The following is a 288,358-nucleotide window of genomic DNA, read 5'->3' on the forward strand; positions in this document are numbered from 1 at the left end:
ACCAAAAGTGTTTGATCACAATTTCTCCCATAATGGAGGATGGAAATTTTAGCTCCACAAAGACATTGGGTTTTGCTTTCTTTCTTTTTAAGCTTTTTTAATGGACATATGCTGCACTCAGAAAATATGCATATCATGCTGGAGATTTTCTATGGGCAAGTCAGAAATTGACATTGACAATTTTCATTCGATTTCGAAAAAAAAAAAAAAAAACCGATGAAAATTTTCTCAAAACATATGAATTATGATAAAAAAATCAGTTAGCCATGATTAATATTTACTCTTTTAAAATTGAATGAAAAATTTTAGCATATTTTACATGTAAATTTATGTATAATCTATTAAGAATATGCATATCTACAAATATAATTACATTTTTTTTTTATTATAAAGCGTATTCAAATTAAGTTCTCATGTTTTATCATGTACTTCTGGAATTAATTCTAAATCATTTCTGTATCATACTTTTGTTATGCAAAATCTCTATAATTTTCTGTATCTTTGAATAATATTATGTAGCATCTTATGGTATTAATAAAATCCTGTAATTTAACTAACATATAGAGTCATATTCTTCTTGGAGCTCTTTTTTTGCAACTAGGAAATAAGATGTTACGCGCGCGCGCGCACACACACACAGATATATATATATATATATATTCTTTAAGTTCTTGTTTGGTTAAGATTGGTTCGACAGAAAACGAAGTTCTCTCAAGAACTTTTGAAATTCTTTAAGAACTTTTCCCCAATTGTCTGTTTTTTTCTTTTATTTTCTGTCAAAAACACATCCTAAAATCTTTCCCTCAGCTTTCTATTTCTCTCTAAATCAAACAAAGTTTACCTAATGATATTGATATAACACATCAATCAGAAATTTCTGTGTTGGTTCAATTTGCAAGCCTCTCTCTCTCTCTATATATATAGGTTCAAAGTATCAAGCATGTTAAAGCCTCAATGCACCTTTTTTTCTTACTTTTTATGTGGCAGTCTTTTCAAATAATAGATGCTGCCTACTTATATTAAATTATGAACATACATACTTCCATTAATTCCCACTATTTGACAATTGGGCAGCCTCAAAAGTCAATAGGTATTGATACTTTGAAACCTCTCTCTCTCTTGTGGCTAGTGGAGTCAAAGATACTGATTTGTCAATGTTGGAATAAACAGGTCAAAAAGAAACAATAATAAACAAACAGTACTTTATGTCTTAGTTATGGACATAAATACATGATTAGTTATACCAAAGGTTTCAATAAAGTGTATTCTTGCAATACTCAAGTCAACTAAGTCTTGTTATTCAAATTAGTTTTGCTTTCCTGACATCTTTACTTTTTAAGAATACATATCTCAGAATGAGTCTCTACTGTTTGTTTCAACATAAGGGATGGGATTTTTTTTTTGTTCAGAGTTCAATATTTCAGATACAATTTCACCCCTTCTGGCTTTGCATTTTTTTCCTCCAAATAAAAGGGGTGAAAAACCTTTTATTCTAAAATATTCCAGCTATATTCTTTCCGTCTCTAGGATGAAAAAAAAAAGAAAAGGTCTCTTCCCTTTTACATTGAAACAAATCTTGTATTTTATGTCACAAATCAATGATTTTGAACTGTCGTTGATCTGGACAGTCAGACTGTTTGGGCCAGAAATCATTCAGGCAATCGGTTCCATTTTATCCCAAACCTAGTATTTGGTCAAAACCATTGAATTAGTCAACGAATCATTGATTCAAATGGTTTGACCGTTGAACCGTTTGACCTGGAGAACGGTTTGTGGTTTATTACTTCTGACAAGTTTTGTCAGAACAAGAATGAAAAGAGACTTAGAGTAGCTCTCAGATCTGAGATCTACTAGAGAGAGATGTGTGAGATAGTGATAGAGATATGAGAGATCTCACATTTGGAGATCTGGGAGAGCAATCTAGACTCTAGATGATAGATCTAAGAGAGAGTGTGAGATCCTACTTTCATCACCAATTTGCCACCATCTCCGCTGCTGTAGTTTGCCATCACTGTTGCTGCTACAAGTCGCCGTCACCATCGCTGCTGTAGCCTACAAGTCCTCTTCCTCCTCTTCCTTCTTCTTCTTCTTCTTCTTCTAAACTCTTTCAGCTGATAGTTTCTCAAATCTCTCTCATTCAAACCTTATTTTTTCTTATATTTATATGCACCTTACCTTAATATTCCAATCTAATAGGTAAGATGTTCAAATCATTCGAACCGCTTGACCTGGATGGTTGAAACACTAAACCAAAAACCAATGGCTAGAGTGGTTCTGTTTTTGGGTCAGTTTTTAAAACCTTGCCACATACATGGACTTTGAACCTTGCTCTACCACAAAAAGAATATAAATTATGGATGGAACCAAAGATTTGCAAAATTCTGCTACCTGATCCAAATTTACAATGAGCAAAAGAGAATTTTCTAAGGCCCCATTTGCTTTTTGGTAAGTTACTTACTCGGGTAAATGCAGTTATGTAGGTAAGTTTTTCTTGGGAAACACTTACCTAGGTAAGTGTATTCACCCATGCTCTTTTATTTCCCAAGTAAAAAAGAAAAATAACCATTTTAACCATAAAAATCCATTATTAAATGGGGCATTTTTGTCCCATTTAAGTGTTGGAATCTTTCTCCCCAGGTGGCAAAGTTATTTACCCACTTAGGAGATGGGTATCACTTACCCGGTATTCTTGGTCATCCCATTGACCAACTTCCCCCCTCTCAAAATCCAAAAAAAGAATGCCCCCTAAGGCCCCGTTCATTTGTAACAGTGCGACTTACCTAGGTAAGTGCACTTACCCATATTCTTTTGATTTTTAGGATTCCCGATAAATAATAAAATGACATTTCTACCCACCAAAAGTAACTATTAAAATGGGTAAAATGGTCCCATCAGGGTAACTTTATTATGGGGCCCACTGCTCAATGCAAAAAGAACATAGGAAAATTGGTCAATGGAAAAAGTTACCCATTGACCAACTTTCCCATGCATATTTACTTGCAAACGAATGAGGCCCTTATACCAATAGGGCTAAGATGTTTTCACTTCTCATTTAATTTTTTAGAATTTGGGGTTTTCAATTTTGCTTCTTTATTTTATTCTTGTAATATTGATTGCTATGGTGTATGTGTATTGTGGGAATTGGGGGTAGGAAATAGCCAAATAGGAATTGGAATTGTAGGCTGTACTTCCAGATTTGGATGTTGGATGTGTCCGTTTTCATATGAATTAGAATATCCATTTATTTCACTTTGGACATTTTGTGGGATTCAAACCTCTATCTTTGACAAAGACCCTACTCTCTAAAAGCAGAAAATTATAGAATAATTGAAATTAAAAATAAAACTGATAAGTCCTCCCCTCTTATTACAAATTTTCCTTTTGAAAATGGTTAATAAAATTTAAGGTGGTGGCCCCTCCACCTAGAGTAAAGTTTGGGGTTACAAAAATAAAATAAAATAAAAATGCTAACAAATCTAAAATAAATAAATGAATAAATAACTCAAAGCATATATTATTATCCAACAAAATCAAATAATAATAAGAATTTCTTTTATAACAATATAAAAGAGAAAAATATGAGCTAAACATAAGGATTTATTTGGGATGGCATAACAACGATATAATAATAAAGAGCAATCGTACAAATAAAAAAAATAAAGAAAAATAAATACTTGTATAGAATATTTAAATTATTGGTTTAATAATTTTTTTTGACAATTATTATTCATATTCAATTGGAGCGTGGGTCAGAACTTCATGTCTCACGAAAACAAACTCTCAATTCATATTCATTCCAATGCATAGATGATTCAATTCACATGAGTAGGGATGCCAATGGACTGGTTTTGGATTGAACCCCATCCAAATCAAAATCAATTTAGATGGATTGGATGGACCAATAAGACATATTGAATTGGACCAATCCAGATTTAATGGTCCAAAGTATTTATTGGATTGGATTAGACCTGGTCCATCCATGATAAATTTATATTAGATTGGGTTGGATTAAGACAATATCTGATCTATTGATATAAGATAAGAATATAAGCGTCAATGGACCAGATTTGGGTTTAAACCAATCTAAATTAAAACAATTTTGAACAGATTGGATGGTCCATATATTGAATTGGACCAGTCCAAAATGGTCCAAATAATCATTGGATTGGATTGAATCTGGTCTATTTGTAATGGATTTACATTGGACTGGGTCGAATTGGACTAAATCCAGTCCAATTGACACCCCTACACATGAGTATGGGACAGGTGGATTGATTTATGGCCCATTTGGGAGGGCTTCTGCGTTTTGATTGAGCCATAACATGCTCCGGATAAGCTACTTGAAGTAACTGCACTCAACAGTCATAAAATTGGTGTTTGGAACATGCATGATTTTTACCAAACATAGATTCCGTGTTTTCCATATGGAGCCTATCTCGAACTGCAAGAAGCTACTATTGGAAAGCCTTCCCAAACAGGCACTTAATTGGGGCTACAGCCTTGGCCAACACATTAAGAAGCTCGGATCTACTACAGTCCTACCCACTACAGTAAGGCTGTCAATGGACCGGTTTTGGATCGAACCCCATCCAGTCCAAAATCAAATTGGACATCTTGGATGAACCCACAAGATATATTGGATTGGATCAATCTGGTCAAAAATATTTATTAGATTGGATTGGACCTGGTCCGTCTATAATAAATTTATATTGGATTGGGTTGGATTAAGCTAATATCTAGTCCATTGGTATAAGATAAGAATATATGTGTCAATGGACCAGGTTTGAGTTGAAACCAATCTAAATCAAAACGAATTTGAACATATTGGACTGTCCAGACATTGAATTGGACCAGTCCAAAATGATCCAAAATATTTATTAGATTGGATTGGACCTAATCCATTTATAATAGACTCACATTGGACTGGATCGGATTGACCAAATCCAGTCTAATTGACACCCCAACACTACAGAAGATGTTCTCATTCCCAATGTGCTGCTATTTGTGCGTAGATAGGTATGGATAGAGTCCTTGTGGGTAGGAGATCCGGATTGCATTCTCCGGACTCAAATGGGCTGGATCAGAAGTTTACTAATCAATTTGGTGGTGGTCTGAATTCTTTTGCCAGATAATGATTAATGGGCCTAACCGTTCCCACTACATTCCCTTGTTACATAGCATAGCATAGCAAATTCGCACATCCTATCCATCTTTATCCTTTTGCAAGATCGACAGTGATAGAGACATCAAGACCATTTAGTATGATAGCTCGCGAAGCTATGAACTGCTTTCCCTGGGCCATGGGCCTGGGCCCAGCATAATGTAATCTCGGAGAAAATTGAATGAAAAAAATGAGCGGTTCTTCTGCTCTTCATTCGTTTTCCTTCTCTCTCTCTCTCTCTCTCTCTCTCTCTCTTCACCTCTGCTGTGTATTAGTGCTGAAGCTTCTCTGCTCTAACAATGGTGATCTCCATCTTAATTATCTATTTTTTCTTCACATTTTCTTTTTCGCTGTCCTTTGTGTTGAATTACTGGGGTGTAGAGTTTTCTATTCTGTTAAATTTCCTGATTTCTACAATGGACTTGAATTCATTTGTCATCGAATGCAATAACCTAGCGAGGATATACAATTGACGAGATTAGTGATTGTTTTTCTGTAATATCAGCAGCAAATCCAGTAGGATTATACATACTAATCTTTGATGGATTGTCTATTTTTGTGAAGAGGATTATTGCTATTTGCGAACTTAATTGCTTTGCTAGGGCATTTGCAATTCTTTCCGTTCTTCTTCCTCCTTTATGCAGAATTTTCTACTGCGCATAGTGTGTGAAATAGTTACAGCACAAAAAGGAAGGGAGTAATTATGGAAAAGTAGGTTTATCACATCTTACTTATTTACTTTTGTGATTTCGGTCTTGCATGGGATGATTTAAGAGCTATATGCCTATATATACTCTTTAAGCCTTTGTATTAATCACAGAATGATAAACTTGGGAGCCATTGTGCTAGGGGATGGATCCAACATTTGCTCCATGATCACCAACACCAATTCACAGGCATTGCTGTGTAGAAGTGTTTGTTGTCCTGAAGAGGAGTCCAGCACTCTACCTGGACATAGGCCAAAGGCCTCATAACGTAAATCTGTATGTGCTCTGTTCTTCTTTTCTTTCCTCGCATAATCTCTGTTTTGCTTTGTTCTGTGCCATTCGAATCTGTTTGTTTCTGAGTTTTGTGTAACAAACGTCGTGCTTAGTATCATCCCCATGGATGACCCTCATCAGGTATGTGTTCTGAATTGGCTCTTCATGTACATGAATGTATTCCCTGACTCTTACATGCCTTATTACAGTCTGCCATTGAATTAACGCCAAGGTTGTTACGTTTTTCTCTTAATCACAACCCATTGTTATATTATTTACTTGACTAATTAGTGATTTCAGTTATTACATAATAGCCGGTATCTTCCTTGGTTGATCACTTTATATGTTGCTGCTCTGGAATGCAAATGGGATGAGGAATTGTAGGTGCTAGTAGTAATATCTCGTCCACCAGTGAAAGTGTTAGTAATTCCCTCAACTTGTTTACCTTTCATGTTCCACATCTACTACTGTGATAGAAATAACACATTTAATATTTATCTTCATATCATCAACCATCTTACAGCAACCTTGATTGCCCATTTGGAGTTTGGTGACTAAAACCTGAATTAATAGACTGGCTGTTCAGAGTGTTTAAAGTGTAGACCCTCTTTGTTGTGGTAGTGGTCTAAAATTCTATGCATATGTTGTTTACAGGTTTATATGACACGACTGGTTCACATCACATGCTGCATACTGCAGCTAAATTGAAGTTCTATTTTTGGGATGAAGACTGCTTCCATACACTAAGAGATGAATTGTGATTTATTTTTGTGCCACCTTATCGAATTGTTTTAGCTGATCTAAAACTTGTGCCATGCATTGTTAGATTAGGAATGCCATAGAGAAAACCCAACATATGGAAATGGGCAGGGTGTTCATAGTGAAAAAAGGATAAGAAGAGATGACTAAGATTGCATGATTGGAGGCAAAGTAGGGTCGTACATTAACAAAGCATGTGGAAATGAAAAGAGAGCTAAAAGTTTTCTTTTTCTCAATTCCATGTATCTTCTCTTTTGATGTACAAGAGGAACTTCAACCATGAGGGAAATACTTAAACTGAAAATTTGATGGCACACTGGCACCTGAATCTTGGGCTTCAATGTCCTATATAGCCAGTTTTAGTATGTCACTTCATTGAATTACTCATGACTATTCCCCCTTGTTTCCAATTTGGAGCATCTTGTGTTTTATCATGTACTCAAAACATAGGTCGCTTTTAAAGCACAAATCTTGGTAGTGTAACACAATGCATCAGGTTTGTTGTCATCCTAGAGCTGGGCTGTTACATTGGTCAAGCTAAAAGCCTAAAACTGTTGGATTGGAAATTTCGGCTGGGGATTGTTTCTTTTGGAATTGGCACCCTTTCATGGTTTATAAGGCTATAACCTGGTATTGGAAGAATGGAAGTCTTGGTTTTGGGACACAGTAGAGCCTTTTCCTGAAGTTGACATGACAGAAGAGGAACACCAATGTCCTCAAGGAACAATTAATGCACATTTCCTCCACACCCAGTGACAGTGAGTTTACACATCGACATCATGGCGGGCCTCTCTCACAAACCTCAGCCAGTGATCCATCCTCAAGCCTGTCTCAGGTAAATATGCTTCCACAATGTTCTGCTATCTGTGTTAACGACAATACATGGAAGAATCACTGGCATTCTTCCACCATTGAATGATCTTTTCTGGAACTACAGTGCAGCCGACAGCGATAGACATCCACTCGGGAGGCAGCCACGAATTTTGCGTGTACCCTCTCAGCCAGAAAGCATCAATTCTCTGTACTGCTGCACGCTTGCACCCCCGCCCCCAACTATTTGTCATCTTGTCCTGTCCTTCCACATTTTTCATTTTCCAAGAGCAAGATAATACCTGTCTGGCCTTTGCCGTGCTCTCTCAGCAAACAACTAGACAGCAGTGGCGTTTTAATTTGATAATTATAAGAAAACGTTTCAAAATCTGAAATTTGCGTCTCCGCCTCACTTGTGATTAAATGTACTCATTTGTACAAGCAAGGTTCAGACTTCAGAGGCGTTTCATTCACACGGATTTATATTTTTTTAGTTTTTTTTTTTTCAAAATTTGAATTTTGGAGAGGTATTTAAGGGTATTTTTTATTAAAAATGAGTGGAGTCCCGAAACACCTCTGTATCCCATTTCTCGTAACATTTTCTTTAACATTTTTATGGCATTTTCTCGTAACAAACAAATCCCATTTCTTTCATGCTGATTTCCCTAAAAATTTCTCAATCACCTTCGAGACAGGAAGTATAAAATAAACAGAATTACAAATTAGGCTGCCAGAGATCATTTCTTATTTGATACTGAGCTCCTCCGTTTAACTTCAACAGTCAGATTGAAGCCCAACGTAGACAAAATTATAACAGCATTTGTATGTTGGAATTCAAGTATGAGTAAGTTGAAGTGAATCCTACATTGGAAGAACAAAAGGTGCAAGGGATTTATTTATATACAAGAGTTGCCCAAAACCTAGCTTAAGCTTTTGGGTAGTATGTGGTGTTCCTCTCTTGTTCAGGTTTGTTCTCTTGATCTTCTACCATATTATCCCTGGCTTCTACATGTTCACCTACCCAGATGAATCCATTGCATCCAAGAATCAAATCAATTCCCTACTGTTCAAGGTGGTGGAAATGCTGCTTGCGTCTCTTCACTAAATAAAGGAGGGACTGTGAGCAATTGACCCCTTTCCAGCTGCATCATAATCATAGTCGCATTATAAGAAATATCAAAAAAAGGAGAAAAAAAAAACAGAGTTAAAACCTTTAGATTGCAGAAAAGAAAATGTTTTCTTCAGGAGACAACTTTTAGAGCTGTAAGAGAGCAAAGCTATTTCTGCTCCTTGATATCAGTTTACATCATCCAAGTGCAGGTCGCACTTTAAGCCTCTTGCTAATTTTCTTTTCTTTTAATATAGAAAAGTTACAAGTTTCATTTTAACCCCTTTCCATTAGATACCTTTCCATACTTTTGACTTCTTGCCTGTAGGTGCAAACTGCCATCATGCTGGAAACCGCGAACCTCTGCCTGAAAAATGAAAATTGATTGAAACATTAATTAGTTTTCTGCGTGGGGTTAAACAGAATGGGTGAAACAGGATTCGTGTAGCTGACTAAAATTTGAATGATAACGATGATTAGAAACAGGATTCATGTAGCTGATTAGAGGTGTAAAGTGGGCTGTGTCGGGCCAGAATGGCACGGCCCGCCCTAAAGGTGGGCTATGCCGTGCTGGCCCGCGAGCCACCATGGGCCGTTCCGTCCTCCTTGGTGGAAATTTTGGGGATTGGCCCAGCACGGCCCATGGCCCAGGCCCAAGCGGGCTTGTGCCTTGCTGTGCCAGCACACGGGATTGGGTCAGGCCTGGCCGGGCTGCAGCCCGTACCATGTGCTTGGACTGTGCCGGGCTAGGCCACAGGGCGGGCCTTGGGCTTAGGCCGAACCGGGTTACACTGTTTATTTATTTATTTATTTTTTTAATTTTGATTTCTTTTCTAAGTAAAATTGTAAAACTAAAATATTTAACTTTCCTATGATCTTTGGGAATTATGAACTATTTAAAAAATTAAGAAATGAGAAATCTAAGTTATTTAATACATAAATGAAAAAAATACTTAACCAACTTGAAATAAGAATGATGGAATAACAATTTAGAAGAAAAATAGGAATTTTATTTCATTTAAATTTGAATGGTACAAATTAATGAATTACAAATACAATGATTGGATCATTGCATACTTGGATGAATGAAATATAAAAATGGAATAAATTAATAAATATAAAAAAATACAATATGGTTACAAATTGAAAATACAAAATTACATTGTTAAAAAATTAAAAAAAATCAAATAAATTAAATAAAATTTAAAAATTTTACAATAATTTGAAAAAATGAAAAATTCTACAAGTAGTCAAATTCATGAATCATCATTCATGACTTTCATTATCTACTTCGGGTGAAATGTTCGGTGTTGTATTATGCTCACCTTTGTCTTGTAATCTATCTTCTTCATCTACCCAATCCTTGAAGCAGATGCACATCTCTATGCTCTCATCGTTCATGCAGCTTCTTTTGTCATCCAACACCTTGGTACCTACACTAAAATAAGACTCTGATGGAACTATAGACACCAAAGGGGTTAGTAGATCACGTGCCATGGTGGCGAGAACTGGATAATTTTTCGAGTGTTCACTCCACCAAGCTAAAATATCAAAATTATTTGATACTTCACCTAAATTAGAAAAATTTTCTTGCAAATAAAAATTTCCTAGAGCCAACAAGTGGATCAATTGCTAACCCAAATAGAACAATCCACTGAGCAATTCAAGAGCCAAGCAAACCAACTCCTATCCAAAAACCAAGCCCAACTCAAACAGGGACAAAGCACTCAAGTCCAACCATCATGGGCTCCAACCTTGTTAGTACAGCCTAACTAGGGTTAATATACTCGAGCCGAACCATCATGGGCTCTATTTTTGTCAGTTCAACCAAACCAAGTCCAATACACTCAAGCCCAACCATTATGGGCCACATCTCTGCTAGTTTAGCCCAACCAGGGGCAAAATACATAGGCTCTCAATTCGGCCCATTCAAAGCCATCCAAGGCAGGCCCAACCATCATGTGCCACAATTTCGATGCAACCCATCCAAGGGTATTCTTGCCCAACCCAGCCCTCACCAATGCCGATCTAGTCAAGCTAAGCTCAATTAATCGAGCCTAGGTCCCAATGCATGGGGCAACAATAGCCCAACCAATCCATACCCAAACACCCTAATCCTCTACTCCAACACATCCACCAACTCCAAATTCCATGCAAGGGGCAACATTCTTGCCCGTGACCCTAATTGACCCAGGGTTGAACCAATGGTTAGACCACATAGAGCAAAGGCTTAGCAAATTGCAAGGCAACAACCTGGATTTGACTATTGGACATAGGCTACCACAGGCTTTAAGTGGCCTGATATGGATAAATACGATGGGACGGGGAGCCCAAGGGCCTACATCAGAATGTATCAACAAATACTAAGACCCATGGGCTTAACTAATGAGCTTCTAGCCTAATCATTCTTAAGGAGCCTAATTGGACCTGTCACAACTTGGTTAATGAACACCGACCCTAACCTAGTAAAGACTTGACCAAGTCTATTGTCAAGTTGTAAACTAGAATTGGTCAAACAAGGACAAGAAGAATCATTCACAAACTTCATAGCTAGGTGGACGACCCAAGCATCCCAAGTCCTTAAGAGGCCTAGTGAGGAGGACCAAATTTCAATGGTCTTAAAGAGCTTGAATAAAGAATATGCTAGCAGGTTGACTCTAACTTATCATACTACTTTTCAAACCCTAGTTTGTGCAGGTTTCCAAGAGGAAGATTCTCTAACAATCGATAATACATTCACCCTCGAAGTTCCATCAGCAACTGACATCTCATCTGACAAGAAGCATATTACAAAGACTGAGCCTTTAGAAATTGAGGTGGACCAATTAGGAATGATCTTTAAACTCAAGTGGTGATCTGCAGTGCATAAACTCTAATCAATCAACCTCAACAAGTAGTTTGTGAGAATAAGTTGATCCAAGTTCTAGAAGACATGCACCAAGTCAATTCTCAAAGCCCATCAAAAGAGCAACAAGCCCTACCAAGTCATTAAGTCAGCACTTTCCAACAAAAGAGTCAACCATTTGATCCCACCAAGTACATTAGTCATATTCAATCTGTGAAGGTGTTATCAACAACCAAGGAAAATGAGGCTTTTGATCCAACAAAACTCATCAAGTCGATTCAGATATTAGGAGAAAAACCCTCCAAAATTGTAACATATATAATCACTGTGATGCAGCAAAAAACTGAAGATCAATTGTTCGATCCAACTTAATTCTTCAAGCCCATAAAGTAGATAGACATCAACAAACCGGTTCAAAAAGAAGAGCATAATGTGCAAACCAACCAACTAGACTTGGAGAAAGGTTCTATTTCCTTAATTCAAATGATTCCCACAAACCAAGGGCAAGAAAATTCTAATACATGTCTAAACCAGGGGCAAAGTTCTGCATGAATCGGTCTTGGACGTCAGTTAAAAATCTAGAATTCTTTGGTTCCTATTTTCATGTCTAGGCTTAACTCATCTAATTTGTTAGAAATCCATGCTTTGTTTAATTTTATTAATCTCTTTATTTAGTGTAAATTGTTCCTTATGTAGTTAATGCTCTCTTGCTTTGTTGTTGAATTAAATAGTTAGAATTTTAGCATTTGATTATTCTCTTGTTAATTTTGCGTTTGTGTGTTTTAATATCAGTAAAACATATCAAGCCCAAAAATTATAAAATCTTCCTTGGAACTTTGGTGAAATAGAGGTTGGTCTAACCAAGTGCGTGTGGGGTTCCTAACACCTTCCCACACCATACCTTGGTCCCCAGACCCTAAGAATCTCATCCCCATTGGGTCATGAGTCACCAAGAAAAACAAATTATTTTCTTAAAAATCCTAGGTTTTCCTAAATTCACAATTCCAAAAATTTAGGTGGTGACTCCATCCATATCCATATTTTTCCATCCCACTTCCGGGTCGGGTAGCCACAAATGGCTCGACCAACATCTACAACAATTTCCAACTTCGATAGTAGAATCTAGCTCGGTCCAAGACCGACCTCCGATCCCAAAAGCGAAGAAGTCTGTGAATGCGGTCACGAATGACAAAGATGTCGAGATTAGAGAAGAGAAAATAGCTGGCCAAACTAGAATGCAGTCAAGCGGATAGAAGAGCAGCTCCTCCAAAGGCCCGGTCCTTGGAATAGCACCACAGCTAGCCCGCAAAGGAGCCCGTCTTCATCTAGGAGGTCATTGTCGAGCTTCCCCTAGCTGGTTGGTGACCCCCTTAGTTCGAGAAATATGATGGAGCCTCAAACCCCAACGATCGCATTGAGGGGTTCAAGGCAATAATGATGTTGCATGACTCGTCCGAAGGTTTCATGTGCCAGGCCTTTGTCACCACCCTCTATGGAGTCACCAAAACTTGGTACACCTTCCTTCCTCTGCAGTCCATATCCTCTTGGGAGCAAATGGAGACGTAGTTCTTGGTACAGTTCATCCTTAGCCAAAGGCACCAGAAGACGTTGGCCAGCCTCATGCAAGTATAACAAAGGAAATGGGAGACCCTGAGGGAATGTTTGGCGAAGTTTGACGTCGAGACCCTTCAAATCCGAACTCTAGACCAATTGGTGGCCATGACCACTATCATGAATGGGTTGCACTCCTCAATGTTCAGCTTCTCCTTGCAAAAGAACCCTCCACCCAACTTGACCGCGCTCATGAAGCATGCACAGAAGTATATGAATGCCGTAGAGACCACGATAGTCGAATACTGGATTGATACGCCAAGAGGCTAGACTGCCAACCTAACTACATACTGAGGACCCCACTACCGATGCATCACAACTTCACTACGCTCAATGCTCCGCAGGCCAACATACTGATGCAAATCCGCAACCGCAACTTCGTCAAGTAGCCCGAGAAGATGAAAACCCAAGGCAACAAGAGAAATTGAGACAAGTTTTACGACTTCCACTAAGACCACGACCACGACACCAAAAGTTGCCACGACCTTCGCCACTACCTAGAAGACCTCGTCTGACGTAGATACCTCCGTGGCTTCATCAATTTCTAAGAGAATAAATCTAAGGAAGAATTGCACTGCATTGATGAGCCTTCAACCCAAGCTCTCCCAGTCGCGGTCATCACCGTCATCTTGGGCGGGACGACTTTTAAAAGGGGAAACTAGGCATAGAAGATCTACTCTAAGGAGTTGGAATGCCCGGACTAAAATGTAATAACGGTGACTAACACCGAGCACTAACGATGACTGGGCCGTATAAATTCAATAAATAAAGAATTTTCTTCGAGCACAAATGACCAAACGCCAGCACACAACCCAATCAAACTCCAATGGCTGAACTTCGGGCTGACTGACAGTTGAAGCGTGATGTTAACTTCACGAAAGACCTGACCAACCATAGACGATCGAGGCCAGAATAAGCCCCCGACGAGCACTGTGGGAATGATGTCCCCGCCACAATGGCAAGAGGATGGCTGTCGAATTACGCACACCCTCCCAACTCGTAGTTGAAGTAGAGCTAATCGAGGACCACGATTACGGGTGATCATTTCAGCTCGGCCTGGAAATTCCGGGCTTGGGCCTGGGTTTTGTGTTCAGGCATGGCCCGGGCCTGGGCCCACATCAGGCCTGTAAATTTTAGGGTCAGGCTTGGGTTTAATAATTCAGGCCCAGCCTGGTCCGCATATATTTAAACTTACACATTTTGTGTATAATGTATACACATGTATACATGTCATTTATCATTATATTATATATTTTATATATAAATATTATAACATGACATGCATAACTTATATTATATGTAATATTTTATATTATATAATGTATAAAATAAGTTTATATGCATGTTATGTCATTTAATATATAGATATGTAATGTTTTATATATGAGTGGCATTGGCCCGGAATCAGGCCTAGCTTGGTCCGGGCCCATATAGACTTGAGCTAGGGCTTATGTTTCAGGCCCGGAACCCCGGGCCGAGCCGGGCCTGGGCCTAAGCTATAGACCTTATCATAAGTGCAAAGTCTGGCCCGACCCGGCCCATGATCACCCCTAACCACGACTAGCCCAACCAAAAAGTGAGAAGCTCTCCAAGACCAAGTGCCACTGAGCTCCCCAGACCGAGGTCACTAAGTCAAAGACCATAGTCGGCAAGAATCAGAGCCAAGACTTCTGCCACCGAAGACCTCGACCAACATAAGACCGATGCCACTAAGTTAAAGACCTCGATCAGCGAAGGTCGAATACCTCAACCAGTATGAGGTCAAGGCCACGAAGTCAAAAACCCCGGCCATTTAGTGTCAAATCCAAGACCTCGACCAACAAGAGACTGAGGCCACAAAGTCGAAGACCTTGGTGCGGCCTATGGACTCCACTGACCAACCACACTCCAAAGTAGAACACCTTCAAAAGAAAAAGGAAAAACAACACAGAGCATGCTCAACAAAAAAATCAAACTTCCATTAATTAAAAGGTTCATACAATGACTATAAGCTCAACACACCGAGCTGTGTACAACAAAAAAAAAAAAAAAAATCAATCCAAGCCGGCCATGCCATCTACTGGATTCACCTCCTCGGGGGTGGCCGCATTATCATTTGGGGACCATACTACTCGACGGCCGTGGCAATTTCAGGATGCTCATGCATGACCCTGAGGCTTTGAGATTTGGGGACCATACTACTCATGCATGACCCTGAGGCTCCTCTGAGGCAATTTCAGGATACTCCACGGCCACGGTCGCGTTAACTTCATTCACCTCAAACAAAATTCAAATTTAATGAAATTTTGATAAAATTGAAAACAAATGCCATGGAGCACATCAACCTGAGGTTTTGAGATTGGGACAAAATTTCTTCTAAGGTAATTTTCAAACACCCCCTTATACGGTGGGGTTAGTGACAACGACCCTCTGAACTTTCACTTTGAGACAAATACAAAATGCCCTTGGCCATTAAGTCATATGACAGAATGCATTAACTTACCAAAATATCCACATGAACTTCCCTTATTTTCTTTTCATTGCCCTTTTCTCTTAAGCCCTAATTAACCCCAAAATACCTCAATTTTCTCCAAACCAAACCAGCTAAAATAACAAGAATCATTTCATTGACATAGAAAATTAAGTTACTTTAAATTCTTGTTTCATTTCATTGGCATGAATGTCTCTCTTCATGTTAAAATATAAAAATGATCCATTCCTTTTTCCAATAAACCAAGAAAAACCAAAATGAAACCTTAACGCTATATTTGGTTTGAAGGAAAAAGGAGGGAAAGGAAGTGAAATCCAGGGAAATATATACAAGATTTGTAAAGGTTTCCCTTCCTTTCCTTTCCTTTCCCTACTTTTTCCTTCAAACCAAACATAGCCTAAATTCATATCTATCAGAAAAAAACCTCTACCATTTTATCTGAATATTGAATACAGCCAGAAATATGCAAGGACATATTAGAGCAATTGAGAGGACTTCAATATTATATTTAGAAAACCAATTGAATCATAAATCATTCAAATAAATAAGAAATGGTTCGACTATAATATAAAAAAGTTATGATATCCAAAAAATAATTGACCAATAAACTGGAATCATAAGTGTGGTAGCAAATAAGGTGTTATTTATCAAAATTCATGGGTGGGTTTTGATTGATTAAAACTCTTTACATACCATATCTTTCTCGCATCATAGATTTTTCCAATAAGAAATGGATAATTTGGGGGTTTAAAAAAATTTAAACAGATAAATGAGAATATTTTTCAAAATTGACTGTCGAAAATATAACGGAGGGAGTATTTACTGCAAAGAAAAAATTTAGGGGGTCTTTGTTATTGACCCCATAGTACAGGGGGCCTTTGTAATTTACCCTTCTATAATGGAATTCCCAATGTCAATAGGTTCAGATATAAACCAGAATGATCTCTCCCCCTAGCATCTGTAAACTCAAACTCCCAAAGGATCTCAAGTTTGCAATTAAGCAATATAAAAAGCACAGTTAAGCAACCATCGAAGTTAAGTTTGATAGCCCATTGATCCAAGGGAACCTGATCCCGAATAGACAGCCTGTTTATGGAGTGGAGACTTTGCAATAACCTACCTGCCTCTAGAATCTACTGACACATCTGTTCTCTCCCATTAGAATTTGATGAACGTCAAAGATAGTGATCAAATTAATAAAAATTCTGTATATTTCCTCTATAATAACTGTATATTCTCCTCTAACATCAATAAAATTTTGCACATTACCGATTAAAAAATGGTTAAGCAAAGTGACCTTTACAGGAAGTTAGTATATTCAACCAAAATGCATATTCAGTTACTTTGGTTTGAACCAGGAATTGTTGATTACTTAATAGTGGAGTTTTATGGATTTATTATTAATGCTGTTAATGTTTAATCATCCTGATTGACTTACTATCATTGACGCATCATAGCATTTAGGCCTTGTTCACTTTTTAGTAAGTCACTTATCCGGGTAAATGCACTCACCTAGCTGGTAAATACTAAGTGCATTTACCTATATTCTTTTATTTTCCATAAAAATAAGGCAATGACCATTTTAGCCATAAAAATTCATTATTAGAAGGGGCATTTTTGTCCCATTCAAGTGTGGCAACTTTCCCTCTAGGTGGGTATCACTTATCCAGGTAAGTGGTGCCCAGGAAAATAAATTTTTCTTAGTCCCCACATAAATCTGAGAAAAGAACATAGGCTTGGTCAATGACAATCAAAATCCCATTAACCAACATTCCCCCTAGGGATGACAATTTTCCCCATCCTCGACAGGGACCCGACTTTCCCAACCCGATGGGGCCGGGGATGGGGATTGTTTTGGTGGGGTGGGGACATGGATGAGGATTAATAGGAATCCCCAATCGGGTCAAGGATGGGAATTGAGGTCCCCGCCCCGCCCCAACCCCGATTATATATATATATTTAAAATATTATTTATAATTTATAATTTTTATTTATTTTAAGTAAATTTATTTAAAAAATACTGTTATTTGAAAATATTTTGGGGATTTGGGTCCCCAAGAGGAACCCATCCCGTCAGGGATCGGGGATGGAGGACACATTTTATTCCTAGCGGGGATTGGGGATGGAGGACACATTTTATTCCTAGCAGGGATTGGGGTTACTTTCAGAATCGGGGTCGGGAGACGAGGAATATGATCCCTGCCCCATTGTCATTCCTATTTCCCCCTCTCAAAATCCAAAAAAGAATGCCCCCCCCCCCTTTTTTTTTTTGATAAATAATCAAAACTTTAGATGTTGAGCTGGTTCTTTAGTAGTCACAAACCAAATTATCATACTTTTTTTTCGGCATGAATCTAGCGACGAAGTAGAACCTAATGTCACTTCAGAAAAGCTCCTGAATATTGTATTGCATTAAATTTTCGGCATTGGAGAATTGGAATTTCACTTATTTCTTGGTTAAGTTTCTATTGTGATGCTGTATTCATTATTTGTGGTTGGGGTTTTTATTATTCAGTCCATCTCATAAATCTTAACTCCACCGTATATTTGAGATAGGTGCTAGCTCAGAATTGATGCCAAGTGCAGGTATGAGTGTTATAGGTGGAGTGCAGTCAATTTATTCCTTCGTGGTTTCACTCGCTTTTTGATTGCTAGAGGCGGCGGACTTCTGTTGATGAACTGAACATGCGCAGCATTTTTTAAGAGAATGATGTCATATGTGTAAGGCCATTGATTCTCTCTCTGTAATAAAGAACATAAAGAACTATTCTGCACTCATACCAGAGATTTGCTTCAATTAGTGGATGGTTCATATCTATTAATGCTCCGTTTGGAAGGAGTATAAATACACAGTGCAAGTATATATAAAATAATACAAAATATAAGGTTTTGTAGTTTGTAATTATTTAAATCTCCAGACAAATGAATTCGGTCATAAATATTTGGTTGGGTCAGTTTGAGTCAGAAGAAGTTTTCTCATGGCCACATAAATTCAAAACCAACTCGGTTTTGTCTTTTGGTTCCATAATCTTGAACTTAAAAACTATTTTCCAAACCAAAACAAGTGTACCAAATGTTGTAAACTTGAGCAAAAGGCCTGGATGGGGCTGGGTTAACACCTATGAATTATGATGAGAGAAATAGCCCAGGCCTGGACCCCGGGCCTCGATCTGTATGGGCCCGGGTTGAGCTTTGGACTTATGTATTGGGATAAGGCTTGGAAGCCCTGGATGTGAGTGGTTTATAAATATTGCAGGCTGGGCCAGGCCTGTAAGTGTTGGGCCCAAGCCAAGAAATGATCACCCCTAATCTGGGATCTTTGGAATCTGGAGGGCTGGACTGGATACCGATCTAACCTTAAAGGCTCTTTTTTACTCCACACAGAGTGGGCCATTCTCAGACTTGTCAGCCCGATTTTATGGTTACTCCAATGAAGTCTGACATATGGACATTATCTTTGAATAAGACTAAGGCCCCGTTTGGTTTGCAGGAATAGGGGTTTGGAATCGGAATCGGAATGGACTATTCCAATTTCAACTGTTTGGTTGAACGGAATTGGAACCCATTCCCATTCCTGCTGGAATGACAATCTCTCATTTGAGAGAATGGCTATTCCATGCCCATCTCTTGGAAATGAAATCTCATTCTTGCTGATTTCAATTCTCATGTCCATTCCTATTTGAACCAAACAAACTATGAAAATAGACCATTCTGATTCCAATTCTGACTACAAACCAAACGCACCCTAATTTCTTAATTAAAAGGCATGTGATAAAATGTTGATGAATACATGAACCATGAAGGTGTATGCTTGCATCTTGCAACCAGTGTCAAGTGGCAAACAGGGTAATTGTGCTACTTCTAGCAAACATACTTCACTTTTTAGCTAACACTTGTGTCTATGACATGGTAGAATCGCAGAAAACTGAGTAATCATCATTATCATCCAAACCTTATCTTAATTATATGGGGTCAGCTATACAGGTGTAATCGGGCTGGGCCACCTGTGGCCTAGCACAACACGGCATGACGTCTAACAAGCCATGCCAGGCCCAGCACGGAGGTCCGTGTCATGCTGGGTCGAGGGTTCGAGGCCCATGGGTCGGCCCAACACAGCACGACATCACGTGTCGTGCCGCCTGCGGCCCACATGCCGGCACGACCTGCCAGGCTGGTAACAAGCCACACTTGGCCCGCTCGGGAATATAGCCGTTGGGCCCCTCTTTTGGGAGGAGGGGTTACAGAAATAACCCCCCCCCCAACAGCTATAAACAGTCATATTAGGGGGGTATTTCTGTATTTTGCTTATGGGGTTGAAAAAATGACATAAATGCCCCCCAACAGCTATATAATAACTAGTTTAGGGGGCATTTTGGGTAAAGTTATAAGTAACTTTACAATGACCAAAATACCCCTCCCAACAACTAAATAACAGATAGTTTTTTTAGGTATTTTGGGTAATTGAATTATGTTCAATTCCTATAAATAGCCCTATCATCCACCATTCTCATCACACCAATTCAATAATTCTCTTAATTCTCTCTCTCTCTCTCTCTCTCTCTCATACTCATACATTCTCAATTATCTGCAATGTGAGAAATTCTGATTAGCCGATTGTCTGGTTCTACACTCTCCAATTCTCAAGTCTCAACTTTATCAAAATTTCAACTTTCAACAAGAAGAAGGCTTGCTCAACCGGCTCAAGTATCTCAATTCGAGAGGCTTGGATGTTGAAAGGCTTCAACCGTTGAAATCAAGTTGAGATTTTGAACCAGCAATCCGAGTAAGTCAAATTAGATTATTTTTTTATCTTTTTAGAATTAAAAAAAATGGTCAGCCCTTCTCAAAACCGATTCCCCAACATGTTCACCATGGATGACATTCAACCGCATCACGATAGTATTAGCGTTAGCACTAATGCCGATGCATTTGATGTCGATAAAAGTGGAACTTTTACCCTCGGTAGTAGTGATACTAGGGGAAAAAGGAGGGCTTCTAAGCTGAGTAGGCTGGTTTGGAAAGTTTTCAAAGTAGAGGATATTGAGGGGAAGGGGAAAAGGGTCGTTTGCCAAAAATGTAGGAAAGACTTAATTATTGTGGCAAGGGTGGTATGGGTCATTTGACTAGACATCTGCTCACACATGAGCGAGAGGAAGATGAAGGGAGAGAAACAACCCGGGGACTAGTTTTGATACTTTTAGATATTCACAAGAAAAAATGAGACAAGAACTTGCTAAGTATATTGTACATGCAGAACAACCATTTATATTAGCTAAAGATCCAAAGCCAGAAAAATGGTTGTTTAGTACTGTAAACCCATGAAATAAAAAAGTTTCTAGGAATACTATAAGAACTGATGCTTTAAAAATTTTTTATTCATATAAACAAAATTTAATTTCTTTGTTAGCAAATTTTAATTCTAAAGTTGCAATTACTTTAGATGTTTGGACATCCAAATTTAATATTAGTTATATTTGTGTTACCGGCCATTTCATTGATGAAAATTGGCTTTTGAATAAAAGAATTTTAAGTTTTACTAGGCTTGAATGGCCACATAGTAGCCCAGCTATTGCTGCAAGTATTTTAAAAACTTTGCATGCTATGGAATAGAAAAAAATGGTAAATTATTTCATATTAGATGTGGATGTCACATCTTAAATTTATGCATTCAAGATGCCTTGAATATTATTTCAATTCATATTTCAAAAATTAGAAATTGTATTATATATATAAAAAGTTTAGGGTCAAGAAAACAAGAATTTAAATATTTATGCCAAAATTATGGTTTAAAATATAAACATTTTATATTAGATGTAAAGTGATGAAGGAAGATTTGGCCCGACCTCGTAATTACGCAACACGTGGCAAAGGAAACATCTCGGCACAACAACGCGCCTAAGGCGCAAGCACCAAAGGGAGGAACCAGCGGTCCGAACTCCCTACCAGCAGTTCGAACTCCCTACTAGGAGCTCAAACTCCCAACTAGGAGCCCAAACTCTCTACAAGGAGCCCGAACTCTCCCTTAGGCCCCGAGCCATACCAAAGGGCAGTAACCCGTACTGGCCTGCCCTATGGGAGTTCGAGACAAACCTCTCCGAATTGGTCTGCCCTATGGTAGTTCTGGACACACCTCTCCGAACTGGCCTGACCTATGGCAATTCGGGACACACCTCTCCGAACTGGCCTGCCCCATGGCAGTTCGGGACACACCTCCGAACTCAAGACTTCACCTCGCTCACCACTCCAGCACTTCGCCTCCAGGACGCCAAACTGAACAACCGTACTTTGCCTAACACCGAGGAAGTTCGTATCCAGGGGCGGCACACCTGACTGACTTGGGATCTGACGCTTGACAGCCGCACTTCAAACGGCCACCTGCCACCGCCATCTCCAGTTACAGAGACGGCTCCGACAAGGAGCAGTGGCGGTTCTATCCCAGCAGAAGGGATGACACCCGAACTGGCAGAAGCACAGAAGTAATCATACCCGACCTGACAGAAGCCTCGGAGTGAGTGCGCGAAGTGGTTATAAAAGGCCCCCTACCCCCAACAACAAGGTATGCAAACTTTGCGCCATCTGGTTTTATCTTGCCTTTGAGAGAATACTAACTTGAGCTTCAGAGCAATCTCACCGGGTTCCACCGGAGTTCCCTCATCTTCTCCATTTCAGGCTCCCCGTTGCTCCAGTCAGAGGCAAGATCGTTGATAGCTAGGACCGGCCGGATTGTGCACCATCAATTGGTGCCGTCTATGGGAAATGCTTCTAAAGGCCTCCCTCTAAAACTCTCATAACCTCATCTTCTTCCAAAAACTCTAACACCCATGGCTTCTTCCAGCAATGCCAAATGTGGCACAGAAACGAACACCACCGGGGAACAACTCCAAGTTCCCGTGGTGTGCATCGGGCAGTTCACCATCCCCCTTCCAGTGGATGGGATCCCTAGCTTGAATGCGCCACAAGCAGTGGCGCCCCTGAACCTTCCTACCTTGAACGCCCCTCTTCCACTCCCTATCGAAGCAACCTTCGCTGAACCAACTGCTCTCCCACTGGCGACCCGCCAAAACCAACTAGACGACCTAATGCAATGCATGCGGGCAATGCAAGCCCAAATGCAACAATTTCAGCAGGGTGGACGGTTAAGGCCTCCCCTCAGGGTGGACGCTCTCACCGAGGAGAAGCCTCCCAACTCTAGAAACCCCCTAATAGCCAGGCCTCATCCCCAGGCCGAAAGGAAAGAAAAATTATCCCCGCCTCGCAGCTCGCAAGTGGGTCGGGAACCTCACCCACAAAGTCAACACCTCGACGGTCCAAGCCTGAGTTCCCACTCACGGAGAACTGGTTCAGCGCCCTAGCAGCAGACCAACATTTCGGGCCCATCAAGCTTGGCAACACAGAGGCCAGCATCGCCAGTACCAGGCCCGCTCAACAACGAAGGCACCGACGAAGTCACCGAACTGCCACCCATGTCCTGCCTGACCTCAGAGGCAAGGAAGAGACGAGTTCGGACGAGGTAAAAACTATCCCAATTCTCTCAGTTCCTTCCCCCCTCGCATCAGAACTCCTGGCAGTCCCCATGCCCAGAGACTTCAAGCTCCCACCTTTGGACAAGTATGATGGGTCCTTTGACCCCAACGACCACGTCGATGCTTTCCAGTCCCAAATGCACCTCGCTAGCGCCAGTGAATCATGCATGTGCGTGGCCTTCACCACCACCTTCAGGGGGGTGGCCCGCACCTGGTACCAGAACCTAGCCCCCGAGTCAATAAGAAGCTAGACCAAGTTTGTGTAGGTCTTCACCACACACTTCGTTACCAGCAAACGGTGCCCCAAAACCGAGGAAAGCATCTTCGGGGTAGTCCAAAGGGAAGGAGAATCCATCTGGGGCTACATCAAGTGGTTCAATGAAGCATGCTTGCAGATACCGCGATTAGACACCGCAGTACAGCTCACGGCAGCCAAGAGAGGGGTAACGCACAAGGAGTTCAAATGGCACATGGTGGCCAACCAGCCTACAACCGTGGCCGATTTCCTCAAGCTCGCGGACAAGTTCATGAGAACAGAGGAAGAAATCAACCAAAGAACCGAAGGCGGGGTCAAGAAAAGAAAAAGAGAAGGTGAGCCCTCCAACCTAGGCGACAGAAGAAACTAGGCCTGAGAGGCGAAGCCAAGCCAGCCGTCCCGAGCTCCCTTAGCAGTTCGGACGGATTACACGCTGTTAAACACAAGGCGGACTAAGATCTTGATGACGATCAAGGACGCCCCATACGTAAAGTGGCCACCTCGCATAAAGAGTAATCCAAATGAGAGAAATAAAAATCTATACTATAGTTTTCATAGAGATCATGGTCATAGTACCGAACAATGCAATAATCTCCAGGACAAGATAGAGGGACTTATCCGTCGCGGATACTTGAGAAATTTTGTACAACATAATGACAATAATAATAAGGTAGGTCGGCAAGGGGAGCACGGAAAGGATACCCCCGAATCCAGCATCAGACCGACCGAAGCCTTGCAGCGACCGCCTCCAGAAGAGAGGCCAGTTCGGGGAACCATCCATGTGATAGTGGGAGGTTCGGTGGTAGCAGGGTGCACTTCGGCAGCAACGCGGACATCAGTTCGCGAGGCAGCCCGAGAAGAACAGAACCCTCCAAAGAGGCCAAAGACAGAAGAACCGATCTTTTTCATGAAAGACGACGCGCGAGGTGTCCACTACCCCCACGATGACGCGCTCGTCATAATACTAAGGATCAACGACTTCGAAGTTCAGTGCATACTTGTGGACTCAGGTAGTTCGGCAAACATCCTCTTCAAATCGGCATTTGACCAACTACAGTTGTAGAGAAGTGAGTTGAATCCCGCAAACACTCCTCTGGTGGGCTTCAGCGGAGAGGAAGTCAGGCCCCTCGGGAAGATAACAGTACTTGTGGAAGTCAGCACATGGCCTTGCGCGGTCAGACTCAACCACGATTTCCTGGTGGTTGCGACCCCCTCCCCATACAATGCCATAATAGGGTGGCCAATTACGCATATTCTGCGGGCAGTGGTCTCCACATACTATCTGGCAATGAAGTTCCCCATAGACTTCGGTGTGGGGGTAGCGCAGGGCGACCAGCTTGAGTCCCGCAAGTGTTATGTTGCCGCCTTGAAGGGAAAAACCAAGGTAGCCGACAACCTCGAACTGGAGTGGCCTACGGAGCATGGCGAGGAACGAGCTTCGCCTACAGAGGAAACGGTCTCGATCCCGACCTCGGCTATAGATCTGGCTCAAACGCTACAGATCGGTGCTTCCGTCAAAGAGCCTCTACGAACCGAACTGGTGAGTTTCTTACTTCAAAATTTAGATATTTTTGCATGGTCCACAGCCGATATGCTTGGTATTGACCCTGGCCTTATAACTCACAAACTTAACACTGACCCTGTAGTCAGACCCATTAGACAGAAGAAACGCAACTTAGCCCCGAAGCGCTAGAGGGCGGTTGACGAGGAGGTCAAAAAGCTCTTCGCAGCGGACTTCATAAGGGAAGTTCATTACCCGATCTGGGTAGCCAACCCAGTGCTGGTGAAAAAGGCAAACGGCAAGTGGCGCATGTGCGTCGACTACACTGACCTGAATTGAGCTTGCCCGAAAGACTGCTTCCCCCTCCCTCGAATTGACCGCCTAGTGGATGCGACCTCGGGACATGAGTTGCTAAGCTTCTTGGATGCCTACTCAGGCTACAACCAAATCAGGATGGACCAGCCCGATGAGGAAAAAGCCAGCTACATAACCGAGTTCAGCCTGTACTGTCACAAGGTCATGCCCTTCGGACTGAAGAATGCTGAGGCGACCTTCCAAAGACTTGTAAATAAGCTTTTTCGGCCCTTAATTGGCACGGAAATAGAATGTTAAGTAGACGACATGGTCGTCAAGACGCAGTTCTCAGAAGAATTAATACAAGACTTGGATTCTATCTTCCAAATTCTATGCCAATTTAGCATGAAACTGAACCCCAACAAATGTGTCTTCGGTGTCACCTCGGGTAAGTTCCTAGGGTACATTGTCAACCGGCGCGGTATTGAGGCCAACCCGAACAAGATAAAGGCCATCCTAGATATGGGACCACCCCGAAAAGTAAAAGAGGTTCAGAGGCTAAACGGCCACATAGCCGCCCTCAGCTGCTTCATGTCCAAATCGGTAGACCGCTGTCTCCCTTTCTTTAAAGTGATCAAAGGCAAAGGGTTCTAATGGACCCGACTACCAGCTCGCGTTCGACGAGCTAAAGAGCTACCTCGCCACTATGCCAACCTTAGCCAGGCCCGAGGAGGCCGGGGTCTTAGAACTGTACCTCTCGGCGAGCGACGAGGTGTTCGGTTCGGTACTAATAAAAGAAGTAGATCAGGTCCAGCAACCCGTCTATTATGTTAGTAAAATTCTGTAGGGAGTAGAGACGAGATACCCGCAAATGGAAAAACTAGCATACGCACTGGTAATTGCAGCTCAAAAACTCCGCACATACTTCCAAGCTCACACCGTCATCGTCTTGACTGACAAACCTCTAAGACAAGTCTTGCTCAAGCCTGAGGTTTCCGGTCGGCTGACGAAGTGGGCCATCGAGCTCAGCGAGTACGACCTCCAGTACAAGCCACGAACTGTCATTAAGGCCCAAGCCTTAGCAGATTTTATCACCGAGTGCACATTCAGCCTCGAAGCCCTTGGGCTGGTTGAGCCCGAGATCCCCAGTTCGGGTGAACCCGGAGCTCCCAAGCCAATAGAGTCTGAACCCCGTGAAGTAGCAGCCAGTGTGGCATCTCTCCTGGTTACGCCAAGCGTGAACTGGGATGAGGAGCCCTGGATCCATCACGTAGATGGCTCCTCGAACCAGCAGGGCAACGGGGCTGGAATAGTCCTATGCGGCCCGGGTGGCATGAAATTGAAATATGCACTACGCTTTGAGTTTGCGGCATCCAACAATGAGGCAGAGTACGAGGCACTGATAGCCAGGCTGAACCTAGCGCAAAAGGTAAGAGCAAAGCACATAGTTATCTGCAACGATTCCCAGCTCGTGGTTAACCAGGTTACGGGCGAATACGAAGCATGCGAGCTCTCCATGAACGCATACTTAGAAAAAGTAAAGGAGGCTCTACTCAACTTCCAGTCACACTTCATCAGGCAAATCCCAAGGTTAGAGAATATTGAGGCCGACGCCCTGTCCCGGTTAGCTAGCATGAGTCACAACACCATGAGAACCGTGTACATAGAGGACTTACCTCGGCCTAGCATTCTCAGTGGGGCAGAGGATGTCGCTCCCATCCTTGAAGCAGAGCTGAGCTGGATCGACCCACTCGCGAGCTTCTTGCTAGATGGAACCGTCCCTATGGAACGCAATACATCCAAGAGGGTGCAGCGCCAGGCAGCCAAATACGTCATAATAGACGAACGGTTGTACCAACGGTCCTACACACTCCCCTACTTGCGTTGCTTGCGACCTATCAAAGCCGAGCTCGTACTCCGCAACACTCATGAAGGATTGTGTGACGGACACCTAGGGGCAGAGCCCTCGCCCAAAAGGTACTTCGACAAGGATACTACTAGCCAATGATGAAGGCAAAAGCCGTCGAGCTCGTCAGAAAATGCGACAAGTGTCAGAAGCACGCCAATATCCACCATCAGCCTGCTTCCGACCTCAAATACCTCACTAGCCCATGGCCCTTTGCGCAATGGGGCATCGACCTCCTGGGGCCATTCCCGCCAGCAACAGGTGGGAGAAAGTTCCTAGTGGTGGCAGTAGATTACTTCACAAAATGGATAAAAGTTGAACCTCTGGCAATAGTTACAACCCGAAACATACAGAACTTCTTTTGGAAGAGCATAGTATGTCGCTTTGGGCTACCTCGGGAACTGATCTCTGACAATGGCAAACAGTTCAAGGATATTAAGTTCCAAGGATGGTGCCAAAATATGGGAATTCGTCAGAACTTCACATCGGTAGCACACCCGCAGGAAAATAGTCAGACAGAAGTAATGAACAGAGTCACCCTCCGCGGACTGAAAGCACGACTAGACCAAGCTAAAGGGTTGTGGGCGGACGAGCTACCAAGTGTTCTATGGGCTCACCAAACTACAAAAAAACCCGTCATGAGAGAGACCCCCTTTAACCTCACCTACGACACTGAAGCAGTAAATCCAGCGGAAATCGAAATACCTACACTACGACTAGAAGCATATGACGCTCAGACAAACGGAGACGAGTTACATACCAACCTCAACCTACTGGATGAGGTAAGAGACCTCGTGCACATCCGAACAGCGGACTACTAGCAAAAAGTAGCTCGGTACTACAACGCCAGAGTAAAGAAGCGGAGCTTCCAAGTCGGCGACTTGGTTCTCCGTAAGATTATGGTGCCCGAACCCGGCATGGGCAAACTTGGACCAAATTGGGAAGGGCCCTACAGAGTAAAGAGAGCGCTCGAGGGGGCATACGAACTCAAAACCTTAGAAGGCAAACAAGTACCCCGAGCGTGGAACATCGCCAACTTAATGCGATACTACCTATAGGCCGCCAAGCGAAGTGGACGAAATCGCTACCAGTGCCTAAGGACCAGGATGTCGAGCTAACGAAGGAACCTTGGCATAGGCAAGAAAAGAAAAAGACTAGCGAAGTGGAGAAGTATTAAACATCAAAACAGGTTGCGTGAGTGCAGTAACCCGGGCAAGAAATAGATCGGGCATATGGTCAGTTCGGCAAATATGGTCAGTTCGGGAGAGAACAACCAACACTTAACCAAAAGAAAAGTCCATTATAAGAAAGAGTACATTTGATAAAAAAAATTTGCATTTTCACAAGACCGAAGGTTCTACCTCGCCCTCAGAATCCGGCTCACCATCGGCAGCGTTGGCCATCTCCTGAGTTTTGTGCGAAGTGGATATGGCACTGATATCGAGCTCGGGGTACGTGTTCCGGATCATCCATCAGCTCAATTTAAATCCCCTTCTATACGAGTCCACCATCATGTCATCAAAGCGCAGCGAGGCGATGTACTCATCAATGACCTTCTTCTTGGCATCTTTAATGCCTTGAGAAAAGATCTGCGTCCTCTCCCTAATGTCCTTCTGAAGGTATTCAACCTGATGCTGTAGATCCAGCCTCAGGTCTGCCATGTGCTTCACAACAACCCCCATGGCCTCAACATCCCTCTAAGACCTCGCCTGCCTGGCCATAGCAACGCGAGCGGCCTCCTCATCAACACGAACAGCTACCTCAGCAGCTCGGGTAGTTGCCTCGGTGGCGCGGAAAGCCTCTTCAGTAACTCGCACCTGTCTCAAGCTCCTCTCCACCTGGGCCGCCAAGGCATGAATAGAAGAGTTCACCTACCAAAAGGAAAGAACAAGTGATTAAGAGAACGACAACAAGAGGGATAAAAAACAAAGAAGCCCGACAAGAAATCTAACTCACCACCATAGCATGAGTAGCAGCACGACAGGCGACCTGGTTCAAAGGAAGATCGGTCCAGGCCGCGATCTCCTCGGGGAAGGTGGCCTCCCTACTCTTCTGAAGAGCGTAGTTCGGCGACAGCATGCTCCTAAATTCCCCTTGATCTCCCGAGCCTGAGGGCCCAGCTCGCGTATGAGCGGACCCACAGTAAGCGGGAGCACTAGAATAGGCGGGAGCCCCCATGTGAGTAGTCTTGGCATAAGGGGCCCCTGCCGCTTCTTGCATTGAAGAAGCCACCCCGGGCTCCCTGGGCGGATCCTCTGACGTGTAGTCTGGTACATGAGGCTCCGCATCCTGGGGCAGCTCGGCACGAGTTCACTTGGCGACTCGCTTCCTCCTCTTCATGCCTTGGAACAGGTGCCCGTCACGAGTCCTTTCTGATTCCATCACACCTGCAAAAAAGAGTTCGGCATTAGAAAAAAAAATGAAAGAACAAAGCAAAACAAGAAACCTCTGAGCAAGGAACCTACCCGAACTCAGGCCGGCCGCAATGAGCTTGGCCTCCGTCAGGTACTGATGGCATTTTAGCCCTAGCCGTGCCCATTGCCGAAGGCCCTTCACCATCTCTTTATCAAGCGTAACATCGGAGTCAGGGGCGACCATCTCCCACCCAGTCTGAAAAGGCCACCCTAGTACACTTCGCACCCTAAAGAGTCTCGCTTCCACACCGGGACCTTCTTGGGAAGTTCGTGCAAGAGCTTAAAACCCAGGCGGGGAGACAGGTAGTATGCATGCCTATGCCCGGGAAGAGGACCCACTTGTTTCTTAAGCATTAAAATAGAGGAGAATATCTCCAAGTCTAAAGGAAAGCCATGTTCGCAAAAAAGGGAGATTGTCCCCACCAAGTTGCGAATGGAGTTCGGGTGAAACTGGCCGACGGTAACGCTAAAGTGGTTTATGACCTCGACAAGAAGGGGGTGGAAGGCAGTCGCAGCCCCGCAATGAGCTGCTCCTGGAATATCACGATCTCTTCAGGACTGTGTTCCCAAGGAAAGCTGCCTGAAGGAATGAAATAGGCGTACTCCCCAGGCAAGTTGTAATAGGTAATAAGGGATTGGAGTCCCTCAGGCATCATGGTCGAAGGACCAAACCTGTCTAGCATCCGACCTCGATGAGAGGTAGATGCCAAACTGCCCAAAGTGGCTCGGCCTATGGGCTCAAACTCTTCCTCAAGTTCTACCTTAGGTTCGCTAAGGCCATTGGGGGATGCAACTCGGTTTGTAGAAGCTGCATCAGACCCACTTGAAGAACCGTCTGAGCTTTCCAAGCTAGACATCAAGGAGAAAAGGTGGATTCCAGGAAAGTACTCACTTGAAAAAAGGTTTGAACAGACTTCGAAAACCGAAACAAAACAAAAAACCTTGAAGGCGAACTAAAAGCTTGGACGCGAGCTGAAAACTTGGACGTGAGCTCAAGAAGGAAAGCGCAGAAGTGACAAAGCGACTGGGGTCCCCCATTATTTATATCCACAGTGACCAAGAACCAACAGCACAGATCAAAGCCAATCTGACAGCCCGCAGTCGCTCAGACCACACGTCCCCTGAGACCGAGACGTGATTGGTGCACGTCTTTCTGAAACTGACAGAACACCGACACACGTCTTTCTGAAACTGACAGAACGCCGGCGCACGTCTTTCTGAAACTGACAGAACGTCGGCACACGTCTTTCTAAAACTGACAGAACGACAACGCGCATCTCCTCGCCTTACAAACGGTAGTGGCACATTTTTTCAAATTTGAAAAGGCCCACTATCACGTTTCCTAGTGGCGCGCTTTTTTGAAATTTGAAATAAGTGCGCGCCGCCACGTCTGTCAGCATTTGTAGGCAGGTCAGCACATCTCCCGCCTTTTGGGCGCTCGAGAAACCCAAAGAACCCTAGCAACGCACCTCGTGCTATCAAAATTTGAAGTATGGGACAAATCCACCTGTCACCTCACGAACTCCCCGCGCCAGGGAAAGACCCTAGCACGAGGAGTGGGGGGCAATTGATGAAGGAAGATTTGGCCCGACCTTGTAATTACGCAACACGTGGCAAAGGCAACAGCTCGGCACAACAGCGCGCCTAAGGTGTGAGCACCAAAGGGAGGAACCAACGGTCCGAACTCCCAACTAGGAGCCTGAACTCCCTACAAGGAACCCGAACTCTCCCTTAGCCCCCGAGCCAAACCCAAAGGGCAGTAACCCAAACTAGCCTGCCCTATGGCAGTTCGGGACAAACCTCTCCGAACTGGCCTGCCCTATGGTAGTTCGGGACACACCTCTCCGAACTGGCCTGCCCTATGGCAGTTCAGGACACACCTCTTCGAACTAGCCTGCCCCATGGCAGTTCAGGACACACCTCCGAACTCAAGACTTCACCTCGCTCACCACTCCAACACTTCGTCTCCAGGACGCCAAACTGAACAACCATACCATGCCTGACACCGAGGAAGTTTGTATCCAGGGGCGACACACCTAACTGACTTGGGATCTGACGCTTGACAGCCGCACTTGCCACCGCCACCTGCCACCGCCATCTCTAGTTACAGAGACGGCTCCGACAAGGAGCAGTGGCGGTTCTGTCCCAACAAAAGGGATGACACCCGAACTGGTAGAAGCACAGAAGTATCATACCCGACTTGATAGAAGCCTCGGAATGAGTGCACGAAGTGGTTATAAAAGGCTCCCTACCCCCAACAACAAGGTATGCAAACTCTGCGCCATCTGGTTTTATCTTTCCTTTGAGAGAATACTAACTTGAGCTTCAGAGCAAATCTCACTGGGTTCCCCCTGGAGTTCCCTCATCTTCTCTGTTTCAGGCTCCCCGTTGCTCCATTCAGAGGCAAGATCGTTGACAGCTAGGACTGGCCAGATTGCGCACCATCATAAAGCATAGGTGGAATTCTACCTATGCTATGTTAGAAAGTTGTATATCTCATAAACAAATTCTTTCTGATTTTTATAATTGAAAAATACCTAATGATATGATATTTGAGGAAGACTGGGAAATGGCAGTCTGTATAAGATATTTATTATCCAACTAGTTGTAATTTACTGTATCAATTAATGGTAATTAGTGATTGTTTTGCCAAATATAGAAATAATCCACAATTTCAATGTATTGTTTAGCTACAATATTAGACCCCAGGATTAGGAAAGATGGTTTAGATATTTTACTTGAAACATATTATGAAAATATGAATATTGATATAGGAAATATAAAAGAAAATAATAATTTATTATTTGAAATGTACAGTTTGTATGAATTTGAAGTTGTGGGAAATATTCCTACAACTTGTTTAGCTTCTTCCTCTTCTCCTTCTAACTTTGAGCCTAGTAGTAGAAGAGAAAAACTTTTTTATTTAATAAGTAGAAGGCAAAAATTTGCTAGTTCTATAACAAGTTCAAATTGGCTAATGTCCATACTTGGGTTGGGTTGACCTTGGGTTGTAGCCATGGGTTTTAATAATGCAAGCTTTTATTTAAAAGAAAAGGAAGATTTGTACCTGAGTGGGCCCACAATTGCTCCTACCCACTTGCTTAAGCAAAGACAAAAACAAAAATAAAAATGCAAACAAAAGAACAAATACAAACAATAATATAAATGCAAAAGACAAATGTAAAAAGGTAGCAATGCATTAAAATGCCTAGTTGGGACTCCTAAGGAGAATATCTAGGGCTCTACATGCAAGAGCTTGGGTTTGTTTCTATAGGCTCCTAAGAGGTGCAGGGGAACCTCAGTCAAGTCGAGCTACCCATATATCTTAATACAAGTCTTGGGTACGTTGCTGAGGCCTCACCTCGTCAACCCAAAGCCACCAACCTTATTCAAGAAGTGGTTGGATATACTAGAGGTAAGAAAGAAGGGTCATCCTCTTTCTAGGATGGTTATCCCTAAGCAATCATACTAGGGACCGCCTATAGTTGAGTCGGAGGGACAAAATGCAATGCAACATGAGCGATGTGTGTGCAGGCCTAAAATTGTTCAAATATCCTTGGAACTCGATTTTTTTGAGTTTGATCCTCTTAGAAAATCCCCAACGGATTTGAGTTGACACCTAAATTTTTGGAATTGGGAATTTAGGAAAACCTGGGATTTTTAAGAAAAAAATTTGGTTTTCTTGGTGACTCGTTGCCCAATGAAGATGAGATTCTTAGGGTCTAGGGACCAAGGTACAGTGTGAGAAGGTGTTAGGCACCCCACACGTGCTCGATTAGACCGGTCTCTACTTCACCAAAGCTCCAAGGAAGATTTTATAATTTTTGGGCTTGATATGTTTTACTAAATTAGCACACACACACACATACACACACACACACACACAATTAACAAAAGAATAATCAAAGGGATAATAGCATATAAGGGCAACTTTTGGGCCCTAATACTGCCCTAATATCAGTAAAAGTAATATTTAAAAAAAATAAAAAATAAGTTAACTTTTGAAACATAATATCAATTAAGGGCAAAAACACTATTCATCTTCTTCCTCTTACTATCCATTCACTAGCATTGCCCACCTCCGACAACGTTGCTGAAGGCAGAGGTGGAGGTGGGCGGAGATAGGCGGAGGCGGTGGCGGTGGCGAATGGTGGCGGACGGTGGTAGGCGTCGGCGTTGGTGAATAGATTGCAAGAGGAAGAAGATGAAAAGTGTTTTTCCCTTAATTGATATTATTTTTCAAAAGTTAACCTATTTTTTATTTTTTTTAAATATTACTTTTACTAATATTAGGGCCCAAAAGTTGCCCTTTTATGCTATTATCCCTTTTCATAATAAAATTCTAACTACATAAGGAAGAGAGCATTAACTACATAAGCAAGAGAGCATTAACTACATAAGGAAAAATTAACACTAAATAAAGAGATTAATCAAATTACACAAAGCATGAATTTCTAACGAATTAGATGAATTAAGCCTAGACATGAAAATAGGAACCAAAGAATATTATATTTTTAACTATGTAAATGAGAGTCCTGAGATTCAAAAAGAAATTTATAAGGAAGACCTTTTATTTTATTTTTTTTAAAGTTGGTTGACACTTGTCCTTAACATAAAGGGAGAAACTTCTTTGACTTGATTATGGGGACCCACTAATGTGAAATGGATGAAGTTGGAAATACACACAAATTTTATCCCTACTTGATGAAATCTGACCATGTTAATAAAAAAGGTAAACCTAAAACGTGCAACTAAATGATCCATACAATAATCAATAACCAAAACTATGAAAGGAGATAATTAGGATGGTAGGGATTAAGACTTTTGAAACTTGAGAGAACGGGACCTACTTAATGATGTATGAAAAAAAAAACCAAAGAAAAAAGAAAGAAATCAAAGAGATTTTTCAAGAAACCATTTGACTAAAAAAAGAGTATCTACCAACTTTGAGTGTAGTTATTCTATCGGTTGTGCATTAATGGGAGCAATTAAATTAAGCAAATAAAAAAAAGACTATCTACCAATGATTGAAAAGAAAGCAAAGATTAACTCCTACCAGGCTACTTTGCAAAGAAAACAAGAAATAAAAAATAAATAAAATGAATAATAATCATGTTGCTGGGTATGCTAATAGATGTACCTTGTAAAAAAGTTTAACTAGATGAAATTGTCTTGCTCCCTACTAATGCATTCTCCAATGACAGCGTGCATGTTTTCAACAATTTCCGCATCATTCATGGACAATTCTTGTTTCTGATATGTTGCCCAAATGGTTATTGATCATTCATACTTCTTTTATGGGGAGACTCTAGGGATGTTGGAGAGTGATTAGGGAAAGATTTGGACTTGAAGGATGAAGGTTGGGGTTGCTTAGGATGTGAAGGAGGTATTATCTAAGCTAATGAGGTAGAGTTATTTCCCTAAGTTAGACTGTGTGTCTAGAATGTGAGAAAGATGTAGTATTTATAGATTTTTAGGGAGGATTCTAGAAGGGAATGAAGGATTGAGATTGAGAGACGAGGAAGATCAAAGGCTGAGGTTTAAAAGGATTTTTGGAGGGTGATTGAATGGGCTATCAAGACAGCTTTGCATGAGAGAGATCCTCTCAATCAATTAAGAATATGAGTGGAAGATTTTACCAATTTACCATAATTAGACATTCCAACTTTTGGTGAATGACTTGATTGATCGGAGGCTCCTAACTGGTCAAATCTTATATTTTAAGATGGTTCTAGAAGTTGGAAAAAAGGTTTGATCGTAGGATGCCCTAGGCTCGAAGTTGTAGTGAAGGGGATTCCAAACAGAAGGCCCGGATTGGGTTTAGCGTCAGGTCTCAAGATGGAGGGGTTAACGGTGTTGGAATCGGATAATCTTGGTACCATTAAACTCAGAATTTCGAGTTCCATCCATCTAAATGTTGGATTTCAGAATTCATGAGGCATAGGGTTCAAGATCAAAGATGATCCCAACCGGACTATTAAAATCAGTTCTGGCTCCGAGTCTTGAGATGAAGGGGTAAACGGTGTTGGATTTGGGTGATCTTGGTGTTGTCAAATTTGGATTTTTGGGATCTATATACATATGGTTTTGGATTTCTGATTTGATGTGAAATGAATTTCAGGATCAAAATGATTCAAATCAGATGATTGGAATCGGTTTCAGCTTCTAGTCTTAGGATGATGAGATAAATGGTGTCAGACTCGGGTGATCTTGGTGTTGTTGGATTTGAATTTTTGGGTTCTAAGTACCTATGGTTTTGGATTTCTGATTTGAAGTGAAATGAGGTTCATGATCAAAATGATCATGATCAAATGATTGGAATCAGATGAAGGGGCAAACGGTGTTCGCTGAAGCATGCTTGAAGCTCAAAGTGTTGCAGAAAGACTAAAGAACATAAAAATGGGGTGTCTACACCATTCTTTCGCCAACACTCGAATAGAGTGATGGGATCTACTACCGGTGTTATGCGTACAAGGCCGAGTTGGGGAGTTAGGTCTTCTGGGCAGTTGCAGTCGCTTACGGTTGGATTGGGCTCCATGCAGACCTGTGTGGTGCCTTTTGGTGTACCTGGTGTGAGGATCGACTATAGTAGGTGCGTGAGTGGTAGGGCGAGTAACTTGGGGGGCGTGATCTAGTTGCCCCAGCATCTCTATCATGTTCAAGATATGATCGACCTTCTGATACTGGGGCTCCCGAGGCGAAGAGCTACTAACGGGTTTGGGAAATGACTTTTTGTATGTTTTCCATACATGGCATCAATCTAATACTATCCAAAATGATGTGTTCCAAACCGAGGACACAATGAAATAGTCCTGCCAACTGGACAAGGCTGAGGTGGAAAGACGAAATTGCACACTGAGATCTGCAACCAAGAGAAAATGTCAGAGGCCTAAGGAGTTGTTCCTTGGGTAGGTAATCAGACGCTCAAGTAAGTTGGGTAGAGAAAGATATGGTCGTGCTGGTAGGTTGAAATAATGTTGGTCTGTGCTGGTAGATATTCAAAGAGTATTCTTTCAAAAGTCCCTTAACTCGAACAGGGAATACATATATATAATTGGGTGTCCATGTCCAAAATGGATAGGACTTCTGAGATTATCAAGATGAAGGCGTTCGTCGAGGTTTTCGGGAGATTTCCTCTAAAAAAACCAACTAAACCACTTTGGCATGTGTGTTGGACGGACATGTCCTAAAACTCAAGAGTCAAAATCTTTTCAATGAACAAATTGACTTGAAAAACAATCTAAACAAATATCTTAGCAGCCTCATCTTTTAATTTCTTTTCTATCTTTTACAAAGAAGCTAGAAAACAAAAAATTTAAGCTTTGGAAAAAAAAAGGCAAAAATTAGATGATGAAATTAATGGTACGTAGAAAGAGTAATGAACATACATACGTATACAAACATGGATGGGGCTGGGGGCTGGGGGGTTCTTATTACAAGATCCTCCGACCTTTCTTCTCTTCCTCACGATCCCACCCACCTCTCATAATCTCATTCCACTCCCCCGTTTATGAACCATTTCTAACCTTTCCTAGACCTCTTAACCACCCTTCAATGGCTGCTCTTCCTCTTCTTTTCTGAAATTCCCGACTCATTAATCAAGGCAGGATGGCCTTCCGGAGATCAATCCCTTCTCCACTCCTTGGCCTCCTGTCTTTCCTCCTCCTCCACCCCATCACCACCACCTCCACCGTCGGCGCCGGCACCCGCCTCGGCCTTATCCGTAATAAACCCTACTCCTCCAATATTCCCGTCTTCCGTGAGGCTCCTGCATTCCGCAATGGCGACACCTGTGGCTCCCCAAACACTACTGGTCGCATCCATGTCGCCATGACCCTTGACGCCAATTATCTCAGAGGCACCATGGCTGCCATCCTGTCGATGCTACAGCACTCTACTTGTCCAGAAAATGTTGATTTCCACTTCCTCGCAGGCGACTTCGATTCTAATATCTTCCTAACCATCAATTCCACCTTTCCTTATCTCAACTTCAACGTATATCACTTCGACTTCAAACGTGTCCATGGGAAGATCTCCAAATCCATTCGCCTAGCTCTGGACCAACCATTAAATTATGCACGCATCTACCTTGCAGACATCCTCCCCGCAGATGTAAGCCGTGTCATCTACCTCGACTCCGACATCATCATGGTCGACGACATTGCGAAGCTCTGGGAGGTGGATTTGGAGGGTAAGGTGGTGGCCGCACCAGAGTACTGCCATGCAAATTTCACCAAATACTTCACAGAAGCATTCTGGTCGGACCCAGATTTGGTGAGAACGTTTCAAGGAAGGAAGCCTTGTTACTTCAACACAGGAGTTATGGTGGTTGATGTGGATAAATGGAGGAAAGGAGATTACACGCACAAGGTTGAGGAATGGATGGCGGTGCAGAAAAAGAAGAGGATATATCACTTGGGCTCTCTTCCACCTTTCTTGCTCATCTTTGCTGGGAATATCAAAGCAGTCGATCATAGATGGAACCAGCATGGTTTGGGTGGTGACAACCTCGAAGGCAAATGTAGGAACCTTCACCCTGGACCCATCAGCCTACTCCACTGGAGTGGCAAGGGTAAGCCATGGCTGAGGTTGGATTCCAGAAAGCCATGCACTGTTGATCATCTTTGGGCACCGTATGATCTCTATCGCTCATCAACTCTCTCTCTAGAAGAATGATAGACAGGTGGCAATGTTGGGTTTGTGGAACAATTTCATTATGATGAAAAAAGAAATTAAACTATCTAGGAAGAAACCTCTCTTTTTTTTTTGGGGTTTTTAAGAGGATGAAGACTGAAGAGAGGGGTTAATTACTGGTTCTGTGGTTCAAAGTTAGTTCACACCAAAGGGGGCTCTCATGGCATCATCAGCCTGGTGGAAGCGAGACTGCATAGTCTCTCCTGGTTATACAAATGTATGTATTACAAAATGTGTTTAATTATTAGTTCCTTTGGATCACCACTAACCCTAACTTCACCTCCCCCAGTAGTAATTTGTGATTTTACTAATTTTCTGACCCCCTACTACTGCGTACTCTTGTGAATTTAATCAATTCTGACTTCTGAGACTAACTTTATTGAAGAGTGAAGGCATCTGGCATTGGGCCACTTTGCATAAAAAAGCAATGGTTTTATGTGAATGATCGATCCAGAGACAGAGACAGATAAGAGGAAATCTGCTGTCTTTTCTTTTGTCTTCTTTGTGATAGAGGATAGAATTACAAAGGCTCTTCCCTCCAAACTTTGTGTGTGTGTGTTTGGTTGAGGAGATTTCCATATTTTGTGACTACAGTTCAAACCTGTCAACATTTCTCACCTTTTCCTCTTTTACTCAAGAATCATGCTAATGTGTCATGTGGACCGCATACTAGAATTAATAACTCTGCTCACGGGATTTTATTTTAACATCCTACCATCCTCAATTAACAAATAATTTAGACACATACAGATCCTTTACAAAATGTAAATCTAACATGAAACGTGCATTTCCCTGAAATAATGAATCGACAACTGTCCACATTTTCTAAGCCACATTGCTAGCCACGCCCATCCAGCCATACATCAACCACATCGATTGTAATTTATATTGCTGATATTCTTGATATATGGCTTCATCGATTGTATTTTATATCGCCGATATTCCTAGTATACGGTTTGATGCATGTTGCCAGCAATGTGTGTTGTGATAAATGGGAAGGATTAACTGAGAAGTAGGATGTTTAAATTAAGTTTTTCTTTTTTCTCTAACATCTTTTCAATGCTAATTAAGACTGAAAATTAGGGGTGAGAAAAAAAAATCAAAAAACCAAACCGACTGAAACCAAACTGAAAAATCAGTTAACTGAATCGGTCAGTTAAGGTTCGATTCAGTATTTTTAAAAAACTGAAGGTATCGGTTTGATTTCAGTTAACCAATATAGAAAACTGACAGTTAATCGAACCGACTAGTATATATATATATATATATATATATATATATATATATATATATATATATATATATTCTATATATTTTATATATATTTATGTATATTATATATAGTTTATATATAAATTTTACATATTATAAATTAATAAATATGCATTATATATAAATATATATCTATAATATATGATATATCATTTATTATTTAAAATACAATATTACATATATTAAATCGATGAACCGACGAACCAAACCGGTCAACCGGTTAACTGACTAACTTCGGTAGATTCAGTTTTGGTTACTGGTTTTCTAAAAACCAGTAGTACCAGTTCAATTTCAAAAATAACCCCGCAGTTCGACTAACCGGACCCCTACTGAAAATAACCCCACGGTTCAAAAATAACCCCTACTGAAAATGCCATTGGACCATAAAGCCAAGTCAGGGCTTGCAAAGTGACCTTCAAGGTTGGAAACGGGCATAATAAAAACACTGCAATTTTGCAATCTTTTGGATAAATGGTATCCAATTTCCTATTTGAGATTCTACATGTTTGAATCAAATTTTCAAAAAGGGTAATCGGTTGAATTTAGATATGAAACTTATACCATTTAGTTTGGTTTATCTGATAAAATTCAACAAATTCAAATATGCATGGTTCCAAGTATTGCCATCCACAATATGCAACCATGGTTCAAAGCATCGATGTGCAGGATTTGCAAACTTGTGCATCATGTTCAAAGGGTTGATGCTCTCTTTTTTTGTTTTTAATTTGTTCGTTATATTGTTTGGGTTGATTTTAAATTTGTATTTTATTTTTATCGTCAATAAAAGTAATTGTTCTTTGTCATACTTTTTTTTTAATATGGTCAATTAATATAAGATTCAATGAAAGAATGAAAGTTAATACCTTACCTTAATGAAATGGAACTATACAAGGAGAAATGTAGTACTTTAAATTAAGGGTGCTCACGGTTCGGTTAATCGAACTGTGGACCTAATTTTGAAACCGAACCGGTATGACCGGTTTCTAGAAAACCAACAACCAAAACCAAACAGAAGCTGATTGGTTAACCGTCGGTTCGGTTCGTCAGTTATTCGATTTTTTTTAATTTACAATATATTATAAAAAATATATAAATATATAATAAAAAACTAGAAATATGTATAATATTATATTTTAAATAATATACTATAAATATATATTTATATATAATGCATATTTATTAATTTATAGTATAGAAAATATAATATATATAAATATACATAAAATATATAAAAATATATGTATACCGTTTGATTCGGTTAACTATCGATTTTCTATATTGGTTAATCGAAATCGAACCGATACCTTTGGTTTTTTAAAAATACTGAACCAATCAGTTCAATTAACTGGATTTTTAGTTCGGTTTTGGTTGATTTTTTGGTTCGGTTTGGTTTTTTGTTTTTCTTGCTCACCACTAACAATAGGATTCAATGAATTTAATGGGAGTTAATACCTTAAACATAAGACTTAATGAGAGGGAATTAAATGGGTAGAAGAAATGCAATAGTTCAAATTATATTTTTATCCTTACAATTATAAAGATACCAAATTAAAAAATATGGTGTTCTAATCAGGAATAGGATTTAATGAATTTAATGAGAATTGATACCTTAAATATAATACTTAATGAGTATACTAGTTATTCAAATTACACTTATGTCCTTATGATTAAAGAGGGACCAAATTTAAAAATTGGGGTATTCTAGTCAAAAAAAGTTTCACGCTCTCATTTACACTTTTAATATTAGTAGAGGTGTAAACCGGGTCGTGCCGGACCGGCATGGCATGTTACGACAGAATGCGGGCCGTGCCAAGCTCGGTATGATGGTCCGGGCTGTGCTGGGCCTGGGGCTCCAAGTCCACGGGCCAGTAGTGGGCCGAGCTTTCGGGGGGTTTACAAAAATACCCCCAATAGCTATATGAGGGGATATTTATGTATTTTGGTTTTGGGGAGAGAAAGAATGACACAAATGCCCCCAACAACTATATAATGACTAGTTGGGGGGCATTTTGGGTAAAGTGGTAAATAACTTTACAATGACCAAATTACCCCTCCAAATTCCTATAAATAGTCGTATCCTCCACCATTCTCATCACACAAATTCAACAATTCCTATAAATAGCCATATCCTCCACCATTTTCAATTCCTACGATGATCAAAGTCAAGAACAATAAGAGAAAATGATGAATTCGATGTTTTTTGTATACTCAATATTGTATTGCATTTTTTCAAATTATTGTAAATTTTGTTTTAATTTTATTCATTATTTCATATTTTTTAATAATGTAATTTTTTATTTTCGATTTGTAACTATATTGTATTTTTATATTTTATTAGTTTATTTCAATTTTCATATTTCATTCATCCAACCATTATATGCTTTGTATCATTCAAATTTAAATGAAATAAAATGCCTATTTCTCTTTCAATTTGTTATTCAGTTTGAGTCTTTGTCTCTTTGATTTCTTATTTGGTTAAGTATTTTTTTCATTTCTTTGTTATATTTCTTATTTTTTTCAAATAGTTCCCAAAGGAAAGTTAAATATTTTAGTTTTACTTAGCGAAGGAATAAAAAAATCAAAAATATAAAAAACAAAAAAAAAACAAAAAAACCAATCTAGCTTGGCTCTGCCCATGCCCAAGGCCCAGCCCGGTATGGCCTACAGCCCACCCGGCCCAGTAGCATGATACAGGGCTGCACGGGCTTGGGCCATGGGGGCCGACCCCCCAAATTATCCCTAGGGAGGGCAATACGACCTAAGACGACCTACGGGTCGGCATGCCATTGCCCGCACTTTGCGTTGTCCGCAAGCAGGCTGTTTTACACCTCTAAATATTAGTATAGAATATAGATATAGATTTTTACAAATTAATACATGCACAAATCCATTATTTTGTTATTTCTATTTAAGTTTGAGGCACAAAACATATGCAACCATTATATTTTAATTATTATATCAAATTTATTTTACTATTTTTACTTTTTAGCATTAAAAAATCAACTAAATATTAAATTCTTAAATGTTTGGTAAACAATATTTTCATTTTTATAAATAATAAATATATTTTCAAATTTATTAAACTTTCTAAGATACATATCGTATTCAAATTCATAATTTTTAATTACTAAAATAATTAATCCAGTATATACTCGAATATTTTGAAAAAAATATTTTTATTTTTGAAAATAATAAATATGTTGTTATTTAATTTAAATTAAAATAATAATTTATAATTTATAAAAATATATAAAAATTTTAAGATACTTATCATGTGAAAATTTATAAATTTTAAGTACTAAAAAGTTATTCTATTATTAATATTTTTGCATAACTTCTTGAGATTAAAAATCATATAAATGTGGATTTAATAGATTATTTATTATAATAGTTTATAAAATACCAAATTTGAATATTATTTTTTTTATTTTTAATTGGAATTGTTGATATAAACACATGTTATTTGTTTGGGTTACATGTACATACAAATTATAATAAAAGTTATTATATTTCATTTGTTATCATCCTTAGAAAGTAAAAAAAGGGTAAAATATAAAAACCTCCCTTAGGTCTTCTAACAATCATATTAACCTTCTCTTTGGTTTTAAAAATATATAATTTTTGTTATATTTCAAAATGAAAAAGGGCTAATGTAAATATATTTATTTTTCAAAATACCAGATTTACCCTTTGTGTTGCTCATTTTAAGACAACAAGCTATGGTTCTTTACGTGCACCAAGAGATGGGACTCCAACACAACACCACACCACAAAATGGGGAAATGGGCAGATCAGATTCATTCTCCTTAACAAAACACCAACATCTAATCACTCATTGGTAAGGGTGTTAATGGACCAATTTTGGATTGGATCCAATCTGATCCAAATCTTATCAAGTCGAATTTGGACAGTCCATTAAAATTATTGGATTGGGCCAATCCAAAACAAATTGGTTCATATTCTTATTGGTCCAAATTCCCAATAATCTGATCATGAGGCCAAACCCTGTCCAATTTGAAATGATCAAAATTGAAGTTGACATAAAAACACTTTTATGAAAATACTTTTATAAAAGTAATTTTATGAAAAGTATTTTTATAAAAGTAATTTTATGAAAATACTTTTTTAAAAGTACTTTTACACAAAAACACTTTTACAAAAATACTTTTATCCATTTACTTTGGATTTGATTGGATTCAATCCAATCCATTTGCATTTTAATTGGACTAAATTGGTTTGCAGCAGGTGTTGTAATTTTTTTATATATTTTATGGATTTCTTATGTTATTTTGGTGTTTGATTCAATTTGGTATGAATTAGACCCAATCCGATCCATTTGCATTTTATTTAGACTGGATTGGATTTGATTTATATGGATTTGGACTGAATTTGGTCTAATCTATTTGTAAATGGACTAATATTGGATTGGACTGGACTCGATTAAATCCTTTCTAATTGACAACCCTAATCATTGGATGGGTTTCTCTGATGAATGGGTTTCTTTGATGAATTCACCATTTAATCTGCTCTAAATTGTCCAATGTGACTACAATCGAGGCCCAATACTCCTTCAATTACAATGTCTCCCCGACTTCATCCTAGTATCATCACCTTCCATTTAGAACCAGAAGTAAAGAAACCTCCCTTAATCTAATCAGATCTATGTTTCTGGTACAAAACGGTAATGGAATCAACTCACAAGGAATTCGAAAATACTGTTTCTGTGGTCATTTAGAAAAACTCAAAGGTTCTTAAAAATCTAATTGTAAAAACATGATTTTTGAACCGCCGTTGACCCGGACGGTCGGACCGTTCAGCCCAGGAACCATCTAGGGAACCGGTTTTGTTTTACCCCAAACCTGGTTTCTGGCCAAAAACCGTTGAACCAATAAACAATCCATTAAACCAAGCAATAGAGTCGTCGACCCATTCAATGGTTTTTGGCCATTTTATTTTTAATTATTTTTTTAATTTTTTGTCAGAACGGGCCATCCATTCGAACCAGACGGTTGAACCGTCAACCCAAAAACCAATGGCTAGAACGGTTCCGTTTCTAGGTTATTTTCTAAAAACATGTGTGAGTGAAGTGGTTAGGCTACGTACAGGGATCTCCTTGAAAGACAAAAGAAAGCCGAGAGCAGGAGATAAGCTAAAGACTAGGGCGAATGGAGTGATAGGATGATTATCCCGTTATGAGTTGGACCCCTATTTATAAGGTGAGATCCCGAGGTCCCGAAAGGAATGAGCCAAAAGCGTTTGATTCCCATTAGGAAAGGCAATGTAGGATTCAATGTCAGTTATCAGGGAGCACTATTAGGGTTTCGCCGCATGTCTTATGAGATATCTCAGGGACGAACTTTCCTTTCATCTAAGATTTTCATAATACATGTGTTATTTCCTTTTGTGACCCTCTTAAACCGACATAGCGTGGATGATGTCACTATTTAGCTTGTGTGTCCTCTTTAAGCCCATAGAGCATCCTGTCACGCGCATTATTAATGACATGTGCTTCTTTCATTTACTTTTGTCCCGCGATGAGCTTGCACTCATCACGGTTGTGCGATGACTTTAAGCTCATCACAAGTTCGCATAGGTCTAAAGTTTATCGCAATATGTTTCAAGTCAAGAATTCACTGTAGGTGTACGATGAGTTATGGATTTATCAAGACATTCATATAATATTGATTTAATACCTTCTATGCTATGATGATACTTACACCATGTGTAAAAACGTGATCAGAATTTGATTAGTATTGAAGCTTTCTATCAGAACTAGGGAAGTTATTTTTCGTGAGTATATTGAAGAAAGCGATGGATTTGAAGGATAAAACGAATCGTCATTTATGCCTGTAAATTGTATCTTTCCATCTATTTCAAGTGCTTTTGTATTTTTTTTTTTTTTAATATCGGAGAATGGAGTTAGACCGGCCATTGTTTCTCTCCTGCTTATTGAAATGGCTTCAGTGAATCCTTGAAGCTAAAAGGATCATTTTGTAATTTCAGTCCCTTTATTATCAGAATTCGGAAAGATGACTGATGGGAGACGATTATACACTTTTATATAGGCCATGGGAGGTTTTTACTTTTTATTAGAGATTTATACAATTGTCAGAAATCTTAAGGGAGGATTTTATATTTTACCGAATAAAAAACTAAACAAAAATGAGAGTATCGATACACATTTATGGGCATCTTTGGTTATTTGGCATATTAAACAGTTGAACTGTTAATCTGGACAATAGTTTTTGATTATTTTTTTCTTTTTTTTAATTTTTCTGTCAAAATGGACCATCGGTTTTGACCACTCGACCTAAGAACTGACCCCAAAATGACTCCCTATCTGATTCAGTTTTAAAAACCTTATTTTAATCCTTGATTTTTTTTTTTTCTGAAACTTGCATGAAACTACTTCGTTATTCTTCTAGCACTCTTATCCTGTTTTATCAAATAAAGCCCCTTGTTTTGGCACCACTAAATCATGGAGGCTAGCGGTGGCATTCAGAGAGAAATAAGTGAGGTGGTTGCTGCTGTTTTTGCCAAGGATCAGGATGAACGATCTGTACTAGCCTATTAGGCCAATCTGGCTTTTTTCTTATTCCTCTTCTTCTTGGGTGTGATGCATACTCAAACATGCTCCTACAGGTTTATTCAACACAATTTCAGATCTTGTTCTCAATAGACTATTAGCATGTTCACAATTTGTGATGGGATAGATCATGGCCAAAGCAAAGTTAGTACCTCGCGAGTTCTACTGGGGTAAACGGCCAGTTCTGATAAAAATTTAAAAAATAATTAAAATAAAAAATGATCAAAGTCGTTGAATGGGTCGATAATTCGATTCCGGTCAATAGATCATTAATTGATTTAATAGTTTTTGGTCAGGGATCGAATGTGGAATAAAACAGAACCGATTGACTGGACGATTCTTGGGCCAAACAGTCTGACCATCTGGGTCAACGACAGTTTGAAAACCATGTGTCAAATAACCAGGATTCTTTTACTAGTACCCAGTTCAGTAATCTGGTCTGATCCATTGCTCATGTTGAGACAAATGACTTACTGAGTTCACATCTGGTTGCAACACTCCCTTGTGATTCCCAATGAATGATGAAAATGTTGGAGATAGAAATAGGGACAAATTCCTTAAATACCTTTGTGGTTTAGGAAATTGATTAATTATACTTTTATTGTTTATATAATATCTTAAAGTACCGTTAGGTTTCTTAACAATTGACCAATTCTACCCTTATCGCTAGTGTCGTTAATGTTGCGTTACAATCCGTATACATGTGACATCATGTGGCGTATAATTTTCTTTCCTTATTCCGAGTAAAGAAAGGTCTGCGCGACATTAAGAAAAAATGGGAAAAATAAAAGAAAGGTTTGCATATTTTCTAAAATAAGGATAACAGAGAAACAAAGAGCGGGGACGGATAGGGTGAGGTTTCTGGGTGTTTTTGGTGTGAACGAAAGATGGGTTTTCTCTCTTCCCTTCTTGGTGTTCTCGCTTTCTTTGCATTCTCAGGCTTTATTAGACATGTTTCGAGCTCAGAGCACTCATGGAGATGAAAGCGGCTCTCAACCCAGAAAACAAGTTTCTTTCCTCTAGGACTAGCGAAGGCGAACCGTGCAATGGTTGTTTTGAAGGTGTTGCATGCAACTAACAAGGAAAAGTGGCCAAATTTTCGTTGGTCGACAGACCTTCCTGTTGATCAAATAGACACCTTCATCAACGACCCCAAATACAATTTCAGGTACAGAAAAGATGTATGTACTAATCTTACCATATACCAACAATGTCTTCAAACTGTGGAAAGTAGGATTCGGAAAATGCAGCTAGGCGAGACGTTTGCCGCCGCAGCTCCTCCTTTCCGGCCATGAAAATGGGGTAATCATCTGTATCATCTATGGCAAGCTCTGATGCACATGGGGTAAGTACCACACAGAATGGGGCACGTATTGGTGGCAGCAACATAGCTATAGCAATATGAATTGTCCAATGGCCGATCTGATATTCAGAGCAATCAATCCTGGTGACTATCTTCTCGCATTTGAATTCAATGGCGACCATAGAAGTTTTCTTGATAGCCGACGACTAGAACGGGGCTGTTCTGGTGTCAAGTGTCCAGTTTAAGAAGAGTGTGCTCTCTGATACTATTACAATCATTGTGAATGCATGGTACTGACCGGTGGTTCTTATCCCAGTTTCATCTTTCATGTGCCAACAGGAGAGTCCATCTGAGATGAATGCAGACTAACAGAACCAAATTTGTCCTCTGGATCACGTACCATACAATTCACAAACACTATTGGATTTCGAGATAAGTGTTACGCCTTAAGTTTGCAGGGAACCTAAACGGTTATGAGTTCAGCTCCAGGCCTAGAGTTACAGACATGGGTGCAAAAAGTGTCATTCCCTCCACATGGTCAATGGATTTTAAAGAGTATTTAATTGAATCTAAAGGGGAAATCCTGCTTGGTTTCCTTTGTTTCTATGGAACTGATGGACGTGGTGGATGATGTGGAAGTTTTTAAGCTTGATTTTTCGGAGCTATCTTGGATAAGATGAAAAGCCTGGGTGACCACACATTGCTCTTGGGGTTCACTTATTGCTTGTCAGTCTCTACAGGTGCACTGGGTTGCAGGAAAGAAAACTGCACCTACTATAACCAATGTGGCCACCCTAGTTGGTGGGTCTTTGATATGAAATTTTGTAGTCTCTCTCCTGATTGGAATTCTAATGCCGACTCCCTGGATTTTGAAATTGATTATAAGAAGTTTGATACAAGGGGAGGACTTGGAAAGAGATGGTTCTAGTGTAATGGATTCATATTCCCTTTTGTAGCTCAATCTGATCTCTGTACCTTCATTCTCTATTTGTGTATGTATGTGTTTTGTGTATTTTTGTCTCCACCAAATAACCAGAAATGATCCTCAAATGGTTTTAAATGGTAGAAAATTGGATTTAAATATCTAGATTCTAAGAGGAAGAAAGAACAGAGAGGAAAAGCGATGGAAACATAGTTGACCAGACTGGATGGGAGCAGAGACTAGACTAGGACTGGGTGGTGGGTTTTGGAACGATGAGCCACCACCATACAACTGAGGGTCTTCCCTTACCCATTACAGTGACCCAATGGTCAATGGGCAGACAGACTTTACTGTGAGAAAGTGACAATGAAGGTGTCTGTAGAAACTTCAAATTATGGAACCTAATGTGGTGACAATGAAGTTTTCGTAATCAAGCACGCCCAAAAAACTGAGTGCGGTGAAGGTGAAGTTTCAAGTGCACTAGATAAGCCAGTGCGGTGACGATTATGTTTCAAGCACGCTCAAGAACCCAATGCAGTGACGGTGAGGTTTCTGTAATCAAGCGCGCCTGAGAACCCAATGTGGTGATGGTTGAAGTTCCTGTAATTAAGTACGCCCGAGATCCCAGTGCGGTGACAATGGGAGAATGCCAAGCAAATTAAATTTTTCATCACTTGGGTAGTTCGGTTTTATTTTAAAAACTTAAAGGACAGTGGAAAAGATAAATTCGATTATAAGAAAACTTATGGGTATTTTGAAATAATATATATACAGTAAGGATTGAGTTAATCAGTTTCCTAAAGCATAAGGATATAAGAAATTTGCCCAATGAAATAAAAGAATGGCACTAAAGTAATTAAAGAGGTAATGAATAATATCCTTTACATGGTCACACGACTCATCCAGAATATCAGTACTCGTCTTCCCCATTTTTTTATTTGAAATCGAGATAATTAAAAAGCTCTACACCGGGATATTGCAACGCGACACCTCTCGAAATGTTCGATTCATCCAATGTCAATTCTTTCTTGTTCGGCTCCCATTTAAAACACAGGAGTAAGGTCACTTCATTGGAAAACAAAGGCATCTTTTCAGCGGAAGCACAAAATTCTGTTCGCCCTCATTTGCGGTCCTTTCTCTGTACTGTAGGTGAAACAGCAAAGGGGCATCTCCCCAAGGTATTCCACAATATATAATCTCCAGAGGAAACCTGTAGCACCCAAATCATAGCAGGTAAAAATGGTGGAAACCTCCCAGAACACACATCACATGCACAGGCAATAAAAAAGGAGGAAAACAACACAACTATCCCGACTTACAACCCAAATCCTGTTTTCACATCTCCCCTCTACCAAGGGCCAATATCTTCTGTTAAACTGAGTCATCAACCCTTTGATAAATGGCCATAGGCATAGCTCTTCAGCCTCCTAGCTTATGGGATCCAGGAATGAACTATAGACAACTAAATATTTGATTATCGGCATGCATTGTAGAGATATAAAAAGGGAATCCAGAAGTATTCAGCATAGCCCAGCCAGTAGCTACTCACTCGATCCTAACTTGTACACCGGTTTAGAAACAAATGGCCTAGAACAATTTCATATTGTTCTCCACCAAAGCATCATGTATAATACAGGGTCAGCTTCCAATTTCATGGCACTGAGGTGAAAGGATTGCTTCGAGTAAGCTGAGCTTTCCTATTTATATTCCCACTAATATATTTCCCAAAATCAGTAAAACCAGTAGAAATTATATAGGTCCAGCAATGACAACTATACATGCTAAAAAAGGAAGTTCATACTTGTTTTACAAAAAGTATAAAAAATTTATGTGTTGCTTATAACCATCCGCCAATAGAAATGTAATGCAATTTGAGTTTATCTGTACATATCTTCAATGATGGTCTAGTAATGTCAAATGAGACCAATAACTACGTCAGTGATACAGAGTGATATTTTGCAAGTTGAAGCCTTCAAGCCTCTAAAAGCACAAAGAAAAGGCTAAAAGGGAATGTGGTGCAGCCGTGCAGGTAAGCAAAAGCATTCTGGTGGTAAGAGTATATAGTTGACAAAAGTTGTGGTATTAAAGGGAGCAGAACCAAAGGAACAAGATCCATTTAGGCTGCATTTGACATTCCTTATTTTAATGACTAATCTCCTTTTTTCTGTTAACAAAATGCCCTTATGAACACGAGTTTTTAATTGCAAAAAGGAGGTAAGTCCTTAAAATAAGGAATGCCAAATGCAGCCTTAGCCTGCCCCATAGTTGGGCTTAGGTAAATGATGATGGCTATTCATGTAATTATGTAAATGGGCAAATTTGCCTGCATCATTACATTTTTTATCAGCAACAAAAGATCAATTTATTAAGTATAGAAAGAAATAATGCATATGTTACAATGTATATAGGATGTGTCTTGAGACACCCTTTTTATGTAGGCTAGGCCCCATCCTGCCTACCTCTTACAAGTTTCTTCCTTCTAGGATATAATCATACAAATTCCCTATACATTTGGTCCCTATTTGCACCCTACCTAGCTAGTGCATTTGCTACGCCATTCCACGTGCCGGGGGGGTTCTGTAATATTTCGACCATAATTTCTATCCCCATCCATTTTTTTTCTTAATTTCACCCAGGAATGAATCCCTCATAAGAAAAGTTGGTATGTTGTATTCTGAAGAACTTGGTAAAATGGGATTCTGTGACTATCTATTGTCCTTGTTGAAGAACTCAAGAGCACTTGTGTAATCATACTTATATGTAATCTTTTTATTTAGACAATAAACATTCGAAGAAACAAATAAGCATACTAGCACTAAAAGCTTCTGTTTCAGTTAAGTTTAGCCTACCAGAGTTGAGAACTCCACTGGTGCTTTGACAGCTGGATAAATGCTAACCTGCACACCGTCCATAAAATTCGGAGTTGTAATAAAAACCATGAAGTTAAATTCGACTCATGATTATGAGCAAGTATTAGGCCTTTTGTACGTCCAGACAAGCCAAAAACTAAGCCATATAAGTCAGCAAGGAATCCTATTATCCAAATATAAAAAAGGCCAAAGTACTCAATAAGGGTCAGAAGTGCAATTGAACCAAAGAGACTGTTCAAAGAATCATATGATATAATTCCCCTCACCTCACCTAGGTCATCAACAGGTGTTAAGGCTTTGTGGGTTTAGAGTAGAACCAACCCAGCTTTCCCTTCATGCAACAGGTTGAACAATCTGACCGTCTTGGTCAATAATGGTTTAAAAACATTGGTTTCAGTAATACTTTGTAAACAAAGCAAGTTACATAAATGATCAAAGGTGGCATAACAAAGCTTTAAGAATCAATTGGAATGGAATTTGAGAAAACTATAACAGTCAAAATGTACTTGGCTTACCGTTTTTGGATCAATTGTCATTCCTGAAAGTGTTGCTCCCACAATCCTAAAGGACACCTGTAAATCATGAAGTAACAATCATCCCAGGGCATTAGATGATTGTAAAGCCAAAACTTTCTTGTGATCATGATTGAATTAACTGTTAATTTAATATAATGAGCTCAATTAAATGCTGCTGCAATTTTACAGGTTCAATATATGTTGCCCCAAATGATTTATCAACATAAAATAGGCAAGATACTGATATTAATATCACTTGTGAGCTTAACATGTGCCTACTCCAATATGCCATTTTACCAAATACTTATCAGTTTCTCACTAATACAGTTGATAAAGCAACAAAGTGTGATTGTTGTCATAAAATGAATATACGGTTCGCTGATAAAAAAAATAAAAAGAATATATGGCGCCGATTGGTTGGTCTTCCCTAAAACCTCTGAAAATAGTAACATTCAACTAATCGTATGATGCCATTGATCAAAACTCTTTTTTTTATCAGTGAAAACAATTTTATTAATAAAAAGATATGAACATTAATACAGAGATTGGGTACCCTCAGCTACCCCAATGTCAAAAAACATTCCACCTAAGATTTGCTTTACAGTCTTGCAACAGAGCCCAAAAACAATGTTCCCTATTAGCCCCTTGCTTTGCAAGCTGGTCCACAAACCCATTTGCTGCTCTTGGAGTCCACTGAAATAAAACCTGCATATCCTTTGTAAAGTGATTAATTTTCTTAATCTCATTTCTGAATATCCATGGAGCCTTTCCATCCTGCATTAGCCAGCTTATAACCACTATGGAATCGCCTTCTACAACCAGCTTCCTTACACCTATTTCCGAGGCTTTTTGTATACCGAAAACCAGAGCTTTTAGTTCAGCTGTAATGGAGTCTCCCCACCCGATAGGGCCGGAAAACAGCCCCACTACATTCCCCATGTCATCTCTAATGACCCCACCAATTCCAGCCATGCCTGGGTTGCCAAAACTGCTCCCATCAAAGTTTCATTTGAGGAATCCAGATTCAGGAGGATTCCAACTTGTTACTACCTTCTTTTTAGCAGATGACGAGGATGCTACAGTCCTCCAGTTCCTGATTATATCCACAGTAAAATCTGAGAATGACTCCATCGATTTTACCCATGAAGTCACTTTTAACATAATCCCTTCTATCAGTAATTCCTTGCACCTTTTCTTTCCTTCAAAAATCCTCAGATTTCTTTCCTCCCATAACATCCAAAGTACTGCTGCCCGTGTGCATCTCCACAAGGTTTTTCCTCTTCTTTTTGGCCACCTGAAAATTGAAGCTTCAAACAATCTCCCCAAGCTCACCGGGGTATCCCACCTGCATCCAAAGAGAGAAAAGAAACACTCCCAAATGCTGCTGGCTACAGGACAGGAAACAAAAATATGAAGGTCGCAGGTGTTAATTGCACCATGGTAAACTTCCCAACAGAAAGCACCCACTTTAGGGGGAATAGAGCGACACCAGACTTCACGGATTGGAAATTGGACCCCAGGTTGAAAAGAAGTCAAGGTTTTGAAGGACACACAACTGAACTCACTAAGGGGGTTAGGAATCCAGATTCTAGTGTCTTGCTTAGTAGGTTCAATACAAATCCCGTCGAGCATCTGAATAATAGCAGACACCAAATCCAACTCCAAGTTACGCACATTTCTGGCGGAGACCCAGGTTCCAAGCAAAACCAGATTGTGAGGGAGAGGGGGACAGGAAATCAACCGGTTTGCCCTTAAAGCGGGACAGGGCTAAAACTAAAGGGAATAAAGTCTTTAAAGAAGAGTCACCCACCCAAACATCTTCCCAAAATTTGACTTTGTTACCTGAGTTGAGATCAAACCTGACATGATTGAGGAACAAAGGGAGGAGTTTGTGAATTGCTTTCCATGGTGAAGCACTGGAAACCCTGTAAGACACTCCAGCGTCACAACCATTTTCAAAAAGCCCATGAATACTAGTCACAATTTTGTGCCACAATGTCCATTTCTTGTAGGTACCTCCATACCCACTTTCCTAGTAGAGCCTCGTTCTTTTCCTTCAACCTTCCTAACCCCAATCCTCCAAATTCTTTCCTTCTAGTTACAAGATCCCATCTTACTAAATGATCTTTCTTCTTCTCGCCTGGTTCCCACAAAAAGTCCCTCATTATTCTCTCTAATTTCTTTCTCACAACTTGAGGCAAGCTGAACACCGAGAGGTAGTAAACTGGAAGGTTTGCTAGGGTAGACTTGATAAGAGTAATCCTTCCCCCCAGATAAATATAATTCCTCTTCCACACCACTGAGTTTCTTTTCAAACCTCTCCACAACTGGATTCCAAAAACCTATGCTTTTGGGGTTTGCACCAAGGGGGAGCCCTAAATACTTGAGTGGCCACTCACTGCTTAAACATCCTAGTTCCTCGGCCCAAACATTAATCTCTTCTAGTGCTAAATTGATCCCTGCCACCTGACTCTTGTGAAGATTCACTCTTAGATTTGTCACTTTTCAAAGAGTTTTACCAACATTCTTAGGCTTCTTGCCCCTAACTCCTCACCAGCCTCATAGAAAATAATGATGTCATCCGCAAATTGTCTTTTCTTTTTATCAATAACAGAATGTTTTATTAGATTAAAAAAATTGTGAAACTTTGAGTACAAGAGAGGGGAAAGCTAAAAAGTGGCCCAAAGCAAAGAATCCTTAAGCACCCCTTGCTTGGCTAACCCATCAGCCATGGAATTAGCACTTCTCTTCACCCAACTGTACTTCACCTCAATATCCCTACTCAGCCATTTAAATTTTTTCTTTTCATTTCTGTAGCTCCACAAACCATTGTTGTCTTCCTTCAACCACCTAATTACCACCTCCGAGTCCCCTTCAATGATCAAGCACCAAATGTTTAATTCTCTTGCTCTTTTGATTCCTTCCAAAGCTGTTAAAATCTCTGCCCTAAGAGAGTCACCCTCACTAATAGGGCCAGAGAACATAGCAAAAATAATCCTAGCCTCATTTTTGAAAACTCCCCCAATCCCAGAAGGCACAGGATTCCTTAAACTACAACCATCAAAATTCAGTTTCAGCCAATGACTGACCCTTAAGTGTATCAATTCAGTTAAATTCTCCATAGATCTTTCCTTGACTGAAAAAAGTTTAGAGTTCCTCTCTTCCCATACGGACCAGCACACAGCTGCTCTAATGCTTTTCCACATGATCTTCCCTCTTTTCTTAGGCCATCTAGAGAACGAGGGAGAGTACAAGCTTTGCAAACTCACAGAGGGATTCCAAGTGCATCCAGACAAGGATGAAGCCCATTCCCAAATAGTCTTAGTAACCGAACAAGTAACCATAAGGTGGTAAGTTGTTTCCCCATTAGCTTTACAAAGAACACACCTATTGGGAAGTAAGCAAGAATTAGGTCTCTTTCTTTGAAGCAAATCGGTTGTGTTTATTCTCTCCAGGAAAGTTTCCCAACAAAAACTACCAACCCGAGGAATGGGTTTACTCCATATCTCATTAACAGGGAAGGAAAGGCCAGAGGGAGCAGGAGGATGGACCAAGGTCTAAAAACGACGCACAGGAGAAGGAACAATTGGAGGATGGGTCCAAATTCTGGGGTCATCCTTACTCGGGTCCAAGAAAACATTTTCAAGGGTGGCTAGTAGAGACGACAAGCAACCCAAATCCGTATCCCTTATTGTTCTCCTCAACCCTAGATTCCATCCAAAACCGGAATTAGAATAAGAAGGAACTAAGAAAGAAGAAATAGGCTCATTCTTCATGTCTAACAACGCATATAAGGAGGGAAATTGGACAATCAAGATGAGTCCCCAACCCAAGGCTGCTCCCAGAATTTTACGAGATTACCAGAGTTCAGATCATACCTTATCCAAGGGGAGAAAACCAAAAGCAAATCATGAATGGCTTTCCAAGGAGAAGCAACTGTAGTCCTTGCCAAGATTCATGGATCCCAATCATTGTCTTCCATCCGATGTATACTAGCCACAATCTTCGTCCAGAGTTTGTCCCTTTCCATTGGAAACCTCCATAACCATTTCCCCAACAATGCCATGTTTCTTTTCCTGATATTCCCAATCCCAAGCCCTCCCAACCGCTTGCTTCTAGTTACCACCTCCCAACTCACCCTATGGTCTTTCTTCTCCTCTCCTGGTTCCCACAAGAAATCCTTCATTAACTTTTCCACTCTACTTGAGACCTTTGCGGGAATCTTAAACACCGACAGAAAGTAAACAGGAAGGTTAGCTAGGGTAGACCTAATTAAAGTGATTCTCCCCCCTAGAGAAAGATGATTTTTCCTCCATGAGGCAAGCCTTTTCTCAAGTCTTTCTAGAACCGGGTTCCAGAAGTTGTCCTTCATGGGATTATCTCCTAAGGGGAGACCCAAATAAGTCAATGGCCAATCCGAAATTGCACACCCTAATAACCCCGCATATTCACTTACCTCTCTCCTCCAAATTCACTCCCACCAAACAGCTCTTATCAAAGTTCACTTTTAGATTGGGCATCTACTCAAATAATTGTATGCCCAACTTCAGGTTCCCTATCCAATTTATGTCCCCACCTTCACAGAAAAGAATTGTCATTTGCAAACTATAAGTGTGTTAGTGGTACTTGCTCCCTTCCTATTCCCCACCCTTTTACTAAGTTCCTCGCATCAGCTCTATGAATCAGTTTGCCCAAAACATCTACAACCAGAGTGAATAGGAAGGGGGAGAGTGGGTCTCCTTGTCTTATTCCCCTCGAGGCAGGAAAGAAATCCCTTACAACTCCATTCACCAAGATTGAATATTGGCATTTCTTAACACAACCCCAAATCCATTTACACCATCTATTTCCAAACCCAAAACTCCTCATCACCTCCACCAGGAAAGACCAATCAACTAGGTCATAGGCCTTCTCTAAGCCTAGTTTGCAAACCACACCCTTCTTCTTAGACTTCTTGAAATTTTTCAAACTCTCATTTGCAATCAAGATTTGATCAGTGATCTGCCTCCCCTTCAAAAACGCTCCTTGATTTGGTGCAATAATAGAAGGAAGAACTTTCTTTATTCTTAGAGACAACACTTTTGCAATTATCTTATACAGACCATGCACCAAACTGATAGGTCTAAAATCCTTAGGGTGTGAAGCCTCTTTCTTCTTCGGGATCAAAGCAATAAAAGTGGAGTTTAAGCCCCGATTGATTATTCCCCTCCTATGAAATTCCTCTAAGACCCGCATAATATCCTACTTCACAATATCCCAGCAATCCTGATAAAAAGCCATTGTGAATCCATCTGGGCCTAGAGCTTTTGTCCTATCCATCATAAACACTACCTCCTTAATCTCCTCTATATCAAAACCCTTCTCTAACCCCTCCTTATCCGCTACACTTAGAGTAGGCCAATCCAGCCCTTCCAGCCGAACCCTCACATTTACCGGCCTTCTGAAAATAGATTTAAAATGATTTACAAAGGCCTCTGCTATTTCTGCTTGGTGGGAAATTACTTCACCTTCGACTTCCAATTTTGAAATGAAGTTCTTCCTTCTTCTGCTATTTGCCAAAGAATGGAAAAACCTCGTGTTTCTATCTCCCTCCTTTAACCATTTGCACCTAGATTTCTATCTCCAACTTATTTCCTCCTGGAGCAAAAGGTCTTCCATCTACCTTCTCACACTCCACCCCAACTCAAGGGACCCCTTACTTCCTTCAAATCCAAGTCCTCTAATTGTTCCAGCAAAGTCTGCTTTCTCTCCTCCAATCTTCCAAACTCCAGTCGATTCCACTCCTTTATCTTGGATTTTAGAAATCGAAGCTTCTTGTGGAATTTCATACCCTCCCACTCTACTAATAGATTACATTGCTCCCACCAGTCTCTGATTTTCTCAATGAATCCCGAATGAGCTAGCCACATGTTCTCAAACCTAAAGGGGTAGGTCCATCTCCTCTTAATTCCTCCTTACACATCACTATGGGCCAGTGGTCTGAGGTAAGTCTAGGGAGTTCCCTAGAAGTTAGATTCCTCCAATGCTCCTCCCAATCTGTTGAAAACAGGAATCTATCTAGCTTGGAGCAAAACAGCCTAGATTGTAGGTTGGACCAGGTGAAATTGTGATTTAGAAGAGGGATTTCTTTAAGCTCAAAGGTGTCCACAAACTGATTGAAATTCCTCATGCTTGTAGTCACCCTCTGACTCAGATCATTAGTTTCCTCTTTGAACCTCACCACATTAAAATCCCCTCCCACGCACCAGGGTCCTTCCTAGAGGCCCCTAATATCACTCAACTCTTCCCACAGTTTCTTTCTCTGCCTGTAGTCATTGGGGCCATATACATCAGTTAAGACCCAATCAAAACCATCTGCCACCTGCCTGAATTTCACAAATACTAAGTGATCTACTTTTAATTCCTCGACCCCTACAACCACATCCTCCCACAAAGTTACAATCCCACCTGAAGCTCCCCATGATGGAGCAGTCGCCCACCTTATCCCCCTTGATCTCCACACACCTCTTGCCCATCTATTGTCAAAATTAGATCTCTTAGATTCTTGAATCAACACCACATCCGGGTCAAACTTATTAATCGCCTCTTTGATAGTTGCTCTCTTCCTCGCACTACCCATCCCCCTTAAATTCCAGCTTAGAATCCGCATTTCAAATTTAGGCTTCAACCCTAACTCACCCGGGATTTATTTAATCCCTTTCCTTCTTTCCCCTCTCACTCCAAACTTCTTATCCCCCTCAATATCTCTCCTTAACCTCTCAACTTCACTCAGTTTTCTTCTTTTAATCTAACTCTCCTTTTTTTTTGTAGAAAGGGTTTTAGGTCATTTGGGTTCTTAAGTTTACACCCTAGCTTGCCAACAAATTCTGCTATTGAGTCCTTACTAGCCTCCCCTCTTTCAATATCTTTGTGCTCTCCACTCCTAGCCATCTCCTCAACTCTGCCCTCAGCCTCCCCACTATAATCTGATTCTGTCCCAGTTGAAGCCTTCCTCCATAATTCATTTATTTCAATTGCTCCCGTTATATTGTCAATGATTCCCCAAATTCTTTTATCCCTGCAAGTTCCCTCCACCCTCATCTCCCCTTCCAACACCCCCTGAACTTCTTGTGGTCCTCTGACTATGGGCTTCAGACTCTGAACTAGGGAGGGAATCTAGAACAAGGGACACGACAACCTCATCAGTAGAAAAAAATGAATTTACAGAGTTGACAGTTTTACCTGAATCTGACTGGGAGTTTAGAGGGGAATGCAAGGGAGGACAGGTGGAAGCCAAACCCAGTAAAGAGAAATTAGAGTTTTCTGTCTCCTTGTTTTGGAGAGAAACATTCTCCGTCATTTGGTTTACACATAGGCTGCTTCTCTTACCCGACTATTTACCTCTCAGAGGTGTATCCCCGTTCAGTTTTGGGTTAACACGATCTGCCACCATATCGGTTTCTTGCCTAGCCCCAAGACTTGGTGAAGGCTTATCCCCTTGTGGGCATTGGAATTGCCCCCATTCGGTTTGACCAGCGTTGTTGGCTAACCCTGACTTTTCCTTCCGATCCGCCCCAGACTCCACTTGTGCGCACTCCCAATTTCCAAGAAAGAGACCCATCAGATTTAGAGTCTCCCTGTTTTGATCTCATTGGAGTTCATCGTCTTCCAAACTCCCTTTACTTGAAATTTCTTCTGAACTCTCCTAATCTTCACTTTCGGAACTACACCTTAACCAATCCTTATCATCCTCCTCCCTTTCTTCTGTTCTGTCCCTTAGGTATCGCGGATTTGGGCGATCTACTGCAAGAGAGAGCTGTCCGTCGACATCCCGCCTAGAGACCCAGCTTAGAGACTTAGTTCCAGCTTCTGTTCGCAGCCCCTGAACCTAGTTCGTTTCAGACACACCTGATTTGGAAGATGATAGACAGTAAGTCTTATCTACCATCTCCCTCTCCTTAACCCGACCCACGTGACACCTTAAACTGTCACGTGGCTCACTTAAAGTCTTCAAAGGTCTAAAGGCTAGGCCGCCCCTAATTCCAGCCGGTTCAGATAGAGCCACTCAGTTGAGACCGATCGAGCCGACTCCTCTCCTGGCCACGTCAGTAGAGGAAGGACCACCATTAATAAAAGTCTTGAATTCAAAATATTTGAATTTATTGCCTTAAGTAGAGCATTACGGGACTGATTAACCTCTTGCAATTGTTCCTCTTCCCTTTTCACATAGCCGAATTTCCGCTTCTCCGTCCCTAGCTTGCCACATGTCCTCCACCCTGCCACTTCACCATCATCCCCTACCTCTGTGCGTCTTCCCCAAAGCGATGCTTCAGCTTCAGAAGCAAGCCAAATCTTGTACCAGGCGCCACCAGAGAGGATTTCCAACGAGTGAGGCACGTTCTCTGGTTTTATGCCTGTGACCTTGATCTCCACAGCTCGCAAGTTCCTCTGGTTTTGTTCCAGCAAAACTCCACCTAAAGCTCTTGTGATTTTTCCTAGAATCGATTCATTCTAGAGGTTGAAGGGAAGCCCTAACAGTTTAATGGAGAAACCGCCTTCTTTTGGATCGACTTCATTGCAGATTGGGACCCAGTTTTGAATCTGTATCAGCCCATCCTCAGTTCTTACCGTGCTGAAACTCAACTTCTCACCACCCACATCAAGGATTGCTTTCTTCTCAGAAAACAACAAAAGAACAGCATCGCCATCAACACCCAATCTCTCTGCCACTGCGTTAAGGATTTTTGTCCAATCCCTTACCACCTTATCTGCCTTTAACACCATCATGTGCTCCCAGTTGCTTCCTTCTTCATCGAGAGTTATCTTCAAAAGAACAGTTGCAGAGTTTACTAAGACCTCTCGATAAAGCAGGGTTTGCTTCTTACTCGACGCTGGTAAACAGTGGGAGGTGGAGTTACAAACCATTGGGCTTCCATTAGGCTCTTCGCCCTTCCTCTCAACCTTCACTAGGAAAGCTTGAAGGTTCCTAGCAAAGGAGCTCCAACCTTGCTCCCTTTGCCCCTCCGGCACACAAATCATTTGCTTCTTGTTGATGCCAAATACTCTGTTACTGTGAAGAACCAGCCCCTCTCATTTTTCCTAAGTACTGCATCGTATCTTCTACCACCACAACTCAGTGAGTTTTTCCAACCTTCTTCCTTGATAGTATTGACAACTCCCAACAAAACCTTTCGGCCAACTGCAAGCTTCCTCTTGTAGAATAATCGTTACCCTATTTCCTTCCCTAATCTTCAAGTACGACTTGCCCTTTGTCCGTCCCTGCTCGAGTAGGAATTTCTTTGACTCTATAGCCAGCTCCACTCGCCACTTCCCCGCCTGAGTGAAACTTCCCATCTTTGGTCTCTTACTACATTGCTCACACGAGTTCATCATCCGCAAATTGTAGGTGAGTTAGAACCACCCTCTCCCTTCCTACTTTCCAACCCCTTAACAAACCTACCTCCGCTGCCTTCGAGATCAATCAGATAAAGACCTCAACTAAAATGGTAAAGAGGAAAGGAGACAAAAGGTCCCCTTGTCTCACACCTCTTAGGGAACCAAAGAAATCCTTAACTGCACCATTTACCAACACCGAAAAGTTGGAAGATTGAATGCATCCTTTAATCCACTTACACCATCTTACCCCAAAGCCACACTTCCTTAAACCTTCAACTAAGAACTCCCAATCCACCAAGTCATAGGCTTTCTCTAGATCCAACTTACACACAATGTCCTTCTTGTTACCTTGAAATCCTCCACACACTCATTGGCGATGAGTATTTGATCTGAAATTTGTCTATCTTGGATGAAGGCCCCTTGAAATTGAGATATGATTGACGGAAGGGCCTTTTTTAACCGAATAGAGAGGACTTTTGCAAGGATTTTATATCGACTTGTCATCAAGCTGATTGGCCTGAAGTCCTTGGGGTGGCAGGCACCAGATTTCTTGGGAACCAACGCAATGAAAGTGGCATTTACACCTTTGCTGACAATCCCCCTATCATAAAACTCCACAAAGACTCACATCAGATCATCCTTTAGCCATTCCCAACAGTCCTGGTAGAAAGCCATAGTGAATCCATCGGGCACTGGAGCTTTAGAGCGGTCCATGGAAAAAATTGCTTCCTTCACCTCATCTAATTCAATTTTTCTCTTCCAAGCTCCTACTAACGGCATCTTCTAGGACTGGCCAATCTAAACCTTCCAATTATCTTCCTGAAACAGGCCTTCTTAAGATTGATTTAAAATGATCCACCAAAGCCTCTGCAATCTCGTCATGATTAGTTATTGTGCGACCCTCCAATTCTAACATAGAGATCAGATTCTTCCTTTTTCTCCCATTCGCAATCATGTGAAAAAATTTTGTATTCCCATCCCCTTCTTTGATCCAGCGCACTCTTGATTTCTGCCTCCAAGTCATTTCTTCTCTAAAGGAGTGTAGAATCCAGCTCTTTTCTTAAATTAAATCTCTCATCTCTTTCCCCTACACCCAATGAGTCAGATTCCTCCTTTTTATTTATTTCTTCAATCCTGTTTATGAGATAATCCTTCCTCTCTTCTATCCTCCCGAACTTATTAAGATTCCACTCCTTGATTTTTGCTTTTAAATTCTGAAGCTTCCTGCAGAATCTAATCCCTTCCCACACAACTTGGGGGTTATCTTCCTTCCACCACTCCTCAACCTTCCACACAAACTCCGGGACTGTTAACCACATGTTCTCAAATCTAAAAGGTGTCAACCCTTGTCAAATACATATCGGCCAGTGATCTGAGGTGATGATCCTGGGCAGCAACCTGCCCACCATGTTACTCCAGTGTTCCTCCTAGTCCAAAGACACAAGAAACCTATCCAGCTTTGAGCACATCGGGTTCAAATGACAGTTAGTTGTATATCTATATTGTCCAGTCCCTATTTCCTTCAATTCAAATATGTCTATAAAATTATTAAATCTTTTCATACTAGTAGTTATCCTTTGTCTCGAACTATTCGATTCAGTAGTATGTCTGATCACAATAAAATCCCCCCAAGCACCATGGGCCTTGCCACAAACCTCTCACATCTGCCAATTCTTCCCACATCTCATTCCTTAGGCCCATAAGCATTCGTCAACACCCAATTAAAATTATCATCCAAATTCTGCAATTTTATTGACACCAAGAACCCACCTATTAATTCCTCCAAACATTCCACCGTATTCTCATTCCACATAGTGACTATTCCTCCTGATGCACCACACGAAGGGGCCATTGTCCATCCTATGTCTCTGCCTCCCCAAACACTCATTACCCACCTTCTATCAATCTCTTGTGCCTTAGACTCTTGGAGCATCACCACATCTGGCTTTTCTCTCCTTTTATGAGTCTTCTTTTTGCTACCCTCCACAGCCCTCTAACTTTCCAACTTAAAATCTTCATATCATCATGACAGCATTTACCCCACCTTATCTTTTATTTTCAGCCTTTCCTTCCACCTATCCCACCACCCTTCACCGTCTGACCCCACCCTCCTCTGCTTTTTAGATCCCTTACCCGCCTCTTGTCTAGTTTCTCCCTTTCAATCAACTTCTTCTGAAACTTGTTTGGGCCTAATTGCGAAATTTTCAGCCCCATCTTCTTAGCCCACTTCCTTAGCGTTATCTCCTCATCAGATTCACCCTCCCCATGATCCTCAACTTCTCTCTCTATCTTCTACCAACCTTGCTTTCCTGCCATAATCTTCTCTGATATCCCCCACAACATCAATTGTTGCTACCTCCCCCACCACATTACTTGCTCCCCCGTCAATCTGGGCACCTTCAGTATTTTGGGGCTCTCTGTGAAAATGGTTCTCAGTTGTAGTGTCTGCAAGGATAGCACAATCACCATTAGTAACCAAAACTGAATTCACACAGTTACCTTGGATATCTGGTAAACCTGGATTGATTATAGGATGACTTGGTAAGGGCATACAGATGGCACCCCCAGTTCCCGACTTAGTGGGTGTTGCTGGTTGGTCAATGTCTTTCTAAATCAAATGGCCTTGGCCTGGGTCTGGCACTTTGACCTTGCTTGGCGCATCAGCGTTTATCTCCTGGCTTGCCTCACTCATCCCTAAAGATGCTCCCTGACATTGTTGTCTATGGCTCTGGTTTGGTTCCTCCTCCTTTGACGGAGTGTTTTCTACAGCACCCAAGGACCTTATGTCTGTCATCGGTTCCAAACTAGACTGAACCTGACCGGCTTGATCGTCTAGATTAAGCTTGAAGAGTGCTTCCATGTCGCCCAGCTCTAGCTCCAAACCTTGGTTGCTTCCAGCTAAAGAGTTTTCATCCGAACTAGAAAACTCTGATTTGTCCTCCAAGTCACACCAATCTGACTCACTTACTACCTGTGCATCATTTCTCCGCCTAGTGAATCTTGGATTAGGGTGCTCTGTCACCCTCTTTGGCCATGGATTCCATCTGAGTTCGCACCCGTTCTACCTACTATTCGATCTCAGAGATGATGAAGACGATGATAGACCCTTAAGTCTGTCTATCAAAGGTCCAATGGGTTGCCTCACGTGATGACTTAAAGCATCATGTGACACCTTAGCCTTAATGTCTATTCGGTGGGCCGAGTTGAAATGTTAGAGCCGGCTCAAACCACCAGCTCGTCTAAGGTCTGGCAGTTTAACTTACTCCCTTGTGGGCCCACCCCAATCTCTACTCCAGCCCCTTTCATTAATATCTCTTTAAAAGGGAAATCTCCCGCTTTCCTATCCCCATTTTTTTAATACACTTCTTTTTCTGGAATGTGAACCTTCCAAACTATTGGCTTTTCAACTTCCTTAGAAGTACACATGTTACCCTGCTTCTTACGCAATTGTCTTGTGGCTTCTCTATCGCCACCACGTGTCACCCTACCTGCCACGTCACCATCTTCTTCAACCTTCGAACTTCCATTCAACAGTGCTGCTTCCACCTCCGATGCTACCCATACCTTGCTCCATAAGCCATCGGCTACAGTTCGAACGAACATGGTACAGCGTCTGGCTTCACTCCTACAATTCGCATCCCAACAGCCTTCAGATCTGTTTTCTTGTAGGAGATGAGAACTCCACCCAACGCAGCTGCAATTTTCTCCAACAGGCACTTTCACCATAGATTGAATGGGAGGCCCACCAGTTTCAAACGAAAGTCTCCATTGTTGAAAATCTTCGAGTTATAGGAGGGACACCAGTTCTCCACCATTATAATGCCCTCCTCAGTTTGAACTGTGGTGAAATCTACCTCTTCCAACCCCACATCCAATATCGCCTTGTTCTCTTCAAACGGCATAAGGATGACCATAACTCTTGCCAATGCAAATCAGGGACTACCTAAGTTCCAATTCCTGTATAATGCCTTCAATGCTTTTGAAGCAAGAGAAAAGAAGGTATCATCTTATGAAAATATCTTTTTTTTTATAAGTAAAAAAAAATCATTAAAAAGAAAAAAGCAAATACAACCTAGAGAAATGTTGAGGAAACACCTCCAAACAAAGCTAAGGAACAACATTCTCCCAAACACTTCCCTTTGAAAACTTTTTCACCCAAATCTCATCACAACAAACCCTCAAATATCTTACAAAACCAACCACCCCAAAAGAAATATAAAAACTAAAACCCAGAATTTGAAGCATCCACATGAACACACAAACTAAGCCAGGGAACCAAATGCAGGACAACCACAGCTACACAAGCCTCGCCCTTTCACCTGCAGCATACCAACAGAACACTTCACTCTTCATCAACGATGTCAAACTCCTCTCCTTCAAAAAGAAAAGACCAAGAGATTTCCCAACTGCCAACTGTCTATCAACTAGTTGATCAATGCCAACTTTTCCTCTCAGCATTATATTTTCCTTGGGAGTTTCTTCAGCTTTATTCCTTCTTATTTCCTTCTCCCCCTAACTACCCACCCCCCTTTCATTATTTCTCTCTTCCTCCAAATTCCTCTCATAATCCTTTAACCTATATTTATCCTCCTTTTCCCCTGCGAGAGCTTCCCCTCTTTGATAACTTAAATCAATGCTCTGAGCCTTCTTGTCTGAATCCACAGCTAAACCGTTTTCATCACCTCTGTTTGTCAGACAGATCTGATTTCTAGATATGAGCTTACATCCTTTCCTTTTGTATTTTCTCTTAAATCTGCCACATGGACCATCCCCAACCAGTCCTTGAGATGATGAAAAACCTTGGTGACGTGAACAAGCTGCCCATTGCTGGATCCTTTCTTTTTTCTAAACTCCCTGCCCTGGGTTTTCATGAAAATATGACCAATGGGTTATTCTTTTGCATAATTAACAAAATGGAGACTTACCAATATGAAAATGTATTACCAATAGGGATATTGACCCTGCTACATCACCAAGTTGGGTTCTTTCCCTCAGCTTCACCTACCTACCTTAAATGAAAAACCTAGAAGTTCACAAACCAAGATGAACGAAGATGGGGAGAATAATGAATAATGCACCACCAATTTCCCAGATGACTAAGAAAATAAAAATAACAACATAAGTTTAGGGGTCAAAAGAATGTGTGGCGGCAGACCACTCTATTATTTATATTAGAGAATATTAGGGTGAGAGAAAAGACAATAATACCCCTGTGTCACATAAATCCAATATTACAACAGTTTACATTCAAATGAACTTCAAGATGAAAAGAAGCCAAGGAACTCTATAGAGATATTCTGTTAAAGGTAAGGAACTCTATTATTTACATTAGATAACATTAGCAGCATGAATCTGTTTCGCCATTCAGTTCTGTTCAGTGCCATCTTTCAGAAATCATCAAGGAGATATAATGAAAATCAACTGGACCGGTGGGCCAAGGAAACTCAACCAGAGTGGAATTATTAGTTGTACTACAAGGATTGACAATGGAAAAACAACTAAGCTACATAAATATTGTGGCAGAAGGATATTCAAAGGTGATCATAAGTTGGCATCATAAATTCATAATGATACACCAGGAACATGGCAGCATGGGAATAAAATGAAGGTGAGGAGCCTAACCAGGGAATTGGGAGCATCTTTTTTCTGGACTCATTGATCAGCAAATGGTCTAGCAGGTTTCTGGACTCATAAACCAGGATATAAAATTGAAAGATATAATTGAAATAGAAGCATGGGAAGGGATAGACAGCCCTAAACATGTTGGGGTATTCTGCACAACCATTCTGTAATATATTATTCTTTTTCGAATCAATAAAATAAAATTGGAAGTTACAGACAAAAAAAGTGCGCCATAAAATCACCTAAAACAATATTCAGTATATGGCTTGCATAAGATACAGTATATGCGCATAAATCTTTTTCTTGTGATGACAACATCAGAGGATGGCAACCCGCTATTAAGCCGGGCTTGGTCATAATTTTAGGCCCATGGGCTTGAGCCTAAAGCACCGGGCCCAACTTTTTTTCGGGCCAAGCTCAGGCTTTCTCAAAAAAGCCCAGCCCAAGCCCAAGCCCAACTTGATACAATATATTAAACAATAAAAATATATTTTATTTAATAAAATATATATATATACAATATTTTTTCTTTGTTCTTCTGTTTTTTTCCAAGTAATAGTGAGATGTTTATTATTTTTGAGTTTTGAAGGTTTTTAATATAAATAAAACACTTTTCTATTGAATAAAAACGAAAAAAAAATCTCTTTTCAAATTTCTGGCCAGGCTCGGGCTCGGGCCCGGGCTTCGAGCTTTATATGAGGGCTGGGCTCGGGCAGAGACTTAGGCCCGATGGTCGGGCTGGGCTCAGACCTGAGTGTATTCTATTGATATATATACAAAGCCCGGCCCGGCCCATGAACAGGTCTATTCACAGATCAGCAAACAGATCGGAGATGCTTTGGCAAAACAAGGGGTGGAAAGGGATAATTTATTTTGGGGTACCGGTGTAGATGTGCGTTTGTAATATATAATTCATTCTTCCTTTTGTATCAATAAAAAAGAGTTTTTTTAATAAGTGGATAAAAAATGGGAGTTTGGCTCCAGAATTTATTAAACATAGAAGTTTTGGTACCTCTTACTCAAACCTAGCATGGAGGACCACCCAATCTTAAGTTGTCTATTTGTTTATTGTTAAAATATAGTGGTCATAGGATTAAATAATTTGAGATTTAAAGAATACTAAAATCTGAAATTATGATTAATTAACTAGGGCTAAAAAATTAGTAGAAAGAGTTAAATGTGGACTTTCTTCTACAAGAGAGAAAGAGATGACAATAAATTCATTGGTTAAAAAAAGCGCATAAATGGGATGATGTATAGAAGGGGACGGGAGGACAGGACAGGCAGGTAGATTAATGGTCTTGCTACCAAAAGAGAGTAAGAGGACTCATCAATGCAGAAACTCCAAAAGTTGCAGAAAAAAAGTAATTGCTTTCAAAGAATTCTTCACTAACTTCAAAAAGAATGAGAATGTTACTTACAGAGAGAAAAATAACCCCTAACCTTAAATTAAAATAGTTTTCTTAAGTATAGATCTGTTAATCCATACGAGCAAGCTTGGATGCTTAGGCCTGGGGTGTGGGCCAGACTGGGTCCAGGCAGTCCAGAATGATGTTAATACCCTGTAAAATCCCAGTCCGGCAAATGATCACCCCTACCTAGTTGCCTAGGCAATGCCTTTAAAATAATTATTCACTACTATGAGCAGTTTGAATGCACAGTGAAGAACTCTCAACAGTTTTGTAATTATGTTTATTTAGGTGGATTGGATGTGGATCTAACTTTTTTGTAAAAATCTTTTTGTCATGTTTTTACAAAAACCATTTTTTGATAAATTAGAAAAAAAAAAAACATTTTTTACAGGGTAAATGTTACACTTTAAGTTTGGAAAGTGAAAATACAAATGACCAGTAATAAGATAACCCTATATATCTAATTACCTTCTACAAAGAAGCATCATTACACAATTACCTGCATCTTGATTTCTCAATAACATCTTTGCCCATCTAATTAGCAGTATTATCATTGATTTAATATTTTCCCCTTTACACAAATAGTGCATTAAATATCATCTAATTTACTAGTACAATAATTGATCCTCCCAAGCTTATTTTATGAAATTTGTGTTCAACATAAATAGCACATTAAATAAATGCTAATATTAATAATGTCCCCCAATAACTCCCCTTTGCTTCACCTTTTATAGTGGAAAACTATGATTAATCTATAAATTTAAATAATAAAAAATAAGATTATGAAACTCTTTATGCACAAGGACGGCTTAACTGGTCAAGAGAGTATATTTCAGAAAGCAGCAATAAATACACCACATACATGCAGGTCACCATAAATTATTTCACAGGGATAAACAGCTAATACATACCTTTGCATAATTGTATGCCTGCCAGCAGAATGGTTCCTCTAAATCAACTGATGGAAGATCCTTGTTCATCTTTTCCATCAAGTATTCCTCTACATTTACCATATTATTAGAATTCTCAGGCTCAATATCACTATCATCTTCAGATATATGTCCTTGAGTTGACCTAAGCATAGAGGGCACTCTTTGAGTTGACCTTGGTGCAAACTTGATTGTTCCAGGAAAAGTTGCCTCAATACTTTTTCCAGAAACACCTCTTCCACTTGCAACAATTTTCCATTCAATCGAACGTTCAGTCATTGAAACTGCACCAATAGAAGGATTTCCATCAAAAGAGACCACCTTTCTCCTAGGAAAGGGCATAGTCAGAGTGCAGAACTCCATAGTTAGGGGAGGCTTGTAACCCTCCATTAGGCGCAATTTGAATAAGAAGGCACCTTCATCTTCAGAGACCATTGAAAGTTGATAAAATCCTTTTATCGGAGGTCCAAGGCTACAGAATGCCTGATAACGCATTAAAACAAAATTCCCAAGTGGTGGTGAAAACATCACACCCTGCTTATCTACGCCTTGCTCTGGAACTTGAGCACAAGGATGGAATGATAAAACCTCTAGGTGAGCATTGTTCAACCCTGTCAATGGGAATGACACATCAGGCAATCCTTCTAATTCTGCTCTGCAGTTTACTTGACCTGAAATTGATAAAACATCTGGAATTTCATCACGGTCATACAATGCAGCATAAATTGTTTCATGAATTGTAAACAGTATTCGCTGTTTTCCTTTGTAGAGATATGGCTTCCATGCCGGTTGCCTTAGGTCTGCAGGAGGCAAATCTGATGAAGAAAATCCATTCACCTTCATAGCAGAAATAGTGGAATAGTTAAGGTCCAAAGGTGTCCCTGTATTTGAATAAATGCACAGATTAAAAACCAATCTAGATATTTAGTAACTTGTTGGAAGATCTACAAAAGATCATATGAGAGAAACTTGAGATGAGAAATACCATAACAGAAAGTACCAACCAAAGGGCATTGAGCTACTAATAAATGTCCGCAGTGCATCTTTGTCAAAAGGCCTTGAACCTATCTTTGGAGCATCTGATGTAGCAGCCCCAGTTACAGCAGCGCCTGAAGTTGTAGAAGCCACAACTGGTGCAGCCACAGGTTTTGCTCTTGCAGAAATGCTTGAAATCCCTATGCTGCCAGTTAAGGAATCCAACAATCCTCCAACTGAAGGAGTCGCACTTATAACTACCTCAGGTTCCACCAAATCACCAGTGATTACATCACCAATAGCATGTCCCACCATAAGTGCCCTTTAAAATGGAAAGAAAAACAGTGAAACATGTCCCAAGCATATTGCAGGTGCCATTAATACATCAGTCTGAGTAATAACAAGTTCTCAGTTAAGGTACAACTTGGGTCAGGTTGAGTTGGGAATTTGTTAAAATTCCAATTGTTCCAGACCCTAACCTGAGCACAATGTAGTTGAAATTCTTCAAGTTGGGCAACCCTACTCTCAGCAGAATAATCCCCACAATACTGTCATCAATCCATTGATTCCTTTAGGAGTTTCTTTCTTTATGGTTACCATTAGGGTTCTATAATTAGTTAAATCATTATCTCTTCTTTCTGTCCAAAGAGTTGAGAAGCACAAGTATTGAATGGTACAGTTATTCTGTGAAGGAAGATGGATGAGCCCTTAATTCTTTATATAGTCAAGAAACAAAGTTTTTGTAGAGAAGATGGGCTGAATGGCCCATAGGCTGTTTATCCTTTTTATCTTTTATGTTCTTTGTTGTAATGGGCCTTAATCTGGGCCTATTCTTTCTTATGTTATGTCTTTTTAATTTTCTGCCCAACTAAGGGCTTCTCTGTAAATTACCAAAGTTTAACTTAATAAAATAGAATTAAGGGTGTAAGAGAAGAGATTATGTTCGAAAATCTCTCTCTCTGAACCCAAGTTGCCGCCACCTTCTTCTTCATCTTCTCCCCTCTTGAACTCTGATTTCTGCTACATTCTTTTGATTTTTTGCATCTTTCTAAACAGTTCTTTCTTCTCAAAAGGCTGTCTTTCTTCTTGGTATCAGAGCAGGCTCGTTTTTCCCCTTTTTTCACTTTTTTTCCCATACACAGTGTATGGAGAACTTAATCGTATGAATAGTTAAAGACACCTTTTTCAGCCCAGTTGTTAGTGGTTTCTGGAGAGAAGAGGACTGACTTTGTCGCCCCCTTGACAAATTTAAGTGTGTTGCCCCCACAGGGAGTTTGACCTGGGCGCTTAGTGACTGAAGCCTTTCTCATTCTCCTTCTTGAAGATCGAATCAAGTGGATTGGTGTTCTGTGAAGTCTACAAGGAGAGGCTGAATTTTCTCTGTTTCTCACAGCTTCCGGGTGTGACGCAGATTACTGGTACGGCTGCATAGAGGTTGGCTCACAACACAGTTTTGTTCTATCTTCATTTGGTGTTTTTTGAAGTTGTTTGAAATCATTTTTGAGGTGTTTAAGAAGATGAACTCCTCAGACATTGAAAACAAGCATGTTGCTGAATCCGGACAGGTTACGGGAGCCTCTGTAGACTCTCTACTGGCTGTGACCACAATCAAGCTGGATGGAACTAATTATCTGGCTTGGTCACAATCAGTAAAGATTCATATTTGTAGTAGAGGCAAATGGGGTTTTATCTCCAGGAGCAAAAAGGCTCCTTCAGAAGATGATCCATCATATGAAAAGTGGATGCAAGAAAATTTTACTGTTATTGGGTGGCTTGTGAACTCAATGCAACCGCAAATTAGTTAGCACTATTTGTGGATGAATTCAGCAAAGGAAATTTGGGATAGTGTTGCTGAAACCTATTCCCAAAAATTAAATGTGGTCAGAGCTTACAAGTTGAGAAGTGATGTGAAGAATTTAAGACAGAGGGAGAAACCATTAGCTGTAACCTGTGACACCACTAATGATGCTGAGACCTACAGAAAACTAGTTGAGAGAAACAGAGTGTTTAAGTTCTTGACAGGACTAAATCCAGAGTATGATATTACAAAACAAAATATTTTATCCAAGGATAGTGTCTCACTGTCTCAGGCATATGCCTTGGTAAGTAGTGAAGAAAGCAGGAGACTTGTCCAGGTTCAAGGGGCTAGTCTAAATGATCACTTTGCTAATATGGGAGTGAAACCCAAGGGGGTTGCAGGGACTCCAAGTAGCTCAGGGAAGAAGCCAAAACAAACTAAAGACAAGTGCTGGAAATTGCGTCCTAAGCTCCTATCACTTCAGTTTCAGAAGAAGCCTAATAATAAAAGGGTGGGGAGTGCTAATGTTGCTACCGGTCCAAATAGTGGCAGATACCAAACTGAAGAGATGACGGCTAGTGTGCAGTTAGCAGATTTCCTCACCAAGGACATTCCCAAGGCTAAACTTCAGCATGATACTAGCAAGCTTGGCATGATTGACATCTATGCTCAGCTTGAGGGGGAGTGTAGAGAAGATGGGCCAAATGGCGTTAGTAAATAAATATGTAAAAAGACTGGGCCGAATGGGCTTGTTAAGTAGTATGTTATTTATTTTGTTGTATCTTATTAGCCCTACATCTTTAAGTAGTATGCTATTTATTTTTGTATGTTAATGGGCCTGTTAATCTCTTTTATAAGTTCTTGCTTAGCTGGCCGCCCACTCAAGGGCAGACTTGTAATTAACCCAGTTAATGAATATTAATAAAAGAAGTAGTGAGGAGTGAGTGGAGATTATCAAACTCCTTTTCTCCTATAATCTGAAATATTTTACTATTCTTTTATTGGACTGAATCACATCTTGGTATCAGAGCAGGTCTTCCTCCTCTTTTGGTTTTCTTTTCTTTTCCCATACACCCTTCGATTAGAGGAGTGTAGGGAGAGATAAGTTGTTGATTATTCAGAGAACTTTTTTGCCTAGTTGGTAGAGGGTTTGGAGAGTCAAAATCTAGTTGTAGATTGCCAAGAAAGTGGAGCTGCTTGCCCAAAACCCTAGCCGACTAGACAGCTTCCAATTACATGTTAAAGAGATTGTTTGGGTGTGGTGCTCAAGGCTTGGAGGGCTCCTTTGATCTCCAGAAGTGGGTGACTGCAGTTAGAAGAGGTTTGGGAAGCTTTGGTAGGAGCGGCTACTTCTCTCTTTCTCCCCGAAAGTCGAGTACAGTGAACCCCTAGTTTTGGGACCTTTAGGTGTTCAACTAACCTCAGTTAGGTCTATAAAGATTGAAAACCTTGTTTTTTATTTTGTTTGGTCAATGGAGCAATTTGGAAGTGAGATGAAGTAGGTCCCAGTGTCGGGAGTTGGTCCAATAGATTCCCTTTCCACAGGAGTGACTACAATCAAACTGGTGGAGGGAATAGAGAAAGTGAAGAAAAATCAGCTAATGGAGCAGTTGGCAACAATAAAGGCAGAGTTTGAAAAGTATGGGAGGTTACTGAATCACTTGGAAACCACTATCTCAACATCCAACCCTTCCGACAACACCTCACCATCTGCATTTGCTAACTCAGATACACATGCTTCTGCAAATCATGCTACGATTTCAGGTAATCATAAAATCCCTTGGATTATTGATTCTAGTGCATCGGACCATATGACCAGTTTATCTAACCTTTTTTGTTCATATCGACTCCTCTCAAGTAGAGAGAAGATATCCCTTGTTGATGGGTCTCTTGCTCCCATCTCTGGCAAAGGGGATATCAAGGCCTCTAACACCCTTGTCTTATCCTTTATTCTTCATGTCCCTAGACTTAATACCAACCATTTATCTATTAGTAGCTTGACTAAATCCATGAACTGTAGCATAACCCTTTTTCCTACCCATTGTGTTTTTCAGGACCTAACATATCATAGGACGATTGGGAGTGGCCATAATGGAATATACTTGTTAAACACACCTGATAAGAATCTTGGACAACCTAATGGAGTAGCATTGGAGTCTGTTTTGTTAGAGTCTTTTGATAGAGTCATGTTATGTCATTTACGGTTTAGTCATTTACCTTTTTCTGCTTTGAATCATTTGTTTCCCGATATGTTTAAGGGAATGTCTTTATCGAGTCTTCATTGTAAGTCATGTGAACTTGCAAAGCATTGTAGACATTCTTATTCAGTAAGCAATAAAAGATTTATTTCTCCTTTTCATATTGTGCACTCTAATGTGTGGGGACCATATCATCTACCTACTATGGGGGGTTACAAGTATTTTATCCTCTTCATTGATGATTAGTCTCGTTAAACTTGGATTTACCTCATGAGACATCGGGATGAAGTTCCAACCATTGTGCAAGTTTCATGAACTTATTCTTACTCAATTTAACACCTAGATCAAAATACTCTACCTTAGCCTTTTCTTTCCGGATGAGGATCTCTTTTCGCCTTCTCAAGTTCTGGGTTTCAAAACTCCATTTAGCCTTCTCTTTCCGGATGAGGATCTCTTTTCTCTTCATCTCTAAGTTTCTTGGTGCACCTGCTATGTACATATTGTTTTGATTCGGGTTCATGGCACCAATTTTGTCTCTAGGGATGTCACATTTGTTGAGTCTACTCCTTTCTTTAGTGTTTCTCCCGAGGGGGAGCATTCTGAGGAGCCATTTGCTCTGTCCCCAGTTGTTCCCCATTTCCCCTTCTAGTTCCCTTCGAGTCTTCTGTTGAGCTATCTTTCTCTACTGCTTCTCCTTCCATTGGCTCTACCTCTCATGTTCTTGCTCCTCATCCAAATCACCCTCCTAGTTTTCACTCACATCCCATTGTTCAAAGGTGGTATCAAAAACGAAGATTCAAGCATGGGTAAGTTGTTTCCACTCCTTCAATAGAACCTCTGGGCTCTTGCACCTCCCATCACTTCAAAGGTAACAAGTCAGCCTTCATCTAACCCTTCTGCTACCTTCCCAGACCTTGACTTTCCTATTGCCCTTCGCAAAGGCAAGCGAAAGTGTACAACACATTGTATCTCCAAACACCTGCCCTATAGCCTTCTATCCCCTACCTACTACTCTTTTCTTGCCTCTGTTTCCACCCATGTGATTCCTAGGTCTACCAAAAGCCCTATCCAAACCTAAATGGAGGGATGCTATGATGGCTGAACTAGATGCTTTGCATAAGAACCATACCTGGGATATTGTGGATTTGCTTGATGGGAAGGAACCAATGGGTTCTAAATGGGTGTTCACCATTAAGTATCATTTCGATGGCACCATTGAGAGATTTATTAAGGCTAGATTGGTTGCTAAAGGCTACACTCAGACGTATGACATTGATTACCTTGAGACTTTTGCTCCTGTGACTAAGATGATTTCAGTTCGAGTTTTGTTGTCTCTAACTGGTACTTTTGATTGGCCCCTCCACCAGTTTGATGTTACAAATGCCTTCTTGAATGGAGACCTACATGAAGAGGTCTATATGTCTTTGCCTTCAGGAGTGTATGAAAAGAAAATGTAAGGGAAGGTGTGTAAACTGCAAAAATCCATTTATGGTCTCAAATAGTCTCCTCAAGCATAGTTTGAGAGATTCAGAACTGCCCTTGTCTCCTTTGATTACACACAAACTCAATCTGACCATACTTAGTTTCTAAAAAGAAGTAACTCTTTGGTGACTTTTTTTATTGTTTATTTTGATGACATTGTGGTTATGGGTAATGACACCCAGGAAGTGATTAAGTTTTCTTAACTCTGAATTTGAGATCAAGGATTTAGGAGATCTCAAATATTTCTTGGGAATTGAAGTTGCTAGATCTAAGGATAGTATCTTCATTTCTCAACGCAAGTATGTTCTTGACCTCCTTGTAGAGACCAAACTTGGTGTCAAACTGGTTTCCACCCCTATAGACCTCAATCATAAGCTCCCTGCTACTGATGGTGAACTATTGTCTGATAGGGGAGTGTTTCATAGACTGCTAGTTAAGTAGTTATATATTTGCATGACTCGACCAGATATTTCCTATGCAGAGAGTGTTATTAGTCAATTTATGCATTCTCCCAAAGATACACATTTGGCTGCTGTAGAAAGAGTTTTGTGTTACTTGAAAGGCACTCCAAGAAAAAGTATTCTGTTTGCGAAGCATGGACACACGAAGTTAGAGGCATACACTAATGCTGACTAGGCTGGATGTATTGATGATAGGAGATCCACCTCAGGATATTGTGCTTTGGTGGTAGAGAACATTGTCTCATGGAATAAGAAAATGTCTATAGTAACCAGATCCTCAGCTGAAGCAGAGTACAAGGCAATGGCACATGGAGTGTCAGAATTACTGTGGTAGAGATCACTTTTGGAAGAGTTGGGTATTGACTATGAAAAACCAATGATGTTCTACTGTGACAACCAGGCAGCTATCAACATTGCACATAATCCTATTTAACATGACAAAACTAAGCACATGGAGGTTGATAGACATTTTATACGGGAGAGAGTTGCTTCAGGGGAAGTTTGCTTGCCATTTATCTCTTCTTAAGAGCAGTTGGTCGATGTTTTGACCAAAGGTGCTCCAAAAGGGAAGCTGACACACTATATAAGCAAGTTGGGCATGATTGAAATCTATGCTCAGCTTGTGGGGGAGTGTAGAGAGACTATGTCGAATGGGCCCTAGTATCTGTTTTTATGTTTAAGTAGTATGTTATTTGTTTTGTACGTTATTGGACCTGTTAATCTCTTTTATAAGTTCTTTTAAAGTTCTTGTTTATCTGGCTGCCCACTTAAGGGCAGACTTGTAATTAACCCAATTAATAAAGATTAATAAAAGAATTAGTGAGGTGTGAGTGGAGATTATAGAAATCCTTTCTCCCTTCTTCTCCATCTTCTTCTTCTTCTTTTCTCCTATAATCTGAAATATTTTACTATTCTTTTATTGGACTGAAATTAGTTAATAAAGAAATGGAATTTGGCACGTCGTTGGGCTTGTTCTTTGGGAGGTGAGAGATTTGCTAGGAAAGTCTTTGAAGCTTTTGAGAGGAATAGGAAGGAAAAAGTATGAGGAAAGCTTCTGATTTGTTATGGGAGAAATATGGATGAGGAAGGTTTGGAAGAGTTTGGAGTGGTGGAAGATTAATTTGGCCAATTGATTTCGATTTGTTTTATTCTGTTATTGATGTTGTGTTGGGTGGTTTCTAGGTGTTGCCTTAACACCTAACCGGTTTGTAATTTTCTTTTTCCTTTTAATTATAAAAAAAAAAAAAAGCCTATCAAAGACTAATAGTAATCATGAAATGAAAGATAAATGGAACAAAAAAGGAACAAAACAGAATTTATCAATATTTTTCTTTTGATAAATGAACAGAATTTATCAATATTCTGAAATCCATTATAAAGTATAAACTATTAATATTATATGAGCTAAATAAAACACCGAGTATGATATCATGAGATTCTCTCTTTTTTCTTTCTTTCTCTTATTCTGTTGATTTTTAATGATAATAATCAAATCAACATCTCCAAAAACTTACCTTACCCTGTAATGCATGGAAGATCAAAGAGGAGTGCTGATAAGCTTTCTTCTATTCCAATGGAATTTCCACAATCAGATCTTCTACACATCCTTTCATATGCTTTTAAGTGCTGGGGTTCAACTAAAGGCAATACAAGAATATAATAATGGCCTTTTACATGCAAAACCAACGGCCACAATAAAAACTTCACTCCGTCCTCTTCTTTACTAATAAAAAGGCTGATAATATGACGTGTAATAGGGTCATCAACCCAGGAATCTGAACCTTCAACTGACTGGGTCACACGTATGCCAAAACCACGGGCAGAACCCTCTCTGCACATAAAGCCATACCACTAATTATCAATTTATGAAAGCAGGAACTCTAAATGCAAATAGAATAAAATTAAAAGTTGTTTCTAACACTAACATATACTTTGTTGGTTCAGCCACTTGCTAATGCAACATAAAATAAATATAGACACTTGAAAATAAATAGCTATACAATTTTAGAGTGGTTCTATGTTGTTGAGGAACCGAAGCATAGGGTTTTGTTCCTGTATGCCATTGCCAGGTCAATTGACAATCAAACAACACCGCCAACCAACCAACACAACTAAAAGAAAAGAAAAAAAATAGAAGAAATCACTTTAATGAAAGATCTCCTGCCAACCTCTTTTTCCTCTCTAGGAAAGCAGCAGCTAACTCTGAATCAGTTGGAAGCAACGGCAACACAATGGAATTCAAATTATCCCCACTAGAGCTCTCGTTCTCTCGCTTGCAAGCTAATCGCCACTGCTTCTCAACTACCGGAAACCTCCTGATCAGAAAAATCAAACAAATGAGTAGAAATAAAAAATAAATAAATAAATAAATAAATACAAGGAAATTGGCCCAAGAAAACAGAGCTCCACGTTGAAAACCCTTGCATACGAGAACATTTGGTATCGGAAAACGAAAAACAGGAAAAAAACAGTACACAATAGTGCTACTTAAAGTTGAAACAACAGACTATCAACAAGTTCGAATAAGAAATCCAAATTCCACATGCAGAAACTATCTCGTGAGTTCAGAAACCTCAGATCCGACAGGAGAACGAACAAGAAAGCACTAGAATTCTCCATCTCTATAACGAGAACGGAAAATCCAGCTCGAAAATCAAGTACCTGGAGAAGACGATGGTGTCTTGATTGTTGAGGATCCAGAGAGCCCTGATGCGGCAGCCAGTCATTGCTTCTCCGAAAACTGGTTTTGTGATTTCAAAATTGAGAGATCAAAAGCAACAACAACAGATTGAATGTCGTTGTCGCGTCTTCGGATCGATCAACGAGGCTAGGCAAATTCCACAGCGAAGGCCGGCAAGAGAGCCGAGACCGCCGATAGTCCGGGGCCAAACTGCGGCTTCTTCACACCCTCTTACGCGCCAACAAGCATACATGACACATAGATCCCCTAAAGCCCTCGACCTGGTTTTTAAGTCCCACCGGTTGACAATGGGCCTTATATATATTACGACCCAATTCGGCCCAATGCAACCCTGACCCGGTTCACCCGAACACGAATCCAGATTTGGAAATTGGAATTAGGAATTAGGATCCAGTATCCGTTCCTATGCCCTTTATACTGGATCGAATTCAGATCGGGGATACATCCGAATCTAATACAAGTATCCGAGAGATACCAAATAGATCCAATATCTGATGGATATATAAAACAGGTTCCATTCATGGACACATCTGGAGATCTGATTCAATTCAAACCTCAAAGCCCAAGAAATCAAATATGAAACAAAATTGGATCATACAATATGCAAATTCAAAACAATTAATAGCGACAGTATTTTTAAAATTCGATTTTGATTAATAGTGACAGTATTTCCTTTTTGGCAAGTCTTTGGGAAGATATTATGGAAGCTATAGTCAAAAGATGTTAGGCTTGTAAATGGAGCAAATTCGAATTTGATGATATTTGTATTCAATTTTGGTTAAAGAGTAGTTTGTTTGAATTGGATTCGATATCTGTCGGATACTCAAAAATGTAAACTAAATTCGAATTTGTTTAAAGCATCAAATATTTGAATCGATTCGAATTCAACTAATTCTATAAATATTAAAAATCCTAAATCTAAAATTCAGATTATACAAGAAAAAACCCATTTGATGTAGCCTATGAGCAAAAAAGAAAAACCCCAAAAGACTAGAATAAGAAAAAAAGAATAGCAAAAAACACCGAAAAAAAATCTAAAAATGAAAAAGTAACAAAGAAAGCTAGGATTTGAATAGAAGAAGCTAAAATGCCATGAAACTCATTTTTCTTCTATAAAACCCGATGTTCTCTCCTTTTTTTTCTCCATACTACCTCTAATTGCAAGTTTAAGAGCAGTGAAAATGAAGAATGATAACGCGACAAGGGGAGAGGGAGATGAGGTGGAAATAAAAATTGATTGATAGGTTAGAAACACTAAGAGTTGCAAGTTAAGAGATGGGGATAAGAAAAGTCTTGTCAAAGTGAAGTGGGGAGAGGGAGGGCTAATGTCGTCGGGGGGGGGGGGGGGGGGTGTTAATGAGTGATTGTATCAATGAAAAAAAATATAGTAATCAATTGATTGTTGTATCATTATACAACAATTTTCAGAAAAAGGATTGTGTATCTTTAATTGTCTTGATAATACTCTTGCAAAAAAGGTGCAAGAGTATTAAGAGTATAAGGTGGCGTTTGATAAATCTGAAAATTCATATATGAAAAGTTAAAAAGATATTAAGTGTCTAAAATCTGAAAAGAGGCATAGATGCTTTTCTACTTTTTAGAGGATATGAATCCATAAGTGTTTGTGTTGGATCAACCCTTTACCATCTAAAATTTACTAATTTTACTATTTTACCCCTAAAACATACTATTTGGAAATGTTGAATTCAATTTGCATTATCTCATAAAAAATGATTTTCAACATCAAAATAATATTGAAACAATACAAATAAAAAATAAAAAATTAATAATTACTAATTAATAAATGAAACGATTAAAATTAAAAAAAATAATGAATATAAAAGTATTAAAATAATTAATAATTACTAATTATTAATTTACACAAATAAAAATTAAAATGATTTTTAAAAATTAACGAGATAATTAAAATTTACTAGTTAATAAAAATAATTAATAATTAATAAATAACAAAAATTAATTTAATAAAATTAATTAATGTTTAATAAAAGATAATTAAAATTTACTAGTTAATAAAAATAATTAATAATTAATAAATAACAAAAATTAATTTAATAAAATTAATTAATGTTTAATAAAAGAATATTAAATTAATTTATAATTAATAATTAATAAAAATATTATTATTATTCACCGAACCACCGCTATTACATGTTGCAGCGGTGATGGCAGTGGTGGGAAGACAAGGGGAGAGAGAGAAAGAGAGAGAGAGAGAACTGGGATGATAGGGGGAGAGAGAGCACGAGAGAGAGAACCGAGAAGACAAGGGAGAGAGAGAGCCGCCACTTGCAGCGGCGGTGGCGAGAAGACTAGGCTGAGAGAGAGAGAGAGAGAGAGAGAACTAGGAAGCGAGAAGACAAGGAGATGGAGAGAGCCACCATTGCAAGTTGTAGCGACGATGACGGGAAGACAGGGGGAGAGAGTGAGAGAGAGAAGACAGGTAGAGGTGTAAATCGGGTCATGCCACCCGCAGCCCGTCACGATAGCCCGTGGGCCGTGCCAGGCTCGACACGATCATGTGGCCCGTGGCCTAGGGTTTTAGGTCCACGGCCCATATATATTATTTATATTATATATATAATATTATATAAATTATAATGATATAATTATATAGTATATAATATATTAATAAAATACTTTTTTAAAATTTTATTATACTAATTTATTTAATCTTTGTACATATAAGCAATTATATACACAAAATTCATATAAAATTAAAATTTTAAGTTTTTTGTCAATTTTTTTTAAATAAATAGCTTTGGCTTGATGCACGGTCTAACTTGGCCTAAGGCTTGGCCCATGACCAACCCGGCCCGCAGCATGACACGCTTTACACCTCTAAAGGCAGGGTTTGCACGTGAGAAGACAAGGGTAGCACACATCATTTCCAAAATTTTGTAAGGGCAGCTTTGACCTTGCATCGGCTAGTTAGTGTGCATCATTTCCAAAAAATCGTAAGGGCAGCTTCGACCTTGCACTGGCTCTGAAACACATTTGAGCGCGTTAAGAGCCTGCCCAAGGTCTATTATTTTCAGATCTGAAAATAAGATTCAGATCAAGTTTAAGAGTTAAAACCAAACAAGTGTGAGGATCTGAAAAGCAACATTTTCAGATTCAGACCTCTGAAAAGTGCAATCAAACGACCCCTAAGACACATATATTTATATTTATATAGTATATTATAATATATTGTAGTATGTTTATATATATTATATTTATATCTAATTGAATTTGAATATTTATTGAATCGAATCAACATATATTTGAATTTAATTCGATAAATTAATCGGTATTAAAATTTAATTCAAATTTAACCATTAAATTAATCGAATAATCCAAATTCGATCCGTTTACATTAGATATCAAATTCAAAATCGAATACCCGAATACCGTTTACACCCCTAAAAAATGCAATGAGCTTTTGTATTAAGATCTTGACAGCCTGAAGATCGTTTGGTTCATGCATGTCTTTCTATGTGAAGACGGATCGAAAAATACTGAAAAGCTTCATTTGGAGATTCTATAAATCAACTCAAAACAGACTTTTTGTGTATTTTCAAGACCCGATCTTTTAGTGACTATATTTATTGATAACCAAACGGGAAAAGACCAAATCGCGATTTGTCGGACTTGTAAATAGCCAAGAGACTGTGGAAAGACATGCTAAACGAAGCCTAAATAAACACTTGTCTCAATTTGTGTGAGAATCGTGTATTGGAGAAGTTTCTTTTTAATTTTTATCCAAATTCAGGCATTTTTTCACTATTAGTAGCATTCATTATTTCTGTTAGAAATTATTAATACATTTAATCTAAATTATTAAATTATTTTTATTATAAATTATTAAAATAAAAATTAATTATTTTATATAGCATTGCATTCTTTCCTTATAATAGTTACATATTTCCATTGTTTCACTTTTCTTTGACAAATCCCATGTAAGGGATGTTAACAGTAATCAATTGTGAGAACCCATATGGGTAGCATCAGTCAATTTTCAAACAGTAAAGGTACACTTGGTCAAGGTGACGACGATAGTTTAAGAAATTTACCCAATAAATAATGATGGAACCACACAGTCCCTAATCCAATCCATTTGCAAGAGTAGAAATAAAATTGAAGATATGTGAAGTTGGGCTCGGGTTGGGCACGTCTTACTTTTTAGACAAGCGTGTTATGTGAAGCAACAATGGATAATACAAAGAAAATGATTCAATAATGAAGAGAACTACATTTGGAACAGTCTTATTGCAGAAGAACATGGAGTGAGATCCAAGTTATTAAGGAAAGATAGGACTGTTTATGAGTTATGGCGCCTTCTTGCAATGAGACACCCAGATCACCAAATCAAGATCTGCAGGTTGATTCTAAGTTCTTGATTGGATTTGGGTGCCGGAAGGCCCAGAACTGGTTCTTAGAGTTTCCCTCCTGCGCTGGATGAATTCTTCAGATTTTTCATTTATATTGGAGGGTACCTTCAGAATGGATCTCGGAGGTCTCTGAGGCTGCACTTTGGTCCCTTTATCTTTCTCTTGTTTCAACTTTTCCTTGTGGGCTTTCTTCTCATCCTCTTTCGGTGGCCCCAACTCTTCTGTGGCATCTTTAATGGTGACAGTCTTCTTTAGGCTTCTGGCTTGAGGTGGAACTGTGGATGGTGCAAGGAGGACGCTTTCTTCTTGTCCCTTGTCTTGATGACTTTGCTCGGAGGAGGAGCCGACGACCTTCTCAGCACCCATGACCTGAGCTGCTTCTTCCTTGTCCTCCCATGGGATTGCCGCAGGCTGCAGACTCGACTCTGCCTGAGCAGCTAGTGTTGGGTTGCCTTTCTCCAAAGAACCAGAGGCTTCAGTGGGAGCTGCTACTGAATTCTCAGTCTCATGGGTTTGATTATTTTCAGCTTTATTTTCATCTCTCTCTGGGGCTGCAGTTCCGACGGTGTTGCCTCCGGTTGAATCAACCACCCCATCTGGTGGTGATGGAGTTGCAGCGACAGGCGGGTTGGCCACACCATGGTCAGTGGGACTGCCCAAGATGACAGGCTTCAGGCCTCGAGCTGCGAGGAAGTCAATGACGAAGCGGAAGAGCCTGTGGAAAATGGCAAGAGGTTGGAGGAGGATTCTCGCCATCTCTTGTGTTTGAAATGAGAAATGTCTAGAATCTAGATTTGGGGTATCTGGACTCGGGAGAGTTTCATTTTAAGGGGAGGATGGTGCTTCATTTGATTCTCTTCTTGAGACATTGGGTAGCGTACAAGCAACAACATAGCGTTAGATACATTCTTTTCTGTCTTTAATCCAAAGAGAGTTTGCTTCTCTAAAAAGCAGTAGAAACTTGCATAGATGTCACAAGAGTGGATTGATACCATTCATCTAGGGAGAAACTGGATTCTACGTTCCTTCAAAACAGTGCATTTGCCTTCTCTTTTTTTTTTCCTGGTCCTGAGAATGTGACCTCAGGGCAAAAGCATAACGAAATAATTAACCAATATTTTGAAAACCATATCAAACCAATGTAATCAGCTCTGGTTGAACCAGGGTTTCTGTATCAATGTCATTGTTTAGAAGGTGGCTTCACCACGATGTAATTGACCCTGAAAATAGGAGGGGACCTATTGACCAATTTTATAATGTTTTGGTAAGCTCTGATAAGTAACTTTCTCGTTAGGGGAGGAGTTTACAAAACATAATTGGACAAGTTTGTCCATTCTAATATTGGCTTTTATGAGTATAAAATCATTATATAACTTTGGTGTGAATTAAAAGAATATGTTAAGTGTCCAAATAAGTAACATTTACCTGAGGAAGTAAACTTACTCGAGTAAGTGACATTCTGAAAAAACTTCCAACAAGACCTTAAAGAGAACTGAGAAAGGAATGGATTAAGATATAAAGAGATAACCTTATGAGAATTAGACCAGAAAAAAAGTTTTGATGGTTCAATCCATGGTTTTCGAATCACTGTTGATTTGGATGGTGGACCGTTTGACCCAGAAACCGCCTAGGCAACAAGTTTCATTTTATCCCAAATCCGATCCCAGACAAAAAATCGTTGAATTAGTCAATAACCCATTGACCCGGACAATTAAACCATCAGCCTGTCAACCCGGAAACCGGTGAGAAGCTATATTTGGTGAAAACCTAGAAAGTCAAATCTTACTATTAATCAGCAAGTTGAAGGGCTTGTCAGCTTCAACATCTTAGAATAGCTTATGCAGATCGCCTTGCTAATGAACATAGCTTATGTCATTTCATGCAGCTGAATAGACAACCCTTCTTCACAACTGATGACTTATGTAATAGGCCGTATGTTCCAAAGAGCCAAAATCAGTTGTCAGCCAGTTGTGAAGTAGGGCTGTCCCATTCTGGTGTTAAATTAGCTGAGAAGCCTATAAAATCATAAAGCCATGTTTGGTAAAAAACTAGCAAAAACAGAAAATAGGCATACATGAGACGAAGGATCAACTTTGCTGTAAAAGCAATTTCAAGTAGCTTCTCCTAAGCAGCTTAATCAACATAGACAACTAATGTAAAACCCCTCCAAACGGACCCTTAATATTCAGTTCAGAATAACTCAATATTGAATGGCAGGACAGGCATCTTAGCTTTTTGGGCAAAAATAAAAGTAGCTTCAATTTATCATATAGAAAACTGTACATGAGGAGAGAAAGTAGGGCTATAGCTGCCCTTCACAAGCTAGGTAAGTTAAGATATGATGATGATATAATATAACAGGTAGGCCTGTGAATGATACATGAAAATTTATGGGGTTTTATGGTTCAGTGTCCCTTAGAAATTCTAATTCTAATGCATTCGTACAGTTCGAGTCAGTGTCAAGGGATGGAGAGATTCCCAACTCACGGGAGGATGGTGCTTTTAGGGGGGTGGGGATAAATACATTTGTGGAATCAATAAAAAAATTTGAGGGGGAGTGGACTATAAAATGGCAAAATCCATAGCCCAATCCCACATCTAATCCAATTATCTCATATTTGAATGTTGGACAGATTTGGATTGCAATATGCATCCAATTAATAAACTGCATCGGAATCGGATTTGACTCCATTTGATCCGATTAAAACCCAATTTCGATTATATTATAATATTTATTGATTTTAATATATAAATTTTATATAGTTATATTAAAAAATATAAAAAAAATATTTTTATTTATTATATTATATATAAATTTATATATAATAAATTAAGTACATATATTTATATTATTTTATTATATGTTAAAGTTGAAAAATAATTAAACTTTTTTGTATTTTTAAAAACTAAATGAGGTCGGATTAAGTCTGAATTTGATCCGGATCTGTTAGGATTCAAATACGAATCTGTCGTTAAATCCGATCAGACTTGGGATCAAATTTGAGTGCAAGTTTTTTATTTTTTGATAGGAAATGATGGTGCTATACAAGACAGGAGTAGCATGTCCCCAAGTCACTCAAACAAATAAAATAAAGGTCTCTAGGAAGATTGCAAGAACTAAAAGAGACAACACCATTAGGAGAAGACAACACCCTGTGAGCAAGCCAATTCGCCACCTGGTTTGCCTCACTATACATGTGCCTGTATGTCACACCACCTTCCGTCATTTCCTTCATCTGCGAGCAGCCCGAAATGAGAGATCAGACCTACCTTTGAGACAGAAAATGACAATCTTGGAATCCCCCTCAATAGTTGTTGGCAAGTTGCTAAAGTTCAGGGTCAGATTATATTCCGAAAAAGCCTTACACTCTCTCTCCAAAATAATTCGAATACAATTTTTCAATAATAGAATCAGAATCCGATCATACTGAATCCGATCCGGTTACAGCCCTAATACTAAGTGCAGCACTTTTGTAATTCTTATTTACATGGGCACAAGAGAAAGCTCTTCATATAGAAAACTGTAAATGATTGACAGTCAATTTGAACTTAGCTTTTTTACCAAACATAACTTAAAGGTCCCACTTATTTTCCTCTCCTCTTGCACCCACCAACGAAAGCAAAACGTTCCAAGTAGGGAAACTACCCAGATGACAACGCTCGTCAACCTCAACCCCAACTCCCTTGTCTATGGTCCAATCTAATAATAGCAACCATCTGAACTTTCAATTTCCACATGAAAGATTTAGAATGAGGCTTAACATTTGCTGCCATTATTTGTCACTGTACAAACTTTTACAAAAAAAGAAAAAAAGTTCATACTAATTCATCAGAGCATTGTTCAAACACCTCAACCTCTCATATCGTATGAGCTGAAGTCATGAAATGGTATGCTGCTAGTACAAGGAAGTTGTGTGGTCACAATTCATTATCATGTCATACAGAATGGAAAATGCTCTCATATAAGAGCATTTGCGAAAAAAAAAAATCTATCACTACACAAACTTGTGACTGCCCAAATTGGAATTTACCGAGCCTAACAAAACAGTCGCGTGATGCTTTGAATTGTGAACACAAATTCACAGAGAAGAATACAAAGAGTCCTTCATGAACCCTAAAAAAGTTGCTAACAGGAAGCTTCCTAAGTCACTTTAGAAAGTTCACTAAACGACTCCAAAAGAAGACTAGATGCAGACCAACTGACATATAACAAGAAAGAATTTTATCAAGCAGGGAAGCTTTGTTATTGTACTTTGTACATGGAATAATTTTATTGCCATTGAATCGTCTGATTAGTGATTGACGCTACGAACCAACATCAATAATGTCTTCTTTCTCCTAGATCTCACAGCTCTTGTAGATGTGCTCTGTATCTCCCCATAAATAAAAAAAGAGAAAATTCCACTTTAATACTCTAAACTTTGGGGGTAATTCAATGTAGTACCTGAACTTTCAAACATGTCATTGCAGTACTTAAGCTTTTAAAAAGTGTCAAGTTGGTCCTTGCCGTTAACCAACCGTCGGTTATTTGTTGAAAATTTCAAAGGAAAATTCCTGGTTAGTACTTATACTTTGGGCCTAATGCCACTTTGGTCCCAAACTTTAAAACGCAACAATTCAGTCTCTGAACTTTCAAGACGTGTCAATCCAATGCCTGCTGTTAACTAGTCGTTAAGTGGCATTTGAAAAGATGCAAATGCCCTTCGAGTGTCATCTAATTCTCTTTATAAACCATCCAAATCTTGACAAAAAAATGAGCAGTCACAAATCCTTGCCTCTTCTATTCAAGAAAGTAAGGACCAAAATTTCATCATGTATCGGATACGCCCCTACAAGGGGTGTTTCGAGTTGACTAAGAGGGTAGACCGGCCTTAAGCCGGTTCCTCTGAACCAGTTTCAAAAAATAAAAAAATACATTAAAAAATAGTACTAATCAGCATATCAGTCTGTATCAATATTTTGAACCTTGCAAGAAAGTTGATGTTACATCTCAATGGGTGTTCTGGCGACCTCAACTTTCTTGAATAGAAGAGGTAAAGATTTGGGACTGTTCATTTTTATTAATGTTTGGGTGATTGATAAAGAAAATTAGATTACACTTTGTGTCTTTTCAAATACCACTTAATGGCTGGTTAACGATAAGTATTAAATTGACACATTTTGAAAGTTTATATATTGAATTGTTGCATTTTAAGTTTGAAGAAGTGATGGTAAGGCCTAAAGTACAAGGAAATAATTGAGAATTTTCCCTAAAAAAATACAAGTATCAAAATATTCTCAATGCACAACAAGGGCCGTGAGGATGGATTTAGTTAGGATAAAATCCAAACTAATCGTCATAAACCTTGTAGTGGACTCTTCCCCAACATGTAAGGCCCAAATATTGTAATCTGAAGATTCCGAGTCCAAGTGGTTTAACTTTAGGCTATGTTTGGTTTAAAGGAAAAGGTAGAAAAATGAAGGAAAAGGTAGAAAAATGAAAGAAAAAGTAGAGAAACCTATACAATTTTAATAAAACACAGCCTTAGAGATCTAGCTATTCAATGGTAGTCTACTCTAGCACTCCATATTCTCCTTAAAAAAAAACTAAACAAAAACCTCCCTTCCGTCATTTACCCAGACCAGAAACGTAATAAACTTATGAAATTACCCCTGACTAATCTGCATGGCGTCATCTAAAACTTTTTAAAATCCCAAATTGCCCTCATTTGAGCAACAACACTTCCACAATTGGCTTCTGTTCTTTTTCGGAATGCCAAGAATTGCTAAAATTTAAAACACACGCAAATGATTGGGAAAAAACAGATCGCTAGGTGTTTCAATATAAAGCAAACAGGATCGTGTCAATGAATCGCTGTGGCTATGGTTATGGCAGATGTGAATGAGTTCGACCATCTCTTTCTCTCTCCCCCGTAATCTCTCTCTCCCTCCATCGGTCGGCCACCAGTATAATTTTGTTTTGTTAAACGGAAGCAGTCAGTGTGTCTGAACTCTGAAGCTCTTTCATTTCAATACAAGGATAAAAAGCCTATCTAAAATCCCCAAGTGGGCCACGCCTACCTGCTCTATATTCATATGTTCTCTATTCTCATAGGCTTTGCGTTGGATGGTTTTGAAAATCCAAAGAGGAAGAGTCCAACCAACGCTACATTTTAGATGATAAGTTGAAAAAATGCCCCTTACCATTTGTCCGTCTTCCTGAAAGTAACAAAAGGTGCTCTTTTAATTTAAACACACGTATTGAGTATCGACTGGGTCGACTGGGCCAAAATTCTTTCTCAATTCAGGGCTTGTCCATTCCGGTTTACATGCCATTTTCAAATTCACTTCCTGAATGGAAGCTCCTGCTCCTCTCTCTGTCTCTTTAATTGCACCACTAGTCTGTAATCTGTAATTTCCCATTCACTTGGGGCTAGGTGAAGCCTAAGATGGACTCCCATGTGATTCTTTCTGAGTTTACAAGCGAACGAGCAAACGAGAGACAACAGATAGACATGCAGACAAATAACCAATGACTGTGTATGTGAAAGGCCCCATCTTTATTGGGTTGGTGTTGCTTCTGTTTATGGGGATCGCCTTCTACATCAAGCTTTGGCTTATTGATTACAATTTCTCTTTTGAAGACAGATTGGACGAGATTTGATTCCATCAGTTTAGTACTGGCATATATCGCATCAGTTTTCTTTAATTTCCTACTTTTTTACTTGTTTAATGAATTATGGTTGTTGATATTTATTGGCTCTTATTCTTCTTTCTTCTTTCTGGGTTTAGAAGTGTATTATCGACATAAGAACGCCATTCCCTTTTCTTGAATTCTTTTCGTAGGTAGGATGCCTTGACGATTACTTAGGGATAGTTTTGTAATTTTATACGTTTTCTATTTAAAAGGGGAGGTTTTTATTAAAATTAAATTAAAGGGGAGGTTTTTATTAAAATTAAATTAAAGGGGAGGTTTTTATTAAAATGAAATTAAAGGGGAGGTTTTTATGATTGTCAGAAACTTTAGGAGAGGTTTTTATATTTTATTTGTTTCACTCTTTAATGCTGTGGTTGGAACAAATTAGTGCTTCATAATGCAGATCAAGTTGAGCGGCACCGTTTGGTCATGAAACCCTTTTTTACCCCCGACGGAGTGTGATTGCAGCAAGATAAAAACCCAAGAAAAATTTTCAGTGTTTAGCAGTTTAGGCTAAAAGGCCGCTTGCTTTTTGCAGTTGCAGCCCTAATTGCATTAATTAAACATTTAACCCCATCGTGAAGTATTTGGTCCGCCTAAATCAAGAGGGTTTCATAGTTCCTTAACTTTAACTGCGAGGCTCCAGAAAACCAACAGAACAAAAAACTGGATAGACTATAGTTCATTTTCTTTTGATAGCCTATAGTTCCTTAATCCCTCTTCAGTACCAACTGAATCTGGTATGATTGAGCATCAGAGGTTCAAAGATATCTACCAATAAGTCCCATTCCTGTGTTAATACACAATTCAAATTTTCATCTGTTTCCTAGTCCAGATTGTGCAAGTACCTGTCTCTGCATGACTAGGGTCGTTTGATCAAGTTGCCATTATTTGCAATAAGAAAATAGACAAAAGGGTCTTCGACATTTTTTGAAAGGAAAAATGTGTATTATATATAAAAAACTTGTATTGGCAGAGGGGAAAAACCTCCACCTTCCTATACAAATGGCTCAGAGTGCAAACCCACGCATTTCAACTACACAACTGTAAGGGAGAATTTACATCAGCAATTTCCACTATGATCTGTTTCTAATGATTACAAAAATAAGAGAAATCTAAGTATCATAATTCCCTGTGTGCTTTAGACCAAAAAATTAGACACCTCTCCATACGTTCAATCAATACCATCTTCTTCAACATGAATGTTTAGATTTTCTTGTTTTTGAGAAATGGCACAGCAGCGAAAAACATAAATACATTCTTGGATATACAAATCTTCAAAACAAAGTAAAAGCATGTTCAGTTTGATACTTTGATTCAGAGGCATAGCCTTGTTCCATAATCCAACAAAAAAGATGCTTTCAAAAACAAAAACAAGTTTTCACTTCCATGACCATGAGGCTGATGTGATCTGCTATCTGGTCCATGATACACATGTTCCATGAGGCTGTTGTGATTTATCAACCAACATTTACGGATTCCAAAGTATAAATAAAAATTAAGGTAAGCTAATATCCACATTGCACCTTTTATGAAACACAACATCAAATCACCAGAGGAATCCTTGAAACCAGAGATTCAAGAACAAGTTTCTGGTCTCAGTTCTAGAAACGAGTAAACTCTATAACTAATAACATTTTTTTTTTTTTGCTTTTACTGTACAACCTCATATAGTAGATTTTTATTGAAAAGTCACCTCAGAGGTCAGAGCTTAGGGAATTCATAGATGCCCTCATTTCTTCCAAAACACGCCCCATTCACAAAATACACATCCTATCTTTTGAAACCACAACTTTTGATGTACAATATTTCTATATGCTTATTATGGATTTGCACCCGGTTCTGTTAGATGTCCTTTTTTAGTTCTGTCAAAAATAAGCTTTACAGCCTAGATGCTTATAATCTCTCCCGCTATGTCCTGTGCTAAGGATTCCTCTAGCATTACAATCTTCAACACAAAATGTTGTCCATAGATCAAATTTTTAATGGATTGGATTTTATTTGATTGTCTAAGGCCTCATTGGTGTGCTCAAGAATCAATGCTTTTTCAAACCAGACATAGGGCCTTAATTTTGGAGCTCAATACCAATAAAGTTAATGTTGGAGACCCCCCCCCTCACCCCACCCCACCCCCCCCTTAAAATTAAAGTACCATCTTTGTTTTTCTGAAGTCTTTGTACACTCAAAGGATTTCTGGATTACAACCTGCAGATCCCAGAATCCATTTATTTAAACTGAATAAAACCTAAAGAAAATTCTAAATGCATCAAGCCAATAATTACAAGGAAGAAACACAACAACAATTGATACAGAAAGGAAATGACAGCATGTGCTTACCTTTCCAGTGCTAAGATATCACAGTATTTTGAAGTCACCTCCCTTCTGGCATAAGGTGTGCCCAACAGAACCAAAATTGAGTGCAAAAATGTCAGTAGCCACAATTAAAGGTCCACACATAGGTAAGAGAGGACAGATCCTGCCCTTCGCCTAGTTCTCTCAGAAACCTTGCACTTTTCCACTAAGACTTTCTTCATCTTGAGACAACCCGAAACCACAGTAGCTACCCCAGCTGAAGTCACAAATGGGCAGTAAACCATGTGACAAGATTCAAGCATTGCACATCTGCTAACAAGATATGTTAATCCAGCATCCGTAATTTGTCGACAGTGAGACAGCACTATGTCCTTGAGTAAAGGACAGCCTTCTCCAATTTCAAATAGTGCCATATCCCCTAGATTCTGTTGAGAGAGAGAGAGAGAGATGAGAATCTTAGGCCTATCACATTCCAGACATGATATAATCAAATTCTTTGTTGTACACTAAGACTTTCTTCATTTAGAAATGAAGTCACTCTTAGAAAGTTAAGAGTAGCTCCAATAGGTGATAAAATGAGAGAAAGTAGACTGAGATGGTTTGACCATGTGCGTAGAAGACCATCAACAACACCCATAAGAAGAAGTGATTAGTTACAAGTTGAGGGGGACAGAAGGGCCAGGGGTAGACCAAAAATGGCATGGATAGAAGTAGTAAGAAATGATGTAAGCATCAATAATTTAACAATGGATATGGCATTAAATAGAATGGACTGGTGAAACAGGATCCATGTAGTCAATCCCATAATTGGGAATTTGGGATAAGGTTTGGATGATGATGACACAATCCTAGAATTAAAATTTCCCCAGCTATTGAAACCAAAGAAAATTGAAGCTTGGGTGACTAGGGATTATTCTTTACGTCATTCTTCTTTAAGATAATATATGGAGCTTTTTAGATCTTAGTGCAGAGCTGTCTATGCAGCCTATATAAGAGCCACCCAACAGTTTTGACCTAGATTGCAAAGGTGTTTGTTAGTGGATTGTTTCTCTGTTAGTGGATTGGACAGTCAAGTAAGGCTCATCCATTAGGAACTTGGAGTAATTGATGACTTCAGTGTTTCAAACGCGCAAGGTGCAAAATAAAAGGCTTCTTGTGCCCAAGGCACAAGGTGCAAATTAAAAAAAAAATTATATATATATATATATAAGCAAAAATAATAAATAATAATAAAATATTAAAAATAGTGTAAATTAACAAATGCAACTTTAATTTAAACTAAATATTTTAAAAAGCCTATTAGCTCAAATTAAAATATATAAACATAACATATGAAACATACTCAGCACTAAACAATTTGAGCACATAAAACCTGCGATCTTTTTACTTCTTTCCCAATCACATTACTTCAAATAGACAATGTGATATTAAATATCTTTCACTCCTAATTCTACAAGTCTACGAGCTGCTTGAGGCATGCCTCTTAATCACTGGATGGCTCACTCATGGAAAGGTCCAAATGGCTGAGCCTGCAGGCCTATACAAAGAATAAATGTCAGAAGAGTTACTCCTGTAGCAGGACATGGAAGGTCTTCCAAGTTTCCACTCAACTTGATATTACCCATTAACATACCCACTATAGAAATTAGTAACTTACCACCTTATTGGTGAAGAAAAGTGCAAGATTCTCTTAAGTCCATCTTTTGGTGGCCATAATATTTAATAATGTATTGTAAAGTAAAGCCTTGAGAGAGAGAGAGAGAGAGAGAGCATGAGGGTAGGAGAAACTGCACCTGAAGAACGCTTACATCTAGATAAATAAGTTCAGGACATCCTCTTGCAATTGCTATTAGTCCAGCATCACCAATTTGGTGACACCCACTGACATTCAAATACTGTAGCGAGCAACCCCGACCAATAGCAATTAAAGCATCATCACCAACCCTAATTAAACAATAAATAAGATCACATTAAAACCCAATAATGTATAGAAGCTAATATAATATACTAACAACAATGTATATATTCTACTCCATACAAGCACAAAAAACACAATAATAATTGCATCACAAGCATTTCTGTCAACGTGCTTGATATTCCAAATTCAACGGACTAATGTAATAAGACATGCATTTTATCTGAAGCATCATCATCCAACAAGTATCGTCAGCCATCAATTCATCATTTACTAAGTTGCAAATTAAAATTTTAGAATTAACAATTCACATAAATTGCATAACATTAACATAGACAAATGTGTCATCATATTCAAATGAATGTGATGCATTAAAAGAAAACAGGGCTATGGTGCCCCGACTTCTAATTATTACATTTTATTACAATGTTACAATAAACAAATTTGAAAGATTTCCATTCTTTATATTATGTTAGCATAGCCATATAATGGAGAACATGATCCCATCCCCCCCCCCCCCCCCCCCCCCTTTTACTTATATTAGTCTTGTTATAAAAAACTAGCTTAAAAGGTAAGACGTATTCCTCCTCTATAAAGTGCAACATGATATATGCCTGCCTCAAGCATCTTTATGCCTCTATTGTGCATTGCCAAGCTTTAGCACCTCACCTGCAGGCACAGATGTACACCTCTTAACACCTTTATAAACACTGAATATATGTTGGGCATTTATATTACTAATAGATAAAAGGCCATTACCTAATGTTGGCCCAGCTATCTGAGATCTTGGTCAGGCAAAGTTTGAGCATTTGAATTGATTGACAACATTTGACCCACTTGATGGCAGGACGTCCAAGACTGCTACTCCAATCACTGTAATTTTGATTGTAGCTAGGAATCATATGTTCAATTTTGACTAAATGGAGATTCACAATGATGCCAATCAAGTGAGAGACTCGACAAGAGGATGAAAATCTTAAGAGCAAGTCTGGTTAGAAGGTTTGTTGAGTTGGATCTAGAAGAAAGGAATGTGATTGCTTGGGCTGAGTTTGAATGGGGCAAATATAGGGTGTCGGGAGTTAGAAGGCTTAATGGGGGGTTTGTTTTTATTTTTGATTCACAATAGGAAGGAGGCAGAGTGGGTGTTGGAGTCTGAAGCTAAGAAATGCAATGATTATGACTTACGTTTAAGCTGGTGGTTCCCAGTGGCAGGACTCAAGACGAGAGAAGAAGTAGATCAATGTAGATTGGAGTTCTGGGTATTCCTCTACATGCACGGAACATCTGCACTTTCATGGTGATTGGAGATTCCTATGACAAATTCTTGAGCATTGAAGAAAGAAACAAGAGCTGGAAGAAGATTGATGTCGCATGAATCTTGCGGAGATGGAGGTGATCTCTAATATCCCTAGTATCTTGGTCTTGACTTTTGTAGGGGAGAAATATTATCTTAGGATTTACATTGAGGGAGATGATTGCACCTTTTTCAGGGAATACATTAATGGTAGAGAAGTAAAAGGGGAGATAAAGACATCCGAGAAAGGAATTGACCTTCAGGTTCGCTACCCTGGTGAACAGGGAAAGCCGAAAGGTTGTTCGTAGGAGGAAGACGATGGAGGTTTGGGTTCCAAGGGTGAAGAGGTAATTTTGGGCAAGGATGAATCTTTCCATGTAAGACACATGGAACAAACCAGTGGAAAATGTTTTGAAGGCTACGGAGAATAAAAGATTAATAGAAGATTAAATTGATCCATGGCTTTTGAATGAATCTATTGGCCCTGGGAATGGGGAGCACTTTCCAAGACCAAGATTAAGAAGCAGTAGAAATATGTTGAGCCTAGCTTTCTAAGGGCAATTAAAGAGAAAGGAGCTAAGTTTAAACGCCATCGATTGGGTTTGGTTTATTACTAAGTTTGAGAGGCTTGGAAAGAAGAGTGTGAACGTCGTCAGGTCTAATCAAGGGGCGGAGAAAAGCGGGAGGTTGAAGAAGGGAAAGCTTGAGAGGCATTTAGGTACAACCATCCATTTTGGGTCTTTTATGGTGGAGATTCCCTCTATTCTATCGCAAGTGATCAGGTCGGATTGTTCTAAACAAGGTAAGGCAAGGATCAAAGGGAAGAAGATAAGAAAGTAAGTTTAAGGGAAGAAGAGATGGGAGATGTAAGAGGGCAAAGGTGCTCCAACCAAGACCACCCTTGAATCTTAATTTTTAATTCCAGAAATTCCCTAAAAGGGCCTTCTTTTGCCATGTAGCCTGGGTGCCAACCTGAATCTGCTACATGAAGAGAGGATGATAAGACAAATACATGGAACCCATTTGGGTCACCACCAAGCTGTCACATGGACATCAGTCAATCATCTAGATCTCTGCTTTCTGAATGACACCTAGCAAGCCTGTTTTTAAATTTAAATTAGCATATCTTTAGGTTTATTTCTTCCTTCTTTTTTTTTTTTACATTTACTGTACATCTTCCTTCCTTTTTATATTTGTTTTTATGTATGATCCATAGAACACGTTTCATGAAATTATATAATAAGAAGTAACTTTTGCTGGTAGATACCAAGAGGTACATACATAATGGCAAACAAGATCTCCTCACCTTGGATTTTAGTAGCTAAAAATAGAGGTAGACTTCCACCACCATGACCAATAAGAAGGGGAGGAAAGGAGGAGAGGTAGTTGAAGAAGGTGAAGTTAGAAGTACAAAAGTTTGTAACCCAAGGGAGGAGAAAGCAGCCTTTCTAAGGCTAGTAACTTTTCAAGAATTGAGGTCCAAGTAGGTAGACATGGAGTGGACTTAGGACAAAGAAGGAGACGAGTAAGTAAAGAAGGGGATGCAACTGTTTCAGAGGTGGCAAAGAAAGCCAGAGATCCAAATAAGTTCCAAATGGTTCATGTCTCAAAAGTTTTTTCAAAACTAAAGGATGGTTTGATTGGTGTTGGTCCTACAAACAAGTTTAAGAAAGTCTAAAAGAAAAGAGGTCCTAGGGTTGAAGGCCCAAAGAAGAAGCTTGATGAGAACCGGGGAGCGAAGCCTCAAACTATAAAGGGGAAGGATCTGCAACCGTGTTTGGTTCCTGTAGATGGTGTGGTTACTAGGTTGCTACCAGAAGAAAAGGAGGCTGAGGTTGATCAAGAGCATAAGATGATTTTAATTGACTGTGTCTATCATGGTGGAGGACAGAGGAAGAATGGCGGAGATTGAGAGTTTGGAAAACATGGATGTTAGGGTTGGAAAGAGTTTAGGCGTATTTTTTTGGTGGAGAGGAGTTTCTTAGAAGGGATTTTGAAGCATTTTAAAGAAGCAAGAGAGAGGAGACTCTCAAGAAGATTGTTGTCGGGGAAGGTGGGGTGGCATGAAATGAGGATGGGCACGGACAAGACGAAGTTTTTGAAGAGGAAGATTAAGCTTGTCAGGGGCCTTCCATTGTTTTAGTTTTGTAATCATTGTTCTATTGTTGGGGCATTATCTTAACACCCAGTTGTCGCTTGTATTTTGTTCTTCTTTCTTTTAATGAATTTTATTTTTTATTTGAAAAAAGTAAGGTAATTCTATTAAATCAAGGCCTTCTATTTTTTATTTGCTTGTATTCTGTTCACTCACTTCGCTCACTCACCAAGCTTTGAGAACTCCTTATTTGCTAATGTTGTTCATACATTCATTATTAAATCAATGTTTTATATGTTTGATTTTATTTTTAAAATTTCATTTGAATACGCTTTACATGTTATGTTTATGTATTTAAATTTTAGATAATAGGTTTTTAAAATTTAAGTTTATATTTTTTATTAATATTGTGTTTAATTTTTTTTTTGCATTTTTATGAATTTTTTGACATTTTTTTAAAATTTTTTTTTTCGTATTTTTGCGCCTTGCTTCAAAAAGGCGCACGCCTTGCCTTGCACCTTGCACCTCAGGCGCAAATTGGCCCTTGCGCTTTTAAAACACTGATAGTTTCTAAGTGTCTTTTCTTTTCTGTCTCTAATTTGTCCCATTTCTCAATCTTCCAAGTTCTCAAGACCTCGTTTAATGGCTCCTGGCTTCTTAGCTAAAACAAAGGAACTTGTCCCCCCCACTTGAGTTTCAATCCAAATAGATTTTAGCAAAGGAAGTCATCTTCTTCAAATCAGGCATGTTCCAATTAGAAGATAGACTTCCTATAAGCAAAAACACCACAACTGAGCTGAATAGGAGAGTGATCTGAAACCGGCCTTTGCAAGGCTACTTGATTCAGGTTCTAGAAGAGGTTTTCCCATTCAGGAGAAAGCAAGAATCTGTCAAGCTTAACCAAAATTGGGGATGACTTTATCTCCCCTTCTAGAAGAGGTTCTAGAAGAAGTTTCCTCCTCTACCACCATTTCTTTCCTCCAAAAACCTTGTAACATTAAAGTCTCCTCCCAGCACCCAAGGGAGAGTATAAGAGCCTCTTGCCTCACCAAGGTCTTCCCAAAGTCTTCCTCTATCTAAATCTTCAGAAGGTCCATAGACATCTGTGACTAAGCCCCTCACATCCCCCTCCATTTCTAGAACCACCAAAATAGAAAAGTCCCCAATATGTGACTCAACCAGCTTATAGACTGATTGATCTATCCCACATAGCAGGATCAAGATATGTAAAAACTAGATTGTAATTGCATCAGAGCTTACAACCGATTCTAAGAAAAAAAAATCAAAATGAAACTTTACTGGAATACATGGAAGTCTCTCCCCCTTACGTGATTACTTGAGAAGTGCAATCATGACAAATCATGAAATACGTGTTGAAATGCTTCATGAGGAACAAAAACTTGTTGTGAAACTGGATAAGTTGTCGGGTATTAATAATAGTTCTTCCCCGAGAGAAAAAAGCAGGATGAACTTCAATTCATTCTTAGAGATGTTAGTAAGGTGATCAAACTCGATGATGACACCATTAAATTAACCTCTACTGTTATCCCAAGAGTATGTATTAGAATAAACTTATCTAATCCTTTTATTCTTGAGATACCAAGCCCCCTGTGCTTCCTCTTGCTGCTTTACTAATCCACTTGACTTCCCCTGGACCCCAAACACTTATTATTTCTGCCTCCACCACTTCCAGCTTAGATTCCTGAAGGAACAACACTTCCGATCTCCATCTCTTCAACATATCACTAACCACCATTCTCCTCTTCTCGATCCCAACCCCCTGAAATTCCAAGGCAAGATTTTTAACTCCATAAAAACAAAGCAAGAATAAAAACCCCCTATTTCTCTCACCTTCCCCTTCCCCTTAGCCTTTTCTCCCCCTCCCCTTGCCGATCCCTCCCCTTTCCCTACCTTATCATTTAGACCCAATGACAGCCTCAAATCTCCTTGTTTTTCTTCAAAGAACTCCCCCTTTTTTGCATTTAATTTTCATTTTTCTATCAAAACTCTCTTCTCTATTCCTTCTAGATACTTAATGGTTTCCTCTTCCAATCCCACTATGGAGATGCCCAAAATTTACCCAAACCCAACAATTTTGAATTCACCCACGATAACATCGATCCTACCTCCTTTTCAGTCCCTGCACCTTCCTCCCCTCTTATCTACCCCATAACCACCTCCTTTCCCAACCTCTTTTGTCCCCAACTGAGCATTACATATCTGGCAGCCTGAACTTCCTATAGGATAACTGCAACACCAAAGCAATATCCTCTCTGTCTTCAACTATCACCAGGGGTATTATTTCCTCAGGTTCGAAACCTTCTGAGAAAAGTTCCTTCGCCGATGCCGCTGCTTCAATCCAGTTCCCTTCCAACAACAGGTTTGACAGTGTAGAGTCTGATCTGTAGCCTGATTGTTGCTTTGGAAGTCTCTGTAGGTTTCCTTCTGATTGGGTAGGGTAGACTAGAAATGAACCTAACTTCTTGTTTTTTTTTTTGTTTTTTTTTTTTTTTTGCATAAAGTAGCCACTCTTGGACTACCTGCATTCTCACGCTTGCCAGCCCAAGATTTTACCACATACAAATAAAGATAATTTCAATATTTCAAATATCAATAGAATGAAATAATTCAGCAGTCCTTTTGTAGGATATATAATCCATTTTCACACTCCTGCATATTGGTTCCTTACAATTATCGATTGCAAATTTTCTTTTCAATCAAGCCCATTAGTGATGTAAGGTCCACAACTGTATTACTTCTACTCAAGCCCACAGTGAAAATATATATTAATGTATGAGATGAGGGCAAAATAAATGTCTAGAATGGCAGCATGTTAACATGTTTCAATAATCGGTTAAACCTAATATCATATGTACGAAAAATGAGGAGTATTAGATGTTCCCATCAACATATTTTGATTCTGTTAATTTCAATGGGGAGAAGTATTTTTTTTTAGAAATTCAAATATATTCAATAAGTAGAGCCACAAATTGAACAACTAATGTTTGCTTTTAGCATAGATTTTTTTTTTTTTTGAAATATAGAGATGGCATTCTGGATGGGTGTTGTAGCCCCATCACAGAAAGCAAACTCTGAGATTGTTTATGCCAAATTTCGGTCTCATTTGATGATATCAGGCACACATTTTTACCAATGTCTACATGTAGATAAGTGAAAATATAGTACTTCAAAGCTTAAGGGTTGTGGCCTCCATTCAATTTAGATCACGATCCCCTATAGTAACCTTTACCTTATATCAACCCAGAGAAAGAGAAATGTCTTTCATTGGGATTTGATGAAGAGAGGAGGGCACAGCAAGGAACATGCCACCTTCTACCAAACTTAAGAGAATGTAGAATGGCTAGTGGCTCTGCCAACCATTGCTTTAACCAAACAGGTAATCCTCCCTCCAGAGAAGGGTTTCTCAATGGGACTTGATGAAGAGAAGAGGGCACAGAAAAGAATAGACCACCTGCTGCCAACCACAACGAAAGGCTAGTGACTGCCAACCAGTGCTTTTAATGATAGAATGGCCATTGACCCTAATCCAACCACAACCAGTGTAGAATGGTCACTCTGTTGACCATTGCTTTCACCAACAGGTAGCCTTCCTCCTTCATGCTTGTTTTTTTTTAGCATAATTCATAAATGTCAACTGTCGGTCAAAGTTTTCATATAATATTTTCAATGGAAACTCCAACAAATGACACAAGTTGGCTCACATTTACTAAATTTGCTAACTTTTAAAAGCTTGGAATTCTCAGTGTGCACCTGTGGACCATCCTGAATTAGAAATAACCTTTTTCAATTGCATCTTCAATGTGCTGCTTTGGATTGTAAGGTTTACTATAGCAGGCAAGGAACAGGATAGTTACGGCCTGGCTTGTGAGGCAGTTCAATAACAAACCTAGTCAATAACTTTCATTTCTATATGCAGTACATTGCATCGTTGAGTGCATTACATCTTAAGTTTTCTTCATCTTACCAAGGATAAAGAAAATATTCCAAAAAAATCATTACACATAGAAAACAACAAATGTCTATGAGGACAGTGAAACCACATCAGGTAAGCAAACTAAAGATGCTTCAACAAGTAGCATGTGGTTCTTTCATAAAAAGAAAAAGAAGCACATCATTTTGAGGAAGGAAAACAAAAGTAGTTGTGGATAAGATTTTCACCTATCACAGAACTGAAGGCTTAGGTCTGTGAGAGATTTACAGTTCTCGCCTACGGCAATGATTCCTTTATCTCCAACCTAATAATGACAAAGCCAAAATAGCATGAGTTTCCAAAATAGCATATGTTTATGAAAACATTCAGTTAACAAACATCTAAGATTCAGATCTTGAAAAATAGAAAGGAATAATAAAAAATGATAATAGATATTGTAAACTGTCCTGTAGTCTCAGTTTGGTTCTCTGTAAAATGGATGTAATCAGGCTGAAATATTTCACCATTATTTCTGACCCTTTTGTAGAAAAAACTTGGGTTTGCACCTTGCCAAATTGTTTTGATGTAAATAGCAAGAAAACCACATTTTTATCATAAAAAGGATGATAATATAGCTTAAATATTTCTTCCTGCAAAACTTATGCCCATTTTACGGAGTAACAAATATTGCAAAAGATAAACTTCAGTATCATAAAAGCTATACTAATAATCTCAGCTGGAATCGGAGGTTCTGAAAGAAAAAAGTCAAGCACTCTAACAGGAAAATTTGCCACCAACTGCAAGTTAAAGATATCTTGGGACAAACAAACAAACAAGTAGAAACGAGAAAATACAACATGCAAGGACAAATGGGATGTTAAGACCTTAACATCTGTAGGTGACATTCACTAAAACTTTCTTTTTTTTTTTGACAAATGATTCACTAAAACAAAAATTAATTAATTAATCAATTGATTCTCAATCAAATTATACCAAACTATTAGCTTATTAACTCCACACCAATCTACTTTCACTGATTCACTCAGAAGTAGAAAAATGGGCATAAAAAAAAACTCATCTGGTTCTTAGACCTTTCAAAATAAAACAAATTTTAAGCCTTGAACATACTCCTTGCTAAACAACTCCACCTTTGTTGGGAAGAGTATCACATGTAAATCAACTAGTTTGAGCTCCTCAAAAAGGGAAAACTCATTTGCTCTCCTTCACCCAATACTCCAATAGATGCTTCCTTTATAAAGCTAATTGTTAGAATACTATCCACATATTAATCTCCTGCCCTTCTGTCTCTAGTGTTTGGCAATCCCTTTCTCCTGTTTGATGCAATGTGAACAAATACAATGGAATTTAAGCCAATTGACAGATCTTTTGGTCCATGAGAAAGCGGCTCCTAATCCCCCACTAACTTTTCCTCTCCACCGCCCAAGAGAGACAAAGTTATGTGGAGATACACACAAGCTGTAATACCATAGACCATTTGGAGGAAAGAAATGCAAGGATAATCGATATTCTCTAATAAAGAAAAAAGATGCTAATTAATCAATAGCAGTTAGGGCTGGAAATTCGGCAAAAACAAGTGAAGAATTTAGGAATTTCACCACTGATGAAATCATTAGGGGATAATATAATGTGGCTGCTTTAACCATGGCTGGTGTTCCCTAGGTATCTTGGACTACCTTCACTTCAAATGTCATCTAACTCAACTTTGATGGTTGCAATTTGGGAATCCTGGCCTGTTTGAGATTGTTGGGGCTTCATGGTTGTAGGTTGAGATGGTATATGCAGGTCCTACAAAATTTCCAAATACTAGAATCCTGAGAAGGCAGATTGACTGAGAATGTCAAGACTACTGGAACAGACCAACAGAAGGCAGTTAATCAGTTTTACAAGAGGAGGCCACGTCAGCACAACTAACCATCCATTTGTAATAACTGCCATCCACTGGTAACAACTGCCTTGTAACAACTGTAACAATCAAGATTGTAAAACTATAAGTAGTAGAGCAGAAAAGGGAATAGGACATTGATTCTTTCAGCATTAAACTCTCTCTCTCTCTCTCTCTCTCTCTCTCTCTCTCTCTTTCCTCTCTCTTCTTCCAAGAATTCAGGAGGTTGGCCCCACGAAGAGCCCTGAGTTAGGCAGGTTCCTAACAATTTGGTATCAGGGCCAGCATGACCAACACAAGAAACATGTCAGTAGACACATGAGTGGATCAGATGGAGGTAGAGATCCATCGAATGTCTTCAGATCTCAAAGAAATGAAGGAAGGCTTCACTGCTCTCCTCCTTCGACTGGAGCAGGGGGCAACGAACATTGATAGAGGAAGCCAAGAAGAGCGCAGCAATGAAAACAGCCGTAGAACAAGGGCGGCAACAAGAATAGCCAAAATCGACTTCCCCATCTTCTTAGGCGGCGACCGAACTCCCTGGATTCTCAGAGCCGAAAGGTATTTCAATTACCATGAAACACCGGGGCAAGATAGGGTAGCTCTGGCTTTTGCGCATCTTGAAGGGGAAGCTATCCTCTGGTTTCAATGGTATCAAAGGGGGCACCCTCGTCAAACCTGGGCAGACTTCACGGATGCCATGACTGTCCATTTTGGATCATCTGGGTTTGAAGATCTTGATGAAAATTTGGCAAAGCTGCGGCAGGAGGGATCAGTAAAAGAATACCAGATGGAGTTCGAAAGGCTGGCCGTGAGAGTCCAAGGGTGGACGGAGAAGGCGTTGGTGGGAAGCTTCGTCGGCGGCCTAAAAGAAGAATTGCGACTGGAAGTGAAAGCGATGCAGCCCACTTTGGTCATCAACGCGACAACACTAGCCAGATTGTATGAGGACAAGTTCAGTCGAGCAAGAAGGGTGCAGCGACCATGGGGTCCTGGAGCAAGAAGGGAGCAAGAAAGGACGATAGCACCAGACAAGGAGGAAGGAGTACTAGGCCCAGGCCCACTGGTTCCTTTCAAACGGCTGACCTGGGCAGAGATGCAAGCCCGCAGAGACAAAGGTCTCTGTTACAACTGCAAGGGAAATTTGGGTTGGGCCATCGCTGCAAGAAACAACAAGCGTTTCTCCTCCAAACAGATGCCGAAGAGGAAGACGACATCACCGGTTGCGGAGAATCTAACCCAAGGTGGGAAATACAATCCAATGGCATGCCTGAAATATCCTTACAAGCCCTTATGGGACTTGCGTCCCCTCAGACAATGAGAGTTGCAGGGCTGATCCTAGGACGCCAAGTGTCAATCCTCATAAACAGTGGCAGCTCCCTTAACTTCATAACTCAAGTCTTGGTGGATAAAATGGGACTTCTTATTCAACCAACAACGGCCTTTACGATTCATGTGGCCAACGGTAACAACCTATCTTGCAATAGCATTTGCATGGGCCTACCACTAAATATTCAAGGTCATCAGTTTGCGGTGGACCTATATCCTCTCCATCTCAGTGGAGCGGATGTGGTGCTAGGCATTCAATGGTTAAGACAGCTAGGACCCTAGTCTGTGACTGGGCCCGTCTCACTATGGACTTCACATTAGGAAACTCTACAGTCCATCTACAAGGGCAAACATGCAAGGGCCCAAGGCCCATCAGTCTTGCAACACTGACAAAGCAAAGAGGAGATCCAAATCAGCCCATATCCATGCACATGGACTCAAATTGGACCTGGCCATCCTTAGCTAACAGCTGCCCAGATGGGCCTAGAGACTTCCAAAGCCGCCTACAACAACTCCTTCAGCACTATGGCAACGTATTCAAAGAACCCCAAGGACTGCCACCATGCCGAGAGCATGACCACCGCATCCCCCTCATGCCGGGATCAGCCCCGACCAATGTAAGACCCTACTGATACCCTTACTTTCAAAAATCTAAAATCGAGAAGCAAGTTCAAGATATGCTTAAGCAAGGGATAATACAGCCCAGTCACAACCCATTCTCGTCACCAGTACTATTAGTCAAGAAAAAGGATGGGACGTGGCGGTTTTGTATTGATTACAGAGCCCTTAACAGCATCACCATTAAAGACCGATTCCCGATACCAGTCATTGATGAGCTGCTTGACGAACTCAGTCAAGCCACCATATTCTCAAAACTGAATTTAAGAGCTGGGTATCATCAAATAAGAGTACATAGGGAGGATGTTCACAAAACGACTTTCAGGACACATGATGGCCACTATGAGTTCCGAGTCATGCCATTTGGGTTGACCAATGCTCCAGCCACATTTCAAGCATTGATGAATGACATATTCCGGCCATATTTACATAAGTTCATCCTTGTTTTCTTTGATGACATATTGGTCTACAACCCCAATTGGGAGGAACATTTGAACCATCTACAGGTCACCCTTGCAACACTTGAGGCCTACCAGCTATTCGCTAAAAGTCCAAGTGCTCCTTTGGACAAAACCAAGTTCACTACTTGGGACATATTGTAGAAAAGGGGACTGTAGCAACTGACCCAGATAAAATCTCCAGTATACTGAGCTGGCCGCAACCCAGATGTGTGAAAGAATTGAGGGCCTTCTTGAGACTGTCCGGGTACTACTGCCGCTTCATCAAAAACTACGGCCTAATAGCTACCCCTTTGACCCAATTGCTGAAACAAGATGCTTTTAACTGGTCAAACCAGGCCCAACAAGCTTTTGAGCAATTGAAACAGGCAGTTGCGAGCCCTCCAACATTAGCACTGCCCGATTTTACAAAAGATTTCATCATTGAGTGTGATGCCTCTGGTTAAGTTGTTGGGGCCGTTCTCATGCAAGAGGGGCGACCACTAGCCTTTTTAAGCAAGGCCTTAACATCACAAAAGTGGGCCAAATCAGTTTATGAGCAAGAATTAATAGCAATAGTCATAGCAGTCCAATGTTGGTGATCCTACGTGATCGGTAGACGATTCACAATTCGGACCAACCATCAAAGTCTGAAGTTCTTATTGGATCAACCGGTTCTATCCTCGGAACAGCAAAGCTGGATATCCAAGCTACTGGGGTACGACTAACCGAGTGGCGGACGCCCTCTCACGGCACCCACAGACATTTCTGTTACTAGTATCTTCCCCAACTTCTCCACTCCTGGATCTACTGCGAAAAGAAGCCCAATCCCATAAGGAGTTACAGCAGTTGAAGGCCCAAGTATTGGCAAGTCCCTCACTGCACCCCGGGTACACAATTAAGAATGATCTACTCTTCTTCAAAGGACGCCTGGAAATCCCGGCAGCCTCTGCTCATCTCAGGAAGCTCCTGGAATTATTCCATGCCTCACCCACGGGTGGCCACTCCGGCATCCTACGAACACAAAAGCGCATCGCCACACAATTTCATTGGAAAGGCATGCGTACATCTATCCAGAACTTCATAGCCGAGTGTGCAGTATGCCAACAAAACAAGTCAGCCACTACAACACCAGCAGGCCTCTTGCAACCACTCCCAATACCAACCCAAGTCTGGGATGATATATCAATGGATTTCATCACGGGATTGCCCGTTTCTGCCGGCAAAACAGTTATCCTTGTGGTAGTAGATAGACTGACAAAATACAGTCATTTCCTACCTCTATCACACCCATTTACAGCAGCCACAATTGCTGAATTATTCCTCCGGGAAATTGTGTGCCTACATGGGCTCCCCAGCTCAATTGTATCAGACACGGACCCTATATTTATGAGCCGTTTCTGGGCTGAGCTTTTCCGCCTACACGGGGGTAAACTATTAAAGTCAACTAGCTACCACCCCCAATCTGATGGACAGACAGAGGCGGTTAACAAGAGTCTCGAAACATATCTGAGATGCTTCGCAGGAGATCGACCAAGACAATGGGTGAAGTGGATCCACTGGGCCGAATGGTGGTACAACACCACTTTCCATAGCGCCGCGGGGATGACACCCTTCAGAGCTTTTTATGGTTGGGACCCTCCCGTCTACTTCCTTATGAAAAAGGAACCACCATAGTAGCAGCCGTTGAAGAACAGCTAACGCAACGGGATGAGGTGCTAAGGGAACTGAGACATCATCTCTTACAGGCACAGCAATGGATGAAGCACACCTATGATAAACACCACAAGAATGTCTAATATGAAGTAGGTGATTGGGTGTTTCTCAAATTACAACCCTTCAGGCAGATTTGAGTTGCAAGCCGACAGTGGAACAAACTCAGCCCGCGCTATTTTGGCCCATTTAAAATCCTGGAGAGAAAACTGGACCTTCCGGAAACAACCAAACTGCACCCTGTATTCCATATCTCCTTACTGAAGAAGGGGCCGAAGTCAGGAGTCATTACAAGTATGACCCTTCCCATATTTTCAGAAGAAGGACAAGTGCAGACTGAGCCAACCCGCATCATTGATTTCAGATGGGTGCGCCGGGGAGGCAGAGTCATACCAGAGGCATTAGTTGTTTGGTCTAACCTTCCGGAAGAGGATGCAACCTGGGAATCCTACCTAGATCTGCAATCAAATTTTCCTACATTAGACCTTGAGGGCAAGGTCGCTCTAAAGGAAGGGGGGATTGTCAAGACTGCTGGAACAGACCAACAGAAGGCAGTTAATCAGTTTTACAAGAGGAGGCCACGTCAGCACAACTAACCATCCACTTGTAATAACTGTCATCCACTTGTAACAACTGCCTTGTAACAACTGTAACAATCAAGATTGTAAAACTATAAGTAGTAGAGTAGAAAAGAGAATAGGACATTGATTCTTTCAGCATTAAACTCTCTCTCCCTCTCTTTCTCTCTCTCTCTCTCACTTTTTCCTCTCTTCTTCCAAGAATTCAGGAGGTTGGCCCCTCAAAGAGCCCTGAGTTAGGCAGGTTCCTAACGGAGAAGGGAGCAAACCCAGCAGACTAGAAACTTGGGATAATTCCCAGTCACTTTTCTAAACTGTGATTTCCAGAAATTGAATCATATGCTGCTGTATAAGATTCTGCTACCAGTGCATTTCCATTGCTTGCCAGCAAGTAAAGCTCCAGAAGGAGTTCAAATAAGGGTCTATCACCACACCAAGGGTACATCCAGAAATACAACCTGCAACCATTTCCAAGCTTATATTTAATTCCTTGTAAAAAGACTGGGTAGGGCTTTGCAAATCCTCTCCAAACATTACAGCCATTGGGTTGAGAAGGGGGAGCGCTGTCCCAACCATTTTCCTGCAATCCATACTTGCTAAATCTTCTCTAGAGATCATTGGGTTCTGAATTGAAGTTCCAGTGCCACCTGCTGAGAAAGTGAGCAGTGCTAAATTGAAACTCCTCACTTTCCTGATACCCAACCTACCATACCTTGCATGACAGTGACCTTCACATTTTTATCATCTATATTAAAGTTCATTAATCTGTAAATGATAAAACGCATGGACACATAACATGCTTCTTGTTTCACCATCCTCATGCTTACCAAAAACCATGACCTTACATCCTAAGCATCAGTTTCCAAAACCCTACTCATATTCTCTGGTTGGTGAGTATACCATCTAATGGCATTGCTTCCTCTTCCCCTCTGCAAATGAGTATACCATCTATTTCTTTTCCTTCTTCAAGGAAAAATTACAGCAGATTTAGAGAAGTCTCCTTCTGAAGGTGAACATGCAAAAAAAAAAAAAAAAAAATTCTCAAGTGTAATTTGGCTTGAAAATGAGGGCAATATCAACAGTGGTAACAGCAAAAGTCAAATTTTGTCCTTTGAACAAGCTAATGGTCATTTGTCATCCCAGAAGATGAAGTAGCTTATAATCAATGGGATACAAAGAAATTCTAGAGCTTCTGCTCACATTCTATGGTAGGGTGTCATGATTTTTCTCCCACCATTTTTTTTTTTTTGCTTTTATTAGGCCAAAATTAGGTTCTAGTAACAATAAACTGTTGCAGGATCCATTGGCAGGGGATATAGAAAAGTCCAAACAGACAGAGTCCAGGGTTTTTCAGCAACAAAGCAGCTTGGTGCTAGAATCTGGACTCTGAATTCTCTGGGTCTTTTTTCTTATGCTTCTTATTTCACTCAGCTGTGCTCAGTCCCTAATCCTCATTTCTTTGGAAAGGAAGTCTGGTCTAAGCCCAGTCCCCCTAAGGTTGGAGCCCTTTGTTGGGAAGTCTCTCTTGGGAAACTAAACACTCTGGATACCTTGCAAAAGAAAAGGCCCAACCTTTGCATCTCCCCAAACTGGTCTTTCCTTTGCAAAGCAAATGAAGAGAGCACTATTCTTTGTATTATCTCTCTCCTGTACATTAAGGGCAGATCTGTCCTTTTACAACTTAATATAAATATATCTTTCAGGGTGTTGACTGTTACAAGGTGTCACACCCACCATTCAGCTGTTCTCTCTTTGTCCGTCTCTCTCTTTCTCGGACTTTCGAACTGACTTTGACATGGTATCAGAGCAGGTCGCGACCTGAACTTCACTCAACACCTTGTCTACTACTGATTCAAGAACTCCATAACAGTATTTGGAAGTTCTTGAGTATCTTCTTTTCTTCTTGATGGTGCGCAATCCAAACCACCCTTCATCACTTCTCTTCTTGGATCGGCTACAGATCTGTTTTCTGGACTGTTGCGCCACTGGGTTCATTTTTTTATATATTTCCTTATAGAGACATCAGATCAGCCTGAAATTTCAGATCTGGTGTCGCCCAGAGCAGATCTATTGAACCTCTTTGGTTTGGTTTGGATCGGTTTCGTCTTTGAGGGGTTTTGATCCATTTTTCAGTTCAGCAGTGTTAGAATGTTAGAGTGATGTTCGGCTGATAAGAGTTCTTATTAGCCCAGTCTTATGTTTAACTTATCTTGTAATTGGGCCTGTGTTAATGGGCCTAATCCTGTTTAGTGATTTAAGTCATCTGGGTGTCCCATCACTAATCAGGGGCATCCCAGTAATTTCTTGTACCTTGTACTATATTCATCTATAAACAAAAGACTGGTCGACTGCCTAGTACAGTTCGAATTCTCTTCAGTTCTGTGGTTCTCTTCTCCTCCTTGCTACTTCGAGTATAGCTCTTCAGATTACATGGTATCAGAGCATTAGCTCCTTCCTGGTTTCAGCAAGTGCACTCTCTTCTCTTGCTGTGTTTTCATCTTCTCTCTTCCTTTTCTGGGTTGCTACAGTAAAGACCTAGGAGTGTAAGAGAGTAAAGCAAGTTCGAACCTAGGGTTTCTCTTGGTTGTAGGACTCAAGGGAAGTAAGACCCAGAAGTAGATGTCCTACTAGATTATTTCTAGCAAGTAGTAGTTATTGGGCTACTAAGAGAGGTCTGTATAGGACAGACCTGGTTGAGGGCTGATTCAGCAGTCCTAGCACTAGCCGAGAGGGGGAGAACTTCCTCTACAGTTGCAGCTTCGTGCTTCAGCAAGACTTGTGCAGAACAAGTGGTAAAGACTTAGCTTCTTCTACAGTTGCAGTTTCGGTGCATCAGCTTCTACAGTTGCAGTCTCGGTGCATCAGCAAGACTCTTACAGAACTGCGGCAACTTCAGTTACAGTTTTTCTTCAGGTCAGTTATCAGCCCTACTCTTGGACTGAACTGGTTCAGTTACAGACCTTTACTTTTTACCAGAACTGCGGCAACTTTTGCACCACACAGTTGCAGCCTTAAACTTTTACCAGCACTGTGAACTGGTTCAGTTACAGACCTCTACTTGCCACTGTACCCGAACTATGAACACTTCTACCAGTACTGTGAACACAGTGACCACTTTGGCCAGTCCTTAACAGAACCACCTATAGTACTGTGAACAACTCTTGGACTGAAGTCAGGATGTCCTCACTATCCGGTCAAGTTTCCTCTAGAGATAACAGACTTGTCACAAGGTCCTCAAACCTGGAAAACCCTAACCTGCACAGCTTGCAGATTACAAGTGTGCTACTGGATGAGTATAACTTCAGAGAGTGGCCCGTCTCTGCAATGCTGTTCATTACCTCTCGTAAACTCACTGGCTATTTGGATGGAGACGAGACAACCAGAAATTGGCAGTCCTGAATACACCGTGTGGCGCAAGGAAAATGCCACAGTCATGTCTTGGTTGCTGGCCTCTATGACTCCTAGGGTGACCAGAACTGTTCATCACTTCCCTACAGCTGCTAAAATTTGGGAGAAAGTATCTAAGACATATGGCCAGAAAAAGAACAATGCTAGAATCTACAGGCTGAACCAAGACATTGCAGCCCTAAGGCAAGGAGACATGTCCGTGGCAACCTACTTTGCAACACTAGAAGGCCTCTGGGAAGAGCTTGACCACCACTTGATTTTGGATTGGGAAAATGCCAATGATAAGGGGAGGCATGACAAACAGATTGAGGAGGGCAGAGCCTTCAAGTTTCTGGCGGGTCTTGACCCTGTATATGAAGGTATAAGGTCACAGATTCCAGGGAGAGATGAATTACCTGAGCTTCACCATGTCTACTACCTGGTGAGGAATGAAGAAGTAAGGAGAAAGGAGATGCAAGTTGACTCCCAGCCTTAGTCTCCACTAAGAGGAATAGATTTTCAGACAAGAAGTCCCTCAAGTGTACCCATTGTGGTGGTGAGAAACATACAAAGGAGAAATGTTGGGTCTTGTACCCTCATCTGAAGCCAGCTGCTCTGAGAAAGGACAAAAGGCAACATAAGGGCCACACAACAAGTGGGAATCTTGCCACCAACACCAGTAGTGATAACTCACAGAGTACTCAGACAGTGTCATCTTCCACCGCAGGCAGGCAGCCGACTCCTCTGGACCAAGTACTTCGGGCTTCACAACTAGTGAGGTAGAGGTTCTCAGTCGGGCATTAGCCCGTCTGAAGAACAATTCTTTAGCTTCCACCTCTCTTGCCAAATCAGGTACAACCTCTGCATTTAGTGCAACTAGTTCCATTAATTCTACCTCTTGGTGATTGATTCCGAAGCCACTGACCATATGACACATATGTCCTCCTTATTCTCTACATACCATTTGTTGTCTGGCCAGGATAAGATGAGAGTAGCTGATGGGTCCCTCTCCACCATCTCTGTAAAGGGGGTGGTTGACCTAAGCAAGGATCTCTCTCTTAAATCAGTCCTACATGTTCCTAGTCTTACCTCAAATCTGTTATCTGTTTCAAAGCTTACAAAAAATTTGAACTGCAGTATAACTTTCTTTCCTTCTCATTGTGTCTTCTAGGACAGATTGACGAGGAGAACGATTGGGAGTGGTCATGAGTATGGGGGCCTCTACTATTTTGATGAAGATGTCAGCTCAGCCTTGCAAGCTTCTACTACTAGTCCAGAATGTGTGGAGTCAATAGTTAGGCAGCACTTGTGGCATGCTAGGCTAGGTCATTTGTCTTTTTCTTCTTTAGCAATGTTGTTTCCCGAATTATGTAAGGGCATTCCGAGTCAGAGTTTAATTTGTGATGTCTGTCAAATGTCAAAACAATGCAGATCAATGTATCCAATTTCTAGAAATGAAATTCAAGCCCCTTTTGATTTGGTTCATTCTGATGTTTGGGGTCCTTCTCCCATTGTTTCCATTGATGGCTTCCGTTACTTTATCAGTTTTATTGACCATTATTCTTGGTGCACTTTGATTTATCTGTTGAAAGGATGTGATGAAGTTCCCCGGATAATTATGATGTTTTGCAAGATGGTTGAAACACAATTTGATAAAAAGATCAAGCAATTCCGTTCAGACAATGCAGCTGAATACTTTGAAAGATCCCTGAACTCATTCATGGAAGATACAGGCATGTTACATCAATCATCATGTGCTTACACCCCTTAGCAAAATGGGGTTGCTAAACGCAAGAACAGGCACCTATTGGAGATAGCTCGATCCCTTCTTTTCCAACACAATGTGCCCAAGCAATAATGGTCTCAAACTGTCCTCACTACAACATACCTGATAAATCGAATGCCATCTAAGGTACTGGGTATGAAGACCCCTTTCTCTGTTTTGTGTCCCACTCTTCCAGAATTTCCTCTTCCCCCACAGGTTTTTGGCTGTACATGCTTCATACATGTGAAGGATCAAAAAAAAACCAAGTTGGATCCTAAGGCTACAAAGGGAATATTTTTGGGGTACTCTCATACACAAAAGGGGTCTAAGTGTTATGATCCTGTCTCCATGAAAAAATGTCACCAGAGATGTAGTCTTTTTTTAGTCTCAACCCTATTTCCAATCTTCTCAGAATCCTTTTCAGGTGGAGAGTAGTGGGATGGAAGAGGATTCTCATTCTCCCTTCTTTTTTGTTCCCATTTCATCACCTTCCACTACTACTAGCTGTAACATTCTGGGTCAACCTAGTGAGACTCCCACTGTGCCAGTCACTTCTCCAGATTCGGTTGATGCTTCTGAAGGTTTCAGTGAACAAGAGAAAGAGATACTTACATACAGTAGAAGGAAGAAGGCCCCTCAACCTCATGATTGCAACTAGTTGAACTCAGATCAATCTGTCTCTGCAATCCAAGGTAATTCCGACTCACTCAATTCAGATTTGGATCTTCCTATTGCTCTCCGTAAGCCTGTTCGCTCTTGTACCACTCGGCATCCCATAGTTGATTATGTTTCTTACTCACACTTATCCCCTGCCTATCATTCCTTTGTGTCTGCTCTTTCCTTTGTATGTATCCCTTCCAGGTATTCAGAGGCGGCATCTGATCCAAGGTGGAAAGAAGCCATGAATGAGGAGATGAAAGCCCCAATGAAAGCAAGGATGTGGGAATTGATGGACCTGCCAGAGGGGAAAGGCACTGTTGGGTGCAAGTGGGTATTCACAGTAAAGCATAGGGAAGATGGGTCAATTGAGAGGTACAAGGCCAGACTTGTGGAAAAGGGATTTACACAAAAGGAAGGAATTGACTACAAGGAAACCTTTGCCCTAGTAGCAAAGCTCAACACAATCAGGGTTCCACTGTCACTAGCAGCAAAATTCTCTTGGGGACTTCATCAGCTGGATGTGAAGAATGCCTTCCTAAATGGTGATCTTCATGAAGAGGTATTCATGGAACCCCCACCTGGATATGATGTTGGAAAGAAGGTATGTAAACTAAGGAAAGCATTATATGGTTTGAAGCAATCTCCCCGGGCATGGTTTGAAAAACTTTGTTTGGCCATGAAGAAAGTAGGGTACACTCAGAGCAGTGCAGATCATACATTGTTTACAAGGAGACAGGACGACAAACTTACAACACTCATTGTATATGTGGATGATATGGTGATTACTGGAAATGATGTGAAAGAGATGAAGAGGCTGAAGGAGTTCTTAGCTTCAGAATTTGAGATCAAAGGCCTGGGAAATCTGAGATACTTTCTTGGGATTGAAGTTGCTAGATCAAGAGAAGGAATCTACATATGTCAAAGAAAGTATGTGCTAGATCTCCCAGAGGAAACATACATGATTGGGTGCAGGCCAGCAGACACTCCAATAGAACCAAGCCATGGATTACAAGAATCAATGGGTGAGGAATACTGTGATAAGGAAAGGTACCAAAAATTGGTAGGAAAACTGATATACTTATCCCTTACTCGGCCAGACATTGCCTATGCAGTGCATGTTGTCAGTCAATTTATGCACTCACCAAAGGCCCCTCATATGAGAGCAGTGGAAAGAATCCTTAGATGCTTGAAGACTTGCACAAGGAAAGGAATCTATTCAGAAAAAACAACAGACTTGAAATTGAAGCCTACACTAATGCTGATTGGGCTGGGTCTATTGGAGACAGAAAATCAACCTCAGGATACTGTACATTCTTGGAAGGAAACCTAGTCACATGGTGCAGTAAGAAGCAGAATGTTGTGGCTAGATCAAGTGCAGAAGCAGAATACCGGGCTATGGCACACGGGGTTGCTGAACTCTTATGGCTCAGAACTCTCCTTAATGAGCTTGGTATCGAGACTGAGGGTCCTCTCAAGCTGTATTGTGATAATAAAGCTGCTATCAACATTGCCAACAATCTCGTACAGCATGACAGGACAAAACATATTGAAATTGATCGACACTTTGTTAGAGAGAGAATTATTTCAGGAGAACTCTGTGTACCTTATACTCCATCAGAGATGCTGATTGCAGATGCATTAACAAAAGGGCTAGCATCAACAAAGTTCAGGGACATACTTGGCAAGCTAAACATGATTGATATCCATGCTTAGCTTGAAGGGGAGTGTTAGAATGTTAGAGTGATGTTCGGCTGATAAGAGTTCTTATTAGCCCAGTCTTATGTTTAACTTATCTTGTAATTGAGCCTGTGTTAATGGGCCAAATCCTGTTTAGTGATTTAAGTCATCTGGGTGTCCCATCACTAATCAGGGGCATCCCAGTAATTTCTTGTACCTTGTACTATATTAATCTATAAACAAAAGACTGGTCGACTGCCTAGTACAGTTCGACATTCTCTTTAGTTCTGTGGTTCTCTTCTCCTCCTTGCTACTTCGAGTATAAATCTTCAAATTGCAAGCAGAACTCTACAGTTGCCTTTTCTGGACATCAACCGAAAGGTATTCTTCTTTTCTTCTTTGGTTCAAATTTCTTTTGGTTTCTGGAAGTGTGTTGTTGCCCTTTGTCATTCGATGGCATCAGAAAGGATGCATGTTCTTCCTATAAAGTTCAACGGTACGAACTACGCACTATGGAAGTACAATTTTTAGTTCCATGTCGAAGCTAAAGGTCTTTGGGGGTACCTAGATGGATCTATGTCTAAACCTGATGACTCTAACATCAAGGGACTTAATCAGTGGAAGATCAACAACGCAAAAATTGCATCATGGATTCTAGGCTCAGTCGAAACTGATATTGCTATCCCTATGAGAGGGTACATGACAGCCTATGAGATGTTTCAATATCTTGAGAAAGTTTATCAGCAATCGAATACCTCTAGACAATATCAGATAGAGGTTGACATTTTTTCTTACTATCAAGGAGATAGAAAGGTCCAGGAGAAATATGCCAGGTTCATTAACCTTTGGGCAGAATATGAGTTAGTTCACATGGGAGATGATCCTTCAGACTATTGTGTTAAATACATGAAGAAACACTTTGAGAGGAGAAAAATTGTGCATTTCCTAATGCACCTAAGGCCAGAATTTGAAGTCGTCCGTTCTAATATCCTAAGCCGATGAACACTTCCTGACTTAGATACTATTCTTGGGGAGATTTTGAGGGCAGAAACTAGATTGACTACTTAAACTGCATTGGATGGAAGGAAGGGTTCCAACATTGATGTTGTCTTCTTGGTAACTAAACCAAAGGGGAAGAAGGATTTCTCTAAGATACAGTGTTATGAATGCAAGGAGTATGGGCATGTTGTCTCCCATTGTAAGAAGAAAAACACATGCACCTATTCCAAGCAGGTCGGCCACATTATCATTGAATGTCCTACCCGGCCACAGAAAGGTAGTGGTCCAAATCAGAAGAAAGGGAATTACAAGGCCTATCAGACTGCTGTAGATGGTTCAGATGCCACCTCCTCTATCACTTCTGTAGCTGGACAAAATGACACTTCCAGCGGTATGTCTGAAGAAAGGATTTGACAGGTCATGTCCTCGGTCATCTCCTCAGCGTTTTCTGCTATCAGTCTGTCTGGTAAGTTACCAACCTATTGCCTTTCACCGAACCACCTCTGGTATATAGACTCAGGAGCCTCTAACCACATGACAGGGGCTACTCTTGGTTAGTATCCCAAACCCCATCTTCCCAATAGACACATTATTACTGCAAACGGTGAGAAACTTGGCATACTTGGTTGTGATGATTTGTACTCATCTACCTCTAAGTCATCTCCATTTCATTTATCCAAAACTTTATTTGTACCTAAACTCACCACCAATTTGATTTTTGTTGGCCAACTTGTAGAGGAAGGTAATAATGTCTCATTTACTTCTGATGGTTGCTTGATACAGGACCGACAAACTGGGGAGGTGAAGGGGAAGGGGCGTAGACTGGGAAGACTCTTTGCCTTGGAGTTTGAGAAGAATAAGACTGATTATGCTTCTACTTCTTGTCTGCTTTCTACTACTTCTAGTTCGGGATCTCTTAATTGTAATAATGACTGGCATTTGTGGCATAGATGCCTTGACCATCCCTTCTCTAAGAAACTTGATTAGTTATTTGCTTCTAGTAGTTTACCTGTTAATGTTGTTTTCTTTAAGAATGTGAATAAAGATTGCATTACTTGTGGTTTATGTAAGAGTCATATTTTAACCTTTCCTTCTTATTTTGAGTATGAAATTGTTCCCTTTCATTTGATACATAGTTGTTTTGATCATAATTCATAGGAAAAAGAACTTGAGTAGAATTAGGTTTTCCCTATTCAGGGTGTATAGGTATTCATTGTCTGCTAAAACCCCTTAATTATATTCCTTGAAGGAAATACCCTTTGATTTTGATTTTATGTGAAAGAACTACTTTCTAAGGGTTAAACCCAATAATAGGTAATAACATAGGCAGTCCCATCAGCTTGGACTCTTAGCGGGTTATGCCCATGAGTGGGCCCCACAATTGGTAGTCATGAGATCCATGCACCATTGGGTACTTATGCATTTAAACTTATACATCTTAACAGTGGGTCCCGTTAACCGGTAAAAAGTGGGATCCAGTATACTGATTTGGTGGCGGGCATGACCCACCTTAATATTTTAAACTTAAATATTTTGATAGTGGGCCCCACTGATAGGTGGGACCCACTAGTTTGATTTAATGGTGGACCTGGCCCACTTTAATGTTTTGAATTTAAATATTTTGACCGTGGGTCCTATTGACAGGTGGGACCCACTAGGTTGGTTTGATAGTGGACATGACCCACTTTAAGGTTTCAAACTTAAATATTTTGACAGTAGGCCCGCTGTCAGGTGGGACCCACTAGTTTGATTTGTTAGTGGGCATGGCCCACTTTAAGACTTAAAACTTGAATATTTTGACAGTGGGCCCCGCTGTCAGGTGGGACCCACTAGTTTGATTTGTTAGTGGGCATGGCCCACTTTAAGACTTAAAACTTGAATATTTTGACAGTGGGCCCCGCTGTCAGGTGGGACCCACTAGTTTGATTTGTTAGTGGGCATGGCCCACTTTAAGACTTAAAACTTGAATATTTTGACAGTGGGCCCCGCTGTCAGGTGGGACCCACTAGTTTGATTTGTTAGTGGGCATGGCCCACTTTAAGACTTAAAACTTGAATATTTTGACAGGGGCTACTCTTGGTTAGTATCCCAAACCCCATCTTCCCAATAGACACATTATTACTGCAAACGGTGAGAAACTTGACATACTTGGTTGTGATGATTTGTACTCATCTACCTCTAAGTCATCTCCATTTCATTTATCCAAAACTTTATTTGTACCTAAACTCACCACCAATTTGATTTTTGTTGGCCAACTTGTAGAGGAAGGTAATAATGTCTCATTTACTTCTGATGGTTGCTTGATACAGGACCGGCAAACTGGGGAGGTGAAGGGGAAGGGGCGTAGACTGGGAAGACTCTTTGCCTTGGAATTTGAGAAGAATAAGACTGATTATGCTTCTACTTCTTGTCTGCTTTCTACTACTTCTAGTTCGGGATCTCTTAATTGTAATAATGACTGGCATTTGTGGCATAGATGCCTTGACCATCCCTTCTCTAAGAAACTTGATTAGTTATTTGCTTCTAGTAGTTTACCTGTTAATGTTGTTTTCTTTAAGAATGTGAATAAAGATTGCATTACTTGTGGTTTATGTAAGAGTCATATTTTAACCTTTCCTTCTTATTTTGAGTATGAAATTGTTCCCTTTCATTTGATACATAGTTGTTTTGATCATAATTCATAGGAAAAAGAACTTGAGTAGAATTAGGGTTTCCCTATTCAGGGTGTATAGGTATTCACTGTCTGCTAAAACCCCTTAATTATATTCCTTGAAGGAAATACCCTTTGATTTTGATTTTATGTGAAAGAACTACTTTCTAAGGGTTAAACCCAATAATAGGTAATAACATAGGCAGTCCCATCAGCTTGGACTCTTAGCGGGTTATTCCCATGAGTGGGCCCCATAATTGGTAGTCATGAGATCCATGCACCATTGGGTACTTATGCATTTAAACTTATACATCTTAACAGTGGGTCCCGTTAACCGGTAAAAAGTGGGATCCAGTATACTGATTTGGTGGCGGGCATGACCCACCTTAATATTTTAAACTTAAATATTTTGATAGTGGGCCCCACTGATAGGTGGGACCCACTAGTTTGATTTAATGGTGGACCTGGCCCACTTTAATGTTTTGAATTTAAATATTTTGACCGTGGGTCCTATTGACAGGTGGGACCCACTAGGTTGGTTTGATAGTGGACATGACCCACTTTAAGGTTTCAAACTTAAATATTTTGACAGTAGGCCCGCTGTCAGGTGGGACCCACTAGTTTGATTTGTTAGTGGGCATGGCCCACTTTAAGACTTAAAACTTGAATATTTTGACAGTGGGCCCCGCTGACAGGTGGGACCCACTAGATTAGTTTGATAGTGGGTGTAGCCCACTTTAATACTTTTATATTGAATATTTTAACAGTGGGCCCCACTGATAGGTGGGACCTGCTAGGTTGGCTTGATAGTGGGTGTGGCCCACTTTAATGTTTTTAAATTGAATATTTTAACAGTGGGCCCACTGACAGGTGGGGCCCGCTAGTTAATTTGGTAGTGGGACCTATTAAGCTGAAAGGGGACCCCACTGAATCATGTTATTTAAAACAGTAGATGGTCCCTTTTTTTTTTTCGTTCTTCTGAGGTGGATAACATCCACCGAATGTGATAACAGGTCTCCCTAATTATGGGTGGGACCCATCAAAACGGCATTATTTATATCTATTATAAGAGTGGGGTATATCCCCTTCGAGGTGGATGAAATCCACCGAATGTGGTGTGCAGTGTGCTTCATATTGATCTTTTTCTGTTTTGCATGCAGGTATTAATACACCTGTTGAAAACTTAATATCTCATTGATCATAGTGGGTCCCAAGCAAGACCTTTTGTTTTTATCTGCTGTGGTATGGACAGTCCATTGAAGATTCTGATCTTCTGAGGTGGATAAAATCGACCAAACCAAAGTGGGTCCCAAGAAATCTTGTCAGTAGCAAGTGGCAACGTGTGCTGTTAGAGGTGGTAAACCAGCACACCTATCCCTTTTTTTTAAGTGGATAAAATCCACTGACAGTGGGACCCAGAGATGTGTCTTTTATCCCATTATATTGAATGATCTTTCGAGGTGGATAAGATCCACCGAACATAACAATAGTCTTCAAGTATTAATCTCTTTCTGTATATAAATTGAAATAAGATGTTGAGTTCTAACAGAACGAGAGAGAGAGAGAGAGAGAATAAGATAAAGATTTCATAGATAAAATTTTTAAGGGGTAGAAGAAGAAGATAAAAGCTATACCTGTGTATGGTTATCCTTAACTCAATCAGCAGCCTACTAATTCCTTCCTCTCTCCTCTTTTTTTCTTTCTCTTTTTTATCTCTTTCACTTCTCCCTTCTCTCAATCTGCAGACCCCATTTTCTTCTACTCTCCCCCTTATATAGAGGGAGACAGTTATGGGGTGGGGAGGTTGCTCTCTTCATACGTGGGGTGGTTGCCTAACTCCCCCCCAATAACCAACACTTTATGAATTAATGTGGAGTGGAACAACAGAAAGCAGTTAATCAGTTTTACAAGAGGCGACGACGTCAGCACAACTAATCGTCCACTTGCAACAGCTGTAACAGAAAGAAATCAAAGATTGTAAACAGTATAAGTATGAATCTATCAATCTATCTATCTATCTATCTATCTATCTATCTATCTATCTATCTATCTATCTATCTATCTATCTATCTATCTATCTATCTATCTATCTATCTATCTATCTATCTCTCTCTCTCTCTCTCTATCTATCTATCTATCTATCTATCTATCTATCTATCTATCTATCTATCTCTTCCTCCAACGAATTCAGGAGGTTGGCTCCCTCAAAGAGCCCTGAGTTAGGCAGGTTCCTAACAAGTTGGTATCAGAGTCAGCATGACCAACACAAGAAACACGTCAGTAGACACCCGAGTGGATCAGATGGAGGTAGAGATCCATCGAATGTCTTCAGATCTCAAAGAAATGAAGGAAGATTTCACTGCTCTCCTCAATCGGCCGGAGCAGGGGGCAACGAACAACGACAGAGGAAGCCAAGAAGAGTGCAGCAATGAAAACAACCGCAGAACAGGGCCAACGGCAAAGAGAGCAGCCAATATCAATTTCCCCATCTTCTCAGGCGGCGACCCAACTCCCTGGATTCTCAGAGCCGAACGGTATTTCGATTACCATGAGACACCTGGGCAAGACAGGGTAGCTCTGGCTTCTGCGCATCTTGAAGGGGGGTACAACTACATAATTGAGTACAAAGAAGGGGCTGCTAACTGGGTGGTTGACGCCCTCTCACGACACCCACAATCATTTCAGTTACTAGTATCTTCCCCAACTTCTCCACTCCTGGATCTACTTCGAAAAGAAGCCCAATCAAATAGGGAGTTATAGCAGTTGAAGGCCCAAGTATTGGCAAATCCCTCACTGCACCCCGGGTACACCATTAAGAATGATCTACTCTTCTTCAAAGGACGTCTGGAAATTATGGCAGATTCTGCCCATCTCAGGAAGCTCCTTGAATTATTCCATGCCTCACCCACAGGTGGCCACTCCGGCATCCTACGAACACAAAAACGCATCGCCACACAATTCCATTAGAAAGGCATGTGTACATCTATCTAGAACTTCATAGCCGGGTGTGCAGTATGCCAACAAAACAAGTCGGCCACTACAACACCAGCAGGCTTCTTGCAACCACTCCCAATACCAACCCAAGTCTGGGATGATATATCAATGGATTTCATCACAGGATTGCCCGTTTCTGCCGGCAAAACAGTTATCCTTGTGGTAGTGGATAGATTGACGAAATACAGTCATTTCCTACCTCTATCACACCCATTTACAGCAGCCACAATTGCTGAATTATTCCTCCGGGAAATTGTGTGCCTACACGAGCTCCCTAGCTCAATTGTATCAGACAGGGACCCTATCTTTATGAGCCATTTCTGGGCTGAGCTTTTCTGCCTACACAGGGTTAAACTCTTCAAGTCAACTAGCTACCACCCCCAATATGATGGTCAGACAGAGGCGGTTAACAAGAGTCTCGAAACATATCTGAGATGCTTCGCGGGAGATTGACCAAGACAATGGGTGAAGTGGATCCACTGGGCTGAATGGTGGTACAACACAACTTTCCATAGCGCCGCGGGGATGACACCCTTCAGAGCTTTTTATGGTCGGGACCCTCCCCCTCTACTTCCTTATGAAAAAGGAACCACCATAATAGCGGCCGTTGAAGAACTGCTAACACAACGGGATGAGGTGCTAAGGCAACTGAGACACCATCTCTTACAGGCACAACAATGGATGAAGCACACCTATGATAAACACCACAAGAATGTCCAATATGAAGCAGATGATTGGGTGTTTCTCAAATTACAACACTTCAGGCAGATTTCAGTTGCAAGCCGACAGTGGAACAAACTCAGCCCGCACTATTTTGGACCATTTAAAATCCTTGAGAGAATAGGGTCAGTGGCCTACAAGCTGGACCTTCCGACAACATCAATACTGCACCCTGTATTCCATATCTCCTTACTGAAGAAAGGGCCGAAGTCAGGAGTCATTACAAGTGCTACCCTTCCCACATTTTCAGAGGAAGGACAAGTGCAGACTGAGCCAGCCCGCATCATTGATTTCAGACGGGTGCGCCGGGGTGAAAGAGTCATACCAGAAGCATTAGTTGTTTGGTCTAAACTCCCAGAAGAGGATGCAACCTGAGAATCCTACTTAGGTCTACAATCAAAATTTCCCACATTAGACCTTGAGGGCAAGGTCACTCTAAAGGAGGGGGGGAGTGTAAAGACTACTGGAACAGAACAACAGAAAGCAGTTAATCAGTTTTACAAGAGGAGGCCACGTCAGCACAACTAATCGTCCACTTGCAACAGCTGTAACAGAAAGAAATCAAAGATTGTAAACAGTAAAAGTAGTGAAGCACAAAGAGAAATAAGACAATAATTCTTTTGGGAGGTTGGCTCTCTCTCTCTCTCTCTCTCTCCAACGAATTCAGGAGGTTGGCTCCCTTGAAGAGCCCTGAGTTAGGCAGGTTCCTAACACAGTTATGGGGTAGGGAGGTTAGAGCAACCTCCCCACTCTTCATACGTGGGGTGGTTGCCTAACTCCCCCCCACCCCCCCACCATAACCAACGCTTTAAAATTTGAATTAATGTGGAGTGGGCCAGCTGTCAAATCTGCTCCCCCCCTTTCCAGCTTTATATTTATTTATATTATTTTATCTATTTATTTTTACATCATATTTTTAATTATAAACAATAGTGATGTCTGGTTGTCTCCAATTGTTTCACGGCTGGGATATAAGTATTTTGTCACCTTCATTGATGACTGCACTTGTTTTACTTGGGCTTATTTTCTTCGAAAGAAATCTGAAGTGTACAATGTTTTTAAACACTTTCACGCTCATGTAATTACCCAATTTGATGCTCGAGTCTGTGCTAAGATCGGATTCAGGGGGAGATAATATTGATGGGGATTTTCAGAACTACCTGAAACAACATGGAATTCAACCCCAAAAATCTTGTTCAGTCACCCCACAAATCATTTTGAGCATAGTCAAAACCCTTTTACAAGACTCCCATGTACCCTCTTGGTTTTGGGTGGAGGCGGCCAGCACTGCTGTGTATCTCATAAATCGTCTTTCGTCATCTGTTTTTAATAACTCTTTTCCTTTGCAATCTCTTTTTCACAAACCTCCAGACCTATCCATGCTCAGGGTTTTTGGTTGTGTTTATTTTGTCTACCTTCCACCCCATGAATGCACAAAGTTAACTACACAAGTAGCTTTGTGTGCCTTCATGGGATATAGTTCTGAACATAAGGGATTCCTTTGTTATGATCCCTTGGTTCGTCGCCTTCGAATCTCTCGTAATGTAGTTTTTCTTGAAAGTGTATCCCTTTTTGAACATATTGTGAAATTCCCAGCTCCTATTTCCTTGTTGCACAGTTTTGATTCTACAGGCACCTCAGATATTCCATTGTCACCTCCGCAGCAACTTCAGACATACTTTAGGAAGAAACGGCCTTCTTCAGTCTCCATCCCCCCTCTGCTCCGCCTCTAGTTTCTGATCCGGTCACTCTAGCTACCTCAGTAAGTGTTCCTGACCTTCCTCCTGAACCCACTTTACGTCGTTCCACTAGAATCTCTCAACCACCTAATCGCTATGGTTATTCACTAGACCATAGCTTCTTTTCTACTGTTTTATCTACCACAGGCATTCCCATTTCCTAGATCCTACCAGCAGGTTATAGCAGAACCATAGTGGAAAGATGTTGTGGATTCTGAGATTCGAGCCCTTCTTGAGAATGACACCTGGGACCTGGTTCAAGCTCCACCAGAAGCCTCTCTCTCGTAGGAAGTCGATGGGTCTATTCTGTGAAACTGAAATCTGATGGGAGCCTAGACAGATATAAAGCCAGACTTGTTGCACAGGGATACAAACAGGAATACGGGATAGACTATGAGGAGACCTTTGTTCCTGTAGCTAAAATGACTATTGTACATCTTCTGATGGCCATATCTGTAGCCAAACAATGGACAATCCATCAGACGGATGTCAAGAATGCTTTTCTTCATGTGGAGTTAAAAGAGACAGTCTATATGAAGCCCCCACCAGGATACTGTACAGATCCGCAACTTGTTTGTCATCTGAAGAAATCACTCTAGCCTAAAGCAAGCCCCTAGGGCATGGTTTGAAAAGTTCAGATCTGTTATCACCGATGCTAGCTTTATCTAGAGTCCTTCCGATTATTCCTTATTCATCTTAAGGAGGAAGCAAGGAGTAACAATGTTACTCCTCTATGTTGATGATATACTTATTACAGGGGATGATACAGAAGGAATTTCTAGGCTACAACAGTTACTCAGTGAATCCTTCAAGATGAAGGACTTCGGACCTTTGACGTATTTCTTGGGCCTTGAAGCGAGCAGAAATTCTCGAGGCTACTTTGTTAATAAACAGAAGTATGTGGTTGACCCGGTTAAACTGGCAAATCTTAATGACTCTAAGATTGTGGACACTCCACTAGAACTGAACCTAAAACTCAGCAAAGATGATGGGTCTCCCCTTGGAGATCCTACCCTTTATCGTCAGCTAGTGGGAAGTTTAATCTATCTCACCATGACTCGGCCAAACATATATTATGCAGTTCGGACAGTAAGTCAATTTGTTTCTTCTCCAAGACAACCACATTTATCTGCAGTTCATCGAATTATAAGATATGTGTGAGGCACACCTTCACATGGGATATTCTTCTCCTCATCATCTCCCATTAATCTTATGGCTTATGCGGATGCTGATTGGGCTGAATGCCCTGACACCCTACGGTCCATTACTGGATGGTGTGTCTTCCTAGGCAACTCCCTTATCTCCTGGAAGTGCAAGAAACAAGCTACTGTGTCCAAATCTTCAACTGAAGCTAAATGCAAAACTATGTCTTCCATGTGTAGTGAGATCATATGGCTTCAGGCTCTTCTATTTAAAATACTAAATGAGCCATCATTGTCTGTTCCTCTTTATGCAGACAATATCAGTGCAATAAAAATTGCATCCAACCCTGTCTTCCATGAGCGCACCAAACACATAGAAGTTGACTGCCACTTCATTCGCGATCTCCTTCTTGAGGGTACCATATCACTTCCTCATGCCTCTTCCGGGCTTCAACTAGCAGACTTGATAACTAAAGCAATGGCACGGACTCGACATCTATTTCTCATGGACAAACTAATGCTTATTCCTAGGCATCATTTTGAGGAGTGTAGAGATAGTGAAATCTAGCCGTAGGGCTATTTTTGTACTTTTACTTTTCTTTGTTGTATATCTATTCTTTGTATTATCTCTCTCCTATACATTAAGGGCAGATCTATCCTTTTACAACTTAATATAAATATATCTTTTAGGGTGTTGACTGATACAAGGTGTCACACCCACCATTCAGCTGTTCTTTGTCTATCTCTCTATTTCTCTGACTTTCGAACTGACTAACAATTACCATCTTCCGATTTCATGCCCTTTTATTATAAATCATTGGGAAAAAATTGTTGGTCTTTTTGGGTGTATTTGGAATATGCCTCTGCAAATCAGGGGGCTTTTCAACCCTACAACTTTTAGGTGGCCTAAGAGAAGAGGTAGAACTTTATGAAGATGTGTTAGGGCTGCTTTAGTATGGACAGTTTGGAAAGAAAGAAATAACAAGATTTTTAATGATAAAGAAAGGGACGTAGCTTTTGTTTCTGCTAATAAAGACTATTAACTGGGCCAAATCTTTGGATTTATTCTCACTTTTCTCCTTTGAGGACACATGGAGAAACTGGGAATCTGTTGCAAACTCTTCTACAGTTAACTTAAGAACAAACCTGTCGTAGACTGTAAACCCCCAGAAAAAGGCTTCAAAAAGCTCAACTTTGGCAGAAGCAACCTTAGCAATCCTAGACCTTCTGGTATTGGGGGTGTGTCTAGGAATGAAGAGGGACAGAATGTTGCCTTGTACTCTAGCCTAAATGGAGCAGGCGAGGTGGCTAGTGCAGAGATGCAAGCTGCTATATAGGGTGCACAGAAGAGTTGAACTTTGCGAGTAAGCCACTTGAATCTCCTTATCTCACCCCTAAAACCCAAACTGCCTTTCTTGAAAGGAATTTCACTGTAGAGGAGGTCCATGAAGCAATTTTCTCAATGGAGAGAGCTAAAGCTTCGGGTTCTGATGGATTTTCTATAGCTTTTTATCAAGATTGTTGGCAGATCCTAGAAGTCGACTTGATGGAGGTGTTTTTTCGAATTCCACCGCAAAGGGAAAATCTCACCAGGCACAAATGCTACCTTCCTTTCTCTAGAAGAGAAAGGCAAAAACCCCAAAGGATTCTAGGCCTATAAGTCTAATTGGAAGCCCCTATAAAATTATTGCTAAACTTTTGGCAGGAAGATTGAAATCTGTATTACCATTGGTAATCTCCAAAAACCAAGGAGCCTTTGTAGAGGGGGGACAAATAATAGACCCTTGTGGCAAATGAGTGTGTGGCTGAAAGAAAAAACAAGGAGGGAGAGGACTAATTTGTAAGGTAAATCTAGAAAAAGCATATGATATGGTGGATTGGTCCTTCCTTCTAGTTCTTTTGGAGAAGTTTGGATTGGGTGAGAGATGGAGGAATTGGATTAAAGGATGTATCAGCTCAGTACATTTCTCGGTTTTTGTAAATGGAGTAGCTAAGGATTTCTTCGTAGCAAAAAGAGGTTTAAGGCAGGGAGATCCCATTTATGATTGTTAAGGCTGATCTAAATAACTTGATTAGAGGATGGAGAATTGGTAGGGAGGAGATTGCTGTCGCTCACTTGCAATTTGCAGACAACTTAATCATCTTTTGTGAGGAATGTAATGAATCCAATGTGAGGAACTTAAAACTTCTAGTTGATGTTTTCCAAAGGGTATCAATGTTGAAAGTGAATTGGGTGAAGAGTTGTGTAGCAGGAGTTAATACGGGAGAACAAGATATTCAGGAGGTGGTAAGTTGCAAGATTAGGAATTGGCCCCTAGAGTATCTTGGTATGCTATTGGGGGGTTATCCTAGGCTAGAAAGCTTTTGGAAACCCGTAATAGAAAGGTTCACCAAAAAGTTAACCTTTTGGAAGAGGGGTTACATTTCTATGGGAGGAAGAATTACTCTGATTAGATCCACCTTAGCCAACTTCCTTTCTACCTTTAGAATACCGGTCAGGATTGCAAACTTGGAGAAAATTATGAGAGATTTCTTGTGGGAACCGGGGGATGAAAGAAGAGATCATCTTATAAAATGGGAACAGGTATGCGAACCTAGAGAATTGGGAGTACTTTGGAATTGGGAATCTAATAGAGAAATACAATATACAGCTCTACTAGGAAAATGGCTCTAGAGATTTCCTCTAAAAAGAAATAGATTGTGGCACAAGGTCATTGGAAGCGTTCAAGGTACGGCAGAAAATGGCTAGGATGCAACTTTGGCAACTCATGCTTCTTCAAGATCCCCCTAGAAAGCAATAATAGAGGCATTACATTACCAACCTTTCTCAGTTTCACTCAGTTTGATGTGGGTAATGGGGAGAGGGTCTTATTCTGGGAAGATCTTTGGGTTGGGGATCTGCCATTGAAATAAAATTTCCCTTGCCCTTTTCCTTATCCAATTACAAAGCTGAACCCATCTCAAGATTTGGCTTTTCAATGGAAATTGGTATAAATTGGGATTTTGGATTTAGGAAAGATCTGAGAGATTTTGAACATGATTCCCTTGTCCTCTTACTATCAGAGCTAGAAAATGATTTCTTGGACCCTAACTCTCCAGATGGAAGAATTCGGTTCCCTTCACCCGATGGCCTTTTCTCTTGTGCTTCCATTTTTAACCTTCTTGCCTTGTCGGAGACTTTAGGGGAAACTTTCCCAGTTAAAGAAATCTGGTGTAAGCCTATCCCTCCTAAAGTACAAGCTTTGTGTTGGGAAGTGTTCCTTGGGAAGATCAACACCTGTAACTTGCTACAGAAAAGAAGGCCAAACAAATGCCTTTCTCCTCATGTGTGTATCCTTTGCAAGGAAAGTGGTGAGACCCTTCCTCATTTACTTGTTACCTTCCCTTTTATGTCTTGTATATGGAAATATGTATGTTCCCTCTTTGGTTGCAGATGGGATCCTCCACAGGATGTGGTAGGCCTATTCAATTCCAGTTTCTTAAGTCAACAAAAGAAGAGAGTAAGAGTTATGTGGAGGACAGCAAGAGAAACGATGATCTGGACTGTATGGGAAGAAAGAAATTAGAGAATTTTTAATGAGAAGAGCAAATCAAAGGAGGAACTGTTTGAATCTGTAACAGTAAGGACAGCACATTGGGTAAAAACTTTGGATCTCCTTCGAGAATTCTCAACAAATGACATAATACAATCCTGGACTGAAGTGGCACAAACAGTTAGACCTGCAGAAAGTGTAAGAACAGTTTCCAAACCTCCATCTTTCAATAAATTGAAGCTTAACTTTGACAGTAGCTCATTGGGTAATCTAGGAAGGGCAGGAATAGGTGTTCATAGAAACCATGAAGGAGTGGTGGTGGCATTATTTTCAGGACCAATTGGCTTTGGAGATTCAGTACAAGCTGAAGTGATGGCTCTCTTACATGGATTAAGGCTTGATGTACAAGTTGGAGTAAGGGAATTAGAAGTGGAAGGAGATTCTCAGTTAGTCATATTTTGGTCCAAGAATATCAGATCAGCTCCATGGAAATACAGACATGCTTTTAGGGAGATAGACACCTTGGCAAAGAGATTCAATTCCACTTTTGGGTGGATAAGGTCTGCAAATGGAATTGCAGATGTATTGGTATTGACAAAGCAAGGAGCTGATAGAGATGGCTTGTTTAGGGCTAAATTGTAAACTGAAGTACTTTTTTGAGAATTCTTTGTAACTGTAATTTGATAACTCCTGGGGATGACATCCCTGCCATCATTTGTACTGTTACAACTTTCTTTAAATCTAATAAATTAATCTTTTCTGCTGATCAAAAAAATGTATAGCATTCCATATGCAATCTTTTCTGAAGTACAATTATTCATGAAACATCTTCGCCTACAAGTAAAACGTTTTTCATGTAAAAAAGAATATCAAAGAATTACCAAAAAGAAAACTCCATGATCATCTGAAAGAATGTGTATAAGAAAATATAAGCAAAGAGTTGGTAAAAGAGTGTTATTAATTGGAAGGGGAGAAAGAACATGTGAAAAGTCCTTTGCCACATAAGAAGCCAAAAGCACTACCTCGTAACATCGACGGATATGAAGTTTCTTCAAGTTCCTGCATCCCTGAGCTATACCACATATGGCATCATCTCCTATAGTTGAACAATCCACCAAGCGAATAGCTTGTAAGAGTTTGCAACCTCTACCAACTTCAGAAAGAGCAGTATTACCAATCCTTTGGCAGTATAATAAAGCTAGCTCCGAAAGGCCCCTGGAACCAATGATACAGAACTGCAAGTTAATCAATCGCTAGAAACATGCAATCTATCAAAAAAAAAAAACAAAAACTATGGATGCACACTCCCTAGAGTGCTCATCATATTAACAATGTTGAAATCAGTTAGTTGTTCTCAGTTTTTTTATTTATATTTCTGTCCTTTAGTGCCGCAGGGGGCACTCTTGTAATTCTACTTATTTTTATTATTAGTTGGGTCGCCCTAATATAAAAGCTAATAACTGGCGCCGCCAGCTATGTGATTTTGAATCCAAAATTGTTCTCTTCTCTCTTCTCTCTTCCTCTTCTCTTCTTCTTCTTTGATATCCTTAACCTGAAAACATGGTATCAGAGCGGGTTTTCTGAGGTTAGAAAGAGTGCGATAAATCTTCTCAATCCTTCCTTTTTTGACTTCACCTTTCTGTGGACCAAATCTGATCAAGAAGTAGATCAGACTGATCTGAAGGGGGTTCTACTAGTCCTCTTCCCTTCTTCCTTGTACCCAGGAAAGTGGGTTTTGGAGGTCTAGATGACCTGAAACTGCTATGTTCACTTTGAACTGCGTTGCATGATCCTGATATTTTTTTGTACCCAGATAACTGGATGGTGTAGGTCTAAATGACCTGTAACTATAAGACAACAGTTGGCTATCTTCCTTGGGAATTTTTTCAGTAGCTGTGTATCCAAGAAAAGTGATGAAAGGGTACATACAAAGTCAGCCTAGCTCTAGAGTTGCCCTCTTTTGTCTCTGAAATGTCTTTCAGCAGTGTGCAAGCAAGTTTTTCCTATATGTGTGCTAGCCCTATAACTTATTCTTGACTGAACTGAATTGGAGATTGAACTGTGGAACTGAGACTGAATTGGGGATTGAACTGTGGCTGAACTGGGGATCGAACTGTGACTGAACTGTAATTGAACTGTGGCTGAACTGAACTGTAAATGAATTGTGGCTGAACTGTGACTGATTTTGAACTGAACTGATCTGTGAACCTAAATTTTATAACATGTCTTCTGAGGATTCTATCCCATCTAATGGGTCCTCCAATCAAAGTGGAGTGAGTGGGGGATTTGACATGAGTTTCCCCATGGCTGTGATACCTTTTGATGGTCTTAACTACCTAGAATGGTTAAGGGGAATCAAACTATATAACTACCAGGGGGAAGGTAAGCTATATTAATGGTAAAACTAAAGAACTGAAGTCTCAGAGGTAAAGCATCATAGGTGGGATTAGGAAAACAACATGGTGATGTCATGGCTGTTACTTTCTATGTTGCCTCCAGTCAGGAAGACCTTCATGTGGCCAGAAACAGTTGTTGAGATTTGGGAGCAGGGAAAATCTACCTATTCAGATCAATGCCATTATGCCAAAATATACTAGTTGCAAGCTGCCTCTTCTACTTGTAAGCAGGGGGAGAGGACTCTCTCAGCCTACTATTCAGATTTGACCTCAATATGGAAAGAACTAGATCACTATCAGAACAATGAATGGAAGTGTGATGCTGATGCTAAGGCCTACAAGTCTCTAGTTTCCCAACAACAGGTCTTTGCCTTCCTCTTGGGGCAGAACCTTGTATATGAGTCCCTCAGAGTTCAGATATTAGAAAGTAAATATCTTCCTTTAGTACAAGAAGTGTATGCTCTAGTACAATCCGAAGAGAGTAGGCAGTGTGATGAATTACTCCAAGGGGGAGCAGATTGCCTTAGTGGCTAAAAGGAGTGTGGGTGTAGGAGGCAATAATTCCTTTAAGAAGGTGACTTCCCAAAGAGAGTGGATGAGATGTAAATCAGTCCTCTAAAACTGATGTAAACTTGGGAAAAATTAGAGAGAAAACAGGAAGAAAAGAAGAGAACAACAGCACAAAAGAAAGAAGATAGAGAAAAGAAGAGGAAGAAGAAGAAGAGTTTGAATGTCTCTTCCCTCCCTTCTCTAATCCTTTTACTAAACTTCAATCTTAGCATAATTACAAGTATACCCTTAAGTGGGTGGCCAGCTAGGCAGTAACATAAAGAGAACTAGTAAAAAGAAATAATAGGCCCATTATCCATTAGCTAATAGATAAATAAAAACATACTACAAGAAAAGATACTAGGGCTCATTCGGCCAGTCTCTTTACACTCCCCCTCAAGCTCAGCATAAATGTCAACATGCCTGGCTTGCTTATATAGTGTGTCGGCTTCCCTCTCGGAACTCCCTTGGTCAAAATATCAGTCAACTGTTCTTCTGAGGTGATGAATGGCAAACGAACTTCTCCTGAGGAAACTCTTTCCTATATAAAATGTCTATCAACCTCAATGTGCTTAGTTCTATCATGTTGAATAGGATTATGTGCAATATTGATAGCTGCTTGGTTGTCACAGTAGAGCATCATTGGCTTCTCATAGTCAACCCCCAATTCTTCTAAAAGGGATCGTAGCCACAGTAATTCTGACACACCATGTGCCATTGCCCTGCATTCTGCTTCAGCAGAGGATCTGGCAACTACGGACTATTTCTTACTCCTCCATGAAACAACGTTCCCTGCCACCAAAGCACAACAACCCGAGGTAGATCTCCTATCATCAATACATCCTGCCCAATCAGCACCAGTGTATGCTTCCAGCTTCACGTGTCCATGTTTGGCAAATAGAATACCTTTCCCTGGAGTACCTTTCAAGTAACACAGAACTCTTTCTATAGCAACTAAATGAGTTATCTCTAGGAGAATGCATAATATGACTAATAACACTCACTGCATAGGAAATGTCCGGCTGTGTCATGCAGAGATGTAACAATTTCCCAAGCAGTCTCTGAAACACTCCCCTATCGGATAAAAGTTCACCATCTGTACTAGAAAGCTTATGATTGGGATCAATAGGAGTGGAGGCTGGTTTAGCACCAAGTTTACCAGTCTCAGTAAGAAGGTCAAGGATATATTTGCACTGAGAAATTAAGATACCATCCTTAGATCTAGCAACTTCAATGCCCAAAAAAAATCGGAGATCTCCTAAATCCTTGATCTCAAATTCAGAGTTATGAAATCTTTAAGTTTATTGACCTCTTGGGTGTAATTACCTGTGACCACAATATCATCAATATAAACTATCAGAAAGGTCACCAAAGAGCCACTTCTTTTCAAGAACAAGGTATGGTCAGATTGAGTTTGTGTGTAACCAAATGAGACAAGAGCAGCCCTGAACCTCTCAAACCAAGGACAAGGAGATTGTTTGAGACCATAAATGGATTTCTGCAGTTTACACACCTTCCCTTGCATTTCCTTTCCCTACACCCCCGATGTAAAGACATATAGACCTCTTCATGTAGATTTCCATTCAAGAAGGCATTTTTAACATCAAACTAGTGGAGAGCCCAATCAAAAGTAGCAGCTAGAAATAACAAAACCCAAACTGAGGTCATCTTAGCCACAGGAGCATACATTTGAGTGTAGCCTTTAGCAACCAACCTGGCCTTAAACCTCTCAATATAGCCATCAAAATGATATTTAATGGCAAATACCCATTTACAACCCACTGGTTCCTTCCCTTTTGGTAAGTCAACAATATCCTAGGTATGGTTCTTATGCAAAGCATCCAGTTCATCCATCATAGCATCTCTCCATTCAGGTTTAGATAGGGCTTTTGGTACAGACCTAGGTATCACATGAGAAGAAACAAAAGCAAGAAAAGAGTAGTAGGTAGGAGATAGAAGGCTATAGGACAGATGTTTAGAGATACAATGGGTTGTACACTTCTGCTTGCCCTTGCGAAGAGCAATGGGAAGATCAAGGTCTGGGAAAGAAGTAGATGGGCCAGAGGAAGGCTGACTTGTTACCTCAGTCATGATGAGAGGAGCAAGAGGCTCTTCTGTAGGAGTGGAAACAACTTGCCCATGTCTGAATCTGTCTTTGGTACCACCTTTGGAGAACAGGATGAGGAGGAATTATAGGAGGATGAGGTGGAGGAGCAGATTTATTTACCTCAGTTATGGCATAGTTGTTTGGGTCATTTATCTTTTGAGTCACTAAAGGTCTTACTTCCAGATTTATTTAAATTAGTGTCAGTGTTTGAGTTCAAATGTCAAATTTGTCAGCTGAGCGAACATTGTAGAAATGACCCAAACAACTATGCCATATTGTTTGATATTTGAACTCAGACACTTGACATTTGATGTTTGGACTATGCCATATTTAAATCAGTGTCCGTATTGTTTATTCTGATGTTTTGGGCCCTGTTACTTTACCATCTGAGCTTGGCTATAAAGGTTTCATTACTTTTATTGATGACTATTCCAAATATACATGGGTGTATCCCATGCGGTCCAGGGATGATGTACCAAAGATTGTAAAAGATTTCCAACACATGATATTCTCCCAATTTCAAACAAAGGTCCAAATTTTCCAATCTGACAATGCCAAAGAATACTTCCACAGTGATCCCACGGAGTTCTTTGCTTCATGTGGGTCTATCCACCGTAGCTCTTGTGCCAAAACTCCCCAATAAAATGGCGTTGCAAAAAGAAAAAACCACCATCTACTTAAAGTGGCTCGTGGGTTACTCATCCATATGAGTGTTCCAAAACATTTTGGTTGGATGTTGTGTTATGTGCTACCTATCTCATCAACTGTATGCCATCACATATGTTAGGGTACAAGGCCCCTCATCAGCTCCTATTCCCTAAAGCTCCCCACTTTTCTATTCCCATTTGTGTGTTTGGTTGTCATTGTTTTGTTTAAAACTTGTCTCCTACCAGTGGTAAACATGACCCTCGTGCTCTTCCTTGTATATTCTTGGGCTACCATTCTTCTCAAAAGGGTTACCGTTGTTTCAACCCTATTTCTCAAAAATACTATGTTTCTATGGATGTGTCTTTCTTTGAGAGTGGTCCTTTCTTTCCTGTTTCTCCTCAGGGGAAGAATAAGGTGGAGGAGAAACAACTTCAAGTGCTAAAACCTCATCTTCCAATACAGCCAGAGAACAACACCCACCTTTTACAACAGAACTATAAAGTGGGAAATCAACACCACTCCCAATCCCACCAGGTTGGGTTCCAAATCCCTAATCTCTTGTTCTAACTTCCAACAACCCCTTAGCTTCTCTTTCCACCACCAACCACTAAATGCAGCATTTTGGGGATTTCCACCAAAGAGCTTCCCCACAAGCAAGCACAAAGAATCCACCGAGATACACCTAAGTTATCTTCATTGACTTCAATGAAGCCACCTGGTGCATCTTCAATTTATTTAAATACTGGACAACAAACATGGAGTGAAATGCCTGAGAATTTAATCCACCATTGAACATAACCCTTAGGCATCCAAATCTTTCAAAACAAAGAATCCTGACAATCCAAATGAATCTGACATCCATTGAAGAGCCTGAGTCTGCATCCATTATTCAGGATGTCCAGTGCCTTCATTTCCAACAAGAGAATGAATAGACAACTTCCTTCGCCAAGACATCTGATTGTTGGTGTTCCCCAATAATGCCTGCCCAAAGCCACCAAACCTTGAACCTAATCAAGCTTAGGGATCCCTTTTCTTTAAAGGTAAGATCGAACATTTTATTAAAATAAAAAATAGGTACCTGTTGGTTGTCAAGATGACACCCCATTACAATCAAGCATACATAGTGCCCATCTAAAGTTAAACAAACAGAAACACTTCATACAAGACTAAACTGATGCATATTGCAAGCTTGAATCTCAAGAACGTCCCAGAAATTCTCTGTAAAACCTGAATAACTAAATTGCTCAAACTCTTGAAGAGAGAGAATCCAATCAGTGACAAGTTTGCCAATTGAAACCACAACCTCATCAGTATTCCTTTCTTTTCCTTCAAATAACCTCCTATTTCTCTCCCCCCACAGAGACCAACACACTGCAAAGGGGATACAGCTCCAAATTATTTTTTCTCTGTTTCCTCCTCTGCACTTTGGCCAGCCTGAGAAGAGTCCAGCTACTGATGATGGTTGGAAGATGGAAACCCCAAATAGGAAGAAATACAGTTTCCAAATGAAGTTTGCTAGTTGACAAGAGACAAATGGGTGGAAAGCAGTTTCTTCTTCAGATTTGAAAAGATAGCAGTAGCTGGTCATATTAAAACCTCTGCTCTTCAGGTGATATAACCACCCAAGCAAACAATAGCCAAGGAAAACCTGTCATTCTGTCCCAGCTTTGATATAACCACTATATTGATCTCCTCACCTGGCCTGATGCACAATTGAGTTCATCATCACATCATGAGATTCATCTAATGTTGCATTGAGATGAACAAAAGGGGTAATGCTGCTAAACTTTCAATACCAAGTAATTAAGAAATGATCCTAAGCTACAGTTCCATGATACATTAGTACATCTGACAATAAAGAAAAATACATTTTTGACAAATAATCAATATATAATAAAGATAAGAATGCATCATCCCACATCTATTTTTTCAGTTTCCCACTTAAACTGTAGTGATAGAATTAGCTAGTCCACTAGAAAATTTGGCCATGACCAGTCATGGCTTTGATGAAAATATCTGCAAGTTAAAAGTCCTTAGCCAAGTGAAAAACAGTGATGACACCAGCCTTAAACCAATCTTGAATAAAATGACAATTTTTCTTTTTTTGTTTGGTTCACTGGAGAAATAGTGGATTATATACCCAAACATGTATCAACTCCCAAAATAACTTTCCCCATCTTGCCTAGAGCAAAATATCACCAATATCTTACATAATCCATCATTTCCTGGGAACTACTCAACAAAAAATAAACAGGATGGAGTAAAGATAAAGTTGAGATAATGAAGTGACAAATGTCCAGTAGAGTCAAAGAAACAGCTTGTTCAAATGGACCCATAGTTCACCAAACTGAGTTTCAGATGATTTAGCTAGGGAAGAGGTTAGTGAGGAAGGATTACATCAGGTGCCAGTCAATCTAGACTAGCCATGGAGGATTACATACTTGCTTTCAACTTTTTTCCACATAATGGTTTGCGAACTTTCCATTAGCTAAAACATAAAATGCACACAAGGAGTAATCTTCCATGTTCACTATAAAATGATGCCTTAAAAAGGAAATTCAAGCCAAACGATACACATATCACAATTAATGGAGTAATTATAAACTTCAAAGCGGAGATGAAAAATGTTATTTTACAAGTAGAGCAATTTCCCGAATACGTACAAAGCAGAGACTTGAACTAATCAGAATGGACATTATGAAGTTTGGAATGTTTTGTGGATAGAATTTTTTTCATAAACAAAAAGGTTTTAGAGTTAATTGAGTCTTTCAATTATCTCAGCACATAACTGAATAAAATGGAATAATAGTCTAACAATTCTATACTAAAATTATGAATTTCAGCAACTTTAAGTTCTCAGGATGCCTGCATTTATTGAGAAGAGCATTTTCCTAATTTTGATGCAAGGACGATTTTGATAACATATTTAACCTTAACACAGAGAAAATGATCAAAGGGAATATTAGGCCAAATTCCAAGTAGAGAAGTAGATTAGCTACCAAGCATCACAATGTGCCCTTATATTGAACAAATCCACAAGGTTATTATGGAATGATACTCATAATTTATAAGTGTAAAGGACAAACATACGGGCAAGATTTTCCAATGGCCTCCAGCCCAGATGTTCCAATATTGTGACAGCCATTGACTTCAAGACAAGTGAGCTCACAGCAGCCAGTGGCTATTGCTTCCAAACTCTTGTCACTCAAAAAATAGCAATCACTTAGAATAAGATTTTTGAGCTTCTTACACCCCCTTCCAATAGCACAAAGACTCCTACAAAATGCAGAATCTTAAATTTATAAGTATATCAAATAAACTCAAGGTAACCTATTATAAACAGAATAAATCACATGAAATTAATTAGCTCAAAATCTCACTGACCTTACTAAGAGAGAATGTTACAGAAAATATCAGTTGCATTTTCTAAAAGTATTATGACATTTATAAGGGCAACAGTAAGTTGCAATATGATTCCAAGATATGTTTCATAAACACAGCAAAATGGGAGCCATTTCTGTGTTGGACACTCAAATAATTAGTGTAATTCCACATCTGATACCTAGCCAATATAGGGTCCAACCGTCCAAGTGATAAACTGCTAAACATACCATCCGTGGTGCTTCTACTTATTTTTTGCCTGTTTCCCATCAGTAATATTTATTGCCAAGTAAATGCAAAGTATCCATGATGCATACATAATAGAAATTTGTATACTCTCTCACAACAGAGAGGCACAAGCAAAGACAAGGCTAGCTGCAGCACCATTTCACATAGAAAATTAAAAGGTAAGAAACAACCTTACAACAGATCCAAAGCTCACAAATGGAGCAAAAAAGTACAAACAAAAATATCAACAAAAAGAAAAAAAAAAAATTCAATGTCCTTTGTTAGAGTTAGCCGAATAAGGGTAGATTAGTCATCTCACCTTGGTTAAGTTATGAGCTTATGTGGCAGTCTTATTAGAGGTTCTCTGTCCCATACTTAAGTAGGGGCAGTTTAGTCCTTGTACATTTAATTAGAAGCCTAATCACTATTAAGAGGTCGACTGATAGGGTTTAGCTATCAAGTTCGACAGTTCTTTCATCTTCTTCTTCTTCTCTTCTCTTTCCTCTTCTCCTTACTGGTTCGGACTACTGTAGCTACAGTAGCTACAGTGAAAACATCCTTCCCTAGGAAACACCTAGTCCTCAGAATCCCACCATATCTCCAACACATATCCTGAACCTCCAGTCAGCACATTCATTGAACCAAAATAGCTGAGATGTAAATCAGTCCTTTAATATCAAGATTAAACTTAGTGATTAGCAGAATAAAACGGGTCTGAATAACTGTACAAGAGAAGAAGATGGCGAAGAGAAGAGGTAAGAGAAGAAGGAGTCGAATAATTCTCCATTCTCCTCTAACCCTATTTTATTAAGATCTAAAAATTTGATGATGACAAGAATGCCCTTAAGTGGGCGGCCAGCTTGGCAGTTACATAAAGAAAAATAAAACAAGAATAAATAACAGGCCCAGTAAGTGTGGCCCATCAAAATAAAATAAAAGATATTACAAGAGAGGCTGTTAGGGCCCATTCGGCCCAATCTCTTTACACTCCCCCTCAAGCTGAGCATAGATGTCAATCATGCCCAACTTGCTTATATAGTGTGTCAATTTCCCCCTTAGAACTCCCTTGGTCAAGATATCAGCCAGTTGCTCTTCTAATGTGATGAATGGTAAACAAACTTCTCCTGAAGAGACTCTTTCCCTTATGAAATGCCTATCAACCTCAATGTGCTTAGTTCTGTCATGTTGAATAGGATTATGTGCAATGTTGATAGCACCTTGGTTGTCACAATAGAGCATCACTGGTTTCTCATAGTCCACCCCCAATTCCTCTAGAAGGGATCGTAGCCATAGTAATTCTGACACACCATGAGCCATTGCCCTATATTCTGCTTCAGCTGAGGATCTAGCAACTACTGATTGTTTCTTACTCCTCCAAGACACAATATTCCCAGCAACCAGAGCATAATAACCAGAGGTGGACCTTCTGTCATCAATACATCCTGCCCAATCTGCATCAATAAAGGCTTCCAGCTTCATGTGACCATGCTTAGCAAATAGAATACCTTTCCCTGGAGTACCTTTCAAGTAGCATAGAACCCTTTCTGAAGCAGTTAGATGAGTATCTCTGGGAGAATGCATAAACTGACTAATAACACTTACTGCATAGGAAATATCTGGTTGAGTCATGCAAAGGTAATAACAACTTCCTAAGCAGTCTCTGAAACACTCCCTTATCAGACAAAGGTTCACCATCTGTGGCAGAAAGCTTATGATTAGGATCAATGGGAGTGGAGATAGGTTTAGGTCCAAGTTTACCAGTTTCAACAAGAAGATCAATGACATATTTGCACTGAGATATGAAGATACCATCCTTAGACCAAGCAACTTCAATGCCCAAGAAATACCGAAGATCTCCCAAGTCTTTGATTTCAAATTCAGAGTTGAGAAATCCTTTTAGTTTACTGGCCTCTTCAATGTCATTACCTATGACCACAATGTCATCAACATAAACAATCAAGAAGGTCACCAAAGAGTCATTTCTCTTCAAGAATAGTGTATGATTAGATTGTGTTTGAATGTAGCCAAAGGAGACAAGAGCAGCCCGAAATCTCTCAAACCAAGCCCGAGGAGATTGTTTGAGACCATAGATAGATTTGTGTAGTTTACACACCTTGCCTTTCATTAATTTCCCATACACTCCTGGAGGTAGAGACACATAGACCTCTTCATGCAGGTCTTCATTCAAGAAGGCATTTTTAACATCAAACTGGTGTAGGGGCCAGTCAAAAGTAGCTGCTAGAGAAAGTAAAACCCTGATCGAAGTCATCTTAGCTATAGGAGCAAATGTCTCAAGATAGTCAATGCGATACATTTGGGTGTAGCCCTTAGCAACCAACCGAGCCTTGAACCTCTCAACAGAGCCATCAGAGTGATACTTAATGGTAAACACCCATTTACAACCCACTGGTTCCTTTCCTTCCCTTTTGGCAAGTCCACAATATCCCAGGTATGGTTCTTATGCAATGCATCAAGTTCAGTCATCATAGCATCCCTCCATTCAGCTTGAGATAATGCTTCCAGTACAGACCTGGGTATCACATGGGAAGAAACAGATGCAAGAAAGTAGTAGTAGGAAGGGAGAGAAGATTATAAGATAAGTGTTTGGAGATACAGTGGGTTGTACACTTCCGCTTGCCCTTGCGAAGAGCAATAGGAAAGTCAAGGTCTAGGACAATCAAAGATGGGTCAGTAGAGGGCTGACCTGTTTCCTCTGGAATGATGGGAGTGGCAAGATGCTCTTCTCAAGGAGTGGAAACAACCTGCACATGTCTGAATCTTTACCTTTGGTACCACCTTTGGAGAGCAGGAGAAGAAGGAGGAGGAGCAAGGATATCAGAGGTAGGTCCAGTGGAAGAGGTGGGCACCCCATGATCGGACTTGCAAGGGATGGGAAGAGGAACAGCTGGAGACATAGCAAAGGGCTCACCAGATTTCTCCCCCTCAAGAGGAATACAAAAGAAGGGAGTCAACTCGGCAAAGGTGACATCCCAAGATACAAAGCGAGTGCCACGAACTGGATCAAAACAACAATAACCCTTCTGTGTGGAAGCATATCCCAGAAACACACACTTATGAGCCTTAGGTTCAAACTTGTGCCTTTGGTGACTATGGATATGCACATAGCAAGTACATCCAAACACACAAAGAGGAAGAGAAAAGAGATCCTCATTCGGGAAGAGAAGAATAAATGGAGTTTTAAAGCCAAGGACTCGGGAGGGCATACGGTTGATCAGAAAGGTAGTAGTAAGAACATGGGATGCAAAAAAGAGGGTGGCAACCTCAACCACATGCCTATTCTTTCTTTCCGCCACCCCGTTTTGTTGTGGAGTGTAGGAACAAGAACTTTGATGAATAACCCCAAAAGTTTTAAGATAGGTGGAGAGGATTCTCTCAAAATACTCTTTAGCATTGTCATAGCGGAATATTTTGATACAAGTATTAAACTGGGTGAGGATGAGTTCATGAAAATTTTTCACAATAGCTGGTACTTCATCCCTGGATTTCATGAGATAAATCCAAGTGTAACGCAAATAATCATCAATAAAAGGGATAAAGTACCTGTAACCCCCCATGGTTGGCATGTGATATGGCCCCCACACATCAGTGGACAATATGGAAAGGAGAAAGTGATCTTTTATTGCTAATTGAATAGGAATGTCTACAATGCTTTGCCAGCTCACATGATTCACAATGAAGACTCGATAAAGACACTCCTTTAAACATATCCGGGAACAGATGACTCAAATCAGAAAAAGACAAGTGACCAAACCGAAAATGACATAATAAAATTTTGTTAACAGACTCTGACACGACTGACTCTAAGGCAACTCCATGAGGTGGTCCCAAGGCTTGATCCGGTGTGTCTAGCAAGTATATTCCGTTCGCCTCATGGCCACTCCCAATTATCCTCTAAGACTACAGGTTCTAAAAAACACAATGAGTGGGAAAGAAGATTATGCTGCAATTCATGGACTTTGTTAAGCTACTAATAGATAAGAGGTTCGTGTTAAGCTTAGGGACATGAAGAACAGAAGATAAGAACAGGGTGTCAGAGGTCTTTATATCACCTTTACCAGAGATGGGGGCAAGGGACCCATCGGCAAGGGATATTTTCTCTTTCCCAGAGAGAAGGTGATATGAGCAAAAAAGGTTAGATAGACTGGTCATATGGTCTGATGCACCGGAATCAATAATCCAAGGGATTTTATGTTTACCTGAAATTGAAGCATGATTTGCAGAAGCACGAGTACCTGAGTGAGCAAAAGCCGATGAAGATGATGTACTGTTGGAAGGGTGAGCTGAAGAAATTGTAGCTTCCATGTGATTTAGAAGCCTCCCATACTTCTCAAAATCTAGCTTCATTGCAACCAACTGCTCAATGGTTGATTTCTCTTCACTCTCCTTACTTCCCCCTTCAGGTACTATAGCAGCATTAGCAGTCTTGGGTTTTCCCACCCGACTGCCCTTCTTAGGGTTATTATTGTTCTTAAATCTATTAGGGAGAAGTCCAGGATGAAGCTTCTAGCAGGTGTCATTTGTATGTCGTGGTTTCTTGCAATATTCACACACCTGCTCTCTTTTCTCAGTAGGGCCCATTGGTTTCATTCCCGCATGTGCAAAATGTTTTGTAGGTGGACTCTGCAACTGAACCTGCCGCTTACTCTCCTCACTACTTATCATAGCACATGCTTGTGAAAGAGAAACCTCATCCCTGGCCAAAATATTTTGTCTGATAATATCAAACTCAGGGTTGAGTCCAGTGAGAAACTCAAACACCCTATTTCTCTCCACCAACTTTCTATACATTTCAGCATCCTTTTTACTCTCCCATACCACTATCTCCATAACATCAATTTCCTGCCATAGGGATTTTAGTATAGAGTAGTAGATTGCTACACTCTTCTCCCCTTGTCTCAAGTTTTTCACATCACTTTTCAATTTGTACGCTCTCGCTACATTCAGTTTCTGTGAATAGGTCTCAGTTACACTGTCCCATATCTCCTTAGCCGAAGACATCTAGAGATAGTGCTGGCTTATATGGGGTTGCATAGAGTTGACTAACCATCCTATAATAGTATAGTTCTCTTGCATCCATTTTTCAAATTCAGGGCCTGTCTCTTCAGGTTTCACCTTACTGCCTGTGAGATACCCGAGTTTTCCTCTACTACAAACATAGATTTTTATAGACTGTGCCCAAGCAAGATAGTTCGTCCCATCTAGCTTAATTGTGGTAACACCAATCAAAATGGAATCTATTGAGGCAGGTCCAAAAACCGCACCTGCTTGAACTCACTTCCGTATGTCTCCATTAATCAAACAGAAATCAAAGAACAAAAATTTTGACTATGCAAACTTACTTGAAGTCAAACCAGAACTCGGGTGCTTGAAAAACTAGGGTTTTGCTCCGTCCAACAGATGAAAGGAAGAGAAAAGATGCTGCAGCACCTACTAGACTAACCCAAACTCTTCCAAACCTGAACCGCCCTCCTTTAGCAGTCACAAGACACCTTCCAAGCACAGAGCGCCACACCCGAGCTTCACCTTTCCTGTTAACCTCGAAAATCTCTAGTCGGCTAGGGTTTCGGCCAGCAGCAGAACAGCATCACTTGGCAAAATCTAGCAAGAACTAAACTCTCCAAACCCTTCTACCAACTAGGCAAGTGATTCTCTATACTATAGAGAACCTATCTCTCCATACACTCTCTTGATTTTAGAGTATACAGAAACGAAGAAAAAGAAGGAAGAGGAACTAAACCCGCTCTGATACCAAGATATAAATCAGTTCTTTAATATCAAGATTAAACTTAGTGATTAGCAGAATATAACAGGTCTGAATAACTGTACAAGAGAAGAAGATGGCGAAGAGAAGAGGTAAGAGAAGGAGTCGAATAATTCTCCATTCTCCTCTAACCCTATTTTATTAAGATCTAAAAATTTGATGATGACAAGAATGCCCTTAAGTGGGCGGCCAGCTTGGCAGTTACATAAAGAAAAATAAAACAAGAATAAATAACAGGCCCAGTAAGTGTGGCCCATCAACATAAAATAAAAGATATTACAAGAGAGGTTGTTAGGGCCCATTCGGCCCAGTCTCTTTACAAGTTGTAATTAAGTGAAGGCCACACTTCCCTTTTTGAAGCAGACCTTCACTTATCAGTTACAATGGGTTTCAAATGACCTAGTATAAGGAGAAACTCTCATATTGCAACAGAACCAATTACTAATTGGTCCAGAGGCCCTTGGGAGCTTTACTAGATGAATAGTCTCTAGCAGCAAGATTAAACATTTTTTAATGAGTCAACTGGATTGAACTCTTCATTCAGATGGATTTGATATCATCCAGTTCCTTTTTTCTGAGAATGCATAAGCTGTTTTGGGGCTCATCCTTATCAAGTTGTTTTTTCATGTCTAAGAGAACACATTTATATAGCATTGGTTGTCCCTTAACTCTTGAGCCTTTTTTGTTAGCCCCAGGAGCTTGTACTTGCACTAATTTTTGTTTGCACAAAAAAAATCAAGACCAATCAAAAAAGAAAAAAGGAGGAATTTGGACAGTGACAATTGGAATAAACCTGGACAGCCATGACCAACCGTCACCACCCCCCTCAATTTCTACCTACCGGGTTATCACTCATGCCTCTGCACCCAGCACCCTTGTCTCCTACAAAAAAAAAAAAAAAAAAAAAAATCAAGACCAATCAAAAAAGAAAGAAAGGAGGAATTTGGACAGTGACAATTGGAATAAACCTGGACGGGCCAGGACCAACCATCACCACCCCCCTCAATTTCTACCTACCAGGTTATCACTCATGCCTCTGCACCCAGCACCCTTGTCTCCTACTGCTTCCTGGTATCCATGACAATTAATTGCACCAATCAAAAGATCACAGTCAGTTTACAGAACTTCATACCCATGACCCATCAGAAAAGTTTACAGGACATTGCAATTCATCCATCTGACAGTGTTGGGAAAAAAAGAATTTTTAGGTAAACGAGTGAAAAAGGAATTAAAAATTACATTTGAATTTCTTTCTAGAAAAGTTAAGGTAAAAATTTATTAAAGGAAAACTCAAAGTACCACAGTACAACAAGGCTCCTGGGGAGGAAGGCCAACACCTGAGAAACACCAAGCTATAGATCCCAAAGACTCTTGGAGTTCAGCAACAAGGCAGTGATCTGGTGCTTGACCATGACAACAAAAACCAAATACACAATCTTTCCACAGCCATGCTAATTAGCTCCTCCACCTCTTTGCTTTTCTTCCTAACCAGCCACCTATTTTTCTCACTCCATACAGTCCCAAACAAATCAGCAGGAACCAAATACATTTTTCTTTCTTTCTCAATCCTGGGAGGTTCCAACACCACCACATTTCAATAACTCCTTGGCCGACCTCAGCATGGCCCAGCAGACCCCTGCAGCTTTAAACAAATGCCACCAGAATTGGGAAGACACTGGCGGTGGATGTACAGATGGTCAACAGCTTCAACCACCTGCTTAAATAAGTTACATTTCAGATCCTGGATTTACACACCTCTTCTAACCATATTCTCCATGCTCAAACACCTATCAAGCACTGCAGCCTATATCAGAACATTAACCTTCCACAGAGAAATTGGATTTCAGATTTGCACACCTCTTCTAACCATATTCTCCTTGCTCAAACACCTATCAAGCACTGCAGCCCATATCAGAACATTAATCTTCAACAGAGAAATTGGATTCCAGGTTCTCTTGGATAGGAGGCTTTCCTGACTTCTCTCGCAGAAGTTGAGAGTAAAAAAGCTTCACAGAAAAATTACTTTGGAAGTTACAGGTTTGATTTGTAAAAATGACCTTGAGAAGACATGACCACGTTGAATGAGATTTTCTAGAAGTTCTTTGATTGATGGGATTTGTAAAAATGGTGGAGGAACTGGATTTTTTCTTGCATTTCTTCAGTCTCATTTTATATTGCTCATAAATGGGGTTTCAACAGATTTTTTCATACTTCCAGAGGTTTAAGAAAAGGGGATCCATTCTCTCCTTTAGTTTTTTAATATTAGTTGTGGAGTGCTAATTAAATTAATGAATAAAAGAGTTTGATTGGAGGGTTTCAATTAGGGATTAGCGAACAAATAATCATAGCTTTAAAGGCACCAAGGTGAGGCTAGGCTGTCGATGCAGTTCGTACTAGGGAAAAGCCAGCAGATTTGGGGTGTGTCTAATGAGTTGACCACACCAAGAAAGAGCTATTTATATTAATGAAATATAAAAGGACACTTCTGTCCTTATAGTACAATAGATAATGTACAGAGTAAAATAATAGAAAATAAGTGGTACAGCAAGAATGTAAAATTACAATTTAGCTCTCACTATCCCTGTCTCTACACTCCCCCTCAAACTAATGTAGGGGTACTACCATCAGTTTGTCCATGAGAAAGGAATTCCGAGCCCTAGTCATAGCCTTTGCAAAAATATCCACCAGCTAAAGAGTAGAAGGGACATGAGGCAATTAAATGTTGCCGACAGTAAGGAGATCACCTATAAAGTGACAATCCACTTCAATATGCTTCATCCTTTCATGGAAGACAAGACTAGAAGCAATCTTGATTGCACTTAGACTGTTAGCCAATAGAGGAACATGAGAAGATTGAGCAATATTGAGATCATGTAGGAGCAACTAGAGCCACATAATCTCAATATACGCTGAGGACATGGCTCTATACTGTGTTAAGATGTGCCGAATAGGGGTAGTTTAGTCTTCTTCTGTTTATTAAGTAACTTGCTTATGTGGCAGTGTTATTAGAGTTACTCTGCCCCACACTTAAGTAAGGGCATTTCTGTCTTTGTAAACATTATTAGAATCTAATATAGATTAAGGGGGTCGACTGGATGGGTTAACCATCAGATTTTCGACAGACCCTTCTTCTTCTTCTTCTTCTTCTTCTTCTTCTTCTCCTGTTCGGACTACTGTAGCAGCAGTTGAAACATGGTATCAAAGCCATGCTCCTGACCTACGTCAGTTGGTAAAGCATCTCAGCATTGTTCGTGACTCTTCACCTTCATTTCTGGTCAGTCGATGGAGAGAACTGGTTCGCCCTAGGTCAGAAACATTACAGCTTGTCTCTCTGCTGCGCATAACCTTCTTCAACAAGGAAAGTGACTTCAGCAGTGAATGATTGATTGATATTCTCAAACGAAGGTCGGTTCTCTCTTCTTCTAGTGTTACTTATATTTCTGGGTAGAAACCCTACAAGAAGCTGTTAGTATTGAGTAGAACCTAGAGAACTAGGTTCATTGTTGCCCTAGGAAGGGTTGTGTGTGCAGTAGCCGAATTGTGTAGGGCTGCTGTAAGTTGTTGAATGGTGTTAGGGCTGCTATAAGTGGCCGAGTGGTGTAAGGTAGAATGTAGTGACCTTGCCGAACTCCTTGTGGTTGTGTAATGCCCTCTTAAGTGTGCTAAACAAGTCTGAACTGGGTGCAGCAGATTTGGCTGTGTTGTGGTGCTTGAGTGGTTGTAAGAGGGCCTCTACTTGTGATTAGTGAATGGTAAACTGATGCTTATGTGGGACGTAAGTGTGTGAAGTCAGCAGTAATGTGAATAAGAACAAGTGTGTGCTTCCACTGTGGTGTTTTGAGGCTGCAATAGGTGCTGAAATATCAAACCGTGAACAACATCAATCAGCTTGTAGCTGAGAAGTTAAGTTAGAGACAACTGTGAAAGAGTACAATGGCAGCAATAGGAGATGGCTACAATGATCAGAAACCTAGTGTAGTGATTTCCTCCGACTACCTAGGGGTACAAATGACCTCAATCAAGCTAAATGGCGAGAACTATGTTCCATGGGCTAAATCAGTGGAAGTTTTTCTCGAGGCAAAGAAGAAAGTAAAGCATGTAAGAGATGAGAAGCCACCGGTTGACTCTCCAGGGTTTGATGATTGGGAACAAGAAGATGCTCAAATCATGACTTGGCTGTGGAATAGTATGGAACCCAAAATCAATGCCAACTTCATGTTCCTTGATACAGCTAAGGATATATGGGAGCATGCTAAGAAGCTATATTCTAAACAAGATAACACAACAGGACTGTTAGGTGCAAAACCGGCTGAGACCCCTATGAAACCAAATGTTAAGTTGACCAGTGATACAGGAAAAGTATTTGAAGATCCTAGAAGGTATAGACGACTAGTGGGAAAGCTGAACTATCTAACTATCACGAGACCCGACATCTCCTTTGCAGTTAGTGTGGTGAGCCAATTCGTGTAGAACCCTCGTATACCTCACTGGGATGTAGTCCTTAGAATTGTGAAGTATCTGAAAGGAGCTCCAGGCCGTGGGCTATTGTATAAACCAGGAGGAAAACTTGAAGTAGTTGGGCATACAGATGCAGACTGGGCAGGCTCAGTGAGTGACAGAAGATCTACTACAGGCTATTGCACATTTCTGGGAGGAAATCTTGTGACATGGAAGAGTAAAAAGCAGACAGTTGTAGCTAGAAGCAGTGCTGAAGCCGAATATAGGGCCATGGCTCACACTACTTGTGAATTAGTGTGGCTGAGGAATCTCCTACAAGAAATTGAGTTTCACATGGATAAACCTATGAAATTGTACTGTGACAACCAAGCTGCACTCCATATCTCATCCAATCCTATCTTTCATGAGAGAACAAAGCACATAGAGGTTGATTGCCACTTTGTGAGAGAGAGTTCTTGCCGGAGAGATAAATACAGAACATGTGGGCTCCAATGACCAATGGGCAGATTTGTTTACAAAAGCTCTAAGCTCAGGGAAAGTGAACTATCTATGTAACAAGCTGGGATTATATGACATATATTCTCCAGCTTGAGGGGGAGTGTTAAGATGTGTCGAATAGGGGTAGTTTAGTCTTCTTATGTTTATTAAGTAACTTGCTTATGTGGCAATGTTATTAGAGTTACTCTGTCCCACACTTAAGGGCATTTCTGTCTTTGTAAACATTATTAGAATCTAATATAGATTAAGGGGGTCGACTAGATGGGTTAACCATCAGATTTTCGACTGACCCTCTTCTTCTCTTCTTCTTCTTCTTCTTCTTCTTCTTCTTCTTCTCCTCCTCTTCCTGTTCAGACTACTGTAGCAGCAGTCAAAACACTCCGCTTTAGTGGATGACTTGGAAACAGTCTATTGTTTCTTACATTTCCAAGATATAAGAGTCACCAAGAAATATGCACCGCCCAGTGGTAGATCTCCTGCTATATAGACAACCAATCCAGTCAGCATTAGCATAAACAGATAACCAAAGTGATGAAGTGGATGAGAAGAATACACTATAGGAAACAATCCCTCGGACATATCTGATGATACGGTGTACAGCTGTCATGTGAGGTTGATGAGGAGCAGAGACAAAGTGACTTACAATCTGAAGTGCATATGAGATGTCTAGGCATGTCATTGTGATGTAGATAAGATTTCCCACAAGCTGATGACACAAGGTGACATCTTCTAAAAGAGGACCATCATCCTTACTCAACTTCAAATTGACTTCCAATGGGGTATCAACTATCTTTATTACTGTGAGGTGAGCAAAGTTGACCAGATCTAATGGTATATTTTTGTTGATTAAGGAAGTAGCCACTAGAATTGTGATGAATTTCCAAGCCAAAAAAATATGTAACTAGTCCCAGATCTTTCATCTTAAAATATTGGCTAAGAAGATTCTTGAGATGATGTATACCATCCTGATCATCTCCAGTTATGAGAATGTCATCGACATATAGGAGCAACAATGTAATACCCTAAATGCTACGATGTAAAGAGAGAGTAATCTGAAGAACTCAGAATGAACCCAACATCTATGACAACAGGTTAAAACCTCACAAATCAGGCACGAGAGGCCTATTTAAGGCCATAAAGAAATTTCTTGAGGTGGAAAACTAGATGAGGCTCATCACAATAGCTAGGAGGAGGTCTCATGCATTGTTTTAAAAGGCTCTTGAGGTGAGGCCAAAGGCCTAAGCCTCGAGGCGAGGCTAGGAAAAAAGGCCTAGCCTCAACAGCCTCAAACGCTGCCAACAAGGCTTAGGCCTTGAGTTGTTTGAGGTTTATGCCTTTGGGCCTTTGGCCTCAAAATGTCCAAGGCTTAGGCCTCAACTATTCAACATGATAATGTGGAATATGAAGGTTTATGTAGGGGCAAACGTAAACTCAAGACAAAAAAAAAAACGCCTTGTTTTGTATATATTGGTGTAATGAGCAAATAAATAAACATACAAATAACAAAAACTTGCATATAAATGTGTAAGAAAATAACTTGTTTTATTGTTCATGCTTTATTCTTACCCATTTGCCCATTTATCTCATACTCGATAATCTATTTCTTATAAAGCACTTGCATCATATAGATAGTCACTCTTCACTAGCATACTAGTGCAAGAAAGGAAATAGGAATGCCGTTCTTAAAACAATGTTGGTTCATATCCCTAAATTGAAAAGTTTGACTTCTATTGTTTTGCTATTCTAGGGAAAAAATAAAAACTAATTTGATAAGATTCTTACCAAAATTGTAGTGTCTATTTAGGGTACCAATACCCCTTTTATGGTGTTTTTTAAAAAATCTTTTTAATAATTAAATAATATAAAATTAATCTTGTAAAATTAAAAAAAAAACTATAAAAAATGGTATGCATGGTTCTATGTGCTGATACTCAATACATATAAGATCCTAATGTTATGTTCTCATGTCTTTATTGTTTATGGATTGTATCATTTTCTGTTTTTTGCTGAAGGCTTATGCCTCACAACGCCTTGAGGCCTACGCCTCGTCCCTATGAGACACAACCGCCTTGCCTCCGCCTTTAGCCTTTTAAAACCTTGTATACTACCTCCTTCAAATCCCCATGAAAGAAAGCATTCTTTACATCCATTTGGTGAATAACCCAATTCTTCACTATAAAAATAGCTAGAAGGAGACAAATCGTGGTCATCTTGGCCATAGGGGCAAATGTCCCTCATAATCTATCCATATTCTTGCTTGAATCCTTGAGCAACTAGTCTAGCCTTGTATCTGTCTAGACTTCCATCAAGCTTCAACTTAACTAATAGTTCCCTATAATTAAGGCATTGAAAGGAAGATGAACTAACTCCCAAGTGTCATTCTCAAGAAGAGCAGCTTCTTGGTATACATGGCATCTCTCCCAATGATTTAAATGGCATGCCTAGGTGCACAAGGGCGAGGCACATTTTAGGGTATGCGCCCCGCCTAGGTCCTAGGCACAACACTTTCAAAAGGCACACGCCTGGGCGCACCAAGCATGTGCCTTGCACCTCAGCCCAAGCATGCACCTTTTTAAAATTTTACTCTTTTTTTCTGAACCTAACAACCAAGCCCACCCTCTATTTGCTAATGTCGTTAATTCATTCATCCTAATAAAATATCTTCTTAAAAAGCAATTAAAATTATAAAATCATTATTTTTTGTTTGAGAATTAAGAATTTAAGACCCTAACATGGACTTGTTTGGGCTTGCCTCAAGGGGGTTCATACAAAGGCAGCTCATAGAATCAAGAATGCAATATGTTTACATCACATTAGCTACTTGAAGTAATGCAATTGAGGAAAAAAAGAGATTGTGGGTTTTACATGCTTGAAATTATGTTTGATTTTATTTTTAAATTTTCATTTGAATGCACTTTACATGTTATGCTTATGTATTTTAACTTTAGATGATAGGTTTTTTAAAACATTTATTTTAAAATTTAAGTTTACATTTTTATTAATATTATGTTTAATACTTTTTATTTTGTGCTTTTTGACATTTTTTTGAATTTTTTGACATTTTTCTATTTTTGCCCCTTGCTTCAAAAAGGCATGGGCCTCGGGCGCAAATTGCCCCTTATGATTTTTTTGCAACTTACGCTTTAAAACACTTGAAGTTACTGCTGTTAGCAGAACTTCTGGGTACAAAATAAAAACAGAACAGAAATCGAAGAGGAAGAAGAGAGAAGAAGAAAAGAGGAAGAAAGAAGGAGAAGAGAGAAGAAGAGAAGAGCAAGACAGTGATGGGCTAAAATCACTTACTGCTGCCCAAGGCAATATTATTTATATGTCCAACATAACTTTAGGTAAAAGGACAAAAATGCCCTGCTACATATAATAGTACAAGTAAGCAAGAAGACAAGAAATAAGAAATAAGACCGAGCATATGGGACCACATAAACAAGAAACATCATGTCTGGTCCACTATATCACTACACTCCCCCTCAAGTTGGGAATAGATATTTATCATTCCCAACTTGCACAAATTTGATTCCAATTTGACTCTAGTGACTACTTTGGCGAAGAGATCAGTAAGCTGCATATCAGAGGCAACATAGGGCAAACAAACATCTTGAGAAGCAACTTTCTCGCGGATGAAATGACAGTCAACCTCAATATGTTTGGTTCTGTCATGCTGGATGGGATTATGAGCAATATTGATGGCAGCTTGATTGTCACAATACAACCTCTACGGCTTCTCATACTCAATCCCTAGTTCCTCGAGAAGAAATCTCAGCCATAACACTTCAGCCACACCATGGGCCATGGACCTGTATTCTGCCTCAGCACTTGAACGGGCAACAACATTTTGCTTCTTACTACGCCATGACACAAGGTTACCTCCAACAAAAGCACAATATCTTGAAGTCGGTTTTCTATCATCAACACATCCGGCCCAATCATCATCAGTATACACCTCAATTTTCATATAACCATGATTTTTAAAGAGTATTCCCCGACCTGGACATTTCTTCAAGTAAGCAAGGAATCTTTCCATAGCCAATAGATGAGTGGTTCTAAGAGAATGCATGTATTGGCTGACCACACTAATAGCATAAGAGACGTCAAGGCGAGTGAGGCATAGATAAAGGAGCTTTCCAACTAGTCGTTGGTACATTGCTTTGTCTTTAAGAGGCTCACCCCCTTCAGCACTTATCTTATGATTCAGCTCAATAGTGTCTGTGGGTTTAACCCCTAGTTTCCTAGTGTCCTCAAGAAGCTCAAGAACATATTTCCTCTGGGAAATAAAGATACCATGTCTAGAGTGAAACACTTCAATTCCCAAGAAATAGTGTAGATCACCAAGGTCTTTCACTTCAAATTCCTCATGAAGGAACTGTTTAAGAGAATCAATCTCATCATGATCACAACCAGTCATAACAATGTCATCAACATACACTACAAGAAGGGTGAGGGAAGTACCATTTCTCTTAATGAAAAGAGTATGATCGAAGTGGGCCTGTACATAGCCAAACCTTTCAAGAGCCAATCTAAATCTATCAAACCAAGCTCTTGGAGATTGCTTTAAACCATATAAAGCCTTTTGCAATTTGCAAACTTTCTTTCCTATAGTGGCTTCATAAAAACTAGGAGGTAGTTCCATATACACTTCTTCCTGCAAGTCTCCATTAAGGAAAGCATTCTTGACATCAAGTTGAAACAAAGGCCAGGAGAAATTTGCTGCAAGGGATGGTAGAACTCCAATAGTATTCATCTTGGCAACAGGAGCAAAGGTTTCAAGGTAGTTAATAACATAAGTCTAGGTATACCCCTTTGCTACCAGCCGAGCCTTATACCTCTCAATCGAGCCGTCTGCATTATACTTCATAGTGAAGACCCATCTGCACCAAACTGGTTTTTTCCTTTTGGCTTGTCAATTAGCTCCCAAGTCTTATTTTTAATGAGAGCACCCATCTCTTCTTCCATTGCATTCTTCCACTCAGGTACTGCAAGAGCTTCCTGTGGAGATATAGAAATAGGTATGGCAGAGATAGATGCCAAGAAGGACCTATAGGATGGTGAAAGATGATCATAAGTGATAAACTGAGATATGCAATGAGCAGTGGATGAAGTGCACCAACGCTTTCCCTTGCGGACAGCAATGGGAAGGTCAAGATCATCTGGAGGGGGTAGAGGATCAGAAGATGAGCGTAATGCATCAACAGGCAAGGAGGGAGTACCTGAATCTAGAACTGCAGAGGAGAGAGGAACTAGCCCAGACTGGTAATGAGCACCAAAATCAACCTGCTTCCACCTCCTGTGGTAAACTCTCAACTCCCCACACCTCTGACACGTACCTTCACAATACAACTCTCCTTCAAGAATAGGGATAGGTAGAGGAACTCCAGGACAAGGACGATCCTTTTCATTATTCTCCCCCTGAAAAGAAACACCTGGGTAATAGGGGACATCCTCAAAAAAGGTAACATCCATGGATACAAAACGAGAATTAGAACTAGGATCATAGTAGCAATATCCCTTTTGATTTTGTGCATAGCCAAGGAATATACATTTAGCAGCTTTAGGATCAAACTTAGAACAATGGGGTCCGAGAATTTGAACAAAACAAGTGCACCCAAAAACTCTAAGAGGGATGGAGTACAAATCTTTCTCAGGATACAACAATGAAAAAAAAGTTTTCATATCTAGAACACGAGAAGGGATTCTGTTGATGAGGTACACAGCTGTATTAATAGCATCCCCCCAAAAACGAATGGGAACATGAGGATTCGGCATAATACTTCTTGCAACTTCCAAGATATGCCTATTTTTCCTCTCGGCTACCCCATTTTGCTAAGGTGTATGAGGACAAGTACTCTGATGAACAACCCCATACTCAAGAAGATATGAATTCAGATGCTTAGTGAAATACTCTTTGGCATTATCAGATCTGAAAAATTTTGATTCTAACTTCAAATTGAGTGAGAACCATTTGATGGAAGGCACGGGTTAAGGTAGGAACCTCATCTCGTGAACGCATAAGATAAACCCATGAGAAGAGGGAGTAATCATCAACAAACAATAAGAAATACTTGCACCCCCCATAGCAGGAATATGATATGGCCCCCATGCATCAGTATGCACAATTATTGCTTCTTTTATTACTCAAAAAATATGAAGATCTACAATGTTTTGCAAGTTCACAACTCTCACACTTCAAAAAGGACATCTAAACTGACTTAAACAAAGTAAGAAACAAGTTTTTCAAAAATACAAAAGACAAATGACCTAAACGATTATACCAAAGCATAATCTGACTCACAGACTAAGAAACAAAAGACTTCACAACTCCTTTATCACTTCCAAGGGGTGCTCGAGCAGGTAGGTTCCATTCATCTCATGGCCAGTCCCAATCACCTTCCTTGTCACCAGATCCTAGAAAATACAATGATAAGGAAAAAAAGGTGACTGAGCAATTTTGGCTTTTTGTAAGGCTACTAACTGACAGTAGATTAGTGCTAAGCTTGGGTACATGCAAAGTTGAGGATAAAGTAATGGCATCAAAGGTTCTGATGTTTCCCTTGCCAGAAATGGGAATAAGGGATCCTTCAGCTATGGATACTTTATCCCTGCCTGAAGACAAGTTGTAAGAAGAAAATAATGAAGACAAACTTGTCATATGATCTGATGCACCAGAGTCAATAATGCAAGTAGGGTTAGTGTTACCTGAAGTAGTGGCATGAAAAGCAATGGCTCTTGTACCTGATTGGGCAAACACTGATATGGAGGAAGGAGGTGTAGTAGTAGTAGAGACAAACTGAGATGATCCTACAAGTCTGGCTTCATTCTCCAACTGAGTCAATGCTGCCCTGAATGCAGCAATGGCCTCTAAAGAAGTGGATCAAGACCCCTGAAGAGAAGAACCATCTGATGTAACAGCAGCATTTGCATTCCCTTTCTTATTCCTAAGTTTTTCCGGCACAAGATTCGGGTGAAGCTTCCAACAGGTGTCTTTTGTGTGCCTAGGTTTCTTGCAATACTCATAGAACACACCCTTCTTTCCTTCATTCTTCATCTCTTTCTCCCTCTCACCACTATACTTGTATCTTGCAGCTGCTAATGGCACTTCCGTCTAAGAATTTTGAAGCATAACCTTCCTTCTACTCTCTTCACTATGTACCAGAGAGTAGGCTTGAGACAAAATAACACTTTCCCTAATGAAAAGTTGCTGTCTAACAATGTCAAAATCAGAATTCAGACCCGCAAGAAATTCAAAAACTATTCCTTTCAACCAACTTGTTATAGGTTGCTGCATCTTTATTACTCTCCCACTCGATTGTTTCAAGGTGATCTATCTCATGCCATAGGGATTTCAGAGTGGAGTAACAAACTGATACGGGTTTCTCCCCCTGCTTCAGATTGTTAACTTCCATTTTCAACTCAAAAGCCTTAGCCACATCAAGTGGCTGGGAGTAAGTTTCTTTCATGTTGTCCCAAATATCCTTGGCAGTCTTTGCCCAAAGATAATTTCTGCTAATATGGGGCTGCATCGAATTGCACAGCCATGTCAGCACAAGATAATTTTCTTGAACCCATTTGGAATGGGAAGAGTCATCCTTGGTTCCTTAGTATCTCCAGTCACATAGCCTAACTCTCCTCTTCCTCCAATTGCCATCATGGCAGATTGAGACCACTCCAAATAGTTAGAACCATCAAATCTGATTGTGGTAACCTGGAAAGGGTTGTTATCAGTCATACTAACAGCCCTTTCAGCACCCTCTCCAGTAGGTTTCTGTTCCCCAAAGAACTCCATGCTGAAACCAACACAAAGAAGAACAAAACCACACTCGGCTCTCCTTCTGAGACAAAAACAGATAGAATAGAGAAACAACAACTATTCGGTCCAGAAAAAACTTCAGAAAAAATGAGCACACTGCTCAGAGAAATCAGAAACCCTAATCAGTCCATACACTGCTCAGAGGAATCAGAAACCCTAATCAGTCCAGTACACTCCCAAAAAACTGCCGCACCTTTCAGAGATTTCAGAAAGGTTCAGAACCCTAATCAGTCCATAAACTCCAAAGAGGTAGCCACACCTCTCAGAGATTTCAGAAAAGAACACCCTTCAGTAACAGTTCTTTGGAGGGTTAAGGGGAAACAAAACTACCCAGAAATTTCTGGGCAGCATCTTCAAACTGAGATTTAAACCCTAAATCTCACCTCAGAAATTTTTCTCTATTTCTTCCTGACTGCTGGACAAACTCCAAGAACAGAAACGTCCTGGGCAAGGCTTCGAACTCCACCAATCTCCAAGAATCAGGCCACAAACAGAACTAGAACTCCAGCCCTATCAAACTCTCATGTAGCCGGCTGGGATGAGCCTACATGAGATTGAGGAGCAGACCTAAACCTGCTCTGATACCAACTTGAAGTTATTGCTGTTAGCAGAACTTCTGGGTACAAAATAAAAACAGAAATCGAAGAGGAAGAAGAGAGAAGAAGAGAAGAAGAGAAGAAGAGGAGGAAGAAAGAAGGAGAAGAGAGAATAGAAGAGCATCAAGTTATTGCTGTTAGCAGAACTTCTGGGTACAAAATAAAAACAGAAATCGAAGAGGAAGAAGAGAGAAGAAGAGAAGAAGAGAAGAAGAGAAGAGGAAGAAAGAAGGAGAAGAGAGAATAGAAGAGCAAGAGAGTGATGGGCTAAAATCGCTTACTGCCACCCAAGGCAGTATTATTTATATGTTCAACATAACTTTAGGTAAAAGGACAAAAATGCCTCGCTACCTATAATGGTACAAGTAAGCAAGCAAAAAGACAAGATAAGAAATAAGACTGAGCATATGGGACCACATAAACAGGAAACAACATATCTGGTCCACTGTATCACTACAAAAACATTGATCTCTCCATTGAGTGTGAGTTATAGCTTGCTAGTAAGACCTAGGAATATCTGTAGAGGACAAAACAACATAACTTTCCCCATCAAACCATAGTAGTCATGTGCTCTAGAGATTCTAGTGGAGCGACACAAGGTAGGAACATTAGTATGAACAAGAGAACATGATGTACTCATAGTAGGAATGGATGTTGTACCATACTCTAGAGGAGAGGTTGGGAGCATAGGGGTTGGAGCTGCTAGCCACTTCTTGAAATAAAGTTGGTGCAACAATTGAGAGAAGGTGATGTTTCCAAAGTACCTACAGGCTCAAAGTGTTGTAGGCAAGGTTCAAAGTACCGACACAAGTCGATATGCCAGTAGGGCGTATTGGCCTGTGTCGGTGCTTTTTTTATGTTTTATTTATTTATTTTCAAAACTGGTTCAGAGGGGTCGGTTTAAGTCCTAGCTACTCTGAGCCATGGTCTGACCCGATACAACCCCTGTAGGGACGTATCGGGAAGCTCCCGGCATGATACGTATCGGCCCATCCGATACGTATCGATACTTTGAACCTTGGTTGTAGGATAGATATTGAAGGAACAGAAAATTTTGTGATATGTTGAAAAAACTGAGAGATTTTCAAGAAACATCACATTCCGAGAGATTCTAGTGTGACGAGACTAAAGATCATAACATAAACCTTTATGATGAGGACTATATTCCAAGAAGGGACATAAAGCAAACTGAGGAGATAGCTTAGTGCACTCATGTGGAGGAAGATGGACAAAGCATATGCAACCAAACACATGAAGCACGGATAAGTTGGGAGGAGTCTTAAACGTGAACTAATGTGGGATAGGTTACCAAGAACAAATGGTGGCAAAAGGTTGATAAGATGCATAGCAATGCTGGCCACCTCCACCCAAAATGTTGTTGGTGCATAAGAGTTAAGGAGGAGGGTCCTAACAACACTCAAGATATGGCCATTTTTGCATTCAGCAACTCCATTTTGTTGAGTGCCATGATAGGACTTCTGAGATTGTATGCCATGGTGTTGCAAGTAGGCCAGAAATTCCCCATCAATGTACTCTCCCCCTAAGTTTGAACGTAGAGTACAAATGGTAGCATTAAACTGTGTGGTGAGCCTGGCAAAATAGTTTAAACATAGCAAAAGCATCTGATTTCTTTCGAAGTATATTCATGTATAACGGATATGGTCAACAATAAAGGTTATAAAATATCTAAAACCTATCCTAGAAATCATCGAGGATGACCAAACATCATTGTGCGGTAACTGAAATGATACAGTGGCATGAGTAGAAGAAACAGAAAATGGTAAAACATGGCTCTTATTCAAACAACAAGACATGTAAGTTCTATCAACATTATAGGAAATAGAAGAAGATAATGATAAACATCCAGATGAAATAAGTAAATCAAGTTTCTTTTCAAACGGATGGCCTAAATGACGATGCCAAATGTTCCAACCATTATTACAAGACAAAGTAGTAGAAAGCAGACAAGAACTAGTTGCTAGAGAAGTAAGCTTCTTCTCAAATTCCAGAGCGAATAGCCATCCCATTCTACGCCCCTTCCCCTTCACCTCCCTGGTCCGTTGGTTTTGTATCAAACAACCATCAGATGAGAAGGTGATTGTATGACCATGTTCAACAAGTTGACTAACAGATATTATATTGGTGGTAAGTCTAGAAACAAATAAGGTATGTGGCAACTTGAAGGGGGAAGAGCAAGAGGTAGATAAGGTGAAATCATCATTACAACCTACAATATCTAGTTTCTCACCATTAGCTATAGCAATGTGCTTGATAGAAGGGAGAGAATAAGATGACTAATCACATGTAGCTCCCTTCATATGAGTGGAAGCACCAAAATCTATGATTGAGAAATGACTAGGAGAGGCACAATAATAGGTGCACTTACTAAACATGCCGAAAGCAAAGGATATTGCCGAGGACATCAGCTACCAAATTTCCTCTTAAATCATTACATTTGTAGTTTCATTCTTGATCTGAGATGTGGAAGATGAGGCATCATTTGATCCCTCCACCGAAGTCTAATAAGCCTTGTGATGATTCTTTCTCCCAGCAGGTTTTTTTTTTTTTTTGGAAACGGTGACTTTCATTAAGGATATCAAATAACACCTTGCACTGTCAACCACTCAGACAAAGAGTGTTGACCCCAAAATAACATCAAGAATTACAGTATATCCCAAAAGAAGTTTTCCCTGAAGGTCCCCTATTTTTCCAAGCTATCTACCACAGAGTTTGCTCCTTACCCATTTGGATGTTACTCCAACTTCCCTTGCCAAGCAGATTATTTCCCTTATTTGCTGTCTAAACTTCCATACACCCAACTTCTTGTTTGCAGCCACCCTATTAACAATTTAGAGTCCCCTTCCACCTCCAAGTTCTGAAATTCCCATTGATTCAAAAATATCAGGCCTTGTAGTAGAGCCAAAATTTCAGCTCTCATAGAGTCTCCCACTCCTATGGGACCAGAGTATAGTGCTACCATTCTGCCCTCCCCATTCCTAAAGACTCCCCCAGCTCCCGAAGGTCCTAGGTTACTCATGGAGCTTCCATCAAAATTTAATTTTAGCCTTTGTTGTGCTACGGGTGTCCAAGAAGGCTGAAGGATAGGCTGTTTGGTTGAAGAGCTTTCCACTACTGACCATCCCCTTTGTATATCATCCACTGAAAAGTCTTTAAATAATTTACTTACTTTCAGCCAATGTATGACTTTAATGGCTACACAGTCAATGATTTGTTCTATTGATCTTTGTGCCCCTTGGAAAATTCCGTTATTCCTTTCTTCCCGTAAGGACCAAAGAATGGCTGCTCTTGTTGCCCTCCACATCACTCTTCCCCTTTTCTTTGATAATAAGAAGAAGCTTGGGTTGAAAAGACTTGTCACATCTGGGGGAGAAGTACACCTGCAGCCAAATAAGGAAGAAAACCAATTCCACACAAGAAGCAAAGGGACAAGAAAGTAAAAGATGTATAATTGTCTCACCATTTCCCTAACAAAGGCAACAAACATGAGGGGAGAGGCAATGATTCGGCCTTCTTTTTCTTTCTCCCACCAAATTGTTTTCCTTTAGGTGGTGGTGTGGGGCATTCAATGATATGCAGTAAGTACAGGTATTCATCTTCCTGTAATGGAATACTACATGACCAAACTCTTTGCATTCATAAAATTGCACCCTGGATAAGTCCTTTATCTTGGATTTATTTGCTGCTAAAAATACAGCCTCTACTCCATCATTCTTTGCATTCAAAGTTGATTAAGTGATTATCCTAGTTTCCTTTGTAAGTAATTCACCCAAAAATAGTATCAAGAGATGGTACAACATCTCTACATAGAATGTTTGATCTTATTACCTCATACTCAGGTCAAAGATGCATAAAAAAATGTATTACTTTCCTTCTGTCAAAATGTTCCTTTAATGTCTTGATGCAACAAGCAAAAGACATTTCACCTATGTGAATAAGCTCATACTTCGTCCAAAGGTTGAGAAATTCCGTGTAGTATTCCTAAATTTTCCTTTTACCCCAACAATAGGAAAATATCTCAATTTCAATTTGATATTTCCGTGAAATGCTGGAGTGTTGATAAACCTTTTCTAGGTATTTGTACATCTCCTTGGTTGTCCGAAGACCCCTCATAGGGATAGCAACATCTATAGTGAGTCTAGTGACTAAGCTCAGGATCCAGGATGCAATATGGGCATTGTTAATCTTCCAAGTTTGCAGCCCTTTTGCATCATTTACATCAGGCATAGTGGTGGTTCCATCGATATAGCCCCACAAACCCTTTCCCTCAACATAAAACTGAAAATGGAACTACCACAAAGCATAATTTGTTCCATTGAACTTGATAGGAAGTACATCACATCTTTCAGATGCCATAGTAAGAAATAAGAGGAAGAAAACAATCTCTAACAGGCTGAAAACTAGCAAAATCTGTTCACGGTCCGAAGAAAAAAAAAGGTTCACAGATGAACCAAACAAAGGGAGGGATCAAAACCCTAGCAAAGCAACTCCAATCTTCACCAAATTTTTAGGGCTGAAGGAACAGCCTAGAGAAACACCAGATCTAGAATTTTAGAGCAAACAGATCAGCCACTTGAAAGAAAACCCAAAAATACTAACCTGAGTGGCGTCCCAGTCCAGGAAATCCAGATTTCTTGTCTTGATCGGAACAGTCCACAAAGAAGTATATGCCAGTGCAAAAAAGGTAGAGAGATAGACACAAACTGATGCTGAATACAGGATAACAAAGTCAGAAACCAAAACCAAGAGAATTGAACCTGCTCTGATACCATGTCAATGCAGTTCGTACCAAGGAAAAGACAGCAGGTTTGGGGTGTGTCTAATGAGTCAACCACACCAAGAAAGAGCTATTTATACCATTGAAATGTAAAAGAACACTTCTGTCCTTATAGTACAATAAGTAGTATACATAGTAAAATAACAGAGAATAAGTGGTACAACAAGAAAGTAAAATTATAATTTAGCCCTCATTATCCCTGCTTCTACATAGGCAATAGGGGGGGGGGCACCTAGGCAATGGATATTTTAACAAAAACTATAAATTCTACGGTAATTCATAAAAAAGTATAAAGTTGTGTATTAAAACATAAAAATCAACATATTCATTTTTCTGGTAATAAAATAAAATTTATTAAAGAGAGAGAGAGTACAAAAGGGGAGTGACCAGGAGCCACTCAAGAGAGAAAAGAAAAACAAACTCCAAATCAAGACAAGCAACCAACTCTGCCAAGCCTCAAAAACACCAAACTCTAGGGCCCAAAAAACCACTAAACAAACACAAACTACAACAACCAAAGACTAGGCAAAGCTCAATGCAAAGGCTCAACCTCAAAGACAGCATAAACAGAAGCACTTCAAAACCCATGAGAAACAACAGCCTCCCTCAAGAACCAACACCAGATCCACCCACAAACACTGTAACCTCTAAACCACTAGCCACTAAAAACTTCTAAAGGTTTCCTTGGTCTTCAAGATCTTCTTACTTGGTTTAATCCCAAATAGACCTCCTTTTAGTCTAGCAAAAACCTTTGAGACCAGAACATCTCGATGTTTTCTGTCTCTTAAATCTTCTATTTGCTAAAACACACTTCTGAGAATCCAGCGAGCAAGAGGGGTTTTCATTAATCCTTTCTAACTCCAGTATAGTGTTTCTCTCAAAAAATTGGGCATCAACTAAAGCTGCAATTTTTTCACTACCATCTTCTTCCAAACTAGTTGTGGTTAAGTTATTGTGGCCTCAATCAATTGGTGGCACAGGTACTTGAAAGTCTCCAGCATTCTCCTTTACCGGAATCACATAGCGTTCTTCCAAATCTTGCAACATTTTCCTTGTAAATGACTCATCCCCCAAGACAAGCAAGCCAAGAGCTTTACTTACATCCACAGACTCGTCTACAACCATAGTCACATCAATAGATTTGTCAATCTGATGAGTCTCATATAAATAAAACTCTTCTCCTCCTTGCTTAGACTTCTCTCCTCGCCAGAAGAAATAGCACCATCTTGAATCCTTTCAAATACAGACTGTCAACAATATTGTTCTATACGTTATTTTCCTATTATAAACCCTCGTTTTCACATCAGATTAGGGTTTGCCTTTAGTTCTTCCCACCTGGAGGCTATCTTCGGTTCTCCCTCCATCCTCTGAGCTCTTCCCCTCCAACTAGGTAACAGATCCACGCACACCCCCCCCCTTTTCCTGGTTGTGTGCTCTTAGACCTCCTCCCCTCTTCAAATTCAGAGATCAGTAAAGGATCAATATAGCCAAGCTTCACCTTCAAACAAGTGTATTCCGAAATACTATGGCTGAAGGAGATGTCATCAAGGAGCTCTTTCTCCATGCCTAGCAATTAAAATGATTCTTCTTTGTCTGGACAAAGCGGCAATGAAGCAGCTCCCAAACCTCCATAAGGTCTAGTCTCCTTGCAGATTTGTTCCAGCATCATTTGATCTGTTTGATTTTCTTGGGTGGGAGTTCACCTGTTCTCTGAACCCTCACCACTATAGTACAAATAATTAGTCACAAAGCACTTGTATTCTCCTCTTCCAAAAACCTTAGTGGTCTTCCCCCATGAGACATTTCGAAGCTTCTCCAGCACCCCCTGAGACTTCTGAACCCTTGATCATAATCATAGAAGCTTTGTTCATGAAAGAAAAAGAGTTGGGTTGCTTCTGGGTTGAGCCAGCCATTGACCAAGTTAGAGATAGGAGAAGAGGTGATTACCAATGAAGACAAGATGGCCAGAAAGTTTGTGGACCACTTCAAATCCATTTTTAGAAGACCTTTGAATGAGAAATCAGTAGTGGAAGGGGTGGATTGGCCAAGGGTGACCAAGGAAAAGTCTAGGTGGTTAGAAAGAATTTTAAGGAAGAAGAGATTAAACAAACAATGTTTAAAGGACAAAGAGCTAAGGCTCTGTGTCCAAATTGCTTCACAATGGCTTTCTATGAAGATTGTTGGGAAATAATAAAAGATGATTTGTGTGATGTCCTTAAGGAATTTGCAGAGAAGCACATAGTAAGTTGTAGAGTTAATGCTACATTCTTGGCTCTAATCCCTAAGAAGCAAAATGCTAGCCACCTAAAAGACTTTACGCCAATTAGTTTGGTAACGAGTATCTACAAATCTTGGCTAAAGTGCCATCTTTGAGGATTAAAGTAGTTCTCCCCTCTATTATCAGCCAAGCCCAAGGATCTTTCATTCAAGGGCGACAAATAACTGACCAAATCTTGATTGCCAATGAATGTATAGAAGAGATGAAAAGGTCTGGGAAAAGATGCTTTATTTGTAAATTAGATCTTGAAAAGGCCTACAATTTGGTAGATTGGCAATTTCTTTTAGAGGTGTTAAGGAAGTGTGGGTTTGGAGAGAGGTTGTGTAGATGGATGTTTGGGTGTATTAGTACCTATCATTACTCAATCTTGGTTAACAGAGTAGTGAAGGACTTATTTCCCGCTTATAAGGGACCCACTTTCACCTTTCCTTTTTACCTTAGTAGCTGATGTTTTTAGTAGAATCATCACTAAGGCCAATAGGGAAGATTTTATAAGGATTAGGAGGATAGGTAGAAGTCAGATCCTAATCACTCATCCTCAATTTGCAAATGACTTGATGGTTTTCTGTGATGATGAGAAGGTAGCAAATTTAAAAGAGTTGATCAGAGGCTTTGAAAGAATTTCCAATCTGATCAATTTGGAGGATAGGGAAGTCAAGGATATTACAGATTGTATTGAGTGTTCCATATCTTTTTGGCCATTCTATTTAGGGTTTCCATTAAGGGCAAACCATAGGGAGAGTAGGCTTTGGACTCCAGTGATCGAGAAGTTTGAGAAGAGATTAGCATCATGGAAGAAGAACTACATCTCCTTGGGTAGTAGGATCACTTTGGTAAGAGCTACTTTGGCGAACTTACCTACTTATTTTCTTTTTGTCTTTAGGATACCACCTAGGGAAGCTAAGAAGCTGGAAAAATTAATGAGGGATTCCCTTTAGGAACCGGGACAAGGTAAAAAGGACCACCTGGTAAAGTGGGAAATTGTGTGTAGAAACAAAGAGGAGGGTGGTTTGGGTCTAGGAAAGGTGATTCAAAAAAATCTAGCGTTATAGAGGAAATGGTTATGGTGATGGCCTTTGGAGAGGGAGAGGTTATGGCATAAAGTGTTGGGAAGCATTCATGAAAGTTCAAAGAATGGGTGAGATGCTGGCGGGCTACTTTGGCAACACCTTGGAAATCCATTGATAGTTTTCTTCCTCAGTTTCTCAGGTATGTCAGGTATGACGGTTGTTTTGGAAACACTGGTCTGGTTCTGGGAGGATATTTGGGTTGGAAATATCCCTTTAAAGGACATTTTCCCTTCACTTTTCTCCATCTCGTTGTATAAGAATGAGGTTATTTCAGATTTTATCTCACTTGAGGGAACCCCCTTGGCTCCAAATTGGGATTTTGGCTTTTGCAAGGGGTTAAGGGATGAGGAAATTGATTCTCTCTCTAATTTTCTTTCTCTTGAATCAAGTTTGTTTGGGTCCTTCTAAGCCAGACAACAGGATTTACATTCCCAAGTCCAAAGGAACCTTCTATTGTACTTTTTTAAGTCCCTTTATCAGTTTTCCTCTCAACAAGTCTTCCCTTCAAAGGAAATTTGGTACGAGCCGGTTCCCCCTAAGATAATGGCTTTTTGTTGGGAAGTGTATTGGGAAAGTGAACACTTTAGATAACCTACAAAAGAGAAGATCTTTCGTTTGTATTTCACCCAACTTGTGTACTCTCTGTAGAGCTCATGGGGAGGACTAATGTCTTGCCCTTTTTCTACAGAATTATGAGATTGACTTTTTTTGTTGTTTAGGTGCAGGTGGAACATGCTAGCATAAGTGTGCATAATCTTTAACCCTTCTACCTTCAGTTGGCCCAAAAAAAAAAGAGGGAGAATTATGTGAGATGTGCTAGAGCAGCCTTGCTATGAACAATCTCAGAAGAAAGGAATGCTAGAATCTTCCAAGAGAATGAGAGGAGTAGCCAAGATGTAAAGGATTGTGTGTTGAATAGGGCAATTCATTGATTAAAGATCTTAGAACTATTCCATCATTTCTCCTATTCAGATTTATTGAGAAATTGGTCTACAGTAGCAAGGTGTTCATCTAGGAAGACCAAGGCAGTTACAAAGATGGATTCGACTGCCTGAAGGCTCACTAAAGCTGAACTTTGATGAGAGTAGTCAGGGCAACCCAGGGCGCTCTGGAATGGGGAGTCTTGAGAAATGAGGTTGGAGAGATTGTACTTCTCTACTCAGGTCCCATGGGATTTGGGGATTCAATCAAAGGAGAACTACTAGCAGCCCTACAAGGAGTGCAATTTGCAAATCAACTAGGTGTAGGGCAGCTTATTATTGAAGGGGATTCCAAGGTGGTGGCAGGGTAGTTGAAGAACCCTGAAGATACTATGTCATGCTACAGGAATGAAGTCAAAAAATTTAAGTGGCTGACAAGGAATATGTCTGCTATTACACAATGGGTGGGGAGATCAGCAAATGCTTTGGCTGATGGTTTAGCTAAGCAAGGGGCAAATAGGGAAGTCGTGTTTTTGGGCTCAGATGCAATGCTTGTTTTTCCTCTCTAGTTTCCTTGTTTTTTCTCTATATTATCTTTTGAAGTAATAAAACCTTCTTTATTCATCAAAAAAATGTAGAAGGGAACCAGAAACAAGAGTGGAAGTTAGGTACCTGACTTGAAGAATTTACACAGCATAAGGGCCAGGCCCATTCAATGTTTAGAAAATGATCAACCCAAGCCTACCCAAGTACCAGCCCTCCGTGTTTCTAGTAGCATTACTATAGTCCTTTTTGGAGCTTAAAAATTTTAAGTGGGAGATGATTCAAAGGTGAAGTTTTAGGTGTGAAGAAACCAGATGTATTACATTACTATAGTCCCTGATGTACATCATCCTGTTCTTTTCATATTCTTTGTATTTCTATTTCAGCCCCTTTAAGGGCTCTTTTGCATTTTCTTCTTTTTATCTTTCAGTCCTCCAAGGGCTCTTTCGCATGTTGTGTGTGTCATAGCCCTATATTCAGCCTCTGCACTGCTTCTTGCTACCACTGTTTGCTTCTTACTCTTCCATGTCACTAAGTTCCCACCAAGAAAAGTGCAATACCCTGTAGTGGACCTTCTGTCAGATATGGACTCAGCCCAATCAGCACCCGTGTATCCCTCTATCTCAAGACTTCCTCCACTCTTATACAACAAACCACGACCTAGAGAACCCTTCAAATACCTCACAATCCTTAGGGCTGCCTCCCAGTGTGAGATTCGAGGGTTCTGCATAAACTGACTCACTCCAATGACCACAAATGAGATATCAGGTCGAGTGATGGTTAGGTAATGAAGCTTACCCACCAACCTTTTGTACCTTCTCGGATCCTCAAACTCCTCACCTGTATCACTACCCAATTTTAACATTCAGTTCCATAGGTGTTTCAGTTGGTCTGGCACCCAACAACCCTATTTCTTCTAGCAGATCAAGAACATATTTCCTCTGGCACAGATTAATACTATTCATGGACCTCACAACCTCTATCCCTAGGAAGTATCTTAATTTGCCAAGATCCTTTGTCTGGAAGTGATCATGCAAGTAAGTCTTCAACCTGTCAATTCCTGGTTCGTCACTACCTGTGATAACTATGTCATCTACATATACCACCAAGAGAATCTTCCCAGCATTTGATTCATAGCTGAATACGAAATGGTCAACCTGACACTGTTTCATTTTGAACTTCCTCACCACTTCACTAAATCTCCCAAACCATGCACAGGGAGATTGTTTAAGTCCATAAATAGCCTTAAGTCTACATACCTTCTCACCCTCCCCTTGAGCAACAAACCCTGGTGGTTGCTCCATGTACACCTCCTCAAGAAGATCACCATGTAAAAAAGCATTCTTGATGTCAAGCTTAAACAAGGGCCAATCAAACATAGCAGCAAGAGAAATCAAAACACGAACTAACCCAATTTCGGCAACCGAAGAGGTGTTTGTGTAATCAATACCATACTACTGTGAATAATCTTTGGCAACTAACCAAGCTTTCAACCGTTCAACACTCTCATCAAGTAAGTATTTAACCGTGTACACCCACTTAGAGCCGACAACATGCTTACCAGGCGAAAGAGTGGTAAGGTCCCATGTATGAGTACGAGTCAGGGCCGAGAGCTCTTCTTCCATTGCTTGGCACCACCCTGAAGAAGTGAGGGCTTCCTGGACATCCTTGAGAACAGAGGCAGAGGATAACAAAGAAACAAATTGTCGATGGGAAGCCGAAATGTGAGATATAGAAACTTAATTGGAAATGGGGTGGAGAGTGCAACTACGTTTACCTTTCCGCGAAGCAATAGGAAGATCAAGGTTAGAACTTGGGGTTGGGGCTAGGGTGAGATCAACTGTCGGATCTTTCGACGATGACGAAGCTGGGGGAGGAGCTGGTGCCTGATGATGTGTATACACTTGCCGGATAGGTGGTCCTCTCTTAGGTAGATGCACTAGAGGCAAAGACTGGGCCACAACTGAAACAAGGAGAACGGGATCCTAAATAGGAACTGGAAGAGGGGGTGATGGCAACGAAGGAGAAGTATCCATCCTGGAGAAGAAAGGAACAAACTCAAAAAATATTACATCAAAACACACAAAAGAATGTCGAAAACGAGGATTATAACACTTATACCCTTTTTTGAGTCCTGGAATAGCCAAAAAAGATACACTTAGTGAATCTAGCATCTAACTTGTCCATTCCAGGCCCAAGGTTATGAACGAAACACACGCATCCAAAAACTCTAGGAGTAAGGGGAAAAGGAGACAATGTGGGAAACAGAACAGAGAAAGGGGACTGACCTTCAAGGATAGACATGGGCATGCGGTTAATAAGAAAGCAAGATGCAAGTACAGCATCACTCCAAAAGGGTTTGGGGACATTCATCTGATGTAAGAGGGACCGAGTAGTTTCCAAAAGGTGGCGGTTCTTTCTTTTTTTTTTTTTTTTGATAATTTGGCAGTTCTTTCTTTCAGCCACCCCATTTTGTTGACGGGTGTAAGTACATGAGGTTTGATGGATAATGCCATGTTATTCCAAATATTCTGAAAAGGGTGTGGAAAAATAATCGTAGCCATTATCATAACGAAGAATTTTAATATGTACACCAAATTGATTGCGAATTTCAGCATAAAATTTCTGGAAGATAGAAAACAATTCACTCTTTTTTTTCATAAGGTTAAGCCATGTCATCATTGAATAATCATCAACAAAAATTACAAAGTACTTGTAACCATTATAAGACACTACTCTACTTGGACCCTATATGTCCGAATGGACTAAAGAAAAAGGACTCAATGTACGACTATCAACTCTAGGACTAAAGGAGACACGACGATGTTTCCCAAACTGACACGACTCACAATTTAAATTAGAAAGATGACTCAACGACGAAACAAGTAACTGAAGAGCTCTAAGAGACGGATGACCAAGTCTACAATGCCACTGATGAGGGGAGAGAGATGACTAAAGAGCTATTGTCAAACCACCTCCATCAAGATAAATACAACCCACCAGCTTCATGCCATCCACCAATCTTCATCCCCGTCTTGAGATCCTGAAACACACAAGAGGAAGGGTAAAAAGTTATTGAGCAATTAAGAGACTTAGTCAATTTACTAACAGCCATCAGGTTAAAGGGAAACTTGAGAACATATAAAACTAAAGAGAGGGATAATGAGTCTGTGTCAACATTACCAACACCACGTATGGCTGATGTAGAGTCATTGGCAAGAGTAACAGATTGGGAAGTGGAGGATAGAGAAATGGATGAAAACACACCTGGAGTTCCAGTCATATGACCGGAAACTCCAAAATCTATAATCCAACAGGAAGGTGTGGATGCCAGACAAGTCGTACCTGTGTGTGCAAGGGTAGCCATGTTCTGTTGAGATGTATCCTATATGAACTACTCATACTCATCCCGTGAAACACTCACCATCTCCTTTCTAGAAGTATCTGTAGATGTGGTGGGGATCTGATCAGTAACTTGAGATTCTTGTCTAGAGTTACCACCATTTACAGCTGCATGATTTGCCCAGGCTGAAGGTGGGCCATGTATATCATAACAAAAGTTAATAGTATGTCCCTCCATACCATAATCAGTACACCTTCTCTGAGTATTACCATGTCCCGTACCACGGGCTCCCCTTGAATCTCGTCCTCCAACACGACCACCACCACGATTATACATGTCACCACCACCACGACCATACAGGGGTCCACCACCACTACCACGACCATGCTAACCTCCGCCTCTCGTAACTGCAAAATGCAGACCTATTTGACATAGTGGAAGTCTCTATGGGTCCAACTGAAATCCTCCAAAGACGAGCAAACACTTTCTCGAGAGAGGGAAGAGCAAACCCACCTAGTATTTGTGCCCTTACGAGTTCATACTCAGACTTCAGCCCTACTAAAAATCTGGTCACATCCAACTGCTCTCTTTGTTGTTGCTGAATTTTGACATCAGGTGTAAGAGGATGATAAACATTCAACTCATTTCGTAAATTTCTCATACTGGCATAAGAGTCCTCAAGACTCTGATTCCCTTGTTGCAGATTGAAGTACTCTTGGTACAGTTGGTAAACCCTAATAGTGTTCTCTTGTCCATAATATAGTTTCCTTGCATGATCCCAGACTTCCTTGGCTGCATCTAAAAACATGAAGTTCACACTAATTTTGGACTCCATGTTGTTCCATAGCCAAGTCATAATTTGAGCATCCTCTTACTCCCATTTATCATATCTCGGAGAATCAATTGGAGGTTTATCTTCCCTCATGTTTCACTTTCTTTTTGGCTTTCAGGAAAACTTCAACAGATTTGGCCCAAGGGACATAATTCTCACCATTCAGTTTTATAAAGGTTATCTGCACATTCAAATAATCAGAAGGCACCATCACACTTGATTTGTATTCACTGTTGTCTCCCATGATTGCATAAGAAAACAATGGGAATCTGTACCACTAAATTGTTACTCTATTGCCCTAATAAATCACCACACTCCACACAAATGACTGAACACCACTAGGGTTCCTAGTACCAAGTTTCAGCAACAACACTGACAACTATTCACCACTGTTTCAGCAACAATATTCACAACTCTTCACCACCTTTAGCAACAACACTATTGTTGCTGTCTACTGTCAGCACTAGAAACCCTCACAACACACCTCACAAATAGGATATTCAGTTCTGCAACATATAAAAAAAAAAAAAACTTGCTACATACCACAACTTAGTTCGAAGATCATGTACCTGTCGAGTAGAGGGTACTAAGTCTGCATTGCCACCATCACAAAACCAGCCCTCTTCGAATTGCGAGTAGAGGGTTTTCTACTAACCACACAAAATCACAACGACTGCACTCATTGGAGGCATGAAAACCCCCAGAAGGAGAAAACGGTTAGTCCTTTTCTTTCTGTCTGGAAAACCTAGGTATCAATGAGAACTCTGCAAAACCCTAGAAAGGAATGCACAGAACAAAGAGAAAAGGAGACAACTGATCTGAACTGATTATCGTGGCTCTGGTACCATGATAAAACTCAGACTAGATGTTCGTATAAGTTTAGATCAGAAGAAAGAGAAGGAGAAGAGAGAGAGAAGGAGAAGAAGAAGAAGGAGAAAAGGTCTTCGGCTTCAAATCCCTCTAGTCGGCCTTTCTTTTATTTATACTCTTCTAAGGTATACAAGAATTACCATTGTGCCCTATGGAGATTCTTCTTTCTCGTTCAGAATTCAAGTGTTAGAGCCACAGAACTCGGATGACATTTTCCCTAAGTGACAACATTTACAAGGAACAATAAAAGCAAAAAAAAAAAAAAATTTGGAGCTGCACTCCTTTTGTAGTTTGTTGAGGCATTTGGGGTGGGAGAGAGAGAGATTAGTAATAATAATAATAAATAAATAAGAAAAAAATTATTGGCATAAGAGAAAGTACAAAGAAGGTGACAACACAAAAAAAAGCAGAACTTAAGAAGGAGAGAATGCTAACAGATGTATGTGGATATTGGTAATCTAATATTGCAGTGCATTCTAGTGCAGCAAGAATTTTCTGGCCTGGATAGATCTTCATTTGGGTCAGGCTTTTGGGAGACTCTTCAGCTAGACTCTGAGGATAAAAATTGATGTGATTCACAAGTATATTCTATTTGTTTGTTTTTGTGGATAGGGTACCCTATTTATCATTGTATCTTTTGTCCTTTGAATTTTATTTGTAAATGTAATAAAAAGATAACAGTTTTATTCCATAAAATAACCAGGTAAAGTGAACAAGCATGACTTTTTGTATCGAGTAATCAGCTTCTTGGTGACATAAGCTCAACTAACTTCCCTTAAATGGATACACTTTCACAATATAAATTAATAACTAACCTGTCAGTAAATTTTTGAAAACTGTATAAAGCCAGAAATTCTAACAAAGAACAATAGGCACCCACAGCTTGCAGAGCCTCATCGGTAACGCTTATACATTGTAGTTTTAGAACTTTCAAGGAGGGGCATCCTTGCGCCACAGAAAGAACTCCCTTATTCTTAATAAACTCCGAATCCAGTGACAGGGTCTGAAGAAAGGGACAATGAGAACCCACTGCCTCCAAAGAGATGTCAGTTATTTTGGCACAAGCTGCTACACCAAGAGTTTTTAGTGATCTTCCACATCCGTGGGCTAATTCAACCAAGCCTATATCACTCAAGCCTTCACAAAAACGCAAATTTAAATCTTCAAGTTGCTTACAACACTTTCCCACAGCTGCCAGACCTTGATCTCCAACATAGCAACCCTAGATGCAAATATACAATGTGAGATATGAATAAAATTTTTACCTTAATCAGCATACCAATAGAAGAACAATAACAAACAAATCAATTATCTATAAATATATCAATATATCATGACAATTAACTACTGATCTTCACAATCCAAACACCAATGTTGTCAAAATTCTATCATTTACAATATGATTCACATTCTGAATCCTGAACCCCAAGGGTTCCACTTCAAATCTCACCAGTGGATCCACCTTCGGAAAAGTCTACCAATGATTATCTGAATCTTGAAATTCGGCTCATGGATCTCACTACTTATACGGTTCAAATCAATTAGCTGGCATCCGGTGCCATAACTTGTCCTTTACTTATCTATAAGTTTCTCTTTCAAAGTGCTTTTGTCTTAAAACTATTACCAGATTAAATATTTGAAAGGGCTTCTTAGAAACCTTTTCTATTTCATTTTCCATCAATATGTGGGTGAAAGAACCATTGTATGTGAAATTGTAAATTGATCACTATGAAGTTGAAGTTGACTATACCATCAGCCATTTAATAGTGCAAAAGTGGTCAACAATGAATTTATTTGAGGATGCTTCAATAGACACCATCATGAATAATTGGCAGGAAATAGCAGTTTCGGCTCCTAGCAGAATCAATGTCCATCCGATGTGGTTCCCTTCAATGGAAGGCTTTATCAAACTAAACTTTGATGGGAGCAGTGAAGGAAACCCCGGGCCATCAGGGGTTGGTGGTGTGTTCAAAACAGAGGCAGGTTCAGTACTTCAGTTATAGCTCTTTTTTCAGGACCAATTGGAGTTGGAGATTCTTTGAGAGCAGAAATTCAGGCCCTCTTGGAGGGTAAAAAGGGCTAAGGAGTTGAATATAAATAAGTTGATTACCAAAGGAGATTGGCAAGTGGTATTTGGCTGGATAGAGAAGGCAAACGATGGGTTATGGGCATACATTAATGAAAAAAGGCATTTCAAGTGGCTAACCCAAGGAATGGATGTGCGTGTCCAGTGGGTTAAAAGATGTGCTAATTCATTTGCAGATGCTTTGGCCAAACAAGGGGTGGGAAGAAGCCAATTGTTTTGGGCTACTATGTAATTTTCCTGTTGGGGGGTGGTAATAGGGGTTACCTCCCCCCACCTTTGTATTTTAATCTTTTTTCTAATTTAATGAAAGTTTTCTGTTACTGTTAAAAAAAAACAATTAATTCCATGAAGGATGTGGATTGCAAATTTCTTATATTGCAAATTTAAGGGCCTTTTTCTTGATAAGTGGCAAAAAGTATTGTATTACCATGAAGAGGGCGAGAGGCCCTCAAAATATACAAAAGGTGTGACTATAAATATCCGTAGATCATTTATAGTATGTTCAAAATATGATAGAGCTCCACCAAGTCCTAAAGCAATAAGCTTGAACTCCAGAAAACAGATTCAAGGCCTTGACCCATCTCATTAGTGTTCATTCTGCTTTACTGATTAAAGCTTCCCTTTGAGAGGCCTTAGCCTCAAAAGTTCTGCTATTTCTTTCCTTCCATACAATTCAGCAGATGACAAAAGGTAAAGAGTTACATTAGCAGCTTGCCCTTGGCCAAAAACCTACCCACTCTCCAACATAACAGCACAGGGCCAGCCCTTCTACCTCTGTTAGAATTTTGGGAGAGTTTACCATACAAGCATCAAATTGAGAGAGAGAGAGAGAGAAGAAGAAGAAGAAGAAGAAGAAGAAGAAGAAGAAGAAAATATTTACCTGCAGGTGCAAAAGCAATATGTGATATCTCATTACATTATGTTGGAATTAATACCTAAAGGTGCAAAAGCAATAAGTAGATATTTACCTGCAAATCCAAAAATTTCAAAGATCTACACTTCTCCGCAATTGATTGCAAACCCACACTGGTCACATTAGAACACCAAACTAAGCTCAACTTTTCAAGTCTTGTAAAGCCTTCAGCAAGAGCATTCAGGCCAGCATCTGACAAACTGTATGGCTCTAAATTACTTCCTTCAGATGCACTATTCTCAGCAGAATATCGAATTTTTGAAGATGAACGAGCAGATTTACTACCACGACGCCTTTTTCCCTGCATGATGAATGATGCTACAATCATTCTTAGTATTGACAATGTACAGCTAGAGTATTACAATGTAGTAAAAGAGTATCAAATTTCTTACCCCACCTAGGAATGAAGCTGATGAATAAACAGTACTGAGGGGGAGGGATGAAAGACTAAAAAGAAAAATTCAGCCGAGCACTTGTGACTTAACCTAGATCTTAGAATTAATAATAAAAGCATCAAACATTCAGATTGTTCATTCATAAAGAAAGTGGACCATGCAGCCTATTTGTACAAGTTATAGTTTCACTAAGCCTGGGATGCAAGCAAGCCACACAAAAAATATGATCTTGGAGGGAACCTGAGATTTCCAAATCCAAGACCAAAACAACCTTATCAAATGGTCCCAACAGAGCTCAATAGCAAGATTTAGTTGAAAAGTAGCCATCTTCTACCACACCCAAATCTTGGCATCTCTAGAATTGGGATCAACCTGCACCTCATACAATCTGCCCAATAATACCCCAAAAATATCACCTCTCAATCATTCAAATTCCTACGAAATGTGGGATCCCACACCATTTGGCCATTAAGCACCTCTACAAACTCTCTAACCGACCCTTCCTTGTTAGAGGCAATACCAAAGAGAAAAGGAAATATCTCACAAAGTGGCAGGTTCAAGCACCAAGTATGTTGCCAAAAGAAAATGCTCTTCCCATCCCCAGTATTGTACTTAATATGCTTCTGAAATTGAGGCATCCTAGCCATTATCCCATTCCAAACAAAAGTGCTCAGAGACTGTTGTGGAGCAAGTGAAGCCCAGTCAATAGGTGATTTTCCATACTTGCATTCAATGATTTGACGCCACAAATGATTCCTTTCCTCTCCATACCTCCAAAGCCACTTACATAGTAAAACATCATTCATGATCATCAAATATCTAATTCCACCTCCACCTTTCTCCTTGGGCTCACAAATAAAATCCTAAGCAGCCAAATGAACATTTTTCTCCTCATTAGGTCCTTCCAATAAGAAATCCCTCCTCAGCTTCTCCAAGATTCTAACAATCAATGCTGGCAAAGAGAAGAAAAGAAAGGTAATATGTTGGCAAGCTTGAGAGAAGAGAGCACTTTTAATTTTCCCTCCTTTAGACAACTACCTCCTTTTCCAAACTGAGAGCCTCCTCTTAAAGTGTTCTATAACCAGATCCCAAATAGCATTGGATCTGTAATTATCCCCCAGCAGCAAGCTCATACCCATATATTTAGTAGGAAATCATCCAACACAGCACCCCATGTACTATCCATCTCACCAATAAGAAGGACATCACCCATAGGCCTAATCTGGCCTTTCTGTAAATTAACCTTTAGCCCAGAGATGGATTCAAAACAAATCAATTGGCACCTAAGAAACATCAAATTAGCTTGGCACGCCCTTGTGAATTTTAGGGTGTCATCGTCAAACTGAAAGAATGGCACCAAGGGCCCACTTCTGCCGATAAAAAAACCTTCAATATAGCCTCCTTCAACAGCCTTATTGATCAACCTCCCCAGTGGGTTCACTACTAACAAAAAAAGAAACAAGGATAGAGACTCATCAAGAATTTGTCGCCCATCCACAAAAGATTGGGAACACCTTGCCTTAATACACTCAATGGCAATTAGAGGCCCATCAAGAATTTGCCACCTATCCACAAAAGCACCCTGAGACTAATGAGTAAGACCAATTTCCCAGTAACCTTCATCAACCTATTAGCCAATACATTGGAAATGATTTTATGAAAGTTTCCAATGAGACTAATGGACCAGAAATCTTTGAGGTCGGAAGCACCAACAGCGTTGGGAATTAGTGATACAAAATTGGACTCGGCACCTTGAGATAGCAGAGCATTCACCTGGAAACCCCTCACGACTCCCAGGAGATCACCCCTTATTATTTCCCATCATATGGTATATAAACCCACAGGGAATCCACTGGGGCACAGGGCCTTATAACATTTGAGCTCCTGCTCTGCCAGACCTCACCCTCCTCAAACTCCCTCTCATACGTCATACAAAGGTCTAGCAAGTTGATCAAACTCAACACCATCCAATTGTGGTCTAATCACCTCTCACTCAGCATAAAGCTGCTTGTATTTCTTAGATGATTTCAAAGTAGGAAAACTAGAAGAGTTGGCCAATCTTTCCCTCTTTTACTACAAAAGCATCAAAGGCCCTCTCCTTTTAATATCAGATAATAAAGTTTGAGATTGTACTTATACTGTTGGAGTAACTCTAATTTTTTCTATGGTGCTAATTCTATCAAGAAGCTATTAGGTGCTGATTCTTAGAGAAACCTAGGTGTTAATTCTTATATTTTTTATTTTCTTTTTCTTATTTTGCAAGTCCATTCTGCACCAACCATTATTACCATCGTCAATGGAGGAATTTTAAAGATGCCTAGACATAATGGAAAGACTCTACATTCTGCCATCACTTGTATGTAACTATCAAACATGATGAGTATACCTAAATATGTATGATGATCAATATGGGAGGCAGGTTGTGAAAGTTGGTTAAGCTGTAGTTATATGTATGATGATCATGATGAGTATACGTGCAATTAGTTATATATTTATATATTGGCACTAAAGACGAAAGTCGTGCAAGTAGTTATATTAATTACCATTAACACCCCGAGGGGGGGCGATAGCATCCTAATGTTCCCTTGCACAAGGAGATTCACGACCTTGGCTGCAAGGGAAATGCAATAATGTGTGGGATATGAGACCGTAACACCTGACGTGCCGGCAGAAACTAAGAATTCAACCCATTTACTAGTTTTAACATTTACGTGCCATAAAACAATATTCTATCGATCATTTAAACAATTCCATCTTGTTCGTGCTTATTACATTGAATTCTATATTTACAATGCCTTACCACTATCTACATTAACCATCCAACAGAAGCATAACATTTTTCGTTTGTTTAACTGGAAAAGAAATCGCAACAACTCACCATAAAAGTACCAATTCATAACAATTCAACGACCAAAAGAACTTACGGTAGGCGGCCGGGCCAATCCTGGCCGTGTCGAGTACCCAAACTGGAGCGGCAACGAAACCGGCAACCTTTCGTCAATGTAAACGTTTTCGATGTTGACGAATTGGCGAACCAAGAGGTTCGCTACCACGTCGGGATTACCTGAGGCTTCAATTCGCACTGTTCGGCGACTGGATCTATCTAGTCTGAGCCATCTCTTGCAGACGAGAGAGCAGGCGTCGCAGCTTAACTTCGAGCCGTCGAGATGATTGAAGATCTCGATGATCAATTCGTCGGGAAGAACCGTGTTTATCAAATCATGGCCTCTCATTACAGGAAATAAATGAATGTAAATAAAAAAAGTATTAATAAATAATGGAATTGCAGAGATGGGCAACAATGAAATCCTCCGGAAAACCAGACGGAGAAGAATGAGAAGGAGGTGAAAGCGATGATGTTGCGTTTACGAGTTATCCCGGATGGCCGGATTATTGTATGTTACCTAATATGAGAATCTAGTTTGATCTGACTGTTTAATCGGCATTGATAGACAATGTTCGCGAGCTGTGGGTGGTGACGGATTGATGCGAACCAAGGATTGGGACTGTTCGAAATTGGAATGGGTACCTATCAAACCGAGTTGGGAATGTGAGTCGGTGAGTGCCCTCGTCCCGACACGAGGCATGCAAGCGACGCGCCGACGCCAGCTCACGGCTATGACTCAACATAAGTTGTGCGCTGCAAAGTAGGGGTGCATCAAATTACAATGTAGCTTGGGCTTGGACCGGGAAAATCGGGCTTGATCTCAAACTTGGGCCTTAACCCAAATTTTAGGGCCAAGCCTGGGTTGACCATAAATCTGGCACAACCCACCCGACTTGCACCCCTACTACAAACAGATAGAATCAAATCAAATTTTACAAATTCAAGGGTCCATTCATCTATAATCAAAACTGAAACTACACATTTTCAACGCATGTTTGGCTTAGATGGGAATTTGGCTTATACGGGAATTGTAGTTCGATTCTAGTCCAAGAGTTGGAGCCAGAATCAACCGATTTTTTTTTGTATTCATTTATGAATACTAATGGGGACCCATGAGAATCATGGGCTTTGTTAGAAGAATTTGAGGTAAAAGGAGCTAGGAGCCCAATTTGGATGGGACCAACATAGGCTGGATCTGGCTCAATTGAAGCGCTTTTACATGTTAGATTTGAGTTTTTGAACTTTAAACTAGGCTTGGGCCAGAAAAGTCATACCTAACCTGAACCTAGGTTGGGCTTAGATTGATGTATCAAGTAGCCCAACTCGACCTAACCCAATTTGAGCCTACCCAACATTTTATGATATGCATATCTACATATTATCAATCTATTCTACTTGGAAATTGGGCTATAAAGCTAAACACACCCAAGCCCAAGCCAAACTTGAGACGTTGGATTAAGCTCAGGTTGGGCCTAGGTTGGTTCCAAAAAAATTATTGGTACTTTTCAATAATTACTGATAACTGACTGATAATAGAATGACAATAATTATGAATAGTTAACAAACCAATGCCCAAGTTTACCAACCCAAGCTTAAGCCTTAATTTACTAACCTAGGCCCAACCCGAGCTTAACCTAACATCTTGAGTTGGGCTTGGGATTAGGAATGTTGAGTTTTGTAGCCCAATATCCAAGTAGAATGTATTGATAATATGTAGATGTATATATCATAAAATGTTGGGCAGGTTCAAATTGGGCTAGACTACCAAGGCTTTATTATTAATTTCTAGTAATTTTATTATTTTTTGGCAAAGTGAGAGTTAGTGGTAATTTATTGTAATTTTGAATATGTACACTTAATTTTTGGTAACTTTTTTCAAAATGACAAATAATGTGAATTACCCATAATTCTAGTAAGTTTTGCATTCTAACAATTTCTAGTAATTTTTGGCAATTACTAATAATATTAACAATTTAATGGTAATTTCTGTTGATTTTCAAAAATTACTAATAATTTTCAATTAACAAATTATTGATAATTTCTGGTACTTTTCAAAATTACTCAAATTTTTGGTAATGTCTAGTAATTTTTGTTATTTTTCTGATAAACAAAGAATTACCAGTAATTTTATTATTTTCCTGGTATATTGAAAGTCAATGGCAATTTTTGGTAATTATGAATTGCTACACTTAATTTCTAGTAATTTTGAATAATTAGTGATAATTTACCAAAAAATAATCCAAGGGAAATAAAAATAAATTAATATCTACTCAAAATGACAAATAATTTATGGCAATTATCAATATTTTATTTTTTAAGTATTGCTAATTCATGACAATTTATAGTATTTTTTTTTTGTAATTTTGAATATCTACATTTAATTTTTGGAAATTACTAATAATATTAACAATTTATTGATAATTTCTGGTAATTTTCAAAAATTACTGATAATTTTCCAATAAAAAAATTATTGGTAATTTCTGGAAATTTTCTTACTGGTAAATAATTCAAGGAAAATAACATTAGATTATTGAATATTTTCGATAATATTGAGAAGAAAAGATTAATAATTAAAACACAACTAGAATTAACTCAGTAATACTATTTTTGTGTGAATTCATATTCTTACTTTTAATATAAATAGTAATGTTAATTTTCAATAATTTTTACTCTTAATTAACTAAAAATTACAAAAATAACTACAATGATTAAAAAATAAAACTAATTATTAATAATAGTAATTATTATCGCTAATTATACTTATTAACAATATTTGATAATTATTAATGGTAATTATTAATAAAAATGCATTTGGTAATATATTAACTATATTTAATTAATGGTATTTATTAATAAAAATAATTGGTAATTATTAATAACCATATTTATTTGGTAATATATTAACAAAATTAATTAATTAACAATAAATATTAACGATATTAATAGTGATAATTAATAATTAATAATTTAATTATTTTACTATAAATTTAATAAACAATAATTATTAACCCGTAATTATAAACAACATTAATTTATTAATAGTATTAATAATTAATAGTAAATGCTAACATTATTAAAAGTGTTAACTTAAGTAATAGAATAATTAATTATTTAATTATCTAATTGTATAAGTGTAAAAAATAGTAATTATTAACCCGTAATAATAGTAATTAATAATTTATTAAATGCTAATTAATACCGTGATTAGTAGCAGAATGGATATGGGTCAACATACACTCTTATCCATATTGAATCTAATCTGTTTAACTTAAGCCACATCACTTAAGTTAAATGGACAAGGTAGGATTTTACAAGCTTGTTCTGTATCGAACTCGTTTATCTAATCTTCTTAATCAATGAACTAGCGGAAGGGGCCCTGCATTGCAGGGGCTCACTCATAAACTATTAGGCTCGAGGTCGATTTGAATTAGAGACTTGAGCTCGAGCTCGAGCTCGAGTCAAAAGCTCAGAAGTTCGAGCTCGGGTACCTTTGATTGCATGTCTCTCAAGCAGTCGAGGTCTCCCTCAATTGCCAAGGTGCCAAACCGAGGTCTCCCTCAGCTGCTTAAGTGTTGAGCTAAGGTTTCCCTAACAGGCAAGTGCCGAGCTAAGTTCTCCCTTAGTTGACAAGGTGCTAAGCTGGGGTCTCCCTCAGTTATCGAGGTGTTGAACCAAGATCTCCCTTAGTGACCAAGGTGCCAAGCCGAGGTCTCCCTCAGTGGTCGAGGTGTCATCTAGCTCGAACTTGATTTGAATTAGAGACTTGAGCTTGAGCTCAGAAGTTCAAGCTCGACTCAATTCAAACTCGACTACCTTTGATTGTAGGTCCCCTAACGGCCGAGATACCGAGCTGAGGTCTCCCTCAGTTGGAGAGAAAGTGGCATTCTTGTAATTTATAAGGAGAGAGAGGGAGATGGCATTCTTGTAATTTGTAAGAAAAAAGAGAGAGAGAGAGAGAGAGAGAGAAAGAGAGAGAGTGGCATTCTTGTAATTTGTAAGAAAAAAGGAAAAAATACTGTTAGATTCCACTTCCCTCATCCTCATGCCTTCTTACATACACATTTCAGCTTAATATATTTATAATAGATATTAACAGTGTCACTCAATATTGTGACGAAAATCGATGTTGGGGTCCCTTCTCTAGAGATTGTTTCTATCCTGTTGACCCCAGAAACACAATCAGAAAAGTTGCCAAAGAAGTCGGATAGTGAAAAAAAAGTGTCTGAATTTCAAAAATGGTGAGAAATACCTGAGAATGAAAAAAAATGAGATTGAAAAACCGACGCCAAAATAAAAGAACCGATGAGTGAGAATCCGATCAGACAAAAACCAACATTGGGGGCCCTTCTCCAATGATTGTTTCTATCCAATTCACCCCAAAACGAATGAAGGCTAAAATTCGGATGTTCAACCAGCTCTGGTTTCAACCAAAACGTGAGTTAATGTTAGGAAGGTGGAGCAGAGAAAACAAGGGCATAGAAATGGTGAATGAACAAACATCTCTTACCTATTCCAAACAAATCCAAATAGATCATCGGCTTCGGTTTCTAATGAAGAGAGAAAAAAATGAATTTGTAGACAACACAGTGAAGAACAATGAAAGGGAAGATGGGAAGGCACAAAGAGTTAGGGAAGGATAGTGAAACGTGAATAGATTGAAAAACGGTGAAAAGGAAGATGGAAAGGTAAGAAGAGTTAGAAAAGGATATAAATCTTTAGAGATATGTTTTCATTATGTCACAATAGTGAATTGTGATAAAATAAGTCAATATTTTTTGCCAAAAAAAGGAGTTTGCCATGCTGATGTGGCAATTCCATAACCTAGGCTAAGCATGTTGAGGTGTCGATATGAGAGAAGGAGAAGGGAGTGATGAGGTGGCTTCATGAGGAACCAAGGAAGGCCAAAACAAAGATGGTCTGAGAGTTCTCGATTGGGGTAAGGGAGAAAGCTGAGGCCATCTAACATGACACTTTCTACTTTAGTGTGCGTGTGTGTGTGTGTATTGTTATTTTATTAAATTTTTATTATTTTCTTATTAATTAATTATTAATATATTATTTTATTAGTATTTAATAATTAATGTGTTTAATATTTTAATATTATTTTATTCACATTTTATTACAATTTTATTAATAGTTTATCAATATTGTATTCTTCTTCTTCTTCTTCTTCTTCTTCTTCTTCTTCTTCTTCTTTTATTATTATTATTATTATTATTATTATTATTATTATTATTATTATTTCATTGTAAGTTTATTAATAGTTTATCATTTGCGGTTCCCACGGTGAATATTACTACCATTTACTAATTTTATGTTATTCCAATGCAAAGTTGTAGGATTGGCTCTCTTTATTGTTTGGGTGCAAGTGGAGTAGGCCACTTGAAAAAAATCTTGCTTTTTAATCCTTCTACGTTTTATTGTGCCAAAGAAGAAAGAGATTAATGTGAAGGTTGCAAGAGCAGCATTGTTTTGAACTGTTTGGGAAGAGAGATAGACAACTATGAGAGCATACCATAAGATGAGATTCCAGGGGAATCATTTTCAATAAAAAAACAATACTATTCTTTCAATCAACTAATACTTTTGTCATGAAAAACAGTTTTTCAAGCAACATTATTTTGAAAGAGGAAAAGTCATTCCATCGCACTTCTACGCAAAAATAAGTTGTCTCCTTTAAGATTTGTTCTTTGGATTATCATCTTCCAACAAAGAAGGGCAATTTGTAGACACCCCATTTTTGAGCACTTCAAGCTTCAAGCATGCTTCAACTAACCTTTCAATTGATCTAGGGAATTTTTGAAATTTTAGAAAATTTTGGACCTATAGGCTAACAAAATTAACTCCATAGGTACGTAGAGCTTAAAATTTCAAGTATGATGATACCAAGATCACCCAAATTCAACATCGTTTACCCATTTACCATAAAACCCAAAGCTGAAACCGGTTCCAATCATCTGATAGGTATCATTTTGATCATGAACATTATCTCACATCAAGTTAGGAAATCCAACACCATATGTACATAAAGCCCAAATTTCCAAATTCGACGATACCAAGATCACCTAAATTCAGCACCTTTTATCCCTTCATCTTAAGACTTGAAGTTAAAACCAATTTTGATTGTCCAATCGATGTCATTTTGATCCTAAACCATATCTCATAGGAAATTAGAAATCCAAATTGTAGGTGCATAAAGCTCGAAATTTCATGTCCAACGATACCAATATTGTCTAGTTGTAACACCGTTAACCCCTCCATCTTCAGACTCAAACATAAGTTCAACCCAAGCCCTCCATTTGAAATCTTCTTCATTGAAACTTGGAACCTAATTACCCACACCACCAGACCTTTTTCCCAACCTCTAAAACAATAGATTCTTTAAATTAAAAATTAACCAACTAAGAAGTCTCTAATCAATCAAGTCAATCACCTAAACTTGGCATATTCATTTTAAGCAAATTTGTAAGACATTCCATCTATTCTCTTGATTGGTTGAGACAATCTCTCATATGATTGTCATGACAATCCTTTCCCACATTTGATCTCCCTCCAAAAAACATTTTAAGCCTCATCCATTGATCTCCCAAACTCAAATCTCAAACATCAATTCCCTTACACAATTCTCCCCAAAACTATATAAATACCCATGATTTCTCACACAAACAGACATTCTAACTTGGGGGAGGGGGTATTAATCCATGGAAATACACCCCCACATAGGCATTGGCCACGTCCAAAACCTTCTCCACTCACTCCCCAACGTCCCTAAGAGTTCCCTCATATCAATACTACAACCAAAGAAATCCCCAAGTCATTCTCATATCCATGGTATAAAGTTTGAAGTGTGCTTGAATTTAAAGGAGTGCAACAAGGAGCCACAACCGCACAACAACATCCTACACCAATTGGGTCACATGTTCAACCATGGTTTTGAAAATAGACCCGATGATCGAACCGGTCAGGGGTCCAGTTACCAGGTCAAACAGTTTGACCATTCGAACCGAACGCTTGGCCTATTCTTATAGAAAAAAAATTCAAAAAAATAAAAAAATGGTCAAAAGCGTTTGAACGGTTAATCGCTCGGTTCAACAATTTGCTGACCAAAATCAACTGTCTTGGGGGAAAATCCGGTTTTTGGAGAAAACAGGTGACTGGTTCTCAGTTTTCTGGTCTGACCATCCGGTCTGGTCCGGTTTTGAAAACCATGTATTCAACCATGTGAACACCCACCTTGCTTATTTTCATAAGACAGTAGCTAATGCACATGGTTGGAGTAAACAATGGGGATTGATCTTCCTTTTCTTTGTCATTCTAGCTGAGACTACTCTAAATTTTTTAGTTTTTGTAGCTTTATTGCTGGTATTAGTACATATTCTTGCCATGATAGTATGCATTATATTGGTCACATTAGCTATTCTTCTAAGATCATTTTTGTTATCAGTTTTTTTTATTTTGAAGTAGTTTAATAGGATTGACCAATTGGCCATCCGAAGAACATAACATAGTTAAATATCTTAATTTATATTCTATCATTTTGCTCAATTGTTTTTTTTTTCCTCTTTCTAACATTTGTAGTTGCTCATCAATAATTTTCAAGTTCCATCCCTTTGATAATAAGTCCATGCATTGATTTTCTTTTTTAAGTCTTCTCATCCGATTAAGAACACTTGCACATTTCATCATTATACTTGACATCGGCATTGTATCATTGGACATCTACCTAATGGTGTGATAGCATTGAAGGCATCTTAACCAAAACCCAATAGCACCATTTTTCTGTTTTAAATTTTAGAATAATGCACATCATTCATTCAATCCAAGCTAATTAGTAGTTTACCAGTTTCCTTTTATTAATTTATTTTTAAGATCAATCCCATGCACAATCATTGGCTTGTTTCATTAGGCATCTACTCCGGCATTTCCATTCCATCTGTTCTAGTTCATTTTTAATTTTATCTTTGTCCTATAAATTCAGCATTCTGGTTAGTCCTTTATTCAAATATAATTGCATGATTTTCATTGTCAACATTCACATTTTCCAGCCTGTAATGAGTTTATTTTGAGTGGACCCCAAGTCTTAGTCTAGGCTCATTTAGTCACCTCTCCCTTAGCCCATTGTTTTAGTCGGTTAAACCCTCCAACTTTCGCATTATCGGTCTAATTAATTAGTTATTGTTTAACACATCGTGCCAATAAACATAACGGTTATGAGTCCGGCTTCAGTCAGGGCAAATCCCGTTCCAACAGCTTTTACAGTTTTACGTTGGAAAAATCTCCGTACTTATGTGATTTATTTTATGGGAGATATTCTTAATGCAAGGTTGCAATGTGCTATTTGAACAGTGCAAGCACCAAGCTATTTGAACAGCTTTACGTTGGAAAAAACTCAACGGTTATTGCATAGCTAACGCAGTATTCAGTCTCCATTGCATTGTGTGCCAGCATTTTTCACTATTGCAGTATTGGTCAGTTTGGAAGGAGTACAAATACAAATATGTACACTACAAATACATACAAAATACAAGATTTTGTACTCTACAAATTTGTATTTGTACTATTTCCAAACTGAGCCAGTAGGAAAATCACATGCATACATGCATCATTGCAACTCCATAAATAGTAGCCTAAATTCCAGTTTTAATTCAACTTGTTTCGTTCTTTTCTCTCACAAAAAATCAAATCATTTCATCTAGGTTTACATTTTAAAATTTAATAGCATTTGTTCATAAAATTTGATACATAGGATTTTGCTAATCCCAATTTTAATTTCCTCCTCATGCTACATGACTAATTATATATCTTAGTTCATTTATTTAATTTTCTTTTCATTTAGAAATTTATATCTTTGTAGCTTTATTCAACCAGTTATTCATTCTCTCTTTGGTGTTGTCATTTCTTTAACTATGCATGTAAGGGGTTCCTAACACCTTCCCGTATCGTACCTTGGTCCCCGAACTCAGAGAATCTCCATCCCATTAGTCAACGAGTCATCATGAGAAAAATATTTTTCTTAAAAATCCTGAGTTTCCCTAAATTCCCAATTATTAAAAATTTAGGTGGCAATTCCATCCATTTTCTCCCTTTGGGTTGAGTAGCCACACATTAATATTTTTATACATTGATGAGAAATAAATAAAGAGATATAGGGAGAGGGAAGAGACAATATTAGGAGATGTTTTAAGAGGAAGTTTTAGGTGGCGAAATAGTTTAGGAAAATTTTCAAGAGAGGAGATGGCTTAGGTGGTTGGGAATGTGCATGGGCATGTGAGAGAGAGAGAGAGAGAGAGAGAGAGAGAGAGAGAGTTAGGAAAGAGCAAGAGAAAGTTGGTACACCGCTTAACAAGGCTTTGGAAATGGGGAAGGGGGGAGGGGAGAGGGAGATTTTATGAGTACTTTTAGGTAATTGGAATGAGAAATGAGAGAAATGGGGAGAGAAAGAGAGGGGTGCTGACTTGACAAATTGGGAATTATAGGAATGGGAAAAGGGAGAGTTAAGGAGAAAGTAGGAAAAGAGGTTTGGAGAAAGGAGAGGCCATTTCATTTGGACAGCTTTGCTTTTCCTGGTCATTGATTGTATCAAATTTAAATTGAATTCAAATGATGTCAACTAGCAAAGTTGATAAGTTCTTTGGCTGATTCAAGGGGAAACTTGGGACCAAATCTTGCTACCACCGAGGTTAGTGAGGTTGGGCTATCTCCCTTGTGTAGCTCCATGAAGCTTTAAGAAAGGTAAGAAGAAAGCTTTCAAATTGCAATTGAAAAGTAATAAAATTAATACACATTATTAAAAATGAACTAAATATGACATTTTATATTGTATTATCAAGAACTAAGTGTATTGAAAATAACTTATATGAAACTTAAATAAACAATTCTTTGATAAAAGCACACCATTTATACTAATTTTACTAATGGATATATTATACAAGTGTATGTGTATGTATACTTTGGATAAATATCCTTAGTTTTTTTAGGCATATAGGTCACATGGTTTTTAGGGACTGTTAATGGGTCAGGCCCAACCTGATGGACCCAAATTGATTGGGTCAATTCTGGTTCCAAGATCTAGTACCAATGGGCTGGTTTTAGTTTCTAATACACTGTCTTGATTATTATTGGTTCGTAACCAGTTCTATTTAGGAATGGCAATAGGGCAAGATGTGGAAGGGGAGCCCCACTCCCCATCCCCGCCCCTATGAAAATCTCTATCCTCATCCCCATGGGGATCCCCACTCTCCGTGATTTTTTTATAATGTCAGTCATTTTTGTTTTTGTTTTTTATTTATTTAAAAAAACAAAAATAAATAAAATCCAAATATACTCAAACATATTCAACCATATTTTTAAAAATATTAATATACATACATATATACATACATTATAAGAAGCATCCCCATGGGTAGGGATCTAGGGCCCCACGGGGTGGGGAGTACTCTCCCCATCCTTGCCATGTCCCAGCCAATAGGGATGAAAATTTCCCAATCCCCATCCTTGTGGGGGAAAATATCCCCATCCTCACCCCATTTTGGGGCAGGTCCCCACAGGGATCAAGGAAATGGGGAAAACTACCATCCCTAGTTCTATCTAGTCCTAAACTAACTTAAACCCGACCTGCTCCATATATTGGGTCCATCCAATGGGTCAAACCCGATCGTCCCAAGAATTGGTCGATTTGGTTTTGGGTCCTTAATATTTATTGTCGATTGGTTCGGGTTTTGCTTGAACCCAACCCAAACCTGACCAATTGACAACCCTAATAACTTTATCCCTGTATGTAGGCCTATGCGAGACCCAATCCATATATTGTATCCATCCAATGGGTCAGACCCGACCGTCCCAAGAATTGGTTGGTTTGGTTCTGGGTCCTTAATATTTCTTGTCAATCGGTTCAGGTTTTGCTTGAACCCAACCCAGACCCGACCAGTTGACAACCATAATAACTTTATCCCTGTATGTAGGCCTATGCGAGACTTAGATAGCAGGTTAGTATCAAGGAACACACAAGGACCACTCACACACAAGATAGAGAGCTTGCCTTTTTTTTCTCTCTTTTTTTTTTAGTTGAACCCATGCATATTTGATGTTGAGGCTGTATTTTGTTGCATTGCAAATAAATTTGCTCTGATGCAAAACCATGGCAGTGCAAATGATTTGAGTGTAAATTCTGACTTATTTTGTTTCAAATTTTAGCTTATTTTGTTTGATTGCAGTACAAATGAAGTAAATTAAGACATAAAACAAAATAAAGTAAAATACAAAAAAAAAAAAATTAAGCAAGAATTTGCACTTTTTAAATTTGCATTTCCATGCATTTATACTAGTACAAATAAAATTGTACTGCAACGTAACCAAACATAGCCTGAAGGGTGCCTTTTGACTAATTCGACATCGAGTGGATTGGCTTAAGGTAAGTTATCTGCCTTTTAGGTTTCAGCCAAATACTTATACCAGCCTTTAGTTTATTCAAAAACATAATGTCCCTTATAAAAGAGTGAAATGAATAATGAAAAATTATTTTACTCTGCGTCTCAACCGTATTGCATAATAAAACACAAACATAGTCTTTAAAATACATACTTGCATTGAAATTAATGAATGTAATCCCATTTCATCATCAATTACCAAAAAAAAAAAACATTTCATCTTCTAATCTTTGTCTAAAACTATACGGGATCAGCTATACATGAATAATGTTTCACCATTTGTTCTATCCAGTGTCATATTTATCATTAACTTATGGACCCTTATTAAATTATTTCAGATTACTTCCACTTAAGTCCTTTTTAAAGGATTGCCCATAGATCTTTTAGTCTATTCAACCTCTAACAAATTTGTGATTTTTTTGGTCTTTTCTTTTTCCTCAGTATTTTTTTTTCTTTCTGGTTTTCTGTTTCTCTTGCTTTAATGAAGCTTTGATTTTACCAAAAAACGTAAAAACAACTCAATTAAAGCTTCCAAATGAGCCCTTAATCTTTCCATTAATCAAGTCATATCACCATATGCAGTTTTTAAACTAGAGGATATGCAACCTTCAATCTGGGCCTGTCCAACATTGAATTTGGCCTAACAAGGATATTTATTGACATTTGAAATGTTTGAATGTATTTATGTTATAGTGCAATTATGATACAGGGGTAGGAAAATCAAACAGAAATGGGTAGCAATCAAGATTTACATGTCCAAATCCTTTGACCGAATGGATTGAACATTTTTGAGGAGTATGCTTCAAAAGATGGGTTTCCTAGATCAATGGTCCTACTAAAATTTTAAACCTAAAAGTGGATTGCGGCAAGGTGATCCTCTGCCACCATACCTCTTTATCATTGGTATGCAAGCTCTAACTTATATGCCCTTCCATGCTGAAGTAAGAAAACAGATTTAGGGTATCAAAATAGCAAAAGATGCTCCTCCAATTACCCATTTATTCTTTTGTGGATGATTGCTTTATATTTCACAAAGCTGAACCCACTCAAGTTCAGGAAGTGAAAGAAATAATTGAGAAATTTGAGAGAGATGGTAGGGCAACAAGTTAATTTTCAAAAATAAACAATGCTCTGTAGTGAAAATATCCTAAAGAATCATCAAAGAATTATAAGGAACATTATGGGTATCAAAAAAATGAATCCCAATGACAAATATTTAGGCTCCAAGCTATGGATCCATCGACAACAAATGATGGAAAGCTTACAAGGAAATTCTCAAAAGAGTGAAAATAGAGTAGAATCATGGTAGGTTAAGACACTTTCACAAGTAGGCAGAACCACTCTTTTTCAAGCAATAGCTCAAGCTATTCCCTCTTATCAAATGCAAACAATTTTGTTGCTTTACAAGATTATTAAGGAGCTGGAGAAAGAAAAAAGAGAGTTATAGTGGACAGGCAAAAATGGAAAGAGTCTAGTACCAAGAAATCCTTGGGTAACCATAATTAAACCAAAAGATTGATGAAGGAGACTTAAGGATTAGAAATGACTAGGGGTGTTCACGGTTCAGTTCGGTGTAGTTTGGAGAAGATCTTAGACCAAATTGATAAATTACGGTTTGAAAAATTTTTAAACCGAACTAAACCATTTTGGTATAGAAACCAAACCAAACCATTTTGTTGCAGTTTGGTGTGGTTTCTAATACGGTTTGGGAACTTTGGATTCTATGATTCTTTTGGGCTGAACCCAATTAGAAAGTCCAAATAACTCCCCTAAAAATTAAAACTTAAAAGTTTTATTTATTATTTTATTATAAACTAAAGAGTTCATTATATATTTATAATTTTACACATTCCATTTAAATATAATATATATATATATATATATATATATATATATATATATATATATATATATATATATATATTTCAGTTTAGGATTTGATTTGGTTTATAAAATTCAATGGACCAAACCAAAACCGTAAACCACAATTTAGAAAATTCTCAAACGAAATCAAACCATAAATTCGGTTTTGCGATTTAAACCGTAATGACTTTTTTAGAAGGTTACAACATGAGATAGCATCTATATTTTTCAAGACCCTTCGGTTTCAACAATTTACAATGGTTTGCTGAATGGTAAATTAGGCATCAAGGAGAGATACCAAAAGCTGAAAGTGAAAGACCTTTGTCGACTCTTTTGAATATGCAGGAACCTTCTGCACGTTCCACTAGCATGATCAACCTAGAAGCTATACTGAATCAGAATGTTTCACCCTCTAGAGATGCACTTATGCTGTCTTTGTTGACGACTCTTTTGCCTAAAATTTTCTGGTTGGTATTGGCTTCATTGTGTTATCCCCAACAAAAAACGTCGTTGCAGCAATTGGGAAACATTTGAAAGTTCTCAGCCCAGAACAAGTAGAACAATGAGCCATTTTAAATGCATTGAATTGGGCTCTAAATTTTGGTCTGAAACGGGTCCAAGTCTTCACAGATTATACTACTCTAATCTCCCAAATATCCAACAAATGCAAAAGCAGAAGATGGTCGGAACAGGGACTGATTGAAGAAATTGAATATGTTGTTAAGGTTGTGTTTGGTTGCAGTGCAATTTTATTTGCATTAGTATAAATGCATAGGAGTGCAAATGAAAAAAAAATGTAAGTTCTTGTTTAATTTTGTTTTGGATTTTACTTTACTATGCTTCATATCTCAATTTACTTTATTTGTATTGCAATCAAACAAAACACGCAAAAATTTGAAACCAAAATATGTCAAAATTTACGTTCAAATAATTTGCACTAGCATGATTTTGCACCAGTGCAAATTTATTTGCACTGCAAGACTGCAACCAACCACAGCCTAATCAATTGGGTAGCTGTAAAGTGATTGAAAGGGACTATAATATCATAGATTCATAGCTCATACAAGAGCCAGAAAAGCTAGGCAACAAGGTGATATGGAATATCTTGAAATTCCACCAAGCTGGCTAGGGCTTAGGGGAGTAATTCTCAGTAGCGCTATTCATGGGTAAGGTTGGGTCGGTTTACTGAGATTTTTTCAACCGACCCGACCTGGTCGGGTTATCTGAAATTGAAACCGAAACCGACCCTGTGTTAAGCAAAACCGGCCTAGTCAGTTTGAGTCGGGTTGGATCAGTTTCGGCTCTAAGTTCAACCATGGTAATAAATTGGTAGATTGGAAAAAGAAGATTGAAATTTGATGTAAAAAAGGACACCTAATTCTATTAGAGAAAGAATACTGAAATTGGTAGGGGTGGATCAAGTTAGAATATAAGTTATCAAAAGAATAGAAAGTTAAACTATATTAGAGAAAGAAAACTAAAATTTGTATATTTCAAGAAACCTTCTAATCTAAGTAAAAAATGACACCTAATTCTAATTGTAATTGGTTGCCTATTTGGTGTAAACGACCATAAAAACTATGATCCTTTGATTCTTTTCTTTAAACTTTTCTAAAAAAATTCATTGTCTAGTTGTCTTACAATACTTACCATTAATATCATTCCTAACTAGAAAACTAGAAATTAGGTTAAGTTGTAACTAGGATAGAGACAACTTAGTTAAATAGGAACTAAGTAGGTTGTAAATACTAAATAGAAACTAACTACTAACTACTAAATCGGTTCGATTTGGGTCAGTTTATGATTTTTTACAACTCAAAACCGATCGGTGCTAAAGAAAATCCGACCAATTCAGGTTGGGTCGGTCCGAATTGATCGGTTTGATCGGGTTGGGTCTTCTTATGAACAGCCCTACTTAGTTAAATTTGCCCATATATACGCAGTCTGGACGTGAAGCAAAGCATGTAAATACATGCATATATATGGCAATTGGTAAAAATTAGCACTTATCTCTCATTGGTGTTCAACAATTCAAGTTGTTGTTTGAGCATCGCTAATCTCTTGGAAGTACCCATCCGATGGGCAGATCTCTTCACCTGAGTGTGACACGTGGTAAATTATTTGGGCCCAGACTTTCTGTACAGTAGTCCAGATCCAAGACTTTGCCAAATTCAACGAGAAATAACAGAACGTCAGAAATAGAGTTGCATGGTCAGGTGACTTTGTTCAAGAGAGAGAAAGCTCGAGAGGAGGAAGGGGAGTTGCAGAGAAGATCAGAGGAGGCGGTCTTCATGTCGTTTTCTTTCTTCAAGTCGTCGAGGCCCAAGACCTCATCGGAGCTCGTAAAAGCGATAAGAGAGAGTCTTCTTGCCCTCGATTCCAAGACCGTTGCCGAAGTTAAAGCTCTCGAGAAGGTTGGTTTTCTATTTCGAATTTATAGTTTTCACTTATTTTACTGTTTCTGTTGCTCCATTACTCTTTATTTTCACAATGATTGACGTCTTCGCTAAGTTCTCGACCTTGGTCCCAATTCATCTCTATCAATCTCGGGCTGATTTTGCTTTTGATTTTTTCTTTAATTTTTATATCTGGGTCCCTCAGTTTAACTTATGCGGTTTTTACTTAGCAGCCAGTCGAGTTGAATTTTGGTGTAATTTGGTGGGTACGTCTTCTTGTGATTCGTACATTAAATGCTTTCGTTGGGTTCTCCTCTTTAGGTCCTTTTAATTAATAATTGAATTATGTATATTGGTGTACTGGTTAACATCCTCATAGAAAATGTAAAATGTATTTATGATCGCAATTGAATTCTCACTTATTTTCGGAGTTTCTTGATTGGGTTCAGGATGGATTTGTATGCCAAAGGATTGACAATGTTCCCCCCTTTGATGCAAATTCCATGGATGTGATTAGTTATGTGCATTTATTTGATTACTATAGGCTTTAGAAGAGTTTCTTGATTGAGTTCAGGATGGATTTCTATGTCAAAGGATTGGCAATGTTTCCCCCTTTGATGCCAATTCAAGTTACAAACCTCTTTATCGATCGATCACGAGGATGTTTATCTTCTCAACCCTTTTATTCGTATTTTAAAGAAGTCACATATTTCGAAGGATCGACAATACTTTCACAAGAATTTGTATTTCAAATGATTCTTTTTTTTTTCTCCATTTAAATGTTAATTAGAAAATACCTTCATCTCAAAGCATAGTTCTTTCTTGATCAATGCCTCCACACCTACTTAGTCATGCTAAGATAGTCTAACTAGTTTAGCAGAAAGTTAGACATTGTCGTGCACCCATAATTGTATTTGTTGAAATTTAGTAACTCTTTTGGCAAGGGTTACAAGGATGGTATTTTTCTTTAGCTCGTATGGTGCATATGTGCAAATGCCATTGATGTGATTAGTTATGTGTATTTATTTGATTTCTATAGGCTCTAGAAGAAGTTGACAAGAATATACTGGCAATGAAGCAAATGCTATCTGGAGATGGGGAAGTTGAACCAAATATGGATCAAATTTCACAGTTTACATTTGAGATCTGCAAAGAGGATGTTTTTGGCCTTCTGGTTCTCAAGTTACCCATATTGGGATGGGAAGTAAGTACTATTTGCTATTATTGAGTAAGTGTTTAGTTGATCTCATGGCATGCAACTAATTGTGGAATGTCCAACACAGGCAAGGAAAGATTTAGTGCATTGTTGGTGCATATTGTTGAAGCAAATGGTTGGCTCTAGTTATTGTTGTGCAGAATATATTGAGAATCATCCAGAGCTACTGGACTTCCTTGTTACGTCGTAAGTTTCTAGTAATTTACAAGATAATCATTGTCCGTGTAAAAAAGCTACTAATTTTTTCTTGTTATCGTCTTTATTTATTTATTGTTTTTATCTTATCTTACTAGTACTAACTATACTGACTACAATACTACCACTTAAATATCAATAGAAGGGAAAAATCTTATTATAACTATTTTTTGCTATTTGCACAGTTCATCCCTTTTCTGGTGAGCTGATCTTCATGACAAATTTCAATATGAAAGTAAAAGATGGATGTTGAAAATTGATTTTCCAAAATGTGTCTGATCCTAGGAAATAATAACTTCATGTTCTACTTCCTTTTGTAAAAGATCTGGTCTAATGGTGTATCCAATCACTCAGGAAAGTAACGTAGAATTAACTTAATACATAATAACAGATACAAAGAGAGATTATTAGCTTAGCAAGGGAGATTGGGGTGCACTTTAATTGGGCAAGAAGGTCAGCCAATGGAATGGCTGACACTTTAGCTGAGCAAGGAGTTACTAGGGAGGCTTTGTTTTGGGCCTGTTCGTAAGTTTTTGATTTTCTTTTTCCATCCATTTTGTGGGTGGTAAGCTTGTAATCTTTTCAATTATCTAATGAAAGTTACCGTTTCCTATAAAAAAAAAAAGATACATGAAAGAATGAGAAATCAAGCATCAAATACATATAATATTCATGTCTATGGATCTTGGTGTTCCTTCCAATTTTTATAACAATTCCGAGTAACAAATTAGTCCATGTGGCTTATTTCTCCCATATGGGTATGTAAAGAAAGTTATTTCAAGAGATAAGAATAATCAAATCCATAAAGTTGGGACAAGGCTTAGTTGAGTTAACTATGGTGCTTGTTAAGATTGTTAATAAGAATTATTTGTTCTGATTTTCAGTCTATTCATAGTATTTGTGTGCAATCATTTTACAAACTGCATGAATATTAACAAGTACGAGTTTTTTTGAAGAATAAGCTAAAATTTTCAATAAAAATAAAAAAGAGAATACAAAAGAAAGGTGATAAGATATCATCCGAGAGAAGAGACGAGTAACTAAAGACACAAGTTTCACTACAACAGCAAACTTGTAGAGATGTAGAACAATAATGTAGTCCCCACTACTGTTTGTCTATTTATGTTACTTAGTGGTAGTTGGTAGTTATTTTCTGTTTCTATTATTTCTTAGCTTATGTAAACAGTAGGGGTAATTCTGGTTTTTAACCCTGTTTAAACTATTAATATAAATAGCTGAGTGGGGCGACAATCTTGTTATGACCCACACTCTTTTTTGAATTTCTTCTCTTCGTCTTCTACTTCTCTTCTTCTTTTCTTCTTCTTCTTTTATTCTCAACTTTCTTTCTTGTTTATTTTACATTACAACTAGGACTGATTGCAGTCTTACTAGACAAGTTGGTATCAGAGCCAACCTAGGGCTTCTCATGCGAGTCTAATCAGGCCGACTACATGAGAACTTCCTAGGGTTGGAAGTTTTAGCAGAGATAAGTCAATCAGCTGGTTCTTGGAGATTGCTGGTAGAGTGCAGCAGATGCCCAAGGGATGGTATAGCCTTGGAGGGTGTCCAATGATCAGGAAGAATCAGAGGAAAGGAAGAAAGTTCAAGATTAGGTTTCAGACTGTGGTTTGGAAGTGGCAGCCAGACTTCTCTGAGTGAGTTTGTGTTTGTTTTTGAGATTGACTTCAACCAAAGTCTGTTTTGAATAATCTGGAAGGTGTGGCCGGGAGTTTTCTATTTTCTCCTGATTTTTTTTAGGGTTTTCTCTTGACCTACATCCAGTTCTCAGTTTTAAACCCTAAATTTATGGCTCCTGTCAATTCCTGGGTAATAGTTAGACCTGTTACAGTATTTCAGACTGAGTAATATTGGTTTCTAGGAGACTGTTAGACCTGTTCCAATATTTCTAGGTGATTGTCGAACCTATTTCATCCTTCTAGGTCGGCTGTTAGCAAGTGCTGGGTGCAATTACACCTGTTTCAGCACTAAAGGGGTTTCTTTTTGATCAATATCTTGGCAGAGATGGCAGGAATGGAGTTTAAGAATCAAGGAGAAAGTGTTTTGGGGGCTGGTGGTTCTGGTAACATGACTGAGAACACATTTTAGATAACCACTGTCAAATTTGATGGATCAAATTACTTGGAATGGGCTCAATAAGCCATGATGGCTATTGGGGGCAGAGGGAAACTGAGATATCTATTGGGGGATGTGAAAGAACTAACCAAGGAGGACCCAACCTATGCCAAATGAGTTCAGGAGAGCTATTTGGTTATGACTTGGCTGTGCAACTCCATGCAGCCTCACATTAGCCAAAATTACTTGTGGGAAAAAATTGCTAAGGAGATTTGGGACATCATGAAAGAAACCTACTCCTAATCACTTAATGTTGCTAGGGCCTATGAGCTGAAATGAAGTAAACAACCTTGAGCAAGGAGAGAAACCGGTACCGATTTACTTCTCCACTTTGAAATCCTTGTGGCATGAAATCGATCACCTAGAGACAATTGAGTGGGAAAGTCAGAGGGATATACAAACTCATAGAAAACAAGTTGAAAGTTGAAACCAATAGGGTTTTTGAATTCCTAGCAGGTCTGAATTCTGAATATGATATTGTGAGACAACAACTCCTCACCAAAGAAAGTATGACTTTGTCACAAGCCTACTCTTTAGCGCACAATGAAGAAAGTAGGAGAAAGATTATGTTGCAACATCAGCCATTGGAATCAGCCTTGCAGCAGTGAAACCAAAGCTTAGGGGTGACAAGGAGAGGGATATGAAGAAGGAGGATAAGAGGGAGATAGTGTGCAAGAAACCAAAGCATACTAAAGACACCTTTTGGAAGTTACACCCACATCTAGTCCCAGCAAAGCTCAGAAACAAAAGGGGAAATGCCGATGTGGCTATTACTACTAATGGTGCACCCTCATCTAGCACAAGAGCCACATCCCTAGATACCTTAGCTGTTGCCCGGGCTGCTCTAACTTAGCTGGAGAGTGAAGTTGGCAATTCAACAACCTTATCTCAGCCACTAGTTACAAAATCTGTTATTCCCACTTCAGCATTTGCTCATTCAGGTACACAAGCTTTAGCATATCATGCCTCAGCCCTAGGTAACATTGAACCTTGTTGGGTGATAGATTCAGGTGCATCTGACCATATGGCTGGCTTGTCCTCACTATTTACTACTTATTACTTATCCTCTAGGCTCTAGCAGAGGCAAAGTGTCTATTGCTAATGGCTCCCTTGTTCCCATTTCTTGTAAGGGACACATTAAATTATCTAATGGCATCTCTTTGTCCTCAGTTTTACACGTTCCTAAACTTAGTACTAACTTGCTTTCAGCTAGTAGCATCACTAAAAACCAAAATTGTTCAGTGACCTTTTTTCCTGATCAATGTGTTTTTCAGGATCTGGAGACAAGGAAGGTGATTGGGATTGGCCATGAGATGAATAGAATCTACCTGCTTGGAGGGAGCTCACATGGGGAAGATAGTGAAGTTGGGAGGTCTTTTGTTTTTCAGTTTGTGACTCAAGTTATGCTTTGGCATAATCGGTTAGGTCATTTATCTTTTAGGTTTTTGAAGAGTTTGTTTCCCAGTTTGTTTGAGTCAGTCTGATGTCTAGTTTGAGATGTGAAAGTTGTGAGCTTGCAAAGCATTGTAGAACAACCTATCCTTTGAGTAATAAAAGAAGTAGTATTCATTTTGAAATTGTGCATATTGATGTTTAGGGACCATATCACATCACTGCTATGGGGGGATATAGATATTTCTCATTGTTTGTTGATGACTATACTCGTTTTTCATGGGTTTACTTTATGCATTCTCGAGATGAGGTTCCTACCTTAACCTGGATCTTCCATCAAATGATTTCGACCCAGTTTGGGGTCAAAGTCAAAATTTTCAGATCTGATAATGCTATAGAGTATTTTGCAAAACCATTGGCCTCATATTTCCTTGACCATGGAATTATCCACCAGAGCACTTTTCCCTATACATCTCAGCAAAATGAAGTTGCTGAGAGGAAGAATAGGCATATATTGGACGTGGCTAGAAGCATTATGCTTAACTCCAATGTGCCTATATGTTTCTGGGGAGATGCTATTCATATAGTTGTGTATCTCATCAGCCTAGTTCCTTCACGGGTTCTAGACATGAAAGTTCCATTCACTCTATTATATTATGATAAAGAGTTGTTTAATATTCCCCTTAAGACCTTTGGATGTACTTGCTTTATTCAAATTCTTGGACTTTATCGATCCAAATTTGATCCTAAAGCCTCAAAATGCATTTTCCTTGGGTATGCACAAACTCAAAAGGGATATTGCTGCTATGAACCTACTTCTGGGAAACAATTTGTTTCTATGGATATCACTTTATTTATCCTAGGGTTTCTTCTTAGGGGGAGAGTAGTGAGGTGGGGGCTCATTCATTAGAAATTCCAGTACTTATCCCAATCATTGAAGGGGAGTGTAGTGAGGAGGGTTGCCAGAGGTGTCGGGATTTTAGGGTATATCACAGGCGGTGGAGGCAGGTTGATTTCGGTCATCAGCAGTCTGGGCCAACTCCAATTCCCTTTGTGGATCTAGATCCAAGTACCACAGTTCCTTTATCTTCCACTACAGATGAAATACCTTCCATTGTTGAGCCTTCTCCTCCGTTGGATGATCTTAACCTTCCCATTGCAGCCCGTAAAGGGAAACACTGTTGTACCTCATCTACAACTCATTGTATTTCTCAGTTTCTGTCTTATGATCATTTGTCTCCATCCTACAAGTCTTTCTTGGAATCCATTGTTGCTATTCCCATTCCCAAAACAATGCAGGAAGCCTTGTTAGTACCTGAGTGAAAGGATGCAATGAAGGTAGAAATGGATGCTCTTCTGAAGAACAATACATGGGAGTTAGTTGATCAGCCTAAAGGGAAGAAACCAGTTGGGCGTAGATGGGTGTTTACAGTGAAGCACAATGCTGATGGTTCCATTGGAAGATATAAGGCCAAGTTAGTTGCAAAGGGGTTTACACAAACATATGGCATGGACTACTTGGAGACTTTTGTTCCAGTAGCAAAGATGAACACTATCAGAGTTTTACTATCTCTTGCAGCCAATTTCTCGTGGCCATGGTTTCAAATGGATGTTAAAAATGCCTTTCTCAATGGTGACTTGCAAGAAGAGGTGTACATGCAATTACATCTTGGATTTTATAGTGCAGAAGTAGGAAAGAAGGTCTACCGGCTTAATAAGGCCTTATATGGACTGAAACAGTCTCCCAGAGCCTAGTTTGATAGATTTAGACAGGCTCTTGAAAAATTCGGCTATGTGCAAGCCCAATCAGATCACACTCTTTTTATTAAGAAAGTGAATTCCTCCTTAACCCTACTTGCTGTATATGTGGATGATATTGTGGTGACAGGGAGTGATACCTGTGATGTTGACTCTCTTAAGCAACTCCTTCACCAAGAATATGAGGTCAAAGATTTGGGAGAGCTGCACTATTTTCTGGGTATTGAGGGTGCACGGTCTAGACATGGGATTTTTATTTCCCAAAGGAAACATGTTCTTGATCTTTTGGAAGAAACTAGGAAGCTAGGTATTAAGCCTGCTGACATACCTATTGAACAAAATCACATGATCAGTGCAGAAGGTGGAGAGCCCCTTGAAGATAAAGTTATGTTCCAATGGTTGGTTGGAAAATTTCTCTATCTTTGTTTCACACGACCAGACATCTCTTATGCAGTCAGTGTTGTTAGCCAGTATACGCATTCCACTAGAACCACTCACCTACTTGTAGTTGAGAGGATACTGCTGTATTTGAAGAGATGTCTAGGCAGAGGTATACTCTTCAAGGATAATGGTCACATGAAAATAGAAGTTTACACAAATGTTGATTGGGCTGGATGTGTTGATGATAGGAGGTCTACCTCTGGGTATTGTGCTTTTGTAGGGGGAAATCTTGTTTCTTGGAGAAGTAAGAAACAAAATGTTGTTTCTTGCTCTAGTGCTGAAGCTGAATATAGGTCTATGGCGACTGGTGTGGCTGAAGGGTTATGGCTGAAATCCCTATTTGAGGAGTTGGGTATTGCTTATGATAAGCCCCTGATGTTGTACTGTGATAATTAGGCTGCTATTAACATTTCCCATAATCCGGTACAACATGACAGAACTAAGCATATTGAAGTGGATCGACACTTTATCAGAGAGAGTTGCTTCCCAAGAAGTGTGTCTTCCATATATCACCTCCAACATGCAACTTGCAGATCTCTTCACTAAGGCAGTTTCAAAGACAAAGTTGGAGGCAGACTTATGCAAATTGGGAATGACTAATATCTATTCCCGACTTGAGGGGGGAGTGTAGATATCTGGAACAATAATGTGGTCCCCACTACTGTTTGTCAATTTATGTTAGTGGTAGTTGGTAGTTATTTTCTGTTTCTATTATTTCTTAGCTTATGTAAGCAGTAGGGGTAATTCTGGTTTTTTACCCTGTTTAAACTATTAATATAAATAGCTGAGTGGGGTGACAATCTTAGTTATGACCCACACTCTTTTTTGACTTTCTTCTCTTCGTCTTCTCCTTCTCTTCTTCTTCTCTTCTTCTCAACTTTCTTTCTTGTTTATTTTACATTACAACTAGGACTGATTGCAGTCTTACTAGACAAGTAAACTAACTGGAATTTTTGCTGAGTTTATGCATTAAACATGGGCAGTACTTTGATGTTTGCTTACCTTGCAATATCTAGAATTTTTTACACATATAGTTGGGTTCAACTATGATACTGGAAAGACATGACGCTGAAAAAACTTACATCCAATCAACCAGTACCCTAAAAGAAGTGACCGATCAGGTGGTGTTCATCACAATTCATAGAGATCCCTTGATTGGTCAAAGCTCTTCATGTACCATGCCTTTCCAGTATCATAGATTTTCCCCATATAGTTACTATTCATCATATAATTTGGCTATAAATGCAGAGGCTCAGTTTGGGAAGAGTACAAATACAAATATGCATAGTGCGAAACCATGTATATTGTATTTCTACACCTTGTATTTACACTGTACATACTTGTATTTCTACTCTTCCCAAACTGATCTCTAAAGGCCATTACCCTTGTTGGTGCCAGCTATAGTTGCAATTTATAATGATTCATTTGTTATTATTTTTTCAAACAGCTATGATAACAAAGACGTTGCATTAACTTGTGGAATTATGTTGAGAGAATGCATCAAGCATCCAACCCTTGCAAAGTAAAACCTTTTAACTTCTCTATTTTTTTTTTTTTGTGAATTTTTGCATTGCAAATGCCTTGTCTCAATATTTTGTTAATTAGTGAAAAAAAGGGTGACCCAGTGCACGAATCTCCCACCAATGCAGGGTTTGGGGAGGGACAGATTTGCGCAGTCTTACCCTTATAGTATTGCTATTATAATCTGGTCAAATGGAAATTATATCATAAAGAAGAATCTATACATAAGGGAAAATACTAAAAGGAAAAGGAAGAATAAGAAGAATTGGGTCAAATGAACCCTTATGCATACCTATTAACCTAACATAAGAAAGTAAAAAAGGAAAACCTTATTTAGAAGTGGGTTATTCCATTTGTACCTTTTCTATTGTTTTTTATTAAAAAAACTAAATAGGGTATTCATAAGCTGCTGTACGGAGAATATAAGAACGTGTGGTAAATATCTCTAGCTACCTATGCTGTTCATATGGTTCTTTGGCCCTTTACCTTAAGTAATGTTTGACTTCTTTGTGTTAGCAGATAATAATTTATATAGCACACAAAACCACCTCCCAATGGGGGTGGAGGAGTAATAGAGAGAGGGGCCTTTATAGTAATGATTACCATAGTTCACAGTTTCGATATTGGTAGATATTTTTCCAATTAGAGTTGGAGAAATTTTGGAGATATTTTGCTAAGCACTAAGATATGTGGAAAATGTGGAACTAGTTAATAAACCTTCGACAAATCATTAGAAGAAATATAATTGCACATATAAGGCTAAAAAAACCATAGCAAAGAACCTTTTCAATCAAATAGCAGAAATTAAGAGATTGTAATAGGTATCTTTCTCTGTCTCTCATTTTGGTCTTTAACCATCTCCTCTTTCTCCAATATGTCAGTTATTTGTCATTTTCACTTTTGTCCTTGTTTTTACTATATATTTTGATTAGATTGAGAATACTCTTTTGTAGTTATATGCATTTTTTTTTAATTTTGAGTTATAGAGACTTACAAAGTGAATCATATCAAAATAATAAGCTATAATCCAATTATTCAATCACAAACTGTTGTTGGTTCTTTTTGGAAAATATATTTTTTCAAAAGGAATGATTATTTTAATGAAATATCAAAAAGCTTTTAATAATATTTCTACAATTTTAATCCTTAAATATATAGTCAATCAATGAAATCTGAAATATCACAAACATAACGTGAAAATATCAGGGATATTTCACTTTCTAGAAAAATGGGGATATTTTAGGAAAATTCCATATTTCAAGGATTCTCAAAGATTTTGTATCACCACCTGGCAAAATGGGGATATTTCAGGGAAATTTCAGCAAATAACATTGTATTATGAACCATGATGATTACATTGAAATATCTGAATGCGACATGTTCTCCTTGAATGTTCAGCCTAGAATCCATTTTATGAACCTCAATTACGAAGTTGTTTGACATAAAAGGATCTTATAGAAATTCATTCACCACTGCCCAATTTTCTTTTGTTTCTTGGGATTGATAATGTAATATGCACTTTAATATTGTGGGAGCTCTTCTTCTTCTCTGTTGTTTAAGGTTTTCTGGAAACCCCTTATCCTCTCTTTTGTGGTGATGATATTCTAGGAACACTTTATGGTAGCAGAATGGGAGAGTAAAGGTAATTGGATGTTGTCTCACTTTGTCCATGAAATTGGAAGTACAACAGTTTGATTGAACATTGTGCTTTTAGTGTGTACCAAGAAGATAATGTCTAAGCAGATGAACTTGCTAAATATAGGGAGAGAGGATTTTGTATTATGAGGTATGATCTACTTCAAATAGTTGTTAGAACAATAAGAAAAGGAAAAAAAAGTATAGATGTAACAGTCGGTCAAGAAAAGAAAAGTAGAAGAAGAAAAGGGTTTTTCAGTAGGGAGAAGTCAAAGAGCCCACCCCTACTGCTGACCCAGGTTTTATTTGGCTTCTAAAAGATAGCCAAAATTACAATTATATCCTTGAGGAGTAACATAAAATAAAGAGACTAAAAAGGGAAGGAAATGACAATATTGCCCCTATGGACTAGACTTTAACACTCCCCCTCAAGCTAAAACATATATAACATAAAGCTCCATCTTGTTACGGATATAATCCATTCCAGTGTGGCTTAAGCTCTTGGGGAACAGATCAACTAGTTCACCCCCTTAAGCTCTTGGTGTGACAACATTACCACTTGTCACCTTTTCTCCCACAAAATGACAATCAATTTCTATATGCTTAGTCTTCTTATGGAAAATTGGATTATAAGTAATGTGTGTGATAGCTTGATTTTCATGGAATAACCTGATTGGTTTGCCAAAAGGAATGCCTAGCTCTTGGAGGAGATACTCCAACCAAATCAATTCACAAGTGGTGTGTGCCATTGTCTCAGCTTCAAGATTACTTATAGTAACTACACTTAACCTTTTACTCTTCCAAGTGATAAGATTACTTATAGTAACTACGTAGGAAAGAACAGTAGCCTGTAGTGGATTTTCTGTCCATTAAGGACCCTTCCCAATTTGCATCTGAATTCCCTTCTAGAAACAACTCTCCCCATTTCTTATACAATAAATCACGGCCTAGAGCACCTTTCAGGTACATCAACACTCTCACAACACCTTTCCAATGAATAGTTGTAGGATTCTACATAAACTGGTTCAGTACACCTACATTGAAGGAGATATCAGGACGGGCGATAGTGAGGTAAGTCAGGTTGCCAACTAGCCTCCTATACCTTATAGGATCACTCAATGTCTCCCCCGGCTATCATTCATCTTCACATTAGGATCCATAAGTGTCTTGATCGGTTTAGCTCCCAATAGCCCCATCTCATCCAACAAATCTAACACATACTTCCATTGTGACAAGGGGATTCCCCTCTTTGAGCATGATACTTAAATATCAAAGAAATACTTAAAGGATCATAGATCCATGGTTGAAAATGTAGCTGCAAAAGCTACTTTAGTTCACTAATTCCTTGTACATCACTACTTATGAGGACAATGTTATCAACATAAACTGCTAGAACAATCTTCTCATATGAGGTATTTTTGCTAAACACAGAGTGATCAACACTACACTGCTTCAGATGAAAGTCCTCTACCACACTATTGAACTGGCCAAACCAAACCTGTGGTGATTGCTTCAGCCCATAAATAGCCTTCCGCAACCTACACACCTTTCTTACCTCCCACTAAGCAACATACCTATGAGGTTTCTCTATGTATACCTCTTGAAGATCACCATTTAGGAAGACATTCTTGACATCAAGCCCCCATTCATTTGCTAGTATTTAGCGGGGGGTAAGTTGATCAATTGATCAACTGGTAAGTTGACCACAATACCCATGTTCGTTTGCTGCTATATTGGGTCCCATGGTAATTTAGGATACCTGAGAGTAACTGATACCCTCTTGCGAGGTGGGTAAACAACTTACCCGACTGTTTGTTGAAGCTGATGAGCGCTCTCTCCCTTTCACCTCTCTCTTTACCCAAGTAACCGGTAGCATCAAAGAACATTGGAAATTTTCTTACCTAGGCAAGTTTTACTTGGGAAACACTTTCCCAGGTAAAGTACTTACCCATGTAAGTAAAAACGAACGGGGCCCAAGTTGAAATAGGGGCTAGTCAAAATGAGCAATTAATGATATAACCACCCATACATAGCCCATTTTAGCAACTAAGGAGAAAGTCTTTGAGTAGTCAACACCATACATTTGTGCAGACTTTTTGCCACCAATCATGCTTCAAATTGCTCAACACTACCATCTTGTTAATGTTTGACTGCACCACCCATCAACAACCAACTACTTGATTCCTATGAGGTAAGGAAGTAAAGTCCTATGTATGGTTGGATTGAAGAGAATGAAATTCTTTATGTATTGCCTTCTAGTTGGGTGAGGCAAGAGATTCCTAGACAAAACAAGGAAAGGAAACGAAAGAAAGAAGAGACACAAACTTTTGATGGGCAAGAAATAAGTGAGTAATGGAGGCATAACGAGAAATAGGGTGATTAGTATAAACACACTTACCCTTATGAAGAGCAATGGTAAGATCAAGACATGATTGATGAGGATTTTTTGATGGTTGAGACATAGGTAATGGGTCAGAAACTGAAGTTGGAGCCAATGTTGATGCTTGTTTTGGCTATTGATCTCGTTTGGAGTACACTCTGAATTAATGGTCATAGAAGCTCCTTGAGTGTGGGAAGTAGGATAAAGACTTCACCAGGAGTAGATGGAAGAGGCAGACTTTCAAAGAAGGTAACACTGGGAACAATAAAGGATTTACAATGAAAGGGTTGAAACACTTATACCATTTCTGAATATGAGAATAGCCCAGGAAAACTAGGGGTGCAAGCTAGGTAGGTTGGGTTTGGTTTTAGCCTAACCCGAGCCCAACCCTAAGAATTGGGCCTAAAGCCTGAGCCTGAGGTCAAGCCCAAGCCCAACCCACACTAAAATTTGATGCACTCGGGTTGGGCTTGGGCTTTGGCCGGGCTCCGGTTGGTCAATTATCCCACACTAAAAATTGAAATACATGCATGTGTATATGTATGCACGTATGCATATATGTATAGCTTATTAAAAAAAGGGTAAATTACAAAGTCCCCCTGTACTATGGGGTCTGTGACAAAGACCCCCCGTACTTTGTTTTGTGACAAAGACCCCCTTGTACTATGACCGTGAGACAAAGACACCCTTCCGTTAGCTTTCTGTTGAAATCCGTCGTTGCAATATTTTTTAATCCCCATACTACCCTTGTAATAACTATTCGGACAATTGGGAGAAAAACACTGTTCATCTTCCCCGCCCTCACGATACACGAACAACAACAACAGTTATCCCTTCTACCTCAGATTCCTTCACATTTCTCTCTCTCTCTCTCTCTCTCCCCCAATCTCTCTTCTTCCCCTTCCCCTTTCTTCTTCCCGCTTTCCTCTGTTTTTTTTGTTCTATCCAAATTGTCCAAATATCAGGGTTTCGAGGAGGTACGAGGAGAAGATGAGGTTCCCTGGACATCAGAGTTTGGGAAGGGATTAGTACGAAGGTTGGCATGGCGTGCACCCCAAATTCATCTGACACCTCTTGATGATCAGAATTCAAAACAATCAAGAAAAACCCCAGAATCAGATCATCCATTCATTCAATGCTCAGATGCACCATCGAAACATTCAATAAAGTAGAAATGGAGAGGGGAAAGAGTGAGAGAATACCATTAATTCATCGACATCAATCTTGAGAAACTCCACGTCATTTGTGTATTGGGCAACGAACTCGTCGAGTGCTGGCTCCATGGATCGACAAGGCCCGCACCACGACGCTGTGAAATAGATCACCATCTTCGGTTGGGAGGAAAAAGAAAACATAAGATGATCCCTAATTGTTAGGCTTAATTCATATACATAAATAAATAGCTGGGAGAGAACCATGTTTTACTACTTTTTCGTTTAGGTAATTTAATTACCAGCTTAGTGGAATTTTTGCAGGAGTCGAAATAAGCTTTCCATTGGGTTGTGGAATGGAATGCGATGATGTGAGACGCCTTCGATGGACCATTGCTGGTAGAGAACACATCTTGCACGTCAAATTGAGATGAACCCAGTGTTTCCGTCAACGCTATAGTTGCCGCCGGTGGCGCTGTCGTCTTTCTCAATCCCAAACTTTGTTGTCCAGGGCTCATCTTCTCCCCGTACCTCCTCGAAACCCTGATATTTAGACAGTTTGGACAGAACAGATAGAACAGAGGAAAGCGGGAAGAAGAAAGGGAAGGAGAGAAAGGGGAAGAGGAAGAAGAGAGATCGGGGGAGAGAGAGAAATGTGAAGGAATCTGAGTGTACCGTGAGGTCGGGGAAGATGAACAATGTTTTTTTCCCAATTGTCCGGATAGTTATTACAAGGGTAGTATAGGGATTAAAAAATATTGCAATGGCGGATTTCAACGAAAAGATAACGGAAGGAGGTCTTTGTCTCACAGTCATAGTACGAGGGGGGTCTTTGTCACAAAACAAAGTACAGGGGGTCTTTGTCATAGATCCCATATTACAAGGGGGTCTTTGTCACAGACCCCATAGTACAGGGGGTCTTTGTAATTTACCCTTAAAAATATGAATATATGCATGTATGCATGCAAATATGTGTCTACATATGCACATATACATGTATATAATCAGGGCCAAGCTAAGGCCCAGCTCGGGCCCGAGGACCAAAAAGTTAAGCCCAACCCATGTAAAATTGCATGCGCTGGTTGGACCAACCCAAATTGCACCCCTAAGGAAAGCACATCTAATAACCCAATGGCCGAGTTTTGCTATGGCTAGGACCCAATGTGTGAATAAAACAAAAACACCCAAATACACATGGGGGAAGAGTGAATAGTGAACCGGATAGAAAAAAGATAGAGAAAGGGGTCTACCCATAAAAGAATAGAAGAAGTCATGCAATTTATGAAGAAATAAGAGGTGGGAACAACATCACTCCAATAGATCTTAGGTACTAACATTTGGATCAACAAGGCATGGGTAATTTCTATTACATGGTGGTTCTTTTATTTAACTACACCATTTTGTTGAGGTGTGTATGAACAGGAAAACTGATGTATAATAATACCATGGGAGTGAAAGTAAGACTAAAAACTACCATGAAAATATTCTTTGGCATTATTGGAATGGAGCACTTTACATACACCAAATTGATTTCTTACTTCAGCATGGAAGAAAGGAAAATAGAAAATGACTGAGGACGATCTTTCATTAAATAAAATTAATAAATCCATGTCATTTTTGAATTGCCATCAGTGACAGTTACAAAATATCTGAACCCATTATATGAAGATACATGACTGAGACCATATGCATCTGAATGAACAAGTTCAAAAGGACTCATAGCTCTTTTATTTTTTCTTGGAACAAAAGAAATTCTATGATGTTTGTCGAGCTGACATGACTCACATTCCAATTGAATCTCTGACTCTAAACTAGGGACCAACTTCTTCTAAACATGAAGGGATGGATGATCAACATGGCGATGCCATTGATGAAGAGTGAAATATGAGTGAAGAGCTCTTTGTGGACCATTGTCATCTAGGTAGTATAGTCCAACTTCACAACCTCCACCGATCTTTTCCTTGTAGTGAGATCCTGAAAAACACAATAAGAAGGATAAAAGGTTATAGAACAATTAATTGATTAAGTAAACTTACGTATAGACAAAAGACTGAAAGGAAACTTAGAAACATAAAAAAAATTCAAATTAAGGTCAAAATCAAGAAACACATTACCAGTACCCATAATAGGAGAAGATGTTCCATCAGCTATAATTATGGTTTGAAAAGTGGAGGGAGAAAACAAGGACATAAGTGAAGATCTAGCCATATGATCTAAATCTCTAGAATCAATTACCCAAGGTGTATATTTAGAACCGAAGACAAGGCAAACTATACTTGATTGAGCAAGAGTAGCAGTAGTCCTTGATGAAGAAGATAGGTGAAATCTCTCATACTCCTCACAGGTGATAGATACTAATTCCTTGTCCTTACCAACTCCTGAAGTTGGTGCCTCATTAGTGGGAATATTGTAGCCAATGTCATCCTCCACTACAGCATGATTGGCCCAAGAACATGGTGGGCCATATAAATCATAGCAGAAATTAACTTTATGGCCTTCACGGCTACAATAAGAGCACTCATGGACTTACCTTGTCTGCCATCACTTCTGCCACAACTTTTTTCTTCCCCTCCGCTGCCACAACTACCTCTAAACCCATGATCAACTCCTCTAATGACACCTCTACCACCACCACCACCACCACCTCTAGTAGCTGCCAAAGCATATTTCTTTGCAATAGGACTGTGCTCACTATGTGGGGTGGATGCTCTTACAAATAAGCCCAATATGTTTGCTCCCTATTTACCCCTTGCCTTGCTAACGAATTTGCCAACCCATTAACATCCCTTGGAATCCACTGAGAAATTACTGTCATTCCCTTTAATAACCATTTTATCTTCTTCACCAATTCTTGATAAGTTCAGGCTGCCTTTTTTTCATTCTTTATTCAACTTACCACCACTTAAGAATCCCCTTCAACCATCAGCCTTCTCACATTTAACTCTTGCTATTTTTACCCCACAAAGTACAACAAGCAATTCAGCTCTAGTGGAACCTCCTCAACTAATAGGACCTGAGAATAAGGCTGTTATGTTCCCATTTTTATCCCTAAACCCCCCAATGCCTATGGGGCCTGGGTTACTACTGGGGATACTCCTGCCAAAATTAAGTTTTATAAAATTCTTCATAGGTGGTTCCTAAGCTTTAGTATTCAGTTTTTCCTTGTAGACGAAGAAGCCACTTCCCTCCAATTCCTTCTTATACCATCAAAAGAATAGGGTGAAAACAAGTCCAAAGATTTCACCCAATGAATCGCTCTTATGACAATACATTCCAAAATTGATTCTAGATTTCTCTCCTCTTCGTTTAAGAGTCTCACATTTCTTTCTTCCCAAATTGTGCATAATACAACAACCCTAGTGCATCTCCATGATATTATTCCTCTTTTCCTTGGCCACCTGAAAGTTCCTCCTTCAAACAAACTAGCCAAGATTGTCAATAAAGTCCACTTGCACCCAAAGATAGAAAAGAACCACTCCCAAAGAGAAAAGTAAAGATGTAACAACCGGTCAAGAGAAGAAAAGAGAAGAAGAAAAGGCTTTTGGTCCACCCCCTTACTCTTGACCTAGTTTTTATTCAGCTTCTAAAAGATAACCGAAGTTACAACTATACGCCTGAGGAGTATCACAAAATAGAGAGACTAAAGAAAAGGAAACGAAAGACAATATTGCCCCTGTCAACTAGACTTTAACATGGGGAACACTGCTTTTATAAAGTAACATGCCGTCATAGCTCCCCTTTTTGTATATTTTGTTCATCATGCTTAATTGAAAGCTACAATACTATGCTTAAGGTTTATGTCTTCATGTTGTTTTCAATATTGAAACATTTTAGTACATATACTTGATTGATAGCTGGGTTTCTTTAAGAGCATTTTTACCATGCTGTAGTTGGTTCTTATCTATTTATTTTTCCTCTAAGCAGTATCTATATGGGGAAAAAAAAAGAAAAGATACTGATTTCAGCCATTGTTCTTTTAGGAGGTTGTGCTCTTTCATGAAGAATTATCATTTGAAAGCAAAATTCTGTTTTTTCACACATTTAAATTTTTGTAGTGATTTTTCAGATATATTTTGGAATCCACAAGCTTTGAGCTGTTCTTCAAGTTTGTGGAGTTGCCTAACTTTGATGTTGCTTCTGATGCTTTTTCTACTTTTAAGGTCAACTCTCCTACATTTCAGCTGTTGTGGTGTTTTTGTTTAACTTCAACTTGAAGGCAACATTTTTCCTTTTCCTTGGGATATGTGTAATGAAAGAAAATGTGTGGCAGGATTTGCTTACTAAATATCCAAATGTGGTATCCAAATTCCTAAAAGCCCATTATGAAGAGGTCAGTTTTTGTTACAATAGTGTTTTGAGTTGCAGCGAACACATGGTATTTGTGGGGCCTATTTCTGTATATTATTATTATTATTATTATTTGGTAAATGATCCTGGCAGGTATGCCTACTTCCTGCCTATGCCATACTTATCACATGCATATGTGGCTGTGCTGATCCTCATTTGGTGTGTTTCCATCTAAGATGCCTCCTGGTAGGGGTGTCAATTGGATCTGATTTGGTCCAATATGAGTCCATTACAAATGGGCGAGGTCCAATCCATTCTAGTGAATACTTTGGACCATTTTGGACTGGTTCAATTCAATGTCTGGACCATCCAATCTGTTCAATTTGGTTTTAATTTAGATTTGTTCCAATCCAAACATGGTCCATTGACACCTGTATTCTTATCTTCTACCAATGACCAGATATTGGTTCAATCTGACCCAATCCAATATAAATCCATTGCATATAGAACAGGTCCAATCCAATCCAATAAATAGTTTGGACAATTAAGTCCGGACTGGTCCAATTCAATATGTCTTATTGGTCCGTCCAATCCATTCAAATTAATTTTGATTTAGACGGGGTCCAACCCAAAACTTATCCATTGACACCCCTACCTCCTGGAACAAAATATCAGCAGGATGACTCAAAAGTCATCAAAACCATATGGAAAATCTGTTTTCCTTTAGTTGGTTTGGCCGAGGAGTTATCTTCTTTTGGACTCATTGCATGGTGGTCTGGTCTCTTAGTCCCTGATAATATATCACCTGTTTCCCACAGAGAATGATTTTCTTCTTCCCATTCTTTCTTTTCTCTTGTATAATCTAACTAGTCAATGATGTTCCAGTTCTTTGAGCAATATGAAAGTCTTCTAACATCCAAAAATTATGTGACAAGAAGGCAGTCATTGAAGGTTAGTTGTGGCTGTTTTTTTCTTTTATATTTATTTGCTACTATATTTGGATAACAAGGCTTATGATACTTTGATGATTGCATTTTTAGCTTCTTTCAGAATTTCTTTTGGAGTCTCCAAATTCCCATATAATGAAGCGTTACATCACAGAAGTTCGGTATCTGAAAATCATGATGACATTGCTGAAGGTAATGAAATGACATGTTGCCCTTGATATTGGATTGTTTCTGGATTTTTTCTTTTTTTTCACTTGCATGACTAGCTCCTCAGGATGGGGTTGATGGTTGGGGGTCCTTATGCATATATTTGCATGACCAACTATTTTAATGGAATAAATTGTTCAAATCTGGCAACTTGTCACTTTATATAGACATTCACACAAAGAGTTTATATGCATGCTCATAAGTCTTTTGCATTTAATGCACAAAAAAATGAAATAAAAAAAATTAAATGCAGGAGAATCAGTGCAAACTTCAGTACTACTGTTGGAAAAAAGTGGAGCTTCAAGCAAGTTATATGAACAACTCAATCTAGGGGCCATTACCTAAAGTTGGTCATGGTTACCTGGCTCTCTCTTGGGAGGAGTGGACTGATTAGTTACTAGCATCATCTTCAGCATTTTTTGCATGAAGTGGCTGGCCTAGCAAAATAAATTTAAAGGACTTAATTGCCATATGGTGTAACTTCAGTTAGTGTATAAAGTGAAACACACTAGGGAATGAGAAAAGATGTCAGTAGCAAGATGAAAGAGCTTTATTATATAAAAATCATAGGGAATAAGTAGAGTGAAGACAATGAAAAATAAAAAAACAATATAGGAAAACATGACCCCTTGCTGAAACTGCTTGCATTATAACGGGCTGTGCCGGTCCGATATGGACCGCGTAGGTTGGGAGTGGTGCCCAACACAAGCCTGGGCTTGTGGCTCACGGGCCTTGGGTCAGGCCGGGCCAACCCGTACTATTTCACTTTCTTTCATTTTTTGCTTTCACTTAAAAAATCAAATACTCAAAAAATAATGAAAATTTGAAGGAAAAAAATGACAAATTCAATGATTGTAACAACAATTTAAGCTCATCTTAAAATTTTATTCCATATGAATAATCAATTCATACAAGAAAAATATAAAATGATTGAATAAAATTGAAAAAAATTTACAATGAAATTGATAAAATTCTATAACAAAATAGAAAATAAAAATTTGCAATGGAATTGAAAAAAAATTACAAATAACTTACAAGGTACAAATAAAATTGAAAATCTCAAAATTTGCAATAATCTAAAAAAAAAAATCTTCAAGTCCCACTTTCCTCTTCTTCTAGTAATACATTGGATGACGTCTAGTTTATCTTTCGCATCCAACTAATCTTCAAACAAATGCACTTCTCCAATGTTTCATTTGTCATCTGGCTCCTGCTCTCATCTAGCATCTTGTTTCTTGCACTAAAACAAAATTTTGATGCTAATTTGGATATTGGAGGGGTTAGTAGATCATATGCCATAGTGGCAAGCATAGGATAATTATTTTCATGTTCTTTCCACCAGGCTAAAATATTAAAATTTCATACGTTGGACATCTAACATTTTGATATATGTCTTTTCAAATGGCCAATGTCAACACTACTTTGATGGCAAAAATCATTTTTACATTTATTGCAAACTGCTCTCATGCCTTTTCCCGCTACATCCTTGATGGTAAAATATTTCTGTCGCTGGTTTTCTTTCTTGGTACCTTAGAATTACTAGAGCCATCATCATATTGGATTTTAGAGAGGGCCTAAGAGGAATTGGCAATTTTAATAAATATTAAAATCTAAAATTTATAAAAATCCCAACTAACCCGGTAATTGTACTTCAATCCTCGGAGCTTGGTCTGCCGGTTTAGTATTTCAACTTGAATGCAAAGCTTTTAAGTTTCCCAAATTGCCAACTTCAACTTGCGACACTTGATCAAGCCTCCTTGTTGAAATTAAAAAAAAAAAAAGAATTGAAAGTACGAGAGTAGAGTAGTATGAGAGATTGAGAATATGATGATGAATTATTTTATCCAATAAATGACAAAACAATAATCATTTAGTTCAACCATTTTAGCCGTTATCAAGCACCTCCTAAGTTCTTGTAATTTATTTGTTCTTTTTTTTTCTTTTTTTGGTGTTTTCTAACAATTTTCAGTTCATGTAGGATTCAAGCAAAAATATCCAGATATCAGCTTTCCACATTTTCAAGGTGCTGTATTTTCTTATCTTTTAAGTGCTGTAGTGCATGGCATTTTCTGGTTCATCCAAGTTAGTTTTACTTTCAAGAAATATTTAGCAGGAATTGTCGGTTTTCAAGACTGCTATTCAGTCTTGACCACTAAGAGATTTCAGGTTCGATGAGAAGAGAAAGTGAAAAAGTAGAAGAAAGAGTGGTGAAAGAGCAGTAGAACACAGATTTTGAGGAGAAGAACAGAATGTCAATATTCTGCCGCCGCCACTTTAAGTTAATATATATAGGTTATGCTAGTTACATGAAAGGACATATCTGCCCTTGGTGTTTACATCATAACTGCTAACAAATAACAAACAATATAAAACTGAAACTAGAAATAACAGAATGGCAAAATAACCACAGCCGTGACTAAATACATTCTACCCTACAGACAGAGTGGGACCACAGCTGTGGGGCCCACATCAATGTTCTCTACACTCCCCCTCAAGTTGGGAGTATATGTTCATCATTCCCAACTTGGATAGATCCGCCTCTAGCTTCTTTCTTGATACGGCTTTAGTGAGGATGTTTGCTAGTTGCATACTGGATGTGATGTAAGGGAGGCATACTTCTTGAGATGAGACCCTCTCTCACACAAAATGGCGGTCAACTTCAATGTGTTTGGTTCTGTCATGCTGTACTGGATTATGTGCTACATTAATGGCGGCTTGATTATCACAGTACAACATCAGGGGCTTCTCATACTCAATACCCAACACCTCAAGTAGAGATCTTAGCCATAGGATTTCAGCCACTCCATTGGCCATGAACCTGTATTCTGCTTCAGCACTTGACCGGGAGACAACACTTTGTTTCTTACTTCTCCAGGAGGCAAGGTTTCCTCCCACAAGGGCACAATATCCAGAGGTAGACCTTTTGTCATCAACACTCCCAGCCCAATCTGCATCAGTATAGACCTCCACCTTCATGTGATTGTTGTTCTTGAAAAGTATACCCTTACCTGGGCATCTCTTCAAGTAGGATAGGATTCTTTTTGCCGCAAGAAGATGTGTGGTTCTAGGAGAATGCATGCACTGGCTGACAACACTAACAGCACAAATAATATCTGGCCGAGTGAGGCAGAGATATAGGAGCTTTCCTACCAGTTGCTGGAACATAACTTTGTCTTCAAGAAGCTCCCCACTCTCAGCACTAATCTTGTGATTCTGTTCAATTGGTGTATCTGCAGGCTTGACACCTAACTTTCCAGTTTCTTCCAATAGGTCTAGGACATATTTCCTCTGAGATATAAAGATCCCCTGTTTGGATGTAGCAACCTCAATACCCAAAAAATACCAGAGTACACCAAGGTCCTTCACCTTAAATTCTTGTTGAAGAAGTTGTTTAAGAGACTCAATCTCATGGCTATCATTCCCTGTGACCACAATATCATCAACATATACGGCCAATAGTGTCAAAGAGGACTCCACCCTCTTGATAAATAGGGTATGATCTGACTGGGCCTGTACATATCCAAACTTCACAAGTGCTAGTCTGAATCTATTGAACCAAGCCCTAGGTGACTGTTCCAAACCATACAAAGCCTTGTTGAGCCGGAAGACCTTCTTACCTATTTCTGCATCATAGAATCCAGGAGGCAAACACATGTAAACTTCTTCCTGCAGATCTCCATTCAGAAAGGCATTTTTCACGTCCATTTGGTATAAAGGCCAAGTGTGACTTGCTGCAAGGGACAATAGAACTCGAATAGTAGTCATCTTGGCTACCTGTGCAAATGTCTCCAAGTAATCTATGCCATAAGTCTGTGTAAACCCTCTTGCAACTAACCGAGCTTTATACCTCTCAATAGATCCATCTGCATTATGCTTCACCGTAAATATCCATCTGCATCCAATTGGTTTCTTTCCTTTTGGCAAATCAACTACCTCCCAGGTGTTGTTTTTCAACAGGGCATCCATCTCAACTTGCATTGCATCTTTCCATTCAGGGATGGATAGGGCTTCTTGCACTGTTCTTGGAATAGGGACATTGGAAATGGAGCTAAGGTAGGACCTGTAGGTAGGAGATAGGCAATCATAGGATAAAAAATGGGAAGTACAGTGGGCTGTGGATGTGGTACAATGTCGTTTCCCTTTACGGACTACAATTGGAAGGTCAAGATCATCTGTAGGAGAAGTCTTTGTGGGCTCTGGGACTGAAGTATCTGGACCTGGAGCTGCATATGAGATTAGAGTTGGTCTGGACTGCTGATGATCAGGATCAACCTGCCGTGAAGATAGCATATCAAACTGGAAGGACCTTGGAAGGGACCCGATTAATAAGGTATACTGCCGTGAGGATAGCATCCCCTCAGAAGCGAATAGGGACATTGGAAGTAAACATGAGGCTTCTAGCCACTTCCAAAATGTGCCTATTCTTCCTCTCGGCAACTCCATTCTGCTGAGGTGTATGAGGGCAAGAGCTCTGGTGGATAACTCCATGATGAAGAAGATAAGATGTCAATGATTTAGCAAAGTATTCCTTTGCGTTATCAGATCTAAGAACTTTGATCTTGGCATCAAACTGGGTTAGGATCATTTGGTGAAAATTTTGGGTCAGGGAAGGTACCTCATCTCGTGAACGCATGAGATAAACCCAAGAAAAACGGGTATGGTCATCAACAAATAACAAAAAATATCTGTACCCACCCATGGAAGGGATATGATAGGTCCCCCAAATGTCAGTATGCGCAATATCAAAAGAATTATCACTCCTTTTATTACTCAATAAATAAGGCTTTCTACAATGCTTAGCAAACTCACAACCTTCACACAGTAGTTGAGACAACTCATAGACTCCAAATAAAGTAGGAAACAGACTCTGTAAAGTTCGAAAAGACAAATGACCTAATCGGTTATGCCAAATCATAACCGGACTCACACTCTGAGAAACAAAAGACAACTTCTCTACTGACTCTCCCTGACGAAACCGCTCTCCGAGCAGATAGATCCCATTCGTCTCACGGCCAGTCCCAATCACCTTCTGCGTCTCTAAGTCCTGAAAAACACATCGGTCAGGGAAGAAGGTTACTGAGCAGTTCATATGCTTGGTAATACTACTGACTGAAAGAAGTTTAGTATCAAGCTTAGGAACATGCAAAACAGATGATAGGGAGATAGTATCTGAAAGCTTGATGTCACCCTTCCCAGAAATAGGAACCAGGGAGCCATCAGCAATAGATACCTTATCCCTACCAGAAGACAAATGGTAAGTAGTAAACAATGAAGGCAAGCTAGTCATGTGATCAGATGCACCTGTGTCTATTACCCAATAAGGTTTAGTAGTACCTGGAGCTGAGGCATGATAGGTTGAAGCTCGAGTACCTGAATGGGCGAAGGCAGATGTGACAGAGGCTGATGGAGGCTGCGGTGGCTGAGCTGAATTTCCAACCTCCTTTTCTAGCTGTATTAGGGCAGCCCGAACTGCAGCTAAGGTCTTCAAAGATGTTCCTTTTGTGCCAGATGAGGGTGCTGAATTAGTGTTCATGGCTACATGAGCAGTGCCCTTCTTATTTCTTAACTTCACAGAAAACCAAGTGGGGATGCAGTTTCCAACATGTCTCTTTTGTATGTTTGGGTTTCTTACAATGTTCACATACTACATCCTTCTTGTCTTCCTTCCTCCTGTCCTTCTCTGAATCACCCCCTGATTTTGGTGTAGCCGCTACAAAGGCTGATGTGGGTTGCATCATAACCTTCCTTCTGGTCTCTTCACTGTGTACAAATGAGTAAGCCTGAGAGAGAGTCACACTGTCTCTAGTCAAAATCTGCTACCTCACAATATCATATTTTGAGTCTAGTCCCGCCAGGAACTCAAACACTCTGTTTGTCTCGATGTGCTTTCTATGGGTCTGAGCATCTTTGGGACTCTCCCACTCAAGAGTCTCTAAGTGATCAATCTCATGCCACAGGGACTTCAAGGTAGAGAAGTAGACCGACACCGGTTTCTCTCCTTGTTTAAGGGTGTTCACTTCACATTTCAATTCATATGCTCTGGCAACATTAAGGGGTTGGGAGTAAGTTTCTTTCATAACATCCCATATCTCTTTAGCTGTCTTTGCTCACAAATAATTCCGGCTAATATGAGGCTGCATAGAATTACATAGCCATGTCATAACCAAATAGTTTTCTTGCATCCACTTGGTATATGTCGGGTCTCCCTTGGAAGGTTCTTTCATATCTCCCAAGAGGTACCCTAATTTACCTCTTCCACCAATAGCCATCATGGCCGATTGGGCCCATTCCAAATAGTTTGATCCATCAAACTTTACGGTCGTAATCTGACCACCCATCTCAAAAATACCACCATAACTGATGTTCCCAAGACTGCCTTCTGCCTGAATTTTAGACTCCATTTCTGTCAAGTCTCAAAATAGCACTTGAATCACCAATCACAATCAAAACAGTATAGGCCTGATCTGTATTCTCAGTGTATGTGCACAAAACCGAAATAATTCTGATCTGAATCCAACTAGCCAACACAGCAGTAGCTGTTCGTAGATCTCTAACTCCCTTAGAACTCTGAGAACAGCTTTGAAAAAACTGATATGCTAAGGAAAGTTAGGGTTTTAATCAGTCCTGAAAGGAAGCAATTCAGTCACACAGTCCAAACTATATAGATGAGCTTACAGTAGGGTTTTAATCGGTCCTGAAAGGAAGCAATTCAGTCGCACAGTCCAAATTATATAGATGAACTTGCAGTAGGGTTAATAAGAAACCCTAGAATCTGATCAGACCTACCAATAAACTTAAGAGTAGCTCTAGGTAGATCACAAGGTTCAGTCAAACACTAGGGCTTGCCGCAGTTCACTTTCAAACCCTAGAGTAGAGAGAAACACAGTTCGGCCAGGGTTTGCTGTAAAACCCTAGTGAATCGAAGAGAGAAAGAACTAGAATGGTTCGGCTTCCCCTCCAGATAGGTCAACCTATCTTCTCTGATAGAACTTCTCTTAAAAAGTAAACAACTTACAAGGAAAAATTAGTTCGCTGCCTTCTAGGGTTACCTGAACCCTAGTCTTCTCTGATCCTTCCTGACCACCAACACTCTGCAACCCTAGCAAGTTTCCAACAGCTGCTAGCACCTCTGGCGATCTCCAAGAATCAGTCTGCGAACTCCTCTTTTTCAGCTTTCAGTCCTAGCGAATTCTCATGTGGTCGTCTGGTATTAGACTCACATGAAAAACCCTAACTTGGCTCTGATACCATGTAGGTTTTCAAGACTGTTATTCAGTCTTGACCACTAAGAGATTTCAGGTTCGATGAGAAGAGAAAGTGAAGGAGTAGAAGAAAGAGTGGTGAAAGAGTAGTAGAACACAGATTTTGAGGAGAAGAACAGAATGCCAATATTCTGTCGCCGCCACTTTAAGTTAATATATATAGGTTATGCTAGTTACATGAAAGGACATATCTGCCCTTGGTGTTTACATCATAACTGCTAACAAATAACAAACAATATAAAACTGAAACTAGAAATAACAGAATAGCAAAACAACCACAGCTGTGACTAAATACATTCTACCCTACGGACAGAGTGGGACCACAGCTGTGGGGCCCACATCAATGTTCTCTACAGGAATTAAGTGTGGAAGTAACTGTTAATTTGAACATACAGAGGAAGAGAAAATCCCTTTTCCCTCAGCCAAAACTTCCAAAAGCCTTGGCTTTTTATAACAATATATACACACATTTATTGGACTGCTAGCCTTTTCCTTCATGGACCATTTGGAACAAAAACATGGCATATCAGGCAATTAGGAACTATAACTTGAGAGAGCTACCATTTGAGAGATTAGAGTGGTAGGTCCCACTCCCTCTGCGAGCATCATTTTAATGCCTTTAACCTGTTGCAAGATTTTGAACAGTCTAATTCTGTTTGATTCAATTGCCAATTGCTACATGATGGAAAGGAACCAGGACCTTTAGATATGTGAGGTATAAGCTCTGAGGAATGAGGCTTAAGCCTCATCAGTTGCCATTTTATAAGGAAAACACAATATGCTAAAATGAGGAAGGGTACAGAAGTACATGTACATTTACTATTATATGATAAAAGCATAATATGATATGATCACAGAAACAATGACTTCGAGAGAGAAAGTCATGCAAACCATTTAACTTAATTATCTTTTTTCAAAAAAGAAAATCAAGTAGATGTTGTTTGAGGTCTGTTTGTGGGGTGTGCTGCCTGTATAGGTTAGGGTTCATTCATTTTATTTTGGTGTCAAATCCTATTTGTTGGACATTGTTGGTTGTCTCATGGGTTTGGGTCCAGTGCGGGACATGGTTTTTTATCAGTAAGCTGAAGAAATTTTATTAATAATAAAGAGAATATGCAGTGTTTTATATAGTATTGTATTACTTTTTTTATCTGTAACTGAAACTTTTATTATCTGATAGTGTATATACAGAAATGCACCTAGCACCCCTTGTATTGGCGTAGCATTTTCTACCCACCCTAAAAAAGCTGAGTTCTGGATGCATCCTTCTTTGTCAACCTATATACCAAGAAGTTGACAGACCCCACATGTAATTTGTGTTCAGTGCCTCCACTAGTTGATCAATCTCTCTTAGGAGATGTCTATATTTCCAAGAGTCAGTCCAGCTGTTTCTTTACCATCTGACTGTTGTGTGTGAGTCTCCTTTCACCATGAGATTCCTAAAGTTCAAAACTTTGGCCATTTTCATAACTTGCAAGATAGCCATAATTTCTGCCTTAGTTGAATCTCCAACACCAATGGGGCCTGAAAATAAAACGTTTATCTGTTCTTCATAGTCCCTGAAGACCTCCAATTCCTGAATTTCCTGGGTTCCCTAGGCTGTATCTGTAAAAGTTAAGTTTGACAATGTTAGCCATGGACAGTGCCAAGGAGAGCAATAATTGTTCATTGCATATTATATCAATTCCCATTTTTTCAAAAAAATAAATTTATGGAGTATCCAGTGGGTTATGGTTTTTCTGAAAACGATTTTTCTCTGCTCTTGCAAGGCTGGTTTCTTTTTGGGTTGCTGTTCCACATTTTTTAGTTTCATGCCATACATTCCTTGTATACATCCTATTGTAATGGGTCTTTCCACCCTGATTTCTCTAAGGATGGTTTTTCCCATTCAATTCATTGGTGTTATTATGGTTTCTTCTCAATATTTTTTTTGTCCTTAAAGTAAATAGTATATCAAATACTATCTTTTTGTATTACTATAATACTTGATTTTCCTTGTAAATTTGTTTTGCAATATGCCCTCGAAGTAAGCAGCACATTGAATGCTATCTGTAACATTTTCCCATTTTTTTGCTCTTCAAATTCTGAAACTCCAATATTTTCAGGTTTTGTGGTGGTGGATAACTAGGATTTAGTGTATGAAATAAGATTATGAGGGCCTCTATGTTGCCTTGCACATGGATGGCTTAAATAGTACCTCACGTTCATTTAAGGCATCACAAGTTGTGCAGAATGTGCCGTATATTTCTAGGCATGAGGCTTCCACCATACAATGTGCAAAAAGATATGCATATATCCTGTGAAATAAGTTATGAAAGGATCACATGCTTTGTTGTATTTTTAAGATACCCTATCCCGTGAATGGAACTTTTGATCGAATGGGTGCTTAGATAATTATATACCAGGAACTGGTAACTTTATTATAAACCACTGCTATTCAATTCATGCTAATATATTTTTTTTAAATGTTACCTTATCACTGATAAAAAAATTTAAGTATATTCTATCCACTTTTTCCTTTTTGTTTAGGTCTTTGTTGCTAATCCAAACAAACCATTGGAAATAATCCAAATCTTAGCAAAGAACCATGAAAAGCTACTTGAGCTCCTCCACAATCTTTCTGTTGGCAGAGGTACGTTTCTAACGTTGTGAAGATTGTGGAAATTTAGGATACGTAATGCCTTAAACTGAAGGAATGCATTACTTGGTACGGACCAATAAAAAAAATACATGGCACATGTGCACTGTAAGCTCGAATTTGCTACCCACAGCTGTTCCTACATCTCTACCCACGGAACATCACAGCTGTGCATTGGGGATATCTTCCTTGTCATTCATGGGAAGATGTTCCCTATACACGGTGTGCTGTTGTGGGTAGGGATGTGGGAACAGTTTGTGAGTAACAGATCTGGAGCGGTGTGGGGCCATTAGGCCTGAACTACCACTGCTTTGGAAAATCTGAATATGCTACCAACAAGACGCCACCAACACAGCTTCCAAATGATCTATAGCAGCACACCTGTTTGTTGTCATTGATAGGGTTGTACCTTTGAGATGGCCGTCATATTTGAGATGTGCAGGTGCAGCTATAGATCATGTTTTTTGGTAAACAGATCATGTTGGAAGATGTGGTAGCATCTTGTTGGTAGCAGATTTGGACTCGTTTTGGCTTCCCTTCTATCCCACTCCCTGGAAAAAGAATATAGTAAGTTTTCTTGCTCCAATCATTCTTCATGCATTTTTGTCTTCTCCCATGGTTTTAGGTGGTGATGATGAACAATTTGAAGAGGAAAGGGACTTGATTATCAAGGAAATTAAGAGAATATCTTGCCTACCAAATATTGCTTCCTAGTGCGCAAGTGCAAATAGCATACTGTTATCTTCTTTTGTCTCAGAGTTTTCTATATTCAAGGATTTCCTTGTACAATCTACTACACTCATGAATGGAGTTTATTTGCAACAAGAGTTCAAGATATGATGCAATGGGTATTCTGAGAACTGTCAGTACTACTGGAATCTTATATGAATGTTAAAAGGAAAATGAGTTATTACTCTTCGTATATCTGATGTCTTCATTTTGTATTCAATGGCATTATAATATGCTGTATTTTATGGTGGGCAATCCTTGTCTCCTTTCCGATTGCAGGCACGTTAACTACTAACCCCGGACTCTCTCTCTCTCTCTCTCTCTCACAGAAGAACCAAAGTAGAAGATGCAAGAGAAAACACCTATGTTCCTGATTTTCCTAACAAAATAGAAGATAGAAGATGGGTAAATTACTTAAACCTCCCCTGATATTCATAAGGCTGTGTTTGGAATTAATGTAAAACGTCATTAGTGTATTTTTACACTGATGACATTTTACACTGAACCAGAAAGTGATGGATGGAAGAGTGTAAAATTTTACATTGATAAAATCGATTATCGATGTAAAACTTTAGAGTTGATGAGGTTTTACATCGACTATCAACGTAAAACTACACTCCATCCAAACGCACGTAAAACTAAACCAGAGTGTAGTTTTACGTCAATAATAATTATACCCTCTTTCCAGACGCATACAAAACTGAATTGATTTACATCCCATCCAAATACAGCCCAAGTTCCTAACAAATACTTGAACCTTCCATGAACTTTGACCTCTCCAAAAACCTCTACTGATGTTTTTAATCATCCCTTCTATCAGTCAATTTTTAGGAGCCTAACAAATCAATGAGGTCATGCTTTGAAAGTTTTTTAAAATATCCAAAACATAATGATGAGGTTCGATTTTCCATTGACCCGTCTCATCCGATTATATATCATTTGACATATCTTATTGGTATAATTTTTCAAATTCAATTACCCTAACTAATGCCCATTTAACTCGCCATAATTGATTTTATTTAACACTTAATTTCCTGTAATTGATTTATAATTAACCTTATTTAATACACCACTTATAATATTAATTAGCTTCATTTCCCGTAATTCAATTAATTCCATTTAAGTCTAATAGAAGGGTTATAACAAAGGTTGCCTACATAAAACATAAGTATTTAAGCCATTAGCGACTGGACCGCTCCACAATATCTTGCTAAATTAGCACTGATAAACAACTATATTATATCCATGAGTATTAAGTAGTTATGGCCTCTAGAAGTTTGTATTTATGTGCTAAAAATTTTTCACAAAAAAAGCTAGTTTTATAAAATGAGACTGGTTCACCGGGTTAACTGACCAGCTTAGCGGTTTTGGCTGATTTTTACCCAATCTGGTTTTGGGGGTATGACCAAGCCGACTAGGGGCCCAGGTTAGATAAAACTAGCATGTTGTTAGAAATTTTTGAATCTAGGTTGCCTACATAAAATGTGAATATTTGAACCACTAGACCACTCTATTATCTTGCTAAGTGAGTATTGATAAACATCTATATTATATCCATGCGTATTAAAGTACAAAAAATTCATTTGCAAATACCTAGATCTCAAGCCATAATCAAACCAGCTCTGAATGCTTTTGCCTCTATAATTTCAATCGTCCACTTAAGAGAATTTTTTTTTGGGTGACATACTTTAGAGGTGAGCAAAAAAAAAAAACCAAAAAATCGAACCGACCGAAAAACCAATCGAAATCGAACAAAAAAATTGGTTAACCGAACCAGTTGGTTGGGTTCGGTTAGGTGTTTTAAAAAAACTGAAGGTACCAATTCAGTTTCAGTTAACCAATATAAAAAACTGACAATTAACCGAACCGATAATAAATATGCATTATATATAAATATGTATATTTATGATATATGATATATTATTTATTATTTAAAATATAATATTTTATATATATTTATAATTTTTATTGTAAAAATAAAAATAAAAAAACCAACGAACTGAACCAACAGTTAACCAAACCGGTCAACAGATTAACCAATTGGTTTCAGTTACCGGTTTTCCCAAAACTGGTAGTACCGGTTCGGTTAACCAAACCTTGAGCATCCCTAACATATTTCATAAGAGAACATAATTTTTCTACTTATGAGACAATACCGATATTTATTAAATTTAGCCAGTTTTAAAAAAATATTACAACCATCTAGTATTTTGCTTATAAGGGCAAAACTTTTCGAAAAGCATTTAATTTTAAGGGGAAAACAATATGGACTACAGGAGAAACCTGCTGCCCATCCCATTATATGAATGGGCATGCAAGATTATATAAATGGACTGGCCCAGGCCCTCTTTTGCCCATTTATATCTTCTAGGGAAGCCCAGCCCAATTTCATTGGATCCGTTATGTTCCTATTGCATTGAGATAAACCTGCCTTCGGGCTAGTGGTGTAAATCGGGTGAGTTGTAAAATTTACATATATATGTATAAATATATATGTAAACTGGCCCAGGCCCTCTTTTGCCCATTTATATCTTCTAGGAAGCCCAGCCCAATATCATTGGATCCGTTATGTTCCTATTGCATTGAGATAAGCCTGCCTTCGGGCTAGTGGTGTAAATCGGGTGAGTTATAAAATTTACATATATAAATATATATAATTGAGTTGGGCTCAGGTTGGATTCAAGTTACCTAAGAATTTCCAGTCCTGATCCAAAAAATTAGAAGAAAGTCCAATTTCTTTGATCTAAACCCAGACCAAGAACAAAAATACAAGCCTAACCCGTATAAAATTTCGAACTGGGCCGATTCAGGCTTGAACTGTGACAGCCCAAGTTGCACCCCTAATTCGGGCTTTGGAAGGCAGCGTCGGTGCTGGAGTCGAGCCAGATGGATGATGGAGTGGGGATGAGGCCCATCCTATCGCCATCGGGACTCCTTTGAAATATACAAATACCCACTGCTGAAGTAGAAGGGAGAGACCGGGAAGGGTGCGCATATCGCACAGTGCGCACGTGTCGAATTCTTCTAAATTTCCAATCTATCCCTTCCTGAATCCTGAAGCTCTCATGTGCCGATCACCTTCAACCGACGTTTTTGATTTTTGTCCCACCACGCCACGGCACATCTCCTTGAGATAGTTGTTCGTTCGATAACTTCATCACTCGTTCCTCTCTCTCTCTCTCCTCTTTTTTCGTTTCAACTCAGTCACGATCTCATCCGAATCGTTCCTCAATAAGAACAGATTTTTCACTGAAATCCTATCCCTAGTTCTACAGATTATTGTTTGTTATTTATTCCATGGATTTTTTCAAATCTGTCTTCTCGGATGATCAAGAACCCTTGGATGTCAAGAGAAACCAGACTTCATCGGTATCGGAATCTCCTAGTGGCACATCCGAAGTACAAGAAGAAGGAGATCCAGATCGGGAAGCTCTGTTGGATGAATACGAGTCAAATCCTAACCCTAGCCCCACTTCTTCAGCCGCTTCTGGTTGGAGCTTCGGCGGCTTCATCAAAACCTTCGCCACAAAATCTGAATCAGTTCTTCAGACGTACCGCCGCGATCTAGAGGAATTTAGCTCTGGTTTTAAGAAGGAGACGGAGGCGCTCCGTGAAGCCGCCAGTCGCGCCGTAAAGGATCTTCCGGCGTCAATCGAGGTTGGGGCGTCGGTTGCGCAGGAGTCGCTCGAGTCAGTTGGGCAAGCAATTGATGACTTAGGGAACACCGTGTGGCGCGGGACGGCTGAGATCATTTCCCACGGTAAGGATGTGCTTCTCTCTGCTGATCAGGAGAGCGATTCTTCTGATAGCCAGCATTTGAGTAATCCGATTTTGAATTCAAAGCGCTACAGTAAATTTGAAGCGCAGGTTCATTCAATTCAGACCGATTTAAATACTTACTGCGAGGAACCCGATGATTTGGACGACTTCAATAAGTGGAAATCTGGGTTTCTGATTGAAGAGAAGGCCAATGAAATTGAGAACTTATGCAGCGAGAACGGTGTTATGGAAGGGATCTATATCAAGCTTGTTCCTAATACTGTTGATCATGAGACATTTTGGGGTCGATACTTTTACAGGGTTCACAAGCTCAAGCAAATGGAGGATGCTAGAGCTAATCTTGTAAAGAGAGCAATTTCTGGGGAAGAGGAGGAAGATTTGAGTTGGGACGTGGATGATGATGAGGAGGAGGAGGAAACCAATGCATCGGATTTGAAGGATGGTACCGCCGACAACAAGGCATCGGAGAAACATGTCGAGGTGTCACAGTCTAGGAGTTCTGATGTTGTTCCTGAAATGGAAGGGAAGACATCTGACATAGAAATTGATGAGAAAAGTCACATTGTGGAATCTGTTAGTGACAATGGGTCTGATGAAAATAAAGTGTTGCCGGAAGCAAAGGCAGATCTGGCTGGATCACATAGCGATGAGTCAGTTGCAAAATCTGACGAGAAGCAAACTGAAGGAAAGGCTGGCCATGGTGAATCTTGCAAAGACAGTGACGTTTCAGTTGTCTCAAGCCAACCTTCAGTGCCTGAGGAAGAGGACTTGGGATGGGACGAAATTGAAGATCTTGGCAGTAACTTTGATAAAAAAACTGTTGGGGGCAGCACCAATAGAGCTGATCTATGCAAGCGGTTGAGTGTTGCAGATGATGACGAAGATTTAAGTTGGGACATTGAAGATGATGATGAGCCTGTGAAGCCATGAATAAACCTTGATATTATAATAATAATAAATGGTTACAATGTGTTACATTATTTCTCTTTTCATGTCCCCTTTGGGGATTTCTTCCAAGTGTTTAGTTGGTTATTTGATTATGATTGTTTAGTCTCATTACTTCGTTTATAATGTAAATATGTCTATTTTTTTAAAGCAATTAGAGTATTTATCTATATACATCTCTTTATATTTGAAACTGAAGCAACTGTTTCCAAGAATACTTTTCTTTCCGTATACTTCATTTGGTTAGGGCATCTTTTGGTAGTGTATATTGCTTCACATATGGGTGATTTACAGGATGCTATCCCCACAGTCCTCTTCCCCCAAAAACAGAAAGAGGGAAAGAAAGGAGAAAGAAGTAAACAAATATAAGCATGGCTTCTTGTGCAGAACTGATTGTTATTGAACAATTGAACCTGGAGCGTCCAGGTAGTGTTCTGTTCACCTGTTCATGCTCAGTTGGGGAGTATGCATTATTTGATGTTTCACAGGTCATTCCTTATTTGATGAAAAATATTTTCAGGTTAATAATAGGTTGTGCATCACTGTCAGTAACATGTTTCTATTGCTCATTTATTTTTCTGTTTTTTGTTTTTGTACTGCAATTTGAAGTCTGTATTACCATTCAAGTATGGTGAAGTTTGCTTCCTTGTTCTCGTGATAACAAGTGAAGGTTATTACTCTTTGCTGATAAGAAGGATAATAACATATGTGGGTTGTAATTGAATGCCAATTACCTGTATGTTGTATCTTACTTTACAAGGTGTAGGCGACTCTTTCTTATCTCCATTTTTTATTTTTTTGTGCTGGTATGTTCTTGTTGTGCATGATAATTTCTACCACTTTTTGATGGAAGACCACTGTTTTGGCTGAATGCATTGATGTTTTTGCGTTGCAATAGATATTTCATTTTTTTCATTGTTTATCAATGAGGTTGTGCATTCAGTTACCATCGCTTTTCAATGGCTCAAACATTGGGGAACTTCAGTCTTTAGTGGACTTGGGTGTTTGATGGATTATTCCCAAAGGAAGTCTTGGTTTTCATTTCTTGAAGTTGCTTGTCTTCTCGTGATTAATTGGTGGAAATTAAGGCTGTTTGGTTTGAAGGAATAGGTAGGGAACACAACCTAAATGAATGGTTGATTCTGTACTATGCCCAGTTATTTATACCATTAAACAAATAAGTATTCATGGTTCTTACAACCATAGAACATGTTGAACATGCCTTTGGAGTAACCCTAGAGGCATTGTCATTATAGCAAGCATTCAAGATTCCAAACTGGTAGTTTTTTTTTTTTTAATCAGGTGCTTGTACATTTCTTCCCCTCTTCTATTTGCCTTTTCTGTAATCTGTACTTCTCCTTAGTACTGAATGGTTAGAAAAGAGAATATAATGGGCTAGGTAATGATTACTAGGTTATTGTACTTGTTCTGCTTGTTTTAAATACTCTACAATTTTCACTTATTATACCATTTGGACTCCTAATCTATTGGTCCCATTCCCATGCTTCTTGTCTAGTAGGATGGCACTATCTCAGAATTTGTGTGTTTCTTGTCTAAAGGGGGTTTACAGTTACACTGTTACAGGACCATGGAAGTGTTCTTCGAGTCATAAAGCACTCTGTGAAGGACGTCCATACATAATGAGTCACATACAAGTATATGATCACCTAGACCTCTACCCTTCTCTAGTTTGCTTAAAAAATGGCCCTATCTCAGAAATGGTGTCTTTCTTGTCTAGTAGGATGAATTGGAAATCCAACTTTAAAAGGGGGTTTACAGTTAAAGGGCCATGGAAGTGTTCAAGTCATGGAATTTATGCACTCTGTGGACTGTGGAGTATGTCCATACATAATGAGTGACATACAAGCAAGGTTCAAAGTATTGATACTGGCCGATACGCTGGTAGGGCATATTGGCTAGTATCGGCCCTTTTTTTAAGTTCTACTTTTTTTTTCGATTTTGGTTCAGAGGGGCCGGTTTAAGTCCCGGCTACCCTCTGAACCAGGGCCTGACCTGATACAACCCCTGTAGGGGCGTATTGGGAAGGGCCTGATACATAACGATTTTTTGATCCTTGCATACAAGGATTTGATCACCTAGATCTCTACCTTCAAAATGTTGGATATTAAATTACCAATGTGAGCCTCGGCCATTCTTTTTTGGTCAAGGCAATACAGGATAGCCCTGCTCTACCAAAGAAACTAATGGCTTTTGGTTGGGGGGGGGCGGCACTCAAAATTAGCAATTCTTGTGACATGTACCAACATGGATGCAAAAACTTGGAAATCTACAGAAGAGAAATCATGAGAACGGCTTATTGGCCTACATATGTTTCAGCCTTGCAAGCCAAAAGCCTAGCATATCATTCAAATACAATCAGGTGGCTAGCTGACCATGGCAGTGGGCCATGGGCTTTAGCACATTTTTTGACTGAAGCAAGGGATATCCTTCTCAACCTAAATGCACAGCTGGGTTGGATCCCCAGGGAGCTGAACACTGAAGCAGATGGTGTAGCAAAAGCTGGTTTTCACAGGGATGTCTTATTTAGTGATAGTTCTCTCCCTACTTAACTTCTGAGTTGTAATTTCTGTGTACATCTCCTATGTGCATTTTTTCTTCAAGGAGACTGCTTTGGGCTTGATTGCAAGACTTATTCTGTTTTTCCACCCATCCTTTGGGTGGTGATATCTGTATTCTCCTTTTTATCTTTAATGAAAGTTACCGTTTCTTATAAAAAAAATCATTCAATATGGTGGAAGTACATGAATAGCATCTTTGATGGAAACTAAGTTTTATATTGCAGAGTAAAACATAGGAGATATGTTATTGCCTTTACAGATCCATGAACCTCAGAACTACCAGGAGGAGTACCACATAGAAAGACAGGACTTAACATCCTCATAGACAGACAGTCTGTTCCTTCATCCAGGAGACTGGGGATTGGGATGAATCTATCCCACTGGTTTACATTGAAGACACCAAAACCAATAGTTTATTACAGATCCATCAAAGCAGGGGGGGGTCATATGGTAGGTGTCTGTGGAGAAGAAACAATATTGTCAATGCAGAAACAAAAGAGGGCTAGGATGTTATGGAGATGCACTAGGGCTGCTCTGTTGGGTGTTGTGGAAGGAAATGAATTACAGAGTTTTTACTGAGAAAGAAAGAAGCAAAGATGTCAGACTTCATCATGATCAAGGTGGCTCATTGGGTGAGGACAATGGATTTTTTTTCTTCATATTCAGTTGATGACATCATGCTCAATTGGAATGAGGTTGCTGAATCTGCGCCTGTTAATCCATCTAATACTGCAGAATGGACCCCTCCGGAGAGAGGTTTCATCAAATTAAACTTTGATGGGAGTTGCTTGGATATGAGGGTGGTAAAGTGGTGGTTCTTTATTCGGGACCAGCTGGGAATGGAAACTCTCTTCGGGCTGAGGTATTGTCAGCAGTGGAAGGAACCCAAAAAGCTGTTTCCCTAAATATTAAGAACTTGATAATTGAGGAGGATTCAAAGCTGGTGGTTAATTGGCTGCAAAAAGATGAACGGAGTCATTGGAAATTCAATAATGAAAAGAAAAAGATTAAATGGTTAAGTCAGAAGATGGAATGGAAGTGAGAGTTCAGTGGGTGAAAAGAAGTGCATATTCATTTGCAGATTCTCTTGCTAGGCAGGGGACGGGTAGATCTAATCTTTTTTGGGCACATTTATATTTGTCTCTTGTAAATTTCTGTTTCTTGGGAGAGATAAGAGAGGTCATCTCGTCCTCTTTTCATCTGATGTAATTCCTTTTAATTAATCAATATAATTTCCAGTTGTCGATCAAAAACAATTACAGAAATCTCGGCATACAGAACTTTCCTTCATATGAGGCCTGCTCCATCAAACTCAGAACAGAAAGTGGAGAGTAAGAATAGGTACCAAATGTTCTTGTGCAAAATATTTCATGATGGCCTTCCAAGGACAAATGGACAAGGAATGTGGCCGAAGAAGATAAGTTGTGTCATAGCCAAACAGAAACCCTGTTCTACTTTTCTTGAGCTCGGCTTCAGTCAGTGCAAGCCTGTCCTCACATCATTCCAACAGCCTCTTGCAACCCTGCTTTGGGAATGAGATATTCCCAATGCAAGGCTGTAAAGGGTGTTTCACTGTCCATTTGTGTGAGCAAGTTGGATACAGGGCCTACTGGGTATTAATCTAGAACGGATCACTTGAGCAAACATACAGGAGGTGATTTAGACGTGGGGGTCCGGTTGGATCACTCAAGCAAACATGCAGGAACGAACACTCAAGCGAACAATTAGGACCTTTTAACACGTTAAAAATGTTAATATCCACTCTAATTTATTTCTGCAATTATCTGATCCCTTGGAAAATCCGTTCCATTGTGATTATTTCTCTGTTTAATAAATGTGGTTTGTTGGTTTGTTAAAAAAAAAAAAAAAAACTAAAATGAAGAGCGTCATATATTGAAAACTCTGGGTACACAATTTTTGCGCATCCAGCGTATCAATACTTTGAACCATGGGCAAACACAGAGCCATAAGCCAAAGAGCAAAGAGTCAGAGCAGCAGCAGATAGGGAGGAAGAAGAAGCTCATATTATATTCAAATGTTAAAAAAATAGGTGTAAACAAATTCAATCAAAGATTGTAGATGATCCATATGAAAACGAACTTTACTAAAATGTGACTTGTTTTGTCTTTTACCTTTGTCTCCATCTGTATGCAGTATCTTGAATGTTGACAGTTCTTTTAATGTGGTAAAAAAATAAATATTCTTTAATGTTTATCAAAAATCCAAAATAAACGAAAAGATAAAACGTGGGGTTCTGTTTTTCAGAGTCGTCGGTCGAATTCATTTAATTACTTTGGCAGAAGAACTTTATAACACAATTCCTGGCATGGTATTAAATACGAAAACAGATAATGTGGGATTCTGTTTTTCAGAGTCGAATTCATTTACGCAGTTCTTGGCATGGTATTAAATTTTGACAGAACTTTGTAACGCAAGAATTTTCATTCCAAATATGGGAAACAAAATGGAAAATTTCAGGATTTCAGCTGCTTATTTCCTTCGAGATTTTAAATATAGTATCAAAATCAATAATGTAAATTTAAAATGTTGTACAATATATTCGTATATTAAATATAAAAATAATTAAATTTGTCAAAAGTTTTGCTTGAAATTGCAAAAATAATTAAATCCGCCATTGCTCTCTTTTTGGACTAGCTAGTGCCTAGTGGATACACAGTTAACAACAAACAATCAATATGTTCTCTCCCTTTCTCTCCATTTTGTATGCATTTACTGTTCTAGATAAAACTATCGACAGACTTTAAGGCGTTCCATTACCAATGCCCACCAGAAGGGATCATTCCATTGATATCGGTAATGGCCACTACAAAAGGTTGGTTGGTGTAATGGTGTCGACCAAAAGAAGAAAGAAGAAAAAATCAATAAGATTTCTAGCAGGGGATGGTGAACTCGACATTATCAAGTTGAAGAATCTAATCTATCTTTCTGGTGGTCCAGTACAAAAGAGTGATCTATAATGGATGTGATTAATAAACCACAGATCATTGGCACAATGAACCTGGAGCTCTTCTGCAACATCATATGCCTGTTTTGATGTAAGAGAACAACAATCTAGTGGCAGTGCAATTGCACAAGGGAAAAGCCATGATTGAAATAAAGCTAAAGCTTCCCTTTCTTATCTCCATTTAAAGTAAACCAGCCCCCTGGATTATCCGCAGGTGCTAAAAGCTGATTCCATTTTAACCACCACACAAAGAAGACAAAAAGTATAGCAGAAATTCCACCTGCCTCTGAAAAAGAAGTTCACAACTCAAAAACATAAATAGATAAAAAATTCCACCCTCTATTAGGGTTAAATTCATATCCCTCAGAACTTAAAAATTCAGCTCAATTGTTTCCAAACACTCTTACAATGGTGGGTTATCCATGGCAAGGTGCAGGAATGGGAAGCATCCCTACTCTTCCTGAAAAAAAAAAGAAAAAGAAAAAGGCCTACACAGATTCCCTACACAGAAAACTGTAATCTCTATACTATATCATATATTCTCTGCAGTACGAAGAGATTCTTTTCCCATGATTTGTACAGATTTGGCCATAACATCCACCTCACAAAGCATCTAATTGTTCTTTGAATGAGATAAGATGTGAACCCTCCTTAATATCCAAAACAGTCAAGCCAAAGTTTGATGCTGCCTTCCCAATGGTTTTATCAAAGCAACAAGACACAAAGAATGGTCAAACTGTGACTCCTGCATCGGAAATGGGTTCCACTGCTGGTGTTTCAATTGGCGGAGGCAGTGCCAGGAGCCTTCCCTTCTGTGCACGGGGAGGGAGATGTTTGGTGGGTTTCTTTGAGCTGACTGTCCAGGGCAAGAACACCCCTGTACCACCGCGTGGGATCTTTCTCGGGTTCATAACCATGGGCCGCATTGGAGCTAACATGACAAGAGGGGCACGGAGAACTCCCCATTTGGGGACCATGTCCATGCCTTCGTATCCGTTGAGCGCTCCCGCTCCATTGGACATTGTGTAAGGCTGTGGCACTCCTGGTTGCCAAAGTGTCATGGCCTTGGTCAGTGGTGGAATGGCCTGTGTCTGAATTGGGTTGGTATCCAGCCGAACCTTGAAGAATGTAATGCTAACTCTCTTATTTGAAGATGGACATATAACATGCCTTGCCATGTCAGAGCTATTCCCTCGCATGACTAGGAGCGATCTGCAAGTTCATCAGATCAGAATTGCGTAAAACAGCCTGTTAGAGAGGTGGTTACAGAGGCACATGTACACTGTCCTGGTGTACTATGAGTACATAGAAATATTTAACCTAAAGTTGAGCATCTGTCCTTATCGATATGATCCATACACATCGATATGGATACAATATGTTTGATACAGGGCAATGATATTCACCCATTACGGCACATAGTTATAAAATCAGGATATCCATCTGTATCTGGGTGCATCGATATGAATACAATATAGTTGATACCGGGAGTATCTATGATTCAATTTCAGGTCATGTGATAATATCTCAGATGAGTGCATTTGTTGGGAATTGTGAGGAGAATAGACTGAGATGGTTTGGGCATGTGCGTACAAAATAAACTTACCATTGAAATTTAAAATGAGAAATCAATTGCAGACTGATTGGTGTAGAATAACTACGGTCAGGCTAAAAAGTATCAAGGCTTGTAAAGATGTTTCCCCCTCCATTTGCTGTATATGCTAATGGAGTTGATTGTTATTTTAGCATCTGGTAGTGTGTCTCCGGTGTGTAAAGCAATGAGTAAAAGGAATATAATGTCCATACCCTTCTTTAAGAGAGAGCATGAGTGAACCTTTGAAGTTCCCATTGGCATCGCTTTGGAGAACCCGTCCAAAAGCCATAGTGGATTCAGAAAGGAGAAGAGTAGAGATAGGCTGCTCCAAATGTGGTGGCCTAAGGTACGGTTGTGAATACTCGCCCTGCGAAGAGAAAGAGAGCAACTAAATTTCCTGGTTCCTTCAAAACAAAATTGAGATTCAAAACGCCGATGGAAACGAAAAACAATCCTGCTCTCCACCTATTATATCCTTTAGGCTGCCTTTGTTTCAGCGTTAATTGGGCAGAAAATCATTTAAATGAAAACAAATTAGAAGGGGGAGAAAACCTTTTTTTTTTTTTTGGCAGATACAGGGGAGGAAATAATAGCCGAAATATTTCAGTCTCAATTTTAAATTCATTTTGAGGAGAAATAAACTCAGCCTTAAGTAAGGTAAAATAAAAAAAAGCTTGAGTATAATATACAAGAGAAAGCAGCGAAAATAAAACAATACCTCGTCAAAGAAGTTAATGATGCAGCTATTGGGTTTTCTACTTTCTGGTATGAGGCGGCACTGAACCAGGTGATCAATAACAGCTTGGAAAACTGATGGGATCGGATCGATATTACCTGTACACAGAGAAAGTCTCGTGCTGTGACTTCCAAAAATATATTATGGGGGAAAAGTACTACAAGGACTTGGATTTCTGAGAGAAACTAAAATTTGGTAGAAGCAAATGCAGAACATCAAAACTCTATAGTCTTGACTTACACTTGTGCAATTTACTTGTTGCTTCATCTTTGATCTGTCCGAAAATTGGAACTCCTAGCTGAATTAACTCTCTCTTGTTCCCCTTCAATTGCTTGTTAAACAAGATAAACGTCTCACCTGTGTTCACCATAACATAGAATTAGACTACCAGAATTTGAAAATGTGTTACAGTCATAATCTCTTTCATGCAAAACACATTTCCAAACAATTTGGTGCAACTTATAAACGGACATCAATTCCCAAAGTGGAGATCTGCAATTTAAATCAGCCTAAACAAGTGGTAACTAGAAATAAGTTTAATCACAGAGCGTGTGAAAACAATGACACAATTCCCGAAAGGAGAGCTCCAATGGGAGAACCAACCTGAGAGTTCTCCATCCCGACCAGCACTGCGGAGTTCATTTACGAAGTCATTGAGCTTAGAAAGCTCCGACCCAGTGAAGATTTCTTCATACACCTTCAGACCTTTCACAACGTTGACCTGCAGGGCACAATTAACAATTAACTACAATCACATTACAAGATATCAGCTCACAGATTTAAACCATTCTCTTCCGATTATATCTATGCCCTATTTTCTCTACAGAAAAAATTGTAATGAATGACGAAAAGATAGAACTCGCCATGTGCCCTTTCACTGGCTCCTTGGCTACGAAACCTTTAGTTATCTTGATCTTGGCACGCCTTGTCTCGCAGTCTTCGTCACTGGAGCAAAACCAAGTGTTCTCCAACGGAAGCTCATCTTCATGAGATCCTACCCAAAGCAGAAATGGAGGTTCAGTATAACAGTAATAACCAAACCAAAATCAAACCAGAGAAAGAATCTATTTTTTATTTATTTTTTTTTTTTTGGGGGGGGGGGCAAGAAACGTCGACTAAATTTACTCCTGACCCGCCATGATTGTAAAGCAACAAATTTCTCAGAAACGTCTGGTGGATGGATTCTGACCTCTGTTCTGGATTTCTTTGGTTTCTCAGGCCCTCGGCTAGGCAGCTACCTTGAGTAACTCGGTAGGCAAGGCGGGTTGAATCGGGGTGGCAGGGGCGAGTATCTGAGTCGATTTCACTTTTTCCGGGCAACAAATTGTGGAGGTCAGCTCACGGGTTAAAGAGGCTGGGCAACAAACCCAACGGGTACACGCGCATCAACCTGAGATCAGACGGCTGAGATTACAAGCCGCCTATAATAAATGATCTCGCGCATCACGACGTGATTTATTTAATAAAAAAGGTAAATTGGCAACTTCCCAAAATAACTGTAATACCAGATGAGGCCTAATTCGGGCCTCGAAATGCTCAACAACCACATAAACCTCGAGGTTGTTCACAGTACACGCGCCATATTCTGTCGAGTTTATTTATTTAAATAAAATATAATATAAAATATTTCTTTTCAAAATAATGAAATACAATAAATAAACGTAAAATCAAAGGAAAAAAAAATAGAAAAAAAACTGAGGAAGACTTCAGGAATCAGGAGTCCAGAGAATCGGAGGCAATTGAATTTTGAATGCGGAAAAACGGCGATCTTTTCCAGTTCTTTTAAAGTAAAGTTGTGTAATTGGTGTGGAATCCCGAGTTAATAGAATCGGGAAGTTTTCGGATTTATTATGGTTCGTCCTATGGATCAAACTCCGTCTCTAACTCGATTGTTTTCATAAGAAGTTTCGTTATATGGAAATGTGGAGAAAATTAAATGCAGGCTTTCATTTCAGAAGAAGGAAAGCGATTTTTGCAGAGAGAGAGAGAGAGAGAAACTCTTAAGATCATCGACTTCCAGTCGCGTAACCAAATGAATAACGAAGAAACCTAATATTAAGCCTATATCATCGGTTCAGATATTAGAATTTATTCTGTTCTTATGCTTCGAGTTCGAAATGTACTAACCTCCTTCAACAACCTTAGGATCTGAAAAATCATCTTTAGATGAGTCTTCTTCTACTACCTCATCACCGGCATCACCATCACTCTGCTTATCAGCATTACTCTGCTTCAAGTCCTCCACAGAATCACTTTTCACCTCCTGAACCTGATCTTTAACTTCCCTACAGCTCTCTTTCTCCTTAAAATAAAACCTAGCTTCTTCGCTCTGCGTCCTCTCTTCCTCCTTTGTCTTCGTCTTCGCCGCCGCGACTTTCCGGAGCTCGAGAGTCACGTCGGCGATCGAATAGTACTTCTGCATATGGAGGATCGGGATCCAGTTCAACCGCCTCCTGTGAATCGCTTCAAACACCGATTCGTAGCTGGCGGTTCCATTACCAAAGAGTGTATCGAGCTGAGTCAAGTGGTTGCAGAGCGCATCGATAATGGCGTTCGCAGCCGCGAATTCTCCCCTGAACCAAGCGATAATCGCGTCCCTTGCAAACGCCTCTGATGGCATCTGCATCGTCGATCCCATCGGGATTCTATCGGACGGTGGTGCAGGCCCGGCCGCCGTCGGCATCGATGGGTCTCCTCCGAGATCAAGCTTTAAGCTCCTCTAGGATTCTGTATCGTATCGTATCGTATCGGTTGGGAGGTACTTACTACTACAACACACGTTTCGGGAATCTATCGGGTTTTAGTTGAGACTTGAGAGAGAACGGGGGGGATGGAGCTATAAAAAGATGAAGGCGAGGGGAGTGTGGCATGAGGGTTTAGGAGGTTATATAGCCAGTTCTGGAGCTGTCCGTATGAGGGGGGTCCACATGGTGACGTGTCAATCGGAAAGACGCGTGACTTGGCTCGATGAGGTGGAGAAGCGTTAGATAGACGGAACGGGAGCCGATTGAAAGCAAGCTATGAATTTACGGAAATAACCTTGGCAGACTCGGAGCAGCCCAAGTAGGTAAAAGTTTTGGAATCGATCACACGTGGAACTTTTCATCGGTGCAAATAATTGACGAAATTTTTTGCACAAAACGTGGTGATTAAGAAGTGTTGGCTAGGGTGTAACGCGACTGGGTTGAAGTCTGTACTCCTCAAAGAATCAAGGCCGTCCACTGTTGAGGCGTCTAACGGATAGAAATTGGGCCTACTTGTACCCAATTGGAGCGGGTCAATGGTCTATTTTTGAGGCTGGCTGGAGACTTGGAGCTACGATGCGGGGGTCCACCATTCAAAGCCGTATATGGTGATATCAACTTTAATGCAGCGTTGCAGCAGCCAAAAGAATTTGACCGACCGACCGGCTGGCGACTAGAGATTTTGTAACTGAACGGCTCGAGTTCCAATGGGAAAGGGACAAAATCGGTAGGACATAAGTGATATTGGCCTTTGTTTAGCCGTTAAAGTGGCTCTGGTCTGGTTCACGGGGCATTGGATGGGGACTAACTTTAGATTTGGATGTATTCCAGGAAACTTCCTGCACGGACTCCTCGAGACATGGAGGCCAGGGGAGTACAGACTACAGACCAATCGGACGGTGGAGGACCCACCTCTTCGATTTCACATCTTCTCCCAACAGAACGCGCCCCAAATACGCCTTACATACACATCTCAGCGTAAATCGAAAACATCTCTCGTACTTTACATTGGGTGATGTTTCCCATATTGGATGTAACCGTTTTTGAGGGCGCATTCTGTGGGGTGGGGGGCAGACAAGTCATTTTACAATCATCCGATGGAGACACTGTTAATGATGACGTGGACGACGCATTGGATGCCTCTGCCCGGAGTGGGGGGGCCATCACAGCGCGGCATGCAATGATTCGCTCACAGCTGTTGGTGGTGGGGCCCACAGATGGAGAGTTGAAGACGAGGAGGGGAAGGCTCATACGGTCCCACCCACGGGCACAGTACGGGGCAGATATGTGCTACCAATAAAACGCTTCCAACAATGTCCCAACCCGAACCTGCCACCTTTCCTGAATGTACAGTTGCGATGGAGTAGTTGGTGGTTGTTTTTGAGAATTGTGATTTTTGTGACCACCAAAGCGGACTCGGCAGACTCGGCACATGCCAAAGGCACTCCTCTCCAGTCTCCACCTCCACAGCTCCACTTATACAGAAGAGACAAAAATATGAACGACAACTGAGCCGGCGCCGGTTCTCTCGGCTCGGCCCGGCCTGCTTCTAGTTAATTTGAAAAGAGATAAGCTGATAAACTGTCATACTACGTATTAATTTGTAGGCGAAAGAAGTCATGGAATTTAAAAGTAAAAAGGGCCCTCTCTGAATTTCCACCAAAGTTATGGAATTATGGAAGTCTTTCACGTTCTGGAAATATCGGCGATATAAAGTACAACTCATATTCCTGATGTTGTACAACTGGATCAATGTGGCAAGCAATGTATTGTGAACCTGTTGTCGGTACATCCAAACTCTCCTTCTTTTGTGGTCAGAAGAGAATGAATTCAAACCTCAATTGCTCCAACAGCATAAGTTCCCAACTTCCAACTGACACCAATCCACTTGTTAAAAACTAAAAAGCATTCCTCGGGTGAAAGGCTTCTTCTTGAATCCTACCAGTACCACCCCTTTTCCCCAAGAAAGCACAACCATCCAAATTGTATATCATCTTCACTTTTTCTAACTTTTTTCCTACATTTTCTAATCCTTTTTCTCCACCAATCCAATCCACAACACAGAAAGAGAGAGAAAGAGAATCAAAGTTATCACAATTTATAGGTAAAATTGAGCGTGAAGCTTTTTTTCTATGTATGATTTTTGTTTTTTCAAAGACAAAAAATCTTGCTTTGTAATTTGATAAGCATGACAAAGCCACTCTTTATGTTAAAAAGTAAGATTTCTGAGGGTGCTTTAGGAGAAAACATAGCTGGAGAGAAGACTGGCCCAACGTAGAAATTTCAAGCTTTACATGGCATGGCTTAAAAGTTGGTAAAAGCAAAGCCAAACAAAGCAGAACCCAAGTGGGTCCCATCGATCCCAACAAAGGCGTGATTCCATTCCCCATTTTCCTTTTTCTAGCATAAAGTCAAGGGTGCACATGATAGGGCTCACGTTGGAAGCCTCACCTAACGTGACACGTGTACGGTCAGAACACCGGGTCACACCCCCCATTAATCATATGAACCTAATTAAAAAGTCAAAAAATGAAAAAGCAAAGAAACCCCATTTGGCCTTGTTTGTCTCGTTTTCTAATTTAAAATAAGATTTTCACCTCAAAGTGAAAATTCAGCCTTCAACTTTAACTTTGGAAAGCATTTTCCCGGGAATATGCTTTGCTCCTCTATTGCAGAATTGGGTGGTCGAGAATCAACCGGACAAACCCAACAAATAATTTGGAGTTTCGGACCATCCATTCTGACTTCTCATTCTCTTTTGGTATAAAGCAGTAGGTCTGCTTTTAGTCTCACATGGGTGGATTCGCACCATTAACATGAAAAAATGAAAACAGCAAAATATCTGGAGTTTTGGGTTCATCTGAAGTACTTCTTACTTATACTTCTCTTTGCCTCTTTATATAGTTCTGGAATGCTTACAAACATGTATAATTATTTATTAATAATCAAATATTTTTAATTTTTTGTGTCGACGCAATTTGAATGGGAAAAAAAATAAAAAAGCTTTGATTTTATTCTTCTGAAGGTAGAATTCAAGTTGGAATTGATTAGCTCTAGCAGGCAGCAGCAGGTGAGGTGATGCAAACAAGTAGTGGGCTGTTTGTTATTTTATTTAGTATATACATCATTATTTCTTAGGTTCAAGTTCATGTCAGTTGAGATATTTCTTTTGTATTTTCTGCAACTTGGAGGGCAATGGTCGGCCCGGTCCATGTGTAAATTACTGGTGGGTCGGACGCCCGACTGATTCAAGCCAAAAAGACCAATGAATAATTACATATTCAGTCGGTGATAGGAAAAGGGACAATTTAGGGACAATGTGAATATATAGTTTTGTTTTCTAAAACAAAATAATTGCCACATCAGCAATAATATATTGTTTTTTTCCAGATGGCATGGTAAATCTCGCTTCACCTATTTCCAAGTGCCGAATTTTCTGGCTTCCCCACCATTAGGGAGTTCGACAGGAAAATATGAGGGTCGAGTTCGAGCTCCACCTTGATTTGAGCCAAAAACATGAGTTTGAATTTGGCTCAACTTAAGTTTGCATGTTTGATCTCGGCTCATCTCAAACTCGAGAGAATAATAATAATATGAGTTGAATTTTATTGGGTTCGAGCTTGGCTCAATTAGCAAATAAGCTTATATATTGAACTCAAACTCGACTTAAAGTTATATTTAAACAGCGATTGAATAACTTGTGAAAATCTTGATTCATGTCCACTAAGGGTGTCAATTGACTAATTATTCGTTGAATCCAATCCGAACCGAAACTAATCAATTTGGATTTGAATGGCCCAGTATGGAAATTGGGTTGGACTATAAATCCAAATAAATTCATCCAAACTCCTATCGGTTTGAGTTGGAGTTAAATCAGATCTTCACAATAGAACCGAAAACCAAAAACCATTTTGTGTTTTACATGTACTGGTTGACAGAACATATGTGGGGGGAGTTTTGCAAAAAAGAGCTTTATGAGATCATGAAGATTAATAGTCTATGGTGAAGAAGATTAATCTATAAAATGAACAAATTAAAAAAAAAAAAAAAGAATTTTGTGAAGAAGCTTTGATTTTAATCAATGTTTTCAAAATCAGACTGGACCGGACAGTTGAACCAAAAAAATCGGGAACCAGTCACCTGATTGATTTTGTTTTACCCAAAACCGCTATTTGGCAAAAAACCGTTGATTTGGTCAACAAAATTGACCCAGGTGGTTGAACCATTTGACTTGGAAATGGCTTTTTGCAATTTTTTGTTTTTATAATTTTAATTTTTTTTTTACTTTTTTGTTGGAGTGGCTCATCCATTCAGATTGGATGGTCAAAGCATTTGACCAGGGAACCAGACCCCATAATAGTTCCCTATCTGGTCCGATTTTAAAACCTTGACTTTAATGTTCCATATTTTCTTTATTTTAATATATTTTTGTAATTTTAATTTGAACTTATACTAGCATGATTGTTAGATTATATTAAAAAAAAATGATATTTCATTCGGCTTGGATTAGGTTGGATCCAATCCAGTTCATTTACATTTTAATGGATTGAATTTGTTTGGATTTTTACTGGACTGAATCCAGTCCATTTGTAAATGGATTCACATTAGACTGGATTGGATTTGACGAAATCCAATCCAATTGACACTCCTAAAATGTCCACCATTACCTACCTCATGAATTTTTATTTGTTTGTAAAATTGGGAATAATAACAAGTGAAAGAATCCAAAAAAATACAAAGGGTATATGGGAAATTTTGATAAATAAAATTAGAAAATTAATAAATAATTATGAAATGAGATAAAGTAAAGATTTATTTTCTAAGCAATCATAAACCGGTCCAAGGCTCATACAGTCCATTCTAAACAATTTGCAAACCGAAACCAGACCGGCCCAGTCGAGGCTGGAATACCGACATCATTTGGACAACAAATTTATATTTGGGCAGTCAGGCGTGATACTGATTGATCAATATACAGAAAATATAATAATCATAATAATAGAAGCTTGTCACAGGCTTTTCTAAAGTCCTAACTGCAGTACAAGAACATAAACATGACAAAGCGGGATGAATTCGGATTAAATTAAACAACCATAATTTTCTTAATTAGAAGAATCTATCTGAGCTCAGCCATGCATGCTCAAAAGCTCGATGTAGCTTTCCCCAGTAGAATACTTCAATTGTGGGCTAGCAGACTGCTGCCAAGCAAGCTTATAAGATTCTCGTCTTCCATTTTATGACTCAGCTTTCAGCAGATGACGCCATTGCTTACCAAACAACTTTTGCTCTTCCATGAAATTAATATTAGGGTTTTGAAGACTGAAAACATCTGTTTCTTTTTTTTTTTATTTCTACTAGAAATCAGAAACCTAAGCGTGCCGCTACATATCATCGATTATTGGTGCTGCTGGCATTTGACTTCTATTAAAATAAATAAAAATAAAATATCTTCACCAGAAAGAGGAAAAAAAAAGAGAGTCTGATAGATTGGCAAACCGACAAAATATTAACAAAAATGAAGCATGTCAGCAAGTGAATTTTTTTTAATGTAATTTGATGTATGGAGCCTGAATCAATTAATACAAATTAAGTTCTAAATTAAGAAACTTTGACTTTATAGGGTTTATTCTCATAATAAAAAAAATAAATAGTTTCTTGGATTCTAATTAGAATAATGGAAAAGAATGCAGATTAAGCTACAATTTGCCACGGGAATATCGGGTCAAGAAGGGAATCAGGGTCCCCTCATTGCTTTCAACCGGTGGGCGTACCTTTTGGGGGGCTCAATCAGGAGTTTGGATTTGTTTTTCATAGAGTGCGCCTCACACTGACGTTACAGCATGTTCCAGTTGTGTATTGGGAAAATCTTAACATGAATAAATAATTTTAAGTATAGATATGTTTCAAATGTATCACTAAGCACACTGAGGTCAATGTGAGGTAGGCTCTGTGAGGAACAGATCCGAACTCCCCAATCAGAGATCATCAAGATGAGAGTGGGGAGTGGGGGCCCACTAAAGCAAAGGCCCAAGTAAAATGATAAAACAATGGTTGAATTCACGTGGGGATCGGAGCTTTAATTTCTTTTCTATTTTTTATTTTCTGAATTATTGGAGGGGCCATGAGTGATCATTGCAATGGCGACCAAGGGGGCTGAACAGAAATGAGTTCATTATGAATTAAACGACACAGCACAGCATGCACACAAACTGCATTATTCAAATGGAGTTGCAGACCAACTGATGATTTCTTGTAACCGATGGAGGAAAACAAAAGTTTGTGAGGTTTTACTGTTCAAGAATCTGAGCAAATTAAATGAACAGGTTTCTAATTCTGCTAAAGGTTTGGCCATGACTCCATTAAATCCAAGTGGGTGTCCTTTCAGTCAGAAAGTGCTTTCAAATTTATACTTTATGGTGCATGTTTGGCCCTCTTCAATTTTTAAATGAAGACAAGAATCACCCATTTAGCTTATATAGAAAGCAGAAAGAAGCGATTGTGGGCTGTTGGATAACAGCTGAAGTGACTGAACTTCTTTGTCTTTTTAATGGATAAGTTTTTAAGGAGGTTGTTGTGAGCTTCCTAATGGATAAATAGCTAAAGTCGATTTGATAATAATAATAATAATAATAATACTCTTAGAGTATTATTTATACTATTTAAGTGTTATAACCGTTAAGTCATTCAGTTCAACCATTTGTTGCCTCCTGTTGTGACAAGGGAAATTAACGGGTCGGATTCGGCACGGGTCTGCATCAACCTGAACCCGAATCGAAGCAATCACAACCCAACCTGACCCAATTATTACCCCACCCCAATGTTTCAAAGCTACAATGGCAACAGGTAGGGTTTAGTGCGGGCTCACCACAGCCCGAACCCGATTAAGATTGATTCGACCCTAACTCAATAGGGTTAGATCCGTGCCAATTTACCACCTAACCCGACCCATTGACATCGTTAGTTGTGACTTCTTCAGGATAGTTTTGTTCATCCAAATTACGAATAAAATTTTTCATTCTTCTCACAATTTTTGCGAAATAGTTCATTAAATGCCACTTTATTTATCATCATAAATTACTTTTTTTCTTTACCCTAATAATAAATATCACATTAATGCAATTATAGAAGGTGTTCTCTCTTTTTTTCCCATCAAATTCTAAAACCCCATCATTTCTTCTTTATAGTATGTAAATTTTCAAGGAAAAAAGAGCTAAATGCCTAAAAAAAAGGGTTTTATTTCAAAGAAATACAATTACAAACATGGTTTTCAAAACCGGATCAGACCAGAAAAATTGGGAACCGGTCTGGTGATCAATTTCATTTTACCCCAGAACTGTTACCGTTGATTTGGTCAGCAAACTGCCAACCCTGGCGGTTGAACCGTTCAATGGTTTGGTTGTTTTTTTTTTATTTTTTTATTTTTTTGTCAAAATGGGCCATCCATTTGATTTAACCGGTCAGACCGTTTGACCCAGGAACCAAACCCCTGATTGATTCGTTGTCCAAATCGGTTTTGAAAACCTTTGTTACAAAGAAAAAGAACACTTTTAATAAAGAGATAGATCGAGGCATGTTGTACTGATGCTTTCTTTTGAATATGATTTCATCCCCCTTTTGGATTCTGCTTTTAGTGCGCATGTTTCAAATGGTCACAGAACTCAATGTTCTGAAAAGCCCAATGACTCTACTCTCTCACCTGCTACTGTGGTTGGTTGAATCCCCAAACACTGCCTTAGTCTTAGAGCCAATACGAGAAATGGTAGAGCAAGAGCACTAGAGAGGAAACGTACAAAAGAGAAAGCTCTGAGCTGATTTTTAATTGTCGGATGGTAGGCCTATCTATTTTGCAAGTCAACCCGTAAGACCCAAAATGGATCCTATATTTTTAGTCTCCAGTGTTAATAGAGCCAAAAATGGGTTTATTTAAATTGTTGCCAACTTATTAAGACCCTGCCTTGTCTATTAACTCGAGAATTAGTTCATGTTTGATTTGATAAAAAATGAGAGACAGAAAATTGAGGAAAAGTAAGGCTAAGAGTACAAATTTAGATGTATACAATGCAAATATAAGGTTATGTATTTTTATTTGCACTCTTTTTGTATTTGTACAGTGCAATTTATACATATTTGTACTTATTTTATACAATATTTCTTAACATTGTTTTTGTATTGTATATATTTGCATTCATACTCTTATCAGGAATTTCACTGGTTTCCAAACTAAAATGAGATCCATGTTCTGCATAAGGTTCTAAAAGGATTCATGTAAGGTAAGCATACTGCAAGTAAAAGTAAAGCATTCAAGCAAAATAATGTTCTGTTTTTGCTAGATTAATGGGCTACACAAGTTTTAAAACCATCATTGACCCAAATAGACGGACGGTTGGACCATTAGGCCTGCAAATAGGTTAGGGTACTGGTTCTAGTCAGTCCTGAATCATTGTTTTCCCAAAAAACTGTTGAATTGGTTAGTGACCCGCTGTTGGGCAGTCGAACCATCGACTCATTGGCGAGAATAATGGTTTAATTTGTTTTGTGTTTTTATTTTTTAAAATATCACGCGCTGATCCATTTAGACCAGATGGTCAAATTTATCAAGCGGTTCCGATTTTAGATCCATTTTTAAAATATTTCCCTGAACCCCACAACCCTAGTGAATGTGGGGTTCAACATCAATCACACCTTTAAAAGAAAGAATTAGGTTGCATTTGGACAAGCGTTAGGATTGGTGTTTTTAGAACTGTTTTTAGGGGTGAGAAAAAAAATTGAAAAACTGAATCGATTAAAACCAAACCAAAAAATTGGTTAACTGAATTAGTCGGTTCAGTTTAGTTAACCAATATAAAGAACCGGTGGTTAACCTAACCAACCAGTATACATTTTTTTTATATATTTATATATATTACAGTGTGCTAACGTGCATTTTGGCTTTCGCATGCATTCGCGCTGACGCACGCGCTCAAGCTGTTGTGCTAACAGCATGATGAAAAACGGATGCAACAAGCAACGGATTGAGTGCTAGCATGGTGTGGCGTTCCCCAAGCACCTTTGGAGGGCGGGGAGGGAACAAGAGTTTGATCTTCAATGCCGACTCTAACGGTTGGATTCAAAGCCGTTGCAGCAAGATTTAAAACAGATGCACGCGCTAGCGCAACAAGCAACGGCTTTGAATCGCTTGCTCGGCTGCACGTTAGCGCAACGGCTTGAGCGCTAGTGCTCAATCCGTTGCTTGTTGCGCTGTAATAGCGAAGAAAGAAGTAACCCTTGATAGCTGCGCTGACGCGCTCAAGCCGTTGCGCGTTAGCAGCAAGAAAACGGCTGCGCTACCGCGCAACAGCTTGAGCGCTAGTGCGGCTAGCAGAAAGATGAAAAATGGATGCACGTGCTAGTGCACTACTGCGCAAGGCGGGCACAAGTGGACTAAACCTCAAACCATTATTAGCAGTTGAGCTCAGAACGAAGAGAGCATTTGCGGCGGGAGAACGCTAAAACAAGGGCGATTGGGGGGCACCCAAGCTGAAAAACTACTGCACGCGCTAGATCGAACGGCACCATTGCTTGCTGGCTCGAAAGCCAGGATAGCACGATTCAAAACTACTGCACGCGCTAGCACAACAAGCAATGGCTTTGAATCGCTTGCTCGGTTGTGCGTAGACTGAGTGACTGTGGTCAGGTAGCTATTAGTAAGAAGCTCCGGTTCACAAAAGGAAAGAAGAAAGGGATGATATAAATTAAAAAATATGCATTATATATAAATATATATTTATAATTTTTATTATATATATAAAATAATATTATTTATTATTTATTATTTGAAATATAATATTTTTTATATATTTATAATTTTTATTATATATTTTTATAATAAATATTATAAAAACTAAAAGACCAATGAATCGGTCGGCGATTAACTGAACTGGTCAACCAATTAACCGATTGGTCTCAGTTCGGTTCTGGTTACCGGTTTTCCGAAAACCGGAACTATCAGTTCAATTCACAAAAAAGGCCCATAGTTCGGTTACCCAAACGGTGACCACCTCTAGCCGTTTTTATATAAGCAATTCTTGTCAAATGTTAAAAAGACTTTTTTAGCTCATTTTTGTTTCCTATAGCACAAAGCTCAAAATCAAAAGTTTATCCAAATGAAGTCCAAAACAAGAATCACAAACACTATTTTTTGTTTGATTTTTTTTTTTTGTGGTAATGGACTACACATTACACAAGAGGGGCAGTTCTACCCCAAACCTTTGGACCCCTCCAACCTAGGGCTTTACCACAACCAACTTGAGACTTTAGCATAGGGCTGTCATTGGATCGCGTCCGATGGATCCAAACCGATTGGGCCAGTTCTAGTTCCAGGAACTTGAATCGATGGGATGAAATATAGTGTCTCAATTATTATTGGTTCGAAACTAGTTCCACCTAGTCCTAAATTGATTCATACCTAACTCGAGCTATATTCATATAATACATATAATAAATACATAATATATATAATATTTAATATATATTAAACATATTTATTTATTTATTTATTATAATCATATCAATCGAGTCAAATTAGATTATTCTAAGAATTGATCAGTTCGATTATGGGTCCAAAAATTATAGACCAGGTCGGCCGGGTCTGGCCCTATGAGACACATGGCCGCCCAACTATTGCCCTACCACGTCATCTTAACTAGGCCGGGTTGGCATAGCTCGGCCACGTCGGGCTAGCTCGACCAAGCTACGCTATTACTCTGGAACCCCATCTTATCCTTCCAGCCACGTCAACTACACGTCATATGGATGAGCACAACTATGGGTAAAGAGTAAGGAAGACGACTCCGTTGGGTATGAATTTGATCCCGACAACCCCCGAATTCCTCAGCAGCTAACTTCATCCCGACAACCCCAGAAACCCAGTCCAACCAGGACACGGATCTTCAGCTATAAAAGATACTCCATGCTTGAGGTAAGGGATCCAACTTCTGAGACCTACACCGCTACTTAGCTCGGACCGGCATCCTTATAGCTCGGCCCGACTATCCTATCACCTCCTACTGACTTGAGCATCTGAGTTCTTACCCTCAGGACTATTTGATTGCCCTCCTCGGTTCGTGCACCACCTCGGATTGAGTAGCATCAGATTGGCACCGTCAGTGGGAACGATACAGATAGCCTTTCCCGAAAATCTCATTCATCGCCACGCAATCAAGGAAGCGATTAAGATGCCTAAAAACCAGTCTGAACGAGCAACTAGCCATTCTCTGTCTCGGGAGAACTAAGAAGTCCCGCAACATTCAGCCACAGTAGATCCAACGTAGTTCCGAGCCATGCAGGAAAATGTTTATACAATTTTTGAATTTAGGCAAACACTAGGGTCCATCGTGCCACCCAACCGGGTGGTCTCCCTCACGCCCCGACGCGCACGAAGGACAATCCTCGGACCGAGGAACCCAAAGCGTGTCGGTCAGACATAAGGGGTGAGCAGTCCGAGCATATGAGGCAAGACACGACCCGAAGGCCCGCCGCCTATGCCCGTTCCCGAGGACGGGACCACCATAACTAGACATACCAGTCAGCGTGCATCCCCGCTAAAGAAAGGCTCAGCAAAAGGACGCTGCCTTTCGTAGTTTCAGTCATCAAGTTAAGATCGGTCAAGGATCACCCCACACGACCCAAAAGGGAGGCCATACACACTGTAGTTCTAGACAACATAGCCAAGATTAAAGAGTTCTGACAACGTCTGGAAGAGTTAGAGTGCACTTCCACCCATAAGAGTGCAATTCCCACCGTAAACCAACCTTTGCACATTGCGCCTAGCTCGATAGCACATTGCCAAGCAAGCTACCCGACTCAGTTGCCAACGGATAAGCCTAAACACGGAGGAAGAACGCCCCTGCCCACTAAGGCCTGAGGGCGGTCAAGGAACTCCGCACTGTCGCCAACTTAACGGCTGAGCTAGCTGGGAAACGGCTAGCCCCAGAAGGGCCCCAAAGGCTCCCGAGACCAGAAACTGAAAGATCTCGAACAATGGTAACCTCAGGCAGCACAAGATTGGGGACGTCGAGGTGTAGCCTGGGTTTGGGAACTGAAAGATCTCGAACAACAGTAACCTCGGTCAAACGCAAGACTAGGGACATCGAGGCATAGCCTGGCTGGCTACACCTCGGCCAATGGTAACCTCAGTCAACACAAGAGTGGGGACGCTGAGGCATAGCCTGGCCGGCTATGCCTCGACCAATGGTAACCTCGATTAACACAAGATTGGGGATGCCGCCAGCTATCCCTCGGCCAACAACACCTCGGTCAGCACAAGACTGGGGACGCCGAGTTATAGCCCGGTCGGCCACACCTCGGCCAACGACACCTTGGCCAGCGAAAGAAAAATGGTACAAGTAACAAGATGCCGAGGCATAGCTCGGCTCGACATGCGTAATAGCCTGGTCGGGCATGCTTCGACTGGAAAAAGGAAAATGCACATGCACAAGTATAGCAACAACAACAGGCATAGTCAACATAAAGACCTGATATTCAACTTAAGATGGTCCAATCAGTAGGGCAACAACAACAGGCATACCGAGCCAACACACACAAAAAAAACAACACAAACACAGGAAATAATGAGCATAGGAGGCCATCGATCAGTCCTCGGTGGCAAAATCAGTAGCACCAACAAGAGCTTTGGCCTCATCCTTAGCCCCCTCGGCGGACCCTTGCGGAGAAATGGGGTCAAAAGCGTCCTAGCCCTATGACTCAATGGCCAACTTCAGGTGACGACGAAGGATCCTTCGCCAGAAAAAGGTTAAACCCAACTGAAAGGAGGCCCCGACATACTCGTCCATGTGCAGTTGCATCTCCTCTGATGCCTTGTACTCGTTGATGGCTTCCTCAGTGGCCTCCTGCCACAGCCTATCCCGCTCAGCCTTGAGCTCGACGATCTCCCGCTTCAGCTCCCGGACAAGACCAGTCTGCTCATCAAGTTGCGCCTTTAGCTCGGCCACCTCCCTCTTCAGTGCAGCCGACCGCTCCCCAACAGCCTGGAGCTTGGCCAACTAAGACTTCTACTACAAATACTCAGAGTGTTCCCGCTCGTACAATGATCGAACTTCTCGGAGATGATCAACCAGCGCAACCGTTGTGCAAGCATTCTGTAGACAATTATGATAAGTACGTTGAAAAAGGAGAGCAAAACATAGGGAATAAAGAGAAGAGGATTTACCTGAGTAGCAGACGAAAACAGAGCACACTCCAAGGCTCCACTACCAACCCCGACCGATTCCCAAGCTATGGACATGGTCATGATTCCCCGTAGTAACTGCTCCCCCAAGCGTCTTTAGGTTATCGTCCACACGAACCAACCACCTCGGCACGTGTAGACCCGAGCTGCTTCCTACCTCAGTCATCGACATACCAATAGGACGACGGACCCCTTTGGGGTCAACCATGACAACGTCGTCTCCCTCGACCTCGTTGTCAAACCCTTCTTCGCCGATGAGCCGCCCTGTCTTCGGATCGTGGCCGCTCATCTGCCTCGGGATGAGCCTCCGATTGCACACTAGCTCGTTCCTACCTTTGTCAGAGTGCCTTCATCCGACGAACAACTTCCTCCTCGCTGGCCATGCTTACACCTGCATCATAAGAGGCCCAAGGTAAGTACAAAGCAGGCAAAATAAAATCAGTTTGGCAAACAAAAGTAAAAGGAAATAGACTGGCCACCCTTTCCATAAGCCTGGAGAGCATCAGCATTTCCGAGCATGTGTAAGCTATAACATCGATTTCGTGGATCATGCTCAGGGCCGACCTCTCCTCCCAAGTAAGTGTCGACCATTGGGGTTGCGGCAAAGACGTCCTTGGCCCCCCGCAGCTCGACAGGAAAAGGGAGACCCCCAAGGATTCGCACAAAGAAGAGTGACTCCTTCCAGTGCTTCATAGAAGAAGGGGCTCCGACCAATGACCAAATGTTCCGTTGGGTAGAGAAGCAATAGTACCCCTGCTGGTGGTGTTTGAGTTGGAGCATAAAGCTCACCATCCCTAGGGTCAGTTCAATATCGCGAATGGCACAATAGGACATAAGGCCGAGCAAAAACCTAAAGGAGTTCGCATCAGCTACACCAGCAACACCCTGTACCAGTTTAGCACCTCGGCAAACTCCTTGCTCAACGGGAACCTCAGCCCAACCTCCAAGCTATGTTCGTAAACACACAACTCATCGGGCTGAGCATCAGTGGCCATCTCCCCGGGCAGTGGACACCGTATCCGGTATTCCGTGGAAGTGGCATATGTAGCTTCGATCCGAGCCATATCCCCGAGCGTGATACCGAATCGACGACCTACCTGAAGAGGAAGCTCCATCTCCATCCCAGAGGGACCAGCCTCGGCTTCCTCAAGAGGACATATCGGGCAATTTGCGAAGGTGAACAATCTGTTGAGCTACCCGCCGAGCTATCTGCCGAGCTATCTATCAAGCTATCTGTCAAGCTATGTGACCGACGAATTTACCGAGCAGTGGATGCCAAACTCTTGTAAGCGATATTGAGGATAGGGAAGGGGGAACCCCTTTTTCCCTTTTATAACTATCAGAGGCACAGACCAAGGAGAGATCAATGGTGCAGATGAAGCATCACTAACAACGCCTCGGAAGGCCAACCGACGCAACCAATAACGTATGACAAGAAGCCTCGAAAACCGAAGCGGCACCCTCGGTAGGTAGTGGTTGCGACCATCAATTGTGTCGGTTCATCTACTGTACTGGTCCAACCTTCGACACGAAAACCCTTCGTACCGGTCCAGCCTTCAACGCAAATCATCAACTAGGCCACTCAAATCGTCGGATTAGACGGCTTACGGCCACAAGGCCGCGCAATAGTCTGGCCGAGCATTCCCCCTCCTCGACAGCAGAACTGTGGGAGTGGTTCGGGAACCAAAATTTTAGTCCTTATTTAAGTTCTGCAGCTAACAATCGAAGGACTCCTTGGTAACGACCAACACGGCATAGACGATACGCATGCTCGAGAGTTCCTCAACTAGGCAACGAACCTGGAAAACTTCATTCATCGACTTCAAAACTAGGGGAGTGGTGTTCGGGTCATGGTTGAGCTGGCCCTGCGAGACACATGGCCGCCCAACTATCGCCCTACCACGTCATCCTAACTCGGACATGTCAGAATAGCTCGGCCACGTCGGCCTAGCTAGGCCACATCAAGCTAGCTTGACTAAGCTACGCTATTACTGTGGAAACCCATCTTATCCTTCCAGTCACATCAACTACATGTCATATGGATGAGCACAACTACGAGTAAAGAGTAAGGAAGACGACTCCACTGGGGAATGGGACTTTGCCCCCAATACCTCGGTGGCTAACTCCATCTCGACAACCCCGGAAGCCTAGACCGACCAAGACACAGATCTTCGGCTATAAAAAGGTACTCCATGCTCGAGGTAAGGGATCCAACTTCTGAGACCTACACTGCTACGTGGCTCGGACCGGCATCCTTATAGCTCGGCCCGACTATCCTATCACTTCTTACTAACTTGAGCGTCGGAATTCTTACCCAGGGATAACTCCTCGGGCCTCTGACTTCTGTTTCCTTGATCACAGTTCTCAAAGCACGGCCTCATCCTTATAGCTCAGCCCCGCCCTGCCAGCAAGGACTATTTGATTGCCCTCTTAAATTCGTACACCACCTCGGATTGAACAGCATCAAATACGTATAATAAATACATAATATATATAATATTTAATATATATTAAATATATTTATTTATTCATTTATTATAATCAGATCCATCGAGTCAAACCTGATTATTCTGAGAATTGATCAGTTCGATTATGGGTCCAAAAATTATAGCCTATCGGGTCTGGTTCAGTTCTGGGTCATCAATATTTTCTATCAAATCAATTCTAGCTCAATCAAAAAAGCATTTTAAGTAAAAACAGCGACGGGACCAAACACAACAAAAAGAACACATTATGAGGCCATTTTGAAGCAACATCAAATTGACATAAAAATCTGGAGTGTGACATTTGAGTTGGCATTTACTAAATTATTGTTTTGACACATTGCATCGGTCGGTGTGCCTCTACCATATTAGCATTGTGATATATGCTATGATTTAACTGCACTCCGCTTTTGTTGGTGCCGACTCCTCGTTGACTTGGTGGCTGTTTGTAGTGGAGACTCGTGACTTGATATCAAATCCTGTCGGTCACTAGAGGGTGATCATGGGTCAGCCGAACTTAGAACCTGTGGACTATAGGTCAGGCCCGAGCCCAAATCAGCCCGGGTTCTACCCTTGAAACATAAGCTTGGCCGGGCCAGGCCTAATATATTATATTATATATCATGTATGATGTATATATATTTATTTATTTATTTATTTCATACATATAATATATCTTATAAGCGTTGGCCATGTTAATATTTATATATATGCAGGTCAAGATGGATCTGAATTCGAATCCGCTTTGTTTTCTTTAAAAATTAATAAATTATTAAAAGATAAATAAAATATATCAATTTAAATAAAAATATAAAAATACAATTATTTTTTATTATTTTCATTATATATATATATATATATATATATATATATTATAAAAAAGTAAATAATATAACAAATTTATAAAAATACAATATAAATAATATACTTATATATATATAGCATATATAGGATCAGATCTTCTTGGATCAGATAAGAGTGATTCGAATCCAATCCAATTTCTGATCGAACCTATTATCTAATCCAATCCAAAAATTCAAACTAGAATGATCCGAATTCAACCAAATAGACTCGGGTCTTTGAGCAGTCCGATCCATTTGCACCCCTAGTCAGGCTAGGACGGGCTGAAAATGATCACCTGATTCACCCCTAGTCGCTAGGGTTGTGGGGATTATGGATAAGGAGACGGGCTACCCATTGTGCATCATGCCTCTTTACTCTCGAATGAAGGTCATTGACTTCGACTCCGGATCTCCTGCACATGAGAATTCTGTCCACATTTATCCACAACACACTACCCCCATGAATTAGAAATATCTCTCTTACATAATACCATGTAGGAAGATGAGATCCGAACTCATTGATTCCATCATTAAAATATACATACTACATTTTCCTAATTAATTCCCACTAAAATTAAAACCTACTAAATTCATTTGAATTTAAATGACATCATAGCCCTTAAATCACATTAGCATTAATTTCATGACCAACTCCACCTTACTCCTATAATTAAAAGCCATTGGTAACACCATTAATTCCTAGTAAATCTCAACTCAATTGCATAATTTAACGCCCATTAATTCCTGTAAAAAGAATATGATATTGGTTGGGAATTGAGCCCATGTTTATGTTTTTGGGTAAATTATTTATTCCAAATAACGTATCCGGGTAGGTGTTTTTCAGGTAATACTTACCCAATTAAATGCATTTCTATATTATTTTATGCCCAGATAAGTTTTTTGTGTTATCATACTTATCTTGCTAGCCTTTGGTTTTTAAAACTCACTTAATGGGCAATTTTGTCAATTTAATTTGGGTCGAAAAATGAATGCGCCCAAAAGGTAAGGACTTAAGTTTATATTTTAATTCAAGGGTAAAGATCTTGACAACTATTTTGATTTTAAAATCATATGCACGAATATTTCATTCAATATTCAAAATATTAATATCATAAAATGTATTAAAAATTAATTTTAAGATAGGTACGCTTTCATTACATATGGACAGAATAAAATTATTATTATGATACGTATGAATTACTATGTGAACTCACAAAAATATTAAAAGAACATAGATGGCACTAAATCTAAGGCTCAAATTACCATTAATAAGATATAAACTCATTAAAAAACCAATGACCAAACCAGTCAACCAAACCCCTGATCAGTTTGATCACCGAGTCAGTTTTAAAAACCATAATCCAAACATTGACAAAAATTTAACAGTCTCAAATCCTTGCTTCTTCTATTTATGAAAGTTGGGGTCACTAGAATGTCCACTCAAACATGACCCCAACTTTCTTGAATGAAAGAGGCAAGGATTTGGGACTGTTAATTTTGTATCAATGTTTAGATGGTTGATAAAGAAAAATAAATGACACTTGAAAGGCATTTGTGTCTTTATCAAATGTCACTTAACGGCAAGTTAACATTTGATTAATGGTAGGTGCTGGATTGTCATATTTTAAAAATTCAAGTAGTGAACTGTTGCATTTTAAAGTTCGGAGACCAAAGTGGCACTAGGGCTAAAGTACAAAGTACTAACCGGGAATTTTTTCAAAAAAAAAAAAATTTTTTCATACCTAAACCCGAAACCCTAAAATTAAGCGTAAAAAGCATTTTGTAGGATGCATGTTCCGATCTACTATTCACACCAACCTCACAACATGTTGCAACTGTATATCAGAAATATCTCCTGTATTTAAGTGTTATTATTCATGAATAATATTTTCAGTACATGGTTGGATATGCTTGTGAGGTATAATCTAAGGAAGAGATCCAGACTCGGACGCAAGTCCTTCGACTAGATAGGAGCCAAAGTATTTTCACTTTCATAGTATTAGTGATCAAATTTGCACCTACCAATTTTGGTTCAGTTTGAAAAGAGTACACAAATATGTACACTACAAAAACATCCAAAGTATTATAAAATACAAGATTTTGCACTCAACATATTTGTATTCATACTCCTTCCAAACTGAATCTAAGGCTCAGTTTTGAAGTACAAATACAAATATGTAGAGTGCAATGCCTTGTATTTTGTATTACTTTGTAGGTATTTGTAGTATACATATTTGTATTTGTACTCTTTCCAAACTGAACCTAATGAGTGAATGTCGTTGCCTTACTTGGAGAGACATCTGCTCCATAACAAGTTGGCCCTTTCTACATAGTTTCCACGAGGGAAACAACCTTCCACAGATGTCTCTCCTCTCTTGTAATTGTAGATGGCAACTTAACAGTTCAATCAAATTTGCTGATTGGAATCCAATAAGACCGGTCCAATTCATTATGTCTTATTGGTCCATTCAATCCATTCAAATTGGTTTTGACTTCCTACTCAGAACCAGTCCATTGACACCCCTATACATAGGACTAATAGCAAAGCCACGCCATATGGCATTTATGGCAAATTAGAAATAGCAAACTGCCTATTTTTCAGCCCCATTTTTCTTATCTTATTTGAGGGGGTTAATTACATATATACCGTGGTTTTCAAAAATGAAAACTATTTATATACACCTTGTTAAATATTTAATCGTTAAGATTGATAGAAAAATATTAAAGGATAAAATTTCCCTTGGAAGTAGCTCTTTTCTTTTCGGATTTAGCTTCAAACATCGGATTATCTTCTTCTTTTCTTCAAACATCAAACTTGTATGTTTTTTATTCATGAGAAGATATTCCCAATGCATGGATGCAAGGGACTGTGAGGGTGATATGAACAGGTTTTGTGAGAAGTGAAATCCGATTTCATAGCCTTGGGCTAAAACCTTAAATCATGGTCTTTAATATATTATATAGCCCTACCTTAAAGTTACTTCATCCAATTGAAGGGCCGTGATTCAAAGTTTTAGCGGGTTATAGCTTTTTTTTCTTTTTTTGATAATAAACGTAAGGGGCTACACAAAATGGGGGTAGTTGCTTGCAGTTTTAGGAGGTTATAGCTTCAAGCATGGTTTTTAAAACTGACCCGGTGACTGAATCGGTCAGGGGTCCAGTTACCAGGTAGAACGGTCCAATCGTTCAAATCGAAAGTTTGGCCCATTCTGACAAAAAAATCAAAAAAATCAAAAAAATCAAAAACGGTCAAAACCATTCAAACAATTAACCACCCAGTTACCAGGTAGAACGGTCCTACCATTCAAATCGAAAGTTCGGCCCATTCTGACAAAAATAAAAAAAAAAATAAAAAATAAAATAAAAAAGGTCAAAACCATTCGAACGATTAACCACCCAGTTTAACAGTTCGCTAACCAAAATCAACAATTTTAAAGGAAAATCCGATTTTTGGAAAAAATAGAACCAGTCAGATAGGATTTTCCGGTCCGGTTTTGAAAACCATGGTTTCAAGTAGCAGCTTGCCAGCTTTGCTTTTTAATTCAACTTATTGGACAATTTAGGGGGGCTCCAGGCACCCATGTATTGGCCTCCAAATCCGAGTTGGGCATGCTTTGATTTGTTAAGCTTGTTAGTGGAGGGATTTCCGATTTGAAGAGTCGAGAGGAATTATGCCTCCTTAAAGATTGTGACGAGAGTATGTAGGTAAACTCTAATTATTTTATCGAATGCACATCTGCGCCCCACTAACGCCCTACCCTACAGCATATGTCAATTATGTATTGAAAATATCTCCCACTCACAACTTTGAGAGATGTTCCCAATGCATCCTAAGATATGCATGTGGGGCTCAATCCCTAGTTTATCAATCTGCTCTCTACTGTTTTATTGGCTTGTCTCAAATTAAGGATGACAATTTTTCCTCTTCTAAAAAACAGTAACAAATAGAAATGGAGAAAATATTTTTGTTCCTAATCAGAGATGGAACAGAATTAGGGTTTTATATAATTTTTCAAATACATTCCAAGCTTGATAGTAAATTAGTAAAATACACTTCATTTTAAAATAACCCCCCATTCTCATAATTTAATTTCTAAAATACCTCCAAAGCCCCATGATTTTATTTTTAAAATGCCCTCAAATTAGATGTATTTTTTAATAATTTACTTTGGAGTGAGAAAAATTTGAGAATTCTCCATCTTCGACAAGAAGTGGGCGCCCATGCCCTAAACCCACTTTTCCATTGGAGATGGGGTAAGGTATCTTGGCTATAGGGAGGGGGTGCCACACTGCCACGTCTTGTTGCCATTCCTACCTGGAATATTTCCAGTCAAACCGAGTCTCTTGGATCTACTATTCGCCATGTCATGTATAATAGGCTGCATAAAGATAACCAATCACAAATGGATACACCAATGTTATGTACTACGTACACATGGATGGATTGTATGCAAAATACTGACGTATTCACATGTGAGCAGCAGATCCTGCATGGTTTAGAAGACTATCGTCCGCTTATCAAAACCGGATTCAGTTAGTGCAAAGCCCGTTCGAACAACCATCATAGCCTTGCATTAGGAATATCTCCCCATGAAATAAAGCATAGAAGTACGGAGATGTTCCCAATGCAAGGCTGTAAAAGCTGTTCGAACAGTGTTCGAACGGGCCTTGCACTGATTGAAGCCAATCTCCCGCTTGTCCAGCATGAAAGTCTCTTGGCTACTTCCAACTACCAAAGTATTTTTGAGCAGGACAGTGTTGTAGCAATACGCAACATACCCTTACAGCTAAGATCGAGGTAATCGGCCTACAGATCAGATCCTTAGACTTCAGTTTTGAAGGGGTAATGTAAAACCTTGTACTTTGTATATATTTGTATTGTACTTATTTTTATTTGTACTCTTTTCAAATTGAGTCTTAGGCTTCATTTGTGCCTTGATAAATGATATATCTGAACAAATGCTCCTATTCGGGTAAATGTTTCTTTGGTATCCGGATAAAAACACTTACCAGGATTTGTTAGTTACACAAGTTATCCAAAAAGTGACATTATCAAAGGGATAATATTGTCCCATCATATATTAGCAATTTTTTAGCATGCATTAGTAAACAAGTTTGAGGATAATATTACTTCCCCAAGTAAATGAACCACAAACATGAATTTATTTCTTTTCCATAGAATTTATCCACCCTTACTTCCCTAAAAACTAATGATGTATTAGTTACACAAGTTAAGTGCCAAAGCTGGTAAAACCACTAATTGGTCTGATATCTATACTCTTTTTTTATTTTATTTTATACTCTGATGTGCTAAGGGGTAGCATGTCATGCCCCCTCACATCACTCAATGTAAGGGATCCAAAATATTATTTAGACTAAGGCTCCATTCGTTTTTTGGTAATTTAGGTAAATGTTTTCCAAGAAAGACTTATCCGGGTAAGTGCATTTACTCGTATTCTTTTATTTTCCATGTAAATAAGGCAATGACCATTTTAGCCATAAAAACTCAATATTAAAAGGGGTATTTTTGTCTCATTCATGTGTTGGCAACTTTTCCCACAAGTGGAAAAGTTATTTATCCACGTAGGAGATGGGTATCTGAAAAATAAACTTTTCCTGGTCACCCCAAATATCTGAAAAAAGAACATGAATTTTTTTATCAATAAAAATCAAACTCCATTTACCAACTTTTCCCCCTTTCAAAATCCAGAAAAAAGAATACCCCTAAAATGAACCCACACCATGAGACGAGACGATAAGAGCGCAGAATTAACTAGCCAATCCGGACTCTAAGTACGCCACTTATTATCCAACTTTTTATCTGGTGCTTCTCCAAGGGTAAAGTCAAAACCAAAGGAAGTTTGTGGCATCAGGGACAGCAGCACTAGCACGACACATGTTGCGAAACTTGTGTCAATGGAGATGGAGAGGATACACAATTGCACCAAGTGCCCTTTCACTCCGGCCGTATGGCTGCAAGCCTAAAAATGGGAACCAACCCAGATTCAATTAACTCAGAGCGACCTATCAAAACATCCTGGATTGGTGGGCAGTGGGCTAACTCACACCCAACAAAGAAATGAAGATTGCCAAAGACCTTGAAATCCATATGGGATGGGATGATGCTCGAAATGAAGCGATTTTCAAAGTCAAGTCACCACTAAACCCCCTAATCGTTCTGCACCGAGATCAAAGCTTTAGCTCTACCGGACCTGACTGGTAAAGCCCATCAGAACACGTGAGGACTGACAGAATCTACACCGATGGGTCATGGGACTCTGGGAGCAATCCACTCAAAGTTGTGTTAGTTTTGCATTTACAAATTTATCTTCTTACTAAACAAGTAAATTTAGCTGTAATGGATGCAAACACGAATTCTAATAAAGTATGACTTTTATCAAAACAGCACTTGAATGCAAATTTATTCTTTTTTATTGATGTACTTTTACATCTTATTATCAATGTAAATATATATTAGAAAATGTATTTTCTGTCATTTGTCAATACAAGCAAAAGTGAATCAGAATGCAAATTTACCCTGAGCCGGGATTTATAATCCATTTGCATCGTTTCCAAACGCAACCTATATAATTTATTTAGATTAGAATCAGTTAAAATTCGGGTTGATATTAGATGTTAGATATTAATAACAAATTATATATATATTATTGTATTTTTACAGTATATTAACGCCATCATTTGGCCTCACGTGTACAACTTTGATTCATTTATTTTCTTCTCTCCACTATCTAGGTTAATTTTATAGGATTAGTGATGGCTTGAGAGGAGGATTTATTTTCAAATGGAGACATTCATGCGTCCAATCCCATTGTTGTGATTCAAATAAACTGAATTCTCTCCTATTTGTAGGGATAACAATTGGAATGGATTTGGTCCAATCTGATCCAATCCAATGTGAATCCATTACAAATGAATCAGGTTCAATCCAATCCAATGAATAATTTGGACCATTTTGGACTGATCAATTCAATGTTCAGACCATTCAATTTGTTCAAATTCATTTTAATTTAGATTGGTTTCAACCCAAACCCGGTCCATTGACACCTATATTCTTTTCTTATATCAATGGACCGGATATTGGTTTAATCTAACCAAATCCAGTATAAATTTATTATGGACAGACCAGGTCCAGTCCAATCTAATAAATATTTCGGACCAATATTATTAGTCCAATCCACTATCATTTTGGTCCGTCCAATCTGTCCTAATTGATTTTACGGGTCCATTGACACCCTTACCTATTTGTACCTGCTTTTTAATGCATGTTCCCCTTCGTGATCGCGCCTGCCTCTATTTTGGTCTGGTTCTACCAAGTTTACAAAAACCTTTCTTTCCTTTTTGTTCTCTAATCAATCCCACACGGACTAAGAAAGTAGAATAGAACTCAAATAAACCTTATCAAGTTCATTGAGTGTTTTTTCTTCCTTTCTCACACAGGCTAATTGGTTCATATTGAGCTTTCCGCTGTTGGGGTGTTCCCCTCCGTCCTCCCCACCTTCTCGCATCTAGGCCTGCATAATGTCATGGTTCATTTGTTCCAAGTCGTGACTCGAGGGTGCGTTGGAAAGCTGTTTCATCTTTGCAACTAGAGGGGCATTATTGGTTTCAAGGATAGTAACGGCATTTGCCATCCTTTCCCTTCTACAGGGTTAAAAGCATCACTGTTCTTAGGCTACACTGGTTGCTACTCAGTTTATTTTTACTTTGTGCTTGTAATTTATGCTATAATCAGATTGCATATCAGTTACTTTGATTGCTTGCACTCTTGATTTGCCATGACTCCAACACTGGTTAACTTAACTACTTGGAGACCCAAGGGACCGAGGGTGAAGTAAACTAGAAAAGATTTTACAGATGAAGTTTCAAATAAACAATTGCAAACAAAAGGGGGGCAAATGAGCAAATGGCAAACTCTTATCCGCAATAAACTTTTTGTATACAGTACACATCAGAGCCCAAGTAAGTTTAAAATAATAGAATATGAACAAAAAGGTAAAGGTAAAACAATGAAGATGGGAGCCGAGCCAAGCCAATTTCAGATTAACATTGATAATTGTTGAAGGTGTGGTGGTATCTTACCCTACGTAGTTCCGGCAGAGAGCCCAACTTCAATGAAGCACACAATAGAGCCTGCCTTTTCAGTCAGACTGCATGCCCCTCAGCACACGCAATATCGAAAGGAACAGGTTGAGGATGTCCAGATACAGAACGGCAGAGGCCCAAACGTACTCATCATATGAATATCGCTTTATCAGGTTGTCTGTATCATAAACAAGATAACCTGAGAAAATCATAGCACCGATCGCACCATAGATGGCAACCGACGTTGGCCCAAGTGGGAAAAACATCTGTTCAATTGTAAGGAATTTTTTGTGACAAGTCAGATCAGATGGCTACCATGAACAACACAACTTATTTATCAAATATAGAATTACATTTACACACATGGAATGGGAGAGAGGATAGATGTTTGACCTGGATAAACCCAGTTAGGACGAGTACAAGGAGGCTGGCAAATAAAATAGGCCCGAGAAAGCTGAAATCCTTGCCCTTCTTGGAAGCCCAGAAAGTGTAGCCAGTTAGTGCACAAACTACAGCTGATGTCAAAATTAGCGCTTCAAGTACGATTCTCCCTGCACATGCCAAAAGTGGAATGGTTATCTCCCAAATTTATAACGTGGTTTTTTTCTTTTTCGGTCCAGCATGAGAAGAAGAGAGGAATATAGTAAAATTTGGCTGTCCGTGTTTGATAGCCTGAGCTGTCCACAGGGCTCTCTCTGCATGACACCTTAGTCCACAGACTCCCTGTGATGGTAAAAGATGCTGAACGCATAGCTGTGTAGGGTAATGTGTCATGAGAAGAGAGCCTATGGGGAGAGACCAGGCTGTCAAACATGGACAGCCAAAGTATTCTTGGGGTCAGGGGAGGGGGGCATTGCTGAAACCAACCTTCAGTATTTGCACATACAACCCCAACGGTGATGCTAAGAGATGCAGTGAAAAGTCCAAGGAATACGAGGTTCAATGGATGCTTCTGCTGATATACATACAAGGGCCACATAACTGCAAGAGTTCAGAGGTTTGTCAGTACCAATTAACTGCCATCATAACTTGAGAAAAATGAGGATGATTTTGATCAGAATTTACAAGTTCTTGAATTTCTGGCTTCAAACATTTTTTACAAGTTCTGGCTTCAACATGCATGCTTTCCTAATTCCTATAGTTGTTCAACATTGATATTATGTTAATAATTCATACAAAAATCAGATAAAATTTCACAAAAGAAGCATGTCTACCTTTCTTATTTTTAATTTTTATTTATCTTTGGGATAAAAGTGGATCGATATGATCCAAGGGAGCATTAAAGCAGAACTTGTAAGAGGTTCTACAGGAGATTCCAGTTCATGTAAACACATCACATAGTATCCCATGTCAGCCTGTGTAAGCATCACTCTGTTTTAAACACACTTCCGAAAAGGCAAACATGTTTTTTTTTTATTAATGTGCCATTTTCTAGAAATATGGAAAACAAAATTGTTTATATTGGTGAACATTCCCTTAGAGAGAACACCCTGTGATGGTTACTCAAACTAAGCGCTACCTGATCACAACCAGCTTATGAGAATAGGGAAGTAAATCCTCAAAAGAATAAGTGCGCTATTACAGAATCTGTGGGGTCAGTTCACATTCTTCAAAGAATAAATGCAAATCACAGACAGAGTAACGAATTGTTGTTACAGAAAAATTGATGGCCTTGAATTTTCGATTGATCATCGATGACACAATAATGATTAGGAATCAACATAACGACATTTAATCTATTTAGCTGCATGAAATATTTCTACCAAACAATTTCAGTTTGGTTCTCCCCAGGGAACTTGAACTTTCCAGGCTGAAGACAAAAGGACAGATATTGTTGAATTGGGGCCGTCAATTCATATTTGGCAAAGAGATTATGGCAGAGAGGAAGGAGGCCATAAAATATTCTTGTAATGTCAACTTGCAGCTTATGCAATGATCTCAAAGTCTCTACCATCTCCCATGATGTTTTGCGCCATGATATGCTTATTTATCTTGGCAATCCAATGTTATCATGTTCAAGTAGGCAAAATATCCTAGGGCTGCAACAGTGTCCACCTGTCAAAATTTGAATTCAAATTCAATCCATTCATAATATGGATCCAGCCCTATCCAATCTGGGCTTTTTTGCTTCATGGGGCTACACAATTTATTTTATCAAGAATTCAAACCAATTTTACTAATAGATACAACACAAATTTTAGGGATAATAGCATATAAGGGCAACTTTAGAGGTTTAATATCGATAAAAGTAATATTTAAAAAAAAAATCAAAAATAGGTGAACTTTTTAAAAATAATATCAATAAAGGGCAAAAAAACTGTTCAGTATCTTCTTCTTGCCATTTGTTCACCAGCTCCGCCGCCACCCACCACCGCTGTCCGCTGCCGCTCATCTCCGCCTCCACCCCCGGCAACGTTGCTGGAGGTGGCCAGAGGCAGAGGTGGCGGCGGCAGCGCTGGTGGTCATTTCTCTGCCCAATGCCTCCGCCTCCGGCAACGTTGCCGGAGGTGGGTGGAGACAGGTGGCGGCGGCGGCGGCACTGGGCAGAGGAATGACCACCAGTGCCGCCACTGCCACCTCTGGCAACGTTGCCGGAGGCGGAGGCGGCAGAGGGCAGCAGCGGACGGCACTGGCGGTGGCGGAGGGCGGTAGCGGATGGTAGTGCTGGTGAACAAATGGCAAGAAGAAGATGATGAACAATGTTTTTGCCCTTTATTGATATTGATTTTAAAAAGTTAACCTATTTTTGAATTTTTTTTTAAATATTACTTTTATTGATATTAACCCCCAAAAGTTGCCCTTATATGCTATTACCCCTAAATTTTAAGTAAACATATTTAAATTGAATCAAATTGGATCCATCTTTGATCCAATTATAAATAGATTGAATTAGGGTCACCCTTAACTGGATCAAACTCAAATAAACAGATACCATCAGCAGCCCTAACAAAAAGAGTCATAGGTTTAACTGTTAAAGTTCCATTCGAGTTACTTTAAATTCATTTGGATTATAACATACAATATCAAAGCCATTTCTAGTTCACTTTATTAATAATATGTAATATTTTGATCATTTTAGTTTAATCTATAAATGCTGCTCAATATCATTTGCAATCGGATTCATATAAATCAGACAGGATTCAATTTGAATCCAAATATTAATTAATCAAATTTGGGTCTAGGTATTTCCAATTTCAATCAGATATCTCTAAAACTATCCAACCAAGGATGCCCCCTTTCTCCTCCCCCTCTTCTCCTTAGTCACTGACATTCTTTTCTTGATCATTTTAGTTTAATCTATAAATGCTGCTCAATATCATTTGCAATCGGATTTATATAAATCAGACAGGATTCAATTTGAATCCAAATATTAATTAATCAAATTTGGGTCTAGGTATTACCAATTTCAATCAGATATCTCTAAAACTATCCAACCAAGGATGCCCCCTTTCTCTTCCCCCTCTTCTCCTTAGTCGCTGACATTCTTTTCTTGATGTCTTCGTTCAGAAAGAAATTGTATTGGGGTTAGTTAAAGGTTTTTGTGTGGACAAGGAGAATATTCACTTAACACATGTTCAATATGCTAATGACACTATCTTCTCTCTTGAAGACAAGTTGGAATTCCGCCTTAATTTCAAGATAGTACTGAAATGTTTTGAAGCTGTAACAGGGCTACAAACTAATTTAGGGAAGACCAGAAGAGTAGCATTATTGGAATTAATGTTCCCCATCAGAGGTTAGTTGGTTTGAAGCTGTAACAGGGCTACAAACTAATTTAGGGAAGACCAGAAGAGTAGCATTATTGGAATTAATGTTCCCCATCAGAGGTTAGTTGGCTACAGTAATGGGGTGGGATATAAGCTAGAGAGTTGACTTGTAAAGTATCATAGTTTACCGTTGGGAGGTAATCCTAACAATGTTGGTTTTTGGGGCTCTAATCTTAGAAAAATGCGACAACCAGTTGGAAGCTTGGAGAAAGAACTATATATTCAAAGGGGGTAGACTTCCCTTAATCAAAGCTTCCTTGACCAATATTCCAAGTGGGTCGGGCCTCAATTGCATCTCTGAGAGGAATACAACTCTTTTAGGTAACTGGTTTCAGAGATACTAGAAGGAACCTTAATTCACAGCAAATACGGAAGGAACAGAATTGGCAGGGGCATGTTCCATTAATCAGAAGGATCTCATCAGCCAATCCCTGGAAAGGTATCATCCAAACTCCCCCCTTTTTTCAACCTAACCTTAGAATCTTAGATTTAGTCTAGGAGATGGCAATCTTATCGAATTCTGGATTGTTTTTTGGTGGGGCCCTTCACCCTTTAGTGGGTCCTTCACTAGCCTTTTTAACTTGATTTGTGCTAAACAAACCTTGGTTTCTTCTACTCTCGTTAACAGAACACAGGGTCTTTCCTTTAACTTTAACTTTTGTAGAGGCCTCCTTCATCATGAGTTGGTTGGGATGTCGTCTATTCTCTCCTTGTTGTCTAATGTCCCCTACCTACTCTTGATAAAATAATCTGGTCTCTAACCCATAACAGATCCTTCTCTATCAAATCCTTCTTCCTTAGCCTGGTCTTTGAGTCCTTTACCTCCTCTTTCCCGGTTAGAAGGATATGGTTTTCCATGGTTCCTCGAAGGATTTCCTTCTTCCTTTGGGAGGCAACATGGGGTTAGTTGAATACTTGTGATACCTCGCAAAAGAAAAGGCTTGGACAGTGGTGCCTCTCCCCCCATGTTTATGTTATGTGTCTTGAGAAACTTCCACTAAAGAATCATTAAGAAATAAAATGATATTTCTACTCATCTCTTGGATGTTGACTAACAAGGCATTTTCAGGTTTCGGCTATGGGGACTTAAACAGAAATCTGTTAGAGATTTTTCATTCGTCTCCTAGGTCCTCAGCCTTCCATTTCCCCAAGAACAGAAACTGCATTTATTTTGAGGTTCGATGGAAGCTTATAAAGGGCCCATGGCCTTCCTTTGGCGACTGAAATTGGGAGAGTCATTTACAACTTTGATGGCAACATTGCTTGGGTTTTTAATAGCCCTACTGAGGTTCAGTCTTTGTTGGTGGGCCTTAGTCAGTTAAAAGACTTTTTTCCTTCTAAAAGACCTTTAGGAGGACATTTGGGTTGGAGATCTCCCTCTAAAAGGCCTTAGTCAGTTAAATTTGCCAGCACTGTCTTGGGATTTTGGTTTCCGTAGAGGGTTAAGGGATGAGGAAATTGAATGTTTGTCTAATCTTCTGTCTCCTTGATAAGGTTCGGATGGATCCCTCGAAACCTGATAAAAGAATTTGAGCCATTCACCCCAATGGATCTTTTTCTTGCGGCTCCTTTTTCAAGTTCCTCTACCAAACTTCCTCTCAACAAAGTTTCTTCCCTTCCAAAGAAGTCTGGTTTAGGCCAATCCCCCCCAAGGTTATGGCTTTGTGTTGGGAAGTGTGGCATGGTAAAATAAACACGATGGATAACCTACAAAAGAAAAGACTCGTCCTTTGTATTTCACCAAACTAGTGCATTCTTTGCAGATCTCATGGTGAGGATTGTAATCATCTATTTTTATCTTGTAGTGCAACTGTAGAGCTTTGGCCTTGACTTCTATCTTTGTTTGGGTATAGTTGGGATATGCCAGCAAAAGTAAGCACAATCTTTAACCCTTCTTTTTTCTCTTGGCCCCATAAAAGAGGAAGGAAAATGTGGAGATGCACGCGAGCAGCATTGTTATGGAGAGTATGGGAAGAAAGGAATGCCAGGATCTTCCAAGAAAAAGGGAGGAGCAGTCAAGCCTTAAAGGACTGCATTATGTCCAGGTCAATACATTGGTTAAAGACTCTACAATTATTTAACCACTTCTCTTTTACTGATTGTTGGAAGGATTGGAAATTGGTAGCAAGTTATTCCTCCTACAAGGTGAAAGTTGAACCACTGTGGTCAAAGTAGCAAAAAAGAGAAGAGGAAGAGATGTTGGAATGTCGAACAGTACTAGCCAGTCGACCATGCTATTATTTATATTTGAATATAGTACAAGATACAAGAAAGTACCGGAATGCCCCTAATTAGTGATGGGACACCCAATTAACTTAAAACATTAAACAGGCTTAGGCCCATTAACACAGGCCTAGTTACAGGATAACTTAAACTTAAGTATGGGCTAATAAGAACTCTTATCAGTCGAACACTCATACAAAGAGACATCATTCTAACATTCTAACACTCCCCCTCAGGTTAAGCATGAATATCAATCATGTTTAGCTTGCCAAGTATGTCCCTGAACTCTGTTGTTGCCAGTCCTTTAGTCAATACATCTGCAATTTGCATCTCTGATGCAGTATAAGGCACACAGAGTTCTCTTGAGACAATTCTCTCTCTGACAAAGTGTCGATCAATTTCAATATGTTTTGTCCTGTCAGGCTGCACGGGGTTGTTGGCAATGTTAATAGCAGCTTTATTATCACAATATAGCCTAAGAGGACTCTCAGCCTTAATACCAAGCGCATTAAGAAGTGTTCTGAGCCATAACAGTTCAGCAACCTCGTGTGCCATAGCTCAGTATTCTGCCTCTACACTTGATCTAGCCACAATATTCTGCTTCTTACTGCACTATGTGACCAGGTTTCCTCCCAAGAATGTACAGTAACCTGAGGTTGATTTTTTGTCTCCAACAAACCCAGCCCAATCAGCATCAGTGTAGGTTTCAATTTCAAATCTGCTATTTTTCCTGAATAGAATTCCTTTCCCTGGGCAAGGAATAAGTATATCAGTTGAGGGATCTCTGGTGAGTGCATGAACTGACTAACAACATGCACTGCATAGGCAATGTCTGCCCGAGTAAGGGATAAGTATATCAGTTTTCCTACCAATTTTTTGTACATCTCTTTATCACAGTATTCATCACCCATTGATTCTTGTAGTCCATGGTTTGGTTCTATTGGAGTGTCTGCTGGCCTGCACCCCATCATGCATGTTTCCTCTAGGAGGTCTAGCACATATTTCCGCCGACATATGTAGATTCCTTCTCTTGATCTAGCAACTTCAATTCCAATAAAATATCTCAGATTTCCCAGGTCTTTGATCTCAAATTCTGAAGCTAAGAACTCATTCAGCCTCTTCATCTCTTCCACATCATTTTCAGTAATCACCATATCATCCACATAAACAATGAGAGTCGTAAGTTTGTCATCCTGTCTCCTTGTAAACAACGTATGATCTGCACTGCTCTGAGTGTACCCCACTTTCTTCATGGCCATACAAAGTCTCTCAAACCATGTACGGGGAGACTGCTTCAAACCATATAGTGCTTTCCTTAGTTTACACACCTTTCCAACATCATAGCCAGGAGAAGGTTCCATGAATACCTCCTCATGAAGATCACCATTTAGGAAGACATTCTTCACATCCAGCTGATGGAGATCCTAAGAGAAATTTGCTGCCAGTGACAGTAGAACCCTGATTGTGTTGAGCTTTGCTACTAGAGCAAAAGTTTCCTTGTAGTCAATTCCTTCATTTTGTGTAAATCCCTTTGCCACAAATCTGGCCTTGTACCTCTTGATTAACCCATCTTCCCTGTGCTTTATTGTGAATACCCACTTGCACCCAACAGTGCCTTTCCCCTCTGGCAGATCCACCAATTCACACGTTCTTACTTTCATTAGGGCTTTCATCTCTTCATTCATGGCTTCTTTCCACCTTGGATCATATGCCACCTCAGAGTACCTAGAAGGGACACATACAAAGGAAAGAGCAGACACAAAGGAGTGATAGGCAAGAGATAAATGTGAGTAAGAAACATAATCAGTTATGGAATGTCGGGTGGTACAAGAACGAACAGGCTTACGAAGAGCAATAGGAAGATCCAAATCCGAAGTGAGAGTCAAAATTACCTTGGATTGCATAGACAGATTGATCAGAGTTCAACTGGTTGCAATCATGAGATTGAGGGCCCTTCTTCCTTCTGCTGTAAGTATCTCTTTCACTTGCCTACTAGAACCTTCAGGAGCATCTGTTGTATCAGGAGAAGTAACAGGCATAGTGGGAGCCTCATTAGGTTGACCCGGAATGTCACAGATAGGAGTAGTGGAAGGTGATGAAAGGGGAACAAAAAAGAAGGGAGAATGAGAATCCTCTTCCAACCCACAAGTCTCCCCCTTAAGAGGATTCTGAGAAGATTGGAAATAGGGTTGAGACTCAAAAAAGACTACATCTCTGATGACATTTTTTCTTGGAGACGGGATCATAACACTTATACCCCTTTTGTGTAGGAGAGTACCCCAAAAATATTCCCTTTGTAGCCTTGGGATCCAGCTTGGTTTTCTTTGGATCCTTCACATGTATGAAGCATGTATAGCCAAAAACCCGTGAAGGAAGAGGAAATTCTGGAAGAGTGGGACACAAAACAAAGAAAGGAGTCTTCATACCCAATACCTTAGATGGCATCCGATTTATCAGGTATGATGCAGTGAGTATAGCTTGAGACCAATATTGCTTGGGCACTTTGTGCTGGAAAAGTAGGGCTCGAGTTGTCTACAATAGATGCCTGTTCTTGCACTCAGCAACCCGATTTTGCTGAGGGGTGTAAGCACATGATGATTAGTGTAACATGCCTGCATCTTCCATGAATTAGTCAGGGATCTTTCAAAGTACTCAGCTGCATTGTCCGACCAAAATTGCTTAATCTTCTTCTCAATTTGTGTTTCGATCATCTTGCAAAAAATCATGGTTACCCGTGGAACTTCATCACGTCCTTTTAACAGATAAATCCAAGTGCACCGAGAATAATGGTCAATAAAACTGATAAAGTAACGAAAGCCACCAATGGAAACAATGGGTGAAGGTCCCCAAACATCAGAATGAACCAGATCAAAAAGAGCTCGAATTTCATTACTAGAAATTGGATACATTGTTCTACATTGTTTTGACATTTCACACACATCACAAATTAAACTTTGACTTGGAATTCCCTTACATAATTCTGGAAACAACATTGCTAAAGAAGAAAAAGACACATGACCTAGCCTAGCATGCCACTGGTGCAACCTAGCTAATGACTCCACACTTTCCGGACTAGTAGTCACAGAAGCTTGTAGGGATGAGCTGATGTCTGCATCAAAATAGTAGAGGTCCCCATACTCATGACCACTCCCAATCGTTCTCCTCGCCAATCTGTCCTAGAAAACACAATGAGAGGGAAAAAAAGTTATACTGTAGTTCAAATTTTTTGTAAGCTTTGAAACAGACAACAGATTTGAGGTAAGACTAGGAACATGTAGGACTAGTTTGAGTGAGAGATCCTTGCTTAGGTCAACCACCCCCTTTCCAGAGATGGTGGAGAGAGACCCATCAGCCGCAATCATCTTATACTGGTCAGACAACAAATGATATGAAGAGAATAAGGAGGACATATGTGTCATATGGTCAGTGGCTCCGGAATCAATCATCCAAGAGGTAGAATTAATGGAACTAGTCGCTCTAAATGCAGAGGTTGTACCTGATTTAGCAAACGAGGTGGAAGCTAAAGGATTGTTCTTCAGACGGGCTAATGCCCGGTTGAGAACCTACCTCACTAGCTGTGAAGCCCCAAGTACTTGGTCCAGAGGAGTCGACGACCTGCCCTGTGGAGGAAGAGGACACTGTCGGAGTACTCTGTGAGTTGTCACCACTGTTGTTGGTGGCAAGATTCCCACTTGCTGTGTGACCCTTATGTTGCCTTTTGTCCTTTCATATGAGGATACAAGACCCAACATTTCTCCTTTGTATGTTTCTCACCACCATAATGGGTACACTTGAGGGACTTCTTGTCTGAATATCTATTTCCCTTAGTGGAGACTAGGGCTGAATGTTCTCCAGATAGTCCAGTTGACTGTGTCTGGGAGTCAACTTGCATCTCCCTTCTCCTGACTTCTTCATTCCTCACCAAGTAATAGACATGGTGAAGCTCTGGTAATTCATCTCTCCCTAGAATTTGTGACCTTATACCCTCATATACTGGGTCTAGGCCATCCAGAAACTTGAAGGCTCTGCTCTCTTCAATTTGCTTATCATGTCTCTCCTTGTCCCCGGCATTTTCCCCATCTAATATCAAGTGATGGTCAAGTTCTTCCCAAAGACCTTCCAGAGTTGCAAAGTATGTTGCAACTGTCATATCGCCTTGCCTTAGGGCCGCAATGTCTTGATTCAATCTGTAGATTCTAGCATTGTTTTTCTTCTGTCCATAGGTCTTAGACACCTTTTCCCAAATCTTGGTTGTTGTAGGAAAGTGACGAACAATCCTGGCAACTCAAGTAGTCATAGAAGCAAGCAGCCAAGACATAATTGTGGCATTCTCCTTGCGCCACACAGCATAATCTGCACTGCCAACATCAGGTTCCTTCTTGCTTCCATCAAGGTAGCCTGTGAGGTCACGGGAAGTAATAAACAGCATTGCAGAAACGGACCACTCCCTAAAGTTGTATTCGTCCAGTAATACACTTGTGATCTGCAGGCTATGCAGATTAGGGTTTTCCAGATTTGAAGACCTTGCCGCAGGTCTATTATCCCTAGAAGAAACATCTCCGAATATTGAAGACATCTTGACTACAGCCTCTGTGTGGATGGCACTAATTTAAGACTAGCTGAAGTAGTTCTAAGAGTTCTGAACCAGTTCTGATGCAGGTTCTGATTAGCCAAGTAATCTCAGCAGGCCCTGATAGCTCGCAACATAGTTTCAGACTTGCCGAAACTGTCACAGTTCTGAAGCAGTTCAGTTAAAGCAGCAAAAGGTGTTTTGGGCTGGTAACCGACCTGTGCTATGCAGACTCCACTTGAATTTCGAGTACTGCAACTGTAAAGGGAGTTCCCCTCCTTACGGACAACACTAGGACTGCTGAAATCAGTCCTCAACTAGGTCTGTCCTATACAGACCTCTTCTTAGCAGCCAAATAGCTGCTAACTACTAGAAACTAGTTGGACTCCAGCTTCAGGGTCTTACCTCCCTTGCGCCCTACAACCAAGGGAAACCCTAGGTCGAACCTTGTGTTGTTCTCCTAAAACTCTAGGGTTTCACAGCAGCAACCCAGATAAAAAAAAAAAGAACGACAGCAAAAAAGAGGAGATGGCGTAGGCTATAACCAGGAAGGTGCTCAATGCTCTGATACCATGAAAGTTGAACCAGTGTAGTCGAAGTAGCAAAAAAGGGGAGAAGAAGAAGAAATGCTGGAATGTCGAACAATACTAGCCAGTCGACCATGCTATTATTTATATTTGAATATAGTACAAGATACAAGAAAGTACTGGAATGCCCCTTATTAGTGATGGGACACCCAGTTAACTTAAAACATTAAATAGGCTTAGGCCCATTAACACAGGCCCAGTTACAGGATAACTTAAACTTAAGTATGGGCTAATAAGAACTCTTATCAGCCGAACACTCATACAAAGAGACATCATTCTAACATTCTAACACAAGGTAAGGGTATTGACTAGTTGGGTCCCCCTCCTCTTGGATCTTTGAAGCTGAATTTTGATGGGAGTAGCCAGGGTAACCCGGGTCCCTCTGGGATGGGAGGTGTACTAAGGAATGAGGTTGGAGAGGTTGTCTTACTCTACTCTGGCCCTTTAGGTGTTGGGAACTCTATCCATGCAGAACTGTTTGCTGCAATACAAGGAATACTTCTTGCAAAAGAAGTGGGTGTGGAGCAGCTTCTAATTGATGGGGATTCTAAGACAGTGGTGGAATGGTTAAATAATCCAGAGGATGTCACTTGGGGCTACAAAAATGAGTTAAAGAAATTCAAATGGCTGACAAGAAATGTCTATAACAGTACGGTGGGTTGGGAGATCAGCTAATGCATTTGCAGATGTCTTGGCTAAACAAGGGATAAATAGGGAAACATTGTTCTGGGCACAACTGTAACTCTTGTTTTAACATCAACATTCATGTAATTTCTGTTATAGTTCTTGTATTTGCTGTTAGGAGAGGTGACACCTCGCGCCTCTAAAGGGATGTTCTTGTAACCAATCATTAATTTAATGGAAGATGAATTTATTTATCAAAAAATAAACCACTGACTCACTGCAGTTTGATTCTCTGTTAGTTGAGGGTAACCATAGAATCACTAGTGGATGGGCTAATAAGAGAAGTGCGTGTCCTTGTAGGCTTGCTCATTTCTTGCAAGAAATTTTTTACATCTCAGATCTGATCCATTGCAGCTTTAGAGGATTTCCTGAAGTTTAAATGTTCTGGCAGATGCTTTAGAAAAAAAAAATGCAGTGGGAAGGGATACATTGTATAGTGCAAATTTTTATCCTATGTCTTGAATGCTTTTTTTAATGAAAGTTACCTTTTTTTTCCAAAAAGAACTATGGGAAAAATAAACGATAACACCATAAGCACCTAAAACCCATAAAAAAAAAGTTGGTTAAATCCCCAACAAATAAATTTAATTTCATTTATCTACGTATGTACTCCAACTAATAACAACTACAACATCCAACAGCGCAGGCGACAAATCTAAATTCAAGCATAATAAAACCTTGCAGCCTAAAAAATAAATTACTTAACAAATTAACAAGGAGATATCAGAAACCCTATAAAGTTGTTCGCTAAAGCAGGAGAAACTAAACTCTGGCCACATCGACAATTAAGAAATCAACATACACATGTAATCCACCGATGGAAGCAAAATACATCACGAAAACCCACGAATCGAAGAATAGAATCTTGAAAACGAGTATGCGTAGAAGGAAAGATAGAGAGAGAGAGAGAGAAAGAAATACATAGCGGATCGGAGACATACGTATCAAGGGCAAGAACGTGAGGAAGAGCAAGAGAACAGAGCTGCCTCTGAGAAGTTCATTGATGGGAGAGTACAAGACGGTTGCAGAAGAGACGATCGTGGTGAGGACGACCTGAGCCGAGAGGATCCCGTACACCTTACGAATAAAACCCCATCGGAGCTCGTTCTCCCCATAACTCTGACCTGGGTAAAGCGTCCCAGATTCTAAGTCTAAGTCTCCCTTGCTCAGGCTCGTGAACCCGTACATCTCTCTCCTCCCTTTCCCAGATCCCTCGACGTCGACGGCTCCACCAGCAAATCGAACCGACGAAAAAGTATGGAGGTGAGGAAGAGTCTCGGAGATATTTATGTAGTAGAGAGAGAAGTGAGTTTACGAAATTTTCCCTGAACAAATGGACAAGTCAATGGTATTTTGTGCGATTTACTTTTTAAGGGCAAATATGTGTTTACGCGGAAATTGTTAAAGCTCCGTTTGGAAGGAATATAAATACAAATATTTTGTATTATTTAGTATGTATTTTTACTATAAATTTTTGTATTCCTTCGAATATGAGCTTAGAGCTCAGTTTGAAGGAGTATAAATACATATTTGTATTTCTACTTCTTTCAAATTGAACCTAAAGAAAAATAAGTTAAGGGTAAATTAACAAATGCCTGAATTTTCATTTACATAAAGATCCCCTAAACATTAATTGACCAAAAATACCTCTATTTTCTCCAAACAAAACCATCTAAAATAATAAGAATCATCTCACTAGCATAGAAAATAAAGTTTTTTAAATTCTCGATTCATTTCGCTCACATGAATATTGTCTCTCTTCATCTTAAAATATAAAAATTATCCACTCCTTTCTCCAATGATTCAAGAAAAAACAAACGAAACTATAAATTTATATGATTATATCTATTATAAAGAAACCTCTACCATTTCATTTGAATATTGAATCATATGAGTGTTCACAGGTCGGATTGGGTCTGTTTGAGTCATTTTCTTCAACTGACCCGACTTGGTCGATTTATTTATTGACTAAACCGAAACCAACCGATCTTGAAGCAAAACCGACCCAAACATGAAGGGTCGGTTTATCGGTTTAGTCAATTTTTATATATTTTAAACTAAAATATCTATTTATATTTAAGTTTACTTCTTTTTTATTTTTATTCAAAATTAAATTATATATTAAAATTGATTTTTTTTACAAAATTGTTTTAATTTGTCAATATATATTTAAATTGATACAAAACTGAATTAAATATTGTACCATTGTATTATATTTTTATTGGTTTTATGTTTTTAGTTTTTATCATAAATAACCTTTTTTTTCAAAGTTCAAACAAACACGAATAAAATATATCAACCTTTAACATATAGGGTAGGGACTAATTAATAATTACTTAAACAATTAAACATATAGGATTGGTTCGGTTCTTCTCATATAAACCAAACCAACTGGTGGTTTTAAAAAACCGACCAACTCAGGTTGGGTCGGGCTAGTTTGGTCGATTTGATTGGTTTGACATTTAATGTGAACACCCCTAATGAATCCAACTAGAAATCTAAAGGAACTATTGAAGAAACCAAGAAGGCTTCAATGTTATATTTAAAAAACTAATCAAATCATAAATCATTCAAATAAATAAGAAAAGGGTAATTTAGAGATTTAAAAATTTTAAACAGTTGAATGAGACTCTTTTTGAAGTTAAATGACTATAACGCTAATGGAGGGGGGTATTTGTCGCAAGTGAAAGTTCAAGGGGTATTTGTCACTAATCGGATAGTACATGGGGGTCTTTGTAATTTACCCTTTAAAGTACAATGAAGTTTATGACAAATACAAAGTGTCCCCTTAATTTTTAGGATTTTTTGTTCTGCATTGAACTTTGTAAAAAAAATAAACCACTTTAAACAATAAAGAATTGAAAAGGCCATTTTTTGCTCTCAAATTAAGATAGAAAGGCCATTTTAAGGTAAAAACACACAACATTAGAGACACCATTGACAGATTTGTCAAACAATGAATGAAATAATAAAAGCATACTTATCTAGCATTGCTCAAATTTGAAAATGCCACTTTAGACCCTATGGTATATGATAGTATAAATTTATTTTAAGTAAATTAAATAAATTACACTAATTAAAATAATTAAGTAAATTAATCCATCCATGTAAATTAAGCAATTAAATAAGTAAATTAAATTAATTAAGGAAAATAAGTCAATTAAATAAACAAACTTGACCGATCTAAATAAGTAAATTAAGCCAATTAAGCAAGGCTTTAAAAACCAACCCAAAATGGAACCGCTTGGATGATTGGTTTTTGAATTCCGAGTCAACAATTCAATCATCTAGTTCGAGCAAATAAACCCCCATGATGTTTTGAAAAATAAAAAATAACACAAAAGCCATTTATTGAATCGAACAATTTAGGAGGTGTTCTATGGTGTGGTTGAGAAAAATTAAGGAAATTAAGTCAATTAAGTAAACAAAGTTGACCAATCTAAATAAGTAAATTAAGCCTATTAAGCAAGGTTTTAAAAACCAACCCAAAATGGAACCGCTTGGGCGATTGGTTTTCGAATTTCGAGTCAACAATTCAATCATTTAGTTCAAGCAAATAAACCCCCATGATATTTTGAAAAATAAAAAATAACACAAAAGCCATTTATTGAATCGAATAAATTATGAGGTGTTCTATAGTGTGGTTGAGAAATTCAGTGGTGTGTTCATAACCACACCACACATTGGGTGTGGTTGACAACACACCATGCCATAGCATAATAGGCATTTTGTACTATGGTAAAAAATTGGTACCCTTAACCACACCACACCCACATAGGCATTTTGTAAGATGTGGTGTGGTTCAGGCTACACCATGTATTTTGATTTCATGTATCTCATATACACAATGTGAGGTGATCTATGCCGTCAATTAAGAGTAATACATACATACATACATATATATATATATTGGTGTTTTTATGCAAAAATGCTAATTAATAGTATGAATTAGTTTAACATGTGATCAATTGTCATATATGTTCAATGTATAGAAAGGAAGATGGGATTATAATCCCTATAGCGTGGTTTGAATCACCATATATAAGTGTGGTCGATATCTTGAGCATGGTGTGGTTGGGACCATGAGATAATGGGTTTTGAATCACACTGTGACATAACTGAACATGTCGAAGGTGGTGTGGTATGGTTTGAAATCCACTATGTTGTGGGTTGACCACATTTCCAAATGCCACCTTAGTGGTTCAATCGCCAATCAATAGTTGTTGACCAAGTCAATGTTTTGGGGAGAAAATTCCGAGCCAAATATAAAATGGAACTAGACAATTGACTGGTTCTTAGGTCGAACAATTCAATTGCTTGGGTCAATGATTATTTTAAAACCATGCTAAGAAAATTAACTAATTGATTAAATTAATTAGAGCAATTAAATAAATTAAACTAATTAACCTAAATAAGTAAAGTAAGCCAACTATGTAAATCTAGCAATTGAATAATTAAATTAAATTAATGAAACTAAGTTAATTAAGTAAATTAAATGAACAAAGTTAATCAATTTAAAGAAGTAAATTAAGTACACTAGCTAATTGATTAAGTAAATTAAATAAATTAAGCTAAGTAAACAAAGCAATTAAAGAAATTAAGCTAATTAAACTAAATAAGTAAATTAAGTCAACTAAGTGAATTGACTAATTGATTAAGTCAACCAAGCAAATTAAGCTAAATAAATTGAGTAACTAAATAATCAAAACTAATTAAGGTAAGTAAATTAAGTAAATTAAAATAAGTAAATAAGGTAGTTAAAGAAATTAAGTAATATAGTTTAATTAAGAAAAATGAGTTAGTAAGCTAACTAAGTTAATTAAATAAATTAATTGGTAGTTAATTTATTTAGATTGATTAAGTAAATTGGACCGGATGGTTGAATTGTTGACCTAGAAATTTATAGTCAAAGTGGTTCCATTTTGGCTCGGTTTTTAAAACCTTGCTTAATTGGCTTAATTTACTTATTTAGACTGGACATCTTTGTTTATTTCAATTATTTAATTAACTTAATTTCCTTAATTAATCTAATTTACTTATTTAATTGCTTAAATTACATAGTTGGCTTAATCTACTTAATTATCTTAAATAATATAATTTATTTAATTTACTTAATTAAGTTTATACTGTTATAAACCCCGCATTAATTTACTTAATTAACTTTATTAAAGTGGCTTTTCAAACTTGAACAATGCCACATAAGTATACTTTTATTATTTTGTTTATCGTCTAAAATGGCATTTCCATCATAGTTTGAGGGCGAAAATGATCGTTTTAATTCTTTAGGATCTAAAGTGACTTTTTGACAAAGTTCAAAGGTTTTGAAAGTAAAAAACCATTAGTTTATATAATCTCATGCCATAGAGATATAAATTTTCTTTTTTAGGTAGTGTTTGAAACCACATTCATCTCATAGATGGACCGTTTTGGTTATTAAATTTATTGTGGATGGAATTGATCCACAAGAAAATCTATGATGCTAGAAAGACATAATACTATAAAGGTTTTAACCAATTAACCACCCTTCACAAATTTTGATGAAAACCCATTTCAGTGACCAGCAATTTTATGATGACATTTGATTGGTTATTAAATTTTTTCGCATCAAGTATTTTCTTATTGAAAAAAAAGAAAATAGTCCAACACTTTATCCTATTGTAAAAATCAAAAGGGGCACTTTAACTAATTGTTAGAAACTTTAGAGGCACTTTAAGTAAATTTTCAGGACTAATATTCAACATTGTGATACTAAATTAAGGAAATAGCCTTGACTATGACTCTTTCTTCCAAAATAATTAGACCATTTAATTTTGTTATGAAAATTATAATTCATCCCATCTCACAAAATTTTATTTTGCAAAACCTCCACCTTATCTCCTTGAATCGTATCAAATTCTCCCACCTATCACTGTTCAATAATTTGTCGCATTTTGTATCATTGGCGGGTGGGAAAAAAAGGAGAGTAGAGTCGGGAACAAATAAAGAAACGAGGGCATTTTGGCCGAGAATAAATCAATACTGGTGGACGCGGCGATCCATGGGCCCGCACTTAACCTCTTTGTGGGTGATGGATGTAGGCCCAGAGCCCCAGAATAAAGACGCTTATTGATATGACTCAAAATCTGCCTTCACCAACCACTAGGTAAGGACGCTTATTGGATGTAGGCCCAGATTCTTTCGGCTCTCCCCAAGGGTGGTGGACCGTGGTGTAACTTAGAAAAAACTGGGAGGGATATGTTTCTTTTTTGAGGATTCAGGCACCTCAAGACCAGATAAGAAATGGGTGAATATTTATTGGCGTCCGTCGAGCTATAGCACAATCAAAATCAACTTTGATGCGTCTTGATCGAGTGATGGTAGATGCTCTATTGCGGTGGTGGTGAGAAATCACCTTGGCAAAATGTTGGATTACAAGGGATACAGCATCGATTTCTCTTCAATCAATGTTGCGGCGGCCTGGGCTGCGTGAAAGGCCCACAACCTGACTACAAATTTCGTGGATCATCAAATTACCAGTGAAGGTGATTCAAGTATTGTCATTGCTTGCCTCAAACGGAAATATTAAACCCCCCCCGATCGATTAGAAATATTGTTAGAAATATTAAACCCCCCTCAAAGGGATCTTAACGGTAATCCCTGTCTTGTGTAGTACCTCTTTGTTTTATAAAAAATAAATAAATAAATAAACATGGACACCAGCAGTTCGTGGGCTCGAATCCAAATTTTGGAGTTCAGATCTACTCCTCACAGAGCATGCCCCACACTGATCTTACAATATGTCCTAACTGTACATCAAGAATGTCCTTACACAAAGTGATTGTGTAAGAAATAAGAGTAAGTATAGTTGTCATGAATCATCAACTCGGACTCGGATCCAGCGAGTCCGAATATCCTCCTAATTACTAACAGAAAACCATACGTTTCATTCAAATAATCTGTATCAGTGTATCCACACATCTCATACATGGTGGATCTCATTCTCCCAGTGGAGTTTGGATTTAGTCCCAACAACCATGAGGACATGTTTTGTTAGGAGCAGGTCCGGATTCAAAAGAAGTCACCGACAAGAGGGTTTCCCGGTAATTTTCGAGAATGATTGTAAGGTGACAAAGTAGATCCAAGAATTAACTTGGAAGATTCGAGTTTTGCATTATTGAATGGAAATTGGTCTCAGAGCTACACTTTTTTTTCTCTCTACTTTTTGTTGATTTTAACGTCAAAGGGCCTTAGAACAAGCAAATGCAATGCAATTCCAGCAAAGAAGTGACAAGACACAGTCAAACGCTTCACCTAATTGATCCCACCGTCCCATATATTATATATAGTTGAGACCTGCCAACAATATACATTCCAACACCCTCCCAACATGGCACATCATGGATCCCATTTTTATCAGAGAAATTTAGATTTCAATCCACCTTTGAGACTTATTATTTTTCCCTTTTATTTATCAACACCTCCACTTATAATTCACTACCCCTTTAATTTTGATTCATTCATCCACCTGTCACTATTCTAACCCAGGGTGGGGCCATGAGCCAAGTATAGTGGTGGGGGGTTCTAAAACCATCATCTATATAGCTGGTAAATGGAGGCTGGGTTAAACATGTAGTAAAGTGGGTTTTTGGTCCCCTCAAAACTTGAATGGAAATGTAAGGAAATTCTTTAACTCTCAAAATTAAAAAGGTTTTTGTTTATTTTTTCTTTAAAAAAACTGTAATAAACCCAAACCATTCCACCTCAATTCTCTTGAAACATTACCTGTTTAAAAAAGAAAATTCTTGACTTTGCCACTGCTTCCAACAGTACAAATTGTACTAAAGTTTATGGTGTGGATTGAACAATAAATCCCCTTTTTATTATGGGTTCCAGTCCCATGATGAGAAACATTTTTCCAAATAACATATAACCAAACATCAGAAGTGGTCTGAATTATGAAAAAATTGAAGGACCGAGTAGATGCAGAGATGGACGGCTGAGATCTTGACGTACCAAACCTGCATACAAGGAGAAAAAGAATAGCTGTACAATATAGGATCCGAGACACCTATCTCTCAAACAAAATGCAAGAGAGAACTGTCAAATCTGGATGAGGCCGAAATTTGGAGGTTGCTTGACCTTCCAAGTCAACTTGTTTTGCACACTCTTTTTGTTATCTTTGTTATAGCTGTATATAAAGGTCTTTCTCCCAACGTTTCCTTCCTTGTTTTGAGGAGGGAACTTAACCAACTTGAACGTTTGGAGGGAAGACCAAGTTAAGGCCTCTTCAGATTGAGACAAATGTCTCATACTAACCAAGGATCTAGCCACATGGTCATCCAATCTAGACTGGGTCAAATGGATATCCATTGACCCAATAAGAACTGGAATTTGGATTTAGAATAATTCAACAATATTGGTATTTCCATGCATAAAAACATTTTCAAATAAACAATCAAATAAATTTATTTTTATAGAAAATAAATAAATAGATAATAATTTAAGATGAATGATTGTGTGTAAGAGTGTTGCATGGAGATAATCATAAAATAATCATCTTCTATCAACATGTGGCTTGTCACATGGTCATTGGATATTCCAACATGTTGAGGATTAAACGAGGGCCTATGGCCACTCTACCAACATCTCCCACTTGGCCAATTAGGCCCGAAATGAATAAGTGCCAACCATCCCATTGCTTTGATGTGCCTTACATAATCTGTAATTGCAATGGGTTTAGTCATTGGGTCGGCAATCATTTCTTTTGTAGGCACGTATTCTACCAGGATCTATTCCATTGGTAGGCATGATATAAGTACCGGTACCGGATATCAATGTGTTTCACTTCAAGGCATGCCATGGTAGCATAACTGAGTATCTTCGCAGTTCTTCATCAGTATATCAAGAACTTTCACTGCTTTTGAACCCACAAATCTGCAAGTAATGAACTCAATATGCATGACAACTTCAGGTACTACATAGCTTTGCTTTCTTGCTCATCAATGAGACAATTGATCCTCCTAAGAGGAATCAACACCCAATGGTGAATTTGCTATTGTTTGGGTCACCTGCAAAAATTAGCAACACACTAATCCAACACTTCCAAGTCATATGGGTTTGAAGTGTTTTACCAACTTTAAATAAGCAAGCATTCTTTTGATGGTTCTCTAAAGGGTTCCTTAGGTATTTACTTACAAGACCAACAACACATTATATATTAGGTCTTACATAATACATTGCATACATCAAGCCAACTATAGATTTAAGCACAATATCTGCTTTTCATCTTTAGTATTTCTTCATTAATGGGAGTCATATCTAAATCTAATTATCTAGATCTCAACCCCATAGCATTCTTTGACATAAACTATCTCAAAGAGTAATGCTCTTGTGAAAGAGCTAAAATTCTGGCATTCTTGTCCATTTTTCAAGCATCTTACATTATCAAATTGGTTTTTAAGGAATCATTCATTTCATTGATTGTGGACACATTACTACTAGCAATTAGGATGTGCTCTACACACAAGAGAAAAATACTAAATATACTCCCACTATTCAAAGAATAAGCACAAGGAATTATGAATAAACCCTTTTTTTTTTAATTGCATCACAAAATGTATGCTATCAAATCTTAGAGGATTATTTTAAGCCATATGTAGTAAATCAAATAAGCTGAGTCATATATGTTTCTTCATGAAGAAAAGCAGTTCTCACAAAGAGAAAAAAAAAATAGAAAAAAATGAAGATATACAACCAACAACATCATGAAGTAAGCTTAGAAAATGATGAGGTAGATGTCTTCATAATTAATGCTTCTATTAGAGTATATCTTTCTTGATATACAAAGCTTGATTAAAAATAGAAAAAAATGAAGATATACAATCAATAACATCATGAAGTAAGCTTAGAAAATGATGAGGTAGATCTCTTCATAATTAATGCTTCTATTAGAGTATATCTTTCTTGATATACAAAGCTTGATTAAAAATAGAAAAAAATGAAGATATACAATCAATAACATCATGAAGTAAGCTTAGAAAATGATGAGGTAGATCTCTTCATAATTAATGCTTCTATTAGAGTATATCTTTCTTGATATACAAAGCTTGATTTATAATTCTCTATATATAGATCCTTCAATATTCATTTATACCCTATAGGTTTTTGTTTTGATAAAATCAATTAATTCTCAAACATAAGGGATTGCTTATTTAGATGTAATAGTCCATTATTCCTAATGAAGGAAACCTTTTTCTTTAAAGAGGTAAAGTATTGTATTAGACTCAAAAGTGTAAGGTCAAGTACTATGGGAATTTATACAGGAACGACCAGAACTAAAACTTCCAATAAGGTTCACCCTCCCGATATTTGCTTTCCAGGGATACAATTTCTTTTACTCTCCATTAATACAATAGCCCCATCAAAATTTGTAATTAACAAATATGTAACCTTTGATATTTTCACTATATGAATAGTATATAAAGGTGCACTCAAAGCTCATTATTTTCCAACTTGCCCTTTTTTTTTTATTTGGTACAGAAATCATTAAACAAGTTGGGCATATATTCTCCACTATTTCTCTTAAGAGATTTTTTTTTTTTTTTTTAATTTTGAATTTATCTAATCAGATTTTTCTTGACCAAGTACACATGTCCAAGTCTAGGATCCATAGCACGTTCCCTTTCCCTATGTGTTTTTGCATTCAAATTGCCACATTCATCTGAAAGGATAATTGCTAATGATTTATTTGATATCTTTACTTTCCTAAAAGGGAATTAATTTTCACTAAGACATGGCTCATAACATTAATAATGCATTCCCATTTTATGTATTCAATAATTAGAACTCATTCTTTCTATTTTATCCTCATATACAAGAGTCTCAATATGCATTATCATCTATATGACAAACACAATAAACATCTATTTTATCAATAGTCAAAATGTTTACTCCCACTATCCTTATGCAACCTGAACTAATATGGATAATAATTTCCCTCTTAGTTTTTCTTCGTATTTTAAGCTTCGGGAGTATGATTTCTACTCCTAATTTTACAATTATTGGGAGCAAAACGTTACAATCTAAGAACTAAAGAGTGATTTCCCAAACAAGAACTAAGCAATAATGGATTAAACAATTCAGGGATTATCTTCCAATCACAATAGAACTGAACATCACTCAACAAAAGTTCACATTATTATATAGTAATTAGATTTTTTTTAATTCAATGATTTAATTAACAAAGATGCCATTGTAAAATTTTCACAAAAAACCCAAGAAAGTGGACCATACATATTATGATTGAATGAGAAACCTTTTATTTCAATAACTAGTGAGAGAGACCAAAAATGTTGGGTCTCTTCTGCCTAGTGGCTAATAAAATTTAATTGATTCAAAAAGTCCAAATATTAGTGTTTTTACGAAAACACAATAGTAAGTAGGTAGAATATCAATTAGCTTCTTAGGAATCAAATGTTCAGATATAGTGGATTATCAATTGACTTCCCAACAATCAAATGTTCAAACAGCTATTGATCAACTTATTTTAAACCATTGTTGATCATCACCAAAAAAAATAGCAATATTATGAGGAAAGATCAGTAGTAAAAAACAGACATGTTATCCTCTAGTGCAACAATTCAATAAAAGAGACATAAATCAAATATATATTCTAGTAAACGTGCATCAAATATTTTTAGATTCAAAGAATAAGATCAATTGTTGCGTATGATTTAGTCATCAATATAATTTAATTTACTTTGATTTAAATACAGTAAAATCCACTTGAAAACCAATTAAAGAAATTTGGGAAATAGAAAAACGGGTAGCATTTAAGAGAGTCAAAATGCACAAAACCCAACTTGAACAGTTTCTATTTTTAAGGCTATTAAATAGGAAATGAACAGGCCACTAAGACATGCTTAATTTGGTTCTTTGAATTAAAGGTTGAAGATACGAGGGAAAATGGAGACAAATCCTAATATATTGCAAGTCTCTAAAACAGCTTCAAAACTTCAAATGTTTTAGGAACAAGCCTCCTATTTGCAACAAAACTCAATGCAGTCCGTGAATTAGGCAAGAATTTCAATTAAAATCCCCAAAGTAATTGGTTATACAAAAACTAATTCAAACCAATAATTCTAAACTGCTCATCCATATGCAACAAACATATCTTGAGAATAGAATAAATAAAGGCAAAGAGAAAAGCTTAGCTGTTTTCGCTGAAATGCCTCAAGCAATTCGCTCTCAGAAGTAATCCAGTTCACCATCATTGACTCGTGCACAACATCAGGTCCAAACTAAATCTTGATTGTTTGCAGTCTTGGATGCAATAGGATGGTACCCAGTTTGTCCCTTAGTTTGATTCACTGC

General features: G+C 39.3%; 7 protein-coding genes and 1 long non-coding RNA gene across 17 annotated transcripts; 4 read left to right on the top strand and 4 right to left on the bottom strand.

The window, feature by feature from the left end:
- The first annotated feature begins 5,377 nt into the window (after positions 1-5,377).
- On the top strand, positions 5,378-8,166 carry LOC148861736 (uncharacterized). The gene is made up of 3 exons (XR_016112693.1): positions 5,378-6,560; positions 6,796-7,735; positions 7,838-8,166. It is a non-coding gene; the product is annotated as an uncharacterized LOC148861736 (long non-coding RNA).
- A 28,812-nt stretch (positions 8,167-36,978) lies between these two features.
- On the top strand, positions 36,979-38,593 carry LOC148861737 (putative galacturonosyltransferase-like 4). Its single transcript, XM_088982525.1, has one exon. The coding sequence runs from the start codon at positions 37,247-37,249 to the stop codon at positions 38,312-38,314; it is 1,068 nt and encodes a 355-aa protein (XP_088838651.1). The 5' UTR covers positions 36,979-37,246; the 3' UTR covers positions 38,315-38,593.
- Positions 38,594-49,235: 10,642 nt separating this feature from the next.
- On the bottom strand, positions 49,236-79,029 carry LOC148861738 (clathrin adaptor complexes medium subunit family protein). Of its 2 annotated transcripts, XR_016113322.1 has the most exons (9): positions 78,714-79,000; positions 78,221-78,367; positions 77,572-77,883; positions 70,143-70,435; positions 69,121-70,019; positions 66,798-66,948; positions 51,801-51,857; positions 51,265-51,312; positions 49,236-49,625 (listed from the first exon to the last, which is right to left on the bottom strand). XR_016113322.1 is itself a non-coding variant. In XM_088986398.1 (8 exons), exons 1-8 carry the CDS (start codon positions 78,776-78,778, stop codon positions 49,536-49,538), a joined length of 1,911 nt encoding a protein of 636 aa, XP_088842524.1. In that variant the 5' UTR covers positions 78,779-79,029; the 3' UTR covers positions 49,236-49,535. The 2 variants fall into 2 exon arrangements, 1 of the variants encoding a protein (XP_088842524.1); XM_088986398.1 differs by lacking the exon at positions 66,798-66,948 and having other exon boundaries at positions 78,714-79,029.
- Positions 79,030-90,867: 11,838 nt separating this feature from the next.
- On the bottom strand, positions 90,868-179,351 carry LOC148861739 (F-box/RNI-like superfamily protein). Of its 8 annotated transcripts, none has more exons than XR_016095005.1 (9): positions 178,641-179,240; positions 175,377-175,622; positions 173,138-173,544; positions 138,000-138,185; positions 130,232-130,424; positions 101,614-101,690; positions 93,924-94,074; positions 92,155-92,555; positions 90,868-91,092 (listed from the first exon to the last, which is right to left on the bottom strand). XR_016095005.1 is itself a non-coding variant. In XM_088941649.1 (8 exons), exons 1-8 carry the CDS (start codon positions 178,947-178,949, stop codon positions 92,259-92,261), a joined length of 1,866 nt encoding a protein of 621 aa, XP_088797775.1. In that variant the 5' UTR covers positions 178,950-179,351; the 3' UTR covers positions 90,868-92,258. The 8 variants fall into 8 exon arrangements, 2 of the variants coding, with proteins under 2 accessions (XP_088797775.1, XP_088797776.1); XR_016095001.1 differs by having other exon boundaries at positions 90,868-91,235; positions 178,641-179,235; XR_016095006.1 differs by having other exon boundaries at positions 90,868-91,235; positions 93,939-94,074; positions 178,641-179,223.
- Positions 179,352-194,171: 14,820 nt separating this feature from the next.
- LOC148861740 (uncharacterized) lies at positions 194,172-224,373 on the top strand. Of its 2 annotated transcripts, XM_088940881.1 has the most exons (11): positions 194,172-194,306; positions 195,328-195,492; positions 195,572-195,690; positions 202,871-202,945; positions 212,177-212,270; positions 212,381-212,440; positions 213,283-213,348; positions 213,438-213,536; positions 215,530-215,574; positions 223,343-223,445; positions 224,077-224,373. In XM_088940881.1, exons 1-11 carry the CDS (start codon positions 194,184-194,186, stop codon positions 224,163-224,165), a joined length of 1,038 nt encoding a protein of 345 aa, XP_088797007.1. In that variant the 5' UTR covers positions 194,172-194,183; the 3' UTR covers positions 224,166-224,373. The 2 variants fall into 2 exon arrangements, with proteins under 2 accessions (XP_088797007.1, XP_088797008.1); XM_088940882.1 differs by lacking the exon at positions 202,871-202,945.
- Positions 224,374-227,124: 2,751 nt separating this feature from the next.
- LOC148861741 (BSD domain-containing protein) lies at positions 227,125-229,075 on the top strand. The gene has a single exon (XM_088941813.1). The coding sequence runs from the start codon at positions 227,478-227,480 to the stop codon at positions 228,888-228,890; it is 1,413 nt and encodes a 470-aa protein (XP_088797939.1). The 5' UTR covers positions 227,125-227,477; the 3' UTR covers positions 228,891-229,075.
- A 5,637-nt stretch (positions 229,076-234,712) lies between these two features.
- On the bottom strand, positions 234,713-239,643 carry LOC148861742 (RNA demethylase ALKBH10B-like). The gene is made up of 7 exons (XM_088941812.1): positions 238,907-239,643; positions 237,643-237,773; positions 237,383-237,500; positions 237,020-237,136; positions 236,762-236,877; positions 236,256-236,410; positions 234,713-235,661 (listed from the first exon to the last, which is right to left on the bottom strand). Exons 1-7 carry the CDS (start codon positions 239,460-239,462, stop codon positions 235,181-235,183), a joined length of 1,674 nt encoding a protein of 557 aa, XP_088797938.1. The 5' UTR covers positions 239,463-239,643; the 3' UTR covers positions 234,713-235,180.
- Positions 239,644-263,990: 24,347 nt separating this feature from the next.
- On the bottom strand, positions 263,991-277,357 carry LOC148861743 (Bax inhibitor-1 family protein). Its single transcript, XM_088984129.1, has 4 exons — positions 276,949-277,357; positions 265,044-265,157; positions 264,570-264,727; positions 263,991-264,442 (listed from the first exon to the last, which is right to left on the bottom strand). The coding sequence occupies exons 1-4, from the start codon at positions 277,193-277,195 to the stop codon at positions 264,233-264,235; spliced, it is 729 nt and encodes a 242-aa protein (XP_088840255.1). The 5' UTR covers positions 277,196-277,357; the 3' UTR covers positions 263,991-264,232.
- Between the last annotated feature and the right edge of the window lie 11,001 nt (positions 277,358-288,358).

This window comes from Nelumbo lutea, chromosome 4 (genome assembly GCF_056320005.1).
Source record: "Nelumbo lutea isolate HS-2025 chromosome 4, American lotus-T2T, whole genome shotgun sequence".
In the NCBI taxonomy this organism is placed as follows: domain Eukaryota; kingdom Viridiplantae; phylum Streptophyta; class Magnoliopsida; order Proteales; family Nelumbonaceae; genus Nelumbo; species Nelumbo lutea.

Coding starts and splice junctions, on each gene's coding strand:
- LOC148861740 (XM_088940881.1), top strand. CDS start 194,184: ATGTCGTTTTCTTTCTTCAAGTCGTCGAGGCCCAAGACCTCATCGGAG. Junction 194,307..195,327: donor AAGTTAAAGCTCTCGAGAAG/GTTGGTTTTCTA, acceptor TGATTTCTATAG/GCTCTAGAAGAAGTTGACAA. Junction 223,446..224,076: donor CAATCTTTCTGTTGGCAGAG/GTACGTTTCTAA, acceptor CCATGGTTTTAG/GTGGTGATGATGAACAATTT.
- LOC148861743 (XM_088984129.1), bottom strand. CDS start 277,195: ATGTACGGGTTCACGAGCCTGAGCAAGGGAGACTTAGACTTAGAATCT. Junction 264,728..265,043: donor TGTATGTGCAAATACTGAAG/GTTGGTTTCAGC, acceptor TGGCATGTGCAG/GGAGAATCGTACTTGAAGCG. Junction 264,443..264,569: donor TCCTAACTGGGTTTATCCAG/GTCAAACATCTA, acceptor ACAATTGAACAG/ATGTTTTTCCCACTTGGGCC.
- LOC148861742 (XM_088941812.1), bottom strand. CDS start 239,462: ATGCCGACGGCGGCCGGGCCTGCACCACCGTCCGATAGAATCCCGATG. Junction 237,501..237,642: donor AGCCAGTGAAAGGGCACATG/GCGAGTTCTATC, acceptor TGTGCCCTGCAG/GTCAACGTTGTGAAAGGTCT. Junction 237,137..237,382: donor TCGGGATGGAGAACTCTCAG/GTTGGTTCTCCC, acceptor TGGTGAACACAG/GTGAGACGTTTATCTTGTTT.
- LOC148861741 (XM_088941813.1), top strand. CDS start 227,478: ATGGATTTTTTCAAATCTGTCTTCTCGGATGATCAAGAACCCTTGGAT.
- LOC148861737 (XM_088982525.1), top strand. CDS start 37,247: ATGGCCTTCCGGAGATCAATCCCTTCTCCACTCCTTGGCCTCCTGTCT.
- LOC148861738 (XM_088986398.1), bottom strand. CDS start 78,778: ATGACTGGCTGCCGCATCAGGGCTCTCTGGATCCTCAACAATCAAGAC. Junction 77,884..78,220: donor TTCCTAGAGAGGAAAAAGAG/GTTGGCAGGAGA, acceptor CTTTATGTGCAG/AGAGGGTTCTGCCCGTGGTT. Junction 49,626..51,264: donor CAGTGGAGTTCTCAACTCTG/GTAGGCTAAACT, acceptor TGGGTGCTACAG/GTTTCCTCTGGAGATTATAT.
- LOC148861739 (XM_088941649.1), bottom strand. CDS start 178,949: ATGAGAGGCCATGATTTGATAAACACGGTTCTTCCCGACGAATTGATC. Junction 175,623..178,640: donor GATTGGCCCGGCCGCCTACC/GTAAGTTCTTTT, acceptor TTCATCATGCAG/GGAAAAAGGCGTCGTGGTAG. Junction 138,186..173,137: donor TTTCAAAAATTTACTGACAG/GTTAGTTATTAA, acceptor TGCATTTTGTAG/GAGTCTTTGTGCTATTGGAA.